Source organism: Eretmochelys imbricata, chromosome 6 (assembly GCF_965152235.1).
Source record: "Eretmochelys imbricata isolate rEreImb1 chromosome 6, rEreImb1.hap1, whole genome shotgun sequence".
Classification (NCBI taxonomy): domain Eukaryota; kingdom Metazoa; phylum Chordata; order Testudines; family Cheloniidae; genus Eretmochelys; species Eretmochelys imbricata.
In genome coordinates, this window is record NC_135577.1 from 86,307,809 (window position 1) to 86,596,166 (window position 288,358).

General features: G+C 43.4%; 4 protein-coding genes across 18 annotated transcripts; 3 read left to right on the top strand and 1 right to left on the bottom strand.

Moving 5' to 3' along the window:
• The first annotated feature begins 5,657 nt into the window (after window positions 1-5,657).
• Window positions 5,658-82,774, top strand: LOC144265952 (signal recognition particle subunit SRP54). 4 transcript variants are annotated; one of them, XM_077819049.1, is made up of 17 exons: window positions 5,658-5,841; window positions 10,299-10,409; window positions 16,987-17,078; window positions 17,890-17,974; window positions 20,460-20,564; window positions 22,143-22,209; window positions 22,298-22,355; window positions 23,029-23,179; window positions 24,193-24,341; window positions 26,094-26,194; window positions 26,312-26,398; window positions 26,877-26,950; window positions 27,261-27,369; window positions 28,637-28,807; window positions 29,786-29,881; window positions 79,346-79,443; window positions 80,580-82,774. In XM_077819049.1, exons 2-17 carry the CDS (start codon window positions 10,332-10,334, stop codon window positions 80,790-80,792), a joined length of 1,734 nt encoding a protein of 577 aa, XP_077675175.1. In that variant the 5' UTR covers window positions 5,658-5,841; window positions 10,299-10,331; the 3' UTR covers window positions 80,793-82,774. The 4 variants fall into 4 exon arrangements, with proteins under 4 accessions (XP_077675175.1, XP_077675172.1, XP_077675173.1 ...); XM_077819046.1 differs by lacking the exons at window positions 79,346-79,443; window positions 80,580-82,774 and adding an exon at window positions 30,245-30,727; XM_077819047.1 differs by lacking the exons at window positions 5,658-5,841; window positions 79,346-79,443; window positions 80,580-82,774 and adding exons at window positions 6,263-6,282; window positions 30,245-30,727.
• A 769-nt stretch (window positions 82,775-83,543) lies between these two features.
• Window positions 83,544-106,575, bottom strand: PPP2R3C (protein phosphatase 2 regulatory subunit B''gamma). Of its 3 annotated transcripts, none has more exons than XM_077819050.1 (13): window positions 106,327-106,575; window positions 103,949-104,079; window positions 102,122-102,226; window positions 101,117-101,229; window positions 99,729-99,826; window positions 97,518-97,588; window positions 96,361-96,493; window positions 95,085-95,140; window positions 94,932-95,007; window positions 94,103-94,239; window positions 92,556-92,693; window positions 85,055-85,114; window positions 83,544-84,260 (listed from the first exon to the last, which is right to left on the bottom strand). In XM_077819050.1, the coding sequence occupies exons 1-13, from the start codon at window positions 106,373-106,375 to the stop codon at window positions 84,072-84,074; spliced, it is 1,356 nt and encodes a 451-aa protein (XP_077675176.1). In that variant the 5' UTR covers window positions 106,376-106,575; the 3' UTR covers window positions 83,544-84,071. The 3 variants fall into 3 exon arrangements, with proteins under 3 accessions (XP_077675176.1, XP_077675177.1, XP_077675178.1); XM_077819051.1 differs by having other exon boundaries at window positions 103,949-104,076; window positions 106,327-106,574; XM_077819052.1 differs by having other exon boundaries at window positions 103,949-104,076; window positions 106,485-106,503.
• A 42-nt stretch (window positions 106,576-106,617) lies between these two features.
• Window positions 106,618-211,021, top strand: PRORP (protein only RNase P catalytic subunit). 9 transcript variants are annotated; one of them, XM_077819037.1, is made up of 8 exons: window positions 106,618-106,934; window positions 108,243-109,652; window positions 111,989-112,036; window positions 121,226-121,358; window positions 143,229-143,336; window positions 204,971-205,119; window positions 207,258-207,453; window positions 210,459-211,021. In XM_077819037.1, exons 2-8 carry the CDS (start codon window positions 108,655-108,657, stop codon window positions 210,585-210,587), a joined length of 1,761 nt encoding a protein of 586 aa, XP_077675163.1. In that variant the 5' UTR covers window positions 106,618-106,934; window positions 108,243-108,654; the 3' UTR covers window positions 210,588-211,021. The 9 variants fall into 9 exon arrangements, with proteins under 9 accessions (XP_077675163.1, XP_077675168.1, XP_077675169.1 ...); XM_077819041.1 differs by lacking the exon at window positions 106,618-106,934 and adding an exon at window positions 107,080-107,256 and having other exon boundaries at window positions 108,678-109,652; XM_077819038.1 differs by lacking the exon at window positions 106,618-106,934 and adding an exon at window positions 107,274-107,734.
• Window positions 211,022-220,623: 9,602 nt separating this feature from the next.
• PSMA6 (proteasome 20S subunit alpha 6) lies at window positions 220,624-237,308 on the top strand. Of its 2 annotated transcripts, none has more exons than XM_077819053.1 (7): window positions 220,624-220,984; window positions 225,435-225,529; window positions 227,092-227,173; window positions 227,499-227,654; window positions 229,437-229,615; window positions 232,842-232,936; window positions 237,108-237,308. In XM_077819053.1, the coding sequence occupies exons 1-7, from the start codon at window positions 220,639-220,641 to the stop codon at window positions 237,163-237,165; spliced, it is 1,011 nt and encodes a 336-aa protein (XP_077675179.1). In that variant the 5' UTR covers window positions 220,624-220,638; the 3' UTR covers window positions 237,166-237,308. The 2 variants fall into 2 exon arrangements, with proteins under 2 accessions (XP_077675179.1, XP_077675181.1); XM_077819055.1 differs by having other exon boundaries at window positions 220,764-220,980.
• The last annotated feature ends 51,050 nt before the right edge of the window (window positions 237,309-288,358 follow it).

Genomic DNA, 288,358 nt, shown 5'->3' on the forward strand with positions numbered 1-288,358 from the left:
AGGAGGCGTTTTCCCCACCACGTCCTAGCCCTTGAAAACGCCTCTCCCTGCGCATGCGCAGATACTAGCTTGCGTGTCCAGCCCGCACGCGTCCAATCCTCGCCCTTTTCAGGGAGGACTCATACGGCCGTTCTGCCCTCTCAGTGCGCAGGTGCACAAAAATCCCCACGCCTCCCTTTCTATTCCTGGGGTGGGAGGGAGCATAGAGTCCTGCCTCTTAAGGTGGGCTGTTCCTCCTGCTGGTAGGCTGTGTATTACGCTGCTCTGGAGTTTCAAACGGGCCCTTTGGAGGTGAATCGCCATAAAGAGAAGGCGGCTCACTCCTATGAAAGCAGAGATCATCCTTCTACAGGAAACCCATCTTAATGACTTGGGGGCAGGGAGATCTGGGAGGGAGTACATGTGGGAAGGGGTGTTTAACAATTTCCTTGGGGGCAGCCAAGGGTATAGCACAGGGGTTCTCGAACTGGGGGGGCAGGACTCCACAAGGTTATTACACGGGGGGGGGGGGGTCACAAGCTGTCAGCCTTTACCCCCAAACCTCCTTTTGCATCCACCATTTATTAATGGTATTAAATATTAAGTGTTATAAGGGGCGGGGGAGTCGCACTTAGAGGCTTGCTTTGTGAAAAGGATCACCAGTACAAAAATTTGAGAACCAGTAGAATAGCAACACCATTTCACAAAAGACTCAATTTACAAATTCTAGATGTTGATGAGGAAGGTGGATTTTTGCTGGTAAAGGCTAAGATCTTTAACTTTGTATATACTGTAATTAATATATATGAAGCAGGGGTGAAAGTAACTTAACAGACTTGCTGGTCTGCTGGAGTCCTGAGCAGGGGCGTGGCCTCCTCAATCAGAAGAGGCAGGGAAAGGCTGGCTGGGAGCCCCAGGGCCTTTAAATCACCCCACAGCTACCAGCTGCAGAGGTGGCTCAGAGCTTCGGCGAATTAGAGGGCCAGGGGCTCTGGCCGCTGCAGAGCTCCAGGTCCTTTCAATCACTGCGGGAGCCCTGCTGCCACTACCCTGGAGTGGCTGGGCTTCAGCGGTGCTTTAAAGAGCCTGGGGCGCCCTGCAGTGGCAGGAGAACCAGGCACTTTAAATCCCCGGCAGCCAGGCTCCAGCGCTGATTTAAAGGGCCAGGGGCTACCTGCAGCGGCCCTTTAAATCAACGCCAGGGAAGCCGGTCCAGTCTGGCATGGCATACCAGCTTACTTTCACCTCTGATATGCAGACAAAGATTCAAGTTTTTTCCAAATTAATTAATATCTCCCTAGTATCAATCATCATAGCAGGTGATTTTAATGCAGTGTTAAACCCTTCTTCAGACAAGTCAGGCTGGCACCAGCGTACTTAATCACATGCTAGAAACACTATAAAAGATTATATAGAAGAATTGGGGTTAAAAGATATATGGCCATTGCAGAACCCTACCATAAAGGAGTTTACTTCTCCCCCTTCCCACATATTCACAAATAGATTTCTGCCTGATGTCTATGAACCTGGTGGACACCATGCTTAATAATGAAATTAACTCTATGATGATGTCTGCTCATACACCAGTAATACTCCAATTTTCCCCTCCCAAGGCAAAATTTGAATTGGAAAGATGGAGATTGAATGCTCTTTTAAAGGTTTGTCTCAGCAGAAATTCTGTTTTTCTTCTAAACAAATGACACGTGAAATATCATAGTCCACCCAATGGAATACTCTGAATGCTTTTTTTTTTTTTTTTTTTAGGAGCAGGATTGTTTCCTACTCAGTGGGTAGGGAGAAGGCTAGGCAGACTCTGCCCCTGGAATTAACTGAACAACTCCAAGCTACAAAATTAGAATGTGCAAACTATGCCCCCCAAGAAAGTTTTAACAAATTAAGTATCTTCACTATGAAGCAAATAGACTGACTTCAACACAAGCCAAATTTATTCTTTTTAGACTCAAACACACTGGAAGTGGGGAAGAGAGCAGGGAATTCTTGCTTCTATATTGAGAGAGGTTAAACATTCTGAACAGTATTACTCAAATCAAAAGAGATCAATGATCAATTTTTTAAAATTCTACCAGGCTCTTTACAATAACAATTCACAACCTGATCCAGAAGACCTGAATCATTATATTCAAACTCTTAACCTCCCACAAATCTCAGAAAAGCAGCAGGCCAAGCTGGCTTTTCCTTTGTAATCAGAGGAAGTTTCCTTCAGGGCCTTGATTACAAGTCAGGGCAAGACCTGACCCTGGTGCTGATGACCTATCGGTAGAATTCTATCAAACTTCCAAAGAAATTCTGGCCCCTAAGCAGTTATACATTTGCAAAGATGCCTTAAAAAAAAAAAAATTACCTTCTATTATGAGGGAAGCCCTTATTACCATACTAATTATACTAAGTGAGAATGCACAAAAGCTTAACAGCTGTAGACACATTTTTCATTAATACTAATAAAAATGCTTTTAAAAAAATTAGCTAAAAAGCTTGAAAAAGAGAGTGATATGCTTAACCCCAGTCAGCTAGGATTTATTAAAAAAAGTTAATATTATTGTATTCTACCACCACTCTAGAAATTCCCGTGCAATCATTTCATTTGATGTAGAGAAAGCTTTTGACAGAGTGAACTGGCAAAACCTGTTTCTTACCTGGGATAAATTTGGGTTGGGAAAATCCTTTATTTCATGGATAAACAGTTATATTCTAATCCAAACTCTTGTATCCTAACAAAATAACACAACATCCTCCTCCCTGGATCTGTTTTAGGGAAGTAGACAGGGATGCCCCCTCTTCCCCTCCTGTTCAATCTGGCATTAGAACCACTTAAAAACACTAAGGTATTGAACGGCTCAAATCAGAGACTCAGGAGACAAAATCCTTCTATATGTAGACAATGTCCTTTCCTCCTGTTTATTAAAAATCCAGCTCAATCCATTCCTAATATCCTACAAACAATAGATAACTTTGATATATTCTTTGGCTTGAAGATAAATTGGGATAAGTCAGAAGCAATGAAGAGTTCATTGGCTCTAGTTGGAAGAGCACCTTAGATCTCACACCAAAGACACTGCTTGTAGCTAATCCTATAATATATATCAACAGATTAATTAATAAAAAAAGAAAATGAGTTATTTAAGAGGTTAAAGCAGGTGTAAACACATACACAAATGAGTTGCAATCAAGTTTCAAAAGCTAATAGAAGCATCTATAATAAATAACCTCTATATGTCCTTTATGGCTAACCCAGGGTAAGCAGCTGGGGATCCCTTACTTATACCTAGAGACCTTGCTGCTGAGTCTCCAAGCAGCACAAAGGTCTAGTTCCTTCTTGATAGGGGTTTTTATCTCCCTCCCCCACATTGCTCTGAGCCACAAACTCAGCTGACAGGAGGAATTCACTTACATGACTCAACTTCAGGAGGCAGGTGGAATAGCAGAACAAACTCTTTTGTCTTTTTTGATGTCCCACAATAGCCAATGTGGCGTTATTGGCCTTTCCTCTTGGGAAGGACATAACACCTTCTGTTGGAGATCAGCACTTCACGCTCATTAATGTCTCTCTCCTGTTTGATGATTTACACAGTTACAGAGATATACAAATGCTTAAATATTACCTTACAATATGGGATATAGATGTTGTAAGAGAGATTAATGCATGCAGTAACTCAAATATTCAATAAAGTCCAAACACATTCTTATAATCCTAATACCTATTTTAACAATACTAACACACAGATGAGCCAGAGTGATTCCGGCTGTATTTGTCAGTATTCAGGTCAGACATGGGGACTCTGCCTTGAGCTAGTATCTGGTCTGCCAGCATCACGATGGATGTTCTTCCTAGGATAATTTTTATTCTGAATTCCCTTCCTGTTGATAGTCCTCCCTTTTATTTTACCAAAATTGACAATATGTTCAAATCCTTCTTGTGGGGTGCTAGCAACAATCTCCTTAAAGCTCCCTATCAAAACAGGTGGGTTTAGATTTCCCAACTTTAAACTTTAGCATCAGGCAATAATTCTTAACCAAGCAACACAGTGGCTCATTCTCTCATGCTGCAGAGCCCCAGATTGGCTCCAGCTAGAGGCAGAATTGGTTGCTGCTTTTCCTGTTTCCATTGCACTGCACTCTGATTACTACTGATTCCCTAAAGAACAATTACCAACTATTGTGGCAGCCAGAAATACTTGGTGTACTATGTCTATTAAATTTAAAAATCACTCATTTCTACATATCAAGGCCTCTATCTGTGGTAACTTGAAACTCTGTATAGTAGGCAACCCCATCATTTGTCCAGGCTGCATTAGAAAAGGGATTTTGACCATCAGTCAATTTGTTGAAAATAATATCTTCCTCCTTTTTCGAAAATTAAATGAAAGGTTCAATCTAGAGACTAAGAAGGAGTGGAAATATATCCAATGTAAACATGCCATATCCCACCTATTTAGCCTCAATGCCTGTGCTACCCAGACCCACCTGAACTCCTTTCATTTCTCCAAATATTACCGATTGCCAAAAACCTATGGCAACACTATATGCAGTCTTGGCCAGCAAATTTGAATTAAACACAGATTCCCTAAAAAAGAATTAGGAGGAAGACCTCGGCCAATTATTTTCTGCTAACCAATGGAAACACATTTTAACCTGTGCTCTGAACTGTTACTTGGATTTTCGTTTAAGATTAATCCATCAGAAAATTATATGGAGAATGCACTGGACCGTTCTCTGACTGTTCAAAACACATGCTGCTAAATCAGACAAATGTATGATTCAGCTTGTGCTAATTTAACCCATATGCTCTGGATACCCTAAAACCCCTATATCTGTATGTTTTGGGCAGAGCTTCGTTGCAGAGTAAATTTCTCCCTAACAAATAAAATTGTGTGTTACAAGCTAAACATGTAATTTTAAACCTAATGGATGTTAACTGGAAGCCGAACAAATTTGGAAAACTTTTGCTCAATAGAGCAATAATAATTGCTAACAGATTAGTACTACAACAATTCAGAGTGGTAGTCATGTTACTCTGTATCAGCAAAAATAAGGAGTCCTCCTTATTTTTACTACAAAAATAGAAATCCAAATAGAGCCCAACAATTGAAGACTGGAGCATAGACACTGTAGGCTTGACCGCCCTGGAAAGACTGGAATATCATCACAAAAATATACAAAGAAAAATCCTTAGAATACGGGAAACTTTTCTGGAAGTATCTGAATGGTCCTATTAAATACATTCCCCAGCCAACCCCTCCTCTCTACCCACTTCCTTCCTTCCCCATCTCTATCCCTCTCCTCCGATTTTTGCCTCTACTCTTTATCTTTTTTTGAACTAGCTGGATTTCTAAAAACAAAAGTTGTTTCTTCCTAAACTCCTGTAATACCAAATAACTGATTTGCTTTGTAACCCGTCATATATAGCATTAAATGTTTCAGGTATAGCTAGGGTGAGCTAGCAAAGAGTTAATATATTATGAAGCGTTTAAGCATCGTTTGTTATGTTAGTTTTTCTTTACAGATTTTTAAAAGCTTAATAAAAAAGAAAATGTTTCGGCCCATTAGCCTGTAGCTAGGAGCAGAACCCCTAGAGCGGAACTTTTCAGTTCCACCTTAAAGCGGACAGGCTCAGCTGGCTTGACCCGGAAACGGAAGTGGTTGCCTCGGGAGGTCGGGGATTGAGGAGTAAGGTGACGTTTTCCAGGCTGAGTGGCGGCGCTGGCGCTCGCTGTGTTGTGAGCCCGAGCAGCAAGGGGCAGACGGGGTGAGAGAGAGGAGCGTGGCCCCCGCGGGCCCGGTCTGCACCGCGGCCTCTCTGGGCCCGCCGCCTCCCGCGGGACCGCTCTGCGCGTGTGCGCTCTGGTGAGTCCCGTGGGCGGCCGGGCTGGGGAGTCCTGGGCACGGGCCCGTTCTCATCCCCGAGCGCAGGTTCCCTCTGCGGTACCTCTCCCCGGCGCAGCCCGGCTGCTCCCGGCGGCAGGGCCCTGCCGCTGAGCTCCCGTCTGGCCCGCGGTCACCGGCCGGGTCTGCCCCTGTCCCGCACTCTCCAGCCGGGGAAAGTCTCAAGCCGAGACTGAGGCGGGGTGTCGCCTGCCTGGCAGCCTGCGCAGATTCGAAGGAAGACACACATCGTTCCAGGCACCAGCCTGTCCCTGGTTCCGGCCCTTCCCCGTAGCTCTCGGGCCGCGCTCTCGTTCTTAAGCGGTCCGGTTTCTGCTCTAAAGATCCACACAGAGTGGGGCGGGTGGGTGTCTGGTCTCTGCTTCTAGCAAAAATCCGGACCGTCACCTGTTGTAACGGCAGGTAGGAAGGTTGGGTATAAACTTTCTTTTTTTGTGTCACTGGTGTTCCAGACTAAATGTGGCTTTGTTGTATTATGCGAAATAATTTCTAGTTGGCCACTGATTTGTTCATAAAACCCTGCATGACTACTTATGTTTGCCATTCTGTATTTTAAAGTATTGACACATGTTCTTTCAGCAGTACCAAATATTTCTCATTAACCATACAACTTCGAATTGCATTATGTATTTCTACAGAAAACAAAGCAGCAGAGAAGACTCCATAAATATCACCTTAAATAGATTGTATTCCATAGACTAGAAAACAATATTTTAATCCTTGGGATAAATTTAATCAGCCATGGGCACTAGTAAATAGGATATTTCGATGTTTACATATCAACGTTTCTATGAGTGCTTTCTTAATCTCAGTACAACAATCAATCGTAACAACCCTATTCTCTATGCTCGCTAACCCAAGAGTAGAAATTATTTGGGGCTTTCAAGCGTGCAGCGTGGTTCTCACCTGAAGGTTTATACTGCTGGATTTGAAACTACATTGTTTTGAAAGAGCCTGCATTTGTTATGCCTTGCAATGTGACTGGAAGATCATCTGCTCATTTAGACTTTGAGGGTGCTACGGAGGAGAGTTCTACTGTTGGAGATTATAACAATTTAAATTTAATGTGATATGTTTTCAGAGAGAACTACAAATTAAATTTTGTGAAAGGTTTTTTTACAGAATGCAAAACAAAAAATGTATTCATGATTTTTAAAATTACAGCTAGATAAAAACAAAAAACCCAGAGAAACAAAGTGGGTGAGGTAATATCTTTTAATGGAACAACTTCTGTTGGTGAAAGAGACAAGCCTCCAAGCTACTCAGACATCTTCAGGTCTGAGAAAAGTACCTGGGGTTTGTCTACACTGAAGCGCTACAGCAGCTTTAAGTGTAGACATTACCTACCCCAACGGGAGAGATTCTCCCATCAGCGTAGGTAATCCACCTCCCTGAGAGGCAGTAGCTAGGTCAATGAAAGAATTCTTCACTTGACCTAGTGCTGTCTACACTGGGATTTAGGTCATCTTAACCACGCTGCTCAGGAGCGTGGATTTTTCAGCAGTCTTTCACTCATAATCTAAGAGACCATGTGAGGTCAAGTAGCCTGTTAACACTCTTGTAGTCATAGGAAAATAAAGGGGGGGTTAGTGGGTACAGATTGTTGTAATAAGCCATAAATCCATTGTCCTTATTAAGACCATGAATTCATAACTAACAAAGTTATGAATTTAAGCGCCCAGGTTTATTTTTTAAAGGTGTTATGTGCAGATTTCCTTTGAAGATGAGGACTGAGAGGTCAGATATGGAGTGATGGTTTTGTGAAAAGTGTTCGCCCATGCGTGATTTTGTCTTTTATTATTTTTCTGCAGGAGTTCATTCACCCTCCTTTTTTGCCTGTGACTGCAAAGGCATTAACAGGCCACTTCACTGTAAATGTTCCCTGAGAATACGTGTTAACTACTTATGCCGAATAGTCTGTTCCACCTTGTTTTTAGCTGTGATACTACCTTTCTTAGACCTGAAGAAGAGCTCTGTGTAGCTTTAAAGCTTGTCTCTTTCACCAACAGAAGTTGACCCATTAGACGATATTACCTCACCCATCTTGTCTCTCAGATCTGTCTATGCTACTGACCTATATCGGTATAATTACATTTCACATAAGTGTAAAAAATCCATAATCCTGAGCAACGTAGTTGTACTGACCTAGCCATGTAGACAGCACTATATCGGTGAGAGTTTCTCCCATAGACATAGGCTATGTCTACACTAGCACTTCTGTCGGTCAGAGATGTGGAAAAAAAGCCCCCCTGAATGACATAAGTTTCACTGACAGAAGCACCAGTGTGGACCGCTGTGTCTGCAGGAGATGTTCTCCCTCCGATATAGCTACTGCTGCTTCTTGGGGGGTGGTTTAATTAGGCTGATGGGAGAGCTCTCTTCTTTTGGCATAGAGTGGCTACACAGGAGACCTTACAATGGCGCAGCTGCAGCAGTATAAGCTGTGCCACTGTAAGGTCTGTAGTAGACATAGCTGTTATCTCTCAAGGTGAATTAACTATGCTCACTGGAGAGCTCTCTTCCATCAGCATAGGGCGTCTTTATTAAAGTGCTACAGCAGTGCAGCTGCATCAGTGTAGCACTTTAAGTGTAGACTTACCCTCTAATATACTTGGACCAACACGGCTACAACAGAAAACGCTGTTTAAATAAACAGTCTCCTGCAATGTTTGTGACATTAAAGGGACTATTAACAAAAGTAGAGCAGACTTCGCTGATTTTCGTGGTACAAGCTGTGAGAAATGCAAAAAAGAGACATGGTGAAAAGAGATCTGTATTTAACATTTTTTTTCCATTCTTAATAATCCAACATATTGGTAACGTAAGCAAATAAATGTTTGCTTACAGTGTTACTTGAGTCCCTCGATTTGAGTGTTCACGTATGTGCCTAACTTTAAAGTGTATAAACTTTTACAAACATTTTAAAAAAAATCCCCATGAAGTTTTCCGCTATAAAAGAATGAGTTGAGTAGTGGTTTTTGTTTTTTGTTTTTTTTTTACTAATACCAAGACTTTTGCAAAGAATTCAAAGAATTTTACAAAAGTAAATATTTGGATTCTCTACCATATGAGATACTTCCCTCTGAAAAATAGGTGTCTACTTTATGATGATGAAGAAGGAATAAAACAAGTTTATTAGTCTTCTTTCCCCATCTCATCTTTTGTTAGTTGTATCCAAATTTCTGTGAAATATTCATGGTTTCTTTGAGCCTCGGATTCCTGTAGTATCATTAGACTTCAGCAGTTCCCAGCCCTTCTGTTGAAATGTGCTGTCTATGTTAATGGCTGGTAACTCGTGAGAGAATGGCAGTTGGAACTAAAAATGCTGAAGCTGAAATGTAGAGTCTTTTGGCCTCCCCATCCCCAGTTACTTAGCTGTGGGCTCACTGTAATGCTGTTGCAAGCTGAGCCACTTGATTTCTTTAGTTTTTGTTTCGAATTTCTGTGGCAAAAATAACACTTTGTCAGGAAACAATGTGTAACATCTGCACTTGCAGATGTGCAGAATTCTGAAAGCTTATTTTAAATTCTATAAATATAAATGTGGTCATGAGTAGCCCCATCAAACCTTACATATAAAATAAAGCACTTGTGTAAATGTCTGCAGGATTGGGGCTTTGATTGCTAATAACAGTAAGCTATTAAAATGTAACTTTAAAAAGTAGATCTTTTCTATTTAAGATGTGGATTTCACAGAAGTTGGACAAGGAAAATAATCTAGTCAAATTTTGAGTTGTACCTCTACCTGGCAGAATCAAAATCAGAAGGTGTATTGAAAGATGAGGGTTTACTCATCAAAACTGTGCTTTCCTATCTTATATAACATCGTTCAACTTTCACATGGCTTTTGTCACACTATTTTTCCTTCCTAGAGATTTCTTCTTGACAGGTTGTCAGATATATATTGTAAGGCAAGATTTATGATCTAATTCTGGTGTTTTCCTAGTGTCATTTGGCTCACTGAGGGAGATCTAGATTTGAACATGGGTCTCTTACTTGGTATATTTCTCTGGAACAATTTTTCACCTCAAAGTTTGAGTTTGTTCATATCCTCTTCTTCCTTGCCATAACTCAAATCTGGTTGTGACATCACAGCTAGTTGCTTGGAAATGCTCTAAAGAGAATTCTAGGACTTGAGATGAGAAATGAGCAGCAATAACAAACTCCAAAATAACCTGTTTTTCATGAAAGTGTCCTCAGGAAATGAGAAATTTAGACTGATACAGAGCAGCAAAACTATCTAAATAGTCTTAGAACAAAGCTGATTATGAGACAGACTTTCTTTTCCCACTATATAAACATCAAGATGACATCATGGTAACGTACCTCACCTAAAAATCAAAGACCTACTTACTTTTTCTTGTAACAGAATATTTCCTAAAATTAAAGCTTGTTTACCTTTTCTTAATGCTTTACAGATTGTTGTGTGAGATTTCTCTGAAGCCGCCAAAATGGTGTTAGCAGACCTTGGAAGAAAAATAACCTCAGCATTGCGCTCGCTGAGCAATGCTACAATTATCAATGAAGAGGTATGTAATATTTGTGTACATTATAGCTCTCATCATCGAGAAGGCAAAATATTACCATGATGGACTAGACTGGTCTTGCTTAAAAACTACTGGAATTTAGTCACCCCAAAGTCAGTGGCCAAACTAACGCATCAGCTTGAAGATACCCCAATTATTTAATTTTAACTAAGTGTGCAAGGCATGGGCAGGGGATCAAACTGTCTTCCTAAGAGGAAATGAGCCAGGGAAGAAGGTAAGCAGCTGAAATCAAAGGAGTAAATGACAGAAATAAAAGAAACACATTAAGTTTGGGTCTGCCAGCTGGTAGAAGGTACTGAGGCACATCAGTAAGGGAGTATAAATCTTTTGCATCAACTTTGCTGGATAGAATTAATAATTTGTATGCTTAATAGTATATAAATTATTAATTCTGTGTTCTGAAGCTTATTTGGGTATCCTCTGTATGATTTTGGGTGACTTAGTAGTTACGGTATATGTTTAACAAAACGTAGTTGAACAGGTCTCGTAGACATTAAGATCAGAAGGGTCCACCGTGATCATCTAGTCTGACCTCCTACACATTGCCCACCTACTCTTGAAATAGACCCCTAACCTCTTGCTGAGTTACTGACGTCCTCAAATCATGATTTAAAGACATCGAGTTACAGCGAATTCTCCATCACTGGTTTTAAACCTTCTTGTGACCCAGGCTTCAGAGGAAGCCATAAAACTCCCAGGGTCTCTGCCAGTCAGGCCTGGGGGAAAATTCCTTTCTGACCCTAAGTAGGTGATCAATTAGATTCTGAGCAAGTGGGCAAGACCCACCAGGCAAATGCTTGGGGAAGAATTCTCTGTAATAATGCAGAGCCTTCCCCGTTTAGTGTCCTATCTCCAGCTGTTGGGGATTTTTGCTACTGGCAGTCACTGATGGACTACATGCCATCATAGGCAGTCCCATCATACCATCTCCTCAGACTTAACAAGCTGAGTCTCGAAGCCAGTTCGGTTCTCTCTTCTCCTCTTCCCTCGTGCGTGCACACACACACCCCTCCTGCTTCCCTTGGAAGGCTGTTCTAGAACTTCACTGCTCTGGTGGTTAGAAATCTTTGCCTAATGTTGAGTCTAAATTTGTTGATGGCCAGTTTGTATCTATTTGTTCTTGTGTCCACATTGGCACTTACCTTAAATAACTCATCTCCCTTCCTGGTATTTATCCCTGTGATGTATTTATAGAGCGCAATCATATCTCCCCTTGGCCACCTTTTGCTTAGGGTAAACAAGTCAAGTTCTTTGAGTCTCCTTTCATAAGGTAGATTTTCATTCCTCTGATCATCCTAGTAGCTCTTCTCTGCAAATGTTCCAGTTTCAATTCATCTTTCTTAAACATGGGAGACCAGAATTGCACAGAGTGTTCTAGATGAGGTCTCACCAGTGCCTGGTATGATGGTACTAACACTTTTCTGTCTCTGTTGGAAATACCTCACCTGATGCATCCTAGGACTGTGACTGCATTAGCCTTTTTTCAATGTAAATTTTTGGAATAATTGGTTAAGCATGCATCTATTACATATTGAAATAGAGTTAAACTTTTTCCCACCCAATAACAATCCAATAGCTTTTTTAATGTAAGTGCAGGTTCTTTTAGCAAAAAAGAAGTTAAACAGCTATTTCGTTAAAGTGACTGAATTACAGTGCTTGTGAAACTAATAACATTGCTATAGGCAGCCATAATGTAGCCAGGAGCTGTGTAAATTTTACATTGGCAGAAACTCTGGATCTTATTCCTTACTGCGTGGCACCTTTTTCATTAAACTTTTAAGTCTGAGCATTTTGTTAGATGCCCAAAAAAGCCACAAGCCCATAATTTTGAGAGAGAGAGAAGGCGACAATGGTTAAAAAACAATCCTGGCTTAGAAGGGAAGTGAAAGTTAAATAAAACAAATGGAAATAAGCGGAAGTTGATAGCAATGAATATGAATTAGAAGCTGTGAATAGCAGAAAACTGATGTAGGAAGCAGAAAGGACACAGACAGATATCTATGGCCAGCAGAATTAAGGACAATAAGGAGTTTAATTATATTAGGTACAAAAGGAATCCTAACAATGGTATTGGTTCATTACTAGATGAAAAAGATAGAATTGTCAATGCAGAAGAGACAGAAATGTTCAATAAATATTTCTGTTCTATATTTGAGAAGCGTGAAATAAATGCATTAGAAAGCAATAGGCCTCACACAATAGAATCAATAGCAAGTTATGATGTATTATGCATAAAGTAATATACGTAGGAGTAAGATGTATGTGTTTTTATGGTTAATTGAAGTAGGAGCAAGCTTAATGTATGTATCAGCTAAAATACAAAACCATATTGTATGCAAATCATTAAAAGGAAGTAGGAGTGAATATGTTTAAATCTTTAATATATGCAATGAAGTTAAATGTGTTAGAAATGTTTTAAGATATGCTAGGTTAATATATGCTGCAAGAAAAGGCAAGTGGCTCTGACTGCAACATATGCACTCAAGTCAAATAGTCATAGCAATGCAGGAAACTGCATAAATTAGTAAAACCAAACAATATTCTAATTTGGCCACTTGATAACTCCGAATCGAAAGTAAAGCTGGGCCCAGACCTTTAAATGTCAGCTGAAAACAGCTAAGCAGTGTGACAGAACTAACAAGGGTCTCCTAAGGGAGCCTCCTTGCTCTGTCTCCCCTACCAATCAATCTCCCGAAAGAATCGACGTGCCAACCGGCTCTGAGGCCCTGGCCAGGTCTCGTTCGGAGTGAAGGTCACCTTAGTCGGACTGTCTCGGACGAGGTGACGCGATTAGGTAAGCAAACCAGAAAAAACAGCTTTAAAGAAATAGAAAAAAAATTAATCCTAGGTATAAAATAGCATACAAATAGGAGAATAATAAGTCTTGAGTGCTTGAGTTGTGGTTAACCTATTCCTTTTTCTGCATTGCAACAAATATTATAATACATAAAATATTACATAAAATTTGCCGTAGAATTGTATCAATAATTTCTCCGCATACCTTTGTAATGAAGAATTCCCTATAAATAAATATTCATTTTAATTTTCAACGAACAAACTTGGGTCCTCTTCTTGGTGATAGGTGAGTAGTGATAATGAACCAAATTTAATTGTGAGCTACCTCTCAGGCTCATTCCACCTGACTGAGGGTAGGGGCAAGGCCCTTATCAGGGCTTCCCAGCAAATTCACCCTAGTGAATTTTCCTCTTACATGGCATAGTCGGCAGGATTTCCTTTTTCCGCCTTTATTCTCCAACTAGAGGGTGTGAGGTTTTTGTTCTTGTTCCTGATTTTACATATACAATTATAATGAAATATTTTAACGGATTGAACTTTAAACAGGACTTTTCCTCTAGAGGACACCTGGATGTATACATATCACCTCTGCCTTCCTGGGGTCGGTATATTTCATTATCTCACCTACAGAGTGAGGGAAATCATACTACAGGGGAAGAAGCAAGATGATGTATTCATATTATATGATGAAATACTTATAATTCAATCAGTAACTAAAGAGGATGTTAAACAGTAGCTAATAAAGACAGATGATTTTTAATCAGCAGGCTTGGATAATTTACAGGAGAATTAAAGAGCTGTTCAAAGAACTCTCTGGAACGTTATATTTTTTTCAATGAGTCTTGGAACACTGGAGAAGTTCCAAAGGACTGGAAAAAAGCTAACGTTGTTGTCAATACTTAAAGGGTAAATGGGATGATGATGGTAACTATAGGCTTCTCAGTTTGACAGGAATCCTGTGGCTTTTTTTTTCTTCTTCCTAAATGGCTGATACAGGACTCAGTTGATAAAGAATTAAAGTAGGGTAACTAATGCCAATCCAAACAACATGGTTTTATGGAAAATAGATCTTGTCAAACTAAATATCTTTTGATAATAGCATTGATGTAATATGGTTAATTTCTGTAGGTGTTTGATTTGGTACTGCACAATGTTTTGATTAAGAAACTAGAATGATATACATAATCAGTGTGGCACACATTAAGTAGATTAAAACCGGGCTAACAGGACTCAAAATGTAATTGTAAACAGAAAGTAGCTATTGAGCAGATGTTTGTAGTGGCATTCCCTACTGAGCGTTTCTTGGTGCTATGCTATTTAACATTTTTATCAATGATCTGAAAAAAATAAAACCATCAGTGATAAAGTTTGCAGATGACCCAAAGATTGGAGGAGTAGTAAATAATGAAGAGGACAGCTCACTCATACAGAGAAATCTATATCTTGGTAAGCTGGGCACAAGCAAACAATGTGTGTCTCAGTATGGCCAAATGTAAGGTTATACATCAAGGAACAAAGAATGTACACCATAGATACAGGATGGGGGAACTCCAGAACTGGACACACTATTGCAGGGACTGGAAACAGTGACTCTGAAAAAGATTTCGTGTTATGGTGGATTAACAACTGAATATGTGCCCTCTGTGCAAAGCTCAACCAAAAGAGCTAATGTGATCCTTACATGTGTAAAGAGGGGAATGTCAAGTTAGAATAGAGGTTTCATTACCTCTGTACTTGGCACTGGTGCGACTGCTACTGTGAATATTGAATATGCAGTTCTGGTGGCTACGCTTAAGGATCAATTGGAGAGGGCTCAGAGAAGAGCCATGAGAATGATTCAAAACATGCCTTAGAGACTCAAGCAGCTCAGTCAATCTGGCTTAACAAAGAGAAGGTAAAGGATACATAAATATCTGCATGGGGAATAGAAATTTGGTGATAGAAGGGTCTTCAATCTAGGAGGTTTCTGTCTAGTTATAACAAGATCTAGTGGCTGGAATTTGAAGCTAGATAAATTCAGACTGGAAGTAAGGCCTCACTAACCATTGGAACAATTTATCAAAGTTGTGGTGGATTTATATCACTGTAAATCAAGATTGGATGTTTTTCTAAAATAGGGTTTGGTTTAACCACAGCTATTGGACTTAAAGCAGGAATTAATCCAGAGAATTCTGTGGCTGGTGTTTTGCGGAAATCCAGTTACATAATCACAATGATCCCTTCTGGCCTTAATCTATGAATAGTTTGCCAATTATCCTAAATTTTATCATGTGTTGTGTTGTTTTCTTTATATAACAAATTATCAGATTTGATTAAGACCATAAACTTTTCATCTTATCCCAAGCTTGTATCTGTCTGAAGATGTATAATACCTCAGACAAAATTCTCAAACCTGGGTGCTTAAATTAGGCAGTTAAATAGGTAACCTGTTTTTTCCAGAGGGGCGAGCATCCATATCTCTTGTTTTCTCCAGTGAGAACTACAAGAGTTCAGTGTCTCAGAAAATCAGGCCCCTGAGAAAGCTGTGTAGAGTATGGATTAGTGGTAAAAATTTTAAATGCACCAACTCCTTAAAATTTAACCACCTTCTGAACTCTAGCCACCCTGGTTTGAAAACACTGGCCAAAGTGAATCATAGAATCATAGAATATCAGGTTTGGAAGGAACCTCAGGAGGTCATCTAGTCCAACCCCTGTGTGTGAATCATGGTGTACCTTCTTAATGAAATGTGCTTATTTTGGTTCTAGGGAATGCTTTTATTTATGGATGTTTGATGTTTGTTCTTGTTCACTTTTGTCTGTGACTGGATACAAACTGTTCTTGTCAATCTCATTTCATCTGCTGTTTGTCATAACTATTTTATGCACATCCTATAATTACTTTTACAGTACAATTCTTCCAATTAACTTGAGTTTACCTTTACATGAGGCTGAATTATCTCTTGTTATGAAATTATGGTAATTTCGCTGGTGAGGGGGAAGGAACACATTCTTTTAATATAGTAGAGTAAAAGTTGCATGATATAAACTGATCAGCTGTGTTTTCATACCTGAATATTTTTTTTCATAGAACTACAGTAGAACCTCCATTACGAACACTTCGGGAATGGAGATTTTTTGTAACTTTGAAATGTTCATAACTCTGAACAAAACATTATGGTGGTTCTTTCAGAAGTTTACAACTGAACGTTAACTTAATATAGCATTGAAACTTTACTATGGAGAAGGAAAATGCTGATTTTAATCATCTTAATTTAAATGAAACAAGCACAGAAAGATTCCTTACTTGAAAAAAAGATGTCAAACTTTCCGTTTATTTTTTTTTTAGTAGTTTGTTTAACACAACACTGTACCATATTTGCGGGTTTTTTTGTTTTTGGTCTCTGCTGATTGCATACTTCCAATTCTAAATGAGGTGTGAGGTTGACCGGTCAGTTCATAATTCTGATGTTCATAGTTCTGGGGTTCTACTGTAGTACTTTTGTTTTATTCCTGTGTTTACACAATTGAATCAAATATTTTTAATTTATAAATCAGTGTGTTCCAGTAAGACGCATCTAAAATCATCCACTTCCACTTCAAGGACTATCCATTCTGTCTGTGGCTTACATCAGATTCAAGGATTGCTTTAAGTATTAATTATTTTATGTTTACCGAACACTAAAACAAAAATGCCATTGTTTTCATGATGCAGATATGAACAAACTTGATTTCTGTACAATCGTAAATTTTAAATGCCCTTTTTTTTTTAAATCCTCCCAAAGGTTTTAAATGCTATGTTAAAAGAAGTATGTACGGCACTACTGGAAGCTGATGTTAACATTAAATTAGTGAAACAGCTGAGAGAAAATGTCAAGTAAGTCAAATAATCAAAATACATTAAATTGACTAGTTCTATTATGTTTGTATGGAGGTTGCAGACGAGTGAGATGTGTAGAGTAACTTACATGATACCTTTTTAAAGGAACAAAAATACGTGATTTTAATTTAATTATTTTCCCCCATCATTCCACTTCTCCTTCACTAGAGAAATTTAGTCTGAGCATTTAAATGTCAGTGTCGATCCAGTTTTACCTAAGACATCTTTCCTCAAGTTAACTAGTTGATGATGATGTTTTTCTAAAGAAGAAAATAGATTTTATATATGCTATCTGTTTTTATATCAAATTTAATATTTCATAAAGTTTCCATGAGAAATAATGAGGTCAAATTAGACATTTTAGTGCAGTGAAACTCCTTCAGAGTTTAATTAGTTGGCCATACATCATACCTTTTAATAGTAACCATACTGATGCCTCTTAAGGTTTGCCTGTTTCATTCTGTATTTGATATAAATACAGAATGAAATACAGAGGTCTGTTTACATGTGACAGTACTGTTCAAATATGTTTAACTTTTAGTGTACTTTACTTGAGTTGCTCTCTAAAATAGTCAAGTATACTGGAAAGCTGGTAATCTACCCTAAATATGAGGATAATGTTTCTACTGTACGTTTCTTTATGTTTAAGAAAATATGGACAGTTCAAGACACTTAGAGAATGTAGGGCATTTTTCTCTATTCATATAAACTAAGACATACTTATGATCCTCTTCTCAAGGTTTGCTTAAACTATACTGACATTCCTTATCTTGTTTTGATTTTATTTTAACAACTTTTAAAAACTTAGGTCTGCTATTGATCTTGAAGAGATGGCATCTGGTCTTAACAAAAGGAAAATGATTCAGCATGCTGTCTTTAAAGAACTTGTCAAGGTAAAACTGTATGAGATTTGCATATTTTTATTTTGGATTTTTATCTCTCTTTTTGTGTAAATAACCATCCAGTCCAAATAACAGTTCAGGTATGAACATACTGTACAAACATCTCACAGTTACAAAATATGAGCTACTGTTATATATTAAAATAGATTTGTGTTGGTAAACATTGTTCCTGTTTGGATACATCGCATTTACCTGTGCCAGGACATTAAATCCAAAGATGTTTAACATTGTTATTAAAAATAAAAAATCTATAACATTATTTTTCTGAATTGTGATTGAACAACGGGGAAAAAAGTCTTAGTAACTAGAGAGATTAGAAAAATGGTTTCTGTATGAAATTGTTTCTGTTGAATTGTGAAAGAATGTAGGATTAGGTAACTGGAGTCCTTTCAAACTCTAGTGCTCACACAAGCTATTTCTGATTGTAACTGGAGCTTGAAAAATTTGTCCAACATCTACAAGGCTGAGAAATAAGCCTATGAGCAAGTGGAAAAGAGCTGTTCTGCAATGCCCCCCAACCAAGCCACGCTGCAGTTTAAAGGAATAAAGCAGTTGTGTATTGTTTTTATTCTTTAATTGACAGTATGTTACAATGTGTCTGTCTAATAAAATTTTTTAAATGTAATCAACTAAATTTCTCTTGCTTTCTTAGGGTAGGTCTACACTTAAAACTCTGCGCTGAAGTGCTGTAGCACTTCAATGAAGATGTTACTACACCAACAGGAGGGCTTCTCACATAGGTGGATTATGTCGACTGGAGAAGCCCTCCTGTTGGCATAGCACTTTCTATACAGGGGTTAGGTTGGCATAATTGCATTGCTTATGTGTGTGGATTTTTCTCACCCATGTAACGATGTAGTTATACCGATGGTAAGTTGTTTATAGTGTTGATCTGGCTTTAGACATTTTCTCCCTTCCTGGCTTCACTCCACTTCTTTCTTTTTCCCCTCACTAGATCACTTTTTATATTATTCTTGCTGACTTCAAAGTTTCTTCCAGTTCTCTACCGTTTTCTGCTTCTCCTCCTCCTTTTTTTCCCTCCATTTTTTTCTCAACTTTTCTAACTTATCCCATCATTCTTTCTTGTTTACTCCCCTAGCATGTTTTTTGTTCCCATTTGCACATATTCCCTTCCTCCATCCACTTTTACGTAGGGTTTGATATTTTTACAAGACTCTTAACAACCTAATGTTACTAGCCAAAGACCAAGTGATAGGGAAGAGAGGGATAGAGGTATTGTTTGTGAAGAACACCTACATCAGAAACCAACACACCTCTGCTTCTGGGAAAGAAAAGGGTGCAATGATTTCTCCCTTATTGTTGTGGCGTCCTGGGACGCTGCTTGAGGGCATGGGGCTGGGCCTGGGTTCCATCTAGAAGACATCTGACAAATCTGAAGTATACAAATCCTCCCCAAGGCTGCAGGGGTAAGGAGCGTTCTTCCTCTGGGTACCTTCCTCCCACAACCTCTTGGCTGTTGCATATTGGGTATCGCTAGTAGTCTTACCCCTTTTGGTCTCCATTTGTGAGTTGTTGCCCTCGTTTAATAACTTCAGTGCCTGTTTGCACAGTTACTCAGCTTTTCCCAGCCAGAAGCATCAAAGTGAAATTAGCCAGATTCCTTTCAGTTTCACATCTCCCAAGAGGGCTTTGAGTAGAAGCAGCGAAAATTGATGTTTGTGCCTTGTTTTCACTTTGGAGCACATTAGCAAAGCTGTGAACGTCTGCAGACTCAGGAAGAGGGCACTGCATCAGTTAATTTTCTTCTCTTGCTTATAAGATAGAAACTGGAGCCATAAAAGTTACGTTTCTAGCTCTTATTAAAAAGCTTAAATTCTGCACAAATTGGCTGTGGTTCTGTTGGTAAGCTTCCTACTTGCCATGGGTAGGTGGATTGTTCAAGCACTGACAGGTTTCTGCTATCAGCTGTGAATAGGGTGTTCCGTTTGTTTATAGGGTTATAAAGTCAAATTAGTCTTGTCTATCCTTTCTTTAGTCCATAACAGAAATCAGAATTCACCTTGATCGATTGGTCTATCAGCCGTCTCAGAGAGCATGCCCATCACAACATGACATTTGTGGTGTTCTAGCCAGTCCTTCAGCCACCTGTTGGCCAGGTTGTCAGTGACGCCACACACCTAAAAATCAGAATTAAAATTGTTTAAATATTTTGTTTCAAATTAAGCAAACTAAACCAAACAAATTTAAAATCTGAACTCAAGGAAATTTTGCGTGTATGCATTTAAGGACTAGCCAAATCTACCTTGACTTAGACCTGTGAAATGTGTAATTAATAGCAGTGCTCAATCAGTTAGCCTTTTAAAAGACCAAGTTCAGACACACAGTTGGGTATGTAAATCAAGCCACCCCTCTGCATAGGGACTTGGGTGAAGGTAGGAGCGTAGTATGTCCTCTAACAATTCCACACTTCTGACGTTTAACTTTCTTTCATTTATTATTATGCTTTGTCTTACAGCTTGTAGATCCTGGAGTCAAAGCCTGGACACCAACTAAAGGAAAACAGAACATTATAATGTTTGTTGGGCTGCAGGGAAGTGGTAAAACCACAACATGTTCAAAGGTAAATTATACTGAATCCTTTTACAATATTTAGGCCTGATCTACACTGCAGCGGGGTGTGTGTGAATCGATCTAAGTTAGGCAACTTTAGCTATGTGAATAACATCGCTGAAGTTGACATACTTAGATCTACTCACCGCGGTGTCTTCACTGCGGTGAGTCGACAGCTGACGCTCTCCCGTCGACTCCGCCTGCGCCTCTCGCTCCAATGGAGTACCGGAGTCGACGGGAGAGCGCTCAGCGGTCGATTTATCACGTCTAGACTAGATGCGATAAATCGACCCCTGGGGGATCGATCACTGCCCATCGATCCTGCAGGTAATGTAGACAAGCCCTTAATAGAGAGAATAGTAAAAATTAAACTGTCTGAAACACAGATTTCTGTTAGATGTTACTGTTGGCTTGTGTACTTCCATGGTTATTAATATAGTTTGCTGAATACAGTACAACCCTATTTATATAAGAGACTTACTGCAGCAGAGATACAATCTCTGCAGAAAGTGTTTTTTCTACACAATTCATAATTTAAAAGAAATGATGATAAGAACATTAATTTATATTTGATGGGATTAAAGAGAGAAGAGAAACCTTGATAAATGAAAGTTGAAGCCAGCCACCAGCTGATGAGATTTGGAAAGAAATCCCCCTCCCCCCCCGGCATGGGCAGGTTATTCCATAATTGTTCACTGAGTGATGGTGGTTGTACCTTCTTCTGAATCATTGGGGTATTGGCTACTGTTGGAGATGAGGTACTAGACTAGATAGACCAGTGGTCTGATCTAGTTAGGTAATTCAGGTTCTGACAGAGGGACTGCATAGTGGAAGTGTTTTCTTTCTCTAATTGAGTCACCCTAATGTTCTCTGACATTTGCTTTGCACTGTTGCAGTTTATAGTGTCAGTGTTACAGTAAGGGGCAAATTGTTCCAGCTCTTATTAAAGTGTTTATGGAGTGGAGGAGATATATTTTTCTGAAATGGATACATGAAAAATAATTGACTACTGTCACATCTGAATGTTAATGGGGTAGAGTGGGATGAATGTATATAATGAGGGCTTTCATTTAACAAAGACAAGTATTTAAAGCAATGGGGCTCGCTTCAAAAGCTGTTCTGTTATCAGTTGAAAGGTTCAGGACCAAGCAACCAGTCTGCAAGATATCACATTGGTTGTTCACCTTTCCATTCTCCACATGTACTTTTACATATTGCTTGACCATCACTAGCTCAGGAAATAAAAATTACATGTCCCATTCCAAACCTGCCTAGTACATAAGGCAAAGCCAATGAGTCACAGTGTAGAAAAGCCTTGCTTTAAATACTAAATAAAGGCAATAACCTCTGATAATGCCTTACATTTTTACTGTTGCTAATATATGACCAAAGGTCTCTGGTTGCAGGCAGCATGGTCCAGGAAAAGTGTCTTGACTCCTGTCGTTTAGAAAATACCAGTACAGGACTTCAGTGACTTATTTAGCTTTTTTATAAATCTAACTTTCTATTTTTAAGAAAAGGATTTTTCATCAACTAAATCACTAAAATGCTTGGTACTGTAATCACATTTTGTATTTCCTTTTAACAGTTAGCCTACTATTACCAGAGGAAAGGTTGGAAGACATGTTTGATATGTGCAGACACATACAGAGCAGGTATTATGAGTGACTTTAAATAGGTTTGTTCCATTTTTGCACACTTATACATTGCAGATGGTCCACTGACAATATTTCTATTTTACAGGTGCTTTTGACCAGCTAAAACAGAATGCAACAAAAGCAAGAATTCCATTTTATGGGAGGTACGCACATTTGGTTTTGGGAACAGTTCAACTCATTCTATTGTTACACATTTGGAAAAGATATATAGGGGATCAGTATGCTGTCAAACAGATTTTAACAAGAACAGAACCATTATAAAAGAGTAAGCTACTGACACATTCAGGTCTTCAGGGAGACATGCATACATCCTTTTTGATCTTCAGATACGTTAGAAAGCACTTAATCTCTATCCCCAAATATAAACAGTGATAAGAGGCTCACAATAAGATGGCAATTCTGTAGAGTAAAAAAAGTGGATCATTCTTCTGAATCATGCTTTGAATGAGTTCTCAGTGCTTTCCTATCTTGCTACTGTGTGCACACTGATGGAAGAATATAGATTTTAAACCTGCTTCAGCTCTATATCCATAGAGCTGAGATAAGGCACAGTGTATAAATTATGCTTTTCAATGCAAGAGATGCCAAAGGAAAGAGGTTAGATATAAAATCTCTAGATGCTCTAACATATAAACAACCAGTACTCTATAACTAAGAATGTCTACATCTAGAAATTTGGGATGGATTTGAAGTTACTTGATTGCATATATATGAGTTAATTAAAAGTTAGTTTCCTAAAAATAGATTCTTGGGATGGGGGTGCATGGACACAAAGTTATTTCATGTAATTTAGACATGTGTTTACCTTTTGAACAGTTACACAGAAATGGATCCTGTGATTATTGCCTCAGAAGGTGTTGAGAAATTTAAAAATGAAAACTTTGAGATAATCATTGTTGATACAAGTGGGCGTCACAAACAGGAAGACTCTTTGTTTGAAGAAATGTTACAAGTTGCTAATGCTATAGTGAGTAACTACTGGAAATGTAAAAATGGTTCTCGATTGTCTTTTGTTTTTATAGTCATTTGAATACAACATCCATATACAAATGTTTTACATAGATGCTGTCTATTATAGAACATGTCAGGAGTTTCTGAAATATGGGGACAGTTCTGACCACTGTAACAGCAAGGATAAATGAAGTCTGAAACTTACTAGCCTTCAGTTGGTGAAAGTTCAGTAAAACTACTTAATTTTAAACTGTTCTTCTGCTCATTTATATAATTAGTCATTGAATTAAAGTTGGCTTGCATATATCAAGGGACGTTATCACTTCAAACAATATGCTCTTTTCCTTGGTGATCTTTGCATAAACAGATTAAAAGAAAAAGGACTGATGTGTATTTACAACATTACAGAAATTATAGCAAATGTGCCTGGGTTTCTTCTGCCACTTCTTCACATGTCTGATTTATGTGAGATAGATGAGGTGATCATAGGTCATGCTGATGAACAAATGAATTTACGCTCTCACGTGGATTAAGGAACAGTCTTCATGAAGTAACAAAACTGACAGCCTCAGCTTGGTCACCAGACTTGGGATCAAATGGAAGATATTCTTTGGCATCTTTTATTAGTAAGCCTAATACTTAATAAGTGGAGTGTAGGAGGACAGCATGGACAAATATTGGCTTAACGTTGCTCGGCATAAACAATAATGTTTACAAATATTTTAATAGTCCATATTAAGTAGAGGATTATAACTTGTGAAAAAATCCATTATTATAGCTAGTAGGCCATCTTTGGAAGTAAATATCCATAGTTTTCCTGAATTTTCTTTGGGGAATGAAGTGGAAAAAATGTATTTCAAGTTGCTGTTTTTCTTGCTCATTGTTCAGTCTTGATTCACTCTTGAAATACTTTCTAGATTTGTACCATTTCTTTAAAAATTTCAGTGTACTTAAAAGAGAGTCTACTACAGAACATAATACATAGATACAGAGTTAAGACCCGGAAATAACTCATGTTAATTTTTCCAGCAACCAGATAACATTGTTTACGTTATGGATGCCTCCATTGGTCAAGCTTGTGAAGCTCAGGCAAAGGCTTTCAAAGATAAAGTAGATGTAGCCTCTGTTATTGTGACAAAACTTGATGGCCATGCAAAAGGAGGTGGCGCTCTCAGTGCGTAAGTACTGTGTGGTAATGGGGTTTCAGTACTTTTGTAGCTGCATGTTATGTCTAAACTACCAGAAGAGTTGTTAAAGTTCTCTTGTTTTTTTTGTCACATGCAATTAGGTGTGCTGATTCTTAGCTCAGTGAGTAACACTGGCCTTGATGCAAACCACTTATGGCCTGATCCTGACTTCAGGGGGAGTTATGGGTGCTTTCAGTATCAGACTGTGGCACTTTTTGATATTATACATCTTTCTGTAAGCGTCAACTTGTTTTCTCAGGATAGTATCACTAGTCTCTCTGTACACTTGAGAGGGGTGTTAAGTTACTGTGAGTTTGTCTTAATACCCTTAAAAAAATTAACAGATGCCTTACAGACATGTTTCAGGTGAAAAGATTGCTTCCCATTAAGAGTCTAAGATGACATACCCAAAAAAGATAAAACTGAAACTTCAGATTTTGTGAGGCAATGCTGGATGAGACTCATATCAGTGGAATGCAAGTCAAATCTCTGAATGCTAAAAGTCCAGAAAATGGTCAAAGAACCCACTTATAAATTCCTCAGTTACGTTTTCTTTGATTCCATGCTTCTGTCGAAAGCCATGCAGCACAGCATCCTGAAACTGAAGCCAGTCCTAAAGTTATTAGAACACATCAGAAATATGATATCTAAGCATCTGTCTTTATACAGGCAGACATGACAAACACACTTGTTGTGGAAATAATGGTTAGAAATTAGGTTGGTTATAGACACCATGGAAAATATTGGCAGACCAATCTGGTCTGTTTTTGATGCCAGCTCTTTAAGTCAGTGTCTGACTGAACTGAAAAGTTAAGATGCTTAAACGCCTATAAATATTCTGTTCTGTCAGTAAAAATAAAGGTGGCAGAAGACGAAGCATACTAGCCAGAAATAGACACTGAAGGTGAGAGCTGCACCTTGCAGGTCCTGGGCCATACTAATAAGATGACCAGGTGCCTTCTTTTTCCTTACAGCCCACCTCTCCAGCTGCTAGGAATTCAGAGTGCAGAATTTCTAGCAGAGTGGTCCCTGCTCTAGAGTTTTGCCTTTCACATCTCTTGCTAGTAGGTGTCTGACCACCTTGAAGCTCCCACCTTCCTCTACTTTCTGGAAGGGAGAAGCTTTATCTGTTTTCCCATTTGGAAGCCTCCTGGCTGCTTTAAGATATGGAAGAAAAAGAGAGGTCTCCACGATTCTCCTTTTTGTTGGCTGCTCCTCCATGAATAACTTAGGTACTTGCCTCTGTTGGCTTCCCAGCAGCAGGAAGAAATGGACAGGGTTAAGTTTTAGGTGCCCACAAAGTTCTGAATGTGAACAGTGAAACTGACCATCTTAATTTCCCATTAGTGGTGCTTGATAAAGCTATCAGCAGTGGTACAGGCACTGAGTCTGTCTGAAGATTCAGGAATACATCTATTTAAAGTTTGTTCATATTTTGAAGGTTCTATTTATAATCATAGGGAATAGTAACTTTTTTTTTAAAATATTACAAGCCTAAAATGATGGCTTAAATCCCTGAGCTTATTAGGGTATGATTCCCAATTGCTACTGGCAAGTAGCGGTTTCAAATCCTGTATAGTGAAGCCTTTTGCACTGGTAGTTTGAGGAGCTACTAGAATATTGCAGGCAAATAAAATCTCACTAGTGTCATTACATTCATTAATTTTAATATAAGGGAGCAGAATTTGGGCCATATTGATTTTTGTTTAGAGACACAGTCTTATTACTTATACTTCATTGCAGAGTTGCCGCCACAAAAAGTCCTATAATTTTTATTGGTACTGGAGAGCACATAGATGACTTTGAACCATTCAAAACACAGCCTTTCATCAGCAAGCTCCTTGGTATGTACTATTTATAACTACAGACTACACAAGTGTTCTCAAAAATGTCACTGTCACAGAAAAAAATTGGAGCATAATTTTCCTCACAAATTTTGAAGAAGGCTTTCTGTTTTCCAGGTATGGGTGATATTGAAGGATTGATAGATAAAGTAAATGAATTAAAGTTGGATGATAACGAGGCACTCATAGAGAAGCTGAAACATGGTAAGCTAGTCCTCCCCCCCAAAAAAAATTATGTAACAGAGCTAACCTTTTGAGTAATCTTCAGTTTGTAGAAAATTTATTTGAAGTAACTATTCAATTTTTTTTTTCCTTGTCATGGTAAACTAAGTAATTAAAGAGAAATATAAATTTAAATCATACAGGTAAAAAAAAAAAATCCAGACTTCTCATGAACAGTTGAAATGTGAAAGTAAATGGATTGCTCCTCTGACATAGCGTTATTTGCATGCTTTCTCAACACAATTGCAATTTACCTAAGGTTCTTAAATGTGTTATGCAAAGTGAGATACAGCCAAATAATAGAAGAATATGCAGAAGAAGTATCTTTGCATCTAACACTATTTGGCTCTGTCTGTTCTCGTCATAAAGTGTAATCAGAGATGGGTGGGCAGGATCAGTCTACATAAAAATGTAATCATGTGATCATCTTCACTAACCTTCCATTTCTGTTGTGCTTCAGGTCAGTTTACATTGAGAGATATGTATGAACAATTCCAAAACATCATGAAAATGGGACCCTTCAGTCAGATCTTGGTTAGTTATCCTGAAAATTTTCTGTCCAAACTTCTCCAGCACTTTCTACAAAAATTGAAAATGAGTGAACTCTTTTGAATTTTAAGGAATTCTTCCCATTGAATAGCTGCCTGAAATGCTACCAGATAATTTTAATGGCTTCTGGTAAACGTGAATAACTTGCCTATTTCTGCATTTGAACATGTTCAGATTTGCTGAATAAAATATTTAAAATATATAGCGCTATCAATTTCACAGGTCACTCAAACAGTAGTCTCTTGTAATTTGCAAAACGGACACAATTAACTCTTTTAACTGTACTATTTTATAGGGTATGATCCCTGGTTTTGGAACAGATTTTATGAGTAAAGGCAATGAACAGGAATCAATGGCAAGGCTAAAGAAATTGATGACTATAATGGACAGTATGAATGATCAAGGTAAAACGAGTTCCAGTAATAGAAAGTTAAGAACAGTTACTTAAATAATTCATAGCTGTGTTCATCATTTTATTGGAACAAGTCAGGGAAACAAGTATTGGGGAGGGTGGGAAGAAACAGGAGAGTACTAATTTATCATGACAGGTTTCAGAGTATCGGCTGTGTTAGTCTGTATCCACAAAAAGAAAAGGAGTACTTGTGGCATCATAGAGACTAACAAATTTATTTGAGCATTTATTACTTACCTGATCACTCTCGTTACAGTGTGTATGGTAACACCCATTGTTTCATGTTCTCTGTATATATAAAATCTCCCCACTGTATTTTCCACTGCATGCATCCGATGAAGTGAGCTGTAGCTCATGGAAGCTTTTGCTCAAATATATTTGTTAGTCTCTAAGATGCCACAAGTACTCCTTTTCTAATTTATCATGTTGTTCGTATAAATATCCATACATAACTGAAACAATTGGAAACAATCCAATTGGAAACAATTGGAAAACCCACAACAGAATTGAAGTGCACATAACATGTAGGCTTTCAAAAATAAGACTGAGTAGAGGATCCAGATACTGCTTGATCCAAAGTACATTATTTGGAAGGGATATTTTATTACCTAGAGGAGATTTCTAAGCATACTTTTGCAGCTGGAGTAGACACAGTCCATACACTCATTATCTCTAATGACTGACAATCACTTCCTTAAAGTCATTGTCAGGTAGAATTGCCTGCAAAAATGTCTGTGTGAGGTTGCATATTTATTGTCTAATATCTGTATAAAACTTCATCTGTTTGCAAGTAAAAGGATTGTTTTCCACCTGTCAGACCCACCAGCTCACCCTGGTCTCTGGCACTCAGGTTGGTTTGTTTTCATCTTGCACATCAACTTTAGTCATAGAAGCTTAACTGGCAGATTATGCCCTCAGTTATACCTGTGCAAACTGCAGTAGTCTTCAGTGGGATTGCACACATGTAGTTAGGGGCATAATTTGTTATGCAGAACATCTGTTGCTAATGGCGATGCACAAGAATAAAGGAAATCCAGCTTGAGTGTCTGGTAGTCGGAAAAATTATAGAAATCATTGAGATACAATGTATATGGAAGTCCACTCCCACTTACAGTCAATTTTCAGGGTAGAACCACACTTTAAAAATGAAAACAATTCTCGGTGACTGAGTTCTCATTAAAACCTGTACTACATCCAGATAATGTTAATAAGTTCACATACAATTAGGTATAAATATTTTGCATTGTTTTTAATTGCAGAACTAGATAGTACAGATGGTGCAAAGGTTTTCAGTAAACAACCAGGAAGAATCCAAAGAGTAGCAAGAGGTTCGGGTGTTTCTACCAGAGATGTACAGGAGCTTTTGACACAGTACACAAAGTTTGCACAGATGGTGAAAAAGATGGGAGGCATCAAGGGTCTTTTCAAAGGTAAGTAAAACATCCATCTATTTGGCAATTACTCAGCTGTAGGAAAGGCATTGTGGTGGTGGTCGCTAGTGGGAATAGGGCAAAAGATGAGGGGGTTTAAAAATGTAGTTTGAGGTCTGAGGGAGAAAAGGCAATAAGTGTGGCTGCAGAAGGAAAGTGGGCTATGGCGCCTTCTGTTACTCTATGGACAGTTGAGTTATATAATGAGCCTAGAGCAGAAATTGGTATTTCTGATTTGAAGTTAGTTAATAAAGGCAAAGTACTGTTAGTGTTCATTCAATGGAAGTGGACAAGATTGAGAAATCTGATTAATGAGGATTCCCTTCGGTCCCCAAATAATAAGGAAAAAAATCTTGATTTTTTTTTCCTATAATCTTTTGTTGGTCAGAAACATCCATTTACGAAACAGTTCCCAAGTCCTGTTTATAAGCTAATTTTTGCTCTACATGATAAATTCAACCCAGCTGTGACTGCTGCATGTAGATTCAATTTAAAGGGAAATTATTTTAGAGGAGTGCACCTGGAATTGCCATTCTACTAACCCCTGGAAAATATTTTGAATAGCTTTATGTACATCTAAAATGTGTTCACTTTCATTTTATATAAAATTCTTTACTAGCTGTACTGCTGCTTATGCCAGTTATGTGACAGTTAACATGCAGTTGGCCAGAGAGATAAAGCACTCATGCCTTGTGAATTTAAGTGTGGAGTTCATGAACAGTTTCAGCCTGGCAGTAAAGATTTTCTGTTGATGAGGAGAAAACTCTCTCCGCTACAAATATACAGACTGCTGGTTTGTTTGTTTTTTCCACAAGTACTGCCAAACACACACAGATCATCAACCACTTAGCAGGTGGCAGCGTCACTTTTGATCATGGTTAACTTAAGCTGGTTTGAATCGAGCAACTAGAAGGGGGAAGCTTTTACATTATCAGTTTCCTGAGTAATGCATTTTTCTTGTCACTTTCTGTATTTAAGGAGGTGACATGTCAAAGAATGTAAATCCATCTCAAATGGCAAAACTGAACCAACAGATGGCAAAGATGATGGATCCAAGAGTTCTTCATCACATGGGTAAGTGTTACATTTTTGCAATATAAACTAGGCAATTTGCAAGGAATTATGGGGGAGCATTTGACAGCATATTTGTGTTCCTTCTCTATCTCTCCTTTTAAAACCCACCTTAAATCTAGTCTTCAGTTGCCGATTTCCTCTGACCATCTACTCCCACTCACGTACTACTTGGATTGAATATCCATCCAAACTAGACAATGAGCTCTTCTGGGCTATGCCTATTGTGTTTGTAAAGCACAGTTGAACACCTATGGTGCTGTGCATTAGTGGTGAAGTATGAGGTTTCTTTACCAAAAAGAGTTACTTCTAATTGAATTGCCAGGCTACTTACCTACCCAATTCTCACTGACTTCTCTTCTCTAGGTGGGATGGCAGGATTGCAGTCAATGATGAGACAGTTTCAACAAGGTGCTGCTGGAAACATGAAAGGCATGATGGGATTCAATAATATGTAAAGAAGCCTTAATAAAAACTGACTTGGCTGAGGACTTTTGCTGTGACTTCTGTAAAAGGATTTGATTTCTTCCTTTTTACAGTGAGAGAGGAGTGTCGATGGGGGTGAAGGAAGTGACCTTTTGAAACTTCTATTTGGGCTTCTCAAGAAGATTCTAAATTGATTTCTGGAAAACAGTTATATTTTTGCTTAGTTCCTTCCCATCAAAAGACGTTCTTAAGTTTAATAAATAAAAATCATGATGTAAAATTTTAATATGTAGAGACACTTTTTAATTGTTTGCATTAAATGGCAGCCATTATATTTGTAAACAAGCCAGATATTTGGTTAATAGTAACATAAAATGTCCCAAGAAATACGTTGTAAAATAAACTTAAATGGTTGTAAATGAAGGATGTGCTTATTTCTTTGATTTTAAAACTATCACTAGAAATGCACCTTTTTATGCGATGTAGTGTAGATGGCCACTGCTCACTGATAGCAGTACTTAAATAACAGTTACGAAAAAGATGATCAGAGGAAATATATGCCTTTGATATCCATGCATTTGAGGTGTTGAGTTGCCTGCAGACTGAAATTGGGGTGAATAGGGCTGCTCGTTAGTGTGCGTCTACCTCCTTTGCTGCGCATTCTCAGAGACTGGTTTTGGGGGGAACTGCTGCTCCTTGCCGTAGACATCCTGTGCAGGATCTCACAAGCTTGCTTCTTATCTTTCCTCCTGTTTAGTAGATATAGGAGTCTGTTGAGAGGGTTATTGAGTTTCAAGTATCTTCAGTACACTCATGACATCTAACTTTGTGTTAATCTCACCAGACTCCTAATTAAGCAGTGTATTTTGCTGTGAGCATACACTGGTGCTCTTAATCTGCACTAAATGGAATTTAAAATATTGATATTGACCATAAAGCTCTAAATGGCCAGGAACTGATGAACTAGGAGACTACCTTTCTCCCAAAACAGTAGAACCCCATTTATTTGACCCTCCATTATGCGGCTCTGTGTATTAACCGAACAACCTGCACACACAGGTCCAGAAGCGGGTGATCTCTCCGTGACCGCTAGATGGTGCTGCAGCCTTGCATTTTCCCATTCTCCAGATTATCTGATTAGATCGGATAAATGATGTTCTGCTGTGTCATACTGACACAGTGAGCAGGGGTGCTTGAGCTGGAACTCCCTTTGTATAAAAGAGAAGGAATAGCTGGCAATTGTGTGAGGATCTTTGACTTTGGAACTTAATCCTCAACCATGGTCTGAAACGGGCAGAATCTACTGACCTTCGGGCATGCTTCAAAGTTCATCTATTATCCCTGACTTCTGGAGTCATGGAAGAATTATTGAGGGGATGGGAGAGAGGCGGCAAGGACAAACTTTTCAATATCTATTTTCTTTCTATCAATTGACTGGGAAGGGGGTGTTTGTATTAATTTCAGTGGAATATATGGGCCCAACGAGTCAAAGGTGTTAATGTCACTGCCCAATGTTAAAGAGTGTTAAACAAGGCTTGGGGTTTGGTATACGGAAACATCAGCCTGCTTAATACCACTGCAAATACCTTATTAAAAAATCTTTTAAAACTTTAATTAAAGATTCTGATTTACAGGCAAAAACATGAGGCATTGAGTCCAGCATTAAGAGGCCAATGAGGATTTGTTTACATTGTACAACTGTATTGTTCTGTTTCCCGAGGTGACAAGTGTCGTTTCTCCCAAGTGTGAAATCTGTAGTAAAACGTACCTTAACCTGTTCTTGGTTTCCTCTTATTACCCTATTTACACTGGAGGTAAGTCAGTGAAAAACCATGTTGTGCTGAAACTAGGTTTCTGATTATGGAAGTATTTATAATGTAGACAGGGCCTTACAGTGAAAAGACAAAATGTTGACATTGAGCTGTGCAAGAGATTAATCAAGACTTCCTGCCAAGATTTGTAGGAAAGAATAGTATGTGAGGAAGCCGTCAATCTTATCAGCATGTGGGGAAGTGTTCGCTATACAGCAACAATGTTCATCTTTTTGTATGGTTTTGTCTAAAGTGTGACAGGCTCTTACTTACTGCTTTGAATGCTGGTGCTTGTAGTAATTGTGGCTTTACACACTCCATCTCTTCAAGTGTAGTCTGAGATATGCAGCCTAAACAGAATAGTAATAATCACCTAAATATTGTGCAAGTGTAACTAGGAATACATACAAACATAATTCCACTGCTCAGTCAATTTTCCACATCTTGTGGAGTATGTATTGTAGGAGGTGATATCAAAATTAGTTACAGCATGGGAGAATTAAATTCATAGTGGCCTTATATCATTTGTTCTTGCACATGAGACCATCTACAGCCCTTCTCACCTTTTCCCATTTTAGTGGTTTTTGTGCTTCTGTGTAACATTTGGCATTCCTCTATCTGAACCCAGGAATGCTTTTCCTTCTACAAGCTTTAACTTTTTAGCATATATTCACATCTTCAGCTTTCCTTGCTCCCCGTTGGTAGTAGGATCCTTTTTGTGTGAAGAGGTTTCTCTTACTGTCTCTCAGATCCTGGTCCTTTCCTGACATCTGTCTTGTCAAGTTGGCTTCTGAGCTAGCTCCCCCTCTGTTTTATAGCACCCACCATCTTTATCTCTGAGTATGAAATGGAAGTAGGGTTCTGTGTTGTATGTGGATCCCCTAAGTTGGTTGACTGTAATTTGGAAAGGCCCTTTATACAAAAAGAACAAAACTCTATTTCCTTTTCTCTTTTTTTTTTTTTTTTTTTTTTTTTAAGTAACAGGACCCAAATGAACTTCTGTGGATAGGGTTAATTTTTTTTAAAGTTAGGATGATATATCATAGCAAAGATCTGTTTTGGGGACATGTCAGCCAATTGTCTCCTGAGAAAAATAAAGATACTTTGGGTGGGCTCTAATCCATACCCCCAAATGCAACATGTTCAGTATACACCTAGATGCTAAGGGCTTTGAGTGGGTGATAAGAGGTTTGGGCAAAAACACATGGCAAGCCTACAGTGTAGACAAATCCAAAGAAAACTGATGCTGAGGAGTGTTGTTGACCCAGCTGACTGCAAGGCAAAGTGACAGGATGGCTTGGTTTTATACTATGGGGGGAATTCTGCATCAAAAAATTAAAAATTCTGTACACTTTTAAAATTCTGCAAAATTCTTCATATTTTATTTGTCAAAATAACAATATAATCACACCAGTTTAAATTATTTTGGTAATTTATATCAAAATACATGTCAGCAAATATGCCTGTAACAAAATAGATGATAAAGATTCAGGAAATGTGTTTTGACAGATTCCATACAAGGTATAATAATACTGAACTGAGTAATAATTCATTTAAACTACAGAACAGAACCATATTTCCCATCCCCTCAGAAGCAATGCAAAGGCTTGTGGGGGAGGGAAGTAATTGGTGGGTGTGAACTTGGAGGGTTGTTGGATATGGGTAGGAAAAGTATGGAAGGGGTTTGTTTTTCTTTTGAGGGGGAGCGATTGTAAAGGAGTTGGGGAGCTTCACCCATGCAGACCCTGGCTGATTCCTAACCTCTCCCATTCAGTCAGGGCACATCTGCTCCTGTCCACGTGTCCCTCCACCCCCACTCAGGCACCCACTCTCCCCATCCCATGTCTCTCTGCCCCCACAGCTAGTCCTCTCCCCTCATCTCCATGTGTCCCTGTACCCCCTCATGTGTATCTGTGCCCCCACTCAGGCATCTCCCTTCCCCTTGTAGCTCTGCACCCTCCGCCTATGTGGCCCTGCATCTCCCTCACCCCTGTGGCTCTACTCCCATTCAGCCCTTGCCCCGGTCTATCCTCCCCCACTAGCCCTTATGATCCCCTGTCTGGCCCCCAGCCTGTCTCCCTATATTCCCTGTCTCCTGACCTGGCCTGACAGGTGCTGTGAAGAAGCCAATGCAGGCTCTTTCTCTTCCTTATCCTAGCTAGGACTGGCCAGGAGCGGCTGCTGTGTTCTAGCACCCCAGTGCCCTCTGGTGGGCAAAAGGAACTGTAGCAACTTTTCAGCAGAAGCTATTTTCTGGGGGAAAAAAATGCATGGCCCATGAAATATGCACACATGCAGTGGTGCAGAATTCCCCCAGGAGTATTTCTATTTATAGCTTTGACCTACAGTAATGATCTTGGCATTGTCAGCATAGTTCATATTCAATGCATCAGATGTGTAGTATCTTAGTAAACTTGGCATGCAGTTCCTCAGTTGGAAACACTACATATTTTCCCTTTTCTGTCATCCCTCTGAGTGATCTTGTACAGCTGTTCCTTTGTCTAAAAATAAATAAACAAACAAACTACCTGTATCAAAACTATGGACACTTGTGTTACCATTTTACATGAGAGTAGTCCTGCAGTTGCACGGGTGCTATTTTCAAATATCTGTAAAGGTATCGAACAAGTGACTAAAGCTACCTATTCTGGTTCATTACAAACAGTGATCAAAATCAATGTAATCTATAAAATGTTGAAAAGGTAATCTGTTTTCTGTTTTAGCAACCAAAGATGATTCATATAACCATCTTCTCAACCAGAACTCTGTATGCAAGAGTTTAGATATAGAGTTGAATGCCCTTAATGAAAATGAAACATACAAAGGAGTATATTGAACAGGAACAGAGGAGCATTGTACTTCTGTACAGGCCAATCCACAGAGACAAATGATTCGTTATTTCTATTTTCAACTCAATGCACAACTGTGGCTTTCTTACACTTTTACGGTTGTCTCAAATCTCAGTTACTGCCACTAGACAGTGACAGTCAGGTCAAGACACTGGTGAAATCTTCCAGCAGCAGCATGTGTAATAGGCGTTTCCTACCCTACTGGGTATGTGAACCGGTCTTCAAATAGACATACGCATCACTGTGCACAAATTGCTAGTTCAGTCATGAAATGTAGGTGACTTCTTATCTTTTTATTTTTAATATAAGCTTTTGTTTTGAAATAAGAGTTTGTAATAATGGCATCAAGACATGAGCTGAAAAGTGATAAGTAAGTGGGCTATGAAAAGATACCTTTCCTTCTGGCAAGTGTAGTAGTTCACCGTTATAAAGAAGCTAAGACTCTTAGGCTGTTGAAGGAGGGAGCTTGTTAGAGGGGGATGGAGAGGAAGTTATCCAGTGTTGGTTTAGTTCTTAAACATGACCTGCAAATGAGAATACACTGCGTCTGACTTGTATTGACTTCTCCATGATACAGCAATTTAAAACTGGATCCTGTGAAAAAATGGATCCTGAAAAGGGAGATGTGTAGGAGACACTGCTACAGTGCTGCCTCGACAGCCAAATTAATTTGCTGGCTCCATTGTCTGCAGTTCCTCCATGCATCCTCTTGTTGGGACCATGGTCCAGAGCCATACTCATGAAACTTAGTTACCCACCAGACATGGGGAAGCTCGGTGAAAGCACTGCACCTATAGAAGTCAGTAGTAGCAACTCCTACACCCCTTCCCCATGCAGAGCCCATCGTGCCCCTCCCTGCACCCTTTCTCCTCCCCTTCTTCCTCCCTATTCTGCACCCTGCCTTATTCTGCAGAAGGAGCATTTCTATTCTTTCTATTTATAAAGAAGTCCTGATGTTTTAAAGAAGCAAAAAGACTTAAACCAATGTTTTGGTTTTGCGGTTCACCTTTCCATGGAGATTCTTGTAACTGTAGTGCATTGAAAGAACTACTAGAGAACAAGGCAGCAGCACATTAAGTTGGTGAGTAGGTAATGTACAAAACTGGTTTATCTCTTTATACTCAGCTATTGCTAGAAGCATCTTGTCTAATTTGCATAAATTAGAGCAGCAGTTCTCAAACTGTGGGTTAGGACTCCATTTTAATGGGGGCATCAGGGTTGGTTGAGATTTGCTGAAGCCCAACCCCCACTGCCTGGAGCTGAAGCCTGAGGGCAATGAAGTTTGAGAACTCCTGGGTTAGTTAAAATACATAACTTTATATTTCGACTGAATTCAAACTGATAGCCAGGACAGCTGAGAGTTTGCAAATAATGGACACCCTGAGAAAATTTGAGTCAGTAATGCCTAGTGACCTAAAAGTAGGCACCTCCCAAAAATAAACACTTGGAGATAAGTCATCTAGAATTTCAGGAGCATGGCCTCAAGATTCTGGCTAAGGGCAGGCAGCTGGAGGTTGTCAAGAATTTTATTTTAAAAGTAACTTTTGCAGACTTTTATTTCTTGCTAACTCTAGAACCTCTGTTAATATGACCAAGGTATGTGTTTTGTACATTTCTCTTATATTTTTATTAGAGAAGCGAAAGTCCATTAAAGGGGCTAGAGCGACAGGCTTGGCAAGTCCAGTTCTTGAAGTGCTGGTCCCTGTGTGTATTCTATGGTAGGTATCCATGTGCTCCAGGCACCTTAGATTGGAGAACTCTTGCAAGCAGTGTCCATTGGTCTGCACCTGTGCCTTTACTCTCCCTGTGCTCTGCTCAGAGGATATAAGGGGTAGTGTAGACCAACTACTTCTCCAGTTCTTTGTTACCACTGCATGGCCTGTGTTGGAATCTCCAGCGTCCAGAGCTTCTCCTTTCTTTTCAGCTTAATCCTCGTCTCCAAACCTATAAATATTTCAAAGTTTTATATAATTTTAGATCATTAGTGTAGATAGCGTTAATAGTCTTATTAGGATAACTAGTGAATAGTTGAATCTGTAATCCAGGGGGAAACTTCCCACCTCCCTGGTACAGGAATTAGCTTGTGCCCAGAATACCAGGCTTTGAAAACTCTCTCCCATCCCCAGTCTTTCTTAGTCAGCCTTTAGTCTCAGAGAAATGCATATCTCCACTGAGTACAGTATCTGTTGCCTTTTCCCCCCAGCCACAGCTGACAGACACAAGAACTCCAGCTTAAAAAGTACCTTCTGGAGAAAGCTGAGGCTTCAGTCAGACTCAGGCTGGGAGGACCTCCCTGTACATTGGCCAGAGTCATTGAGGAGCACGCTTCCTAACAGAATGTCTGATGCAGAAGCGGGAAAGGGCAAAGCCAGAGACTCTTCTTTGTGGTTTCCTCCTGAGGATGAGGGATACTTTCATAAGCACAAGAGCAGATCCCTGTTTAAGTCCACTTTGAAGAGGATAAATCCCTCCCTGAGCCTATCCAAGTTGGGTGAGTCTTGCACCCAAGTTCTAAAGACTTGGAAAGTCCTAAGCCTCAGGAGTATGGTAAGAAGGTGCACAGGAGCAAGGCTCTCCTGATACCCCAGGCAGCATTACTGCCCATGCAACCATCCAGGTCAAGGGTCCAAGAACCACCAATAAATGACAAAGAGCACTAGACGGGAGACTCATATTGACAGTACTGCAATGACTCCAAATGGATCTGCCAGTCAAGAGTCTTCCCACATCAACTCTGATGGGACAGGCAGACAAGGCCTTGTGTGCACCACTCTGGAGGATACACCACTCTGGAGGACATAATTGTTCTCTCAGATCTGCAATCTCCCCTGTTGCTGGGGCCAATCCTTACAAGGGAGATTTTGACCCCACCCCCCCATCAGGAGACAAACTGTGGAAAAAGAAGTCTAGCCCCCATACTGTCTACTAGCCATGACTTTCCTTCAAGGGAACTGACAGCACCACCAGCTGAGCTGGATCTCACCTGCTTGTCATTGGGGAAAGCAGCTGTACTGGAGGAACCACCATCACCTCCACCAAGGGAATTTAGTCCAGATAAGAGATTGAGAACTTCCTGGAACCGGCCTTATCCACCCAAACCAGGAAATGCAGGATCTGTGCGATTTAATAGAGTGTCATATCACCCCCCCGTCCAAGACAACGACCAATACTTCCTCCTGAAGTCAGAAGAAAAGGGGAATGAGCCAGTTCCGCTGGTACCAATGAATCTCTCCTCATCTCCAGATGAGGTGGCTGCTCCACGTCACCATCTCCTTTGGATGACCACAAAATTCCAGAACCTGCTACAGAGGGTGGTGGAAGAGCTCCAAATTTCCTTTTGGAGGTCCAGGACACATGGTATAAGCTCTTGGACATCAGATCCAGCTAGATAGCACTTCCAGTGAATGAAGCCATACTAGAAGTAGCAAGGGCTTCCTGGCATACACCGGCAACATGAGCCCCTATCCCCAAGAGGGCTGACAAGTGTTACTTCATCTTGGCAAAAGGAGTAGAGTTTTTATTTACCCACCCTACACAAAACTCCCTGGTTGTTCAGGCTGCCACTGTCATGTACTTCTGTACCAGATATGGACTGGTCACAGAGATTCTTCACACACAGCAGATGTGTTCATCATACCATCCTTTAATGCTCTGCCAGGTATGGCAGACAGTCATTTAAATAAGATATGTTATACAGTGCCACCTTGTGGCAGAACAGTATAATACAGTTTAGCATTCCATTATAGCCACAGAAAAATACAGGCAGCAGCACCCAAGAACCATCCCCACTGATAAAGAGGCCAAATGTCTGGACCTTCTGGGGAGGAAGATATTTACATTTACTAGCCTCCAGTTTAGAATAGCAGACTATCAAAAGCTGTTGATATGATTAAATATGTTAAATATGATTTTTTAAATTATTCAAAGCTCCTAGATTTCAAAGACAAATTACCACAGCAGGACAGGGCTCAGTTTCAGGGCCTTATTGATGAAGGCAAGCTGGTGGCCAGAACTTCATTACAGGCTGTGGTCAATGCCACCAATACAGCATCAAGATCAATGGCAACTGCCATTGAGATGGGCTGGGACTCATGGCTATACTCTTTACAGTGTTCCAGACGTCACTGGGAAACTAGAGAGTACTTGCCCTTAGAGACCAGTCTTAAACAAAAAGACAGATAAGTCTTTGCACTCACTAAAAGACCCTAGGGCAATCTTCCACTCCCTGGTGTGTGTGTGTGTGTATATATATATATATATATATATATATATATATATATATGTAGACACACACCGGCCCTGAAGAGTAAATGCCATAAGCAAACCAATGCCTGTGACTCAGCCATTTTACAATCCGTGCTGTTACGAAGCACCTCGCAAATGACAGAAGATGCAAAGAACATGATACCCACCTCCTTCCACTTCAATAACATTAACCAGACTGTCTAAAAGATACTTTTGATGAGATGCTTGGGAGTTGCAAACCAATATTGATGCCATTGCCACCTCATCCTCAGGTCTCCTGTCATGGCCACCTAGCACTTTTTTCCTACAACTGGAAGGCAATAACAATGGACAAGTGGGTGCTGGATATCATCCATTCCAACTATACCATAGAGTTTCTCCCCCCTTTCCCTCCAAAACTTCCTTTCCTGGTCCTCTTCAGGAATCACTCTCAGGAGGTGATCCTCCTTCAAGAAATAGAACTCTCTCCTCCAGTGGGAAGCAGGAGCAAATACCTCTAACACCAGGGAAAAGGGGTTTATTCAATATATTTTCTAGTTCCCAAGAAGGAGGGAGGATAGAGACCCATTCTCAACCCGCAACAACTCAATATGTTTATTTGCAAACAAAAATTCTGCTTTGTTACACTGGCATTGATAAAACCAACTCTGGAAAAGGACACATGGTTCACAGCTCTTGATATGAAAGATACATACTTTCCACATCATTCACCCTTTCCACAGAAGACTTCTCATGTTTGTGGTGGCTTTCAACCACTATTAATACGGGGCACTCCCATTCCGTCTAGCAACACAACCCAAGGTCTTCACTAAAGTGTTTTCAGTAACAGCAGCACAGCTCAGAAGGGGCAGCTCCATCATCTTCCCATATTTAGATGACTGGCTTCTCACAGGCAGGGCATGCCTAGAAATCCTGACATGCTGCATCTCCCAATATCCCTGGGAATCTGTGTAAACATAGAACAGTCTACCCTGATTCCAATGTAGACTACAGAATTAATAGGAGCAACTTTAGACTCAGTCAGGGTGAGGACTTCTCTCCCTATGCACAATTATATTGCTTAATATTTTCAGATTCTTATTAATTGTATGTTTTTAGTATGTTAGAAAATAGTGAATGATATATTGTTTATTTACAAAAAATAACTTTTTAGTCATGATTTGTATCAAGTTACATTAGGATGGTAAGTGAAATTTAATTAAACACACAAAACAGAATATAAACTTTATTTTTATTAAACAAAAGAAGCCCTTTAAACAGTACATGACCAGTTATGTCATACTTAAAAAGCTCGACCTCAAAATTTAGAAGTTTTTCCCCCGATTCTTCCTTTATATAGAAAAACAGCCTTTAATTCAAAGTTTTTGGTAGAGGCCCATGGATTCAGCATATTTATTTTTTATTTAACTGTGATAAGAGATAAGTTTATAATAAGTTTAGCCCTTAACATATTTTCTATTAATTCAGATTTAATTTTAAACAGATATTTTTAAAAGAAAAATTTATAATTTAAATAGAAACATTAAAAAAAATCCAAAAAAAATCTGATTTTTAATTTTTTTTAAATTGTTTTTATCTACCGTGTAATCCTCCTCTGTGGCTTGCAAGCTTGGTTTTGAACAATATCTACACAAAGCAAACACAGCATGAACACCGTAGTGACAATTCCCATCAAAGTGTGAGTCTCAACTGACTTGCTGGAAAGCTCCAGGACAAGTGTGTGTCGGTATTCCTTTGCTATCCCTGATAAGATAATTATAGACACCTCCCTATTAGGCTGTGGGGCTCATGCAGCCCAGAGCTCTTAGATGCCACAGGAAACTAGAATGCATATAAATCTTCTGGAACGCAGAGCAGTCTAAGAAGCCTGCTGCAAAGCATTCTTACCATTCATCCAATTTCATTATAATCCTCTTAATATTGGACAATAAGACAACCGTATTCTACATAAACAAGCAGGAAGGAGTAAGATCCATGTCCCTGTGAATAGAAGCAGTCAACTTGTGGAATTGGTGCATCAGGAACCACATCATCCTATCAGCAGGGTACTTTCCAGGTATTTCATTGTCAATCATGAATGGGAGTTATACTGTTCTGTGGTAAACAGCATCTTCACGGAGTCGGGAACTCCCACTTTGTATCTGTTCACCTCCCAGGAGAACAGGAGAAGCAACACATATTGCTCCATAGGAGCCCAAGGCTGGTACTCCAGAGACAATGCTCTCCTACTCCCTTGAACAAACCACTTGAACTATGCCTTTCCTTCTGTTCCACTGCTACCTTGGGTTCTTTGGAAAATGCGACAGGACAGAGCACAAGTCATCCTCAAATGTCCCATGCAGTTCTGGTTACCAAGTCTCCTAGGAATATCAACCCATCAGCATTCAGCTCTTCCTGAATCTCTTGACTCAAGAGAACAGCAAGGTCAGTCATCTCACCTGGATGCTCTTCATCTCACTGCTTGGTATTTGGATGGGTGTCAAACCTAAAACATTCAGGCTCCAAAGCTGTACAACCCATTCTCACTAATAGCAGAAAGGACTCCACCCAAAAATGTTATCTAGCCAACTGGAAGAGTTTCTCTCTCGGGGCCCAGCAGAATCACGTGTCTCCAGAAACAGCAAGTATTCTCACTATCTTGGATTACCTCTTTAACTTCAAGATGATGGATCTTTCCCTTAGCTTGCTACAGGTTCACCTGATGGCAAACAACAAGTCACCCACCAATGGACTGATACTCTGACTTGACTCACCCAGTAATGTCTAGGTTGTTAAAAGAAGGGATAGGTGAACTTGGTGCCCTAATGGCAGACCCACCATACACAATATTCCATAAAGACACTTTCACTAATACTACACTCAAAACTGACCCATAAGTAGTTTTGGAATTTCACATAAATCAGATTATCAACTTACCTGTGTTGTTCCCAAAGCTCCATGCTTCCAGCAAGGAGAAGAGGCTTCATTCCCTCAATGTGAGGACAGCATTGGCATTTTACCTGCAAAGGACAAAACAGATGAGAGAATGCAGTTGTGGAATGAATCTGAAAACAAACAATTTCCTCACAAAGAATTTCTAAATGAATCTCTGGTCATATCCTGCTTTATCGGTTGGCACATCTGCCCCCTGACCAACTATATAGGGTAAGGGGTCTGTAGCGAGGCGAAGACTCACCGGTGCGGCGCCTCCTGCTGGTCATCCAAGGAATTAGCTCTCCAGCAACAGAGCGTCTCCTCCTGGCTGGTGTCTCGCCTGCCACTGGCCCCTTACACCAGTATGTCATTCTGCTCCAGCAGTAGCCTCTCACTCTGTGGGGGTCCCCTCCCAGGGGAACCCCCAATCCTCTAAACCCACCTTGCCTCAGTGGCTACTGCCAGTCGTTATCTAGCCCCCACTCACTGGGGCAAACTGCAGTCTGTAAAGGCCACTCATCACTGGCAAGGAGGTTAGGGCCTGCTGCCTTTGTCTAACCCCAGGCTGCCCCTCCGCAGCCCCAGTACGTTTCCTAGGCCTTCACCAAGGCCTGTGGCCTGGGAGTTTACCAGGCTGGAACACCCCGTGCCCGTGCCCGTGCCCTTGCCCTCCTCCTCTCAGGTAGCTAGCCCTTCCCACTTCAGAGCTAGAGCAAGATTCCTTCAGCTCCTGGTCCACAGCCTCTTTTATCCAGGCCAGCTGTGGCCTGATTAAGCCAGCCACACCTGTGGCCAGCTATTCACTCAGCTGCTTTTCCCAGCTGCATATCCCCTGTTCTGCAGAAATGGGGCAGCTGTCCCACTACAGGTCACTCTATGAAAGCACAAGCATCCTCAGTAGCATCACTTCACAAGGCATCTTTGCTTGATATTTGCAAGGCAGCAACATGGAGTTCCATCCACACATCTACAAGACATTAGGTCTTGGGCCAAGCCTTCTCTATTGATGCATCCTTTTGGACAGCAGTTCTATTAGCAGTCATACCACCTACATCCTTGCAAACTCCTCCTCTCTGAAGTGCTGCTCATTAGTCACCCACAGTGGAATACACATAGGGACCAGCACTTGAAGAAGAAAGAGAATTTACTTACCATCTTGTAACTGGAGTTCTTCAAGATGTGTGGCCCATATCTGTATTCCACTACCTGCCCTCATTCTTCTCTGCTTTGGATCATGTCTGGATTCACCGTAGAGTAGGACCTTGAGAAGCGGTTGGTCTGCACTGTCCATTATGCCCTCAGAGTAGAGAATGAGGAGAGCATACGAACAGTGGAACACAGATAGGGACCAGACATCTTGAACAACCATTATAATTGGGTAAACTTCCCTTTTTCACTCTCTTCACAAATGGGTAGAGTACAGGCAGCTCTTACATGAGCTTTGATCTCAAAGGATGAAAGAGTAACTCAGTTTCCATGGCATTCATTTTTTAGCCTTTTTGCTGAGATTGCCAACACAGGAAGCAGTTGTAATGGTGGACAGACACCTGTTCATTAGCAACTGCATAATTAATTCATGTAGGCAACAAAACAGCTATTAAAGGGCATGGGTGCATGCAAGCATTTGGAGGATGTTGAATTCTTTATTTCCTAATAGCTGCCTTTCTACTCTTCATTGGGACTTTCAATACACTGCTAAATTAAAACACACTAACCTCCTGTGTTAGTGGGCACATTGGTGGAAGGCCAGGCAAAATGCTACTGTAAAGGGCTATGGTTATAGTACTGGCAGGGGGCAGCAAGCTGGCTGCTGACACCATCTGCTGAGCATAGCCAGGGTTTAAATTCTCAGAGATCATTTCCCAGAGGCTCCCCCACGCTCCCTTGTTCGGGGCTCCTGGCTTCAGCTGTGGGGCGGGGGGTGGGTCTCGGGGCTTTAGCACTGCGGGGAGGGGGAGGGGGTGATGCTGGGTCTCAGGGCTTCAGCCCCGTGGGGGGCAGTGGGGCTCCTGCAGGTTTGAAAATATTTACCGGAGCTCCACTCCAGACAGCTCCAGCTGAATTTAAGCTCTGAGCATAGCTAATGCTTTTCTGAATGCATCTGATGAAGTGAGCCGTAGCTCATGAAAGCTTATGCTCAAATAACTTTGTTAGTCTCTAATGTGCCACAAGTCCTCCTTTTATTTTTGTGGATACAGACTAACACAACTGCTACTCTGAAACCTGTCATAATGCTTTTTTGTTAGCACTGACCTAAGTAGGATTTAAACTGGCAACGTAGAGGTGAAGTCATTTTTATTTTCCTATATAGGGCTCATCATAGCGTTTCTGTTCAGTTTTAAACTACACTACTTTATCTGAACAAAAACACTAGGGATTTTTATACTTTTGTTATCTGAAAGTCGAGGGAGCACTTAACAGTTGCTATAAATATAATAATTTGGGGTTTTCTTTCTTTCCCGAATTCAGTTTTACTCTCCTAGTTCACTAGAAGTGGGTTCTGTGGAATAATACATCTTTAAAAAGGAGATAACAGCTCTTTTTAGAATTCACAACCAATCATTATGACCTAAATGGATCTCCGTTGTTGAATGCTCTACAATCCTATCCATTACTGACAGCAGAAATGCAGTCTTCCACCTAAGGTTATAGATACTGAAGAAAATTGTCAAGATTCTATCTCCTGCACCATTTCAAGCTGTTTGTTCCATTTTTATTTATTTGTTTACTCTTACAATGTACCCTTCTACAAAGCTTATGTAGGTTCGTACTACGTTTGGGGTCCTTGCCACATGTAATGAAGATCACTGTCTCTAAATATAGACAACACAGCCCTTGTACTCTTCTCCCATGCCCACACATGAATTCTGTACAGTATGTGTGTGTGTAGGGAGTCAAAGTTCTCCTCCAGCCTCTCTTGCCTTTGTAGTAGTGGTGGTTGCAGCAGCTGTGCTCTTCCTTAAACCATCCTGTCTCAGTTACAGGGCTAGCTACACCTCAGTTGCTTTCCTGGTCTCTTTACATGCTGCCCCTCAGGTGTCAGGCTTTGTGCCTTTACCAGTCCTGGGGTAGAATTCCATAATTCTCCCTCTCCTAGACTGGGCAGTGGGCTACAGTATTCTGTGTATCAACAGTGCTTACCCAGTATCTCCATCTGAGCCCTGGTCTACACTACGGGGTTGGGTCAAATTTAGCCACGTTAGGTCGATTTTAAAATGAATGCGTCTACACAACCAACCTAAAGGGCTCTTAAAATCGACTTCTGTACTCCTCCCCGGTGAGCGGAGTAGTGCTAAAATCGACCTTGCTGAGTCGAATTTGAGGTAGTGCAGACGCAATTCGAGGGTATTGGCCTCTGGGAGCTATCCCAGAGTGCTCCAATGTGACCACTCTGGACAGCACTTTGAACTCCAATGCACTAGCCAGGTACACAGGAAAAGCCCCGGGAAATTTTAAATTTCATTTCTTGTTTGGTCAGCGTGGCGAGCTCAGCAGCACAAGTGACCATGCAGTCCCCTCAGCGTCGCAAACAAGCTCCAGCATGGTTCGAAAGGGAGACACTGGAGCTGATTGCTGTATGGGGAGAAGCATCTGTGCAGGCCAAACTCCGATCAAAAAGAAGAAATGTGAATATATTTGCCAAAATCGCACAGGGCATGATGGAGAGAGGCTACAACAGGGACACACAGCAATGCCATGTAAAAGTTAAGGAACACAGGCAAGCCTACCAAAAGACAAAGGAGGCAAACGGTCACTCTGGGTCAGAGCCCCATACATGCCGCTTCTATGATCAGCTGCATGGCATTCTAGGGGGGGACCCTACCACCCCACCACTGTCCATGGACACCTGCAAGGGGGGAGTCTCACCCAACAGGAAGGAGGATTTTGTGGATGAGAAAGAGGAGGAGGAGGAGGAGAATGCACAGCAGGCAACCGGTGAATCCATTCTCCCCAGCAGCCAGGACCTTTCTATCACCCTGGAGCCAATACCCTCCCAAGACGGGATCCCTGACTCTGAAGCCGGAGAAGGCAGCTCTGGTGAGTGCACATTTGTAACTACAGTTCAGGGTTTAACAGCAATAGTGTTTAATGTTTGATTTGCCCTGAAGAATTGGGATGCATTTGCGGCCAGTACAGCCACTGGAAAAGTCTGTTAACGTGTCTGGGGATGGAGCGGGAATCCTCCAGGGACATCTCCATGAAGCTCTCCTGGAGACACTCTGAAAGCCTTTGCAGAAGGTTTCTGGGGAGGGCTGCCTTATTTCGTCCTCCACAGTAGGACACTTTACCGCGCCAAGCCAGTAGCAAGTAGTCTGGAATCATTCCAGCACAAAGCATGGCAGCGAATGGTCCTGGGTTTTGGTTGTATTCAAGCAACATTCGGTCTTTATCTTTCTGTGTTAGCCTCAGGAGAGCGATATCATTCATGGTCACCTGGTTGAAATAGGGGAATTTTTGTAAGGGAACAGTAAAAAGACCCCATTCATGCTGGGTTGTTTGCGCTTGGCTAAAAGGGATCATCCCAGAGAATAGCCACGCAGTGGGGTGCAGACAGGTTTGTGCTGCACATCCACCTGAAAACTGCAGCCTCTCCTTTTAAATGTGAAACCCAAATGGCATTGTTTGCTATGGGAAAGGATGGTGCTGCAGTTTGAAACCATTCCCACATGGTATGAAGGTGTAAGAAGCCAACCCTGTGTACCAAAAGGCTTACTGTGGCTGCCTGGAAACTGAATTCTGTTGCCCAGCTGTGTGTGATGCGTCTCCATACTGGCAGGTGCTCAATATAAAAGGCAAAATGTGACCTTGTACCTAAAGCACATGTGCTGTCTGCTGTGAATTGCTTGATTCACTGTGAAAGAGTCTCCCTTCTGTTCTCAGAAATGTATTGTCTTAAATTTTACTCTCCCTTTTTATCGCCCCCCAGGTGCAAATGTTTCTATGCTCCCCCTATCATCTCCGTCCCTGAGGTTATCGCAGATTAGAAGGCAAAAAAAACGCACTCGCGATGACATGTTTTCCAAGCTCATGAAGTTGTCCTGCACTGATGGGGCACAGCTTAATGCATGGAGGCATTCAGTGGCAGAGGCCAGGAAAGCATTAAGTGAGCACGAAGAGCAGAGGCAGGAGGCGATGCTGAGGCTAATGGGGGAGCAAACGGACATGATGAGGCGTCGGTTGGAACTGCAGGAAAGCCAACAAGAGCACAGACCCCCGCTGCATCCATTGTATAACTGCCTGCCTGCCTCCCCAAGTTCCATATCCTCCTCACCCAGACTCCCAAGAACGTGGGGGGGGGGGAGGCGGCTCCGGCCACTCCACTCCAGAGGATGGCCCAAGCAACAGAATTCAGAGTAGCAGCCCGTGACAGTCTGTATCCGCAAAAAAACAGGAGTACTTGTGGCACCTTAGAGACTTACAAATTTATTACAGCATAAGCTTTCGTGGGCTACCGCTCACTTCATCGGATGCATAGAATGGAACATAAAGTAAGAAGATATATGTATACATACAGAGAAGGTGGAAGTTGCCATACAAACTGTGAGAAGCTAATTAGTTAAGATGAGCTATTATGAGCAGGAGAAAAAAACTTTTGTAGTGATAATCAAGATGGCCCATTTAGACAGTTGACAAGCAGGTGTGAGGATACTTAACATGGGGAAATAGATTCAATATGTGTAATGACCCAGCCACTCCCAGTCTCTATTTAAACCCAAGTTAATGGTATCTAGTTGGCAAATTAATTCAAGCTCAGCTGTTTCTCGTTGGAGTCTGTTTTTGAAGCTTTTCTGTTGCAAAATTGCCACCTTTAAATCTTTTACTGAGTGGCCAGAGAGGTTGAAGTGTTCTCCTACTGGTTTTTGAATGTTATGATTCCTGATGTCAGATTTGTGTCCATTTATTCTTTTGCATAGAGACTGTCTGGTTTGGCCAATGTACGTGGCAGAGGGGCATTGCTGGCACATGATGGCATATATTACATTGATAGATGTGCAGGTGAACGAGCCCCTGATGGCGTGGCTAATGTGATTAGGTCCAATGATGGTGTCACTTGAAGAAATATGTGGACAGAGTTGGCATCGGGCTTTGTTGCAAGCATAGGTTCCTGGGTTAGTGTTTTTGTTGTGTGGTGTGTGGTTGCTGGGGAGTATTTGCTTCAGGTTGGGGGGCTGTCTGTAAGTGAGGTCTGGTCTGTCTCCCAAGATCTGTGAGAGTGAGGGATCATTTTTCAGGATAGGTTGTAAATCTGTGATGATGCGCTGGAGAGGTTTTAGTTGGGGGCTGAAGGTGACAGCTAGTGGCGTTTTGTTATTTTCTTTGTTATGCTTGTCCTGTAGTAGGTGACTTCTGGGCAGAGGTGAAAGTAAGCTGGTACGCCCCTGTATGGCGTACCGGTAAGAGCCGGTGCGCCGTACCAGGACCGGCTTTCCGAGAGGGCAACTTAAAGCCCTGGGGTAGCAGCAGTGGGAGCCCCGGGGCCCTTTAAATCCCCAGTGTAGCCCAGCCACCACTACCCCAGGGCTCGGGCAGCAGGGCTCAGGCGGGGATTTAAAGGGCTCGGGGATTTAAGGGCCTGCCTCTTCCGGTTGAGGCCATGCCCCCTGCTCAGGACTCCGGCGTACCGGTAAGTCCTCTAACTTACTTTCACCCCTGCTTCTGGGTATTCTTCTGGCTCTGTCAATCTGTTTTTTCACTTCAGCAGGTGGGTATTGTAGTTTTAAGAATACTTGATAGAGATCTTGTAGGTGTCTGTCTCTGTCTGAGGGATTGGAGCAAATGCGGTTGTATCGTAGAGCTTGGCTGTAGACAATGGATCTTGTGGTGTGTCTTGGATGGAAGCTGGAGGCATGCAGGTAAGTATAACGGTCAGTAGGTTTCCGGTATAGGGTGGTTATGTGACCATCGCTTATTAGCACTGTAGTGTCCAGGAAGTGGATCTTGTAGTTTTTCCCACACTACAAGAAGGATGTGGATAAACTGGTAAGAGTCCAGCGAAGAGCAACAAAAATGATTAAGGGTCTGGAACACATGACTTATGAGGAGAGGCTGAGGGAACTGGGATTGTTTAGTCTGCAGAAGAGAAGAATGAGGGGGGATTTGATAGCTGCTTTCAACTACCTGAGAGGTGGTTCCAGAGAGGATGGTTCTAGACTATTCTCAGTGGTGGAAGAGGACAGGACAAGGAGTAATGGTCTCAAGTTGCAGTGGGGGAGGTTTAGGTTGGATATTAGGAAAAACTTTTTCACTAGGAGGGTGGTGAAACACTGGAATGCATTGCCTAGGGAGGTGGTGGAATCTCCTTCCTTAGAAGTTTTTAAGGTCAGACTGGACAAAGCCCTGGCTGGGATGATTTAATTGGGGATTGGTCCTGCTTTTGAGCAGGGGGTTGGACTAGATGACCTCCTGAGGTCCCTTCCAACCCTGATATTCTATGATTCTCTTGTGTGGACTGGTCCAGGCTGAGGTTGATGGTGGGATGGAAATTGTTGAAATCATGGTGGAATTCCTCAAGGGCTTCTTTTCCATGGGTCCAGATGATGAAGATGTCATCAATGTAGCGCAAGTAGAGCAGGGGCATTAGGGGACGAGAGCTGAGGAAGCGTTGTTCTAAGTCAGCCATAAAAATGTTGGCATACTGTGGGGCCATGGGGGTACCCATAGCAGTGCCGCTGATTTGAAGGTATACATTGTCCCCAAATGTGAAACAGTGATGGGTGAGGACAAAGTCACAAAGTTCAGCCACCAGGTTTGCTGTGACATTATCGGGGATACAGTTCCTGACGGCTTGTAGTCCATCTTTGTGTGGAATGTTGGGGTAGAGGGCTTCTACATCCATAGTGGCCAGGATGGTGTTTTCAGGAAGATCACCGATGGATTGTAGTTTCCTCAGGAAGTCAGTGGTGTCTCGAAGATAGCTGGGAGTGCTGGTAGCGTAAGGCGTGATGAGGGAGTCTACATAGCCAGACAATCCTGCTGTCAGGGTGCCAATGCCAGAGATGATGGGGTGTCCAGGATTTCCAGGTTTATGGAACTTGGGTAGCAGATAGAATACTCCTGATCGGAGATCTAGGGGTGTTTCTGTGCGGATTTGTTCTTGTGCTATTTTTTTATTCAAAATGTCTTTCAGGGCAGACCCGGGGTAACCCCTGGGGATCTGTCTTAGTTTAGTGTCTCTGGCCCTGTGAGAATTCGAATAGCAAAAAGATGAAAGATTTTCTTGTGACCTATTTTATCTTTTACATTTAGTCAATGAGATTACTTTCAGTCAATGAGATGAACTCACATTGCACATAGCATTTCCAAGATGCGATAGGGCCATTCACCAATCCTTTGTCTTGTGATGTTCCTTAATAGCCTGTTTAATTTTGATAGGCCTCCTTAATGAGCGGAGGGGAGGATTTCCTTGCTTGGGTTCACAAGTTCAGAGCAAACATTTTAAAAGTTATAAAGCAAAACATACATGTTTCCTTATAGTACGGAATACAGACATTACAAGTGAGATTAATGCATGCAGCAACTTACAATCATTTCATAGAGACTAAACACTAAATAAAGTCTTATTAGACTAATAACTATTTGGAACAAAATTAACAAACAGCTGAGCTGGTTTGGTTTCCAGCTATGAGTCTGTGTCACAGGGTCCCGGGCGCAACCTGGACTGTGGGATCACTGAGGCCCCCAAACCCACCAACCTGGCTGCCTGTCACAATGTGATGCTGATGTCAAGCTACAAGCTTCTGAAAGGTAGGGACACATTCGACTGAGTTACATGAATGATCTCCCAGATGCTCATGAACCATCAATAGAGAAGCTCCAGCCAATTTCCCCCAGTGCACAGTTTTGCACCCCAGAACTGTATCGTCTTACATTGCTCAAGGTTCCCTTGGGCAGTGCAAGTTCATTACACAATTTGCCACTCCCTCAGTGTGGAATGGACATACACTAGCCTTCATAATCTGAGCTGAGATTTCCCAAGCACTTCTAACAAAACATGCTGTTTTAGGTAAAATATAAAACAGATTTATTAACTACAGAAAGACAGATTTTAAGTGATTATAAGTGGTAGGCACAGAGATCAAAGTTGGTTACTTAAGAAATAAAAATAAATCAGCAGTCTAAATTTTACAGACTAAGCAGGATTTGAATCAAGCAGTGTCTCACCTTGACAGACGATGCAAGCAGGTTAAGGTTCCTCAATACACAGGCTAAGACTACCTTCCAGCCTGGGACCAAGCTTCCCCAGTTCGAAGTCTTTGTCTTTCCAAAAAGAACGAGGAGTACTTGTGGCACCTTAGAGACTAACAAATTTATTTGGGCATAAGCTTTCGTGGGCTAAAACCCGCGTCATCAGATGCATCCAGGTGTTGATATGGGGGAGAGGCCAAGTGATGATGTCACTGTCTCTCTTTTTATTCCTTCTTCCAGCTGCTAGAAAAATCCTTGCTGTGATGTGGGGGTCAGTCAGTCTCCATTGGTCAAGCAGTACATACCTTCTTTAAGGAGCCTCTCGGATAGTGGTTTCTTTTTTTGATTGGCCATCAACACTGTCTGGCCCTCCTTTGTTGTAACTGAAAGGCTGGCTGTGGGTGTTTCCCAACCTCACAACATATTTCAGTAGCACATATAGCAATACTTCATAACTTCACATACAACACTACATACAATGCAACAGGATATTAATGTTCAACAGATCAAGACTTTTAAAACGATGCCTCACAAGGCATAGTTTGTACAAAACATATCATAATCATATCACAGTGGCAAAAATGGAGGTTCCAGGGTGTTTCTTTGAAGTACCGAGTGTCAACAGTCTGTCAGTGCTCAGCTGATGCCTACAGACTTGACAAGAGATGGCACCAGGTTTACTAGTGTCACGGGGGTTCTGGTCTCTCTGAGTGGAAGTGCGTACAGTAGATGCTCATTAGTAGCAACAGACCTGTGCCCTTTTGCTATGTTGCACTCTACATTTTAAACATATGCTCTGTTCTGCATTTGTAGTCTGCTACCATATTGTATCAAGAACTCAAAGTATCGAGTTTTATTTTTATGTTTTAAGAACAATCAGACATCAACTATGACAACAAACAAAACCTCTTGCTCTTATTTGTAAACATTTTTGTACTTGTGCTTAACTATAATACTTCGTATGCACTGTAAGTTGCCCTGGATAAGGGTACCTGCTAAGCAAATAAATAACAATACTGTAATAACCTAAATTAATTATTCCATATCAAAGGGTATTCTATTTATACAGTGAATATGTATCAGCTGTGGGAGGTGGGTGGCGGTGGCGGGTCTGGCTGTGAAGGTGGGTGGTAGTGACTTCAAGTGGTCCAGCTGTGAGTGTGGGTTGCCTGGCTATGGGGGTGGGTTTCTGGCAGCAGAGGTCCTGGCTGTGGGGTCTGGCTGTTGGGATGGCAGCTGGGGGGGATGGTGGTGGTGGTGCATCTATGGGGGGTGAGTCTCTGGAGGTGGTGGTGGGCTTGGCTGTGAGGGTGGGTGGCCTGGCTATGGGGGTGGGTCTCTGGCGGCGCGGGTTCCGGCTATGGGGGGGAGGGTGTGACCTCTAGAGGTGGGGCGGGCTTGGCTATGGGGTGGGTCTCTGGGGGCGGGGGGGCTGACTGTGAGTGTGGTGGTGCGGGGCTTGGCTGTGAGGGTGGGTGGCCTGGCTATGGGGGTGGGTCTCTGGCGGCGCGGGTTCCGGCTATGGGGGGGAGGGTGTGACCTCTAGAGGTGGGGCGGGCTTGGCTATGGGGTGGGTCTCTGGGGGTGGGGGGGCTGACTGTGAGGGTGGGTGGCCTGGCTATGGGGGTGGGTCTCTGGCGGCGCGGGTTCCGGCTATGGGGGGGAGGGTGTGGCCTCTAGAGGCGGGGCGGGCTTGGCTGTGAGGGTGGGTCTCTGCTTGGCAGCAGGGGTCCCGCCTACGGGGGCCGGTCTCTGGTGCCGGCGAGGGGGATGCTGACTGAGGGGAGGGGTCTCTGGCAGTGGGGGAGCCTGGCTCTGGGGGTGGGTCTCTGGCGGCGGGGCGAGGGTCCTGGGTTGAGTGATCTCTGGCGCGCGGGGAGGCCCGGCTATGGGGGGGGGGGGGTCCTGCGTTCGGGGGATCCCTGGCGCGCGGCGCCCTGGCTGTGCAGCCAGGCCATATCCGGGGTTGCAGGGACGGACGCTGTTCCGCACCCCGCCGCAGGAGGTGCCAGGCCCAGCCGGTTGCTTGGCAACGGCCTCTCTCCCCGCCCTTGCGCTCCGGGGGTGCGTGCGGCGGGCGGGGCCGCTCGTGACCTCACTTCCCAGGGCCGGGCGGACTCCGCGCGCTGGCGGTGGTATGGAGCAGGGTCTCTCCGCTATCACCCTGTACTGCGCCTCCCCAGCCGGGACCGCATCCCCCGTTGCCCCCGGCGCTATGGAACAGGAGCAGGTGAGACCGGCTTCCCCAGGAGCTTAGGCACCGGCTGAGCCCTCATTCCCCGCCCCGCACAAGGGAGGGGCTGGCCGGGCCGGGCTGGGCCCGGCCACCTAACACCACCCCTGGGGGGACTGGCCGGACCCTGTTCTCTGTTCTTCCGAGGGCCAGTGAGGCAGCTGCTGCCCGCCACAGAGGCTGCCCGGCCCCTAGGGGAGCAAAGGCGGGTGGCGTGGGTCCGTAGCCACAGCCAGGGGTCTGGGAGTCAGGACTCCTGGGTTCTTTTTCCAGCGCTTCCTGTGTGTGGTCCTCAGCAAATCACCTTTCCACGGCTCCATGGCCCGCCTGTGCCACCACAGGGTAGTGATTCCCTGCCCCGCAGGGCTGGCGTGGGAGCGGAGGTCGTCAATGTTTGTAAAGTGCTTGGAGAGTCTTGGATAGAAGATGCTACATAACTGCACATTTTTTGTTTATTTTGATGGTAATAAAATAATAGCCTCCCAAGCCCTAGACGTTACTTGCCTCTTCCTGTGGCTTAACACAGTTGTCAAATATATATAGACACAACATTGTTTTACTTTGTAATGTATAGCTTGAAGATCCTTTCCTATGGCTTTTCCTCCCACCTTTAGAAAATTGGACCTCTTCCATAAATGATTGCTTCAATAACTTCATGATTGATTTGAAATATGGCTGTCCACTCTTGTCAAGGCTTATTTGAAACCCTACAGGGGATGGCTCTGTAGAGTTTAATAGGTGATGGCAAGTGGTTCCTCGCAAGTGGTTGGTAGGGTTGGATTGTGGGCAAAATATGTCTCTTGGATTTTGATTTAAGTGTGAGAAGCTCAGTATTTCTCCTAGCTTACATTTTGTTTTCTTGCTTGCCAAAGCAGTGCAACCATTTACTACAATGCATGTCATGCTTTTGCTTCCTTCCCCTCCCCCCCCCCCCAAAAAAAAATAGAACTTTAATTCGTTTTCACTCCATTTAGGTTGTGAACAAAGACTTTTTTCTGGCAAAACTAGCTAAACAGTGTAACTGGGTGGGGGTATGCAAGTGAAGTCAATGTAGTTTTTGGCTTTGGTATAATAATGACTGGCTGGTGGGATAGTGTTATCTTGTCAATTTTTTTTTAATCTCTTACAACAGGGGGCAGCAGCATTGTGGAGGTGGTGGCCCCAAGTGATACCTGATTCACAGGCCTTATCTTGCAAGCCCTCCAACATAGAATTCCCAGTGAATTCATTAAGAGTTCTGCACATGGAAGATTTTGCAGAATCCAGGCTCATGAGTAGCACTGGGGAAATTGGAAGCTTACTAGGTCTTCACCTGTCTCAGGTTTTATACTAGAATATTAATTGCTTCATTTTGTTCAGAGGGGACAGTGCTCCCTTTTTTTAAACACTTCAGACATCTGCACTGGCCCAGATTTCTTGTGTTTCACTCAGTAAATAACGCCTGTTACAAATGAGTTTGATAAATTTTAAATTAAGACAGGTTTCAGCTTTCAGCAAGCTGTGGTGCTAACTTGGCAAGTGTATTGAGATATAGCCATCTTACATATAAAGGACATTACTTCTTAAAAATAGTCATTAACCCGACAAATTTCCTTACCTCTGCTACTAGTAAAATCTGAGATGACCAAAAGTGAACATTTACGCCCCCCCAAAGAAACCTAATATGCTCTTTTACTACTCCATGCTTTGTTTACTTTTTGCATTTCAGAGTTTCACTTTTATAGCCAGCCACTAGCTGTTTTCAGTTCTTGTGTTTTGATGGTTGCTGCCCTCAGTAGAAAACTTATTAAATTCAGTTGAAATGTTAAAAAAGATGCAAACCTCCCCCCAAAAACCCAACAACAAAAGAAAATAGGATCAATAAAGGCATTAGAAGGTAGTGTGTATGGAAATATTTCTCACTAAAGCCTGCCAACTTTTTCAGTGTTCCTTTAAGCTTCCTGATCTTTGTTTCGCTCTCATTTTAGATCTTTTGTCCTATACTGAGGCTTGTGTAGGTTGACAAGTTTTACCTGAAACAAAGTAAGGACATTCTTTGGTACAGAATTTTTGAGGACTTCTGATCTGAACAAGTGATGAGGCTGATGGATTGAAAAGATTTGATGCACAGCCCTGGTTTACATATTACTTTTTTCTGTTGGCATTTTTCTTTAAATGTGTGAATTGAGTACATGTGAAACTGAGGAGGCCTTGTAGCACTGTCTTAGGTCAGTCATACTATAGCAGGTGCCATGGTAGCTTACTTGCAGCTCTGCTAAAGCACCCAAGTCTTCTATTATTATATATGTGTTCCAGTAACACCTAGGAGCCAGTCACGGATCCTGACCCTATTGTGCTAGGCACTGTACAAGCCCAGAATAAAAAGCCCTGCCTAGGGTGACCAGATGTCCCGATTTTATAGGGACAGTCCCGATTTTGGGGTCTTTTTCTTATATAGTCTTCTATTACCCGCCACCCCATCCTGATCTTTCACACTTGCTGTCTGGTCACCCTATCCCTGCTGCAAATAGCTTACAATCTAGTATAAGACAGATGGATACAGACACAAGGAAACAATGAGATTGTATTGGTCAGCATAATAGGCAGCAGTTTCAGTGTGTCAGGAGCCTAACCATTGTCAAGATTTGTGCAGGTGTCATATTAAAGGAGGGATTTGAAAGAGCACAATGAAGTAGCTTCATAGATGTTTACAAGAAGCTGCTCCCAATTTTGTGGGATAGCATGGGAGAGAGCACAAAGATACTTGTTTGCAAACAAGTAAGGTGGAGAAGGCTGATGGAGCAGAGACAGGAGTTGACATCTTAATAAAGCATATGATAGATGATGGGGGCGGGAATACGTTGAGAAGGGCCTTGAAGCTAAAGACAAATACTGTGATTTGATGGAGAAGGGGGAGCCAGTGGTTGGATGCAGAGAGTGAGGTGATATGGTCAAAGTGATGAGCTGGGAGAATGATCTTTGCCTTAGCATTCTGAATGGATATGAGTGGGGGAGGATTGCATTTGTCAAGGCTGGAGCAGAGGTCATTATAGTGATCTAGACACAAGATGATGTGAGCTTGGGTGAGAGTTTTAGCTGTGTGGATGCATAGGAAGGGGTATATGTTGAAGATCACAAGCACAAAGAATTGCCAAGTCTTTATTGCTTCTGCTATTCTGTTCTTGGGCTACTGTTCTTAGCAAACTGCTGGTTGTGTGATGCTTTTATGAAGTGCACGAATGAGATGAGACTACTAAATTAATTTTTGCTTGTGATCCAATTTAAGATTTGAGCTCAGGTATACCAATGGAAAAGCTAGTGTAATAATCCACTGGTATATTTAGCCCCTTCAAGGTGTACTAATTTAGTCTGAGTCACACTTCCCATGTTCTTAAATTGTTTAGATACTGATTTCTTTGAGCTATGAACCTCTTAAGAATGGAATTTGAATAACACTAAAAGCAAACTACTGTGTTAATTAAATGTTAAGATTGTAGGATTTTTACTTTATAGATGTAGCAGTGCACAATGCTACATACATACATTTAAGGGTAGTGGAAAAGTGGAATTTAAACATAATAAATATCGAATCATTACAGTTTTACTGTAGGAGTAGCACAGACAAGTGCAGTTCCATTATTATAATTTCTATGGTGTATTGCATTGTCATTGTGTGGATATGTAACAAAGAGCTCTATTGTAATACATATACACAGGAGTTACAGTAAAGGCTACTGTGGAAACTATCTTAGAATTTACTGACTTCTATAATTTAATGCAATGTTAAGGTTTAGATCAGGGGTGGGAAAACTACGGCCCCGGGGGCAGCATCCGGCCCTCCAGATATTTTAATCTGGCCCTCGAGCTCCCGCTGGGGAGCAGGGTCCGGGGCTTGCCCTGCTCCGGCATGCCAGCTGGGAGCGGCGTTGGGGGCTGGCCCCACTCTGCATGGCTCCCGGAAGCAGCAGCATGTCCCCCGTCTGGCTCCTATGTGTATGTTACCCAAAATTGGGTCAGCTAGTAAGCTTAGGGAGGATTAATGACCCACCAGTGTTTGGCAGAAAGCAGCACGTTTATTATACTGATAGCTAAGCCTCAAAAGAAGGGGTGGGAGAGGGTCTCACGCTCACAGACGCAGACTCACGCTCCCAGGACAGGCACGGCACTGGAGATGTCAGGATCCTTTAAGGTAAGTGTCCCACAGCACAGCGATGGACGGTGTGATGAAAGTAAGTCTTCCTGGGGCACAATGGCAAACCACTGGCCAGGCGGTCTGGGCGAAGGGCCTTCACAGGAGGTACAGGCTTGTGAGTGCACTCCTGAGCACATGGCCCCTTCCCCTTTTAAGGACCTGCTCCTCATGGCCTGCTACTAGATGTGACTTGGCCGTGTCTGGTTGGTCACACTCCACCTTGGACAGTGTCCATGCATTGGGTGTGTGAGCGCTGCCTAATTAGTCCCAGACACCTTGTCTACCTGGGAGCTGTTCAAAAGTGGGGGGGCAGGGGGGGAAGAGATATAACAGACCTTTTGAACATACAGGTTATACATAGCATACAGATCACTGCTGCTTCTACAACAGTGTAGGGGCAGCCAGGGGGCTTCGTATACTGCCCTTGCCCCAAGTGCCTGAAGACAGGGCAGCGTACAGAGTCGCCTGGCTGTGCCTCCATGTAGGAGCTGGAGAGGGGACATGCTGATGCTTTTAGGAGCTGCTTGAGGTAAGCGCCGCCCAGAGCCTGCACCCCGACCCCCTCCTGCACCCCAACCCCCTGCCCCAATTCCCCCTCCCACCCGCCAAACCCCTCAGACCCAGCCTGGAACACCCTCTTGCACCCTGAACTCCTCATTTCTGGTCCCACCCCAGAGCCTGCACCCTAACCCCCAGTTTTGTGAGCATTCATGGTTTGCCATACAATTTCCATACCCAGATGTGGCCCTTGGGCCAAAAAGTTTGCCCACCTCTGTTGTAGATGTTAAGGTAATCTTTTAACTTTAGTTAAAAGAAGCCAAAATAGAAAAGCTGTTTCAATAAATACTTTTTCAAATGTACCTGTTTAGTTTAATGTCTGATTCTCAAACAACTGAACAGGTTTTCTTCATTATTCAAAATAGATTACCTATGGGTTGAGAATTAGTAGGAGACCTCATTCATGAGTTGCCAGCTAACCATTTTTATTCTAAGCATTTGTACCATTTGTAAGCACAGAGATGGGGAAAGGAGAAGAACAACAGTGGAAGAGCATCTGTGTATGTAGACTTTAGACTTACAGGGATTTACATTGTAAATTCTACTAGTTAATGTACAGCAAAACTGTTGAAAAAAATTTGATTTACTTCCTGGTGCTGCAGTGTGTTTTTAAATGACATTCATGTGGCTTTACAGATGCAGTATTTACTAGATCTCTTGTTTAAAGTAGTGAAGGGAATACATTCTTGGTAGATTCAAGTGATTTCATCCCTGACTTCATAATTGTATGGATTTGAAAGAACTGAAGCTAATCTTGAAGTAGCACAAGACAGTGAAGTTATACAAACTAAGCACTTTCACATTAAATATTTTGACATTAGAGACAGCATTTTCATAGGTTTTGACTTATCAAAGTTAAGCTGAGATCATACAACCTGAATGTAATAGTAAAAAATAAATTGGTTTGTCTTCTCTTCTCCCCCACTTTTTTCCTTTGTCTGTTTAGACTGTAAAATCTGTGGGATAGGGACTTGTCTTGCATGTCTGTGAAGCGTTTAGTACATTAGAACAGAATTTCAGTCTAAATGTTGTTTAAAATTTATATAATCATAGAAATGCAGGGCTTGTAAGGGACCTCGAGGTCATCTAGTCCAGCCCTTTGTGCTTAGACAGGACCAAGCATTCTTTCCTGGACCATTCCTGACAAGTATTGTCTAACCTATTCTTAAAAACCTCTAATGACAGGGATTCCAAAACATCTCTTGAAACCTATCCCAGTGCTTTACTATCCTTATAGTTGTTTTTCCTAAAATCTAACCTGTCTCCCTTGCTGCAGATTAAGCTGATTACTTCTTGTCCTACCTTCAGTGGATATAGAGAATAATTGTTGTCTTCTTTATAATAGCCCTGAGTATATTTGAACATTATCAGGTCCCCCTATAGTCTTCTTTTCTCAAGGCTAAACATGCTCAATTTTTGTAACCTTTCCTCACAGGTCAGATTTTCTAAACTTTTTATCATGTGTTGCTGTCCTCTGGACTCTCTTGAATTTGTCCGCATCTTTCTTTAAGTGAGGCGCCCAGAATGGGTGCAGTACTCAGCCTGAGGCCTCACCTGTGCCAGGTAGCACAGAAGAGTTACCTCCTGTGTCTTACATACAGGTGTGTATTACTTACTTACATAAATACTGATCAGTGCTTAAAATCCCAAAACATAGGGCACAGTCTTTTTATTCAACAGAATGTTACTGGTTAATTGTGAGGGGCTAGTTTAAGGATAACCCAAACTACACAAACTAACAGGAAGTGATCTTAGAAGGACAGGGATTTCTTATTGTGCCTTTACAGAGATAGGACAAACTTATTTATCCACAAATTTAACTTCCAGATCCTGGAATTTTGGGGAGTGGCTCTGGGCATTGGGATGCAGGATTCCAACATTTTCACTGAATATAAGCCCCTTCCCCCCAACCCATTAGACTACTGCCGCTTTAATGTAATTGGTGTAAACTGTGCCGCAAACATGCAAAGGAAAATTGACAACTGTTACAAACCAAATGCATAATTACTTGTTTAGCATAAGTAGTTAGAATATGTGCTAAGTGACCATTCAAGGCAGAGTGGCCCTTAACGCATATGCAGTCATGGGAAGAAAAGAGGGAGGGTTAGTGGGTTACAGATTGTAGTAATAAACCATAAATCCAGTGTTTGTCTACTTATGCTAAACAATTTGTTCCACCTGGCATTTAGCTGTGACACTTAGAGTATCTTTCCCAGACTGGAAGAAGAGCTCAGCGTGTCTCTAAAGCTTGTCTCTCTCACCAACAGAAATTGGTCCAATAAAAGATATTACCTCACCCATCTTGTGTGTCTCATATCCTAGAACCGACACAGCTAAAATTATGCTGCATTAGCACTAATAAGCTTTATACTGCCAAGGCAGAAGAGATTTTATCTGTTCACGTTAAAGATATGAATCTTGTTTGTATCTGAAAGAATCCTCCAAACCACCTGATAGAAACTCGTCTTTTGTTCAGCTGCATTGTGACTGTAAGGATTTTTTGTTTTTTGAGCATTAGTATGGTGGTGAATTTTTCTGTTGCTAGCTTTGGTTAATATTTTAAATAACTACTTTTTTGTAGAGTAGAGGGACTCTCTCACAACATAATAGGCTGGATTTTTTTTCACTGTACAGAATGTTATGTTTTCTGTAAGCCTTTATGTATGTTGACATTTTTGTGTTCCATTCATGTAATTAACAAATAGTGTTCTAAATGTCACTGCTCAATCATAGAGACAAAGGTGGACCAACTCTTTACTTTACCCACCTTGTCTCTCTAATATCGTGGGACCAACACTGCATGCAACTGTTCAATCATATTGCTTTTTGTTGTATACCGTTCTTGTATGTTGCTCATATAGATTGCTAGCTCTTCATGTCAGAGACCTTGTCTTCCTGTCTCTAAAGGACCTAGTATGTTCCTTCTGTTGTGAAAATGTGTCTAAAACTTACAGATCTATGCAGTCCCATTAAGTGTATGGAAACTCATCTTCTTGCTGGCATCTTCTCTATACGTGTTGGGATTGAGGTGTTGAATTCAGATTGTTGAGAAATAAAAGCAGCATGAAATTCCTTTCCACTGTTTGGTGGCATGTGTGTTGGAAGATATCTGCTTAACAATTAATTCTGATGGTACTGTAAAGTTCAGCTTTCTCTCTTTCTTTTATATGCTGTGATTTACTTATTTCAGAATTATTTAGAATTACATTGTGTGTCAGTTTGATCTTTAGACTTGCCTGCTTTTCCAAATCTTTGGAGTTCATTTTCAAACTGATATCTGTTCTGGGATGGAAGTAATGTTATCATTGGGGATAGCAGTAAAAATCTGATCTTTGAAGACCATATTATTGGGTGAGTTTGAATGACTTGGAAACATAATTTTAAAAAAGGTGCTGTTAGTAGATTAGTTCTGTTATCTGTAGCTGAGGTCTTGTGAGAGAAGCAAGGGGGCAAGATTTGAGATGTAAAAAATGTTTACTGAGTAGAACAGGGAAGTTTTTAACATCTATTTTGGGGGGAGGGGAAGTAAGAATAATAATGTAGATCATACACTTAACTATCTAGATTTAATATTTTTGATATCTGTATAAAAGGGAATTAGTTTAATCCAGAGTGGATAAAAATAGATTAAAACATTTTTTATTTAAATTGGACTTTTAAATGTAAAATTAAATATAGTTTATTTTTTTTTAATAAGCCTATTTTCAGATTTGAAATTGACAATTTATGTTAAGGCCTAAGCTTATCTATTGAAATCATTTTTTTTTGTATTTAATTTAAATATTAAGCAGTAATGTTTGCTGCCAGGTTTTAAAGAGAATCAAACCACTGAACTTGTTGAAGTCACTGGATAAGCACCTGGTACCAGAATTTGTTGATGTGCTAAACCAGTGTTTGACAGCAATAGCCTTTTTCTGTAGGAGCAGAGAGAATATTCTCTTCATTTCAGCTTATTCAACTAGTTCAGTTCAGTGACTAGCTCATTAATACTTAAAGCCTGGTCTATACTGAGAAAATGAAGTTGGCTTAACTACGTTGCTCAGAGGAGTGAAAAATCCACCCCACCCCCCCGACCGGCGTAGGTAAGCCGACCGAATGCCCAGTGTAGATGGTGTTAGATTGACGGAAGAATTCTTCAGTTGGCCTAGGTACTGCCTCTTGGGGAGGTGGAGTGCCTGTGCTGATGGGAGAACCCCTCCCATCTGCGTAGGTAGTGTCTACGCTGAAGCGCTACAGCAGCGCTGCTGCAGCAGCATTTCAAGTGTAGATGAGCCCTAAGATACCAGTTGGGAGTTTGAAGAAGCTGAAAAGCTCATTTTCCTCTTCCAATATATGAATGAAAACTAGGTATGAGAGGATGAGATATACTGTTTCTATAATTTGGAAGGACATGGTGAGACCAGAAACAATCAGTTCAATTCACTAACTGCAGATAATAATTCCTAGTTTAATAAATCAGTTGATTCTTAAATGCAAAACATGTTTTGATAACGTTTTTTTTCTAGTGTGCGGCAAATTTTAAGGAATTTTATTTAATAATAATTAATAATAAAATTTAAATGCTGTTTTGAGCTCTTTTAATTGCATATATTGCAAGTAAAAATAGTCTAGTAATTAAGTGTATAATTTGCTACTTTCTAACATAATAATGTAAAAAATAAGAAATGAAAATTAATTGAAATTGAGCTGTATAATTAAATAAATGTATATAGGCACAGTGTATCCTCCTGGTTTAAAAAAAAAAAAAATAAGCCTCAGATTTAGTGTAAAGTCTGTTTGCAAATCAACATGTTTTTATAGTTACCAGCCAATGAGAATCAACTATTTTTCTTTAGGAAAAGAACTAACAAGTACAAATACAAAACATGATTAAAATCAAGGTTGTATGGTTGCTGATTTAGGTCATGATGACAATTGGTTATTTAAATGGTTTTCATTTAAATCACTCTATCCTGATTTCATCCCTTACAACAGCATTTTTCAACGCGTGGGTTGTGACCCCTCCTCGGGGTAGGCCTGAAGGACTAAACTGTGTGTGTGTGTGTGAAAGGGGGAGACCATGGACAGGCCTTTCCATTGTTTTTCAGTGTGTCAACCTTAATTCTCATGGTTTTGAAGGATACCTTGCAAACATGAATTGAATGTTATGTGAAAGAGTTGTCTGCCTGAATTTGCAAAGAGCCTGAAACAGTTAAGAATTCTGACCTCAATTCATTTCAATGAGTGTTAACTCAGATGCCAATGATGATATTTTAAATGTCAACATTAAATATTTCATTGTTCACCAAAGCATGTAGAGAAAAGAAAGGATGTGCCATGTAATTGGGGATTGGTCCTGCTTTGAGCAGGGGGTTGGACTAGATGACCTCCTGAGGTCCCTTCCAACCCTGATATTCTATGATTCTATGTAGTGAAGATCTACACAATATAACTTGTAGTGATGGCAGGGTTGAAGTGAATGTGATTAATTTAGCTTTCTTGAAATGGAGAGCTCAGCTTTAATAAGTTTGGGAAATGCTACCTTACAGCTGCATCACTTGAAAAACAAACTCCACCTCAATTTTCAGAAAAGCTCTCAGTGATCTCTGCTACTTTAGATGAGCTGACAGATATTTGAAAGAACCAAGCCTCCAGTTTCACTGCTTGTCCTGCAGAAACTTGTGTTTTTGAAACCATTATTTTCTTTGTTACAGCTGCACTCAAATGGCGATAGAGGCTTTGAGAATGTGGAACTGGGGATCATAGGAAAAAACAAGAAAATCCCAAGAAGGGTCATTCACTTTGCAAGTGGAGAAACCATGGAAGAATATAGCACAGATGAAGAAGATCCGGTGCAAGAAAAAAAAGACCTCTTGCCTTCTGTTGATCCTGTAGGTTTGTTACAGATAATTCTTTATTTCATTTGCCATTTACTGGAAAAGTGACAACCACTTTTTGCACTTGGAAGAAACAAAAATAATTATTGAATTCAAATCTGACTTCTATTTTATTTTAGCCAATTACAGTTAGGGATGTAAATAGGGTTTAAAAATAGTAACCATGTAACCTATTAAAATTCTATCGGTTAAACGGTTAACCGTTAAGGAGTTCACATAGGCGGGGAACTAGGGATGTGTGGGTGCTGTAGCACCCCCAGGTTTTACACAGTGAGCAACTCCAGTATAATAAAAGGGAACAGTAGAGAACTTGCAAAAATAAAATGAAAAAATTGAGATGTTTCAGAAAATACCAAAAATATATTTTGAAGTATGTTGTTAGACTACATCAAGTTCAACATCTACATTTTAATTAAACTTTCCATATTTTCCTGATCCCCACTAATTCATGTTGGGTTGGAAGGGTAGAACACTGTCTTTAATACTTTGTCTTGAATAAGTTCACTGTGGTGTCAGTAACCCAGGAAGTATAGGTACACAGGAGGAGATACTTGCTTGTCTCAATCCATTGGAGTGTGTGCTACTATGCTCTAGCCACTGAGTGATGGCACATTGGAGGAACTAACCAGCCAACCATACCACTGTGTCAATACACCCATCACATCTTAAAGAACTCCGACTCTGTTAGCCGACGGCCAAGGATGTTTGGTGAGGTGCCAGCTATGCCCGTTTATACCATCCATGACTTTAACCGCTAGGACGCACTGTCCCTTTGCGGCGGGCAGCCCGGGCTAGGCTGATGGATGCCCCAAGGTCCTAACCACCCGTGACTTTAACTGCTAGAGCTCAGAGCTCCTTCGCAGCGGGCAGCCAGGATTGACTGACAGGCGCCCCAAGAGTTTGCCCCGTGGAGGCGGCACAACTCAACGCTAGGCTCTTAGCACTCTCACCTAATGGCCAGGCTTTAGAGCCAAAACGGCTGAGGTTCTTTAATTGTGTTGGCTGCTTTACAGTAAACCAGAGAAAACAAGTCAGGCTTATGCATAAATGGTTACCAAAATTTATTAAGCTAGATTCTAATCATGTGGTTACAAAATTGCTAGTGCCTACTTATTTAAATGTAGAGATGTTACACACACAAACAAGTTACAAAACTGAAGCCACAATCCCAAAGAAAGAAAACAAAGTATAGAGCTCTATTTCAAAATATGTGTACACTAAAGATAGGAGATCAGGTGTGGGTGCTTCTTACCCTCCTTGCATCTCTTGATTCCAGCGGTGCCAAGCCAGGATCGGTCACTCAATTCCGCGGAAAGACGAATAAGGGACAAGGCTTAGGGACCCTCTTAGCTGCAGAAGCCTTGGGAGGCTGTCACTTATCTGACCGGCAGATAGATAGTGAAAAGCACTCAAAAATCATGGTGCTGTAGGTCCCCTACTTATACCTCTGTACTCCTTTATTCTCTTTCTCCTTTCTTATGCCAAATTGAGGCTGGTCTGTCTGGGTGACGCCAGCTTTCGCAAGAGTAGTTTACACTTGCAAGGGAGAGAAACAATAAGTGTCGACTACTGGACATTTCTTTTATCAGGGTAAATATTTTCCCACCTAGGATGTTGGTGTGTGTGCATCACGCTATTTAGTAGGGGCTAAGAGCCATGTCTGTCACGGAGCCTCTGCCTGCTGTGAGCTTAATCGTTGTATTTGTTCCCAGAGGCACATTGCAGCAGCACACCTGTGCTTTCACAGCTTCAAAGGCTGTGCTGGAATATATGTTAAGTGCCCTGTTCCGGCTTCCTCCTGTGTTTCCAGCAATGCTGGTCTGAGGGGGGTGGGGCTGGCTGTCTGGCTACAGACTCCAATGAAGAGCTTTACTGGTGGGGCTCCCACAAGGAGTATCCTGGTTTTGGTATGGGTATTCTGCTTGTTTCTTCCTGAAAAAGTGTTGTTGCCATAGGGTTTGGTTAATTAGAGGGTAGCTGTGGGAAGGGGCTGTAGATCACATTTCTCTTTTCCATGGGCTTTGAGTTAAACTAGGTGGGAAAGAGAGAAATTGTGGGTATGAGAGAGGCCAGGTTGGAAAACTGGAACTTCAGCAAAAGGGAAGAGGGTATGTGGGGAACAGAAATTGGGACAAACGCAAATTACAAGGGAAACTGTGGAGTTAATCCATAATGGATTTGTAGCTTTGAACTCTATTATTGGGCTGAAGCTTGTCTTCATTTGGGAAAGAGGAACATGAATATTGGCTGGAGTGGACAAAGGATGGGATAAGGAACAAAAACATGTAAAGCGTGCAACTTACTAAACATGAGAGTATATTAAGTAAAAGTGCTTTAATTAAAGGGCAGTTCTTAGGCTTGCTCATATCCTATTTCTTTAGGGAGTCTGTGGGGAGCGTAGCATGAGTCACTCAGTACTGGCTAAGGAGGTCACAGATTTATGCCTGTATTCAAGTATTATTCTGAGTCAAAGTTATCCTCAACCACTCAGAATCTATCCTGGTCTTTCCCAATGCAAATCTCTCATTTAAATGTTCCCAACTATCCGCAATCAGCAGGAGGCCAGGCCAGGATGAATGATGGGACATTGTATGCAAGGCTAGGAGTACAGGTGAACTGCCTTCTCCTACATAAAGTACAAAAAGATTGTTTTCTTTTCAGTCCACTCCAGAAAGCCACTTCTTAGCGCATGATCCAAAGCCCACTGAAGTCAGTGAAAAGAGTCCAATGGAATTTAATGGGTTTTGGATAAGGCCTTTAAGAAAAGTACATGGCCAGTACTTGTATTCCTTTGAATAGCACTCTCCCATCTGTACTGTGTTGAGGGAAGGCACTGGAGAGCCAGCTGTAGTGAGGGTACAGGCTACGTCTACACTAGAAACTTCAAAGCGCTGTCGCGGTAGCTCTCATGGCAGCGCTTTGAAGTGAGAGTGTGGTCACGCGTGAGCGCTGGGAGAGCGCTCTGGTAATCCACCTCCACGAGGGGAACAGCTCCGAGTGCTGGGAGCGCAGTTTCTAGCGCTCGGAGCCTGTGCAGACCTAGCGCTTTAAAGCACTCAAACTTGCTGCGCTTGGGGGTGATTTTCACACCCTTGAGCCAGCAAGTTAGAGCGCTATAAAATGTAAGCGTAGACAAGCCCAGAGACACACCACTCTACAAACTGACGTGTTCAAAGTACGTTCAAAGATGCATGGTAGATGAAAATAGTGTGAGGAGTTCCTTTTCTTGCTTCCTGGTTACAGATTTGTATACACTAAGGAACATGAAGTGTGCCAAAGTTGAGATTGGTTCCCCGCCCCCCCCCCCCCCATTACTATGTAATCCTTAGTTTTTTATTAACTTTTTGAATTAAAAGAATTCTGTGGCTTGTGGAGCACTGGTTGTTTTCACTCCTTTTTTTCTTTTATGAAAGAAGCTTCATTTTAACAATTTCAATAAAGGTAAACTCGACGAAGGGTTGCTATTATCTGAGGTATGTTTTCTGTATCCCAAATGAGATGAGGACAAACTAGTCCAAGCTGAGCTGTGATGTTTTTGCAAACAGCTGCTTTAAAAATGTTTTATATTGTAGGATTTCTATACACACAAATAAATAGTCAGTTTGCTGGGACCAGCATGTCTACAACTCATTATCCCAGTTGGGGTACTAAAAACTATGTTGCAAATAATAGCAGCTTCTGGTCCAATTTACCTTATAGAACATTTTAGTACTTTGGAAATTCTGCATCATAAAATTTTGGAGCCCAGCTGGTGTTGGCTCCTCTACTGAGTTGAGGGAAACACTTTTTTTATATTGCAGAGAAAGTATAATTAAGCCAAAACACTTACTGAATGTTTTAGAACTAAACTGAAAATGACCACTTTCCCTTAGCTGACAAGCTTTAAGCTTAGATTTTCAAAGATTATCTGAAGAAATAGCCAAGTCCAAGGAAAGAAACTGTATCAACTCAGTCTCTCTAATTACCCCTTCCTACTCAAAACCCAGAACCAGTACTCCACTCTCATCCTCCTTGACTTACCAGCCACCTTTGACACCATCTACCATCCTCTTTTCCTTGAAATATTGTCTTCCCTTGACTGCTCTGACTCTGTTTTCTCCGGGTTCTTCTACCTCCCTAATTGCTCCTTCAGCTTCTTGTTTCCAGAGGATCCTCCTAATTTCCCCCCTCCAACTTTGTGTGGTCCACAGGGCTCTCTCCTTGGTTCCCTTTTCTACTCTCTACACCTTATCTCTAGGTAATTTCATGAGTAAATTCAACAGCCACCTCTATGCTGATGACTTCCAGGCCTGCCACCTTCTGTCCTAACTAAAATCTCTGCCTGTCTCTGGCTTCTCTTCAATGATGTCTAATCATAAGGTCATGCTTAACATGGCTAAACCAGAGCTCTGAGTCTTCCCTCAAGCCCCCCTCCCTGCTACTTTCTTTCTCGATCACTGTGGACTTGCACCTCTCTAGGTCCTCGTATCCAGAGTGTCTAAATCTTGCTGGTTTTTTTTTCTGTGTATCATCTGTAAGATACATGGCATGTTCTATCCATCTACACAGCTAAAACTCTTATCCACGCTCACATCATCTCACATCTTGTTTTACTACATCGTCCTTTTCTCTGGACTTGACAAATGCAATCTTGCTCTACCCATTCTGAATGCTTCTGCAAAGATCATTTTCCTAACCCATTGCTTTGACCATGATGCCTCTGTTTTGTATCCCTCCACTGGCTTTCCCTTCTCTATGCATCAAACATAAGATGGCTTGTTTTTATTTTCAGGGCCCTTTGTGACGTTTCCCATCCTACCTGTTAACTCTCATTCACTATCAAAATGTCAGCTCTCGCCTCCATCACCCATTTGTTAAATTTTCAAACAAGCACCTTTGTTCATTCATAGAATCATAGAATATCAGGGTTGGAAGGGACCCCTGAAGGTCATCTAGTCCAACCCCCTGCTCGAAGCAGGACCAATTCCCAGTTAAATCATCCCAGCCAGGGCTTTGTCAAGCCTGACCTTAAAAACCTCTAAGGAAGGAGATGCTACCACCTCCCTAGGTAACGCATTCCAGTGTTTCACCACCCTCTTAGTGAAAAAGTCTTTCCTAATATCCAATCTAAACCTCCCCCACTGCAACTTGAGACCATTACTCCTCGTTCTGTCATCTGCTACCATTGAGAACAGTCTAGAGCCATCCTCTTTGGAACCCCCTTTCAGGTAGTTGAAAGCAGCTATCAAATCCCCCCTCATTCTTCTCTTCTGCAGGCTAAACAATTCCAGTTCCCTCAGCCTCTCCTCATAAGTCATGTGTTCCAGACCCCTAATCATTTTTGTTGCCCTTCGCTGGACTCTCTCCAATTTATCCCCATCCTTCTTGTAGTGTGGGGCCCAAAACTGGACACAGTACTCCAGATGAGGCCTCACCAATGTCGAATAGAGGGGAACGATCATGTCCCTCGATCTGCTCGCTATGCCCCTACTTATACATCCCAAAATGCCATTGGCCTTCTTGGCAACAAGGGCACACTGCTGACTCATATCCAGCTTCTCGTCCACTGTCACCCCTAGGTCCTTTTCCGCAGAACTGCTGCCTAGCCATTCGGTCCCTAGTCTGTAGCGGTGCATTGGATTCTTCCATCCTAAGTGCAGGACCCTGCACTTATCCTTATTGAACCTCATCAGATTTCTTTTGGCCCAATCCTCCAATTTGTCTAGGTCCTTCTGTATCCTATCCCTCCCCTCCAGCGTATCTACCACTCCTCCCAGTTTAGTATCATCCGCAAATTTGCTGAGAGTGCAATCCACACCATCCTCCAGATCATTTATGAAGATATTGAACAAAACCGGCCCCAGGACCGACCCCTGGGGCACTCCACTTGATACCGGCTGCCAACTAGACATGGAGCCATTGATCACTACCCGTTGAGCCCGACAATCTAGCCAGCTTTCTACCCACCTTATAGTGCATTCATCCAGCCCATACTTCCTTAACTTGCTGACAAGAATACTGTGGGAGACCGTGTCAAAAGCTTTGCTAAAGTCAAGAAACAATACATCCACTGCTTTCCCTTCATCCACAGAACCAGTAATCTCATCATAAAAGGCGATTAGATTAGTCAGGCATGACCTTCTCATTCTCTCATGCTGCTGCTTATGCTTGGAAGGAGCTCCCCATAGAATCTTCAAAACTACCTCATTATTCTCCTCCAAAAATGTCCTTAATTTATTTTGTTTCATATAAAAAGACTTAAGTGGTTAGGCTGCTGATGAGCTCAGGCCACGGTCTATCATACTGACTAATATTGTTTCCTTGTACTTCCTCATCTGTTTGCCTGTCTCTTGTTTGTATCTTGATTACAAGTTGCTTAGAGCTGGGACATTCTTTTTGTTCTGTGTTTGTACAGCGCCTAGCAGAGTGGGGTCCTAGTCCATCATTAGGGTTCCCAGGCTCTACTACAATACGAATAGTAAATAAATCTGTGAGTCGGTCAGACAGTAAAATAAAAGCAAAGCCAAGGCCATGCATTGAGTGCACAAGGAAGTCAAAAATAAACTACCCCAAAATAATCATTGGTCTTAAAGATTTTTCAGCTCATGGAAGGAGGGAGTGGGGTGGGGAACCTACGCTGTCTAAGTCCTTTACCATAATCTTCAAGGAGTTTGTTTAACTAAAACATTTTACGTTCTAAGCCAAGTAACACTGAAATTCTCTTGGAATGTATCAACAAAAATACAATACACTCCCCATCCTTAGACTCAACACACATTGTTGCTTTGCTTTGGCTAAATTATGTTAGGCTTCTTTTTGATCGTTCAGTGTTAAAGTCGTTAGTCCATTACAGTCTGTAGTTACACTAGATTTGTTGGTCTTATTGTCATGACAGGTAGTTTGCTGCCATGTTGTCTCTCCAAAATAATCTGAATGTGTGGGGTTTCTTTTTTTAAAAAAATTAGGTGGGTCCACAATGTGTAGAGCTCTTATTAAATGTCCTTTTGAGTCTTTTAGTTACTAGGGCTAATATTTCTTCAAGTGAGTGAGCTTCCTTACTACAATTCAACTTCCTTAGGAATAGAACTGTATACTACTACAGCTGAATATTCCTTGAGATGTTTGTAAATTTTAATTTTAGTTGCATCTTCCTTCTCTGTGTGAATTTAGATAGAGAGGGTTTGTGTGTGTATTTAATAGAAATGAAACAAGATTTGCAACATTAATCACTAATTGCATCTTCTAATGCAAATCTGATAAATTCTATTAGAAGAACAAAGTACTTTTCCACCCCCATTCTCCCAGTCAAAGCATTGAGATTTCTTTGAGCATAGGGGATTGGAATGCACTGTCTCAATGCTTGTTAATAAGTCTTATTTTAAGTGCCATTTTTTCTAGTATTATTCAATACGTTTAAAGCTACTTCAGTTAGAGTAAGACTTTTATATAGAGAGAGCTATTCTGTGGTAATTCTGTTCATCTGACTCTGGAAGGTCTCTCTTAGTCACTTGCAAACTAGCTGTTCTCTACATCCTAGTTTGTATTGCTTTTGGGAACTTTTGGCACCTTTGGAAAATCCTACCCATGTAAACTAAGGGAGCAAGTAAAAAGAAAGGAAAGCAGGATTAATCCCTGTGTGTGTGTTTCCTTGTTCCCAGTGTTTCACTGTGAAAAAACATTTTTCTCTCTTCCTCTTGAATTAGCACAGAATAGCTTCTCTTCTGTCTTTCTCCCTCCTTTGAGACAGTTGAAGGAACACTTTACCTTTTGGATTATGGGATACAGTGTTTCATATTGACTAGTTATGCTGGTTGTATTGAGGGCACAGTTTGTAACTGAAGCAGGGGCTCTGATAAATAACTCTTTTTTCTTAGAATCTTATTAAAACTTTTCATAGAGGTGGTCCTGATTTACTAAATTTGTTTAATTTTGCATTGTGGCAAGATAGTGGAAACTAGAAAATTATGTACATATCATTGAATTAAAAGTACTATTAAATTGTATCTGAATTTGCATTGCTTCAATAGTACGTTAAAATAATTTTGCATTTGGTTTATTACATTCCTGTTACTTTGAGAAGTTCAGCTCCTTTTGGTATTTTTAAATGGTAAAGTAATGCTTCTAGCCGCTTGCTCGTTGCTAACCAGCAGCACTCTAAAATGGTTTGTCCTGTGCACTGTGTGAATGCCTTTTTCACCTTACCACGTTGTTTATCTGTATGGTGCCAACCATTACTCCCATTTATAGCAACATCCTTTCTAGCACTCTTCCTGACTTCCCTGACTAAACAGGCACAAACATGACTGACTACATTAGAAGGACTGCCAACTGAGTACTTAATTAACAAGCATAGGGTGCTTTTGTGTAGCTAGGACAGCAGCCTTTTCGCTTATGCTTGTCACCATAGCAGGACACTTCCTATAAGCCCTGCTAAAAATACATAGTGTCTGGATTCTCAGTTGGCAGTCAACAGAATGATGCAGGTAGTGTGAAAGATGGTCTTGTGTAAGCCAGAGGAACGTTCTATCAGATAAGCACTGAAATCTGGTAATCTGCATACAAACACAAAATGTCATTGTGATGCTTTGTCTTTAAACCATAGAGATTAGTTCTAAAACCTTTGATAGCTATATACATATTAAATAACATATAAAGCAAGAATTTTCACACTTGTTTTAAACAGCATTTGTCAGGAAGACTCGATTTAATCATGGATTTCTACATAAAAGTGCATTCTTGCTGGTTCTTTTAACTTTAATACATATTCTTCACAACTCAGATAGATGTAGGTTTCATTTTTAGAAGGTACACACTATATACATTTTTAAAGTGATTTATTTTGAAAACTTTTCAGATTAGTTTTACAGCTATATCAGAAAATGAAAGATTGGTTATTTCATTTACCAAAGGTAATTGAAGCAGATAGTTCACCTCCCAATGACTTCATAAATATCTCCAATTCAACAGGTTAATCATTAATATTTGGAGGATTTTCTTGTTCACTGGTGTGACTTCCTTTAAAACATCATCAGCAAACACATTTCTTGAATGGTTCACCCTTAGCTCTCAAGGTTGCTATAGTTGAAGGGATAATTGCTGGATGTCCATGTCATAGCCAACTTCTCTTCTTCAGCAGTTAAAGTTTGACCCTGGTACCAAGTATTGAGAATATTTGCAAGAAAATGAGCTGGAGATAGTGCTTGTCCCATTCGTGGTTTTGATGCTTGAAATTTAACTCTGTTGCATATTTCTCTTTAAGATCTCACTCAGTTCCTTCCAGATTTCAACAGTGTCAGCAATAAAACAGCTCTTTCCCTGCATTTTGTTCACGGCTACAGAAATAGGCTTCAGGGTACTCAGCATGTGTTCAACATTTCTCTTAAGCCCAATGTTGAGAACTTTGGCTGTGACAGTGCCATCTATTTTTTCACAATTTTGTTCACAAACTGTCATCAGATTAGGCCAGTTCTTGATATAGTGCCCAAAACAGTCCATTACTGAGTTCCATCGCACGTCTTGTGGGAGAGTTAGCTTAGTTCCTCCCACTTTTTTCAGAGCAGCTGCTGCAAAGTGGTTGTTACAGAAGTATCTTGCAATTTCAACGGACTTAGCCTTTATTTCTGGTACACTGAAGTCTTTGTCTAGCAGGTGCATCAAATGAGCACTGCAACCGTACACTATTAGCTTGGGACTCTCTTCTAAATTTCTTCTCATTGTGGATACATTTGCAGCATTGTCTGTGACCAAGCTGCGTACTAGACATTTGAGGTTTTTTCAGTATGTTATAGCTTTTACTGCTGCTACTTGTAAGCATTCTGCTGTGTGTGCATTTCCTGATGTATCAATTGTTTCTTTAATGAAGACATTCCCTTCTTCTGTTGTCTCATAAGCACATACAACAGGATCATTGTAGACATTGCTCAATCCATCAAGACTTAGGTTAACAATTTCACCCTCTAGAACTTTTGCACGCTGCTCGCTTTCTCTTTCACACACTTTATCCAGCAATTTGCCTGTGACATCTGCTTTGTTGGGTGGACTGTATCCTGGTCTTAATGACTGAACCATGTTAATGGTTAAGTGTGGGTTCTCAATCCTACGGAAAGGAGAGTTCGTTGCATAAACAAATTGCGCAATTTTTTCATCAATTACCTCTTTTTGTAATCCGCTGGTTCTTATCACAAACTTATCTATGGTTGTTTCTGGATGATGGAGATTTTTTTTTTTCTTTTTGCTACAGGTGATATACTATGGCTATGTGACTGTGACTGAAACACTATCACTGGCAGATAACTCTGAAACTATAGAAAATGATGGTGATCTTGAAGGTGGATGGTCTTCAGAATCCTGTATGTTGAGGATGGATTCTCTTAAACAAAATAAGTCAATGCAGTTATTTAATTATTATTACCATACTGCTCATTTAGTATTATTCATTGCATTCACTGACACTCAGTACTACTTTAAAGCTGAAATTGTAAAAGGAAGATGTGCCTGTTTAAACTATTTATTTTTTATCACAACTGCATCTAAAATGATGTTACTCTATGGTACTAACTATATTTTTTGTTCAAACATGAGAATTCAAGAATAGTCCAGAAGGAAGACCAGCAGTCCTTAAGAAAGAAGTATGAAATAAAAAAGTTTACCAACCTGAAGATCCTGCAAGTTCAGACATGTTCCTTTCATCCTCTTCAACGCTGCTTCCTCCTGAGAAGGAACACTTCTCATGATGATGTTTCATTCAGGCAACCAAGCCTTGCATTTCTTGGTTGCACTGTTTGCATTTTGCATGCATGCTTGTCTTACCCACAGGTAGAGGAACTTCGTTAAAATATTCCCAAACTGGGTCTCTTTTATGGCCTGCTGCCATTATAGGTTTTCCCTTCTAGTGAGAGAATGGTATGGTAGATCTCAAATTAATGAAGGCTATGCTCAGAAACACCTTAAAACTTCTGGAATATGCTGCTCAAACAGTTACACTTTTGTTTCTACTGCCTGTCCCTCCCATCTCACGTTTATCTCCAGACATCTTCTCCTTGTCTAGGTCTGTTCCGCCCCCAACAATCTTTTATTCATTGAACTTTTTGAAACTTCTGCACTTTTAGAGAGAGGTAAGGGATTGACTCTATGTACACAAATTTGCAGAGGGACAATAGGGTTGAGGTCTGTTGTTTCTCGCCTCTCTATATATTTATTTTAAAACATTTTTGCTGTTAACAAGCATTTTATCTCTGGAGAACAAATCCACAATTAGAGAACTGCAAAACTAAGCATCTCTGATGGTATCTTCTAGACTGAGCACTGAGTCCCATTGGGAGATAGAAAGATTAACCTAAATAATCTATACAGAAGCCCCTTGAACACCATAAGATTGAGTCCCTAATCCATGAACTATTGGAACTCATTTACAAAACTTTTCTTAAACATTACATGAATATATTGTCTCATACTATAGAATTAGAATTTATAATCGCTATTCCATGATGAGAGATCTTTGAGCTATAATGTCTCTTAGTTTTAATTATTTTTAGATAGGTTTTTTCTCAAAAAGCATTTTATCAAAAAAATCCGATTTTTATTGTTGTTTTCATTGTAAAATAGCGTCTGAAAATCCTTGCTAAGTAATCCATCATCTACGTAGACTCTTTCGTGTGACCAGTGAAATTGTTGCACGCAAACTAGCGTTAGAGTAAGGGTGGTGATTAGTTGAGTTACCTTTGTCACAATGGTCAAAGACTCTTGGCATGGAAGAGCTAAATGCTTTACTGTAGCTGAAAACCTCTGCTATTGCACAGGTGTAATTCATAATGTCAAAATGGCTGAGAACTTAAACTGGATGATACAGACTGCAAACCCCAGTGGTGATTGAATCTAGTGTTGTGAACAAAGAGCTCTCAACCATTCTTGTGGCTGTTTCCATCGCTTCACGCTGACTCAGCAGACATTGTAGGCTTCAGAGTGACCATTCTAGAGTCGTCTTTTATAGATAATGGTTCAGGTGTGTCTCAGTAAGAACTACCATTTTACTGGTACTATCCAGCAGAAAGACCCCTCTACTGACAGTTTCTTATTAAAAAACAAACCTCATTTGAATTCAGGAGCTGGAGATTTTCAAAGTTTTATTCAAGCAAACTCTATTATTTACGAGAAACATATCTGTTTTCTAGTTAATCATATAATTTGCCTTTTCACAACGGTCAAAGTCTCTAGCATTGTCATTAGAACTGGTTGGAAATTTTTTGATTTTTCTCCATTCCCCCTCCCCAACAAATTGTATGACCTAGAGGGATGCTCAGCCTTTCTCAGCAGGTTAGAAACCTAGACACAATGCCATGGGATTCCCAAATGCTCCTGAGGTTCTAGATAGTGACATCATCAATGTGTTCTGTATCCATTTGTCCTGAGGTTGCAATATTTCCATTGATGTGCATCTCTCCATAATCATTCATGTTTCTGTTACTTCTAGAGTAGACTGCTGCTAACGCTGTTCTGTGCTCTTGAAGACCACTTGCTGGATCTTATACTAACTGAAGCCAATAGCTAACTGACTTTGCAATACAAGCCACTTGAAGAATTTTTTGACTGCATTAGATTATATACTTCTTGGTGCAATTCAAGGTGCTGACTTGGATCTATAAAGCCCTCTAAGATTTGAATCCTGCCTGACTTAGACTGCCTCTCTCCCAGGGACTATCTTGACAACTGATCTTCTAATGGTCCTTGTGTATGAATGAAATAGAAATAGAAGCAGGGAATACTGGTGGAGAGAATTCTACTGGAATTCTGTTTTCCTGGCTGGTCAGAACTCAAGACCTTCAGCATAGTGTGTAAGGCCCATCTATTCATTTTCTCTGATGGAGTGGAGGGTTGAATTTCTTTTGAGGGGGAAGTATAAGCAATAAGACCTCTAGAAATGGCTAGTTTTATAGCCTGTGCAGTGACATCATGCTTTAAAGATCTAAAACCAGAATTAGTATAACTTTCTTAAAACCAAAGCACTGAGCTTAGCATTGACAAAGATAGACAAGGTGGCAGCTTTCTCTTCTGGATCTGTGTTCTTTGTAGGTTACTACACTTCATGTATTTACCACAATTTTATGGTCACAATGCTACTCTTACTAATTTTGTTATCATTACAGACTGCGCTTACCTGGGGACCCTACTTGTGGTTTCATATGCTAAGAGTTGCCACGTCAACCTTATCAGGTATTAGTTCACTTACTTTTTAAGGTAAACTACTCCAAAGAATATTAACTAGCTTTTTGAAAGCTTGTTACATGAAGTGTCACAACTGGGAGGTGACTTATTGGCCATTTGGAACATTCCAAAAGTCTGCCATGCATCTATATTTTGGTTGTGTAACTTTCCATCTCTTTGGTGCCAAGTTATTCATGTTGACAGAAAGAGATGTAATGAAAGAATAAACCAAAATCTCCCTCTTGCTAAATACTAATTTCCTCATCTGTGGCTTGCTAAGGAAACATTTGTTCAGGCGAGTTGTGAGACGTAATGAACCTGTCTTCCTGGGAAGAAATGTGCATGATCTGTCAGTTGTGTGTAGCACTTGGTCACCAATTGGTTGACTTACAAAACCAAGCTAGAATCAAAGCTGCTTTAGACACTTGCAGTTCATGAGCATTTAATTCATGTGACATATGTCCTGATTTGGTTTAATAGGGAAATATTTTGATGTGCCACCAGACATATAAGAACTTCAGTAGAAGGATATGTGTAAAAATAAAGTGTTTTCCAATCAAAGGCTATTAGATCTGTAAGCAAGTAAGTCTGTTTTCTATAGAACTTACCATCTACAGCAGTGATGTCTATAAATCACTTGTGTGACTTGGCCTGAAAAGAACGTTGTTGAGAGAGAGTCAGTATCATGAGGTTTTAGTTCTTGTCATCTTGAGATTCTGAATATTGTGTTAAATATCTGTATTTACAGTATTTTTGAGATATTTGTTGGATTATCTAATAGCTAGCTTCTGATTTGCTCTTCCCGGAGAGGGTTTAGCAACAGAGCTAACAAGTTCATACTATCCAGTAAGCTTATTTTCCTGAGGAGTCCTGCAGATTTGATGTACATTCTCCTTGGTTTTTCATCCTCCTTGCCCTCAGGCCCTATACTGCAGCAATCATTTTGGCCAAGGAATTGCCATGAGCATATCTATTCCACTCCCTTGTTAGAAGGGATGCTCTTGAGTAAAGTGATGCACGCTTAGCCCCTGGTGACTTATACTGAGAGAACTGAAATCAAACCCTTTTGATCTATGCAGCAGTGTATAGCACAGTGTAGTTAAAACACTGCTAGCCCAGAATCTACATATGTCAATAGATACATTCTATAGCACATTCTACATACATACATATATGTATTTGTATGTATATGTAGTATATATACAAATACATATAATTATGTTCTATTTGCTGGTTGCAAACATCATTCACTACAAATACGTGTAATCTAACCATTATTTTACTTAGGCTTATTTTGTTCTGCTTTGGAATCTGTTAAAGCAAAAGTATTGAATTACAAAATTAAAAGTACTTCCTTTGCAGTGAAATTTTCACACTATTTGGTTCCTTTTATTAATTTTCTGTGTAGCTTCCAGTTTTGTCATTCATTCCTGCATTTTTGACTAGTTACCCACAGTTACTGGTAACATTAAATGTGTTAATGAATTAAAATATATAAAGGTACTGTATTTTAAACGCACTGAATTATCAACTTGTTCATTAAAGTGCAGTTCTACCCTAAAACTAATGTAAAAATGGGCATTATGGGGTTCTGCTTCTATTTTCCATATTATATGTGCTCATTTGAAGATAATATACTTTTACCATGGGCCCTGGAAGTTGAGCTGGATTCTTTCCTTCTCACATATTGTTGCAGGTTATAAACATTCTGCTGACCAAACTCTGCCCTTTGTGACATTTATGCAATTGTGTGCAGTGCCACTGAAAACACCATGAAAGTGGAACTGACTTGAACTTACTAAATAATATGCATAAGTAACAGAATCCATCTCTTTACCTAGCTAAGTTGGCCCTCCTGTGAACAGCAGTAAACAGTAAATATGTCACTAAATTGAGCAGTTATGACTAACTACACATGATGATCTTTTTGAGTAAGCAGCTGCTATCTTTTTGAAGTAGAACTGCTCTTAAAACGAAATCTAATGAATTCAGGTAAAGGCCTCTCTTGTTTTATTTTTAGTGTGTGACTTCCTTGGGGAAAAGATTGCATCCGTTTTGGGCATAAGTACACCAAAATACCAGTATGCCATTGATGAGTATTACAGGATGAAGAAGGAGGTGTGTCTTTCTTTACTATTATCTGTAGTATTTACTAAAGACAGCTCAATCCATTTGGCCTAAACCTCAGCCTTTTCTTTGAATCTTTCTTTCTTTTTAAAGCAGCTCTCTTCCCATATGCTTCCTCACCTTTAGACTCTTACCACTGGATTAGCAATTTCCAGACCTCTTAGTGAGTCCTGGTCACTGCTGTATTCCAGTCTCTTGCACAGTGCACTTTAAGGACAATTTGCAGATTGTGTGAGAGATGCATGTAGCGGTTATTGGACACTGACTGTATTCTTTAAAGAAATGGTGGAGGCTCAGTTTTTAATATGCCTTTTTTAAATTGTCCTGTTTCGTACGGTTATTGTTACTCCTGAAAGAACAGCCTAACAAACAGTGAAACACTTTATACTGAAATCTTGCACTCACGATTACAGAAATATTAAGTAACTTGTCTTTTAATGATCCTTAGGTGTTTTTCATTTGTCTTTATCAAGCTACTTAACTTGTCCCAACTTCCCTGCTTGTGTCCCTTGTTCCCCCTTTCCTATGATGTATCACAAAATTAATGGCTTGCACAAATGTCCTGTGTCTTTGCATTGGCTCCTCTTACCTAGAATATTTCTAGTATTTTAAAATGGTAAAACGTTTCATTCAAAATGACAAATTCCTGAAATTGAGGGTTGACATTTGAAAGCACATGCTGGGGGAAGGTATTTTATAACCAAGTAATGACTTCTGTTTGAACATCTTTTTAAAATGGGGGAAATGCAAACCGTCTTTGAAAGGTAATAGCCAGAAATATTACACATTATTGCTGTTGACAAGTAATTGGCTTATTAAGTCAAAGTTTATCTGTGTGTATCTCGTTTGTATGTGTAGAGAAAGTTCAACCCTTCAACTTCATTTCTGAGAGGCGTGTGAAGTGATTCTGGAAAAAGTATTTCTGAATGATTACTGGAATGGACCAGTGACTTGTAACTGATGTTTGCTTTGATTATTATGGCTGAACTATCAATGAAAGCAAACGTTTTTGTGAGTGCAAAGATGTGCTTGGATGCTTGTAATTGAAATTGATGTGTTCTTGCAAAAGGAGTTGTGAGGAATACAGGTTGCAGAAAGTATTGTATTTTGTGGACATTTTTTCTTAGGAGGAAGAGGAGGAGGAAGAAAACAAAATGTCAGAAGAGGCGGAGAGACGATATCAAGAGCAGCAGAGCAAGCCACAAGATGAGACTACTGTCCAGACAGACCAACCTGAGGCAACAGCATGTAATGCATTTGTGAATCTCAATTTTGAAACTGAGGGAGACTGCCAATCTGTTGCAGAAAGTAAACAAGACTTAACTACTGTCCCTACTTAAAATATAAGGTTCTGTATAATGCCAAAATTTTTAAATTGGCAGCAAAAGTGTGGGAAAAATCTTGCTATACTTTTCCAGTGGAATGTAACTCACTTAAAACTCTGGCCAGGAGAGAGCTAAATAATGTCTGTTCAGTCCACAGCTATCCTGCCAAACTGACATTTCTGTTAAAATAAAAATTTTGGACAACAAAAAAAATCAGTTGAGTATAAATTAAATATGCTAGACCTCTCATCTCTTTCTGCACAGTGTAGGTAAAAATGTCTCTAATCTTTTCCCTGAACATCTGGTGCCTGTCTGACACTTGTGGATTGAAGAAAGTGCTATTTTATACTTTTAAAAAACCTATTTTGTATTTATAAAATATAAAATCCTTATTGAGAATTGGCTCTCTCTGAATAGATTGTCTGACTAATTAGTGGCTTCACAAGGCATCTCAGTTCACAATAATGTCCTTATTTATTGTCACCATTTTACGTATTTATTTTTTTAGACACTAGCTTTAAACTAAAGGTGTCTGAGTGCCTGTTGAAATAATTTCCTCTTTTTAAAAGGAGGTTGTAAGCACTATTAGAACTTGCTCAGCTAAAGCTACATCAATTGTGGAGGTTAGCAGTGCTCAGACAATGAATTCTGTTGTCTAGGAAAGAACAGTATGAGCAGCAGCTGTGTGAAGCACATTCTCACTCCATTTATGAGAGACACTTCTCCTAGCCAGTTAAATACATAGTTTCAGTAGGTTCTAATAAGGTCCTAGGAAGTAAATTGAAATCGGATTCCTGGGCTTGAATTAAACACTCCAATTGTCAACATTTTAAAGACATAGATTGGTACCCTATAGCTAAAAGTGTGCTATTTGACTGTTTGGTCTACTCTAGAGCACTTATATGATGCTGTAGAGTCTCCATATTGTTACTTGAATGGAATATTTGTGTATATCATGCAAAAATAACTTGCAAAAGAGAAATAGTTTATTTCCCGGCACTCATACCTGAGCTCTCTAGGTAGGGAAGGAAGGAACTGTAGTATTCCCCAAGCTCTTGCAGTGCAGAATGTTGGTAGGTAAATAAAATGATGTATGCTGGTGGAGCAGAAACGATACACTATGTAATAATTTCAAATGAAAACCTTACTATCTTTAGGTGAGACTTCTAAAATTTAAGAAAACATTAGAAATCCCGAGTGAGATTCTCGTGGGCTGCAGCCCACAAGGGGAAAAGTTACCACCTTAAGGGCTTCCTGATTCTGGATACTTTTAAGGGACCGCCGGACCTGTGACAATCCTCTGGGGCTGTGGCCCTACCACAAATGCCTATAGCACTCTGAGCTTGCCTGCTGTGCCCCCTACCCTGGGACTTGTTTCAGATCCATTGCAGAACTACACAGGGTAGTTTTGTACTGTGCTTGTGCTGAGGGAATTCTTGCTCTGCCAGGTATGGGTCTTTTCTGGTCTCTTCATAGTGCTTCAGCAGCGGTCTTAATCAACTGTCCTTTTTTGCTTTGATGCTCTGTCCTTTGCCTCTTTCAGCTTTTGATGAACGTAAATCAGCAACATCCTTAGCATTGAACATCTGCAAGAGGTAGCTTGAGTCAATTGTGAGTGAAACAAAGAACACATTGGTAATAGATGAACTACTTAGAGCCTACATCATTTAAAATTGGTATTTGTTCAGGGCAAAAGCCTACAGTAACTTATGAATAAAATCTTTATTAATGGAGAGAAGGATGTTTAGCTTTTTCTGCCAGAAATTTATCAACTGTGACTGCACTATTGTCTATTTTCTTGTACTTTCTGTTGCAGTGAGCAAGGAATGCTTACTGTCATCGTGTTTAAAGTTCTTTGTATAAAATGTATTACTCACTGTGCCTTAATACTTAATCCTTTCTTCAGTTTATGCACAATGTATGAAAGTGGTTACTTTAACATTTGCTGTAAATGCATATTACTGGTTATTTTATATTTAATATAATTTTGAACTTTACCTTGGCTCTGTTTTTCTTTGATAGTGTAGACCCAGCCCCTTTGTAGTTGTGTGCATGGATCTGGGGTGCTTAAGTTACTCCGTGCTTTCAGGAGAGAACAATAAGATGCATGCCCACTAAGTCCATGTCCTCTTAAGGGCATCTATTTAGACACTGAAACTCCAAGGGTGTCTCACTTCCCACAAGCCACAAAATGCACCTCGAGCTGAACTCTGCACCTATGTGTAATTGGGATGTTATACATTTCATCATCTGACTTGGGAGGCTTAGTACTACTTAGAGATAAATATGTATCAATCCAAGGGCAGCATTAAGTCATGTTAGCTTAAATCACCACATTTTGGAAGGAGTTATGTCTATAGCGATAGGGCAACGATAGTGAAAGCGTCTCTGTACTCAACTCAGCCTTCTGAGGTAATATACAGGAGTGAAAGTAAAGCCTTGTGTTGTGTAAAAACTGTTCCAGTTTGACTCGTGGTATGATTTAATTAAACCAGTGAAAACCCTGCTGTACATACTTGCACTTAGCTTAAATAAATTTCTTAATAGAGTTAAGCTAAGCAACAATAGACCACTCTTTAAATTGCTGTAAACCCCTCTGTAGATGCACTAATATTGTTTTGAAACATTCAAGTTAAACCAGTGCAACTTTCTCATATTGACAAGACACCATTCACTTATGCCATTCAGTACTGTGTATGTCTACCACAAATGCTAGTGTGTGTGTTAACTGCTTATTCTCCCTCCTACTAAAATAAAAATTCAAACTTTTATTTATACAAAACCTTCATTTATAGTTGAATAATAGGGGGGGGAGGAAACTCCATATTGCATACATAACATACTTAAGATTTTTTTTTCTTAACACTTAGTTGCTAGTGAACACTACATGTGACAGGTTTAAAAACTCTGACAGCAGTTAGACCAATCCCAAGATTCCTACTGGCTTCAGCAGTAGCAGAGACAGGCCAACACTGAGCATTTTTGGAAATCCCATCCTTAATATTCTACAGGTTTAATAAAACAAAATGTTGAAAGAGAAATGTTACTTGCTACTGTAGGTTGAAGAAAGATTCCAAACAGTCTCTTCAGCTTACTAAGATCAAACCACTGCCTCTTAAATAGCATGGTAGCTATTTTGGCTTCACCATTTGTCAATTTGATAATTCCTATACAAAGTTTTAATCCCACCCATCTGGGGGAAGATGGAAGTGTCTCATCTGGATAATGAATAGGCCTGCAGCTTCAGAGTTTGTGCACGTTTAGGCACATCTCCATGAATACAGTGTATTCCTGTTATGTATCATCAATATCTGTAGTATTGTCATTATCACTTGCTACAAGAACCTCTCTGTTCTCATAGGTCCAGAAGCCATTCAGATCAATTAGAATGCTAGTAACAGTGTCTCCTTGGCTACTGTTGATTAAGTCTTGAAGGGAGATCTTGTACGGATCCTTAGGCTTCACCATATCAAAGATTTCATCCTAAGAAAGGAAAACCATAGAATTAAAAAGCACATTTATAAGCAAAATAGTGATTACTTTATCTACAGCATGTACGGAATGATCATTTGGGCAGTCTATGCCCCCCACTCATGAAGATTTGATCTAAAATAAGATTGCATCTTAAGTACAGAGTTGGTAGCTGAGTACACTGCCCTTCTAGTAAAGGTCTTACTCAGCCAGAGAGGCAGTATGGTGGGCTCAGAAAGGTAGCCTGAAGCCCTGCCTCTTTAAAAAAACTACAACAAAATGCAAAGAAATCAGGTAAATCCCTACCTAATGTTATGGAATTTTCTCTTCATTAAACATGAGTCACTTGCAGTATTTCAAGACTTCTGAAACTAAATAGGGAACTGCTAGCTAATATTATGTTAGAATGGTATCAATAAGATGTAGTATGCTTTTAGTTACTGACAGTTCTCGAGGTAGAGCTATTTGATTTCTTTATCAGCAAGATAAACTTCCAATTATTGTCAAGCATCTAAAACCAAAGGCGAGGCTCCATTTGTGCTTATTGTAGGTACTTGCATCAGAAAAATCTAAGAGAAGTTGAGTACTAAAAACTTTGCTTTCAGCATAATTACAGTTTAGAATGAAGGGGAATTTCCAAAGTCACATTACTAACGAGCTAACTTTGCCATGCTATAAAAAAATGATGATTTAACACCCCACAAATACCCAGTGGCTACAATACTGTGCAAGTAAAATTTCAAATCTGTTTAACTCAAATTCCAGTTATGCACACACTTTACTTTCTATATTTAGGGAAAGCTAACCTTGACATCTTGAAAAGAAACTGGTTCTTGTCCATGGATTTTCATTTGTTCCTGAATAGCCTATAGGAAAAGAAAAGCTCAGTTTCAGAGCAGTAGAAACCTAAGAAACAAAACTGATAATTTAGTGTTCTACAGCTGCTCAGTACTAGATTTAAAAAAAATATTTTTAATTGTCTAAAAGAGACCAGGTGGGTCAGATCTTTTATTGGACCAACTTCTAGTGGTGAGAGACAAGCTTTCAAGCCACACAGAGCTCTTCTTCAGGTCAAAAGCTTGTCTGTCTCTCCAACAGAAGTTGGTCCGATAAAAGATATTACTTCACCCACCTTTACTCTCTAATATCCGGGGACCAACACAGCTACACTACATATTTAAAGAAAGAGATGTGAACCGGAGTGGCTGCAACCCATCCTTCCTTCCATGACTAGAGTGAGCAATCCAAATGATTAAAGCAACTGGAATTCTATCATCCACAAAGGCAGGATTAGATTAAGGTCAATCACTATGGGTATGTCTACACTGCGATTGGAAGCATGCACAGCAGAAGAAATGCAACCGGATAAATAGACATATGCTAGCTCTGTCTGAGCTAGTCTGGTAAAAATAGTATTGTGGCCATTGCAGCACAGGTGGCAGCATAGGCTAGCCACTCAACAAGTACCAGCCACCTAATGCTGGGTTGGTAGCCTGTGCCGCAACATCCACACTGCTATTTTTAGCATGCTAGTTCAAGCAGAGCTAGTGCAAGTCTGTTCACCCAGACAGGGAGACATGCTCCCTGATCCAGTGTAAACATACCCTATATGCCTGGGCCCTCAGCGTCTGGAGTGACATGATGAGCTCAGTCTTAACTTTCATTTAAAAAAAAAAAGTTTCTAACCCTCACAGATGCAACAAAAACATTGAAAATGTGACCCAAGTGTAATTGAGGCCTGCCTAGTCTGCAGATAGCCTAAAAGTGTGACGTTCCCCATTCATCTTAGCTATGAAAGCACCTATCACGCAAATGAGGGACATGGCTGAGGCAGGATCACAGGGGCCCCAATCCTGAAGGCCCCAGATTGCCTTAATTTGGTCCTGCACAAAGGCCACACTGCTAGTGACCTGGTAAGAGCACACGTAGGACATGTCCACATTTGAAATGCTAGAGCTGCACCTCTGCAGCTGGGCTGTTGTAGTGCTTCAGTATGGACACTATCTATGCTGACAGCAAGGGTTCTCCCTTTGGCATAGGTGATCCATCATCCCAAGACGAAGTAGCTAAATCAACAGAAGAATTCTTCCATTGACTTAGCATTGTCTACATTGGGGCTCAGGTTTGCTTAACTATACCACTCAGGGGTGTGGATTTTTCCTGAGCAACATAGTCACGCTGACTTAACTCTTAGTGTAGAACAGGCCTTAATATTTTTCTCTGTAGCCCACTTTGATAAACGTAAGACAATAGATTTACTGCTGTGGATAAGAAAGACCAATTCAAAGTTTGATACTGACAATTGAAGGGCATTACTGACATTATTGCAAAAGCAGGGAGTGACCTGTATGGAGAAAGGGTGCAGATGACCACACAACCTAATAAAAATTTATTGTATTTATGTAGGATTTCTGAATACTAGATGTACCCCAATTGCCTGCCACCCTTCATTACAGAGGTGACTGCATTATAGTGGTACTGTACAAAGATTATATAGTTTGTAAAGTGTTTTGGGACAAAGGGTGTTACATAAACTATTATGCTGATTTAAATGTTTAGCTTCCACAGCAAAAAATACAACTGGTTCTGTATTAACTGAATGAAACCTTGCAGATTAAAGAAATGAATAATCTGAACAAAAAGCAATTTTGCAGTGTAAAATGTATTTGAACTTAACATCACGTGGAACTACACCCTAGCACAGCCAATTTGAAGCAAAACACAGGTTTTTATTCTCTAGATTTTTTATTAGACAAAATTTGAGATAGCACTATACCTATTAAATTTAGAAACTCAGTGAATAAAGACAGTAATTCCTTGCCATAGGGGAGATTTCAACTGAGGCACAGAACATGTTTCATTCACTACATAATTTTGTCCAAACATTAGAGTAGATCTATGTAAATTATACAGTAGGGGGGGAAAAAATAATCAGAAGATGAAGGACCGATCAATGTCTGTGACAGAGTTCTGTATCTATTTTCTATAGCAAGCTACTTTGAAAGATGGAACCTGGATTCTGGTTGGTTAAAATAATGCACAGCAGTAGCTAAACTAAACCACAAGATGGGAAGGGAAAGTCAGAATCTTTGTACAACGCACTAACAAATTTAGTAAGTTAACTAAATGAAGCCATACAACATGGTGATATCCTACCCAACAGTTAGCAACAGAAAACACATGGCACCAATAGGTTGAGGGAGTTCAACTTAAGGGCCTCATCAAATGTCCCCTGAAGTCAAGGAGAGTCTTTCCACTGATTTCAATAGGCATTGGATCAGACAGTGAGGACAGAGAACATGATGCACGGACTAGCAAAGAATGCCAATTCATGCAGATTTACCTTGTGAAATTGACAATCATGCTTTATGCAATTTAAGAATTACTATAAGTGGTTTTCTGTCAAAACTGTCACCAAGTTCTTTTATTACAATTCTATGGCACCACCAGCAACAAGCCAATACTGAAGTGAACCTGTTTCACGCTCTGTACAGAATACAGCTCAGGCTGGATTCTGTACCAGCACCGCACTTACTGAAAAAGCTTTGAAACTGTTCCAGTGTTTATTTGGAAGACTTCTGTTGAAAGATCATGCTTTTCCAGAATGATATAACTGAAGTCACCATCAGTAAAGGCTTTTTGTTTAATAGACAGGAGGTTTATTATTGAACAACAGCAAAGGGCATAAGACTATAAATAAGACTTTATGAGCCATATCTGAATGCTTAATGAACTGAATGAATATGTACTTGTTCTTGATTTGGTTAGTGCAGGCTTGAGTACAGTGAAATGCAATTGATTTTAGAATCTTGGTACAAAATGCTATGTGCAGATAAAGTTAGAATCACAAATATTTTTAGTTATCTGACACAACTGTTGCTGAAGAAGGATCTTATGCCTGAGAACAGGATCAGGCAAATAATTCCCTTTGACATCAATCAAAGCCAGGACTGACCCCCAAGCTATCAACACCAAAAATAATTGATAACTTTTCTTACTTACAGTCTATTTTCTGCAAATATAGGCACTGCATAAGTTTTCAAGGAGATTCAACCATGTGGAAAGATTGAAGGGAGAGTTGCAAGCCAAAGGGAGATAAAGTTACAGAAAAGTAAATTTGGAATTAGAGTAATTTTAATGACTTTTTTTTTTAATGGAAGCTTAACTATGGGAACCTTCCTCACAGCTAAATATTGAGAAAAATATTTATGATTCACAGAGCCTAAGAAAGTGCAATGAGTTATTAGTGTGCAATCTTGAAATGCTAGTTAATAAACGAAATGCTTGAAAATGCAAGTTAATAAACACAGGTCTGTCAGTTGGCATCACAGAGACTTTGTGGGATAATAAACATGACTGGAATATTGGTACAGAAGAGTACAGCTTGCTCAGGAAGGACAGGCAGGGGAATAAAGGGAGGAGGTGTTGCCTTATATATTAAAAATGTATATGCTTGGACTGAGGTTGAGATGGAAATAGGAGACAGACTTGTTGAAAGTCTCTGGATAAGGATAAAAGGGGTAAAAAACAAGGGTGATGTCATGGTAGGGGTCTACTACAGACCACCTAACTAAGAAGAAGAGGTGGAGGAGGGTTTTTTAAAACAACTAACAAAATCATCCAAAGCACATGACTTGATGGTGATGGGTAAGGCTCTGTGTTTGTCATGGAGGTCACGGAAATCATGGATTCCATGATTTCTGCAGCAGCCCTGTGTAGCTGGCCCAGGAGCCACCTGAGCAGCTCAGGCAGCCCCCAGGTCAGTCACACTAGCTGCTCCTGGGGAAGTCTTGGGGCCCCCTGCCTCCCAGCAGCAGGAGTTTGGGGGGGGAGGGGTTCCTTCCTTGCTCCATATGCTGCCTCTGCTGACAGCTGGGCACCGCCCCCGCAATGCTTCCCGAGGCTGCGCCCCCTCCCCAGCACCTGCGGCACCTCCCGAGTCCTCCCCCTCAGTTTTAGTTAGGGGTATTTTTAGTAAAAGTCACGGACAGTTCACGGGCCGTGAATTTTTGTTTACTGCCCGTGACCTGTCCATGACTTTTACCAAAAATACCCGTGACTAAAACGTATCCTTAGTGATGGGGGACTTCAACTACCAGGCATCTGTTGGGAAAATAATACAGCAGGGCAAAGACTATCCAACAAGTTCTTGGAATATATTGGAGACAATTTTTTATTTCAGAAGGTGGAGAAAGCTACTAAGGGAGAGGCTGTTCTAGATTTGATTTTGACAAATAGGGAAGAACTGGTAGAGAATTTAAAAGTGAAAGGCAGCCTAAGTGAAAGTGATCATGAAATGGTAGAGTTCATGATTCTAAGTAGGAGGGAAAACAGCGACTTTATAGGTAAGTTCCCCTGGGAAGCAAGTTTAAGGGGAAAAACAGTTCAAGAGAGTTGGCAGTTTTTCAAAGCCACATTATTAAGGGCACAAGAGCAAACTATCCCACTGCGTAGGAAAGATAGGAAGTATGGCAAGAGACCACGATGGCTTAATTAGGACATATTCAATGATCTAACTCAAAGAAGAGTCCTACATAAAGTGGAAACGAGGTCAAATTACGAAGGATGAATATAAACAAATAACACAGGTATGTAGGGACAAAATTAGAAAGACCAAGGCACAAAATGAAATTAAACTCGCTAGAGACATAAAGGGTAACAAGAAAACATTCTTCAAATACATTAGAAGCAAGAGGAAGACCAAGGACAAGGTAGGCCCATTACTCAATGAGGGGGGAAAAACAATAACAGAAAATGTGGAAAAGGCAGAAGTGCTAAATGACTTTTTTGTTTTGGTTTTATCACAAAGGTTAGCAGCGATTGGATGACTAACATAGTTAATGACAGTGAAAACGAGGTAGGATCAGAGGCTAATATAGGGAAAGAACAAGTTAAAAATTACTTAGACAAGTTAGATGTCTTCAAGTCACCAGGGCCTGATGAAATACATCCTAGAATACTCAAGCAACTGACTGAGGAGATATCTGAGCCATTAGTGATTATCTTTGAAAAGTCATGGAAGACTGGAGAAGGGCAAATATATTGCCAATCTATAAAAAGGAAAATAAGGACAACCTGGGGCATTACAGACCAGTCAGCTTAACTTCAGTACCCTGAAAGATAATGGAGCAAATCGTTAAGCAATCAATTTGCAAATACCCAGAAGATAATAAAGTGTTAAGTAAGAATCAGCATGGATTTGTCAAGAACAAATTGTGTCAAACCAACCTAATCATAGAATCTTAGGGTTGGAAGAGACCTCAGGAGGTCATCTAGTCCAACCCCCTGCTCAAAGCAGGACCAATACCAACTAAATCATCCCAGCCAGGGCTTTGTCAAGCCGAGCCTTAAAAACCTCTAAGGATGGAGATTCCACCACCTCCCTAGGTAACCCGTTCCAGTGCTTCACCACCCTCCTAGTGAAATAGTGTTTCCTAATATCCAACCTAGACCTCCCACACTGCAACTGGAGACCACTGCTCCTTGTTCTGTCATCTGCCACCACTCAGAACAGCTGAGTTCCATCCTCTTTGGAACCCCACTTCAGGTAGTTGAAGGCTGCTATCAAATCCCCCCTCACTCTTCTCTTCTGCAGACTACACAAGCCCAGTTCCCTCAGCCTCTCCTTGTAAGTCATGAGCCCCAGCCTCCTAATCATTTTCGTGCCCTCCTAATAGCTTTCTTTGACAGGGTAACAAGCCTCGTGGACAGGAAGCAGTAGATGTGGTATATCTTGACTTTAGGAAGGCTTTTGATACTGTCTCGCATGACCTTCTCATAAACAAACTAGGAAGATACAACCTAGATGTAGCTACTATAAGGTGGGTGCATAACTGGTTGGAAAATTGTTCCCAGAAAGTAGTGATCAGTGGTTCATAGTCAAGCTGGAAGGGCATAATGAGCGGGGTCCCACAGGGATCGGTTCTGGCTCTGGTTCTGTTCAATATCTTCAATGATTTTGATAATGGCATAGAGAGTATACTTATAAAGTTTGAGGATGATAACAAGCTGGGAGGGGTTGCAAGTGCTTTGGAGGATAGAATTAAAATTCCAAATGATCTGGACAAACTGGAGAAATGGTCCAAAGTAAACAGGATGAAATTCAATAAGGACAAATGCAGAGTACTCCACTTAGGAAGGAACAATCAGTTGCACACATACAAAATGGGAAATGACTGCCTAGGAAGGAGTACTACAGAAAGGGATGTGGGGGGTCATAGTGGATCACAAGCTAAATATGAGTCAACAGCGTAACACTGTTGCAAAAAAAGCAAACGTTGTCCTGGGATGTATTAGCAGGAGTATGAGACATGAGAAGTAATTCTTCTGCTCTACTCCGCGCTGATTAGGCCTCAACTGGAGTACTGTGTCCAGTTCTGGGCGCCACATTTCAGGAAAGATGTGGACAAATTGGAGCAAATCCAGATAAGAGTAACAAAAATGATTAAAGGTCTAGAAAACATGACCAAGGAGGGAAGATTGAAAAAACTGGGTTTGTTTAGTCTGGAGAAGAGAAGATTGAGGGGGGACATGATAACAGTTTTCAAGTACATAAAAGGTTGTTACAAGGAAGAGGGAGAAAAATTATTCTCCTTAACCTCTGAGGATAGGATAAGAAGCAATGGGCTTAAATTGCAGAAAGGGAAGTTGAGGTTGGATATTAGGAAAAACTTCCTAATTGTCAGGGTGGTTAAAGCACTAGAATAAATTGCCTAGGGAGGTTGTGGAATCTCCATAATTGGAGATTTTTAAAATCAAGTTAGAGAAACACCTGTCAGGGATGGTCTAGATAATACTTAGTCCTGCCATGAGTGCAGGGGACTGGACTAGATGACCTCTCGAGGTTCTTTCCAATCCTATGATTCTGTGATCTGCACATTAAATATAAAATCCCTTAAGAGACTGCAGAGAACTACCATTGCATTTTCTATTACTTATAATGAATTTTGAATCCTCTGAGGCACTGAAACTCTGTGTATTAAGAAATTAAGACCATCCCATACAGTTGTCTTTATTTTTTTACCTTGTAAGTATGTCTTCATTATACAGCAATTTCAACTATTGGAAAACCAAAATTATTTTCTATTGATTTATATTAAATCAAAGCAGTTTAGTTTCTAATGTAGGAAAGATGTTGAAAATGCCTTTTGAATTCTTTCCAAGTTTTAGAATGTGGGGTTTTAACATTTTAAATCTTTTTTCAAGTTGACAAAAACCTCACAGTGGGCATAGGTAATTTAAAGTGATCCCCTGCAGATTTGGAAATAGAAGCACAGAGACTATAACAACACACATATAGAGACTTACCCTAAAGAAATAATTCAGGGAAAAAACATTCAGGTATCCTTTGTTCTCTATATCAAGCAGTTTGAAAATATATTGTAGAGCTGCAGGTTCCTTTCTGTTTTCTAACGCAAGCACAAAGTCCAGGTAGGTCTTATAGTCCTAAAAGCAAATACAATCATGATTATTACAGTCATCTTTTTAAATTGATTTTGCAAGCAGGAACATTGTAATTGGTGGCTATTTCACTGCAGGGTAGCAGTTAGGTTTTTTTGGAAGACGACAACATGAAACAGAAAATAGTTGCTGCCACTGAAGTGAATGGAGGAGTTTGTTTCTATGATTTACTGAGGCAGCATACCCATACTTTTTCACTGACATTTTATTTGTAAACTAAGGAGTCTGTCCAGAAATCCAAATGAAACAGGCTATATACATTTAAACAATACTTGCTTATTACATCCTTAGATTGCCAAGCATAGTCCAGTTGGCTGAGATGGGAACCATATGACAAGATAGTTTCCAAAAATTTCCTCCACTTCTAGTTAATAGTTTATAGCACTAAAATATTGATAGACTTGCCATTGGCTGAGAGTGGGCCACATGACCAATGGACCTAAAACACAGGACTCTCAGAACAGGGTAACTAATGCTGCAGGACTTATAGGACCAAACAGACCCTAGGTTGAGACATTAAATATAGTAGAATTTGGATCATACTTTCTTTTTTTTCTGTTAGTGCCACTGCTTTGGTTTCTTGATCACAATGCAACAATTAACTATAGCTACCTACATACGTTACATATACACTGTATTTCTATGTATTCATCACAACCCTATCCACATTAGCTTAAAATTGGAGCCCCAGAACACAGACCGCTAGGGTGAACTCACAATTAACTAAATTTGCATTTTATAAACCATCTCAACATAAACACAATGAACAGTGATACACTATAAATGAAGTGTTTCACGATAAAACAATATACACATACGTTTTCACTGATTGTCTTTGTCCATCCTAAGTCTTTAGTTTTAGTTTATAGGCTCCTCACTATTCACTCTCATAGCTGTAGGAGGCACACAGCAAAACCACCACAGTCTTCTGTCTCACATTAACTTCACAGTGAGGTTTATTATTTAACTAGCTGCTGGATCAGCTCTCTAATGAACATTGTTCAGTTACCTGCCATTTGGATTTCATTCTTTGTTTAAAGAGAGAGAGCCAAAATCATTCGAGAAACATTCCTGCTTCTCCACATTTAGTTAACATTACTTCCTTCAGTTATTGGAGAGGAAAATTTATACTGGATTATCTTGGTTTGTTACAATGGTACCTCACCTCCTTTCACTAAAATATACTGGAATAACACATGCTTTTTGGTAATAATCAGATAATTATATTTTCTAAGCTTCTGCTCTGTTCTATTTGCAGAAGCAGGTACTAAATAAAATAGTCATATTACTTTAATTTGTTCTTTGATTTAAAGATAATGCTTATGCTAATATATCTATCATAGTTTTAGAACAGAACTTGCACATCGGAGTGCAAGCTAGAAATACACGATTACCATTTCTCCATCATAAGTCAGACATTCCTGGAAGACACGATCTAAAAATATATTGGTCAGAGTCCCTGTTCCATAGCGGGATAGTTCCTCTTTGCTGAGCATACCATTGTGATCTTTGTCAAGATTTAAATACTGGCCTAGGAAGAAAAAAATAGACTGAAAATACAATAAAATCTCCCTACATCATAGAAGAACTAAATTTTAATGTGACAACACACAGGAGTGCCAAGTTCATTTAATATATTTCACATTCTTTTGGATTAAATGTATAAGTAAAGTTATTAAATTACAATGTTCTAACTCCGTTAGAATATTTATAGTGCACCCTAAGCATATACAGAATGTAGAAAGACAAGGTCCCTGCCCCAAAACACTAACAGCATAAGTCAGATGAAGATGGTACATGGAATAGAACAAGCCTCAGAACAGAAATGGAGAGCAACACTGTAAGAAAGTTTAGTGGCAAAAGTGGTTTTAAAGAAGGAATGATAGGTGATTGGCACTCAAGGAGGAGGTTGTTTCTGGCATAAAGAAGAGATGCACAGATAAGAGTGGGAAGGGACATAGGCAGCAGTTAGGACAGAAGGTAGGGAAGAGTCTAAGGAGCATGAAGAGAGATGTAAGGGATAATGAATTTGAGGACCAAAATCATGAACATGATGCAGAAGGTGAGAGGGATGTAGTGAAAAGTGGAGGAAGCAGGAGAGGAAGATTATCTAAGCAGTGGGGTTTTACACAGATATGGGGACATAGAGGAAAGGTAATACTGAGTCTCTGACTAAATTATGCAAACTAGTGAATACAAATGACTGTGCATGTAAGAACATACCGTAAACCCTCAATGCAGACGGAGCAGAAAACCAATTTGTTTCTTGACTTTCTTTAGAAAGTTCTTCATCCCTTAACTAAATGAAAAGGAAGCGTACAGTTAGAATTCAGGAAGTGCAAAGTGAAATAACAAAACATGTCAAGAGATTTTTACCTCCAATAAGTCATCCAGAAAGCTGCAAGCTAAAATATCTTGTATCTTTATCTTGCCTGCGGGAAAAGAAAAAAAAAAATCTGTAACACGGTCACCTAGTTACATATCAACCTGGCCTTACTCACTTGAGAGGTTCCATTTACTTTAGTGGTACTGAGTGAATAAGGTTACCAGGATTGGGTCCTAAAGATTACCAGGAAAAACAATGCAAACGTTTTATCAATTATGCTTCCTAACCCCTCAAAAAGAGAATCAATAAAAAAGCTTATCACACAGACACAAGTTAAACCATTAAATTTAAGGATCAAACACAAGTCATTTTTTAAAAAATACAAATTAGCTGTTACAGTGACAGCGTAAAACAAAGCCTGATTTTGTAAACTGTGTCTCAGTTCAAAAAGGAATCATTATGGAATTACACAATTTTAAAGACAGGAAGTTAGGATCAAAATTATGAGTGTTTATTACAGAGTCACAAGTGAAACAACTAGTGTTTGTCCATTTGTGAAAGTTATACGCCAGGTCTATAACGAAAACTTTTAACAGGACAGTAACATTGGTTGGGTGTGATTTTTTTCTTTAATACAACATTTTTTATACTTGTAAAAGGCCTAATGTAGGCGTAGTTTTAGTGGCAAAACAGTGGTTTTGCCAAAACAGCTTATTTTATTCAGTGAACTGGTATATGCTATACCAGCAAAAGCACTCTTTTGATGGTGTAAGCTCTCTCTACACTAGGAGGGTTTGCTGGTATAGCTATACCACAAACCTTTTCTAGTGTAGACTAGGCCAGAGATACTCAAAAATCCAACCAAGGAGAGGTATATCAGGCTGACAGTAAGATCTCTGGTTTGTGTTTTATGAAAAGAATTACTTGACAGAATACCATCAGAGCTGAGGTATTTGTTGTGCTGCACTTAACTGTAGTAGGGATTAATATAAAGCTAATCCTAGTTCATTTACTTTTGCAGCAATATGGCCCAACATATTATTTTTAATTTCTAAGCAAGTAGTCTGGAGTACAACACTGAGGTGGTATTTCATTAGGACCCGTTCTGACTCTGATCCTGCAATCTGATCTGTGCAGACACACCATTAAACTCATGCAGAACCCCGTAATCTTCAGTGGAGTTCAGTCCGCACAGATCAGATTGCAGGATTGGGGCCTATGAAAATATTTGTACAATGTTATGAAGATAGAAACAATTTCAGTATTCATATTTTAAAAGTAAAAACATTTCCACATATGTTTGAGAGTTTGAAAACATGAATTTACCTGTTCTGAGAGGGTCTAAAAAGAAGAAGAACTTTCTAACCGCAGTGCAGACATAGAACGAGTAAAATGATTTTTCTAAACCATCCAACTGTGGCAAAGTAGGGATAAGTTCCAAAATATAATTTTCTAAATCCTGCAAAATTAAAAAAGGAAAGAAAATATGCTTTGAGATTATAAACATTGCCATTGTTCAATTTAAATTAATTGTTTAAATTATTCTTTTGATTTACAAGTTTTATTTGTTGAAAATATCCTGCAGCAATATCACTGTACTGCTTGAGTTATTTAATTACCTAAAACCTCTCTCTTTCTTCCCATTTTTAAACCTGAGTTTGACCAACGATGATCTCTTCCTCTACAAATTTCAGAAATTTACTGCACCTCGTAAATTAGATGGTATTTTCAATAATTAGAGACTAATTAAAACCTCTATTCAGATGGCTTACACCATTGCCAGTAAAAGTGACAGGAGAAGAGCATGTGACAGTACAGGAGCAGTTTTTTTGGTGTAAAAATTAAAAGACACCAGGAGCAACAGGAAGAACAGAGGGTGCTGAGACAGCGCTCCCTCATATGATGAAACACACATTTCTGTACACTTGAGGTTGTTTCTTCAAGATGAGCACCATGTAAAATGCATACCTGGCATTGTGACTGGCACTGGTCCATTAGTAAAATGGGGGGGAGGGGGAAATACATGTGAATATGTGGTAAACCAAATCTTTACCGAATGCCAGTGCACAATTATGGGGTCTGGATGTTCTTTTTGCTTAATATTCGATCACAGATTTGATTTGATTTTTTAAGACTGCTATATGTGTAAAGATAAAATAATCTAAAGAGCATCTTCAGCTTTTATATCATCTCTTTATCAATAAATATAATAGAATATCAATTATCTGAAATCTTAGTATTCAAACCTCCCTAATGAACTTCCAGTATGTCTCCCAAACTAGCGATTCTCTTGCCATTAAATCTCTATTACTCTGTATAAGCTCCTCTTTATCCAAACAATTTTGGTGTCACCCAAGATGTATGGACTATTGGGATCTTACTCTAATGTAGAAACATTAAAGTACAAGTCACCTTTATCCTCTCTGTTGATTTAAGCTACCCCAGATAAAGTACATTAAATTTACCAAGTGGGCAGTACTTACCGATTCTCTGAGGTAACCCTGTCCTGCCACATCATATAAACTGAGGCCTATTCTTGTCTGGTGAAGCCATACTGTAAAAAAGGATTTAGAATCAAGATATAGGATCCTTTTTTTGGGCAAAGAATAAATACTTAGTTAACACAGAGTTAAAGTTGACTGATAGTGCCTTGTACCCCTTCCAAATGTCAAATGCACCTATACTTAATCCTCTGAAAACTAGGAATTACAAGATATACACCAATTCTGCCCCACAACCTTTACCCTACCACCCAGCATTAACAAGAGTCACTGGGGATATACTGTAAGTATGTTTCAGCCAAGGTTGCCCCACATGCAACTATGAGGAATGAATAAGTAAATGTGCCATTTTATGTGGTGTGTTGTGTCCCATGGAATTGTATTCTCTAATTTATCGGCATGTACTTATTACTCCTGAGGGAATTCTGTGCCAAAAAATTAAAAATGTGTTTTTGAGTGATGGGTTTGATGAAAAATCTCAGCTCAGTTAACAAGGGCGTGTGCATCGTCCTCCACACATTGAGGGAGGGGCGGACTGGGTAATAAATTCATACTGGTCAAGTTTTGACCAGGGCAGGATGGTACAGATCCAGGTCCTAGGCTGGGGAGCTGTGGGTATTTTGGCTGGAGCCTATCTATTGTTGGTTCACGCAGTGACTGGCAGGGTATCCATGAACACAGCTGGGTGTGACCCCATCAGCGGATATTGGTGTGAGCACAAGCTTGGAGGGCTTTGCAGCTTGTCACAACATCACAGTGCGAGAGGGAACCCAGGTTGCTAGAACAGAAGGCTCAGGTGTACCCCACTTCCAGGTGGCACCTTGGAGGGGACAGTCACAGGGATATGGCTCAAAGTGGGCAGAGTTACGACTGCAGTATGCCTGAATGGTGTGTGCCTGAACTCTGTGTTTCCTGGTTTGCAGAGGTTTAAGTATACGTGCATTTGATGTTCTGAAAGGATACAAGGTTCTGCAGGTCAACCTTAACTCTGTGTAAATGAAGTTTTTGGGCAGTGAATTTCTCTTGGTTTTTGAGGAAGTGGTGTTAGTAAGGAAGGTATGATTCAGGGGCACGAGGAGGCTTCCTGGGAACACCTCCCTACTATTCAGATACCACTTCTGCCCTCCTCCTGCTCCTCCATGCTCTCAGTAGGGCTGGGAAGGTATGGGGAGAAAGGAAAGTTGTACCTGATGGGCTGTGAGGAGCACATCTACCAGCTGGAAGCAGTAAGGCAGAGTGGAGGGGAGTTCCAGATTCCACTCTGGGGGCTAATGTAAGGGGAAGGTGCTCTGCACAATCTTCTGCAACATAGGAGTGCAGAGGTGTGAAGGATTCATTCTTCTTAATAAGACACTTTCAGATTAATCAGAATATTCCCTGGAGAAGAATATAGCTTGACACAATAGCTTCGAGAGGTGTGAACTGATCTATTTACAAGAGGGTGCCACACAGACAACCTGCTTACACTGACGTTGTAATGGAAGAAACCCCAAACTAACAAAAAAAGCTTGTTGCGGAACTCAGCGCTGGTCTACACTAGAAGTGCTACAGCAACACAGCTGCACTGATGCAGCTGCGCCACTGTAGCACATATAGTGAAGACGCTCTATGCCAACAGGAGACCTCTCATCACAAAGCCACCTCCACAAGAGGTGGTAGCTATATTGGCGAGAGAAGCTGACACATCTCTGTCCACACTGGCGCTTAGGTCAGTGGCTTACTCACACCCCAGAACAACATAAGTTATACTGACATACGTGGTAATGTGTACAAGCCCTCGGTTGCTTAAAGAAAAGCATAAGGCATCTTAAATAGTTACGCATTCACTAGTTTTCCTTGTGTGGTGTCAAATCTGCAACAGTAACTTGGAACAGTCTTAGCAGGAAGGCAAGGTGTGAGTAAGCAGGAAGGGAAATGACTTTCAAAAGCTTTATTTCAAAGCCATAAGGAACCTGCTATTGATATTTCAGGAGTCTGAATCTTTTTTCCTATAAAACAATAATCAGGAAAAAAAGGTGGAACAGGAAAACAGGATTTGTAATCTAAGGGCCAGATATTGCTCCTGTTGAAGAGAACTGCAAGTGTCCTGTTAGACTTCAACAGGTGCAGGGCCATACACTAGGAATAGAATACAACTTAAATACTCCTGAAAATAAAATAATCTTCAATATCACAGAAGAAATATCAACTCACCTTTTCTCATCACATAATTGAAGAACTGCATGATAGATATCCTTCCATAGGGATCATTGTGGAGTAATTTAGCAAAGACTTTTGCTGTAAAGAATTGCCTATGAAACACAAGAACGACAACACTAAGGCTTTGTCTACACTAAAGGCTTGAAATGTGACAGTTTCAATCTAGACACTACCTATGGAATGAATTCTTCCATCAACCTAGTGCCGTCTACACTAGGGGTTAGGTCATCTTAACTAGGTCGCTCAGGGGTGTGGATTTTGCACACCCCTGAGTGACATAGCTGGGTCGATCTAACTTTTTACTGTAGACCAGGCCTCAGACTGTGCAAACCTAATATAATGACACCAGTTGACTGGCTGATCCAGCTACAGTATATAAAACAACTAACATTCTTCTGAATATTATTTCATGACAGGATAGGATATGTTATTTTTCTGGAAGTGGATAAAAATAATAGAAGACACTGGGCCAGATCTTAATCTCAGTCATGCTATCCAGGTGCCTCAGAAAATCTGTAACATGAATGAATTGCACAAGCAAAGTAAGAGATTTTAAGAGAGATGCGCAGTGCCATACAATGGATATAAGAGATCAGAAAATGAACCAGAATTTTCAGAGCTGCCTGGTTTTCTACAACAAAAACAAAATATAAAATGTAATGTCCTGATACTGCAGTCGCTCCCTGTCCAATTTTCCTCATTGGTTTAAAGAGCAGTTTCCCACATTATAATATCAAACCCCTTGTTTCTATTTACAGAAAGCAAACTATGCACCACTTAACTAGGACAGCTCAGATTTAAGTTCAATAATGAACAGCATCAACTGCTGCTTAGTGGAGATGCCTTCTCATGATTTAATGGTCTTTTGTGTATTTCAATTCTAGTTAAATCTATTTACCCTTTTAGCAGCTTCCAAGTCCTTTTAACTAGGATGATGTATGAAGAAACTGTATGAACTGCCTGACTACTACTGCTCCTGACTATTTGTTTGCTCCTGCCAAACCAAGCAAACTAACTGGGCTGCTATGCTGGGTGTAAAAGAGAGGCTTCTGACATTGGAGAGGCACCATGTGAGCTCTGCAGTTTCCTGGACAGTAGCATTACTATTAGAATGGTATTTCTGTTTATAAGAACTTTCTCTTAATTAAAATGAAACAGGATCTACCAGGGGCATCTCAATCAAAAGGATCCTACCATGTCTGACATTAACTTTTTTGTAGGGGTGCGAATTGAAGAGTCCAGTGACAATTTTCTTATATAATACCATTTGCTCACCCTTAATTAAACTTCCTATAACTTTAAACAGTTACATAGCTTATAGCATTATGATCTTAAATAGCTGTTTAAATTTAGTAAGCATGCACTAGATGAAGGAGCCTTACTTGCACTTGGGTCCAGCTTTCTCACCAACTTTCAAGAAGCTCTCATAATTGATCATTGCTTCCTCCCCAACCATAGGTGGTGTCTGATGTTTGTCCAGCAGAAACCATAAATTCTTAAAGGGGATTTAGATTTGGTTAGGGAAATATCACATAACAAATGTTAACATGCTCAGACAGGTTACTCATATCTAGGGCTCTTTGTCTGTCAAGATCGCGGAAGTCACGGATTTTGTGACTTTCCACGACCTCCATGACTTCTGCAGGGGCCAGTGTGGCTGACCCCAAGGCCGCCAAAGCAGCTAGCTCCAGGGCCAGCTGCTCAGGTGGCCCTTAGGACAGGCACACCAGCTGCTGCTGGAGAGGCCCCGGGGACAGCCACTGCTCCGGCGGACCCCGGCAGTGATCCTGGGGCAGATGGAGCAGCCGCGATCTGCGGCCCCCAGCAGCTGGTGCCACTGGACCCTTACCCACCCACTCCTATAATAGACCCATAACCTCTGGCTGAGTTACTGAAGTCCTCAAATCATGGTTTAAAGACTTAATGTTACAGAGAATCCACCACTTACACTAGTTTAAACCGGCAAGTGACTTGTGCCCCATGCTGCAGAGGGAGGCGAAAACCCCCTAGGGTCTCTGCCAATCTGACTCAGGGGAAAATTCCTTCCCGACCCCAAATATGGTGATCAGTTAGACCCTGAGCACATGGGCAAGACCCAGCAGCCAGACAACTGGGAAAGAATTCTCTATAGTAACTCAGATCCCTTCCCATCTTCTGTCTCATCACCAGCCATTGGAGATATTTGTGGCTCGCAGTCGCAGACCAGCTACATGCAATTGTAGGCAGTCTCATCAGACCATCCCCTCCATAAATTTACCAAGCTCAGTCTTGAAGCCAGTTAGTTTTCTTGCCCCCTCTGCTCCCCTTGGAAGGCTGTTCCAGAACTTCACTCCAACTCAACTCCGATGGTTAGATTAAGAAATGATACATTCTTAGTGCCTTCTTACCTGCAGCTCTTCATTATCTAACAGCTCTCTACTTTTTCTCTGTAGAAAGACTGCTCTAGATTCTTCTCTTAATTTCTGCAGTAAGACTTCATCCTCAGCTGGTAGCTAAAAATATTACAATGTTATTATTTGTATTGCATTCCTTAAGCCCCAATCATGATCAGGGTCCTGTTTTGCTAGGTGTTCTACAAGCACATCAGAATACAAGTTTCTGTCTTACAAAGAGTTTACAGTCTAATCTGTAACAATATGCAATCTACGAAAAAATAGGACAGAAGGAAGGGGTATGTTTTTATCGTGTATTATATACATCCTAAATATTTCCATAGTGATATTATAAACTTTGTAATATGAACTGGAATTATGTTTGCTATGGAGCCAAAACCACTGCAAGATCTTAGTTTCTGATCTCATGAAAGACAAACAACTGCAAAATGTCTCAAGTCACTGTCTCCTATTACTTCTTGGTTTATAGCCCAACTTTGATTGATGCATAAAAATACCTTTTCATATCTTTTGCATGGTATAACTATTGCCAAACATCTGACACTGAACAATATCCTGGTCAATGTAACCTAAAATCCTTAATGTAGTTCCTGTGAATTTACAAGCATTTTCAATGTGTAAATTTCATATTGCTGCTTCATTAAGTACTTTTGCAAACAGTACCCTCAGACGTATGCCATGGATGTTACTAGACCCTGAGGATGTATGGGATGTCAGTGCAATCTATATTTCAGTAAGAGCATCTTCAATCCCCAGCAATACTGTAATTAGGAAGATACTATTTTATATAATGGATACATATGTGAAAAAGTAGATCAAAATAGTTTTTACTGATTACTTAAAGGTCTAGGACAGAGAATTCTATTTTTATTGTAAGGTTAATAATTCTTATTTCATTTTCTGGTAACTTTTCCCCCCTGCTTTCAAGTTTATTACCTTTGGTAGGAAAAAAAGTATTAATTACTACTTTGCATTGAAGAGTCTGATTTTTTTTTTCAAATAATGAAGGGCTTCAAGAAAACTAACACAAATACAAGGCTGACATGAGCATTCTATGCTATAATACGAAGGGCTACTGTCAAAAAAACGTGGCTCTGGACTGACCACTGGTTTCTTTCTTACAGAGGTGAAGTGCTTGACCAACTCTTTCTGTTGGATAATATAAGCAACAACTCTACCCTTAGTCTACAAGACCAGTGACCCATCCTTTTGGCAAAATGAGTATCTTATTCATGGCTAATGAGACAGGAATGCAGAAAATAAAATAGAAAAGGTGGTTTCCAGATCACAGGGCTTGATATGACATTGTCATAGGGAGAGAGCGCTCAATCATTCATCCAAGAAAGGTTGGGAAGTGTAGAGAAAAAAAATCACACAATAGGCTGTTGTGACAAATGTATAACTATTGTCGAACTAATTGTGTGACACCTTCTGCAAATGCTCAGGAAACTAGGTAGGGACTTCACGATACTGGCATTCCAGGGTCATGAATTGCGTGTAAAGGTTGGAAAAGATGGGAAGTAGGCTTTCAAGTTTTGAAAAGAGAGAAAATACATATTTTATGTTGCTCAATGGCTAACGCAATTAACCAATTGTCTACAGCATTAGCAAACTATTTCATGGGTTAATAAGATCCTCCTCAGCAGCTGTATGAGATTCATTAAATCCACAACTAGAAGTGAAAAACACTCACAACACAGCTCTCACAAATTCTGACCCAATGTAGCTTTTACTACTAAAATGCCAGTACTAAATAGGTAAAGATTTTCTGCTTTGAGTGGTATATTCTTAGGTTTAAGTAGCTCTCGATATACCACTTACCCTGTAATAAAACCGTGGTATATTCATGTAGGATGTATTAACGCTTTTTCTTCCTCCTTTCCATTCCATGTAGTATTTTGTAAACAACTCCATTTCTTCATCCTTTAGCTCTTGTTCACTTTTTTTAGCTGCTTAACACAGAACAGAATATCTTACATTTTACCTGCAGGTAGACTGATTTTAACAAAGTGTTCGGTTAAAGGAAATCCATTTTGCTTTTACATAATTGCATTTTTTAACCACCAGTGTCACTATAATCTGTATAATCCGCAGAGGGCATCAAGTAAAAAGCATAAATGCCTGGAAAACAGCAGGCATACATCATGTTCGTCTGCTACCTAAAGGCTTGCAGAAGACCCTCTCCGCTAACACCATGTGGTCGGAAAAATTGAGTGGAGGAGGGCAGGGCTGTGGCTGGCAAAGGCAGGGAGCAGCAAGTTCTCTGGTGCTAAGTGTTTAAATGTAATTCTGCTACAGCACTAAGTCACCTCTGAGTCTTAATATGCATTCACAAGGGAGGCCTTTGTGGCAACATGACTCCCTCAAGAGTAGCACTACTACTGGATGAGGCAAAGTAGGTGCAGGCTCCTACCATAGATGACCGAGAATCTGTGTGGCTGGCTTGGAGCCCAATTTCCCTGCAGATGCACACGTTCCTTAGGGTTTCAGGATCCTGTTTGTTTCATCATAAAGTGAAAGTCAAGGTTCTTGTGGTTTTTTCCCCTCACAGGAATAGTGCATGTTCTACATTTGCATTTAGCATAACTTTCTGCACATATCTAACTAAAGACTAATGAAAGCTTAGCAGTTGCTAAAACATATTTATATTAATTTAATCTATAATTTTTGCATTTACTATTTGTAGAAATTATAGATTAACTATCATGAAAAACTTGGCTTCAACCCCCACTTGTCTTTTGGGCTAGGACTATTTCTCCCTCTCTCTTCATATCATTAATTGAAGAGAAATTACTGCTGTACATTGCACATGTATTTCTTTTTAATTAAAGTCTGTGTAGAACTAAGGGGGCTCCACTCCATTCCCATGCAGTATTTAAGCAAAGTTCAAAGTGTCAGAAACTATCTCTGGACATGTCTAAGTAATTGCTAATAAAGTGGTAAAATCTGATCTTTGAAGAAAACTGTAAGAATACCAATGTCCTCACTAATGTGAATTGGAAATAAAAAGCACTATATTTTATTCAGTTACAACTAAATAAAAGTACAAATTACTACACATTTATTTGAATTTATTCTTAATACAAAAGGTATGCAAATATACTAATTAGGCACTAAGATACCACAGCAAGGGGCTGGGTATATGTGCCTGAATACATTAGATAGGCATATCTCCTTGTCTATCAAAGATACCAACCAAGCTGAGGTCCTTGATATAAACAAAGGTTTGTCACTATTGTTCTAAAGCTGATTCTGTGGCCGTAAAAAGCCTGCAAGTTGTTCCTAGGATTCATGCAATAGTTCAAGCTACTTTCTACTTGGGGCCAAGTGTTTTTTTGAAAGTCATTTCTTTAGCTTGCATCAGTCAATGATATGGTATCGATTTCACTGTACACACTTTAACAGTATATTGTGGTGGGGAGAGAAAGAAAACATTACAAGCATACAGTGCAGACCCAAAAGCACTTGGACTTGGAATTTGCCTTCCCATCACCCTAGCATGCTCTGTCACTAACATGCAAGGTAAAACATCCTATGGGTTGCATCATTTTCAGCAGGAATGTTTTATGTGTCAAAGACGAGAGGGCTTTTTTAAACGCACAGAGCTGAAATACGGTATGTGTGAGACCTTAGCTCAAGCTCCAGGTGTGGGCCTCGCAGTCCTGGAGGCATCTAATAAACTGGTTAGTCTCTAAGGCGCCACTAGTACTCCTTTTCCAAATACAGACTAACATGGCTGCTACTCTGAAACCTGTCAAATGGGCACAGAGAGCTCCAGTGGGGCTACACTAGACCTTCAGATGTGGTAGGTAGCAAATGTTAGCTAATGCCACACCCTAGACGAGGCCTGTGTGACCTCACCCCGATCTGCAGGGATCGGGCTCCAGGGCCTGTTCAGGCTTTACCCCTACCCCCACTGAGACAGCCTACCGGGGCGGGACTGGCACCTACTAGTCACGGTGGTTTGTCACAAGGACGCCCGTCTGCACAGGGCGCTGGGCTCACGGCACGGAGGGCCCGAACAGAGACAGTTTGGGAGCGGCTGGTTCCAGGGCAGGGCCAGGCTGTCAGCACAGCCCCTGAGCTCCGCGCTGGATCGAGCCTAAGTCAGAGCCAGAGACGCTGCCGCCCTCTCTCTGTGGGACCCCGCCGCCTCTGCGCCCCCCTTCCCGCTCGCTCTATGTTTCCCGCGCACTCACGGCCGGTGCAGGCGGCCAGCCGGCCCCGCAACGCCTGCTTCCACTCCATGCCCCACAACGCCCCGCCCCAACGGCCACACAGCCGGGTTACTGTTCCTCCACCATCTAACCACCATGCTAGGTGCGGGTACGAAGCTGCTAAGGGCCCTGGCAATTACTTCCGACGCCTGCGACCTCTCCCACACACTTCGTACGTCCCCGGCCGACTAAAGCGACTGGCGCTGACACCCTGCCCGTAACCAATATGGCGGCCACGGCCAACTAAGGCCGCTTTACTATGCTCTGCTCTCATTGGATCCCTGTGATCACATGCGACACACGAACACGCAGTCTGGACAGTGCTGAGCCTCATACAGAGCCCTGATTGGCGGAGGGACCGTGGACAGAGAGCAAGTCCAGAGGAAAAGCTCTTCCCTATGTAGAGCGACTGGCCGGCGCGGCTCCGCCATTACGTGACCCGCCCCCTGCGGCGATGAGTGGCATCCTCCAGAGCCGCTCCGCGCTGCGATACTGACACCGGCAGCGCCTCGCCTGAGACTGGTCCGCATGGGGAAGGCAGAAAAGGCATGGCCCGCAATTGGACCACAGAGACTACGTCCCCCGCCCCGGTACGTGCTGCGCGCGCTGTACAGGCAGCCGGGTTGCACTGCATGCTGGGAGCTGTAGTTTTCAGCGTGCGGGCAGCAGTCGTCACGGGGGCCAGGGCCCGTGAGGTGTGCGCTGTGAGCTGCAGCGAACCGTCGCCCCGCTGCCAGGGGTTGGTGGCTCCCACGGGCTCCCGCTGAGTCCAAAGGAGGCCGCTGCCTGCGCTCTGGCTCTGGATGCGGCTGAGCCGGCCCAGCTTGTGCGGGGGGTCTTAGCCCCGCGGCTCACTGCAGCGTCTCGGAGCGGCTCGGGGTGCACGTCCCGGGGGCAGCGATCCTCTCCCAGGTCTGCGGAGAGGACGCGCACGTTGTGCTGTTGCCACAGGCCCAAGCACTCAGCCCTCACTAGTCAGGCCCAGATACTGTGAGACTGGCTTGTCAGCGTGAGGTTGGAAACGTGCAGAGCTGCTGGAGTTAGGAAGTTATTGCTGTGGTGGTTTTGCCTTTGGGTGCCCAGGCTTCACATTTTCCAGCTAGTCTCTATAATCGTGCTGGCTAGAAGCTTTTTTTAAAAGTGAAAGCTGAATCCCTTGCCTAATTACACCCCTTCAGCAGTGGGGGCTTTAAGACATACACCAAATAGTGTGAAACTTGTGATAAAAATCACAAGAGTTGGCAACAAAGGTCTCTCACAAGGATCCTTTCTGCCTCCTCCAAACGCATAAGAACAGTCATAATGGGTCAAAGTAGTGGTCCATCTAGCACCAGTATCCTGTCTTGACCGGGGCCAATGCCAGGTGCTTCAGAGGGAATGAACAGAACAGGTAATCATCAAATGATGCATCCCCTGTTGCCCATTCTGGCCCACACACTCCTTCTCTTATGGTTACACTTGCTGGATCCCAGCTATCACTATCCTTTGTGTACTTTTTAGGAAATAATAGCTTACTGGGAGGTGCCCATATTAAAAAACTTGCTTGCAGAATGGTATTGTCTCCCTCCTGAGCTATGGTTGTCACTGGGAAAGCAGGTTTTGTTTAAATGGTGAGAAAAATTAATCATCCTTTATGTTTGCAGCATGTGAATGCCTGCCTTCCCGGATGTTTATCGCAAGCTATAAGTCATGAGGGAGCTTTGGTAGAAGTCCCATGTTAAAATACTGGCAGTTTATCATTGGCTTCTAGGTAAGCAAATTTTGGGTGCCAGACCATAAGATAGGTTAGGTAGGTCACTTTTTTGGTTGTAAAAATGTAAACTGAATTGTAATGTTGAAGTTACTACTCTAGAGATGTAAGTACTAATAGTGTATTGTTTGTGGTCTGTTTTCTGTAGGTAATTTCCTGATCTGATTTGGATGAAAGCGGCAGAACAGCTCTTAGTTCTTAGGAAGTTCACATCGCTGCTCCCCATTTTTATAGCACATATTTATGATAAACCTTAAACAGCCTCAGCCGTTGAGCAGGCACAATAAAGTACAGAACCGTCAAGTCTTTTTCCTGGGAAGAGAGATGCTCCTTCACCCTTTGTATTAGTAGTTTGGTAGTTTAAAATCTTTCTTTGGTGATTGAAGGATTTTGCTATTTTTGTTTTAATGAGAGTCTTAAAAGCTCCCTTGTGACCTTTATTCAAAAACTTTCACCGCTTGACACCCCTTAAGACTTTTACTGTAAACTTCCTCACACAAACTTCACTTCCCACTAGATCTCTCCTGGGGAGTGTTCCCAGTATATGCATTCTCCTTATCATGGCTTTCTTCCTTCCCACTAGCTTCTTGGGTTTGCAGACTTTGGGGAAATACCACATGTTTTGGCCTGTTCCAAGGCACCAACAGCTGTTTGCTGTCATCTTCCATCTTCTGAACAGGGAACATGTTAAATGTTTCCCTTTTACTACCACTTCTCCATCTGCAATACCAGTGGATCCCAAAGCAACTCATATGCTGTCTACTAAGACCAGATCTGAAGGTAGAAATGGAGAGGAGAGGGGGGGCAAAGACAGAACAGACACCTCTTCTCATCCGTTTTCCCTGTTCTCTGCTGGAGCTGCCAAGAGCAGATCAAAGAATCAAGAGGAACTGCTCATGATATCTAAAAAGAATGGTATCCGGCCACCAGAAAAACCTTTGAGTGTGGCGGAATGGGAAGAGCTGAGGGGCGAATTTAAGGGAATTAGCAAGTTTGAAGATGTAATGCTAGAGCAAATGATCAAATGCAACAGCTCCATAGATGTGGCCAAGTCCTTGTTGTCTATGGTGGCAATGAGAAAAGGTGACATCAGTTATAATTTATTGGTCAAGTACCTGGCTCTGTGTGTCCGGCAGGAGCAGATGGCAGAAGTTTGTGATGTCTATGATATAATGAAAGTCAGATTTAAGACTTTAGAAACGGGGGCCTACAGCCTTCTGATCAAGGGGCTGAATGGTTCCGATCGGTGGAGAGAGGCCTTGTTGCTACTGGAAGAGATAAAAAAAGTCATGACCCCGTCAAAAGGGAACTATGGAAATTGTATCAAAGGGGCTCTCAATAACCAAGAAATAAACTTGGCATGTGAACTGTATCATGAAATGCTGGCTAAGGATTTGATACCAAACTTGGATACGCTGCAAGTCTTTTTTGATACTGGCAAATGTGTGAAGGATAATCAGTTAAAAAGTGAACTCTTAGGAATTCTCTTGTATCTGAGAGAAAATCAACTATATCCTGGAGAAGCTCTTATGCAAAGCATAAAGCTGTGGTTTGAAAGGTAAATATTATTTCAAAAGCTGTTACTGGTTAATGGGAATTGACTCTGTGATCCATTAAGACTGTAGTCCAAAAGCCAGTGTAAATCCCTGAAACCTTTTATCATTTTATGTTGTTTTTCCTTTTTTTTTTTTTTTTTAAAAAAGCACTGTCATAATCTTTTTATTTCTACTGTAAGTAGAAAATTTTGCCAGGTCTGAATTTCCTATCACAATTTTTACCTTTTCATTTTGCATTTTTCGTATAGGGTATAGGTGTAGCATATTCTGATGAGTCCCACATTTTTGTCTTCACCAGTTCTCATCCTTGGTTTGTTATGTTTAATAGCAAATACTGAACGTTGATGAGTGTCAGAATTGCCTCTGATGTACTAGGGGAGAGAAGTGGTAAATTGTACAAAATTGAGACAGTTTTCCTCTCTGGTACAAGGAAACAGCAAATGCCATGAGAAAACAAATTCTGGCTCATTCCTTCTACTATGTGTTGGCTCAGAGGGTAACCAGAGTAATTTCAGTAGAAGGCCCTGAAGTCAGCAGATGTTAGTACACAAGAATGAGATCTGTACACACAAGAATGAGATCTGTTGAATAAGAAAGTGCTGTTTTTGCATAATTGCTTCTCAGAGCAGAACTGTAATTTAAAAAAAAAATCTTGTTAGTGGGAATAAAAGAGGACAGCCTCATCATATTTTGGTCAGGGGGAAAGCCTGCTCATGTACAGAGTTGAGTTGATGGGAGGAAGGGTAATAGGGTTTCCTGTTTTCTCTTATCTTTCAAGACAGGTAAAGAACCTCATATATCATTGTGGCCAATGCAGTGTAGTGATGTGTGTGTTGGCACTGTGATGATGCAGTGTCAAAAGGTCCCAATGCAAGCATTGCAGAGTCAAGTTGCAGTGACTTTGTGTGGGATCCATAAAGAGACTTAGGCCTTGTAATGCTTAGTGTCACAGTGCCTAATGTCTAGGCACAGGAACAACATGGTGATCCACGAAACCGAGTTATTTGCCTAGGCTCCCTATTCAGTGAATGGGGAGAGATGGTCACCTAAGAAGTGCAATCCATAAAAGCCAGCACTGGATGGAGGGCTAGTCGACAATGGCAATGTTAAAGCACTGCTGCAGCAGCACTTTAATGTGGCTCGTGTGGTCGCGGCAGAGTGCTGGGAGACAGCTCTCCCAGCGTTCTAGAAAAACCACTTCCACGAGGGGCGTAGCTCCCAGCGCTAGGGCACTGTCTACACTGGTGCTTTACAGCATTGAAACTTGTTACACTCGGGGGTGTTTTTTCACACCTGAGCAAGAATGTTGCAGTTCTGTAAAGTGTCACTGTAGACAAGCCCTTGATTAGCCAATTGGAGATGCTGATGACGGGGTGTGTGCTAAGCCCCACTCCTCTCTCAGAGAGAGGTTCCTAAATCTGGGCTGTAGGGAGGTGCCTATATCTGCTTAGTGATGCATGGATGGGAACCAGCTACCTTGAGTTAGTGGGTTTAGGTGCCTAAGCCTTTTTTTTTTGAATTAATTAGGCACCTGCCTCACTACGTGCAAACTGGCCAGAGGAAGTGGTGCTGGTTCCCATGCCCACTTTATAACTTTTAGTCCAGCGGTTAGCACACTTGCCTGGGATATGGAAGACTCAGGTTCAATTCCCCACTCTCTGCCAGAGGGGAAGAAAGGATTTGAACAGCAGATCTGCTTTTCAGGACGGTGCTGTAACCCGTAAGCTATTGGGTATTCTGATGCGGGGCTAACTCAAACTCTCCTAAAAGAAAAGTAGTACTTGTGGCACCTTAGAGACTAACAAATTTATTTGAGCATAAGCTTTCGGGAGCTACAGCTCACTGTAGCTCCCGAAAGCTTATGCTCAAATAAATTTGTTAGTCTCTAAGGTGCCACAAGTACTACTTTTCTTTTTGCGAATATAGACTAACACGGCTGCTACTCTGAAACCTGTCAAACTCTCCTGTTGAAGCTGTTCCGCTGCAGATAAATCATGAAAGAGTCACTGGAGCAGAGGGACTGGACCAAAGTATTCCACCTCCGGGGGGTGTGTGCTTTAACCATTGGACTGCAGAGTTTTTGGTCTCTGTCTCTGTCTCTGTCTGGCCCAAGGCCTGTTCCACTGCGGATAAATGCTTAAGTAGTCATATGCAGGGTGTTGCACATAAGCAGGTATAACAGATGAGCCTTCATATAATTTCTCCTTATATGTAAACAGTTATTATTTTTATTTCTAGATGCAGACCAGAAAAAAATCTTTTGGCTGTACTGTAGTTAAAAAAAAATGATGACACAGAAGTCTAACATTATTTATATTCTATATATTTTTGTTTTTAGTATTCCAGGAGAGAAATGGGAAGGACGCTTAACTACCATTAAAAATAGGTAAATACAATATTTTATGTAAAAACTTAATAAATAATGTGTTTGGGTTTTTTTGCCATGAACTTTACTTTGATAAAACAAAACAAAAGGACTGTTTCTATTCTGTCATTTCAAACTTCTTTTTGAAATAAATTCTTTGATCATAATTTCTAACACACACTTTTTGGCGGGTGTACAGGACTTCTCAAACCCCTGAGGTGATGCCATGGATCTGCAATCCCACCCCGACAGTGCCCTTAGGAAGACTCTGAACCTGACAGTGTGTGTGTCTGGTGATGGGTTTATTTATTTTGAGTTAACTTTCAGGCAGGGTTCAAAGACAGGTCTAGGGGTTGCTCTTAGCTGGGAGCTAATTAGGGCCTGCATCTTAAAGAGGGTCTGGGATACACCTGTAGCAGGAGGAGAAAGCTATTTTGTTGACTATAGTGGCAAGGAAATGAGCTGCTCTGTTTGTAGGGCTGTTTGTTTATTTACTGACTGTAAACCTGTATGGGAGGTGGTTAGGAGCCAGAGACCCTTGCCAAAATTATTATTTTGGTTAAAGTAAACTGTCCCTATGTAATTGCTCAGAACCTGGCCCTACCACAGAGATTTGCACACACAAAAATGTTAATTTGCAGTATGGACAAAATCAAGGAATTGCAAAGTATTTTCCTTCATAGACAATTTAGATACATATTTCTTCAAAATATAATATACAAATATTTGTAACTTTGTGAATGTGTCTTACATATTGTCAGTCTAATTTGAAGGCCAGATTTGTCTTTCATGTGTATTGGAATTGCGTCAAAGATAGGAACATCTTTGAGTTATATGCTGCTTAGGGTTTGTAATAAAAATAGAGTGTACAGGTGCTAACTCTTTAACATTTCTCTTAGCTTTTCTTAAATGTGAGTATGTATTGCATCTGCTGCTACTGAAGTCGGGGCGGGGGGGAGGGGAGGAAACATTGACTGCTGTGGGAGCAGGAGTGGGCTGCTGTAAAGTCTGATTTTCAGCATACAGGCTGCTTGTTTTCTTCCTCCTCCAGCTTCCTGGAGCTTGTAGCTTCTTCTAGTCCTGATAATCAGGAGCTTCAGACTTAGACACTTCTGACTATTAATTTTTCTTTGAGAGTTAGAAAGGCTGTTTGACTTCCCAAGGTCAGTTATGGAAAGCTCTAATTCTCTTCCACTTAGGGATTCCACATGGCAATTGGTATGCTGGATCCAAACATCAGCTTGTTAAGTCTGATGTTATCCCTACCACTCCAGAAAATAATTGAACAGTGCACCTAACTGTCAGGGAACGGTGTGTGTGGGAGAGAAAAAACGTTCTTTCCTAAACCATGCAGAGGTGTAATCAGCTTTCATTCCTGAGGGGAATGTATGCTACTTTTACCCTGCAGGACCCTGCATCCAACTGTGTGCTAAAAACAATGTTACCCTGAATAGTCACTGAAATTTACCTCATAGGAGGTTCGTTGGTTATGCTGCTCTTAGAACACCTACTCAGCAGGCTTTGGCTCTTGGGGAAACAATGTTATGAATTTGTTAAACAAAGCATAATGTGACTTTACTTTATTCTACGATTAGATCTTTCTAACTAATATAAAGTGATACTGGAAAAAGATTCAAGGTTTAAATATGCCAGCTGTAACAAAGTCTGTAAATGATAACTTTAATAATTTTGGTGGAGTCTCAATAATTTTTGGGGTCTTTCTTGTGGGCTCTTAAATTGTGGAGTTTTAACAAGGTCGTTCTAATTTTTGCCTGTTGTATTTAGAATTATTTATCAGGAGTTTAGATTATTTAAATAGCCAGACAACTGATTAATACAGATGTGTGGCTTAGGCCTGTGATAGCAACCAGTGGGTTGAGTATGTGGAATGTATTAAAAGTTGCTCATTGTTAGTGTGTGAAGTCAGCAAATACACTGTCCGCACAGTAATTTATGCAATCTTGGAATATTTTTTGCTTATGGTCTGTGTTTTGATATAGACCAGAAGTCTGGTTGTTGTGCCAATTAGGTATTTGTGGTTGTGTTGGGTAAGAAATATACTTCGGCTCACTCTTCGCTTTTCTCTGTGCAAAAATCAGGGGAGAATGACTTGCTGTTTCTTAACATTTAAAGCTCAAAATCTATGGCAGTGTTCTAGGACTATGCAGATCAGAACTTCACAAATTGATTGATGTAAAAAAGAATGATCCCTCCTTCAGTTCAAAGCATGCACAGTTGGATGAATGTAAGCCTCTGAACAGAGCATCGTAGAGGGGAAAATGTGAAACATCAACGTTCTACTTTGCATCTATGAAAAGACCTAAGTGAGAGGAGGCAAGGAAAAATCCTTTTGTCTGGCAGCCTGGAACAATCAAAGAACTGTTCAGGATAAATGACGTTTTATGTACTGCCTACTGGACAACCTGCTGACTTGTACTTAAAAATCCTGGAGACAGTGGTTGGCATGTGCAATCTGAGGATGAAAACAGGTCTTCTACCTCATATTTTTTGTAAAAGCCCTCAAAGTTTTCAGGGAGAGATCAGACATGATTAGCTTAGTTCCCCCTGTACCTACCTGGCCAAGCAACACTAAAGGGGGAATTAAGCAAAAAAAAAAAAGCTGATCCTTTGTTTCTTTATCCACTGCCACCTTTTACCAAAAAAGCTAAGGTTGGAATTGGTTGTAATTTTCATCCACAATCAGACATATAAGTTAGGTGGTTCACCAAGGATTTTTAAGAGTGTTAGATCATTAGTTTGTCTTTGAGGCAGGGATAGGCAACACAGCTTAATTAAAAAACAACGTCAACAAAAACCTCATTCTGATCTCAAAGAAATTGGGGCAATCACATTTTAGTTGGGCAAATTAACTTGAGATCCGGGGTGTTCTTGTACATGGGGCATGGCTACACTTGCAGATGTAGAGTGCTTTTGAATTAAACCCGCCTTCGGAAAGCGCTGCAGTCTGTCCACATTTTCGGCACTTGCAGCAGCATTGGGAGCGGTGCATTATGGGCAGCTATCCCACAGAGTACCTCTTCCCATTCTGGCGCTGTGGCTTGTGGGAAGGGGGTGTAGGGGTGGGGCATTCTGGATCCTGTCCCAACGCCCCGTGATGCATCGGTTCATATCCCGGAAATCCCTGTGCTTCTGTCCACATTTGGTGCCATCTTTCAACATTTTTTGTACTGCGTGCTCTGTCTTCCCTTTCGGTCTGCGGGAATGGAGCCCGAACTGCTGAGGAGTATGTTGATGAGTCTCGCCACACGTCCCGTTTGGCAGGCGAGTTATTCCTTATGAGCCAAAGTGACAGTGAGGGCTCCGATGATGATGACTCGAGGAACGCATATGACACAAGTTTGTTTGTGGCATTCACGGACATGCTCACCACCGTGGAATGCTGCTTTTGGGCTTGGGAAACAAGCACTGAGTGGTGGGATCACATCGTCATGCAAGGCTGGGATGACGAGCAGTGGCTGCAGAACTTTTGGATGAGAAAAGCCACTTTCATGGGACTGTGTGAGGAGCTCGCCCCCACCCTGCGGTGCAAGGACACGAGATTGAGAGCTGCCCTGCCGGTGGAGAAGCGGCTGGCTATTGCAGTCTGGAAGCTGGAAACTCCAGACAGCTACCGATCGTTTGCTTACCAGTTTGGAGTGGGAAAGTCGACTGTTGGAATCGTGTTGATGTAAGTTTGCAGGGCCATTAACCGCATCCTGCTCAGAAGAACCATGACTCTGGGTAACATGCATGACGCTGTGGATGGCTTTGCACAAATGGGTTTCCCTACCTGCGGAGGGGTGATAGATGGCACACACATTCCAATTCTGGCACCAGCCCACCTAGCCTCCGAGTACGTTAATCGGAAGGGGTATTTCTCTATGGTTCTCCAGGCGCTTGTAGATCACCATGGATGTTTCATTGACATTAACGCAGGCTGGCCCGGAAAGGTGCATGACGCACGCATCTTTCGGAACACTGGCCTATTCAGGAAGCTGTAAGCCGGGACTTTTTTCCCAGACTAGAAGATCACCGTAGGGGAAGTTGAAATGCCCACTGTGCTCCGTGGAGACCCCGCTTACCCTTTAATGCCGTGGCTCCTGAAACCCTACACAGGGAGCCTTGAGAGCAGCAAGGAGCGGTTCAACAACAGGCTGAGCCGGTGCAGAATGACTGTGGAGTGTGCTTTTGGCTGTTTAAAGGGCTGTTGGCGCTGTCTGTATGGGAAGCTGGACTTGGCCGATGACAGCATCCCTGTGGTTATATCCGCGTGCTGTACCCTCCATAACATTTGTGAAGAGAAGGGTGAACGATTCACTCAGGCATGGAACTCGGAGGTTCAGTACCTGGAGGCTGAATTTGAACAGCCAGAGAGCAGGGCTATTAGAGGGGCCCAATGCGGGGCTGCAAGGATTAGGGATGCCTTGAGGGAGCAATTTGAGGCAGAAAGCCACCAGTAATGCCCTGTGCGGGAGTGAAGTGTAGTGGTTCCAATGTTAATAGGAATCTGTGTTTGCTACGTTGGCTTACAGTGCCGGTTTCTTTCCTAGGCTAAGGTATCTTCTACTTTATGCAATAATAAAGAATGTTTTCAAAGCCAAAAAATCCATTTATTGAAAAGAAACACAACTACTTGGGAAACAGAAAGGGCAAGGGGGTGGGGTGGGGAACAGTACAATCACAGATTTGCATATGTCCTGTTATCATAGTCAGCCTTCATGTCTGGAGTGCTGTACAATGAGTGCTGCACTTCAGGATGGCTATACTGCATGGTGATGGGGGTTGAGTGCAGTGAGTAAGGGTCATAGTTTTCAGGGCTGGGTGGTGAAGCTACAGATGATGGAGGCAGCTGGTGGCGGTAAGAACCCAGATGTTGGGGAAAGTGGGTTGGAGGTGACATGGGGGCACAAGGGAAAGAGTTTTGGGACAAGGGCTGCAGGAGGGGTGGGCGTGGTAGTGCTCCGCCTGCATGGCTACGAGCTCCTGGATAGAGTCCGCTTGGCACGCCATTATCAGCCGATCCATGCTTTGCTGCCAGAGCACCACGCTTTTATGTCAGCGCTCCTCATTCTGCTGGCGGATCCTCCTTTTACTGTCCCGCTACTCCTGCACTTTTTGATTTTCATTACTTGAATGCTGCATTACTTCATGCAACATGTCTTCCTTGCTTCTACGTGGCCTCTTTCTGATTCTTTGGAGTCTTCTGGCCGATGTTAACACGGACGGCTGAGATCTCAAGGTTGCATTTGTAAAGGCAGAATGCAACACTTAACAGAGGCAGCATTGTTCACACCAGACAGAGCAATGATTCCCCCATACTTAAGAGCAAGCACTGTCTACACAATAGCATAATTTGCCTGTCTCAAAGCGAGCGCACATAAGCCACGGGAGCCCCAAAATGGTGAGTAAGCACAGGGTCAAGTGTGACTGATTGTTTCACGGCTGTACTGTCCTCTGGGTTCCTGTGCCTTGGAGAGAGCCAACAGTGGCAGGGGGCCCCAATACTGAACACCATCCCCATATTTTCCACAGGAGTTCATCCTGGAAGATATCTTGCTGCTGAGGGTGACCTTGGAAGCAAGGGAGGGTCTTCTGCTGCAATGTGGCTTCCACCCTGGCCCATATGCAGCTTGCCTGTACGCAGCAACGGTCCCCTCGCCCCTCACAGCACAGTGTCGCGGACAAGTTAGCCTTACTGGGACAAGGACCACAGTGACTCTCCCGAGAAACCTGCGCAAGCGCATTGCCCAAGTTCTGGATGAGACCTTTGAAGAGATCACTGAGGCCGATTACCGAGATGTGAGAGAGCACATCAATGCTGGATCTAGGCATGCATGCAGCCCTAACCCTCCTCGCCCCAAGAGCCCACACCGAATAACTTCCTTCCCAAAATAAAAGCGACTTACCGGGCACCTCCTCTGGTGTTTGTCCTTCACCAAGCACCAGCCGCCGCCACTGGCTGCCGTCACTGGCTACCTTCCTCCTGGCTTGAGAACAGCTCCTGGCCGCATGCATCTAGGGATTTCAGGGTGTCTTCCTCCGCCTCGGAACCCTCGGTCCCACTTTGCTCCTGCTCCTCCTCCTCCTCCCGCTTTGTTGAACTGGGCTCTGAAGTGTCCATGGTGATACTCAGAGTGGAGGTGGAGTCGCCCCCAAGTATTGTGTCCGGCTCTTTGTAGAAATGGCAGGTCGCGGGAGCAGCACCGGAGTGGCTGTTTGCCTCGCAGGCTTTGCGGTAGGCATTCCGCAGCTCCTTCACTTTAACGCTGCACTGCAGTGCGTCCCGGTCATGGCCCCTTTCCATCGTGTCCCTTGATATCGGCCCGAAGGTATCGTAATTCCTATGGCTGGAGCGCAGCTGGGACTGGACAGCTTCCTCCTCCCAAACACTGATGAGGTCCAGCATCTCACCATTGCTCCATACTGGGGATTGCCTGGTGTGTGGAGGCATGGTCACCTGGAAAGGTTTGCTGAGAGCACTCCACGCCTTGCTGAGCAAACAGGAAGGGGATTTTCAAAATTCCCAGAGAATTTAAAGGGTGGGTCTGACGGTTGGTCACCTGAGGGCAGGACAGTAGAGTTCAAAGTGATGACCAGAGTGGCTAGAACAGGCATTGTGGGACACTTCTGGAGGCCGATCAGAGCTCACTAATAGACCAGGGCATCCACACTGGCGCTGCGACTCTCCAGCAGGGGCGCACAAAACGTTATTCCACTCGCCGAGGTGGAGTACCGGGAGCACTCTAGCCGCAGAGTCAGAGCGCTCTACGTGCCTTGCCAGTGTGGACGGGTAGTGAGCTAGTGCGCCCGGGGCTCCTTTAATGTGCTCTAACTCACAAGTGTGCCCATGGACTTGGGGGATTTTAAAATATTTTTTCCCAAGTATGGTATGTATTGAAAGAATGTGGAGAAACTGGAAAGGGTACAGAGATGAACAACAAAGATGATTAAAGGGATGGAATGCAAGCCATATGAGCAAAGGCTGAAGGAACTACGTATGTTTAGTTTGAAAAAGAGGAGATTGGGGCAGCTTTCAAATATTTGAAAGGCTACCATAAAAAAAGATGGATAAAAGTTGCTCTCTTGCCACTGAGGGCAGGAGAAGAGGCAATGGGTTCAAATGACAGCATAGCAGATTTAGCTTAAATCTCTTGAAAAAACTTCATAACTGTAAGAACAGTAGGACAATGGAACAGACTGCGTAAGGAGATTGTGAAAGCTCCTTCACTGGAGGTTTTCAAAAGGAGGCTGAATAGTCATCTGTCTTGGATGATTTAGACCCAACAAATCTTGCATCTTGGCAGAGGTAATGACCCTTGCGATACCTTCTAACCCTCTTATTCTGTGCCTGGAACATGCTTTACATGATACATCTCTAATGGATTTGGAGCTGCTCAGTATTTAATTTATAAATAGTGTATGTTGACCTGGTTATTGGGATGTTTACTATCTGAATATATCAGTTTAGTTTAATAGGGGGTAGCTGGCAAAATGGGATCTTTGCAGTGCCTTCCACATCTACACTGCTACATTGAGCAGTGCAGTGTCTCACTACCTCCTCTCTGCTGCCTCCTTCCTGCCAGAGCCTTTCCTTAGTGAAAGGCTCCTGCTGTGAGGAGTTGCCAGAATCTTTTCCTGATGCTTCCCACCCTGCCAGAGTCTCACCCCTGCACAGTCCAGGGCAGCAGGTTTGTATAACTTTTGGTGGTGCCCAGAACGGGTCCAAGTCCCGCCCCCCACACCTGCCTTGTAAGCCAATATATATTTTTTAAAATAATGTAAAAATGGCATGGAAACAGTAAGCATTTTAACAGTTGCCCTATATTGGACAATGTGGGGGGCTGTGGGCTCTGGCTGAGGGTGCAGGCTCTGGGGTGGGGCTGAGGATGAGGGGTGTGGGAAAGGCTCAGGGCTAGGGCAGAGAGTTGGGATATGGGGCGATGAGAGCACTGGCTGGGGATGTGGGCTGTGGGAGGGGCTCAGGGCTAGGGCAGAGGGTTGGGGTGAGGAGGGGTAAGGGCTCTGGCTGGGGGTGTGAGCTCTGGGGTGGGGCTGGGGATGAGGACCCCAGGATGCAAGCAGGCTACCCAGGGGCCAGGGCCAGAGCCAGAGAGGAGGGCTCCACGGTCCCCCCAGCCCTCTCCCCATTGGCAGCAGAGAGCTCTCTCCCACCTCTTCCCTTCCCCCACCCCCAGCAGCAGCACACTCACCCGGCACTGTCATTGCACATGCTCCTAGGGGCCGGGCGCCTCTCAGGTCCAGGAAGCCCCCTCACCTCCTCTGTGGTGGGTGCCGGGGAGGTGGGGGAGAGGGAGGGCTGCCATCACGTGTGCGCCTCCTCAGCCTGCTATCAGCGCCACTCCCTTTTGTAGTCGGCAGCAGCTGGCAAGGGAGTGCAGCGCGGAGCTGCAGGGGGCAGCCGCCCACTGCCCAGGGCGCAGACAGGCATGCTCCGGGGGAGGTGGGCGGGGCATGGGGACGCTCCCCGGGAGGCGCGTGGGCTGGCAGGCAGGGCCAGGAGAGAGACCCGGCTCCAAACATTGATGGAGCCGGGCCCTGAATTTGCTGGAGCCCATATAACTCGCTGCCCCAGTGCACAGTTAAAAGTTCCAGCAGTGGGGAAAGACTATGTCAAAGCGGGAGTCAGCATGGAAAGGCTCAGGTAGCTCAGTCAATGCTTTAGTCAATTTTAGGCTATTTCTGTGATCCCCTCTGTAGTATCTGATCATTTGAGTTTTTAATGTATTTTGTCTTTGCAACACACTTATGAGGCAGAAAAGTACAGATGGGGATAACTGAGATAGAGGAAGACTAAATGTATTTTCCAAGGTCACGGAGGAAGTTTGTGGTAGTGCTTGTAATTGAATGCTGTTCTCCCAAGCCACAGCGTAGGGCTGTAATCACTGGACCATCTTTCCTCTCCCTTCACTACTAGGGCCTCTGGCACAGAAATTGACCCCTAAATGTCCCCAAGGATCTGATCCAGAACCCATAGAAGTCAGTTGGAGCATTTCCATTGATTTCCATAGGTTTTGGATCTGGCCCAAACTGGGCACAAGTCATTTTCTGATTACTTATTTATTTTTTGTTTGCACAGAAAGAGGCATGCATAGTCAGTTAATAAATGAAAGTGAATTTTAACATATGGATCTTTTACAATTCTTATTCACACACATGCATACTTTGTTTGTGGTTTTATTACCGTTACAGTGGAAAATGTCCAGTTTGTAACCAAAACCTGGAATCTATTAATCTGAGCCAAGAAGAGTACAATGCACTCAAGGAAAAAATAATGAAAGATGTGATCCAGGGAACTGATACATTCAGGAAGACGACTCCTCAGGTAGGTCTCAAGGGCCTTCAGGTTTATTGACTGGAGAGTCAGAAGTGACTAATGTTTAATAGGTCTAAGAGCCATAATAATTTTTTTAACACTTAATTTTATATTAAGGATTTTTTTTAAAAGTTGTGTCATGCTAATACTATACATTTTCACTGATTTATAGTAAAATGTATTTGAGAATTCATTTCGACATTCTGCTTATAATCATATACATTTATTCTTAATCTCACTTATGATTTTGGTCCTTCAATTCCTTCAGTATATCTTTAATTTTTGTCTTAATCAGTAAGAAACTCACAAATATTTTAATAACCTGCCTACATTTTCTCCACAATTTAATAACATGAATCCAAGTGCTGAACTCTCCATTTCTCCCTTCACCCTCATAATTTTTCACATCTTTCTAGTTGGTCATTTGAGGAGAGGATACGTGGACTAGAACAATTACATTTTTAGTAGTAAATGTTAATAAATGTCAATTTCTTCCCCATCCAAAAACCAGTGGAAAATATTCCATGATTCATGAATGAAATTTTCAAAGGAGAAAAGTTTAAAAATACCTAGGTTGCCCTAGCAAAAAAGGGAAGTCTCTGCCATCTCATTAAATATTGTTTATTTCTGAATCTTATATTTATTAAATCTTGAATGCTGGATTTTTCAATAGTACAATAGTTTAAGTCAAAACTAGGAAAAATATTTTAAAATAAACATCAATATTACCTGTCAAAATTCACAAGAAATTAACACTAACCTCGCAGTCCTAAATGTACATGGGCTATAGTAATATATCATCTGCAGTGGGAACATCTTGCTTTGAACAGGGATCACTGCATAAATACAAGTTAGAAATGGTACAATACGTACAAATCATGGTCAAATGCTCTTCTTACGTTTTCTTTTTTTGCTTTGCTTTGCAAGTCCTTACTCATCATTATGTGTTGACTTTAGCAAACAAGCAGCCTGGATACTTAATGGAGTTGAAAGATAAAAGACCGCTAGATGGAGCCAGTGCCACATCTGAGAAATTTTGTTTGCTGACATTTAATAGTAACAAGATCAAACCATTATGAGAATGCTGGGCTTTGCTGTTGGTAGTGCCAGAGTTCAGCTCCAACCTCTGTAGCAGATAGCTCTGGTGATCTTTAGGGAGTACAGCAGCTCCAGCTCTCTAGCACTCTTGCAGGTGAAGAAGCCCTATCAAACCCAGGAGAGTGGGGCATTACAGGGCCCATCACTGGAGGGCTATCCATGTCTCCACTTACTACTTCATTCCAGCTGTCTTTCCTGGCACCACCTAAATCTTTGCCTCCCCACTGTTCATGCACATCATCAGAAAGGTCAGGGGTGGCATCCTGATTCCCCACAATACACTTGTCAGATTGGCACTTCCCCTGCTGGTGTTCAACAGAGAATTTATTGCATAGAGAAGCCATATAAAGAGCTGGGCTGATTCTTCATCTCCTGTATTGGTCTCAGGGACGAGTTCCCCACCCCTGTCATCCTGCCCCCAAGAGGATGGAGGGAATAGAACTTGTCCCTAAACCCAGTATGCTGGCAAGAGCTGCTGGAAGAGGAGCTGAGCTGTTATCTACACACCTGTCACAGCTTCAGCTGTCAGTTCTCCCCTTCTCTTCTTCCTGTCCTTGCCAAGCCTCTTGTTGAATGGATTAGGGTGAAGCTGGAAGTACAGTTAACAGCTCAGCTAGGAAGCTTGTACTCTCTGCTAGCAGTGTATAGATTGCCAGCTTTCTGTCATTCCATTCCATAGTGCCAAAAAGAAGGTCTGATAACTTTTCATATTTCAGATTTTAGACCTCTGATGATACCATGCACTAGATGTCAACAAGAAGAGCCTAGCTATATAAGTTCCATGATTACCTTACTTACTGTTTCTTCCCTATTTGTGTACAGAAAAAACATTAGATGTTTGAAACTTTTAAAACACCTAATTCTAGGGTACCCATTGTCTCTGAACCCCATTGTTCAAGTATCTTCATATTTTTCCCACAAAGTTTATCCTGGCTTCAGATTTATCCTCCCAACTTTCAAACTGATCTGACTTCTTTTGTGAATATTACAGGGGCTGCAGAATCAGCTTTAAAAAAATGTAGCAGCAACCTTAATATTGTCAAATGGCTACTGCTGCTCCATAGTACTAAAATTTAAACAAGAATTGGGAAGAATTGTTGCATGGTAACATGAGCAATACACCTATTTTTTAGAATTCCTCAGAGAAATCCTGGTAAAGTAATGGGTTTATATTTCTCTGATTCCTTAACTAGTTAAGCTAATTTATGAAGTTTGTTTGGGTATGTTTATGTTGGAGCTGGGAGATGCAATTTTCAGCTTGAGTAGATGTACCCAGCCGGCCCTGATCCAGCTAGCATGATAAAACCAGAAGTATAGCTGCAGCAGAGTGATGGGCTGGCTGTCCTGAGTATGATACCATCTGAGATCATGGAGCTAGCCCATCCCCTTACTCATGCTGCAGTGGCTACGCTTGTATTTTTAGCACAATAGCCCAATCAGAACGAGCACAGGTATGTCTGTTGGAGCAGGAAATTATACCTTGCAGCTCTGGTGTACAGCTCATACCCTTTGAGTCCCAGTTTGAGGCCTGTGGGGAATCAGGGTCTCTTTTGTCTCGTTAACCAGGTTACATCAATAGTACCTTACACCATAAGTGTTCCCTCTGGAGTCAGTGGAGCTACTGATGGGGCCCGGTGCTATTCCTTGGGAGGAAGGATATCCCTGTGCAGGCCTGGGAAATGGGGAATAAAAAATTGTTGGGGGTTAGACTAGATGACCCTTGTGACCCTTTCTAACCCTATGATTCTATTATCACGGTTCAGCTTCGAGTTTGGTTTAGTTGGTAACCTTCTTCCACTTGTTCTCCATGAATGCACAGCAGTTAGGGCCATATTCCCTATTTCCATTACTCACCCAGTTGGCTGCAGAACCATTTGGAGTATGTAGGAGCGGGAGAGCAGGTCACATATTGAACTACCCCCTGGCAGTGGGGGACCTAATTGAATAGTGTGCTGGGCCCCGGATTTGTTTGAACTAGCCCTGATACCAGTACTGTAATCTGCATTGGGAACCATTGTTGTTTCTGTACTGTCTTCATCTGTTGACTGCTAGTTGAAAATCTGTTCTATTGAATTTTCTATAGTGGTGAAGGCCTGCCAGTTGTTCTTACCATTGGCTAATAGAGGGAATACCACAGAGAATTGCAGGTTGATCATCTTTTCATTACTGTAGGCTGAGTAGGCCCTGGTCAAAATCCCGACATATCCTGACACTTAAAATCTCAATATCCCTCGAATACAACATTCATGTCATACATGTCTGTGTGTGCACTTGTACAACTTTTTGTGCCCATTCTTGGGTGGGTTAGTCCACTACTATTTCGCATGTGGAAGTTTAGGCTGCACAGATGTCCCATCTGCTTCCTCCATTGTGGAGAGGGGAGGAAATCAGGCCACGCTGAATTTCCAGAATTTTCCTCTTTTTGGGGGAGATTTGGGCCACCTGGTCCCTGTATGTGGTTCTTTGCCTGGTTCTCCCTAAAACTGTCACCCCTAAGGAACCAGAGGATCTTTGTGTCCCTAGTTGCTAGCGATGGGTGAGAGGATTGATAGGCAAGGGAGGAAATGGAAAGATTGTTGGGTTTATTTTTAGTCTATTTGTTTTGCCCTAGAGTGCTCTGCAGTTGTTGGCATGACTTATCCCTGCTTAAAGTAAAGCACTTCTTACTTGGTACTGACTTCAATCTAGAGTTCACTGTGAAAGCATTTGTCATCTTCCCTGGATTTATAATGACCTTCTCCCTAACCCCCAAAGTAACATGCCACTTTAGGACTAATTACAAAGCATCTATACCGTATTGAACTGAGTCTTTAGGGACAGTGTATACATCATTGTGGAGAAAGAATTAGAGACTATATTCTCAGTTTAAAAAATAGTCTACTTGGCTTTAAGCGTTGGTATAGTGAAAATAGCCCTTGCTTGTAAAATACACTGTGGAGTAACTCAAATCTGCTTTATTCACCTTTTCTCTCTTTCTTTATTCCCCTTTGTTGTTTGTACCTTTTGCTCATCCACTACTGCTCTTCTCTGACCTTCTCCCAATCCTGGTATTACTGGTGCAAATACTCCCTCCTTTTTTAATTGTCAAGACATATTGAACTGCCATCCTGTGTCATACCACCTCCGTGATTTACTGTCTTATTATGAAACTCAGACAAGTTCAGAGAATAGGACACAGGCCTGGAAGGCAGGAAAACTCGGTTTTGTTTCTGATTCTGCTGTTAAGTTTTTGTGATCTTGCAGAAGTCCACTTATCTTTCTGTGTCTCAGTTTTTCCCACCTGCCTGATGGGCATAATGACACCTACTCATCTTTATAAAGTACTCAGAGATCTATGGTAGAAAAGAACTATATCAGGGCCAAGCATTGTTACTGCTGTTTTTTGTCTTATCTATATCTTTTGATATATTCCTTTTCTATTATTTCTCTGTAATCCTATTTATTTAACCTATGAAACATACTGGAATAAAGTTTATATGAAAGATGATTGACTTCAGTGGTGCTGGCGTGTGTGCTGTACAGTTCACTTCACCTTGTAGTTCATATTAGAAATGTTAACACTCTTGAGTAAGCAGTCATGCTTATCTGTCATTTGAGTTGTTATACAATTAACACTTGAAACCCTATTAGTAGTAGTAGTTGTCATAAGTAGGAAATTATTGACTGAATTTGAAGCTATAGTGATAGCTCTGTATGGCCCTGCAGGATTTTTTTAGCCAAATGAGTGTAATGTGCTCTGTAATGGCTTAGTGTGTTCTTTTTTTCTTTCTTTTTATGATCAAAATCGGGGTTCATACTATCTTCTTTCCAATTATTGGTCAATAACCAGAGCTTGAAAAACTTTTCGGGAAGCTTGTTTGTGAAAGCTCTGTGTGACAAAGTTCCTCCTCTGCCTTGGTGGGTCGTGCGCTTATTGGCAGATTTGCTTGCCTCAGAGGTTCACGGCAGCCCTCAGTTTGGCCACTTTCGTGGCTGAAATCTGCCATTCAGTCAGTTAGCCTCATCACTGGCCAGCATGGGGAAAGGAAGAAGAACAATCCCCGCAGTCTCTGCTAATCCACCTAGTGGATCGGGGAACAGGCCAGAGACCTTCCCCTCTGGTGAAACCTACAGTCCAGTTCAACTCTCTGGTATCAAGTAGGAAGTTAGGGGAATGAAGGGAATCCAGGCCCACCCTCTACTCCAGGTTCCAGCCCAGGGCCCTGTGGATTGCAGCTGTCTACAGTGGCTCCTGTAACAGCTGTGTGAAAGTTTGAGTTTGATTGGTCCAGTATCTTTCCATCGTGTGAAAACTAAAGTTACTATGTAAATATGCAGGCCGGCTTCTTAAGTGGAGTTGCCCATTGGAAGCACATTACACAAAAGGTTCAGTGTCTGAACTAGGTTCCAATAGGTTTAAGGGTGGAATTGAGAAAGTATTAGCATTAACCTATAAAGTTCTAATTTGTTTCATAACTGGATGATGATCAGGAGGATGTGATTTTTAAGGGTCCAACCTCCCCATGGCCTTCCTTCCAACACCTTCTTTATTCTCACCACAGGACCTTCCTCCTGGTGTCTGATAATGCTTGTACTTCTCAATCTTCCAGTAGTCTGCCTTCTCACTCTCAGCTTCTTGCACCTATTGCTCCCAGCTCCTCGCAAGCAGGCCACAAACTGAAGTGAGATCCTTTTTAAACCCAGGTGCCCTGATTAGCTTGCCTGTCTTAATTGATTCTGGCAGCTTCTTGATTGGCTGCAGGTGTTCTAATCAGCCTGTCTGTCTTAATTGTTTCCAGAAAGTTCCTGATTGTTCTGGAGCCTTCCCTGTTGGGAAACGGGACCTCCCTCGCTTGCTCCTCAGCTATCTGCTTTCTATTCTTTCCTAAAGCCCCCTGGCCTGGATTTTTCTTACTTTGTGACCCTGCCTTAGTTTCTCCCCCCGACCGGGCCAGACGCTTTTTTGTTTTGTTTTGTTTTTTTGCTGTTTTTCTTTGCTGCCGTTTGAGTGCTGGTCGGCTGCCAGCTTGCCGCCGGCACCTTCCTCCCCCGCCCCCCACGCCTGCTCTCGGGCGCAGCTATTTGCCTTAGCTGAAACCCCTGGAGGAGGGGAGGGAAGATTGCCGACCCGCTATCCAGAGGGGGGAGTGGAAGCCCCCAGACCCAGCCGTTTTGCTGTCAGCTCGGAATTTCTTCTTATCTCTGCAACATTCTCTGCCTGCCGGAAGCCTTGGTACACAGCCAACAAAGCTGGAGAAGAAGATAGAGGACAGAGAAATCACCCAGGGAAGCTACAAATCATCGTGGAGGGGGCCGTAAGACTGAGTAATTCTTTGAATTATACTCTCGTGAGGGGGAGTTTGGCTGTGGTTTAATTGCGTTTGCGGCGGCACAGGGGGTGTGGCACGGAGCTGCCCCCCGATCCATCGGTGCCCCCCCCCAACATTATTACAACTGTCACGGCCCCCCGCCGTCCATCCTTGCTGGCAACCTGCCATCTGCCTTCGGATCCAGCTGTTTGCTTTGAACTTTGCCTTTCGGACCGGACATAACAGCCAACCAAACGAGACTCTTTGGGCAAACGTGCGTGGGTCCACACCCACGCCCACCCGGACTGTTTACCCCACAGCTTGCCCCTATCACCGGACCCCGATTTCTGTTTTTCCCCCCTTCCAGTCCAACTCATATGGTACCCCCCCCCCCCGCCTGCAGCCCAGCAGAGAGGAGCGGTTAATCTGCTTCCCCCTCCTCCTTCTGGTGTCTCCCCATCTCTCCCTGCTCACAATGGCGGGGAATGAGAGGGGCGAGGCCCCTCTAACAATATCAGTTGTCCCTCCCCCACCTACCCCCCTGCCCAAGCCACCCCCCCCCACTGTTAAAACACCTGCCACCGCCCCCGCTGGGGCACCGGCGGCAGGAGGCACCGGGCGATTACTGCCGCTGCTGCGTCCACCGCCCCCCCAGATTCTAGGAACCCCCCCCCAGTTGGCCGGAAAGGCCAGGGCGGGAAGAAAGGAAAGGGCCCCGCTAAAACCACTAGGCCCTCCATCTGCCCCCACCACTGTGGCCTCGTCATCGACCATGGCGTCCCTCCCTACTGTTCCCTCCACCAGCTCTGCGAACGTCCCTCCCCCGGCCCCCAGGACGTATGCCCGGGCGGTGGCAGGCTCCCCACTGCCTGCCGCCTCGTCATCTCGCCCACCCACTGCCTCCGCTACCATCACCAGCAGCCGGGGCCCCTTCCCCACCTTGACCAGGAGGCATGGTGTCCGTTGCCTCCTGGTGCCCGCCTCGCCCCACGTGGAGACATACGTGCAGGCGTTGGCGAAGGTGGTAGGACCCACGGCTATTGTGGCGGCCTCCAAAATGTATGGGAAGGTTGTTTTTTTCTTAGCTTCGGAGACTGCCGCCCAGGAGGCGGTGGAGAGGGGCCTGGCGGTGGGGGGGGTGTTTGTCCCCCTAGAGCCGCTAGAAGACCTGGGCGTTCGGCTCGTCCTCACCTCCATTCCTCCCTTTTTACCCAATGCTGCCCTTTTACCCGCTCTCTCCACCCTGGGGAAACTTGTCTCTGTCATCAGCCCTCTCCCGTTGGGCTGCAAGGACCCCACCCTCCGTCACGTTCTTTCGTTCCGCCGGCAAGTGCAGCTTCTGCCACCGGCAGCGGCGCGTGACGGAGAGGCGCTCGAGGGGTCCTTCCTAGTCCCTTACCAAGGAGCCCGCTATCGGGTCTTTTACTCCACGGGAGAGGCCCGGTGCTACCTCTGCCGCTCAGCGGGGCATGTCCACAGAGACTGCCCCTTGGCCCAGGGGGGAGGGGCACCCGGGACCCCCAAGACCCAGCAGGACATCGGCCCCGTCGTTGCCGACGCCCCTGGCCGCCCGGCACCTGAAACCAACCCTCCTCCTACTCGACCCGCTGCTGCTCCCGTCCGGGCCCAAGAAACACCTTCCCTACAACGCCCAGGCGAGCAAGGGAGTCCCACCCTTGCTATTACCAATCCGGCGGAGCCTATGGAGGAGGGTGTGGCAAAGATATTACCGAGTATAGGAAAGGGCCCGCCCCAAGGAGAACCCCCCGCCCCTCATGCTGCCTCACCGTTACCCCCTCGAACCCCTGAACCATCGCCTCTGCCCCACGACACGACCCCTGCTAACCAACCCCCAGACGACGCTATGGAGGGCTGGACCCTAGTCCAGGGGAAGCAAGGCAAGCGGAAGGTTTGAGCTCCACTGCACCCATCCGACGCGGAAGCCCCCCGGAAGACCAGAAAGGGAGGCACTGATATTGAGCCTTCCGCTACGGCCACGAGTGAGATCCATCCGCTGGTGTCGGGAGGGGAAGACAGACTGGCATTGGAGGGCAGAATCCCCCCTCCACGGGAGACCCTCCCCTCCAAGACCCCTGAGGAAGCTCCTTCTGCCCGGATACCACCCGAACCCCCCGCGAACCCCGAAGCGACTGTCGAGGCGGGCCCTAGAGGAGAGGCCCTCGGGGTAGCAGGAGTTGGCCTCTCCTCCGTGTATGCGGAGATTGAGGCCCTAGATTTGACCCCGGTCACCCAGGGAGAGGATGATCTACTGCCAGCTGGCCTCGATCTGGGCAACCTCACCCCAGCCCCCCTTTCCCCATGCTCCCTCCCCCTAATTGCCTTCCCGGGCGAGCACCCTGCAGAAGGTGGTCCACCACCTGATGCCATGGCCGCCAAGACCACCACGGAGCCAGCGCCTAGCGTCGCTGGGAGCCCCCTCCCTTACCCCTTAACCCTCGACTCTGCTCAGGAGGCACCTTCTTTTAGCTGCTCGCCTCCTGAAGCCCAGAGCCTTACCCCTGTCCCTGCCCAATTCACCTCCTTCTGCAATGCTATTGCCGCCCCTGGGGTTATTCTTTTCCCGCCTTTCGCAGATTCCCCCCAGGGAGCAGTCTTTGCACTTTCTAGTCAGACGCCCTGTCGGTAGTCCGCACCCCGCCTACCCGCCTTAGCGGACCACGAGGCTGCATTAAGAGCCCCACCAGGGAATACCCCGGAAATCGTAACTCCACCCCCCCATGAGCTGCGGCATGAACTACGGAAGTTCCTAGAACACATCCGTGGCGCCCGCAATAGGGTACAGCTGGCTCTTCAGCTATGGGGGGACTTTGATCAAATTCTTCAGGCCACAAGGGCCCTTATAAAGGAGGGCAGAGGGCAAGGAAAGCGCGGTGCTGCGGCCTACGAGCGGGCCCGCGGCTTCCGAAAAGATCTACTCATCCACGGGATGGGTCACGGGTTGCTGTGCAACCCGCTGGGGGCCACGAACACCCCCACCAATAAGAAACCCCCACCCCCCCCAGCCCTCCGCATGACGCCTCTCATTATTGCAACCTTGAACACCAGGGGCTGTAGGATGGCTCTCCGCAGGTCCCAGGTGCTCTCTTACCTTCAGGAAGGGGGGTACTCTGTAGCTTTCCTGCAGGAGACCCATACGGACCCGACCGTCGAGGACAGGTGGCGGCTGGAGTGGGGGGACGGGGTATACTTTAGCCACTTCACGACTTGGCAAGCTGGAGTGGCGACCCTGTTCTCCCCCACCCTACGGCCCGAGGTGCTAGGGGTCACTGAGGCCGTGCTGGGCCACCTGCTGCACCTTCGAGTCTGTATGGAGGGGCTCGTGGTCAACCTTGTTAACATCTATGCCCCGCAAATGAGCCCAAAGCAGCCACAATTCTATCAGTGGGTGTCCGACTTTCTCGGCACCCTAGATCCGCACGAGTGCTTAGTCCTGGGAGGGGACTTTAACACCACCCTCGAGGAACAGGACCGCTCAGGGGCCGAGCTGAGCCCAGCTGCCGCGAACATTCTCTGAGGAATAGTCGAACATCACTCCCTAGTGGACGTCTGGCGTGACCATCACCCAGATGACACTTCCACGTTCACTTTTGTCCGGGTGGAGGCCCATCGGTCACACCACTCTTGGTTGGACCGTATTTACTTATCCCGTTTCCATCTTTCACAGGCCCACTCCTCCACCATTCGACCGGCCCCATTCTCCGACCATCATTTAGCCACCATAACGGTCTCCCTCCGTGCAGAGAGACCGGGGCCAGCCTATTGGCACTTTAACAACAGCCTGTTGGAGGACGAGAGCTTCGTGACGTCCTTCCGGGAGTTTAGGCTGGCCTGGCGAGAGCAGTGGCGTGCCTTTCCTTCAGTGCGGTGATGGTGGGATCTAGGGAAGGTGCGCGCCAAGCTCTTCTGCCGTGACTACACTCGGGGCACCAGCCGACGGAGAAATGCGGTGATAGAGCAGTTGGAACGGGAGGTCTTAGAGATGGAGAGGCGCCTGGCCGCCAACCCCGAGGATCCGTCCCTCTGCGGAGCGTGCCGGGAGAAGCAGGAGGAGCTCCGGGCCCTCGAGGACCACTGGGCCCAAGGTGCCTTCGTTCGGTCCCGTATCCGCCTCCTTCGGGAGATGGACCGCGGCTCCTGCTTCTTCTATGCCCTGGAGAAAACGAGGGGGGCCAAGAAACACGTCACCTGCCTTCTAGTGGAAGACGGCACCCCCCTCATGGATCTGGAGGAGATGTGTGGGAGGGCCTGTGACTTCTACACAAGCCTTTTTTCCCCGGATCCGACCGATCCTGGCGCTTGCGGGGTGCTCTGGGAGGAACTCCCCACCGTCAGCGTGGGTGACTGAGACCGGCTAGAGCTGCCTCTCACCCTGGCCGAGTTCTCGGAAGCCCTCCATCGCATGCCCACCAATAAATCTCCGGGCATGGACGGGCTGACCGTGGAGTTTTACCGCGCGTTCTGGGACATCCTTGGCCCAGACCTAGTCACTGTATGGGCTGAGTCCTTGCAGAGCGGGGTCCTCCCTCTGTCGTGCAGGCGAGCGATGCTTGCCTTGTTGCCGAAGAAGAGGGACCTCCGCAATTTACGAAACTGGCGTCCCGTCTCACTCCTTAGCACTGATTACAAAATCGTAGCAAAAGCAATCTCGCTGCGGCTAGGGTCCGTGATGGCGGATATGATCCACCCAGACCAGACCTATACTGTTCCGGGTCGCAGCATTTTTGACAACCTATTTCTAGTCCGAGACCTTTTGGAACTCGGGCGGAGAGATGGTCTGTCATTCGCCCTCCTGTCTCTTGATCAGGAGAAGGTGTTCGGTAGAGTAGACCGCGGGTACCTCCTGGGCACTCTGCAGGGGTTTGGATTCGGACCTCAGTTTGTGAGTTTTCTCCGGGTGCTGTATGCTTCCGCGGAGTGTTTGGTTAGGCTCAACTGTACCCTGACCAAACCGGTCAGCTTCGGGCGAGGAGTGCGGCAGGGGTGCCCCCTCTCGGGCCAGCTGTACGCTCTGGCGATCGAGCCTTTCCTCTGTCTCCTCCGCAGGAGGTTGACAGGGTTGGTGCTGCGGGAGCCAGAGCTGTGGCTGGTCCTGTCGGCGTACGCCGATGATGTACTCCTTGTGGTCCAGGACCCGGGCGACTTGGCGCTAGTGGAGGCATGCCAGGCCATCTATTCGGCAGCCTCCTCCACCCGAGTCAACTGGATCAAGAGCTCTGGCTTGGCGGTGGGGGACTGGCGGCAGGTAAGCTCCCTCCCACCCGCGCTTCAGACCATCCGGTGGAGTGCGGGTCCACTGCTCTATCTCGCCGTTTACCTTTCCGCCACGCACCCTTCCCCGCCGGGGAACTGGCAAAATTTAGAGGGCGGGGTGATAGAGCGGATCCGGAAATGGACGAGGCTACTCCGATGTCTCTCCCTCCGAGGGAGAGCACTGGTGCTTAACCAACTAGTCCTGTCCACGCTCTGGTACCGGCTCAACACCCTGGCCCCGGCCCCGGGTTTCCTGACCCACCTCCGGAGATTGATTCTAGAGTTCTTTTGGTCAGGAATGCACTGGGCCCCTGTTGGAGTTCTTCATTTACCCCTGAAGAAAAGGGCAGGGCCTGAAGTGTCTGTACACTCAGGTCCGCGTTTTCCGCCTCCAGGCCCTGCAGAGGCTCCTTTATAGTGCAGGTAGTTCGACGTGGAGCATATTGGTGCACGCCTTCTTGTGCCGCTTCCAAGGGCTCCGATACGACCGGCAGCTCTTTTATCTTTGTCCGAGAGGTTTTCCGCGAGACCTCTCCGGGCTGCCGGTCTTCTACCAGGACCTCCTCCGGACCTGGAAACTGTTTCTAATGACCAGGTCCGTGGCGGCCACTGTAGGAGCAGATCTCCTCACGGAGCCCCTGCTACACAATCCCCAACTCCATGTGCAGGCGGCGGAGTCCCGCTCGGTGCGCCAGAGGTTGGTCCTGGCAGAAGTCACGAGGGTCGGAGACCTCCTGGACTACAACTGGAGAGACTGGCTGGATCCCCTGACGCTCGCTCGGCGCATGGGGCTCTCCAGCCCTCGTACCCCCCCGGCGCGTACTTCAGGAGGTGAAGGCCACCTTGACCCCTGCTGCTCGGGCTTATGTCAACCGAGCCTTGTGCGAGGGCGCACCCCGCCTATCCTCTACCACAGGCCTGCCAGACCTTTCCATTGGGCCCCTACCCTGCCGATCCCAACAAACCCCTCACCCTTTCACTGCAAGCCGGCTGCATGAACTGCAGCCGGTCAGTTTTCAAATCGCACCACAGAAATATTTATACACACTCACGCTTCACACCCTTCACACCCACACCCTGGTGTCCCGCCCCAATACAAAGTGGCGGGACCTCCTGCCACCTTTGGAGGGTGAGCAACCTCGGTGGGCCAGCCTGTATTCCACCTTGGTCCCGAGGCCCGTCGGGGACATCAGTTGGCGGCTCCTTCATGGAGCTGTGAGCATGGGCGTGTTCCTGACACGGTTTACCCCCATCCCGGATACTTGCCCTTTTTGTAATGTGAGGGAAACCCTGGTGCACGTATATTTAGAGTGTGCCAGATTGCAGCCCCTTTTCCGGCTCCTCACAAATATTCTATTGCGCTTTTGGCTTCATTTCTCCCCTCACCTTTTTATCTATACACTCCCCATCCGTGGCCCCACAAAATTGCGAGATCTCCTGGTCAACCTCCTCCTAGCCTTGGCTAAAACAGCCATTTATAAAACCAGAGAGGGGAGGTTGGCCTATGAAGCGTCCTGCGATTGTAGGGCCTTTTTCCGATCTTCAGTACATTCACGTATCCGGGCGGAGTTCCTCTGGGCGGTGTCCACTGACTCCCTTGATGCCTTTGAGGAGCGGTGGGCGTTGCCCAGGGTTCTCTGCTCGGTGACCCCATCCAGTTTCCTCCGTCTGACCCTTTGATTGAGGGAAAGAGTGAGAGACGCCAGCCCCAGCCGTTGCCACTGTGGATACCATCATTACTGTCATCTAGGAGGGGTCCTATAATACATAGGTGTCTACCCCCCCACCCCCAAACTGCCCACCCCGCAGCCATGCCCATCTTGCCGGGCACTCTCAGGAGAGGGATAATCGGTGACACTGGGTGCGGCACTACGTAACTCGAGGGGGTGGAAGACCACGAGTGTCGAGGAAGCCCCCCCCCGCTCTAGGCCACCAGGTAACTCAGGAGGGTGGAAGACCACGAGTGTCGAGGAAGCCCCCCCCGGCTCTGGGCCCAGGCTAGCCTGAACACTTCTCCCTCCTGAAAGCTGCTGTGTTATACCTTCTGTTTGCGTTGTTTTGTTGCATAGTTTGTTTTGTTTTCTTTGGTAACTCTTTGCAAGTGTTACACAATAAAATTCTTTTCTGTTTCAAAAAAAAAAAAAAAAACCTTCGCTGTTACCTTACCCAGGGAAAAGGGACCTACTTAACCTGGGGCTAATATATCTGCCTTCTAGACCTAGGTCTGTGATTTGATACTTTGTATGTTATGAAGAATCATGTCTTATGTAAAACTGTAAAGTAAACATCTTTGTAAATAAGCCTTTTTATCTGAACACAATGACCACTCCCAATCTTACAACTTAATCTTTTCAGTATGAACGTGATGTAATAAAAACCATACTACTCTTGGGGGGGGGGGGGAGGAATCACTCTCCTGTAGCCATCTGGCCTGACCCTGTCACATCTGACAAAGCACTTCGAGCTCTAGCAGGTTGTGAGAGGTTGGACCCTTAAAAATCACATCCTCCTGATTATCGTCCAGTTACGAAACAATTTAGAACTTTATAGGTTAATGCTAATACTTTCTCAATTCCACCCTTAAACCTATTAGAACCTAGTTCAGACACTGAACCTTTTGTGTAATGTGCTTCCAATGGGTAACTCCACTTAAGAAGCCGGCCTGCATATTTATATAGTAACTTTAGTTTTCACACGATGGAAAGATACTGGACCAATCAAACTTAATCAATTTATAAGCACTTAGAGGATAATACAATTCTAAGAAATAGCCAGTGTTGATTTTTCAAGAAAAAATCATGCCAAACCAACCTAATTTCCTTCTTTGACAGGGTTACTGGCCTAGTGAATAGGAGGAAGCAGAAGACATGATATCTTGATTTTTAGGAAGGTTTTTGATACAGTTTCATACAAGATTCTCATAAGCAAACTATGGAAATGTGGTCTTGATGTATTTTCTATGACATAGAATCATAGAATATCAGGGTTGGAAGGGACCTCAGGAGGTCATCTAGTTCAACCCCCTGCTCAAAAGCAGGACCAATCCCCAATTAAATCATCCCAGCCAGGGCTTTGTCAAGCCTGACCTTAAAAACTTCTAAGGAAGGAGATTCCACCACCTCCCTAGGCAACGCATTCCAGTGTTTCACCACCCTCCTAGTGAAAAAGTTTTTCCTAATATCCAACCTAAACCTCCCCCACTGCAACTTCAGACCATTACTCCTTGTCCTGTCCTCTTCTACCACTGAGAATAGTCTAGAACCATCCTCTCTGGAACCACCTCTCAGGTAGTTGAAAGCAGCTATCAGATCCCCCCTCATTCTTCTCTTCTGCAGACTAAACAATTCCAGTTCCCTCAGCCTCTCCTCATAAGTCATGTGTTCCAGACCCCTAATCATTTTTGTTGCCCTTCGCTGGACTCTTTCCAATTTATCCACATCCTTCTTGTAGTGTGGGGCCCAAAACTGGACAGAGTACTCCAGATGAGGCCTCACCAATGTCGAATAGAGGGGGACGATCACGTCCCTCGATCTGCTGGCAATGCCCCTACTTATACATCCCAAAATGCCATTGGCCTTCTTGGCAACAAGGGCACACTGCTGATTCATATGCAGCTTCTCGTCCACTGTCACCCCTAGGTCCTTTTCCGCAGAACTGCTGCCGAGCCATTCGGTCCCTAGTCTGTAGCTGTGCATTGGGTTCTTCCGTCCTAAGTGCAGGACCCTGCACTTATCCTTATTGAACCTCATCAGATTTCTTTTGGCCCAATCCTCCAATTTGTCTAGGTCCCTCTGTATCCTATCCCTGCCCTCCAGCATATCTACCACTCCTCCCAGTTTAGTATCATCCGCAAATTTGCTGAGAGTGCAATCCACACCATCCTCTAGATCATTTATGAAGATATTGAACAAAATTGGCCCCAGGACTGACCCCTGGAGCACTCGACTTGACACCGGCTGCCAACTAGATATGGAGCCATTGATCACCACCCGTTGAGCCCGACAATCTAGCCAACTTTCTACCCACCTTATAGTGCATTCATCCAGCCCATACTTCTTTAACTTGCTGACAAGAATACTGTGGGAGACCGTGTCAAAAGCTTTGCTAAAGTCAAGAAACAATACATCCACTGCTTTCCCTTCATCCACAGAACCAGTAATCTCATCATAGAAGGCGATTAGATTAGTCAGGCATGACCTTCCCTTGGTGAATCCATGCTGACTGTTCCTGATCACTTTCCTCTCATGTAAGTGTTTCAGGATTGATTCTTTGAGGACCTGCTCCATGATTTTTCCAGGGACTGAGGTGAGGCTGACTGGCCTGTAGTTCCCAGGATCCTCCTTCTTCCCTTTTTTAAAGATTGGCACTACATTAGCCTTTTTCCAGTCATCCGGGACTTCCCCCATTCGCCATGAGTTTTCAAAGATAATGGCCAATGGCTCTGCAATCACAGCCGCCAGTTCCTTTAGCACTCTCGGATGCAACTTGTCCGGCCCCATGGACTTGTGCACGTCCAGCTTTTCTAAATAGTCCCTAACCACCTCTTTCTCCACAGAGGGCTGGCCATCTATTCCCCATGTTGTGATGCCCAGTGCAGCAGTCTGGGAGCTGACCTTGTTAGTGAAGACAGAGGCAAAAAATGCATTGAGTACATTAGCTTTTTCCACATCCTCTGTCACTAGGTTGCCTCCCTCATTCATTAAGGGGCCCACACTTTCCTTGGCTTTCTTCTTGTTGCCAACATACCTGAAGAAACCTTTCTTGTTACTCTTAACATCTCTCGCTAGCTGCAGCTCCAGGTGCGATTTGGCCCTCCTGATTTCATTCCTACATGCCCGAGCAATATTTTTATACTCTTCCCTGCTCATATGTCCAACCTTCCACTTCTTGTAAGCTTCTTTTTTATGTTTAAGATCCGCTAGGATTTCACCGTTAAGCGAAGCTGGTCGCCTGCCATATTTACTATTCTTTCGACACATTGGGATGGTTTGTTCCTGTAACCTCAACAGGGATTCATTGAAATACAGCCAGCTCTCCTGGACTCCTTTCCCCTTCATGTTAGTCCCCCAGGGGATCCTACCCATCCGTCCCTGAGGGAGTTGAAGTCTGCTTTCCTGAAGTCCAGGGTCCGTATCCTGCTGCTTACCTTTCTTCCCTGTGTCAGGATCCTGAACTCAACCAACTCATGGTCGCAACTAGGTTGTGCATAGGTGCACAACTGGTTGAAAGATTATACTCAAAGAGCAGTTATCAGTGGTTCACTGTCAAACTGTGAGGGCATATCCAGTGGTATCCCACATGGTCATTCCTGGATCCGGTTCTATTCAATATTTTTGTTAATGATTTGGATATTGGAGTGGAGAGTATGCTTTAAAATTTGCAGATGATACCAAGTTGAAAGGGGTTGTAAGCCCTTTGGAGAGCAGATTAAGGACCTTGACAAATTGGAGAATTGGTCTGAATTCACCAAGATGAAATTCAGTAAAGATAAGTGCAGAGTACTTCACTTAGGAAGGAAAAATCAAATATACAACTACAAAATGGGGAATAACTGGCAGAGTGGTTGTACTGCTGAAAAGGAATTTGGGATTATGGTGGATCATAAATTGAATATGAACCAACTATGTGATGTTGTTGTAACAAAGGCTACTATCATTCTGGAGTGTATTAACTTGAGTGTCCGTAACATATGGGAGGTAATTGTCCTGTTCTTCTCAGCCCTGGTGAAGCCTCGGCCTATTGTGTCCAATTCTGGGCCCATACTTTAGGAAAGATGTGGACAAATTCAGGAGAGTCCAGAGGAGAACAACAAAAATGATAAAAGGTTTAGAAAAGCGGACCTATGAGGAAAGGCTAAAAAAGTACTGGGTATATTTAGTCTTGAGGAAAAAAGATTGAGGAGGGGCCTGATAAGTCCTCAGATATGCTAAGTGCTGTTATGTATAGGATGGTGATCAATTATTCTCCATGTCTGCTGATGGTAGGACAAGAAGTAATGGGGCTTAATCTGCAGCAAGAGAGAGACTTAAGTTAGATATTAGGAAAAGCTTTCTAACTATGAGGCTAGATAAGCTCTAGAATAGGCTTCCAAGGGGATTTGGAATCCCTGTTCCTGGAGGCTTTTAAGAACAAGTTGAACAAACGTCTGTGAGGGATGGTCTAGATTTACTTGGTTGTTCCTCAGTGCAGGAAGCTGGACTTGATAACCTCTCAAGGTTCCTTCCATTCCTACATTTCTGTGATTCGGTTACTTTAAAGGGCAGCACTGTGTAGAGAACATTATATCTTTTGTCAAGGTCAGAGATGAGATTCATTATGGCAAAGTCTAGATGGGAGTATAACTAGGCACAGATGGAAAAAAGTGCTTTGGCATCCAGGAGCAGCCCAGGTTGTAATAAAATACTTGTAATATACACCAATATTACAAATGGTGGTCATACTACCTCTGACAGTGGCACTTCAATAGCTCTTCTGACTGCTTCCCCCAACCCACCAACATCATATCAGTCTTATTCAAAATGAGAACTAACCAAGTTTGTGTAGGCACTAGGTAATTTGTTCCACTGCACCATCTGGATCAGACTTGATAGAAACAAAGAGCTGGGCTTCATCAGCATATGGAGCACATTGCAGTCCATGTCTCCCTAATAACCAGTCCTCCAGTGACACCTCTTAGGACGAAGCTTTTTCCATACACATCAACTTCTGGTCCATAGTGTAAAAGGCTGCTAATAGATGTAAAATAATCAACCTGAACACTTCTTCATTTTCAGTTTCTGGGAGGAAATAATCAACTAGTGCCACCAGCACAATTTTTGTCTCATGCCCAAGCCTGTATCTGATAGAGCTCATGCAAATTTGAGGAATCCCAAAACTCTCATAGTTTTCTGGCTGCAACCTGCTCTATTACCTTTCCCAAAAAAGGGAGATTGGAAAGTGGTCAGTTGTTAAGATTGTTAATGTCAGGAGTTAGTTTCTTGAGCAGGGTCTTGCAGCATTGTCAAGAAAACTAACATCTCCTCTCCCCACAGGGAAACCCTGTTAATCTCTACTGACATGGCACCCAATACCTTCTCATTGGCCTTTACCACCTCAGAAGCCGAATAATTTAATGAGTGATCATGGTGTAAGGATGATGAATCCTTCAGCTCAAATGTATTGTCCAGACAGCAGACCCATTACTGTGTCAAGGACAATTTGAGAAGGGACGCCTCAGTGTCTTCAATAAAATATATCTGTGTATCTTTATCTGCTATCTCTGGGAGTCTGTTTTTAAGTACAGCATTAAGCTACACTTAAAAAGAGATGTCCTGCTGCAGTTGAAGTCAGTGGCAAAATTCCCTTTGAGTTCAGTGGGAGAAGGATTGTCACCTTATAAAATGTCCAAAAATCTTCTAAAATGTCCAAATAACTTCTCCCAAGAAGAACTATTAATAATACCATTAATGTCATGAAAATGGTTTCTTGGGTGTACTGCAGGGGATACTACGCAGAATAGTTGCATAGGCATGTTCTTAGTAACAGTCACATAGCAGTTTCCTGAGGGCATGGCTACACTGGAAACTTCAAAGCGCTGTTGGGGGAGCGCTCCCACGGCAGTGCTTTGAAGTGCAAGTGTGGTCGCGCTCCTGGTAATCCACCTCCACAAGGGGATTAGCTCCGAGCACTGGGAGCATGGCTCCCAGCGCTCGGAGCCTGTTTACACTGGCACTTTAAAGCGCTCTGACTTGCTGCACTCGGGGAGGGGTGTGTGTATGTGTGATTTTTCACACCCCTGAGCCAGCAAATTAGAGCACTATAAAATGTAAGTGTAGCCAAGCTCTAAGAAACAAAGTATACTTGTGTGGCTAGTTCTACTTTCCTTTTGTGCTAGAGATATGCAGGAGGTAATTGGAGGAGATTGATGACACGCGAGTTGATTGGGTTCATCTCGGAGACACACCTTAAACTGTAGTAACCTGCAGTACATATTTTCATGTTCCATAATCCGAGGGATTTCCCTGCATGTTTGTTGTCAGGTAATTACTTTTCCGAAGGTTTAAAATGTACTCTGATGATGCTGATGTTTTCAATATATTGCTCAGGTTTATCAGTGACTAACTTGAAATATATTTCAGAATAGTGCGTGACATATCAGGAACTGAATACACGTAGAAGCCTCTATCTGCTGAAGGTTTTCTAGTGATTACATTACAAAAAGCTTTCCATTAAACACTAATTCAGAAATTCTGCTAAAATATGTGTAAATCCACTGACTTCAACTGAGTTTCTCTTTTTCCACATCAGCAGAAAAGAAAGCTGAATCTAGCACACTGCATTTGTTGGTGAAGGGGACATTGTCAACTTCCAAGCCACATTTTTGTCTGCAATTGTTTTACTTGCTGTTGTTACAGGTTACAGCTGAGATTATTGTAACTGAAAGCAATGAGAGGAAAAATATTTTTTCTTTATTTTTGTAGTTTTCTTTCTCTATTTGACACCTTTTTGAGTGTAGTCATTTCTGTGTCTGTTTTCCTGTCTAATCAGTCAGTTTCCTTAGTTATTTGTGTGGATTTTTCACAAAGCACAACGGGAGAGAGAAAAACTTAAAACCACCCCACAAAACCCAAAATGAGTGATTGTAAAACTCCAAATAACGTCACTGGGGACTCCAGGTCACATGTAATCTGAAGCTACTTTTAAAAAACTGATTAGAATTCACACTGACAGCATCTTATACAACCTAGGGTGGTAGACAGTGTTACTTGCAGATGCTGCATGATCTAGTACAGGGGTTCTCAAATTGGGGGTCGTGAGCTGTCAGCCTCCACCCCAAACCCCACTTTGCCTCCGGCATTTATAATGGTGTTAAATATATAAAAATGTGTGTTTTAATTTATAAGGGGGGTTGCCCTCAGAGGTTTGCTGTGTGAAAAAGGGGTCATTAATACAAAAGTTTGAGAACCACTGATCTAGTGCATGAATCTGGTAAAATTACAAAGCATTCCACAAAGACAGGGGTTCTCAGACTTTTGCACTGGTGACCCCTTTCACACAGCAAGCCTCTGAGGGCGACCCCCCCCCATACATTAAAAACACTTTTTAATATATTTAACATCATTATAAATGCTGGAGGCAAAGCGGAGTTTGGGGTGGAGGCTGACAGCTCGCGACCCCCCCATGTAATAACCTCGCAACCCCCTGCACAAAGACAATGCTGTGCCATTCCCATAGTTTCAAAAAGCCCTATTTAGTACAAAGCCTCCCCTAATCTATGTAACTGCCATGTCCTATGGCTTGCTAACCTGTGCAGGAATGCAAATTCTAGGACTTGTGAAGCGAGAGGTGTGTGAAGGCTTTAGTAATCTGTTATTCACGACAGAGTTCCTCCTCTGTTAAATGCTACCAATCCCTGTGTGCAATGTTGTTGTAGCCATGTTGGTCCCACAGGATACTAGTGAGAGACAAGGTGGATGAGGTAATATCTTTTATTGGACAATCTTCTGTTGGTGAGAGAAAACCTTCTGAGCTTACACAGAGCTCTTCTAGACAGGTCTGATTCAGGTATGATTTCCCTTTGGTTAGGAGAGTTGGAGAGATGCTCTTTGATCAGCCACTGGGTGACATTTCTGACATAGCAAAGTTCTCTATTTTACCTGCTTTAAAAGCTTTGTGTATGCCTTACAGCCAGAGTAGTAAGCAAATATATCAACAACAATCTCTTATTTAATGCTTTCCATTCAGAGATCTCAAAGCTGTTTACTAAAGAAGCTAAATAGCATTATTCCCATTTTGCTGATGGGGAAACCGAAGCACAGAGATGCAACGTATCGTGCTCATGGTTACACAGCTAGTCAATGGCACAGCTGGGAATGGAACACAAGTCTCCCATTTTCTTTTTAAATGAAATAAAAAAGCTGTACCTACCTGAAGTTTTGAAGCTTCTGTCAGATTTTGACTGACCTGCCTATTTTTGTCAAAAATGTTCAGTTTATACTGTGAGTTTAAGAGGGGTAGAAGCAGTGGAGTTTGTTCAATTGTAAGCAAAGAAAAATGTAATTGAAAGCATCTAGTACTATGTTACCGTCCCTTGAAGGTGTTGCAGCAAATATTTTATTAAAGATATCAAAGGCAGCAGATGATAGTAAAGTGAGAGGTTTAGGGTTTTTTGGTCTTTTTTTTTAAAAAAAAGCTTAAAAAAATCCTATTAATTTAATTTTTTTTTCTTTTCTCCTCTTTCTAGGAACTTGAAGAATTTCAAAACTTTGTAGAAAATCATCCTCCGTATGATATTGTGATAGATGGACTCAATGTTGCCAATGTTTCTAACAAAAGGAACCAGTCTCAAACTGTAAGTGCGGGTTAATTATTCATAAGGAGTTTCACTTTTCAGTACACTTAAGCTGAGCATAAAGCAATCAATGCCTTGTTTTATTACTTACTCTCTCTTGCAAGTGATCAGCAAGGTTTTCGTAGCGCATGTTAGAGAAATCTTTTGAGTTTGAATACTGAATATGTTAATGCAAATCAGACAGGAGAAGATAATTATTGTAATGTATAGTACTAGAGAAGAGAACCCCTGCTGGTCAGTTTTCCTGTGTAGGCAGGAACTTGGTTGCAGTTTAAATCTATATCCTATACAAGAACTTTCTTTCACTTGCTGAAGATTCTCACAATCTCAGGCTTGATCTACACTTTGGTGTAGTTATGTCACTCAGGGGCGTGATAAAACGCACCCCTGACCAACATAGCTATGCTGACAAAATGTCTAGTTTCAGAGTGGTAGCCCTGATAGTCTGTGTCAGCAAAACCAATGAGAGTCCTTGTGCCACCTTAGAGACTGACAGATTCTGTCAGCATAGCTAATGGACATGAGTGGCGGGTGAAGCTTCCCACAGCCCTGCCTCCTCTGGTGGTGCCCCCCACTGCTCTCAGCCCCCTCCCAATGGGGAGAGAGGGAGATGAGGGCTCGGTCGGGGCCACAGTGGAGCTCATGACCCTGGCTGAAGCTCTTAGCCCAGAGCGCCTCTTTCGTTTTGTCCCTTCCACCGCAGCCCTTGTCCCCATTCCACCTCCACTCCACCTCTCCCTCCCCCCTTGAGGCCCTGCTGCATCCCCCGCTCACTCCTCTTCCCCCTCTGCCACCCCCACCCCGCCCTGCTGTGGCCCCAAGACCAGAAAAGCTCTGTGCTGTGGTGGAGGGAGATTTTTCCGGGGGCCTCAATTCCGCCCCTGTTTTCCCTTTCCCACCTGGCAGCGTAGCCTCCCCCAGCCTCCATTATACACCGCCCATGCTAATGGAGGTGTTCCTACACCGACAAACGCCTTCTGTCGACATAAAAGACATCCACACTAGGGGGGCTGTACCAGCTTTTGAGCTCTGGGATTACAGTGAGAGCTCAGATCATTCTTTCTCTTCAGTGTGATTGTAATCTTGCTTTAGTGATGTTTATTATAGAGAGCTCTTAGCTGTTTAGATTCTTTGTCAGGCAAATATTTGTTTAAAATTTTGAAAAAAAGTTCAGCTACTGGCACTACTTCTAAAGTTACATGTTAAGCTCTCAAGGTTTTAAAAGTAAAGCTGAGTTATAAAATGAGCTAGATATTGAAGGAAATAAGGCTGCATGCTATTTATAATAAACACAATTTTTGTGAAGTGCTTTTCAAATATTGTTGTGAGTGCTGCAGATAAGTACTATTAGTTTCATATTTAGAGATAAAAGCTGTTGAGGCAGGGAGGTTTTGTAAGACTGCTTAAGACAATGAGGATGTTGGTGGAGTTACTAGCCCATGAATGGGGGGGTACTTTCCCAGTTAAGAAAGTAAAACAGGAAGTTTACAAGTTGTTTACTTGGGAACACACAGTGAAGGAAGTGTTGATTATCCTGGAAAAGTCCCGTGTGCTACTGCTGCACGTTTTTGTTTTTTTTTTTTTTATTTTTTATTTTAAATACAGAGTTCAGGACTGTATCTTCCACTTCCTCAAGCATAGGGATCCAGTTCCAGTGGATCTATCTTGGGTATGAGAAGGATGGGGAGGGAAGAGAGGGGACAGTGTTGGTTCATTAGCATTCTTCCTGAACTCCACTGAATGTCCTCTGGTGGAACTTCACATAGTCAGGGTTCTAAATGCTTTCTAGGAGCTGGAAGAAGTGGATTAGGGGGACTGGTCACTCTACAATATCATTACTGCTGAGCCCACTAGCTTTGACTCAGACATTTGATTGGGAGTTGTTAATACTTTAAGCAGTATTGACCCCCTCTTGGTTCCCTCTGCAGCTGCTGCTGTGTAGCCAGAGGGGGACTTCAGGGGTCAGAATGCCAGGGAGGTCCAGCAAGGCAGTGTGGAGGGGCCAGCTTTCCACTTGAATGCTTCCCTGTCTGTGAATCTAGGGCTTCCCTTTCCAATAAGAACAGTCATACTGGGTCAGACCAAAGGTCCATCTAGCCCAGTATCCTGACTTCCAACAGTGGCCAATGCCAGGTGCCCCAGAGGGAATGAACAGAATAGGTATTCATCAAGTGATCCATCCCCTGTTGCCAATTCCCATCTTCTGGCAAACAGAGGCTAGGGACACTATACCTGCCCATCCTGGCTAATAGCCACTGATGGACCTATCCTCCATGAATTTAACTTGTTCTTTTTTGAACCCTGTTGTGGTCTTGGCCTTCACAACATCCTCTGGCAAGGAGTTCCACAGGTTGACTGTGCATTGTATGGAAAAATACTTCCTTTTGTTTGTTTTAAACCCACTGCCTATTAAATTTCATTTGGTGACTCCTAGTTCTTATGTTATGAGAAGGAATAAATAACACTTTCTTATTTACTTTCTCCACAACAGTCTTGATTTTATAGACCTCAGTCTATCATATCCCCACTTAGTCATCTTTTTTTCCAGGCTGAAAAGTCCCAGTTTTATTCATCTCTCTTCATACGGAAGCTGTTCCATACCCTTAATCATTTTTGTTGCCCTTTTCTGAACCTTTTCCAATTCTAATCTATCTTTTATGAGATGGGGCAGCCACATCTGCACGTAGTATTCAAGATGTGGGCATACCATGGATTTATATAGAGGCAATATGATATTTTCTGTTTTATTATCTATCCCTTTCTTAATGATTCCCAACATTCCCATTCGCTTTTTTGACTCCCGATACACACTGAGTGGATGTTTTCAGCGAACTATCCACAACTACTCCAAGATCTCTTTCTTGAGTGGTAACAGCTAATTTAGACCCTATCATTTTATATGTACAGCTGCGATTATGTTTTCCAATGTGCATTACTTTGCATTTATCAACATTGAATTTCATCTGTAGTTTTGTTGCCCTGTCACCCAGTTTTGAGAGATCCTTTTGTAGCTCTTCGCAGTCTGCCTGAGAGTTAACTATCTTGAGTAGTTTTGTATCATCTGCAAATTTTGCCAACTCACTGTTTACCCCTTTTTCTAGATAATTTCTGAATATGTTGAATAGGACTGGACCCAGTACAGACCCCTGGGGGCAGCACTATTTACCTCTCTCTATTCTGAAAACTGACTATTTATTCCTACCCTTTGTTTCCTATCTTTTAATCAGTTACCAGTCCATGAGATAACCTTCCCTATTATCCCATGACTGCTTACTTTGCTTAATAGCCTTTGGTGAGGGACCTTGTCAAAGGCTTTCTGAAAATCTAAATACACTATATCCACGATGTCTTTTGGTACAGATGCTGATTTAAATGATAGGTTACAGATGACAGTTAATAGTCCTGCAATTTCACATTTGAGTTCCTTCAGAACTCTTGGGTGAATACCATCTGGTCCTGGTGACTTATTACTGTTTAGTTTATCAATTTGTTCCAAAACCTCTAATGACACCTCAATCTGGGACAGTTCCTCAGATTTGTTACCTAAAAAGAATGGCTCAGGTTTGGGAATCTCCCTCACATCCTCAACCATGAAGACTGATGCAAAGAATTAATTTAGTTTCTCTGCAATGGCCTTATCGTCCTTGAGTGCTCCTTTAACATTTCGATCGTCCAGTGGCCCCACTGGTTGTTTAGCAGGCTTCCTGCTTCTGATGTACTTAAAAGTTTTTTTGCTATTACTTTTTGAGTCTTTGGCTAGCTGTTCTTCAAATTCTTTTTTGGCCTTCCTAATTATATTTTTACACTTCATTTGCCAGAGTTTATGCACCTTTCTATTTTCCTCACTAGGATTTAACTTCCACTTTTGAAAGGATGCTTTTTTGCCTCTCACTGCTTCTTTTACTTTGTTTTTTAGCCATAGTGGCTCTTTTTTGGTTCTCTGACTGTTTTTTAATTTGGGGTATACATTTAAGTTGAGCCTCTGTTTTGATGTCTTTAAAAAGTTTCCATGCAGCTTGCAGGGATTTTACTTTTGGTGTACGTTTTAATTTCTGTTTAACTAACCTCCTCATTTTTGTGTAGTTCCCCTTTCTGAAATTAAATGTTACAGTGTTGGACCGCTGTGATGTTTTCCCTGCCGCAGGGATGTTAAATTTAATGATATTATGGTCACTATTACCAAATGGTCCAACTATATTCACCTCTTGGACCTGATCCTGTGCTCCACTTAGCACTACATGAAGAATTGCCTCTCCTCTGGTGGGTTCCAGGACTAGCTGCTCCAAGAAGCAGTCATTTAAGGTGTCAAGAAACTTTATCTCTGCATCCCTTCCTGAGGTGATATGTACCCAGTCAATATGGGGATAGTTGAAATCCCCCATTATTATTGAGTTTTTTTTTAATTTTAATAGCTTCTCCAATCTCCCTGAGCATTTTACACTTACTATCACTATCCTGGTCAGATGGTCAATAATATATTCCTACTGCTATATTATTATTCAACAATGGAATTACTATTCATAGAGATTCTGCGGTACAGTTTGATTCATTTAAGATTTTTACTTCATTTGATTCTATGCTTTCTTTCACATATAGTGCCACTCCCCCACCAGCACGACCTGTTCTGTCCTTCTGATGTATTTTGTATCCTGATATTACTGTGTCTCATTAATTATCCTCATTCCACTAAGTTTCTGTGATGCCTATTATATCAATATCCTCATTTAATACAAGGCACTCTAGTTTGCCCATCCAATTATTTAGACTTCTAGCATTGGTATATAAGCACTTTAAAAACTTGTCACTTTTTAGCTGTCTCCCATTACATGATGTAATTGAATGAGACTTTCTGAATGGACAGTGGATCCCAAGTATCCATATGTTGGGAGAATGTGAATGTTACTTCCTTCTACTCAAGGGGACAGTTGCTTGGGTTCACCCCAGTCTTCTTGAGGGAAGGGATCATTTAGCCAGAGTACTAGGTTAATCATCTGAACCACTGTAGTTAATCATAGGCTGCTGCTGTTACTCATGCTTGGTCTACATTAGCAACGGAAGCCGGTATAACTGCATCACTCTAGGGTGTTGAAAATCCACATCCCTGAGTAATGCAGTTATACTGATCTAACTCCCGGTGTAGACAACGCTATTTTTACAGGAGGCTTCTCCTGTTGACATAGCTACTGACTCTCTGGGAGGTGGAGTACCTATGCCAATGGGAGAAGCCTTCCCGTTGTTAAGTATCAGAGGGGTAGCCGTGTTAGTCTGGATCTGTAAAAGCGGCAAAGAGTCCTGTGGTAGCTTATAGACTAACAGACGTATTGGAGCATAAGCTTTCGTGGGTAAATACCCACTTCGTCAGATGCATGTAGTGGAAATTTCCAGATGCAGGTATAAATCTGCAAGCAAGAATCAGGTTAGGGATAATGAGGTTAGTTCAGTCAGGGAGGATGAGGCCCTCTTCTAGCAGTTGAGGTGTGAACACCGAGGGAGGAGAAACTGCTTCTGTAGTTGGCTAGCCATTCACAGTCTTTGTTTAATCCTGAGCTGATGGTGTCAAATTTGCAAATGAACTGAAGCTCAGCAGTTTCTCTTTGAAGTCTGGTCCTGAAGTTTTTTTGCTGCAGGATGGCTACCTTTAAATCTGCTATTAGGTGTCCAGGGAGATTGAAGTTTTCTCCTACAGATTTTTGTATATTGCCATTCCTAATATCTGATGTGTGTCCATTTATCCTTTCACAAAGGGACTGTCCAGTCTGGCCGATGTACATAGCAGAGGGGCGTTGCTGGCACATGATGGTGTATATTACATTGATGAACATGCAGGTGAATGAACCGGTGATGGTGTAGCTGCTCTGGTTAGGTCCTGTGATGGTGTCGCTGGTGTAGATATGTGGGCAGAGTTGGCATCGAGGTTTTTTGCATGGATTGGTTCCTGAGTTAGAGTTACTATGGTGTGGTGTGTTGTTGCTGGTGAGAATATGGTTCAGGTTGGTGGGTTGTCTGTGGGTGAGGACTGGCCTGCCTCCCAAGGTGTGTGAATGTGAGGGATCGTTGTCCAGGATCGGTTGTGGATCACTGATGATGTGTTGGAGAGGTTTTAGCTGAGGACTGTATGTGATGGCCAGAGGAATTCTGTTGGTTTCTTTCTTGTGCTTGTCTCACAGCAGGAGGCTTCTGGGTACATGTCTGGCTCTGTTGATCTGTTTCCTTATTTCCTTGTGCGGGTATCGTAGTTTTGAGAATGCTTGGTGTAGGTGTTGGTCTCTTTCTGAGGGGTTGGAGCAAATGCGGTTGTACCTCAGCGGTTGGCTGTAGGCAATGTATCGTGTGGTGTGTCCGGGTAGAAGCTGGAGTCATGAAGGTAGGCATAGCGGTCGGTGGGTTTCGGTATAGGGTGGTGGTAACGTGACCGTCACATATTTGCACCGTGGTGTCTAGGAAGTGGACCTCCCGTGTAGATTGGTCCAGGCTGAGGTTGATGGTGGGGTGGAAGCTGTTGAAATCGTGGTGGAATTCTTCCAGGGTTTCCTTCCTATGGGTCCAGATGATGAAGATGTCATCAGTGTAGCGTAGGTAGAGAAGGGGTGTGAGTGGACGAGAGCTGAGGAAGTGTTGTTCCAGGTCAGCCATAAAAATGTTGGCATATTGTGGAGCCATGCGGGTGCGCATAGTGGTGCCACTGGTCTGGAGGTATATATTGTCACCAAATTTGAAATAATTGTGCGTGAGGATAAAGTCACAGAGCTCAGCAACCAGTTGTGCTGTGGCATCATCAGGGATGCTGTTCCTGACAGCTTGTATTCCATCTGTGTGTGAGATGTTTGTGTAGAGAGCCTCTGCATCCATGGTGGCTAGGATGGTGTTTTCTGGAAGATCACCAATGCATTGTAGTTTTCTCAGGAAATCAGTGGTGTCACGGAGATAGCTGGGAGTGCTGGTGGTGTAGGGTCTGAGTAGAGAATCCATATATCCGGACAGTCCTTCAGTGAGAGTGCCAATGCCCGAGATGATGGGGCGTCCAGGATTTCCGGGTTTGTGGATCTTGGGTAGTGGATAGAATAGCCCTGGTCGGGGCTCTAAGGGTATGCTGATTTGTTCCTGTGTTAGTGTAGGGAGTGTCCTGAGTAGATGGTGCAGTTTCTTAGTGTATTTCCTCAGTGGGATCTGAGGAAAGTAGCCTCAGAAGAGAGCCTCATCCTCCCTCATTGAACTAACCTTGTTATCCCTAGCCTGATTCTTGCTTTCATATTTATACCTGCCTCTGGAAATTTCCACTACATGCATCTGATGAAGTGGGTATTCACCCATGAAACCTTATGTTCCAATACATCTGTTAGTCTATAAGGTGCCACAGGACTCTTTGCCGCTTCCAGTTGTTGTAGGTAGTGTCTTTATAGAAGCTCTACAGTGGCACAGCTGCAGCGCTGTACGTGTAGACCTACCTAGAATTTCTGCTTTCAAAAGAGTTTGAATCAGTAAGTTTGCTAGGTAAAATATTGAGTTAATTACTCCTGCAGTGCATTAGGGGATGCTTTCATGGCTTCAGTAGCCTACTGGCAGCATAGCACCCTACCAGACAGGAGAAGTCGAAGCTAATATTCTGAGCATGCACGTGCACATACAAAAAAAGAGAAGAAAAGCCCTGCAAAATGGAAAATAAATATTCCTCTTTTAGTTTTTTCCCTATTCTCAGCCTCTGACTTTTTAGGAAGCTTTAAAAATATTCTTTCTGATTTCTGGTTTTGTTCTTACTCTTAATCTATAAATTGATACTTTTATACCTGATGGCAAAGTCAGGTGCAGAGTCCACTATATAGAACAGGAAACGCTATGGGTGTGTTTTTATTGAAGAGTTAATCTGGGCTAACCTAGCTCAGGTGAACCCAAATAGTTGAATCCACAATAGAATTGTACTAGCTCATGTTCTGGGAAGGATTTCTGGCCAGATATCCCATGGTTCTTAACTGTGCATTTAAGTGGTCTGCTCTATGAATTAATGCACAAGGTGCTTTCTCTATCTCTCATCTTGTTTGCTGTCTGTGGCAGTGGCATGAGAACAGTATTTTATGCAAATAACTTCCAAGGCAAGTAATTCATTATTAATACACAAAGTTCTGAAGTCAAAAGCAAATGGCATTTGGCAACAAGACAGTTTAATGAGTGTGTCATTAAGAAATTCAGTCTAGAAACCACAACGTGAATCATAATGCACCCAGTTGACTTCTCTGTCTTTCCATTTTTTTTCTATCCACTAAACATAAAATGTCATTTTTGGGTACATTTCCCCAGGGCCCCAGGATATTTCTGGGGCAGGCCCAGCCCTTGCAGCATGTCAGGGTCATGTGCAGCATCACCTTGGAGTCTATGTCCCAGGCAGAGCACTGTAGGGTGATCTCCCATCTTTGTGCAGCCAGTGGCCCATGCTCCCCATTGCCATGCTGAAGCCTCCACGTTTATTTATTGACAAATAAAATATACAGAATTTTGCTGAATTTTAAAATATTGTGCTCAGCATTTTTATTTTTTCTTCACAGAATTTTTAATTTTTTGGCATAGAATTCCCTCTGGAATAATTTATAACCCTCTCCTCCCAAATCTGTCTGACATTACTGTATTCAGATTTTCAGCTCTTCAGACCATATCTTTTATTTTGTCTGGCACACTTTAGGTGCTCTGTAAATAATAGTGTGAGACATTGCTGCATGCAAGAAAAAGAATAGGATTCAAGTTACTACAAATGATCACCTTCGTGCATCCTCAGTCGTTATTTAAATGTCAATAGAATGTGTTTTTCCTGTCTGAGATTTTTGTAAGACTTTATATTTATATTTAGCGACTAAATATTTTACTACTGGATACTGTACTATTGCCAAAGAAGACCGCAGTTTACCCTTAAGTATTCATGTGATTAAACCCCAAAGCAGTGATACAAGGTTGCTCCCTTTTTCTGATTACCTAATGTCTGTAATTCCCTTCCAGCATTTGGTAGATGTCTTGGGAAATGAGTGCAATGTGTGGATGGGGGGGAATTTCTCTCTAGAACGGGATGGATAAAACAGCAAAAGTTGAGGAAATGACTAAATTAATTGCATTGTCATTCCTAACATATTTTGACATTTAGGAAATTTACATGAATAACTTTAAGTAGCCGCCAGACAGCTTATACCTTCATTGGGTCAGCAGGTCAGCTGGGCAGCTGTATAGGAATGTTTTGGAGCAGTTTCTCCTGTGTATTAGGCACTAGCAGCCTTCTCTTTTCACCAGTTTTTCTTCAACAAATGTGTATTGTGGCTATTGCAAAGAAAATTCCAGGAACAGGATTTAATTGTATACTCATGTTTTGGGAAGTTCTCTGGCACAGTACCATGAAACCAGCATTCATGCTACTATGGATAAAGTGAACATGTACACAAGAGGCACAAAATGCAAAAATCCAGGCCTCCGTGTTACAAATGGCTCTACCTCCTTAACAACATGACTTGATCACTGTTAAAATCTTTCTCTAAATGAACAAAGTCAATAACCCTTTTTAAACCATCAGCTACACGTTTGCCGTCACGTCGCCCACTACGGTCTCATCTGCCATGCCAGGATGTTAAGGCGGAAACGCTCTGGTGAGAGGAATGGATATCTGTTATAATCCCCAACCAGTCCCTCGTTGCTGACTCCACAATTTACCCGTCTGGTTTTGATCTGCCCTGTCGCCAATGGTTCCTGTTGAGCAGGTTCCAGACCAGGGCAAGATCTCTGTGCAGCTAACCAGTATCTCTGGGGCCTTCATGACAGCCCTTTGTGCAGCTGTGGTGCAACACAGACGATGACGCACATTGTCGATGAATGCCTGATGACGAGGTTCAGCAGTGGCCTAGAACTGCATCACGCTGTTATACCAATAAAATAAAAACCAGCAGGATCTTATTAAAGGGAAAAAGGCAAAATACCACATTTATTGTGAATACCGAAAGAATCATAGTAAGCAGTTAGTTATAGCTATAACATTCCATTCAATCTCATATTTATTCACACATTCATTCATACAAACATACACACACACAGGTTCTGCAAGGTTGTTATCATAGTTACCAGCCTTAGAGTTGCTCATGCCAAGCCACTGGCCAGGTGGCCTGGTCATGAGGAGGGAGCAGGGCCTTGTCAGATGCTCATCTGATGCTCCTGGAAGTTGGTTTGCAGAATCAGACCCCAAAGTTCTCACTTCCTATAGTCCATTTTTATAGGAATTTCTTCCTTTGCCAGTCTATGGGAATTGCTTCATCATGCTATTGCTGAATCAATCAGCAGATAGCACATTCCTGACGGTTCCGTGCTGCCAGATGTTATCTTGTTCTTTGGTTCTCCCATTCTTGAGGCTGTTGGGTGGATTCCAGTCTGCCCTCTGGGGGTCCTCTGGTTACTTCCACTTGATGCCTTCTTCAGCCGATGGACACTGGATTCTTAGGCTGGCTCCTCCCTGATCATTCAGTTGTTATTCACTCCAAGCATCCATTCACATACATCCTCTATCTCTATTTTAATCACAATTGTTAACAAAGCGAGATGAATACAACAAAAGGGCGGGGAGTCTCTGGGTGCTGTTTCTGTTGTTACAGAATATTGCTTTGAGTCTCTCTCTGTGTGAGTAGTTGTTGTTACAAAGAATTGCTTTGAGAACAGACTCTGTCTTAGAATGTACTGAATTTGAGAACACGATTAGCAGCTTGCAAGTTTCACACATAGAGGGAGAGAAACAGTACCAAAAACCAAGAGACCTCTTAATTAGTAATACCCTGGAATTTAAACTATGGGGAATCATACTCATTTGTGATTTTAATACAGAACTTCTTTAATATGATCCAACAACGCCACTGAAGATGCCATAACTTGGCTAGATGACTATGCACACACTAAATAAATAAATAACCCTTATGAAAAATTGCTGTTCTTTGTGTAAACAATGGAATAATCTCTTTATATAAAAAACTTTATTTGACTAGAAATAGAACATTCTCTGACTCTTATTGTTTGACGTAAAATGCTACACTTACAGATGTTTGAATAATTTCCTTATAGAACAGAGGTGGGCAAACTATGGCCTGTGGGCCACATCTGGCCCCGCGGGACTCTCCTGCCCAGCCCCTGAGCTCCTGGCCGGGGAAGCTAGTCCCTGGCCCCTCCCCTGCTGTTCCCCCTCCCCGCAGCCTCAGCTCACTGCCGGCACAATGCTCTAGGTGGCGGGGCTGCAAGCTCCTGGGGCAGCGCAGCTGCAGAGCCCTGCTTGACCTGGTGCTCTGTGCTGCGTGGCGCATGGCTGGCTCCAGCTGAGCGGCGCAGCTGCCTGTTCTGGTGCAGCCGTGCCACCAGTGTTCCAGGCAGCATGGTAAGGGGGCAGGGAGCAGGGGGTGTTGAATAGAGAACAGGGGAGTTCGGGGTGGTGGTCAGGGGGCGGGGGTATGGATGGGGTCGGGCAGTCAGAGGGTGGGGAACAGGGGAGTTGAATGGGGGCAGTCAGGGGCAGGTAAAAGGGGTGGTTGGATGGGGCAGGGGTCCCTGGAGGGCAGGCAGGAATGAGAGGAGGGGTTGGATGGGACGGCAGCGGGCACTCAGGGGCGGGGGGTCTGGGGGGCAGTCAGGGTACAGGGAGAAGGGGTGGTTGGATGGGGCAAGGGTCCTGGGGGGGCAGTCAGGAATGAGAGATGGGGTTGGATGAGGTGGTAGGGGGCAGTCAGGGGACAGAGAGCGGGGGGGATGGATGGGGCAGAGGTCCCGGGGGGCCATCAGGGAACAGGGGGGGTTGGATGGGGCCGGAGTCCTGGGGGGGCTGTCAGGGGGTGAGAAGCGGGGGATGGGGGCGGGGGCCAGGCCATGCCATGCCATGCCTAGCTGTTAGGGGAGGCATAGCCTCCCCTAACCGGCCCTCCATACAATTTCCAAAACCTGATGCGGCCCTCAGGCCAAAAAGTTTGCCCACCCCTGTTATAGAAGGACATCAGAGAATGTTTCTGGCTTTTGGATTATATGACATAGCTAATTTCTGGTCTCAAATTAAAAACAAACCCTCTGGCCACTCTTTTAAAAAAAAAGAAGAAGAAGAAGTTTGTGCTGTATCTTTTGCAATTTTGTATGCATTGCCAACCACTTCAGTTCTAATGCTTTGCATAAAGCAGACTTGCCTTGATGTCTCAGTGTTTATAAGCTGCTGTTAGGGCAACTCTTGGTTGTTTCTTGTACTAATACAAACATGTATATCTTCCCAGTTTGATTAGGAGAACCCTGCGAAGAGATGATTCATGCTGCGTCACGGCTTTATTTCAATAATCCTTGTCTCCAGATCTGCCTAATAACGTAAATCCTTAGAGAGCACAATAGAATTTTGGCACTTGCAGTTGACACTGTGGTACCTCCTAACAGTGCCTCTACCTTTCACCTAGTAAAGATTAAGGATCAAGAGAAATTAGTAGTTTGCGTGCGTTGATTAGCAGAACAGAAACTAGTTGCATACATTTTAGAAATGTGTTCCTGGATGCTAATGCTATGCACTTTCTTATGTAAGTGTTCCTTGCAGGGGGGAGGCCAGCTGGAAGTTTCACTGCAGTATTGTGAGTTTACCCTGATGTGTGTCACTTGGCACTGGTCCTTAGAATTAGAGGAAATAGTGTTTAAAAAATTAGGAATAAATACTGAGAGATACTGGTTTCAGAGTGGTAGCCGTGTTAGTCTGTATCGGCAAAAACAACGAGGAGTCCTTGTGGCACCTTAGACACTAACTAATTTATTTGGACATAAGCTTTCGTGAGCTAAAACCCACTTCATTAGATGCATGGAGTGAAAAATACAGTAAGCTCTGTGTGTGTGTGTGTGTGTGTGTGTATATGTGTGTGTGTGTGTGTGTGTGTGTGTGTATATGTGTATGTATGTATGTGTGTGTGTGTGTATATATATGACAGGATGGGAGTTGCCTTACCAAGTGAGGGGTTAGTGCTAATGAGGCCAATTCAATTAAGGTGGAAGTGGCCTATTCTCAACAGTTGATTACTTTTGTAGTGCTAACGAGGCCAATGCAATCAAGGTGGATGTTGCCCATTTCCAACAGTTGACAGGAAAGTGTGAGTATCAGCAGAGGGAAAATTACTTTTTGTAGTGACCCATCCACTCCCAGTCTTTATTCAGGCTTAATTTGATGGGGTTCAGTTTGCAAATTAATTTGAGAGGTTTTAGTTGGGGGCTGTAGGTGACGGCTAGTGGCGTTCTGTTGCTTTCTTTGTTGGGCCTGTCCTGTAAACTAAAACCTCTCCAGCACATCATCAAGGATCTACAGCCTATCCTGAAGGATGATCCCTCACTCTCACAGACTGTGGGAGACAGCCTAGTCCTCACTTGCAAACAGCCCCCAACCTGAAGCAAATACTCACCAGCAACTCAACACCACACAACAAAAACACTAATCCAGAAACCAATCCCTGCAACAAACCCCGTTGCCAACTCTGTCCGCATATCTATTCAAGGGACACAATCATAGGACCTAATCACATCAGCCATACCATCAGGGACTCGTCCATTTGCACATCTACCAATGTAATATATTCCAACATGTATCAGCAATGCCTCTCTGCCATGTACATTGGCCAAACCAGACAGTCTCTGTGCAAAAGAATAAATAGACACAAATCAAACATCAAGAATTGTAACATTCAAAAACCAGTAGGAGAGCACTTCAATCTCCCTGGATGCTCAATAACAGACTTCAAAGTGGCAATTCTTCAACAAAAAAACTTCAGAAACAGACTTCAATGAGAAACTGCAGAACTGGAATTAATTTGCAAACTGGACACCATCAAATTAGGCATGAATAAAGATTGGGAGTGGATGGATCACTACAAAAAGTAATTTTCCCTGTGCTGATACTCTCACCTTCTTGTCAACTGTTGGAAATGCCTGTCATCCGCCTTGATTGCATTGGCCTCGTTAGCACTACAGAAGTAATCAACTGTTGAGACTAGGCCACTTCCACCTTACTTGAATTGGCCTCGTTAGCACTGACCCCCCACTTGGTACGGCAACTCCCATCTTTTCACATATATACTGCTTACTGTATTTTTCACTCCATGCATCTAATGAAGTGGCTTTTAGCCCACAAAGCTTATGCCCAGATAAATTTGTTAGTGTCTAAGGTGCAACAAGGACTCGTTGTTTTTGTGAGATACTGATCACACTCAACTCCTGTTTAAGTTGAGGGAAGCTGAGGGCACTTAGCACCTCACAGGATCATGCCCTTGGAGGGCCTAGGGAAAGAGAAAAAAATAAATATTTTTCTGCAGCCTACACAGTAGGAGGCAGGCAGAGTTGCCCTTTCAGTTAGTCCCTGGCTTTGGGAACGAAGCTAGGTAAAATTACTGAGGATTTGTCTAAACTAACACTTAGTTTGCAGCAAGCTGTGGTGCAAATCTAGCCCATGCTTGCCCTGCTGTGCATTAAGTATCTGTGTGGACCCTCCTGCCATCCACTAAAGTTTTCTACTACTGCACTTTGATCTATCACACTTTGAAACAGGAGAAGATCAAAGGGCACTAGGGCACTTTAACATGTGGCAGTAGGGTGCACATGAACATTTATGACAGGTTTCAGAGTAACAGCTGTGTTAGTCTGTATTCGCAAAAAGAAAAGGAGTACTTGTGGCACCTTAGAGACTAACAAATTTATTTGATCATAAGCTTTTGTGAGCTACAGCTCACTTCATCGGATGCATACTGTGGAAAATACAGGAGATGTTTTTATACATACAAACCATGAAAAAATGGGTGTTTATCACTACAAAAGGTTTTCTCTCCCCCCCACCCCATTCTCCTGCTGGTAATAGCTTATCTAAAGTGATCACTCTCCTTACAATGTGTATGATAATCAAGGTGGGCCATTTCCAGCACAAATCCAAGGTTTAACAAGAACGTCTGAGGAGGAAAAAACAAGGGGAAATAGGTTACCTTGCATAATGTCTTAGCCACTCCCAGTCTCTGATTGAGTTTCCTGACATTCAGAGGCAATGTCAGGCAATTTGGCATGGCCACTCTGTAAATCTCTTCTCTAAAATCAGAAAACCCAGTTGGGGCACTTCACTTGTGGCCTCCACCCTCTTAGGGTATGTCTGCACTACACAATAAGCCTGGGTCTGTGGGATCTGGGCTTGTGGACTTGGTGTTTCCAAGCCTGGGCTTCAGTATCCACACTTCATTGTAAACCTGGGTTTACAGTTGCTGGACCCAGGTCTCGTGGCCATGCTAATGTGTCCATACTGCATTACGCAGACCTTCTGACTCAGGCCTGTGGCTTGAGCTGCAGCCACACTGCAAAATGATAGGGCTTGGATCCAACTTACAGTGGGGCTTGGGCTCTAACCCATCTCTATAGCAGTGTCCTAGGAACCTGAGTGCTTGCTGACCTGTCAGGCTGATCTGTTGTGGCAGAAGGAAGGCTTGGGCTCAAACCTGAGTTAGAGCCCAGGCTTAGAATGCAGCGTAGACACACATTAGACTATGCCTTCACTACTGCATTTGAAATCAACGGCAGCAAGTCTCAGCGTCTGGATCTAGAGACTCTGGCTCACAGGGTTCATGCTACCATGATAAAAACAGCAGTGTAGATGTTGCAGCTCAGGCTCTGAAACCTACCCCCATCCCTGGGCTTTAGAACCCAAGCTCCAGCCCGAGCCCAAACATCTACACAGCTTGTTTTAGTGCCTCAGTGTGAGCCCAAGTCTGTAGACCCATGTACTGAGACTCACTGCTGTGGATTTTCAAACTGAGTGTACATGTCTATGGCTCAGGCTATGTCTACACTGTGCAACTCACAGCGGCACTACTGTGCCGCTGTAAGGTATGCAGTGTAGCCACTCTTTGTCAGCAAGAGAGAGTTCTCCCACCGACAAAATAAAACCACCCCCATTGAGGGGAGGTAGCTTTGTCAGTGGGAGATCGTCTCCCGCTGACAAAGTGCTGTCCACACCGGTGCTTTTTGTTGGTAAAATTTTTGTCGGTCAGGGGTATGTTTTGTCACACCCCTGACCGACAAAAGTTTTACCAATGGACATGTAGTGTAGAAATAGCCTGTGCCCAGCAGCCCTATAGTCAGCCTGTATTTCTGCCTAAAACCTACCGTGATTAAATTGCTGATGTATTTATTAATCTCTCTGCCGTTCATTGACCTTAGCCTTTGTGTATGACAACAGCAAGATATCAAACTGTAAGATCAGAACAGGAATTCTCAGGCAGCCCCTTCAGGGCAGAAGTTATATTATATTGTATCTTTTGTACGTCAGTTTGGAGTTGAGTAAAGAAGACAGGAGTTGCCTTGATGAATCACTGATGAATAATCTCTGTTCCTATAGCAATACTTCATTGTTACTTGCAGTATATGACAAAGAGATCTTCCAAACCTGCTCTGTAAAATCAGATATCAAATAAAGGATCTGCTGAACTGGATAAACATCACCTTGCTATTTTAGTTCTCTTTTGATTAGTTAGAAACTGAAGGAAATTTTTTTTTAACTTTCCTTGGGCAGCTAGATTAATTCAAGCAGATAGAGGCATAGTACTTCTACCCTGAGAACAGATGTGCTGGACCTCCTGATATGAAGCCTTGATTTTAGTGAGCTGTGTTTCACCTTCATAAGTGGTTTGTAAGTGGCAACCCTTGCTATTGAGCAGTATTATTAAAATTCTGGGAGGCAGTCCACAAGAGCATATCCCTTTTACAAAATGGTCTGCAGAATGAAGAAGCTGAAGTATCCCTGTTTCACACAGGGTGCAAGATTATTCTGTCTAGTAAGACATTTTACTTGAATCAAATGGGGAATATTTTCCTTGGAGCCACCATGGAGATAAAATACACAGAATCCTATGAACAATCACTTAATACATTCGCTGTTCTGAGGCAAGATTTTGTCAGTTATCTGAAGAGCAGGCAACATATTGGTTCATACTTCTGTGACTTGTCTATGGTTTTTTGGTTGTTTGGTGGTAGGAATGGAAAAAGAAACAAAAGATCTGGAAGCAAAACCAGTTATTTTCTGGCAACATTTCAAGACAAAAGGAACTGTAGGGCAGAATTTAAGATGACATGGACTCGGAGTCCAAATTGCGATTTGTCAGTCAAATTGTGAAATAAGAATTTTTACACAAAGAGATAATTAACAAAAGGCTCAGCCTAATGACGTGGTTAATCATTGTGGTTAACCCCAGTTTGACTACATTTGTTCTTTCACGCCAGTCTGTTCTCTGCTTGGGATGTTAACATGGAGAATGCACTCTTATACACAGATGATGGAATCAGTCTTAATTGGGGTTATTTAATGTGCAGACAGCTTTTAAATAAACTCCTGTTAAAATCAAATGAAGCCCCCCAGTGCTCTAAATCCAAGTCTGTTCAGAAACTAAATATTATGTAATGTCAGGAACGAGAAAATTATTTACCTAGCTCCCATATGGATCTGGAAGGAAGAACACTAACTCAACCAAACTGAGATCTGTTTGCCATGAATATGGTCCGATTGAGAATGTATTAGCCTGAGACCGTGCAATGATAATATAACCCCATATCTCAGATGTGGATTCTGAAAAATGAAAATTGTAAAAGTCAATTAATCACCATTAATAGACCATTCCAAATGAGTTCTTGCTCTGTATACTGATTATGAAAAATGATTATTCTTTCCAACATCTGTTTCATATACTTGGACCAGTTTCACAGGTAATATGTAAGATGATGTAAATCTGACCACTTCTGTACTTTTAACAGATTCCCTTAAATCCACTTAAATACATTTTACCACTGTATATAGGAGCCTAAGTTGATGTAACTTAAACACCAAAGAGCCAAAAGACTGTGCATTTTAAATTAGTATGGAGTCTATTTGAATGTATACCTCCTTCCTTGCCACTAGTATCTAAGTTACACCAGCTTAGGTTCCATTACATAGTGCTAGAAAGGGTACAAGTAAGTTTAAGGGAGTGTGGTAGAATTCTGGCTCTCAACCTTTCCATACTACTCTACCCTTTCAGGAGTCTGATTTGTCTTGTGCACCCCCCCCCCCCCCCCCAGTTTCACCTCACTTAAAAACTACTTGCTTACAAAATCAGACATAAAAATACAAAAGTGTCACTGCGCACTATTAATGAAAAATTGTTGCTTTCTCATTTTTACCATATAATTATAAAATAAATCAATTGGAATAGAAATATTGTACTTTTGTTTCAGTGTATAGTATATACAGCAGTATGAACAAGTGATTGTCTGTATGAAATTTTAGTTTGTACTGATTTTGCTTGTGCTTTTTATGTAGCCTGTTGTAAAACTAGGCAAATATCTAGATGAATTGATGTACCCTCTGGAAGACCTCTGCATACCTCTAGGGGTATGTGTACCCCTGGTTGAGAACCACTGTGCTAGAGTAAGGGAGCTAGTCTTATTTACACATCACCTCTGCATATGGGTTGTTGTCTCCAATATGCTGCTATGGTGACAGATTTTCAGTAATATTAACATTTATATATCTTCTCTACTGCGATCTAAAATAACAACAATGTACAAAACTTCACAATATGTGGAAACAAAGCCCCCCTACTCATGTGCCCCTCCTTTAGTTTGTTCCTGTCCCTGGCTGGGTCTTTGGATAGCTGTGACACAATATGGTGCATCATAATTGGGGAGGTATGGTCCACTGGATAGGGCATTGGACTGGAACACTGGAGATCTGGGTTTTGTTCCTGTCTCAGTCACTAAACTACTGTCTGACCATGGGCAACTCACTTCACCCTCCTTCCTATTGTGTCTCTTGTTTATTTAGAGCCTCAGCTTGTTGCAGTAGGGACTATATTTTACTATGTGTTTATATAGCACCTACCACATTATGTCTCTGATCTCATTTGCGGACTCCAGGTGTACCATAATTCAAATAAATAATGGGGTATCACAGTGAAGAAGAAAATGGACAGCCATGTGTTTGTGGGAACTTTTTCATCTAAAAAACAAAACAAAATCAAAATTGTGCACATCCAAAGTTGTGAAGAGAGGAAGGGAGAAGGGGATATTGATTATATTGCTACATACACCTGGCACAGAGATTTAGTTTTTGTAGTAGATTCAATATTTCAGAGATGGGGCAGGAGCTGAGAGAAACAGCTGATTTTTTTAACATTGGTTTTCATGTTATGCACCTGATACTTGTTCTCCTAAATGGTCGAAGTCAATCATTGCTAGTTTTCTCTCTATGAGGAACCAAAATGACAACATAGAAATGGAACCTACTTTTCTCATTATCTCGTGCAACTGGCTCTTGAAAACCATGCTGAAATGCTTTCTAAGTATCTTTGTCTTGCTCATGGCTAATCTAATTAGCATAAGCATCTGGCAAATTTTGCATATTTTTCATTTTAATTGGGTTAGTTTCTTACAGAATAAAAGTTGTAATGGAGTTAATCTTTTTCCATTTTAGTTAAGTATAAGGAGGCAATTACAGTAGTGTGTTTTAATTGACATTGAAATGGAATTAGTAGTACCTCAGTGTGGCCACAAGAGGGTAGTAAAGTTCTTGTATGTGCTGCAATAGTAATTCAGTATCAGTGTATTTAGAAAGAAATGAAAGCCTTCTTCACAGAGTGATGTGTTGTGACTTCGCAGTAGGTCAGGTTAAAACGGAAATAGATCTGTCACCCAGAGGGAGCTGTGGGTTTTGTTTTTTCTTAATCCAATTTAAACATAGTGTGAAATGGTATAAAATGTGAAATCATTGGGTGATTAGGAATTACAGGATTGAGCTTTATATACAAATTTACAATCAGCCTAAATTTAATAGTTACAAATCATAGTAAAATTCTTACCATGTGTGCTAGGAACTTTAGATAGTTCTGTTGCTGGGTATCAGGCAAAGAACAGGAGTGCTGAAGCAATAATACCAATATAAGCAACATAATAAAAAGCTGATAGCTATTTATGTCAATGTTTTGCCTCCTCAGACTTGCAGGAAAACCCACCACAAGGTAATTCTGTCTCAGTAAACATTAACTTGTATGGATTTCCCCTCTATAATATATATGGAACAAACTTCCTGAAGAAGGGGCGGGACGGGAGGTTTCCTTGGGGTAGCATGCAGCAGGTAAGACCTAAGCAACATGGCTCAAACAGAAGTAGAGAAGCTGAGAGCACAGTCTGGAAGTACAGGTCAACCTTGCAGATGGGCCTTGCCTCTGTTGGCTCCCCTCATATCTAGGGGATTGTATTCATATTCTAGAGTGACCACTTTTGTGTGGCTACAAACCTTTCTATGGCATCATGCCAAGTACCAGGTTTAAAGCAAGATCGTTTCTACCACGTCTTTGTGATAGGTTTTCTTGGTACCTGTAGTGGATCGTTTGTTCAGTCAGGAGGCCTAGTGGCCTTGGCCTTTGACTCCAGTCTCTCAGCCCACTGTGTCCTGGATCCCTTGCCTGTAACACTTTGTACAGCCTGCCTTCGGGCTCAGAGTATGGGAATTTAGGGTGTGTAGGGGAATCGAAGCCCTCCTGCTTTACCAGGTCTTGGCGCAGGGCCCTGAGGGTGTAACAGCATGGGGTGGCCAGAGGCTGGTCCACCTCCTGTGTACCTTCCTCTGGACCACTTCCTACCAATGCTTCTGTTTGGGATGTGACTGCTGTTGAGTTAAAGTCCTTTGCTTCAAACCCTGCAGTCTAGAGGTTAATGGGGGCAGCGCTCTGGTGCTGCTGTGCAGGGTTCTCTCGTGTCTCTGGTAATATCAAAAAGGTCGGGGAGAAGACTCACAGCCAGATCTCAGCAGGGGCTGCTTCTCCTTCCATTGCCTAGCAGTACTCCTCCAGTAAATGGCTTCTCTCTTCCCAGGCTTCTGGAACCTTCTTTATACTGATCCTTTCTCCAGGAGTATGTTTGGCAGTGCTGACAGCCAGAGCTTTCCTGATCCAGTACTGCTCCAGCCCTTCCCCTGCCTCAGTCTTAGTGTGGGATCTGTAAACTCCATCACAGTACTATTTGTATTTACTTCTTAAACTGCTATATGGTATTGTTTGAATGATTTTAGTGCATTACTATGTTTTTATGTCCTCACTTCGAGTTTTGTTTTATTTTGTAACCATTATATTATACCCTTGGCTTGCATTTTGCCACACTAAAGCATAAACTACAATAGATTAATTGTTATTTGTATCACTGTAGCGCCTCAGAGCCCTAGTGTCAGGTACTACAGATCTTGAACCTAGGCCCTCAGGGTTGTCAAGCAAGAGTCTTACCCTCTATTGTCATGCTGCAAGGTCAGATGTGGGAACTGCAGTTCATAGTGGCTAAGATGGATGTAGAAGCCCTCTACACCAGCATTCCACGCAATGATGGACTACAAGCCATCAGGAACAGTATCCCCGATAATGTCACGGCAAACCTGGTGGCTGAACTTTGTGACTTTGTCCTCACCCATCACTATTTCACATTTGGGGTCAACGTATACCTTCAAATCAGCGGCACTGCTATGGGTACCCGCATGGCCCCACAGTATGCCAACATTTTTATGGCTGACTTAGAACAGCGCTTCCTCAGCTCTTGTCTCCTATTGTCCCTACTCTACTTGATCTACACTGATGACATCTTCATCATCTGGACCCATGGAAAAGAAGCCCTTGAAGAATTCCACCATGATTTCCACAAGTTCCATCCCCCAATCAACCTCAGCCTGGACCAGTCCACACAAGAGATCCACTTCCTGGACACTACAGTGCTAATAAGCGATGATCACATAAACACCACCCTATACCGGAAACCTACTGACCACTATACTTACCTGCATGCCTCCAGCTTTCATCAAGACCACACCACACGATCCATTGTCTACAGCCAAGCTCTACGATACAACAGCATTTGCTCCAACCGCACAGACAGAGACAAACACCTACAAGATCTCTATCAAGCATTCTTACAACTACAATACCCACCTGCTGAAGTGAAGAAACAGACTGACAGAGCCAGAAGAGTACCCAGAAGTTACCTACTACAGGACAGGCCCAACAAAGAAAATAAGAGAACGCCACTAGCTGTCACCTTCAGCCCCCAACTGAAACCTCTCCAAAGCATCATCAAGGATCTACAACCTATCCTGAAGGACGACGCATCACTCTCACAGATCTTGGGAGACAGGCCAGTTCTTGCTTACAGACAGCCCCCCAACCTGAAGCAAATACTCAACAAATACTCAGCAACCACACAACAGAACCACTAACCCAGGAACCTATCCTTGCAACAAAGCCCGTTGCCAACTGTGTCCACATATCTGTTCAGGGGACATCGTCATAGGGCCTAATCACATCAGCCACACTATCAGAGGCTCGTTCACCTGCACATCTACCAATGTGATATGTGCCAGCAATGCCCCTCTGCCATGTACATTGGCCAAACCGGACAGTCTCTGTAAAAGAATAAATGGACACAAATCAGATGTCAAGAATTATAACATTCAAAAACCAGTCGGAGAACACTTCAATCTCTCTGGTCACTCGATTACAGACCTAAAAGTGGCAATTCTTCAACAAAAAAACTTCAAAAACAGACTCCAACGAGAGTGCTGAATTGGAATTAATTTGCAAACTGGACACCATTAACTTAGGCTTGAATAAAGACTGGGAGTGGATGTGTCATTACACAAAGTAAAACTATTTCCCCATGTTTATTCTCCCTCCCCCCCAACATACTGTTCCTCACACATTCTTGTCAACTGCTGGAAATGGCCCACCTTGATTATCACTACAAAAGGTTTTTTTTCTCTCCTGCTGGTAATAGCTCACGTTACCTGATTACTCTCCTTACAGTGTGTATTGTAACACCCATTGTTTCATGTTCTCTGTATTTTCCACTGCATGCATCCGATGAAGTGAGCTGTAGCTCACGAAAGCTTATGCTCAAATAAATTGGTTAGTCTCTAAGGTGCCACAAGTACTCCTTTTCTTTTCACTCAATAGGTGCTATACTTTCCCCAGTGAAATGAATGGAAAAACTTCCACTGGCTCATTTCGGGTTAGATTATGCCTACAGTGCAGATCTACTCAGAAGAGTGACTGTAAAAATGGTGATTCTTTGACTGATCCACCCATATGTATTCCAAATGGAATAATTGGTGCATCGGCCATCACATAGCGCTTTCAGCAGCATATTTACCAGGGTGCAGAATTCCCTAGCAGACAGTCCCAGCAAACATTTTTCCGTGAACCACGAATGGAAGATTAATGATTCGGTTCTTGACGAGGTCTTTACCTAATAGGGAATGCCGTCCTGGGATCTTTATGCCTGTCAGGCAAACAAGAAACATCTTCTGTACTGTACCAGAGCAGCCTTAGGCACGGGCTTGATGAGAGACCCCTCCTGATATCATGGTAGGATCACCTGAGATATGCCTTCCTTCCCATTCCCTTAATACCACATATTTTATGCAAAATCTGTCCAGACAGAGCTTGAGTCATTCTTCTTGCAGCCAACTGGCTGAGACATTTCTGGTTTATGGATGTACTGAAGTTCTCAGCTCAGCCACGCATAAACATCCTGTTGTTAGTGCTGCGGAATGTTGCTAGTACTGCAGTGTTATTCCTGCTTGTGCGGCTGTTTTTTGGAGATCCTGTGTATTCAGCAGCAGCATAAAGTGCAGCAGGTCTTGGTGTTACTCCAAGAAACACTACAGGCTCAGTTCAGTGGCAAAGGTATTCAGTCAGGTTTATTGTCTACAGAGCATGGTACTAGTACCCTGGCTCAGTGGTTACAGGTACACCACTAACATGTGAATGCCCACGACAAGGTAATGGCTCAATCAACATAATGCTTGTTAGAAGGCTTTCCCTTCACCCTCTCCTCTGGTTCTTGTCATGTAGACAGAAAGCAGAAGTCCGAAGTGCAGCCAATGCAATGTTTATTGGTGTTAGTTTCCAAGCAAGCATATTCCGAAGCCCTTCACACCAGTCAGGCTTATCTCTATATGCTGATAGAATCTGTTCCTCAGTGTTCCGTTCCCAGCTCTGATGCTGCAGAGTGTTTACCCTGTGTCCCCCTTCCCAGCTCTGACGCTGCAGATCGTTTACCCCATGTCCCTGTTCCCATTCCGCCCCCCTTAGCAAACATGATTCCAATTTCCCTTTCCCCCCATTTTCTGTTTGGCCCCAGTTTGTATAGTAATATTCTCAGCTATACCATAACCAGTCATTTTACTGAAATTTAACTAACCAATCCTAACATATTGTGACATAATTCTCTAACCTATTATATCCCACTACCCTGATTAATTTACACCTAGCAAAATTAATTATACACCAGACAGATTAACAATTAGAGAACCAGACAGATTAACAATATAAAAGTGGTATCATAAAGATAAAACAATACAGAAATAAGGGTTTCACAACCACAACCATTGATAAGTGATTTCTTGCCAGAAAGGATGCTATCAAACTAAGTTTTCTTTAACCATCTTAAGATCTGTTTCTTTATCTGGTGGTGATGGGCACTATCAGGACAGGATCGTTTTCCTAACAACCCAATACTACCTTATTTCAATGTGACTGGTTTGGAATGTGAGGATATAACTATATGCTTCCCAGCTTATGGCTGTCCCTGCTGCTTAGCCAAACAGGGCCTGAGAAGGCCCGTACACAGGCAGACTGTGATTTTGATTCTTTGTTTTTATATCTCTATGACTAACCAAGTGATAAAAATACACCTAAGTCCTTAAAGAATAGGCCTTTACAGGCAGGCCTGAATATCTGTATTCTAACAATGCTGTCCCCTGGGCTGGTACATAGAAGCCCTCCTTCCATTCTCCTTTTATACATTGATACAAACAACTTACGTATTCCATTCCATATAACTATCCTCCCTGTATCTGTTAGTTTGAACAAAACATCCTCGTCCATTATTCTGTCATTCCATCCTTATCTTATGAAGGGTCTGTGTGGCCCTGTACCATCTGTCAGGAATTTGTTTATGTAGTTACTTGAGAAAGCTGTGTGTTCCTGTACCATCCTATCAGGTCAGAAATGTGCTTACTTCGTTAGATAGTACCTAGTGCTGCTATTCTAACAAGACCTATTTTGGTTTACTTCTAGCCAGGCCTACATCTTCCCTTGGATCATGTAGTGTGACATCATCTATGTCACAGGCCATTAATTTCACCTGGATACCCCTATATTGAGCCTTGTGAAGTTAGCTGGATTAAAACATTTCAGTTCTCAAGAAACTAAGCTGTTGTGTGCCACAGGCCGAGAACAGATGAGATGGAGGTGCCACCAATGTCTGAAGCCCCTGCAATGGCAGGGAATTGAGTAGGTGAAATATGCCCAGATGATCTTAGCAGTAATCGATGCCCCATGCTACAGAGGAAGTCAGACCACTCCCCAAGGTCCCTACCAGTGTGACCTGGGAGAGAATTCCTTCCTGGCCCCAAAACTGGTGATCAGTTTCACCCTGAATATCTGAGTAAGGTACATCAGCCAGGCATCTAAAAAGAGTGTTCTCTGTACCACCTCTGAGCATTAGTCCACCCTGTCTGGTGTCCCATCTCCAATGTGGCCAATCTCTGATGCTTTGGAGAAAGGTGACAAAAAAACAAGAACAAAAAAACACACAACAACCACCACCCAGAATACATTTGGCCAATTGTGCATCAGAGAAAATTTTTTTCCTGAACCCTGCCGGTGACCAGCTGAAACCCTGAAGCATGAGATTTGACTATATATTAATTGTCTTAATACAGAACTGCAAGTGTATTGAGCATACTGAGGGCAATGCCACCAGTTCTCCTCTCCCCATGGTACACTGAGGACAGGATGATCAGAGGTACTCACAGACTCCAAGGCCAGAAAGGACCACAGTGACCATCCAGCACAACCTCCCCTGCACAGACTGTAGATTTTTTTTTTCCCCAGAAGGCATAACTTTTAGAAGATATATAATCTCATTGTAAAGACTCCAATTCATGGTTGACTCCACCACCTCTCTGGTAAGCCATTTCAATGTTCAGTTATCTTCACCGCTAGGAAATTGCGTATTACTTCAAGGTTGAATTTGTCTAACTTGAACTTCCAACCACTGGATCTTGTTATGACTTTGTCTGCGAGGTTGAAAACCTGCCTGCTATCAGATCTCTCTTCCATGTGTAAGTGCTTGTACACTGTGATCAAGTCATCTCTCAACCTTCTCTTTGATAAGATGAGTTAACTGATCTCCTGATGCCTCACATCATAAGGTTTGTTTTCCAGTCCCTGAATCATTTTTGTGGCCTTCTGTTGACTTCTCTCCGTCATTCCCACATCCTTCTTTAACTGTTCACACAAGAACTGGACACAGTATTCTTGTGTTGGTCTTACTAATGCTGTTCACAGAGGCAAGATCACTTCCTACTTCTACTCAATGTTCCCCTTTTTATACATGCAGGGGTCACATTACCACTTGTTGCCGCAGCATTGCAGTGACAGCTTATGTTGAGGCGATTGTCTATGATGACCCTAAGTCCTTCTGTGAGTCACTACTTTCCAAGAAGAATCTCCCATCCTGTAGGTACATAAGAATGGCCACACTGGGTCAGACCAAAGGTCCATCCAGCCCAGTATCCTGTCTACTGACAGTGGCCAAAGTCCAGGTGCCCCAGAGGGAGTGAACGTAACAGGTAATGATCAAGTGATCTCTCTCCTGCCATCCTTCTCCACCCTCTGACAAACAGAGGCTAGGTATAACTTATATTCTTGGTTCTCAGGTGTATTACCTAGCATTTGGCTGTATTAAAATGCGTTTTGTTGGATTGTGACAATTTAATCAGGTGATTCAGATAATTGTAACAGTAACCTGTCCTTATTATTTACTACCCCACCAATCTTTGTGTCATCTGCCAACTTAGCAGCAAATGTTTTATACTACTGGCTAGATCATTGATAAAAATACTAAATATAGTGTTGAACAAGGACCTGCTAGAAACAGCCCCGCTCATTGATATTTCCCCCAAAACAACTACACTCTGGGATCCGTCTGAGCCAGTTTTTAATCCATCTGACTTGTGCTCTGTTAATTTCATATAATACAATTTTAATCAAAATATCATGTGGTACTAAGTCAAATACCTTTTAAGAAATCCAAATATACTCTATTAGCACAGGTTTCAGAGTAACAGCCGTGTTAGTCTGTATTCGCAAAAAGAAAAGGAGTACAGTTGCCTTTATCAACCAGCCCTGTAATCTTGTCCAAAAAAGACAACAGGTTTCTCTGACAAGATCTATGTTCCATGCTGTAATTTTTTTTTAGCTTCTAATTCTTTATTGATGTCCTACATTGATCATTCTTTTACTTTGCCTGGGCCTGATGTTAGGCTAACTTATCTCTAACTCCCTGGGTCATCTCTTTTACCCTTTCGAAATATTGGAAATACATGAGCAGTCCTCCAATTCTTTAAATTTCCCTGGTTTTCCAAGATTCGTTACAAATTAACATTAGTGGTTTAGAGAGCTCGTTAGTTCCTTTCAGACTGTTGGATGTAAGTTATTCAGGTCTGTTGATTTGAAAATGTTTAATTTTAGTATTTCTATTCCATCCACATCATCATGTGGGATGGGTACATCCTCATGCTGCATTCCAAATAGGTGACAGAAATATCTGTTGAACGTTTTTGCCTTTTCTATATCACTGTTTACGATTTTACCATCTACGTCTAGCAATGGTCCTACATCTGTCCTAGGGTTATTTGTTGTTGTTCTTAATGTGATTAAAAATGCCTTTGTACTATCTTTTGCCATATTAGCCATTAATATTTCAATGATCCTTTAGTTTCCCTCATCTGTCACCTAAATTTTTTAACTTGTAACTTATATTCATTTACTTCTTCTTTTGTTATCCTTATATATTGATTTTTTTAAACATTTTACTGCCACATCCTTTTAACAAGAATTTATTCTTGACAAGCATAACTTCTTTCATGTCTGTGGAATTGTGGCTTTTTGTGCCTCCAGTAGGGTGAACAATTCCCAATTTTAGTTAACACTTCCAAATTTAAATTTATATTCCCAGTTAATTATGCTGGCAATTGCTTTAAGCTTTGGAAAATTGGCCCCTGGTTAATGCCATCTTCTTTTTGCACAAAGTAAATGTAACCAGATCATGATCACTGGTACTTAAACAACTGCTAATTTTTAGGTCAATGGTTAACTTTTCTTTCTCTGTCAAAATGAGGTCCAATAATGAGTTACTGTGTGTTAGGTGCAGGACTTTCTGTGTTAAGGAATTATCATCTATTATTTTTAGAAACTCTAAAAAAGTTTTGTCACTGGTGACATGAGACATTATCTCAGACAGGCATGTACCCCCACACTTCCTGTTGGAAGCAGCATGTACTTGCCTGCCCTTCTCCCCTTTTCCTGTGTCCAGATTCCATCCTCCCACTCAAGAACTATCTCATATTATTTTATGATGAACTGATCATGTTTCTAGAATGTGATGGAAGTAGGTTCTATAAAAATAGGAATGTCCTGTGTCAAAAAAGTTCTCAAATGTGGCCTTGCAACATCTAAAACAAATGCTGGATTCATACAAAAAGCCACCACCCTCTCAGTCATGAAGTCAAAAGTCAGACCAGGGCACAGCACAGAAATTTCTTCACTGTGGTCAGAAAGGTATTCACATTTGTTCTGCATCTTCCCCTTTCTGCATGGGGGACAAGAAACTCTGTCAGCGTCCACTCACTGAGTTTCCTTCACATTTTTTTGTCGGGGTAGGGGCTGGGGCATGGCTAGCCCAGTAAGTCTGTCTGTCTCTCTCCTGTCCGCCCTTCCCAATGTCCTCCCCCATGGAAGTGGTCAGAGGTTCTGCTCCCCAAACCAGAGAATCCTGAGATCAACAGCAGCCAAGGCTACCTTCACTACCTTCCCTGCACCTTTGCTCTGGCTCCCTCCTCCTCCCTGCCACTTGACAGCACAGCTTCTTCAGGGTTTGTGCTGCTAGGGTGTCCTCCACTATCCCTGAAATCCTTCTTAAGTTAGCACCAATAGAGTCAGTATTTACCTGCTAGAATCTTACAGGTTTGGTAAGGGAACAAGACCACAGAGGATAGCTATTCCTATTTCCCATCTCCTCAAGATATTCAGAGCCCATTCCTCTGCAGAGGGGATTTTAGAGCAAGAGAAATAAGGGAACAGTTCTGTGAAGGTGGCACCATTCCTGTTTCAGATCCACCTGATTTTTGTCCATTCTGCTTGCAATTAAAGGAACAATATGGACTACTATTATTATTTGTATTACCATAGTGCCTAGGAACTCTATTCATGGACTAGGACCCCTTGTGCTAGGCACTGTACAAACAGAACAAAAAGACATAAAGTTCTTATAGATTTTGCCCTCCCTCCTGCCCTTTCAGAAAAACTCCCAGATCATAATAATATATATTTGATACAGCAGCCTGAATTATTCTCTTATCAACATATTTTTATGAAGAAGGTAAACAGTTCAGTGGTGTTTATATACTTGTATAATCCTGATTATTTCTTTACCTGCTCACCCGTTGTTCTTGTCTTTACAGCAGCATTTTAACGTTTTAAAATAATTTAAATGGGAACCTCATATTCCTGAAAGATTCCACATTGACAGCTCTAAAGACTGCAGTCTTTTCTCCATAGAACAAGCAGTATAGAATGAGTAGTTTAGGCTTGGCCTACACACAGTTTTTGTACTGATATAATTATGTTGGCTAAGGGTATGTATTTTTTTAATCAAAATATCTGTGCCAGTACCACCCCCTAATGTGGACACATTAAACTGGTATAAAAATGCCTCATGTGGGAGTAGCTTATTCTGCTTCCATTATGGGAATTGCTATACCAGGATGAAACACCTTTATACCAATATAACCGTGTCCAAGCTAGAAGGGGTTATATTGGTTAAATTTTGTTGGTATAGTTAAAGCAGTATAGCTTTTGTTTGCAGAAATACCTCAATTTCTATGCTGGTGCAGTCCTTAGGCAGTTTGCTGAAATTGCTCTCAAGGTGCCAGTTGTGGAAGTGACTTTTTTGTTATGTTGACCTCTGTCCACTGGGAAGTGAATGGAGACCAGAATTCAAGAGTTACAAAATAGGTAACTTTTCCATGTTTCAAAGCCTTCTTGAGCTAAGTGATTTTTTGCCTCAGTGAGGGAGCAGCAGTTGAAGGAACCAAGTGTCTAGGAGCTGTAGGTTTAAAAGGAAGGTGTTAAAGAGTTGTCTTTTTTTTTTTTTTTTCTTGACATTTTAGTTTGTGGTTGACACATATATTTTTAGTTCAACTTCAGACTTTCATACATCATAGACTAAAAGACTTTTCTGTTGGTTGGGCATCCCCAAAGGGCTTTTTAGAAGCATAGTTGCTTTAAGGGGAGGGATTTCTGCTTTCCATCCCAGCAACTTTTCACTTCAGTAAGTTAGTTGCATTTCTCACAATTTCCACATGCTCCCTGCCTATCCCTTTCCTCACACCTAAAATGATAAGTAATGAGGTAAATATATTTTCTAAAATTGAATGCTACTCACTAGCTGCTGCTTTAGCATTAATGTGATATAAATGGCTAATGCAAAATACTCCTCAAACTGTACATACTTCAAGGTGTCTTTCACTTGGGTATTGCTCTTTCAGTATTCTGAGCTATGTTGTTATGGGAAAATGGAAAATCTTGCTTCCATGGAAATTGGAATGGGGAAAGGGAAAATCCAACAAACTCCTCTACCAGTGGGCTCCTCTGCCAGTGTTGCTCAGGCTTTCAGGTCCTTGGCTGTCTCAGATCTCCAGGCATAGACAATAAGCTGCAGATGTTACTAGTAGTGTAGTAGTGTGAACCGGTAGCATTGCACAATACAGGAATGGGATTGGAGTTCTCAGGAAAAAAAATTTGGTGACCTCAGATTGTAGCCACCAACTCTTGCTGGTGGCTGCTCTCACACTTTTCCCTAAAATACTTAATTAGCCCTAGGAAAACCAAATAAATATGCACTTATGTACATCCAAATTATTGTAATTTATTTATTGCTAGCTAGTAACTCTGTTGTGAAAAGTGATATTAACAAACGTACAAGTATCACTTTTCACAGCAGACTTAATCAGCCCTGGCAAGCCTGACAAATAAGCCCTAGTTGGAGGGTTGGGGAGGCAGTGGAGGGCCAGAGCCTAAGCCCCACAGCCAGAGCCCGAAGCCCCACAGCCAGAGGATGGGATCCAGGGACAGAGCCTGAAGCCATGTGGCCAGTGCCTGGGGCCTGCCACTGCGCAGCCAGAGCCCAGGACTGGGGCCTGAAGCCCTGCGGCAAGAGCCTGCTGCTCCGCACACCATTCCAGGGCTGAAGCCCAAAGTCTGAGCCCCAGCACCTCTGTGAAGGTGGGTAACTCATTGGCTGCCTGCTCCTCCAGCGTTGTGCCCCAGGTGACTCCAGAGGGGGGCAGGGCCCAACCCCTGCTGCTGGCCCCAGCAACCAATACCAGGGCAGTGCATCCAGGAGCAAGAGGGATGGGGAGGGGTCTCTACTTTGCTCTCCCACCCATCACAGCCCAGGAGGCTGTGGCTGCAAGAAAAGCTCCTGGTGGCTGCGTGCGGCCACGGTGGCTGCATTTGAGAAATGCTCTAAGATGCACTGTCTGATACTAAATAATGTTGGCATGCAGTCAGCGTTAACTTGTGATGGAATTTGTGTCAGATCTGATGCTGTTTTGAAAGGATCATATGTTACTTATAGTGGATATTACCTTAATCGTGGTCCCAACCCTCCCTGGTGAAAGCCCCAGCTCCCTTTTTCACATACTAGCGCTTGGTATGCATGAGGTGCGGAGGGACCTGGTTGTGATTTCACAGTAATATCCTATGAAATCTCTTACCTGTTCTTCCATTTCAGATGATTTTCTTGGGCCCTTTGCACCAAAGCTTGTATCCATTTACTTCTCTCTTCAGGCAAAGGGGATCATATTTCCTTTTGTCTGTTCCTTAGTATGCATGTCAATGATATACAGCAAGTCTATCAGTTTTCTGCGTGAACATAAGGAGAATTGCACAGATCTTGTATAGTCTTTGTTAATGTATTTATTTGTGTAAAGGATTGAAAACTCTTACCAGTATATTCACAAAATGAGTAAGAAATGCTTCCCATGTAAATGAGAGAACAATACTTGGTATGTAATCAAGTTTTTCCAAAGATGTAAAGTTTCCTATGAACCAGATTATCTTTTACGGTAATTAGTTTTCCTTTTTCAATAAAAATGGAACTCAATTTTAAAAAACTACTAGTCATGATAGTATGTTATCTAGATATGCTAGATGTTATAAACAGATAATAATTCTTTGGTTCTGCTTACTTAATTTTTCAGGAGTATTTACAGCCAGGGGCAATGCCAAACCATAAAAAGAACAATGGTTGTTGCGATGAAGAATTTATTTTTAGAGGCAGTCTTTGTGTAGCTCCATATTTAACATTGGATGCATGGACAGCCACAGTGAATAGCAAAGAAGGAAAGTTGTGTAATAAATGTCTCTTGCATATTGCAATCTGACTGTATACTGTGAGTTAATGATAAATTCACTGATCTGTTTGCTTTGATTCCAGTACAGTCCTACTTAGATCAGAATTAAATTGACCTTTAAGCTGTAGTAACTTTAATAGAAGTAGTATGTCTGGGCTGTGGAGTTTTTTCATAACTCCAAGTTTCTTTGAACTTAGGATATCTCACTAGAAGTGGAAGTTTAAAGAGCTTTGAAATGTCCTCTGGTTGCATCATGCCAGTGCCTGCAATAATGGTCATCTTCCTAGTTTAGATGGCACCTTTCCACAAAAAATAAAAGTACCTTCTGGGACTTTTTTTCAGCCGCAAAATGGATGGGAGGAAAAAGCCACTTAGTATCAGGCAGAGAGGGTGACACTCTGCAGATGTATGCGTAGGCCAGTTGAGAGAGCTAAAATATTGATATCTTTTAAACCGTTGGTTTCAGTCTTACAAATCTAACTACTGGCCTGCACAAAGTTCTTTCTAATCTGTGGAAAAGATCACTATGCTTGTGATTTTACTTTCGTAACTCCCCCTCAAGATCCAGCTCACATCTTGGAATTTCAGTGTTTAATTGTAATTTGTGACCCATTAAAAAGTTGTGATACCGGCATAGCTGTATCTGGTTCACAAATCTTTCCCTATAACAACTAGCCTTTTACATTCTTTCCAAAATGGAAAGTGATACTGGAAACTCTCTTGAAGCCTTAACTCTAGTAGGTGCTACTATGCACCTGCTGCAATAAAATACTATAAGTGTGCAAACTTATACTGCCTGAGTTGTGTGAAATGCAAACAAGACTGGGCCTAAATTGAGAGAGGGTTTTTTTTGAGCTTTTAAATTTCATTTATTGTTAATATTTTAACACTGAAATCCTGACAGAATTCTGCAGGGTATGAAGGGATGATCTTTCAGTGGAGATGTTTCTGTTTAAACTGAAGTTCACAGTAACCACATGTTCCAGTTTTTGTATTTTTGTCCAAATTTATGTACACTTAAGGATGTCCCAGAGCTCCACCACCACCATCATGATATCACTCGGCTTTCAACTTTATTCACAGGCTGCTCTGCTATTAAGTCAATAGCAAAGGTCTCATTCACCTCCTTCTGTCGTGCAACAAATTGAATCTTCCTGTAGTCATTTGCTTCATAAACCTGTCCCGTGTGCCTATTAGGCAGAGAAATTATTAACAAATTGAAACCAGTCCGAGAGAATGAGGTCACCAAAAATGGTGACAGTGCTGATGGGAAAATTCTCCAATTTACAATCTGTGGCTCTGATAAAGGCAGCTTAGCTTCTCTGTGCTATAGGAAAAGTAACTGTAAATCCTTACACCTTTTCATTTTTACATAACTCACTTCATCAGGCCTCCTGGAGCTGATCATGTTCTGTGAAATGACATCTTATAAAGGGAAGCACAAAGGTGAAGTATTTGAAGTGCTTACTAATTGGTGCCAAGTATCACACAGGTAGAACCCTACCAAATTTACTGTCCATTTTGGTCAATTTCACCATCATAGGATTTAAAAAATAGTAAATTTAATTATTTCAGATATTTAAATCTAAAATTTTACAGTGTTGTAACTGTAGGGGTCCTGATCCAAAAGGAGATCGGGAGGTGGGGGTTTGCAAGGTTATTGTTTCGAGGTCCCGGTATTGCCACCCTTACTTCTGCACTGCTGATGGCTGGGAGCCCAGCTCTGAAGGCAGCGCCGCCACCAGCAGCAGAACAGAAGTAAGGATGGCCTGGTATGGTATTGCCACCATTACTTCTGTGCGGCTGCCTTCATAGCTGGGTCCTCGGCCAGCAGCTGCCACTCTTTGACCGCCCAGCTCTCAAGGCAGCAGCGCAGAAGTAAGGGTGGCATGGTGTGGTATTACCACCCTTATTTCTGTGCTGCTGCTGCTGGCTCAGTGATGCCTTCAGTGCTGGGTGCCTGGCCAGCAGCCACCACTCTCTGGCCACCCAGCTCTGAAGGCACCGCAGAAGTTAGGCACCGCGACCCCCCTACAATAACCTTGCAACCTCCCATCACCCCCTTTTGGGTCAGGACCCCCAGTTTGAGAAACTGGTGAAATCTGCATAGTATATGGCAAAAGTACACAAAAGACCAGATTTCATGGGGGAGACCAGATTTCATGGTCCGTGACACATTTTAGATGGCCATGAATTAGGTAGGGCCCTACACATAGGGAACAGTAAGAACATACAAAAGAAACAAAAAGTGCTGAAGAATCTGGGAATGAGAACAAAGGGTAGAATTGGTAAATGGAAGCTTTTGATCAACACAGCTCGTGTGCCTTGGACTTTGCCTACTTGCTATCCTTTTGATATAGACTTAAATGTCAGGGATGTGAAAGGTGTATTGTATCATCCAGTCAGTCTCCATGAAAAGGAGGATCAATATGTTAACTCTGTATAGCATTTCTGCAAAGGTCCAGTTATTGCAGGGGTGGGCAAACTTTTTGGCCCGAGGGCCACATCTGGGTGGGGAAATGGCTTGCAGGGCAGGGGATTGGGTGTGGGGGCGGAGTGTGAGGTGTGGGAGGGGGTGCGGTGTTCAGGAAGGGGCTCAGGGCAAGGGGTTGGGGAAGAGGAGGGGTGCGGGGTGTATGAAGGGGGTTAGGGTGCAGGAGGGGTGTGAAGTGCAGGAGGGGGCTCAGGGCAGGGGGTTAGGGTGCAGGAGGGGTATGAGGTGCAGGCAGGGGGCTCAGGGCAGGGAGTTGGGGTGCAGGGTACAGGAGGGGTTCAGACTCCGGCCCAGCGCCACTTACCTGGAGTGGCTCTGGGGTGGCAGCGGCGTGCACCAGGGCCCTGGCCCTGCGCCGCACCACTCTGGGAAGTGGCCAACACCACATCCCTGTGCAACCCCTGGGAGTGGGGGACGTGCAGAGGGCTCCGCGTGTTTCCCTTGCCTGTGGGTACCTCCCCCAAAGCTCCCACTGGCCGCAGTAACCCGTTTCTGGCCAATGGGAGCTTTGGGGGAGGTACCCACAGGCAAGAGCAGCATGCGCAGCTCTCTGCCCTGTCCCCCTACCCTCAGGGGCTGCAGGGACGTGGTGTGGCCGCTTCCCGGAGCGGCGTGGCGCCACAGGGGTGGCAATCCCATGGGCCGAATCCAAAGCTCCGAGGGGCCAGATCCAGCTTGCGGGCCGTAGTTTGCCCACCCATGAGTTATTGGTGTAAAACATAAGTGCTCAGGGGAGATCTACAAAAAGGCAAACGTCCAAATGTTATTAGTATACACCATACGTTTTCTTGAGAACTTGGTGGTTTTTTTGCAAGTTGTATAATCACAGCTATTAGGCCATGAACACTAATGGAAACAGTAATGTGTGGGGACTTGGTTACAACACTGTTATTCCAACAGTTAAAACATGGTTCATATGAAGACATTGAAAAGACTGGGATTGTTTACCTTAGAAGGGAGATGGATAAGAGGGTATATGATAAAAGTATATAAAATAATGAATGCTATAGAGAAAATAGCTCAGGAACTTCTGGTCTCCCCTTTTTGTAACTCAAGAACAAGGGGTCATTCAATGAAATTAAAAGGTGGCAAATTGAAAACTGAAAAAAAATTTTCCCCCCATACACTCTATAATTAGACGGTAGAAGTCACTGAAGCCAAGAATTTAGCAAGATTCAAAAAGGGACAGGACATTTATATGGATAACAAGAATATTCTGAGTAGTTATAATTAATTGATTATAACATTTTTGACTCTTGCTTCTATCTAACTATTAGAGGTCAGGATGAGACCTAATGTGGGGGAGCAGATTATTCCACATCTGCCTGCTGCATTGTAGAGTAAGGTACCTTACTCTATCGTTGTACCTTACTCTGAAGCATCTTTTACTGGCCAATGTCAAAGACAGGATACTGGACTAGATGAACCTTGGATCTCATCCAGTATGGCAGTTCTTATTTTCTGTTATGTGGTATAAATGAAAGTTAACAATGTTTCAATGATCTGCAATTCATGTTACTGTGATGTGCCAAGTCTTGAACCCAGGCCCATGAGTTCCCAGACAGCCATTGCATCCTGGCGTCCACCCAATGTCTGCTGAAACTTTGTGGGCCAAGAAGCTGGTAGGACTATAACCTCAGTCAAGGCACCAGCCTTGGGAGCCCTGATTGGATGATTGCTTGGCCCCACCAATTGGTTCAACTATGTTATTTAAGCCAGAAGCAGCACTGGAAGTTGTCTGAGCAACTAGGTCATTACCTGTTGTGGCTGCATTGGACCCTACTTGTGCCTGCTTCCTGCACCCAACACTGTTCCTGCTCCATTCCTGGCTTTTACCTCACCCTTGCGTTCACTCTTTTTCCCACCGTGCTCATGCTTTCCTCCTGTTCCTGAATTTACGCCTTGCTTCCAACCATCAGTTACCAGTCCTGGCTCTCGCTCTGGCTTCTGACTCTGACTTGAACCTTGGCTATGGCATTTGGTATCTGACTGCAGCTCTGGTCCTCTAACTTTGGTTCCTCGCTGTAACTCTGTCTTGGCCCCTGGCTCTGATAATCAGAGGTTGATGCTAATGCTGACCCTAGGCTTTGTTTCCCAGCCTGAATGCCTGCTCTGCCTACTAGACCTGACTCTTGCTCTGATTACTAGGCCAAACCACCTACATCCCGATAGTAACAGTTACAGTCCAGCTGTGTCTGAGGCTGTAAGATAGCTCAAGGAGTAGGTGAAAAGATGATTGGGTTTATCTGTGCTGCAGTACAGAACCATATCTTAACTCTGGAGGGACTGCTGTGCCCCTGACATAGTTGTTCTTGGGTAAGTGGGCCCTTTGGGTTTTATAAGCCTAGTAAAGAGAACAAGGTGATTCAGGATTTGTAACTTCTTAAGTATTTGAATTTCCCTTCTCTATCTCCAAGTTAGGGGGGGAAACCCTGTTTGTTTAATTTATGGTATTGGCTTATAGATTGAACTCTTAGGGAAAAGCTAGTTTTTCGGGAAGGGAAAGGTTCAGGCTTTTCTGTTTCTTCCTGTTGTTAGAGAAGATTTAGTTGAATATTTTAAAAAGTTGACACTTTCTGGTGTACATATAGTATATCTAGAATAACTTTTAAATGTCTGCTCTTACAATGTTTGAGAAAAGGCAGTATTTCAATAAAATTATGCTTTTGTTCCTGAAGAGACTGCAGTGACACAGATTTTCAGCCTTGTTTCCAATAAATAATCTTCACAGAATTTTAAAATGGCAGTCTAAAGTTGATCCAGTTTGGAACAAATGAGTATGTCAGGACGGTCACCTAATTTTCCTTTTTGTTTGAGTTATTTCCTAGATCATTGCTGTCAAAAACTGCATTCATTTCAGAGAGTGGCAAACGCTAATCTTAGAGCAAAAATCTGCTCCCTGGGCTGCATGGTAGACCTTGTCGCTGAAAGTCTGCTTTTCCTGCATGTGCACAATTCTCCAGACTATTAGCTCCTTTTGTAATTTGTTTCCTACTCTCTTCTCTGCTTTTCAACTTTAATTTCAGGGATAGGATTGAACCAAACCCAATCAATATCTGCAGAACCAAAACGTTTTTCCTTTAAATTAAGTTTCTATCAATTATGACAGTGCAGAGAAAACCTTCTAAATTTGACTTGATGAGTGGTTGTTTTACTAAATATGGAAACAAGTGGGCAGAAGCAATAGGGATGAGAAGAGTAAATATCATCAGTTGGATGATGGTGACTCAAATGTCAATGCTGTTAACTGTTTCACAGTCAGGAACAGGGAACCTAATGGGAGGAGCTGATGGTACACAGAAAAGAGCAAAATACTATAGTAGGGCCCTACCAAATTCATGGTCCATTTTGGTAAATGTCACGGTAATAGGATTTTAAAAATAGTAAATTTCATGGTTTAGATATTTAAATCTGAAATTTTACAGTATTGTAATGGGGAAGGGGGTTGCAAGGCTATTGTAGGAGGTCACGGTGTGGTCACCCTTACTTCTGCGCTGCTGCCTGCAGAGCTGGGCAGCTGCTGGCCGGGCACCCCGCTCTGAAGGCAGTGCCGCCACCAGCAGCAGCGCAGGTTGTCAAGGTTCCTTCCCCACTCTGAACGCTAGGGTACAGATGTGGGGACCTGCATGAAAATCTCCTAAGCTTACCTTTACCAGCTTAATTTAAAACTTCCCCAAGGTACAAACTATTTTACCCTTTGCCCTTGGACTTCCACTGCCACCACCAAATGTTTATCTGGGTTTATTGGGAAAACGTTGTTTGGAAACATCTTTCCCCCCCAAAATCCTCCCAACCCTTGCACCCCACTTCCTGGGGAAGGTTTGGTAAAAATCCTCACCAATTTGCATAGGTGACCACAGACGCAAACCCTTGGATCTTAGAACAATGAAAAAAGCATTCAGTTCTTGAAAAGAAACAAACATTTTAATAGAAGAAACAGTAAAAAGAATCCCCTCTGTAAAATCAGGATGGTAAATACCTTACAGGGTAATTAGATTCAAAACATAGAGAATCCCTCTAGGCAAAACCTTAAGTTACAAAAAGACACACAGACAGGAATATTCATTCTATTCAGCACAACTTAATTTCTCAGCCATTTAAAGAAATCATAATCTAACACATCTCTAGCTAGATTACTTACTAAATTCTAAGACTCCATTCCTGTTCTGTCCCCGGCAAAGGCATCACACAGACAGACACAGACCCTTTGTTTCTCTCCCTCCTCCCAGCTTTTGAAAGTATCTTGTCTCCTCATTGGTCATTTTGGTCAGGTGCCAGCGAGGTTACCTTTAGCTTCTTAACCCTTTACAGGTGAGAGGATTTTTCCTCTGGCCAGGAGGGATCTTAAAGGTGTTTACCCTTCCCTTTATATTTATGACACAGGTGCAATACCATATCATGCTACCCTCATTTCTGCATTGCTGCTGGTAGTGGCAGTACCACAGTCTCCCAGTCAGCAGGCACAGAGCTTTCTGCAGCCGGGGGTGGTTCTCGGAGCTGGGTCTCACCTGGCCCCGGGAGTGGCCCGTGCAGGTGAAGTGGAAGTCCTATCCCTCCCCAGCCCATCTGGCATTAGCAGATCGAGTCCAGCACACAGTAGGAGATCCCAGTTGGTGTGCTCCCAGCCCTCCCCCTCCCTAGCTCCAGACCCAGTGCTCAGGAATTAAAGGGGTGTTGGGTTGGTTCTGTGTGTGTGTGTGTGACCACGGCACCTCCCTGACCCAGGGGCCCTGGGCAATTGCCCACTCGCCCATCTGTAAGGCCGGCCCTGCCCTCCCCCCCAAAGTGATAACCTCCCCTCATATCATGCCACCCTCACTTCTGTGCTGCGGCTGGTGGTGGTGCTGCCTTCAGAGCTGGGCTCCTGGCCAGTAGCTGCTGCTCTCCAGCTGCCCAGCTCGGTGAAATCTGGTTTCCTCTACAATAGCCAGATTTCACAGGGGAGACCAGATTTCATGGTCCATGGCGTGTTTTTCACAGCCATGAATTTGATAGGGCCCTAGCTATGAGCAATAGAGTATAAGGGAGTGAATATGAAAGCCAGGCAATGAGAAGAAAGAAGGTGCAGGTTTTTCAAAGAAAAAAAGGAGAGACAGTAATAAAATAGAAAGCAGTGCACAGATGAGAAAAATAAACTGTTATGGAGATGAACAGAGAGAATATGAGCAGGAAGAAGCAAAAAAAAAAAAAAAAAAGGAAGTTGGGGGACAGGAAAAGACGCAAAATTTTAAGCTTAGTGAATTATATTTATTTATGCCCCTTTATTATCTTGCATTTCCCTAACTGATGTCCTTTGTGTGTAAAGGATGGAAAGGGACTGGATGACAATCCTGACTAGTGCTGGCTAATTTTGATTAGGGAAAATACCATGAAATTCCCTCTGGTAGGTGGAAAGAGATACAAACGTTGGCAACCTGTTGCTGGACCTCATCACAAGAAACTGGTCTGGTTTGTGCTTCATCTGCAGCAGAGGAGATTGGTAGCTGTTCAGAGTCCCTCACCCTCGTTAATTAAAACAAGCCTTTCAGTTCAGAAAGGCCCCAAAAATCAGGTTAAACCCCAAGCGATCTGTGAATCATCTCTATGTCATTTTATTGCTAGTTTATAAAAGGTTCTTGAAATATGTGCCAGCTAATTGTCTTGAGATACACAGTGTACTGGGAAATTACAAGATATAGCTCTCCTTTTAAGTTGGCATTATGTACAACAGAAATGACAGGTTAATAATTACTGCACCCAATGTGTGTGAGGCATATTTTTAATTTACTTGTAATTACTTGGTTGAGGAACATAATTAATGTGTTCTGCTTCTGTTAGAAGAACTTCTTATCTACAAATATCACCTCAGAGTTCTGTCACTGGCTTACTTTAGTTGCAACAGGATATGGTCCTTACTGTGTGGGTGTTCCTAAATTCTTCTTGTATTTCCAAATAGTGTACTGAGAGTTTAGGAATCTGGGTTCTACTGTAGCAATGAGTATCTTACTCAAAACCATTTTTACTTCTTTTCTAAAAAAGGAATTTGTGTTGTTTCTTTTCCATATCCCATCAGGGGGTGAGGGTGAGTACTTCTTTCTCACCCAGTATCTGCCCCGATCTATGGTCCACACAGCCCCATTAAAGTCAGTAGGGTGACACAAGGCAGATAGGGGAGGGCAGGATTTGTTCCACTATGTGTGATGATGTCACAGAGGCTGATGCTCTTGAGCTGTTCTGTATGAAGCCAGTCAGGACTCTGGTGTAGCATGCCTCCACACTGTCACCAGTATCCCTTTTTACACCATGCACACTGTACTTCTTTATGTCCCAAATGAACAGAAAACTTTCCCTATATTGCTCCGGGGACCCAAGGGTTGTGGCTCCCAGGATGACGCTCTTCTGCTGTCCTGGATGAACAATCTCAGATATGCCTTTCCTCCCATTCCCATGCTTCCACAAGTCGTAGGGAAGGTATGCTGAGACTGAGTCAAGGTCATTCTCCTAGCACCCAAGCAGTTCTGGTTCATGGAACTTCCAACAATGCCTGCCCATCTCCCACTCAGGATCCACCCATTCCCAGACTTCTTAACCCAGGAGAGGGTGGAAAATCAAGCACCCCAATCCGGGCTCACTCCACCTCACATCCTGGTGCTTGGATGGGTGTCAGAAGTAGAACACTCATGCTCGGCATCCCCCATTCAGGCTATCCTTAACCAAAGTAAAAAAGATTCTTCTAGAACCTGCTATCTGGCAAATGGAGATGCGTTTCAGCCTGGACACAACTCCACAACATTTTCCAGGCATCGCAAGCATCCCAATTGTCCTAAACTATCTCCTTTCCCTGGAGACCTCAGGTCTTTCTATTGTTGCAAATACACCTAGTTGCGATTAGTGCCTTCTTCCTTCTGGTAGAAGAACGCTCCATTTTTCTTCATTCATCTACAGTACGGTTTATGAAATGCCTAATCAGGACCTTCCCACCAGCGAACAAACCCACATCTCAATGGAACCTTAATCATCTCATGTCAAAACTCACAGGTCAGCCTTTCAAACCCATGGCATCATGTTCCATGACCCACCTGTTCATGAAAGTGGCATTCTTAATGGCTATCACTGTAGCCAGGGGGGTCAGCGAGTTTGAAGCCATCATGGCAGACCCTCCTTATACAGTTTTGCACAAAGAAAAGGTTTCTCTCTGACTACACCCCAAGTTTCTCCCCAGGATTGTTTCTGAGTTTCACATCAATCAAAGTATACATTTACCTGTATTCTTCCTGGAACCCCACGCTTCCACTGAAGACAAGAGACTTCACTTCCTCGAGGTCCAGTGTGCCCTGACATTCTACTTTCTGAGAACCAAACCCATTAGAAAATCACTGAGACTTTTGACTGCTAGAACGAAGAGATCTCACGGTCAAGCCATATCCTGCCAGAGGATTTCTAAATGGGTTTCAGGATGCATCCTTGAGTGCTACAAGGTAGCAAAAATCCATTCTCCTGGGAAGGTCACAGCTCACTACACATGAACAAAGGCTGCCTCCACGGCATCCCTATATGACACCTGGAGTTCTATCCATACCTTCATGACACATTATGTTTTAGTTCATGCCTCGGCTGCAGATGCAATGGTGGATTCTGCAGCATTTCAGACATCTTTGCTACAAGCTTTCTCACAACTATCGCCAATCTTGCCAATCATCTACATGTGGAATACACATAGGGACCAGCACTCAAAGAAGAAATGGAGGTTACTTACTGTAACAGTAAATTCTTTGAGATGTGTAGTCCGTATCTGTATTCTACTACCCACCGTCTATCCCCTCTGCTTTGGATCCTGTGAGATTGCAGTAAGAGGAGGAACTAGAAAGGTATCGACTCTCACTGACTCTTATATCCTCGGGCAGGAGCGCAAGGGGATCTATGATGCGTGTTGTCAAGTGTCAGAGGGGTAGCTGTGTTAGTCTGTATCCACAAAAACAACAAGGAGTCCAGTGACACCTTAAAGACTAACACATTTATTTGGGCATAAGCTTTTAGTGGGTAAAAAACTTATGCGCAAATAAATGTGTTAGTCTTTAAGGTGCCACTGGACTCCTCGTTGTTTATGACGCATGTGCGGGCCAATGGACACAGCTTTAACGAATATCCAGACTCGTGTGCATGTGTACCCACCTGTGGAATACAGATAGGGATCACACATCTCAAAGAATTTATAGTAACCTCAATTTCTATAGACAGTTAACAAATGTAACTGTTTCTTTATCACTAGGTTACTGTAAACTGTTTTTATATAACACATTTTTTTGTGGATTGAGGCATGTGTTTGAATTAACTGCAGCTGAGCTATCAGAAAGACTAATCACGAGTTGTGTAACTAAAGAATGTTCTTTAGTCACATGTTGCTTGAACTGTTGTAACATTCTGAAAGCCTAGCATGCTTTTGGGTACTGTAAATAATAATAATAATAATATAACAAATGCTTAGATTAAATATTTGCTTTTTTAAAATCTCTAATTTTCTAAAAGAACATCTCTTTCTGGGGAAGGATAATTATGTTTTTTTGGTTAGATAGTTCCTGACCATCATATATCACATATGGGAAACTCACTCCTGTGTCTTATAGCTTAAGTCAACTCATAGAGAAGGTGGAAGGATAGAAGTATCTTGGTCTGTGTTGTATTCTAACATTGCTAGTATTTCCCAAAAAATCCAATTGCAAAAACTCTGTACACATTTGAATTATATGCTAAATACCCTGAATAGGAAGGATCAAAGGAAGGGCATTCAGTAGAACCCTTCAAACCAGAGGAGCTCAGGCTTTGTGTTACCAAAGCCTAGCGTGCCGGCTTGATAGAAACTTGAGTTTGGTGTCTAATTTAGCATGTATTGTCTTCACGTGTAGCAAAAATAATTGCAAACCTAAAGCTCCTTTTGGATGTGATTTCTTTTTTTAGCTAATAATACAATTATTAGTAAATTTAATAAAATGTTTAAAAATAAAAATAAAAAAGCCTACCCTAAGCAGTTTTATCCCAAAAAGGGAGCAGTGCCAGAGAGTCCATAAAATCACAAGGGACTTTGCTATTGCTGTTGATTTTACATGGAAGGCTCTCCGATGCTACAGTGGTGTGGGCAGTTCTAAAACCTAAGATAGCAAGATAGATGGTTCTGATCAGAGATAAGGAAGGTGCAGCCAGAGTTAGTTGACAAAGTAAGGTGGGCTGAAGTAGCTCTCTAGGTTTGTCTATGCTAGGAAAATTTACCTGTTGTCAATAGGTGTTGGCAAGAAGTGCAGCTGACCTCTGCAGAACATAGCTGAACTGCAGGCATAGACTAGGACAAACTGTATCCAGCACTGTTTCAGGAACATGGTGAGCAGGTTTACTCTTTCAATTGAAGTCAATGGGAAAATTTTTATTAAATTCAGTGAGAACAGGATCAGGCCTTTAAAGGTGAACTGCAGAGGTTTGATGAATTTTGAGCTAATCTTAGACTTCTGTGATAAATGCCCCTACTGCACAGTTTGCAGCATGGTAGAGGCATTTAGCACAGAAATCAGTGTTCAGTTTTACCTTTCATTGAAAATGTAATCCCCTCACCAGAAAAGTCTGCTGCATTTCCAGAGTGACAAAAGGTGCCTCAGAATGCATTCTTCTGTGACCTCATTAATACTGGAAGTTTTATACAAATACTGATTTTATTTCTTTCCCATCACTGTGTTATCTATGCACAGGATTTTCCATCTTTGTAATGATGCGCTCTGGATGTTTTTAGCAAACTTGGAAGCGTAGTGAATTTTCATGCAGGGAAAAATACTTCTCCCCCGCCCCAAACTAAGTTAAAACCTGTTCCTGAATTAGGCATAGACATTGGGTTAATTCAGCACTGATATGTAGGTTTAACACAAAATTTTTGAATCCATTCCAGTTCTCCTTTTAATATGAATTAGGATTGATTCTTCTGTTGAAAATAGATTAATCAAAGCCCGTCCCCTGGCCTTGTCCTCTTCCCCATCCAAATTGGTGTAAGGAAGTCAGAGCAGCATGACACCAGCCCTAATAAACATTTAAAAAAAAAAAGAAAATTTCTCCAAAATTCTTGAGATTACAGATTCACCAAAAGGCAGGGATGACTTGATCATTTTCATCCTGTGCCAAAAAGTCTGGAAATCATTCCAATACTAAAATCACAATCTGTGATTGAGTGGTGCCTACGATTTTCTATTTATGTTGGCCACACAAGGGTCTGTAAAGTTTGTTATTTTCACAAGCATTCCTAATGAAATCAATAAAGTAAAAAGGGTGATGGAAAGTGGGTGGGTAATATAACAGAGCCTAGCCTTAACCGTGGGTGAAAGAAATGAAAACTAAACACCTTTACATAATGCTTAAAATTCTGATACAAAGTTCAAAGTTAAAGCAAATACTTTACTCGTAATGACTCCCTTTATTGGGTTCTATCACGGTTGCAGTCCCATCTGTGCTGCAACTTGGAAAAGCCACAAGATGGTCCTCCAACACACTTAATATATTGTTCAGCTTTGCAATGTAGATGTAACAAAGTCATGTTTTAATTGTGTTATTCAATCACATGATTGCCTTGGACTTTAATAGGGTTCTGTCACGGTTGCAGTGCAGTCTGTGCTGCAAAATTCAGGCGTGCTGACCATGGTGGGATCTACAGTGTTTTAATACACAGAACTTGCTATCATGGAACTACCATGTATGTAGAGTCAGCTAGCTCCATCAGACCCTCTCATGTTGTTTAAATGTAAGGGCAACACCCCAAACTCCTTACTGATTGTGGTGGGGGAACACTACCATATCTTTCTCCCTCTTCCTCCTCCCCGCCCCCCGTTATGTCTATATTTGATCATGGAGATAAGGTATACAATCTATCTTATTGAACACCTTCTACTCATTGTAAATTAAAAACAAATAATACTAAAAAGTGAAGTAAATGTATCCCTTGTGGGAATCAAATACGAAACATACTGCGTTTTCACTCCCAGCCTCACAGTAGTGCTTGGGCATGTCTACACTACAAACTTTGGTTGATACAAGTTTTATTGCCACACAGCCGCCAAAGTTTGTATATCACTCAAATACGTGCATACTTGGCTGTCAGTGCTGCATGTGCTCTCCAGGAGTGTTTGTATTGATGTCAAGTGTAGTGCACCATGGGTAGGTATATCAGTTTGCCACATGCCACTATTTGGTACAATGCCTTTTGGGACATTTTTGCCTCCCGTTGGCCCAGTGCAGGGTTATTACAACCCATCACATTCGCATCTTTTAGACCACAGACTGTTCAGAAAGCTGCAAGCAGGGACCTACTTTTACATCCAGCAAACTACCATTGGTGATACTGAAATGTCAGTAGAGTCTGAGGGACCCAGCCTACTCCTTGCTCCCTGCCTCATGAAGCTATACACCTCGTCAGCACCAAGGAAAAATTCAGCTGCTGGCTCAGTGGGTACAGAATGACAGTTGAATGTACTTTTGGTAGATTGATGGGACACTGTTATTGTTTACTCACTAGATTGGGTCTCAGTGAGAAAAATATTCCAGTGGTTATAGCTGCCTATAATAATAGCTGTCTTGCATAATATCTGTAAGGCAAAAAGGGAAAAGCTTATGCCAGGGTGAAGGTGGAGTGGCTGTATGCTGAGTTTGACCAGCCAGACACAAGGGACATTACAAGAGCCCAACATGGAGCTATGCAGTTGAGGGAGGCTTTGAAAGAGCACTTTACTGTCAGTTGCAGTTGAGTGGCTGGAGTGTTCTCTGAGCTTGGCGCTTTGCATGCCACTAAAAACTGTGTGTGCTTCCAGTACATTTATAAACAGAACTGATTGTTTTCCTAAAGCTATGTATTCTGTGATGCTTGGTGTGCATTTAAAGTACTGTTTGCTTTCACTACTGCTATGCATTCTACAATATTTGTTGTGAACTCATAAAGATAATTTGATTCTGCAAAAACAGAACTTCACTGGGAAAACAGTGCGGAAGATCAACACGCAAAAAACCACACAGGCAATGTTAAACAAATGTTAAACATAAGTTAACAAGGTGAAAATTTTAGAATTAAAAAGGAAGTAAATATTTGACCACATGAGTAAATAAATGTAGTTTGTTGTGGCTACACATACGCTAACTGTGGTTTTCCTTACTGTCCCCCTGCATGGAGTAGTAGGTGTAAGGATGGCCTGTGGTGTCCCATGGTATGTATAACAAGCAGTGACCATGGAGTTCTTCAAGAACTGCAAAGGATGGAGAGTCTGGAATTTTTGGACCTGTAGGTCAACAAGGGTCTGTACCATTTGGGTTTGCTGCCTGAGGAGACTCCATTATGTCCCGGCACATTACCCACTCCTTGTCCTGCTGGGACTCCTGGGTCTTTCTTCTGCCCTCTTTTTTCCTTCTGCATCCTTTTGGTACCTATTGGGGAGGCCCTCCAAGCCCTTTGTTCAGTCTGATGCAGCAGTAGCTTGGAGGATCTCTCAGAATATAGCCTCCCTTATCCTCTTCTTTCTCATTTTCATCAGAGTCAGGTGTTCTCTGAGAATGAAGGGGGCACCCCTGCAGGCAGACTGCCAGAAGCTGCTAAAACCAGACAGGTGTGCCACTGGATTTACAGTCACAATGGAAAGGGATCTCTGTCAAGATCTCTGTCAAGCTTTCTTACAACTACAATACCCACCTGCGGAAGTAAAGAAACAGATTGATAGAGCCAGAAGAGTTCCCAGAAGTTACCTACTACAGGACAGGCCTAACAAAGAAAATAACAGAACGCCACTAGCCGTCACCTTCAGCCCCCAACTAAAACCCCTCCAACGCATTATTAAGGATCTACAACCTATCCTAAAGGATGACCCAACACTCTCACAAATCTTGGGAGACAGGCCAGTCCTTGCCTACAGACAGCCCCGCAACCTGAAGCAAATACTCACCAACAACCACATACCACACAACAGAACCACTAACCCAGGAACTTATCCTTGCAACAAAGCCCGTTGCCAATTGTGCCCACATATCTATTCAGGGGACACCATCACAGGGCCTAATAACATCAGCCACACTATCAGAGGTTTGTTCACCTGCACATCCACCAATGTGATTTATGCCATCATGTGCCAGCAATGCCCCTCTGCCATGTACATTGGTCAAACTGGACAGTCTCTACGTAAAAGAATAAATGGACACAAATCAGATGTCAAGAATTATAACATTCATAAACCAGTCGGAAAACACTTCAATCTCTCTGGTCACGCAATCACAGACATGAAGGTCGCTATCTTAAAACAAAAAAACTTCAAATCCAGACTCCAGCGAGAAACTGCTGAATTGGAATTCATTTGCAAATTGGATACTATTAATTTAGGCTTAAATAGAGACTGGGAGTGGCTAAGTCATTATGCAAGGTAGCCTATTTCCTCTTGTTTTTTCCTCCCCCCCCCCCCCCCCCCCGATGTTCTGGTTTAACTTGGATTTAAACTTGGAGAATGGTCAGTTTGGATGAGCTATTACCAGCAGGAGAGTGAGTTTGTGTGTGTATGGGGGTGGGTTTTTGGAGGGGGGTGAGGGAGTGAGAGAACCTGGATTTGTGCAGGAAATGGCCTAACTTCATTATCATGCACATTGTGTAAAGAGTTGTCACTTTGGATGGGCTATCACCAGCAGGAGAGTGAATTTGTGTGGGGGGGTGGAGGGTGAGAAAACCTGGATTTGTGCTGGAAATGGCCTAACCTGAAGATTACTTTAGATAAGCTATTACCAGCAGGACAGTGGGGTGGGAGGAGGTATTGTTTCATATTCTCTGTGTATATATAAAGTCTGCTGCAGTTTCCACGGTATGCATCTGATGAAGTGAGCTGTAGCTCACGAAAGCTCATGCTCAAATAAATTGGTTAGTCTCTAAGGTGCCACAAGTACTCCTTTTCTTTTTGCGAATACAGACTAACACGGCTGTTACTCTGAAACCAATGGAAAGGGAAGTTTCAAAACTCCCTTCCCTTATTCCCATAAACACTTTTAATAAGAAATGCTTATTGACACTTCAGTTTTTGAGTGCCTCTGCACAGTATTGTTCTCCAGTCCCAGCCCTGGGGAGTATGGCTGGCCAGGGGCAAGGGGGGGAGGATTTTCTGTTGTATGAAGCTATAAAATTTTGATCCCTGTTCCATAGGTATGAATATAAGGCAATGACCTAAATGTTAGCACTCTTTTCACCAGGCAGTGGTGATTTTAGCTGATATCTCACTCCTGAGGGTGACAAAAACACAGAGAATACAAAAAGAAAAGGAGTACTTGTGGCACCTTAGAGACTAACCAATTTATTTGAGCATGAGCTTTCGTGAGCTACAGCTCACTTCATCAGAGGTATCTGATGAAGTGAGCTGTAGCTCACGAAAGCTCATGCTCAAATAAATTGGTTAGTCTCTAAGGTGCCACAAGTACTCCTTTTCTTTTTGCGAATACAGACTAACACGGCTGTTACTCTGAAACAGAGAATACAGCTGCTACTGACATCCAGAAGCTGCCCAGGTCTATATGCCACTAGCCTCTTTACTACAATAACGCCAGTCAAACACATCACAGAATGGCATGAGAAACTGTCCTACCATGGAGGCAGAAATAAGGCAGCCATCGATAGAAACTTTTGGGAGAAAATTGCAAAGTATCTCCATGCAAGTTGCATTGAGATCTCTCTAGAGGATACAAGGGGCATCCCTATGCACATAAACAAAGTGCTCCATGTGCCCGTCCACCTAACACTAATGGGGAAATGAAAAGCAGATGTCAACACTACCTCTGTTTCTTATAACACTACCAGTTCTCATATGAGTAAAACAATGAAAAGTTGATACCCTGGTTTTGTTAACTTGGGAAAGGATCAGGTACCATTTTTAAATTTAAACGTAAGGAAAAATGTATGCCCACGTTTATTTAAGTTCGCTCCTCTTCATCAGGCTCAACCACACTCGCCTGGTGGGACAGACTAGACTCTGAAGGAGTCTCAAACAGGTCTTAACTCATGGCATGGCTGGAGTCCTCTGCCGCATCTTCCTTCTCCTCCTCCTCACAGTTCACAGCAAGGGTCTCTGTCTCGGGCTCCTCCAGAGTATCCACAGTGACCTGTGGAGTGCTGGTCGGGTCTCCACCAAGTATGGCATGCAGCTTGTTGTAGAAGTGCTAGGTCTGCCCCACAGGCCCAGGAGATCCAACACTTCCTGTTTACTCCAGGCAGGATCACATCTAGTACTTCTCTGTGTGCATGGAGCCAACATAGTCAGTTGGGCAGTTGCACACAACAAGGGTGAGCTGGTAGGCATGCTCATCAAATTGGGCAATTGGGAAGAGGCATTTCAAAAACACGTGGATGGCTTTAAAGAGGGGTGTGCCTCTGGTCTCTGTGACCCCTGAGCAGTGACCAGACAATTGTGACCAGGATGGTCACTGTCACAGGGAATGGGGCATTATGGGAGAGCTGCTGGAGGACTGTAAGGGTCAACACAGGTCATGCAGTGTCTATACTCACACTATATCGACCTAAGTAGGTCGACCATGACTCTACACCATTCAGAGGGATGATTTTACTCTGTCACTGTAGCAAGACATTTATATCAGCCAGAAACAAATTTAAGTGTAAACACACACACAAACAGATTGATGCAAGGTGACTTATGTCGACGTAATTTAGTAGCATAGGTCAGGCCTCAGTAATGTCACCAATGGCTGGGATCACTGCAGCAGTCCTTTTTATCAATTTCCACAACAGTAACATTGGGAAGGCTTGTACCGCTGCCCTATGACAACACACAAGTTATCGACTGTTAGCCATGGTCAGAATACCTGAAGGGATTTTTTTCTGCTTTTGTATGCCAGAGTTAGTAAGGCCTGCCAGAATGTTTAGAAGCCATCTGATGTGAATTATTAACAGCAAAGCTGTCTTCCCTTTGTGGTGATTTATTTCTTTGAGCTACACCTATCGAACAGGTGAGCCACGTTTGGCTGAGTCATTACACATCAGCTTTCCTGGAGAAGTATGTAGGGAAGTCCCACCTGACGAGTGTTCTCAATAATGTCCAGAGGAGGAAGGTTTTTATACAAAGAACCTGACCTTTGAAAATATGACACACTGTACAGTGTGTGATGTAGTGATAAGAGCAGGTGATTAAAAGTCAGGATTTCAGGATTCTGTCACCTATTCTGCTAACTCATGGTATGAGTCATCCAACTTCTCTGTCTCATTATAAACCTCTGTAAAATGGGGAGATGATTATTTACTTCCTCCATAGGGGTGTTGTGAGGCTTAATGAATTAGGGTCTCATTCTCAAATGTGCTGAGCACACTCTGCTCCCACTGACTTCACTGTTACATTTGATCCATCGTTAAAGTGTCCAGAGTTATGACTACACTCCCCTTCTAAGCCCTTATTTTCAGGCACTTATAATGTGTGAAAAAATACCTTTTGCCCTGAAATTGTTCATACTTGTTCTCAACAGAAAAGTGACTTTAAAATATAAAAATCTTACTGCAATATTTTTAAAGGTTAAATTACCATTTCAGCTTTTTTCAGATGTATTATTTATGCTCAGAAAACTCAGTGCCCCCTCCCCTTTTTATTTGTCAGCTTCTCCTGGACTATGTCCTCAAAGAGGATAAGTACCTTTGATATGTTTGAACAAATCTGGTTTAGAAAAAATGTTTTATAAAGATTTATAAGTCATGGATTTGGGTTTTTTTTGTTTTTTGTTTTTCTGCCATATGTAATGAACCCTTGCTGCATCACTACAAATACTGCAGATGTCAGAAACTAGGACCTCTCCACCAAAAACCGAGGCCTCTACCACTTGAACCATAGGAGAGCTCTTTTACTTGTGGGTAAATTATAGGCTGCTATTGTCACTGGGAGTCAGCCACTAGAGGGAAACAATGACTGCATACACTGAGCCAGAATCCTGTATGCTGTTTTCTGCTCACTTTCAGTAGCTCTAACTCTGTATCCTGATATGTTATCTGGAGTAGTGCACATTGAATAAATGCATGTGTGTAATCCTGCTTCTCCTAGAGAAAGAACTTAATAATGGTCAGAAATCAGAATTGGGAGCAGCCTTGACATGTTTATTGACTGTTTGGAAGACTAAGTGAACAGTTGGACCCAGATCCTGCAATGACCTCTGTGCAGGCAGATTCCTGTGATTTTAGTGGGGCTCCAAGCAGGCACAGAGCTCATCCAAGCCTAATTTAGCAAAATATTTTGAACTCCAAATTGTTTAAATTGTTATAAAATGCTAAAGTTAAGGAGAAATTCAAGAAGGGTCTAATTAAACTCAGGGATTTGGCAGTGGCAAATGTAAATGTAATTTTCATAAATGAGAACAAATGCATACAGGGAAGAAACTTTTAATGTGATAAGCTCTGCACTAGCAGGATCCTCTCAGAGATAAAAATCCAGAAATCTTCATAAATAGCTCATTGAAAATGTCTGCCCAATGCATAGCAGCACTTGGAAAGGAATAATGTTGCTTTGAAATATGTAAAAGGGAATAGAAAGTAAGAATGAATTAAATTATGACATTGATAAAAGAGCTGTATGCCTGTTCCTTAAGAACTGGGTTCAGGATCTGGCAGAGCATGTCTGTGGTTACGGAGCAGTGATTCAGAACTCTTTTGAGTTCTTCTTTGCGCCACCAATGACTTGCTGTGTGAACATGGACAAGTCTCTTTAACCTCTTCTTGCCTCATTTTCATCATCTGCAAAATGGAGATTATAATACGTATTTCTCAGGGATATTGTGTGACTTTATTGTTGAAAATTTGTAATATGCGCTGAGATCCTCAAATGAATGGTATGATATATTTGTGTAAGCCATCATTGTTTTATTTATTTTAATCATCTCCTTTCAAGAAACAGAGATTGCAGATGTTCAGCAAAGGGCAAGCAAACTGGTTAAGAGGCATGGTGCAAATTAACAACAATCACTGTTTGTGCCATCAGAAGCCGTACACCTGAAGACCAGCAAGAGATTCCATTCAACTAGGGGAAGGGTAATACGTACTAGAATGAGACCTACAAAATTTTATAGGTAGAATGAGAACTAACTGGTTCCTCCTTCTTACCGCGTTCTCAATATGAGAACAAAGGACGCTCAAAGAAACTAGATGGTAGCACATTTTTTGAAAAATAAGGAAACTCTTTATACAGCTTGTCCTTCCATGTGGGATTGGGTAACACAGAAATGCAGTCAGACAGGTAGTTTAGTAGGGTTTGTTGAGACTGGATAACACTTGTAATTAGAACAGGAGGACTTGTGGCATCTTAGAGACTAACAAATTTATTAGAGCATAAGCTTTCGTGAGCTACAGCCCGCTTCATCGGAAACTTGTAATTTTGCAAGCTAAGATGATGTAGGGAAAGCAATCCTAAATTTTCAGGGAATAAATTAATTGCCTGTAAATGCTAGGAAGTATTTTTTCTCCATGGCAATGCACAATTAGTTGGCTGAATTACAGGGTGCTTTCACCTTTCTCTGAAGCATCAGTTTCTGTCCACTGCTGGAGGTGGAATCCTAGATTTGATTGAATAACATGTCAAAGGCACTCACTGGTCAGGGCCGGTGTAACCATTTGGCAAACTAGGCGGCCGCCTAGGGCGCCAAGATTTGGGGGCACCAAAAAAGCGGTGTCCAAAAATTTTTTTTTACACTATTGCTCACAGCAGGGGGATGGGCCCCTCCTAGCCGCATTAGCACCTACCTCTGTGGGCGTCCTCTGCAACCGCAGGCCCCACCGCCTCCCTCTGCCATGCCCAACATCACTGCCCGCCCGCACCCCCACAGCCAACCCGGAGCCGCTCCTCCCCAAGCCTCCGGGCTGCTGCATCGCTCCCTAGCCCTCTTCCTCCGGCTCCGGCAGTCCCAGACCCCCTATCACAGCAGCGGCTGCTGCCCAAGGGCTGCCGACTGCAGATCGGAGCGGGTGACATCAGCCTGCCTGCAGCTGGCCCTATTGACAGCAATGCAGTGGTGGGAGGGGGAGCAGGGGTGGGGGAAAGGAAGAGGAGATTGTGGCCACCAGTCCACCTGTGGGGGTGGATCATGGCCCTGCCAGAGGATACAGGGTTAAAGAGTTGCAAAAGTGTAACCATCCTCAGCATGTGCCACCTTCCAAGCCTTCATCCCCATCCATCCCTGCAGCCCTGTGGAGCAGGTAAATAGAGCCCCATTTTGGGGAAACTGAGGCAGAGAACAGGGACGTGACTTGCCCAAGGTCACTGGGGGAGTCATTGTCAGAGTCCTGCTCTGAACACAGGGATTCTGGGGCAGCACACTGCAAATTTTCAGTGCAGAAACACAGCTGTCTTGAGCCCTTATGACTACAAGGAAAATCTTCCAAAGGTGATGGGCGTCTAGCTGACACAGTTCTGTCTGCCTGAGTCTGCAGCCAGCCTGGGACAACAGCTCTAGGAAATGCCGCAGTAACTGTTAAGTCTAATTGCGACACCGTCAGAGCCAGATTTTCATGTAACATAGGTGACCAGTTGCATGGTGCACAACCACTGCAAGTGTGCAAGCAACTCAGGTTAAGTGCAGTTGAACCCTGGGCAGGCTGCAACACCCAAGAGATTTTTGTTCTCCCACTGAATGACAGCAGATGCACCAGTAACGTTCCTAGGTAGAAGTTTAGTGACCACATTAGGGCCATATCCTCCCCACTCGCAGCATTGGGCCAACTGCCCCTCATCATTTTCCTGATTGCTTGTATTGTTATTAATAGGAGATCTGCTGTGGATCGAGGGGTGTATATGGACCTGCCTTTGCAGGCTCAGTCCTGGCCCAGCATTCGAAATAAATTGCCTTGAGTTTCAGAAGTACTGAGAACCCTGGAGTTCCCACAGACATTGGGGGAACCGCAGGTGCTCAGCATCTCTGAAAATCAGGCCCAGAATGACACTGATGCCTCTGCCCTGGGCCACAGCTCTCTGAGTAAGGGGCTTCAGCAGCGATTGGTGTAGGGCAGAGTAAAGCAACCAGGACGGTCATGATGGAGGCTGGAACTCTGTCCTCGCCTCACACCTGTGGGGAAGACAAGCCTTCAGACACCTCCTCCTGCCTGCATTGCACTTTCCAGCCCAGGAGCAAGGAACCATTTCACACCTTAGCGCTGGGGGGAGCTGAAGCCCAGAACAGGGAAGTAACTTGCCTGAATTCATCCAGTGAGTTGGTGCCAGGGTGGAGAATAGAAGCCAGATCCCGACTCTCAGCTCTGTGTTCTGATCCCCAAAACAGCCCTTTCCAGATGCATGGGGGGTGTGGGGAGGCAGGAGGGATTCTAGCCATGTGCAGGAGACCCAAGGCCATTTATTTTCATTAAATATGTAGACTAAATAATGAAATTGATAAATTTTCAAGCGAAATGTGCATTAATTCTAATGAATAATGCCACATTATGCAGTATTCATTTTTGAAAGTTTATAATAAGCGATGCTCCGGGGAGGGGCGCAAGGTGGAAGTTTTGCCTAAGGCGCAAAATATCCTTGCACCGGCCCTGTCACTGGTCCTCACTGAGGTTAGTAAGGCTGTCAGTCTCAAGTTAACATGAAATGTTGTAGATGGAGAGGAATTGATGATGAGAGTTCTCAAGTGGCATGTGCGTGTGTGTGCCATTTTTTTAAATTGTCTTCCAAAGACTTCCTGCTGAATAGATTATCCAGCTGCATAGCTGATATTTGCACACTTAAGTGGTGTGACAACCCTTATACAAATTCTGCTGCATGGAATCTTATTACAAAAAGCACATTTGCGTTATGCAGTTACATGGAAGAGTAATTAGGTAACTTTACTATTTTTTAGATAACTGTTGGAATTATTTCACTGATCAAGAAAGGGTTTATTCATGCCTTTTTAAGCAAGGGACTTCTGCTGCTCTTTCCTTGTTACTTGTGCTATAATCTGTTTTCTTTATGACTAAAAGTAGTTTGATGATGTGTCTGATGTCTTCCTTTCTTGAGAAACAGTCAGGCGTGGGAGTATACTCAGTTAGGAAATCCCCCAGCACAAGTGTTGTGACTATGTATAGATCACCACAAATAAATGTCCAAGTCTAAAATTAGACACAAAGTATCCTTTAGTCAAGTAGTACCAAGAACAGGAGTGTTCAGGAGGAATCATGGTTTTTTAAATAGCAAAAATGCATTATTCTAGGGTTCAGGCATCATTTTAGTTTGTATGAATAAAGGTTAATTTTAATGGAATGTGGAGGGGGGCGCTATTGTGCATGAAGGATTTTTAATCACTCTTCTTATGGTAATGCCGCTTAATTTTCTTCTTATTGTGGTTAACTGTTAGTTTTTCCATTGCAAAACTGAAGCAATTTAATACTCATGCCTCCAAAATGTTTCCTCAAACACTTAAACTTTGTTTCCCTTATTCAGTGGAAGTAACTTCCACTTTAAAGTACAGAATCACTGGTGCCACTAAGATATGAGCTGTGTTCTGTGGGAGCAGAAAGTCCAAATGACTAGCATTTACAATCTAGTCACTCTCTTTATGATATTTAAAGACTTAAGTGGCCGGGATCTAGTTTCCCTAAGCCTTGTATACATTCGGGTGTAGCCCGAATTCAACAGTCTGTGGCCATTGCTGACCCCTAAGTGTAAACATGGACTTGGAAGGGTTTGCACTGGTTGAGTTTATCATGTTTTACTCCTACTTCAAACAGGAGCAAACCCCAATACGTTCCATCATTGCAAATGCTGACACACTAAGGCCTTGTCTATACTACTGGGGTAAGTCGACCTAAATTACGCTACTCCAGCTACTTGAATAACATAGCTATAGTTGATGTAGCTTAGGTTGACTTACTACAGTGTCTACACCTGTCAACTTACCTTACTCCTCTCGTTCCAGTGGAGTACCGGAGTTGACCGGAGAGTGCTCTGCGGTCGATTTAGCAGGTCTTCACTGGAGCCACTACATTGACCCCAGCTGCATCGATCGCAGAAACATCTATCCCAGGGGTGGGCAAACGTTTTGGCCTACGGGCCACACCTGCATATGGAAATTGTATGGCGGGCCATGAATGCTCACGAAATTGGGGGCTGGGGTGTGGAAGGGGATGAGGATTCCGGCTGGCAATGCGGGCTCTGGGGTGGGGTTGGGGGTACAGGAGAGTGCTCCGGGCTGAGACCAAGGGGTTCAGAAGATGGAAGGGTGATCAGGGCTGGGGCAGGAGGTTGGAGCTCAGGAGGGAGTCAGGGGTGCAGGCTCCGGGCAGCCCCTTCTTTGCTGTCTCATTGGTGTCTCATGCTGAAATCAGTTGAGGCACTCTTCCTGTCAGCCCTTAGTTTTGAACTTGGTGGAGGGATCTGGTGGCTGGAAGTACTCCGTGGAGAGTCTATGATTGAAATATTTCTGGTCACCTCTTTTCAGCCAACCCCCTCCTAGTCCATCAGAGTCCAATTTACATGGCTTAAGGGAACAGTACAAAGTCATGTACCTTTCCAGTCTAGCTTTCACATAGTTATTGATGCTTCAGCCAGGAAGATCCAATAAGCATCAAAAGGGTGGGATTTTCCACTCTTTGAAGGTTGTATATGTGTTTATATTTTAAAATTTTAATTTTTGTACAGTGGCTAGATGTTGCAGTGGTGAGCATCAAATCTACAAATAACACAAGACCCTAGAGTCCAACAAATTAGTTTATCATAATTCCAAAATACTGCATCAAAGCTTGGTCTTTCCTCATATAACATCTCAATGAAGGCAGAGTAAGGACTTTGTGTGAGGTAGAGAGGTGGAGTAAACTGAGAAAAACCTCAGGATTTGGGTTTTTTTCAGAGATGTAAAAACATATGCCAAGTATTACTTTTACTATTAAGCAGGGAGACAAAAAACTGTAGCCACCCCTCTCCACTACCAGATAAATGCCAATACCTTCGTAGTTTCATTTTGGGGTCAGAAACAAAAATGATCATCAATCAGTCAAGATGCTTCAGTTTACAGGGGAAAGTCCAGAGAACAGGAAAAGCTAAATGTGACGTACAAAGGATTTTTAAAATGGTCTTATGCTCCTCATGATGTATAAAGAAGACCTGAAAGTTGGGTGTTTGGGTTTGGGGATTTTTGTGGGAGGGAGGGATGGTGAAAGGGTTTGAAGGAGAAAATTTTAAAAAATGATTTTTTTTCATTAAAAGTCTGGTCTTGTTTTTTCAGGAAGCCTGTGTAAATGAGTAGAGAAAGTAGGATTATGACATCCCCTTGACACCAAGCAGGGTGAACCCTGGATAAGTACAAGGAGATGTTTTTTTATTCAGACTGCATAAGGGGTTGTCTGCACAAGTTAAAGTGGTGCAAACTTCTGTGTAGACACACTTATTTGACTTTGAATGCCTTTTCTGAGTTTAGTTGAACCTGTTTCTCATTGACCAAGGGCTGGTCTACAAACAAACTTACACCAAAATGACTAAATTTGTTGTAATTTGCACCTTTTGTTATTTTGGTGCAAGTTCTGTGTGTGGACACTCTGATTTCAGAGTAAAAGTAAATTTACTTTTAAATACTCTAAATTTACATATGCAAGCTAAACCAACATAATTTAGGTTTAAACTGTTGTAAGTGTGTCTAATATAACTCAATCAGTTTAAAATTAAACTTTTATTTAAACCAGTAAAGCAGGCCCAAGTTTAAGTGAGTAAGGCATTGATTTATGCTAAATCAAAATAAGAAACTTGTATTTCAAAATAAGAATGTCCATACATAAACTTTTGAAACAAAATATTAAGAAGATGTTATTTAAAACCAGTTTAGTTATTCGGGTGGCAGTTTGTGTGTGGACCAACCTTAAGATTTGATAGTCTTAAGGCAAAAAACAAGCTGAGGGGAAAAAAATCCAACAACTCCACTCCCCAACCTTTCAGTCATCTTGTACATTTAAAAAATAAAAAAAAAAGCAAAAAGAAAGCACAAATCCATTTCCTTTTTCTCTTCAGATCACTTTTAAGAATAAGCTAGTTACATCAACTATAGAGTCGCTACCGTAGCTCTATCAAAAATGGAAAATTTGCTGTCTAGGATTACTCAGAAAATCTCTCTGCCATTCTCACGCTGCTGTGAGAGGCTTTACCCAAAGTCAGACTTCATTTCCTGAAAGCCATTGCATGCAGTTAATTCCACCACGTGGAAATACTTTGAGCACGTTTTATTAAAGCAATATAGCCTTGCCCTGAAGAATTCATTATTTTAAAAAAAGGGTTTTATGCATAATTAAAAGGCTGTGTGAACTGGTTAGTTAGGTTAAATTATGTTATTATGTATATTATAGATTATGTTAAATAGGCATTTGAGTGGAAATGATGTAAATGGCAAAAAGAAGAGTTCTGTCTTTCTTTAAACTTTTGGCCTAAAATTTAAGAATCTCAAGTAGTATAAATCAGTACATTGGAGTAGCATTGACATACAGCAGTTTAGGATCTGGCCCTATATTTTGTAACAATCAATTTTTAGAAAACCAACAAAAATATTTCCATTAAGATTTTTAATTTCTGTGGAAATGGTTTTAAGAAACCAAACATATTCTCTTTCAGTGTTTGCATCCCAAACATTGCAGCACCTGGCTTGTGCTGGAGAACCTGTGAGTGAAAGTGACTATAAAAAAGTGAAATAGACCAAACAATTATCCCTGTACAGTTGAGATATGCAAAAAGTAAACAACATAAATAGTGAGAAAATATAATCGAACTTTAAAATTATTTCAACTCTAATGTGTTATTAGGAACATAGATAAGGAAATTTGTTATTTAAAAATATATATAATCTGACAATATCCCTTTAGTGTAAACATTTTTACTTTTTTCTAAACTTTGTGTGTGTGTGTGAGAGAGAGAGAGAGAGAGAGAGAGCATATCAGACAACTTACTTTATCTGTCATTTTATAGGCTAAAACCATATTGTTTAGTTATTGTCTAGCCATATTAGGAGCCATTTCTTTCAAGCAGAGGAAAGTAGACCCCATGCACGAAAAGAAATCTTGTATGTCTAGCGTGATCTCCTGCAAATGGCAGCCAACTCTGTCAGTCACTATTAAACTCCAGTGCTCCGCTCCAGCACCGAAACCCCCTCGGCCCATCTTTAAACTTGGGCTTGTCTACACTTACAGCGCTGCACCAGTGCAGCTGTAGCGCTTAGTGAAGATACTATCTATGCCAATGGGAGAGCTTCACCCGATGGCATAGCTAGTCCACCTCCCCAAGATGCAGTAGCTATGGCAATGGGAGAAGCCCTCTCATTGACATAGCACTGTCTACACCAGGAGTTAGGTTGGTATAACCGCTTCACTCAAGAGTGTGGGTACCAACACAGTTATACTGACATAAGTTTGTAGTCTACACCAGGGCTCAGTGTACAGAGCCTTCACCCGCATCGTTCCAGTATTATAGCAGCAGCAGCTAGTAGAGCCAGCAGACAATAAACCATAAAACATGTTTGGCTCCCTTTCCCACTTCCATGGCTACTAAGTGAACCCTGTCTTCTCCCTATGGCAAAGGAGCCCTCTGAAGACAGTCACAAAGAGGAGGAGAGGGTGGGAGAAGAAACAAGAGGTGCGAAGGGGCAGGGGAGAGGGCTAGGGAGTCAGCAGTAGTAGAGGAAAAAATACTGACAGACTATGGAGGCAATAGCAACAAAGAATTAGGGAGCTTTCTTTCCTAAAGCATTTGTGTGTATAGTCCACAGGCAATGTGCTACAATCTCAGGAACTAATTTTCCTCCTTTTTTGGGCAATATGGTAATACTGTTAATTTGCAGTCAATCCATATGTGTGTTCAGTGTACTTAGAGGATTAGGTTCTCTACCCTGTCCGATCTCTGCCTGGGTGCAATGGAGAGGGAAGGCCACAGGGAGCCAATTGTGGCTCCCTGATCCCCAGAGACCTGGCCCCAGCACAAGTTAAAATGGTACAGGTGCAGTTCTAACTTACACCTTTGGTGTACGGTCCCTCAGTGGAGAATCTGGCTTAGTGGTGACTTTTACCACCCTGGAATAGTGATTCATGCATTGGTTGATACTGGTCTTAATGATCCTTTCATCAACCCCTTCATACTTTTATAGTCTCTCTTCCTCTTTACAGAGCAGTACTGTCAGTTATACTTTGCAACTGCTGCAATAGGTGGTGGTGCTACTGGAGCAGCACAGGCTAAACAATCAAGCCTTCCTCACTTCCTCGACTAAGGTCAAGGGCTTCACCTCTGCACCATTCCCAGTGTGAGAATCCCAAGGTGATTCAAGTCTTCCATTTGACTCTTACCTGTTGAGCTGTCCAGGGAGCTCTGCATCAATTCCCATGGATGTACTACAAGAATGGTGCGAAAGTTTAAAGCAGTTAATAACAGTACATTTTTCTTTTTGTGTATGTGATTGATAATTAACACTCTTTAACAGGTTAGTTAATTTTTTTAAACTTAAAAATGAGAGTTTCCTACCTACTGCTGACCCTAGGAAAGATTCCTGGGAGACTGTCCAGGAAATGATAGGAGTCCCTTTACTAAAGACACAGAGAAAAAAATCTATGCCCTGTCACTCTTGTTTTTACAGCTAAAACAGTCTGTGCTCTTGCTTTGTTTCCTGCAGCTCCTTGATGTTGTCTTCCACCTGGCACAGCAGAATCTGCGGTTGCTTGTGCTGGGCCGCAAACACATGCTGACTGGATCTCATAGCTGGAAAAGGCACATTGTGGCTGCTATGCAGAAGAAAGCAGACTTCTTCTTTGCTGAAAATGTGTAAGTATTGAAGATGACTCAATTTACTGGAGGACAAAACTAGATTCATTTTTATTTTTAATTACTTAAACCAGCTAATTTTGTGACTTACTCCAGTACTATTTATTATTAAGCACTGACAGTTCTCAGCCCTATACATGCAAAAGAGAACAACATATTCCTTGCTCCATGGAGTTTACAGTCTAAATGGATAGAGAAAACAGATTAAAAATTGTGCTAAAATACAGAGCTCTCATAATGTACAGTCTTAGGGTATGTCTATACTGAAATAAAAGATCCACAGCTGGCCCGGGTCAGCCGTCTCGGGCTTTGGAGCAAAAAATTGCTGTGTAGATATTCCGGCTCAGGCTGGAGCCCAGGCTCCGGGACCCTCACCCTCATGGGGTCCCAAAGTTCAGGCTCCATCCTGAGCCTTAATGTCTGCACAGCAGTTTTACAGCCACACAGTCCGAACTTGGGCCAGCCACGGGTGTTTGAGTCCTATGTAGATGTACGCATATCAACAGGGTAGGAACCTTTAGATCCACAGGTAGATCTCTGCCAATTGAGCTAACAGATTAACTGACAGTGTAGATTGTCATCGTACATGTCAGTGGTTTCAACCTTTTTCATTTGTGGATCCCTACAAAATTTCGAAAGGAGGTACGAACCCCTTTGGAAATATTAGACATGATCTGTGGACCACCAACCCTTGCTCCCAGTCTCCTTGCTCAGCCAGACCCAGTCTTCCCCTTGTCTCCTTGTCCCAATCTACTTCCTCTGCCATCTCCTTCACTCCCTCTTCAGGTCTGGCTCTTATCTCCTCTGCATTTGAGTCAGGCTGCTGCTTCTTGCATGCTGCCTGGGCGCCAGCAGAGGGAGCACTGAGAGCATAGGACAGACAGTATCTCTGCTCCTAGTTCCTGTACCCAACACCACAGCAGCCCCTGGCAGCTAGGAGGAGCAATTTCATGGAAAGTCATACTTAACTTCTGCAGCCCTGGGATTGAGCATGCCTAGTGTAGATGGAATCTACAGAGAATTTAGCTGCCAAACTCTAACAAGTCTCTACTGAGCATGTGTGAACTAAGATTTCTCAAAAGTTCATAACTTGGCCAAATGGGGTTGTTTTTCATGGGAATAGGAAAAGGCACATCCCTGGCACAAAGATTCTCCCCTCCACCTGCTGAATTTAAGTCCCTGCTCCAGTTTGGAGGTGATAGAGAGCTTCTCAGCAAAATGGTTGTAATAATTTTTAACATGGGCAAAACTGCATTTTTTCTTAATTTTCTCAGAAGCAGATAAACCAATTTAGCTGAAATGTTAAAAAGAAAATACACTATCTAGCCTGAGCAGAAACCCAGCATGGAAAATTTCAGCCTGAATGGTTAAAGTTTGGCAAAGTTGTAAGCAACTGAAAACAGAATCTTGTAATGCAAAGTGTTAACTATAGACACACCTGCTGGCTCCACGTATAATAAATGTGCAGCACTTCTTCTGACATACCTATTTTTAGATCCTTGGATGGAAAGTACTGTAGAATTGCAGAGCTGTTGTTATGTAATGGGGCTTTTCTCAGGGAGGGATAAAGTTTAACAAAAAATTAATGTCCCCTCCCCACCCCACATCTGTCTCATTTCAGTGAAGATAAAGTCGAGTATATTCTATGAAAAAATCTTAGCGTTTCTTGGGAATGAACCCACCCACAAGTCTATGAATCACAGAGTTACACTGTCTTATGCATGACACTAGAGACACTTTATCAGGTGCTCACATGAAATTATGGATCTGTATGGATGCAGTACAGTTTTGTGCAAGAGTGTGGGACCCCTGAAGACACAATCTGAATGTTAGTGCTTCTGTTCATGGTAGCAGTGTATTGTTAAATCACATGGGAAGTTGCCATTTTGTTACTTGCTGTGTTGTAGTGGGAAGGGAAAACATTCTTTCTACTAGGCAGCTAAATTTTAATTCCCTTCCGAACATTTGGATGCTTTGTGGTAAACAGGAAAAGGACCTTGTTTTAACAGAGAGCTTAGTGGTGATGGGAATTTGCAGTAATGATGATGAACAAAATTCAGCTGAATGCTTGATTCATTTCCTGCATCCTTTTAGTGCCCATGAGTGACGTCCGTCTTTACTCTTTGTGGTTTATTTAGGTCAGAAGATGACCCCTTCCTATTATATGCCACTCTTCACTCAGGCAGCCATTGTAAGTTTCTTACTAGAGACCTCCTGCGAGATCACAAGGCTTGTATTCCCGACAGTCTTACTCGACAACTGTTCTTTAAGTGGCAGCGTGGACACCAAATGGTGCTTTCCCACTACTGGCCAGGAAAGAGAATAACATTTCAGGTAAGTTCTCTGCTCTCTTCAGAAAACATACAGAACATACTCATTAAATGCATAAAATATGAGCCACAACTAATAAAAAACTGTAGAAAAATTCCTATTGAGGGCTAAGGGCAGAATGTGCATGGATGAGCACATAAGAGGCAGTGTGCTCAAAACTCCAGTTTCATTCTCAAATAGCACTTTTGCTCACAAAATGTGTGATTTGCCATTGTAGGCAAGAGGACTGATTAATAGACAAGAAAGTGACTCTTCAAGTGCATAAACATCTGTTTACCTGCACAGTTACTTGTTTGCCTTTACCGACCGTTTGGGTGAAATGTATCATAGGTGGACATACTTGAAAATTTTACCCTGAGGGTATGTCTACACTGCAATGTAAGTGTACCATTAGTGGGACTCGTGTTAGGGATTCATGGGCTTGAGTGTCTACATTGTATTTTAACCCTTTGTTAAGACTTTTCTAACCTGTGCTCAAACATAGGGCTCTGGTGTCCACACTGCAGTGCGCAGACCCAAATCAACCCTAGTAAAGTAAACTGTATCCCAGAATCCCTAGTGCCTCCCACCCCTGAAATGTTGCCACTCTAAGCCTAGGACCATGGTGTACTGTGGGAAAACTTTACTGCCTGCCCTGCGCAATGCCAGGAAGCAGCTGGTTTTGCAGAAGTCTTGATCGGTTTGCTCTCCATTGCAAACCCAGGAGGCTCTCTGATAGCATGCTTGTAGACCAGTGGATCAGAAGAGAATGGGTTAACAGTGACCTCAGCTGCTGCCATTTGCAAAGGAGGAGGTGGATTACATTTTCAATAGAGTGGACTGAAGATTCTTGGGATAGAGAGGGCTAAAGAGGTTGTCCTATGGAATTGTGGGATACTTCCAGCTGACTCCGGGATCCGAGTCAAATGGTGTCTACACTGCAGAGTAATAGGGTTTGGATCCCGGTTCCCAGCTCACCTCGAGCTTGGACCCTCCAGCCCTGCAGTGTCCTGGGACCCTGGGTCTGAGTCTCAGGTTAGTGCAATTGCAGTCATAGGCACCGACTCCGTGGGTGCTCTGGGGCTGGAGCACCCACAGGGAAAAATTGGTGGGTGCTCTGCACCCACTGGCAGCCAAGCTCCCCGCGTCGCCTTCCCCACCCCTGCTTACCTCCGCCTCCTCCCCTGAGCTCGCTGCATCCCCACTTCTCTCCCTAGTTTCCAGCTCTTCCCACCACAAAACAGCTGTTTCGTGGCGGCAAGCTCTGGGAGGCAGTGGGGAGGAGGGGGAACGTGGCGTGCTCATGGAAGTGGCGGGGCCCGGGACGGGGATTTGGGGAAAGAGTCCAATAGGGGCAGGGAAGGGGCAGAGTTGGGGCGGGGACTTTGGGGAAGGGGTTGGAATGGAGGCGGGGCAGGGGTGGAGGCAGGGCCAGGGTTGGGTGTCAACCACCCACTGGCGCTGGGAAAAGTTGGCGCCTATGATTGCAGTGTATATGCAAGGGGGATTAGGCTTGAGTCTGGGCTCAAGACCGGGCTTACATTGCAGTGTAGACATACCCTTAGAGCCCTTCATATCCTGCTTCCAAATTCTGCATTTTCTTGCATCTGTTATAAGCATGAAAAGAGATCATTCTCCTCTTCAATTCTTCTGTAAAGTGCATATTTTTAATCCTAAAATAGAATGCATTTTTAATTCCATTTTAAAGACGCGTTCACAGACAAATACAGATATTCAGTGCAGCAATGTTCTAAACAGGTAGGTTCACAGATAAATGTTGGTGCAGTAAAGAGATACGTTATATTAGTCAGGTATGCAATCAGTACACAGCTAAATGAGTGACGTCCTTCTGAGCATAGCATGCATAGTTTTGGCTGGAGGAAGTCACTTGCTGTTTCCTTGGTGAGACCAATAATAGAATACTGCATACAGTTATGGTGTCTACAGTTTAAAAAAAATGTTGAAAAATTGAGAATGAACTAAAGAGCCACAGAATCAATTCAAGGCCTGGAGAAAATGCCTCTCACTGAGAGAATTAAAAAGATTAGTTTATCAAAAGAAGATTGAGAGGTGATTTTATTACAGTATGTAAGTAGCTTCACAGGCAGAAAATACCGACTACTAAAGTGCTCTTTAATCTAACAGAGAAAGGACTAAAGTTAAAACCAGACAATTCAACTTAGAAATAAGGCACACATTTTTAAACAGTTAGGGTTGATTAACTATTGGAACAAACTACTAAGGAAATTGGTGGATTCTCTATCTCAGAGGTTGGCAACCTTCGGCACGCGGCCTATCAGGGTAATCCGCTGGCAGGCCGTGAGACATTTTGTTTACATTGACTGTCCGCAGGCACGGCCCCTGCCCAGCTCCCAGTGGCCGTGGTTCACCGCTTCCTGCAGCTCCCATTGCTGGGAACAGTGAACCACAGCCACTGGGAGCTATAGGGGGCCGTGCCTGCAGACAGTCAACTTAAACAAAATGTCTCGCGGCCTGCCAGTGGATTACCGTGATGGGCTGCATGCTGAAGGTTGCTAATCCCTGTTCTATCTCTTGATGTCTTCATATTACGATCAAATATTTAAAGGTACACAAACCAGAAAGATTGTGTGTAGAGAAAATATATTGAGAAGATGAGTCATTGTCCAGTGAGAAAGATCAAGTAAACTGTAGAAATCTTGAAGTCAACAAAGAGATTCCTGTGGTGGTGCTTTCTGAGTTCAACAGAATGTAGTTAGAGAAGAATACTAGGACTCTGTTAACATTTTGTATATGTATATTAACTGGGATTTATACACGTCTTAGGTGGGTTGGGTGCAAGGTTTACGAACAGAAATATCCAGTGTTGCTTGCAGTCAGACTACCTATTTACTTTAACATGCTCTGCTTTTTGTGTTTGCTGTTCTGCAAAACCATCCAACCATACTCCTGAGAAAGGGCAGGAAATGTCTGCTAGTCATTACAACATTTTTATTTTTTTTCCATTGAGCAAAGTCAATATAACATTTTTTTCTTGTCTTTACCCACAGCCTATTCTCACTTATGACACAGTGGTACAGACTACTGGTGACACTTGGCATATTCCCTATGATGAACAGCTGGTGGAAAGATATTCCTATGAAGTGCCAACAAAATGGCTTTGCCTTCAACGGAAATAATAAAGAATGCAGTTTTACAAACTAAAACTACAATTGTTTGCCACTGTCGCTAACAGGCAGAATCCAGTGATCATGCACAGTCATGGGATTAATACACCAAATATGAATCCTGCAGCTGACTAAATGTTCAGTAAACATAGTTCACCAAATTCATACCTACTATAACTCCATCAAAGTCAGTGGTGTTACAGTAGGGATGAATTTGGCCCATTACTTGCATCTTTGCTGATCAGAGTTAATTTTGCCCTGTAGTAAATAAAGAGATTTGTTGTAGCACCATTTATTAAGGTGATGAAGGGGTTAAGCACTAGTATGGTCCACAGATCCTCCTAATAAATTTTAGCTTCTAAATTTCCAAAGATGTAAAATCTTGAACTTCTTTGTTAGTTAAAATAATAGTTTGTTTTTTAAATAAAAATTGATCATATTAGGGACTTCACTGTGGGCAATAATATGGCACAGTTGAATTTTGTATTGCCTCTTTCATAGAAACTTGAGTTAATTAGAAGACTGTAAAAGTGGTACAAATTACAGAAAAAGTGTTGTCAACCATTATCATTGCTTATTAACTATTTGTCTGACAGTTGTGAATCCTGTTTTTTCCATATAGCATCCTTATACGAGAAAGTCAGATGGAAATGCAATATTAATCTTTGTGGAAGGATCTGAAGAAAAATTCACTGTCAAGTTTTGTGGTATAAGAAAGCTGATGGGTCTCTTACCAAATGAAGTAGCTCTCACCTGGGCCACTCACAAACAGCCTTCCAGCATGCAAGTCACACCCTGAATGTATGTGTGTAACTGCAGCCTGCCATACACGCTTACACTCTGGCTTTCAACAGCCTTGGTTATACTGCAGGGTGTTGTCTAACTGCACTTCCCCAGTCTTAGATTTTCCACCAGAAATGTATGTCCTGTACTGCCCAGCCCTTTCCTGGACACTACAAGTTATATTAAGTCTGTTATTCCTTTAGCAGAATAATATGCCAACTTATTACTTCAAATAGTTATTCAAACACTTCAATTTAAATACACTGGATTAGATAAAACAGTAAAACAAGTTTATTAACTACAAAGAGAGAGATTTTAAGTGAGTACAAATAATGAGGCATAAAGGTCAGAAATAGTTACAAGAAAAAATATAGATAAGATGTTTACTAATACCCAACTTAGAATCATAGAATCATAGAACCATAGAATATCAGGGTTGGAAGGGACCCCTGAAGGTCATTTAGTCCAACCCCCTGCTCGAAGCAGGACCAATTCCCAGTTAAATCATCCCAGCCAGGGCTTTGTCAAGCCTGACCTTAAAAACCTCTAAGGAAGGAGATTCTACCACCTCCCTAGGTAACGCATTCCAGTGTTTCACCACCCTCTTAGTGAAAAAGTTTTTCCTAATATCCAATCTAAACCTCCCCCACTGCAACTTGAGACCATTACTCCTCGTTCTGTCATCTGCTACCATTGAGAACAGTCTAGAGCCATCCTCTTTGGAACCCCCTTTCAGGTAGTTGAAAGCAGCTATCAAATCCCCCCTCATTCTTCTCTTCTGCAGGCTAAACAATCCCAGCTCCCTCAGCCTCTCCTCATAAGTCATGTGTTCTAGACCCCTAATCATTTTTGTTGCCCTCCGCTGGACGTTTTCCAATTTTTCCACATCCTTCTTGTAGTGTGGGGGCCAAAACTGGACACAGTACTCCAGATGAGGCCTCACCAATGTTGAATAGAGGGGAACGATCACGTCCCTCGATCTGCTCGCTATGCCCCTACTTATACATCCCAAAATGCCATTGGCCTTCTTGGCAACAAGGGCACACTGCTGACTCATATCCAGCTTCTCGTCCACTGTCACCCCTAGGTCCTTTTCCGCAGAACTGCTGCCTAGCCATTCGGTCCCTAGTCTGTAGCGGTGCATTGGATTCTTCCATCCTAAGTGCAGGACCCTGCACTTATCCTTATTGAACCTCATCAGATTTCTTTTGGCCCAATCCTCCAATTTGTCTAGGTCCTTCTGTATCCTATCCCTCCCCTCCAGCGTATCTACCACTCCTCCCAGTTTAGTATCATCCACAAATTTGCTGAGAGTGCAATCCACACCATCCTCCAGATCATTTATGAAGATATTGAACAAAACCGGCCCCAGGACCGACCCTTGGGGCACTCCACTTGATACCGGCTGCCAACTAGACATGGAGCCATTGATCACTACCCGTTGAGCCCGACAATCTAGCCAACTTTCTACCCACCTTATAGTGCATTCATCCAGCCCATACTTCCTTAACTTGCTGACAAGAATACTGTGGGATACAACTCCATGCTTTGACTACTTCCAGCAGGTTGGAATGGGTGGGATTCCAAAAAACTAATGTTAAAATAATAAATTTGGAGATACCATAATAAACTTCATAAACTATAGCAGATTCAAGCAAAGTTTCTCACCATATGCTTTCAGCAGTCTTACTGACCAAACTCTCCCACAGAGTCCAACAAATATTCCTTTGTCACTTCAGCTGTAGTGAATATGATTGGGGGAAGGGGTGTTCGTACCTCCTTTTTATAGTTTCAGTCCATCTCTTGAACACCATTTCCAGCTAGGCACCAGGAGACAAAAAGTCTATGAGGAAGGATGTTCCCTGCTGCTTTTTCCTCACCTCTTTGAGCTTTCTTTGCTCCCTGCTTGATAACTCTGTTTACTATTTAAATGCAAATTAAGCAGAGCACTCATTCCTTTGTTTAGGACAGACCTATTTGTTAACTTCTGTTTGAGCATGGCTGTGGGATTTGGAACATGGGAAACTACATGTTTTATCAGCATGATACTGACCAGCAAATTATGATTTTTCAAATGATACCTTACAAGGCATACTTTGTACAAAGATTATTATAATAGTGTGTAGGGTGTGAACAAGGGATTCTATTAGCCTGATCAGAAGTTACATAGCTGCTGTTTTGGCACATCACCTGCATACAATTACTTCACACCCAACTGTGAACAAGTTTCTGAGGGATCTTGTCAGAGTTTTTCCTCCAATTAAAGAACTGCTCTTTTTGTGGGGGCCTTAACTTGGTTTTATCTGCCCTGATGTTCCTACCATTTGAACCCATTTTCTGAAAACTGCATTTTTAATTGCAATCACATCAGCAAGGGGAGCTGGTGACATACAGGCCTATATGGCAGACCCACCATATTTATTTTTTTATACAGACACGGTATATCTCTGCACGGGCAACTTGTCAAAAATTTCAGTCTCAACCAACAGAGTCATTTGGCCTTATTTTTCCTCAAGTCTTACTGTTCCAAGGAGAGGCTAACTTCAGCATTTTATTTGCAAAGGACTAAACCATTTAGACCCAGCTTTATGGGGATTGCCTGCCCCAATCTTTGCAGTTCACCCTAATTGAGTGTCCACAGCTGGCTCCCCACTAGAACCCCGGTCACAGTGTCTAAGCCACAAACTCTTCTCTTGATATCTATCCATAGAGATATTGCACCAGCTGCAGGAACCTTGGTCTATTTGGGATTGGATAATGACTTAACTTTTCACTGACTTTTGGAGGTGACAGCTCATATAAACAAATACAACTCCATGCTTTGACTACTTCCAGCAGGTTGGAATGGGTGGGATTCCAAAAAACTAATGTTAAAATAATAAATTTGGAGATACCATAATAAATTTGGTGATACCAGTAAATGTCACCATTTGTTACTGAATATTTAAAGGGAAATCAAAGGGACTTAACTGAAATTAAATCTAAGGACCAAAATAAAATGATCTACCAGCAAAAGAGAATTTTCTTACAAAATGAGTACTGGAAGCTTTGGGGCTGTACCACGTAGTATGCTTCTGAGGGAATTCTGTGCCAAAAAAAATTCTGTGCACAATATTTTAAAATTCTGCAAATTGTATGTGTCAATAAATAAATGTGGAGGCTCCAGCATGGCAGTGGGGAGCACAGGCCACTGACTGCATGGAGACAGGAGATCACCTGCAGCCGCTCCTCCCCTGGGACAGGAACTTGGCCGTGAGGCTGCACTGGACCCTGACACAGTGCAAGGGCCAGGCCAGGCCTGCCCCAGAAACACCCTGGGTCCCTGCCCCTCTGCGCCAGGCATACTAGGTGTGAGTAGGCAAGTTCAGCCCAGCAGGATCAAAGTGTGGAGGGTGAGAGGGTTCTGTGTGGGGCAGTCTGGGTGTGGGTAGCTCAGTGGTGGATCTGGATGCACCGGGGTTCATTGAGGGGTTCTGGGTGCAGGGACAATGGGACTCTGCAGGGGGTCCAGGTGAAGGTGGTTGGAGCTCAGCAGGGGGAGTCGGTGTGGAGGGATGGGGCTTGGTGGGGGCATCTGGTTGAGGGGGATTTAGTGGGGGGGTCTGGGTGCAGCTGGTTGGGGCTCAGTGGGGTGGGAGTCTGGGTGCGGGGGCTTGTTGAGGTGGTCCAAGTGCAGGGGAGGTGAGGCTTATTGGGATGGGAGTTCTATGGGCCTGCTTAACAGGAGCCCCAGATGCTGCTGCTGCCAAGAGGAAGCCATATACCAGGCTCCCCTCCCATTCCCCTATACCCTTTTCTTCCCTATCCCATCCCCCTTCACCACTGTTTCTTCCCCCTCCCCACTGTCACCTCCTCTCACTCCCACATTCCCCTGCCCTATCCCCCTCCACTCACTCCCACATCCCCTTTCCTTCCCTACTGCTTCTTCCTCCCACCCCACCCCTTCCCCCATTTGCCCCACCCCTTCTTGTCCTACCGTGGGACTCTTATGAAGTTATTGTTAAAAAGTTCTTACATGTAGGAAGGATGAAAGTCTCCATTGTTTAGAAGATCAGCACAAGCCCCATGAGGAAGCTTGAACAGATTCTACTGTTCTTTAAATAGATTTTCAGTCTCCAGGAATGTCAATTTATCTACCCCACAACCCATGTAGTGGGTTGCCTACATGGCAGCTGGGAAGTGTAATTCCCAGAGTGGGTGGATGGACACATGCTAGCTCTGTTCTGGAGCTAGCACCTAAAAGTAGCAGTGTGGCTGCAGGGACACAGATGGCTGCTTGGGCTAGTCCCCTGACTAACAGGGGTTAGGTGACATTGTACTTAGGTGATTAGCCTGACCTGTTGCCTCTGCCACTGTGGCTACACTGCTATTCTTAGGTGCTAACTTGAGCTGAGATTGGTAGTTCACTGCTGGCGATGATGACAGTGTTTTCACAAATCTCATCTGTGGCTACGCATATGACTGAAGTACAAACCCTGATTGACTGTGAGCATAGGAAGTCTGTATCCATGATGTTTGAAGATACAGCTCTATGGCGCCTTTCATGAGCAGCCTGGAAACAATTTCATTGATCCCGCTCAAAACTGATGCATGCTGATCTTGTCAGAGACCACCAGTGAGTCCTGTCCTGAACCATTTGCTCAAGTTCTTTGGGATTAATGCCAGCCCATTGCAGACTGCTCTTCAGGCTGTCTTTGAAGTGCTTGTATGGACGACCAGGGGTGGCAAGTTATGTGGTGCCCGTGCTCGAGCAAATTCAGGAGCCGGGGGCCCAGCTGCACCAATGTTCGGGGCCGGGTGTCTCCCCCAGCCCCAACTGCCGCCCCACATACCTCCCCCAGAGAGTCCCTCGGCCCCACCTGCTGCCCCTGTGTGCCTCCCCTGGAGCGTCCCTGCCTGCGCCCTGGGCAGCGAGGAGCTGCCCTGCCGCTCCATGCTGTGATCGCTCGCCAGCTGCTGCTGGCTACAAAAGGGAATGGTGTCGGTGGCAGGCTGAGGAGGAGAGGAGGCGAACATGTGATGGCAGCCCTCCCCCCCCACACCCGCACCCACTACAGGGGAGGCGAGGGGGTTTCCTGGACCTAAGAGGGGCCCGGCCTCTAAGAGCACATGCAGTGATGGTGCCAGGTGAGTGTGCTGCCGGGGGTGGTGGTGGTGAGGGGGGCCCCTCTCCCGGAGCTCGCTGCTGCCATTCTCTCCATTTTCCCTTCCAACTGCTTTTCCAAAAGGAACAAAAAGATTCTGGAAGCTATCTACTTTAGCCCCATATATTTCCAATTTTTGCATCACTGTATTTATATTTTTTCTCAGTGTGCCTATGGAGTGGGTTACTCTTACTATAGGGCAGCGATTCTCAAACTGTGGATCAGGACCCCAAAATGGGTCACAACCCATTTTAATGGGTTTGCCAGGGCTGGCTTAGACTTGCTGGGGGCCGGGTCCAAAGCCCAAGCGTTTCAGCCCTGGGCGGCAAGGGTCAGGTTACAGGCCCCCTGCCTGGGGCTGAAGCCCTTGGGCTTCGGCTTTGGCCCTCTGGCCTGGGGCGGTGGGACTTTGGCTTTGCCCCCCTGCACTCAGGATGGTGGGGGTTGGGCAGGCTCAGGCTTTGGTCCCCCCTCCTAGGGTCGTGTAGTAATTTTTGTTGTCCGAAGGGGGTCGTGGTGCAATGAAGTTTGAGAACCCCTGCTATAGGGGACAGTGCCAGTGTATTTTAATGCACTGGGAGACTTTTTGTTCTCCTGTGATAAATTCAAGAAAGTAATTTTTTAAATGCATGAAATATACAACATGATCCAAACTGCAGATGCAAACATCCAGCATTTCACCAAAGAGACGTATCCCACCTAGTTCTATTATATTAAAAGGGCAATGGATATTAGAACATAGCTTTCCCAGCTCTTTTAATGACATAATTATAAAATAAAATAATAATTCCCAGCAGGAGAAATCCAATGCCAATAGAGGATTATGTTCATGGCTTTATGGTGGGGAATTTCCCTCTGTACTAGATACTGATATAGAGAATCAGTCTTTCAAATGTCTTGCGATATGATGATGCGGCTGTGGGAAAATATTGTCCAGAAATAAAAGCCCAAACTTCTGTTCTGAGGTCAGTAGATTTTCTTCTTTTAACCTTAAATTAGACTCTTAAAAGAGAACTTGAAGGACGTATTTTATTACAAAAACAAATTCTTTAAAAATATTATTTTGAGATGTAGTTTTTATATGAAAGAGTTTTTTCTGAGACCAAATATACTATATATATATTCCAGCTTCCTGATATTTTTGATGGATCATTTCTAAACATGTCTTATGTGAACCACAGCAGTTTTTCAGTGTTCAGAATATATTAGACTGCAGGGATGCTAGTTTGTGAGTGTATCTCACAACTTAAGAGCTTTGTCACAATTTGGCAATACTACTGGAACACAGTTCACTCTCACCTTCACAGCAAGATCAAACCATGTTTTATTTACAGCCATAGTTGCTAAGTTTTAAAAATGCAATAATTTGTTCATAGGGTAGAGCAACTTAAAGCTATAATGATTTCTGACTGAGAAAAGCTCAACTATAGTCCAGGTAAGCAACTATTTTCCTGTTGTTACCTAAATGTGTTTGGGATCAGGAAATGGTAATAACATTGTTGCAATTTGTGCAAGTCTAAAGCTCTGTTTTAATTAAGATAAGATACGCCATGGTGGTGTGTTTTTAAAAAGACGGCAGAAACTACAGTGATCTCTAAAACTTCTTGCTCTTTCCTTTCTCTGTTAAAGTGAAAAAAAAATCCAAAATGTATTGCCTTCGAGCAATGCCTTCTACGTGCCTTTGAGCAATACATTTTCTTTCCGCATGCAAAAATGCATTGGATGCTGGGCATCCTACATTCCCTCTGAGCACATTTGCCTTGTCTGTCCTCTTTACATTCTGTCCATATTGTCTCCCCCTTCACACCCTTTCTGTTTGTTTTCCTTTGTTATGGGCGCAAGGGATTTTCTTGTTCTTTTACTCCTCCTGGTTGGATATTGATTCCCTCTCCCTCTCCCTTTTCTCTCTCAAACAAGTACATCTGCCTTTTAGGGGAGGTTGGCTGTAGGTGGTGTAGTTTGATGCACAACTGGTCTGAGCAGTGGACTGAGTACCGTCAGTGCAGAAACACTGGGGTCACAGTAGCCTTTTTGCTTAATCTTGTGCGGTGCTCAAATAATTCAGTGTGATTTTGTCTCCTGTGATTTTTGTCATGAGTTTTGCAATATTGGCTTTTCTTGGAGTCAGGGATTTACATAAGAATCTCAACTTTCATTTTGAAAAAGTTTCTAGCCCTCATGATTATAGAGTAAAAGCTTGAAATTGTGAACTCTAAAGTCTCAAACATACCAAAAAAAAAAAAAAAACCAACAACCCAGAAAGCAAATAAAAAGAGCCCATATATTATTTTTAAAATGTAAGATTTTTGAAACCAATCTTGGCTTTTTAGGAACCTATCTAATGATTTTTGATTGCTTGGGCTAGATAATACTGCTTCAGAGACAGAGGCCTGGAATGTGTTAAAAGTACATCTCAAAACCCTTTCAAGGTCAAAGGTGTTTGGTGTATTTGGAGAAGCATCCTTTTTTTATTTAAGGTGTATTTTTTAAGGTAATAAGTCAGAGGTGGGCAAACTATGGCCCGCGGGACCCTCCTGCCCGGCCCCTGAGCCCCTGACCTGGGAGGCTCACCCCCAGTCCCTGCCCCGCTGTTCCCCCTCCCCCGCAGCCTCAGCTCATTGCACTGCCGGCGCAATGCTCTGGGCAGCGCAGCGGGGCTGCGAGCTCCTGGGGCAGCGCAGCTGCAGAGCCCAGCCTGATCCAGTGCTCTGTGCTGCACGGTAAAGGGGCAGGGAGCAGGGCAGGTTGGATAGAGGGCAGGGAAGTTCGGGGGAGTGGTCTGGGGGCGGTCAGAGGGCGGGGAACAGAGGGGTTGAATGGGGGCAGGGGTCGGGGGCAGTCAGGAATTGGGGGGGTTGGATGGGGCAGTGGGGGGCAGTCAGGGGAAAGGGAGAAGGGGTGGTTGGATGGGGCAGGAGTCCCAGGGAGGCAGTAAGGAAGGAAAGGGGGAGTTGGATGGGGCGGCAGGGGTGCAGTCTGGCGCAGGAGTTCCGGGGGCAGTCAGGGGACAGAGAGAAGGGGTGGTTGGATGGGGAAGGGGTCCCAGGGGGGGCCGTCAGGGAACAGTGGGGGTTGGATGGGGCAGGAGCCCGGGGGCGGCTATCAGGGGGCAAGACGTGTCAGGGGGGGGCGGATGGAGGGGCTGGGCCACGTCCCCCTCCCTTAACCGGCCCTCCATACAATTTTCGAAACCCGATGCGGCCCTCGGGCCAAAAAGTTTGCCCACCCCTGTAATAAGTGTAGCTGTAGCTATATTTGTGGCTACCCCTGGGAGGGAGAAGAGGTGGTCTGTTTGCAAAGATCCACCCACTTTTATAGTTAGAACAACATGTTCACAGTGGAAGTAGAATGGATCGAGGGTCATGCAACTTCCCAAACTGCTTTTCTCCACCTTGGGAGGGCCAGCATCCCAACTTGGCCTAGTTCAGGATTTTCCAAATTGTATACCACTGGTTGTATATTAGTTTGATGTTCCAGCCATCTGCTTCACACCAGTTCTTTTGGAAGGGGTAGGTGAACCAACATGAGAGCTGCAGGCCTGATCTGTCACACAGTGCTCCTACAATGTAGGAACCGCACACTGGGGACATCTGCGTGGCCACTCTGTGAATCTTCAATATGCAACAGGGGCTGGGTGGCGGCGATAACTGCAACGGTGCAATCTTCTCCCGAGTCTGAGGACAGCTGGATTTGTTGGCCCTCAGTTTCTGAGACAGCCTTGCCCAGGTGAACACTGGTGTCCCACGCCTCATTGGCGAATTACATCATTAAACTTTTAAATATTGCAGCTTCCCAGCCAGTGGCCTGATGTGAACAGGTGGCGATGCTCCAACACCCAGGACAGGCTAGGTTAGACAGTGCTGGCAGGAGGGGATGTTGCTGGTCACCCCCAGCCCTAACAGCGCCACCACCAAAGGGTGCAGCCCCCCGGCGTGCCCTGTGCGCTTGGGGCAGGTGCAAAGGTCACAGCGACCCCCTGCCTGGGCAGGCAAGCGACAGCACCTCCAACACCTTGGAAAGAGGCCAGTAGAGCGCCTGCGCAGTGAAGGGCCGCTACCTCTCGTTTCGTTTGCATGCTCAGTATCAAAAGACCTCACGCTCCTGCGTCTGCGCAGTAGGCGGGGGTTTGTAGCTGCATGGGGGGAGGGCAGGCTGTTGATTACACGCATGCGCAGAGGAGCGGACGCGTGCTGTCGAAGCGTGTCGCGACTATACGCGAGCTAGTGGCTCCTCGGCCCTGGCTCATCGATGGTGTGTTATTTGCGCCTGCGCAGAGGAGCACGTGCCCGCGTGCCCCGGAAGCACTCCCTGTCCCAGAGCGGCTCCCAGACTCAGGCTGGTGGGAACGGGCCTTGCACGCTGCGTTACCGGCCGGTCTCCTGCGCCGCTGCCGCCTTCCCTCCGCCATGTCCCGAGGTTCCAGCGCCGGCTTCGACCGCCACATCACTATCTTCTCCCCCGAGGGCCGCCTCTACCAAGTAGGTGAGTGTCCGGCATGGCAGCCGCCGACCTGCCCCGTCATGGTGCGGGCCGGGCCCTTGCCCCGGGCCTGGGCCCGCCCGGCTCCCGGGGCCCGCCCGTGCTTGTTGCTCCGGGGGCGCTCGGGTCTGACGCTGCCGAGATTGGGGAGACGCTGCCGCCGTTTCTCGGGGGGCGGCGAGGGGGGTTGCCACAGGGGCGGTGTCCCAGCGCGGCCTGCACCGTCATGGGGGGCGGGAGCTCAGCATGGCCCTCCCCCCACCACCGCTCCTGGGGGGTGGGAGGCTGCAACGCGCTCCTCGAGCTACCCCTACGCACAGCTAGCGCGGGAGCGTAACCAGCCACCCAAAGTGCTTGCAGTCCCTCCCATCTTGGGGCCACCTGTAAATTTTATAAGCATACTCTCTACTCCATTAATGAAAATATTGAATAGTGCTGGATGCAGGACAGACCACTGTGGGACCCCCCTAGATAACGTTCCCCCAGTTTGACAGCAAACCATGGATCGTTGCATCTGATGAAGTGGGTTTTAGCCCATAAAAGCTTATGCCCAGATAAATTTGTTAGTCTCTAAGTACTAACAAGTACTACTTGTTTATTCTTTGGATAGTTTTCTCAGTTGTGTGTCCACATTATTGAAGTTTTAATCTGGACCACATTTCCCTAGTTTGCTTATGAGAATGTCATAGGGGACTGTGTCAAGAACCTTACTACAATTAGGATATATCATTCTCCCGCTTCTCCACTAGGTCAGTAAACCTGTCAAAGAAGGAAAATAGGTTGGCTTGATCTTGACAAATCCATGCTAATCATTACTTTAAACCCTATTCTCCAAATGCATATAAATTGATTGTTTAATAATTTGTTCCAGTATCTTTCCAGGTATAGAAGTTAGGTTGACTGCTCTATAATTCCCTTAAAGTAATAAAAATAAATGGAGAATTTAGCATTCTAGGTTTGCTACATGATTACCTGAAGTAGTTGGGGGAAGGGAAGTAATGGAATGTGACTGGCTGCTCAAAAATAATATTCTTAATTAATCAGTTTTCAGGTTGACTCTTTGCTTTCTTGGGTGGCCCATGAATGTTTGTTAGTTCCAAACACTTTTGTTGGCTGCCATACTAATAAAAAAAATGCAAACCACTGATTCGTGTAATGCTAGACTGTCCAGATACTTTTCATTGTGAAAGTGTTCTCAGATGTGCATTATCTTACTAGCAAACTTCTTATGTATTAGGGAGAATTGGGTAGTCTCTGGAATTCATTGCCAAGTCAAAAAGATTCTCTCTACTTTAGCATGTACACAATTATTTCCTGCAGTTATTATACTCTCAACCTTACACAGTCCCCATCTCTCCAGGTAGAGAACTGGATTAGATGGGAGCACTGTTCTTAGGATCTAACTGTAATAGCACCTTCACGGGCTTGAAGCGTGGTGGTTGTATATGTTTATGCTTCTGAAATATTCTTAGCCTCCCACCATCCAGGGGATCAGAAACTTGGGAATTGACATGGCAGTGCAACGCTCTCTCACTTGCCATACCCAAATTAGTCAAATGCTAGAAAAAACTGTGGTTCTGCATAAATAAAAAATAAAATAATAAAATAATAAAATAAATAATAAATAAATAATAAAATAAAATAAAATAAATAAAAAAAAATAAAAAAAAATACTGTTGCTGTGTAATAACTGAATTGGGACAATCTGAAAATAAAACTGTTTAATTTAGGATATAGATTTAACATAGGGACAAACAAATCAGTATGTGTAGTACAGTAAGGCTTTTTTCCCCTCCCACTTTAGTCCCTTATAAATTCAAGTTGCTTAATATAATTATTCAAAATATACTTTAGTTTGCTAAATTAAATGTTGAAAACAATTGGGTAGCACATTGAATGTGACTGCGTGTGCTATAGGGAAGAGCTGACTTTAGGAAGAACTTTGTCTTTTACTTCCCAAAGCTGAGAAACTTGCTGCTGAAATGATGCATGGGTGCTTGGAGAAGGCAACAGTTCTTTTCAGAAGCACCCCTTGTTGCTGTTAACTTGCCTCAGTACTGGCATTCCTGTGTCTTCTATTGTGTCAGCTTTACAAAGAGGAGGTTTCTTTCAAGTAGAATTTGTTGCATAGGTGTGCCTCAATTTCCCCTTTTCCCATTGTTGCGAAGTTCTGCATGCTGTGCAGAGCCTGCTGCAGTTTGAATACATATGCACAGTACCACTGAAATGCTGAAGGATGAAAGTCTGTATAAATGTCAAATACAGTACAGACTCATTTATCCGCTAATCTGCTTAACGCGCGGTAGTGCCATGCCTCCCAGTGCTACCTATTTAACACGTGGGACTCATTAACATGCGGTTCAGGAACTTGCTATGTAGCGCTACAGATTTCCTCACTAATTCACTGACAGAGATCGATGAAGTGCGGAGCGGAAACGTGTTGTACATCTTTACAGATATTGGTAAAGACTTATCATGCATGCTTAGTCATTGTCACAGAGAGATATATAGTAATATATATACACACACTACATTAGAAAATTTTAACCGTAGGCCTAATATAATGGTAGAGGGCAAGCATCAGCATTCCTACACTGTAGTAGAAAAGCTAGCTGCAATAGATAGAGTAAATAGTGGAGAAACCTAAGCCGAAATTTCAAAAGATACTGGGATTGCCGAACCTTCTGAGGAGGACTAAAAAACTGATCTAAACTGGACGGCTTTGTACAAAATATCGATTCTGCTATGGGGCTTAAGCGAAAACGTGTGCGCTATTCAGCAAAACCAACAGACAAAGCCATGCACACGTGGTTTGCTCAGGAAAGGCTGAAAGGAATGCCGCTAAGTGGGCCAATTCTTCAATCCCAAGTGACAAAATTTGGAAATTTAACAGGGGATGAATCCTTCCAAGCCAGCAAGGGGTTTATAAGTCATTTTAAAAAGCGTCATGGCATAGCGCAAGTATTGATTTTTGGAGAAAGCCAATGAATCAGCCGTGAACGCATTTCATCTGCGGTGAATGATAGACTTCATAAGAAAAAAAAAAAAAGCGCGAGACAAAAAGAGCACTAAACTGCTTTTTTTCCCTAAGGGAATCAGACACTTTTTTCAGCATGGCCCTCTTAACCCGCGGTCCGTTAACACGCGGTCGTGACGGCTTGACTCCCAACATCTGTGCATAAACGGGTCTGTACTGTACTATTGCAATAAAATTACTTAATTGGGACAAGTTAAATTGCAACAAAGGCTTTCTTCGGATATCTCCCTGGAAACTGAGGTAGCGTAATTTATAATGAATGCTTAATCAGAACATTATTAGCATAAATTTTGTTTACTAGTTATAAATTTACCTAGTGCCAAATAGTTTAGTAGTTGATAATTAGGTGTTATGTAAATATGAATTTATAAGCTCTCATCTTTTAATACACAAGTTACCAAATAAAATCATGGGGAACTTACTTGTTAAGTGCTTAGGAGGCCATAGTCAACAGCAGTGTGGTTTAAGAGATGGAGCCAAATAATTCTAGATAATTGGACTTACAACTTCAGTTGTCGGTTTCTTCTATATAAATAAAATAATAAAATTCTTTTGGGGAATAAAGTCATTAATGCGATGTTAAGATCCAGAAAATGTTGAGGGACTGCTGAAAGCTCAACCTTTATTTCTGGGCCCCTTGTGATTTTCTTGTTATATGGTCTCTGTCACAAATGGTTTGTTGATTAAGTGCTGTGTATGTAATATAACAAACAGGAATTGCGTATTCATTCTTACAGTAAATTACAGTACAGACTTGTTTTGATTTAATTTTAAGTCTGAATATCTAATCCAGTGGCTTTAAAATTATAACCATTTAGTTTCTTCAAGTGGAAAGGTTTTTAACTTCAGTTTTTTACATAGCTTCAAAGTTAATGTTTTAACATTGAGCCATTTCAGTCAACCACTGAACTGCTTTTCCTTTATTTGGCTTGTTTTGCAGGTCTTGCTGAGACTTAAAAATCAAGCCAGGCATGAGTACTTGGCACTGTAGTGTAGCTTACTATATAAAGTTTATAAGAAATTTTATTTTATACGCTATATTTAACATAACATCTTGAAGGTGGTAAAGTTAAGGTTGAACTTTCAAACTTAAATCTGTATTTCCTGACTTGACTACCTGATTATTTTTTTTATTAAACCTTAATGTTGCTTGTCTGCCCTCTGGCAGGGACGCAGAATTTCTTGTTTCAAATTTTAAAAGGGAGAGCAACAACGTCTAATACTGTTCAGCACTCTAATTGAGCAGAGGAGAGTCAAGCTCGGTATATTTGTCCATTGGGACAAGCTGTTGCAAACAGAGGGCTTGGTCCCCAGTGGGATATATGTGTGTGGTGGGCTTGCAGGCTCTGCCCCCAAATATGATATTAGTGGCAATGGTACAAGTATTTCTGATTATATTTATATGTATCTTTCTAGAATATGCTTTTAAGGCTATAAACCAGGGTGGCCTTACATCAGTAGCTGTTCGTGGGAAAGATTGTGCAGTAATTGTAACACAGAAGAAAGTACCTGTAAGTAGAACAAACACACACAACCCTATTTCTGGAATGCAAATAGCAAATTTAGTGAAATTATCAGCCATGTGTCTGTGAATCAAACCAGTGGTTTTCAAACTGCAAGTCGCAACCCAGTACTGGTCACAGCGGCTCTGGTCAACACCACAGTCCAGGCCGTTAAAAGTCCAATCAGTGGTGCTGCCCGGCTAAGGCAGGCTAGTCCCTACCTGTTCTGACGCTGCGCCCTGGAGCGGGGGGGCCACAGGGCTCCGTGTGCTGCCGTGAGCACCAAATCCACACTCCCATTAATCGGGAACTGGCCAATGGGACCTGGGGAGGGTGGTGCCTATGAGCTGGACCAGCTGCTGGCCACTTCCAGGGCGCAGTGCGGTCTGCAATGCCAGGACAGGCAGGAAGCCTGCCTTAGCACCCTTGCTGCGCTGCTGACCGGGAGCCGCCTGAGGTAAGCCCGTGCCCAAATCCCGCACTCCAACCCCAGCCCTGAGGGCCCCCCCCAACCTGGAGCCCCCTCCTGTACCCCAAACCCCTCATCCCTGGCCCCACCCCAGAGCCCTGATCCTCTCCTGCACCCTAACCTCCTGCCCCCGTTCTGTTGGGTCGCGGGCATCCGTTTTCTTCAACTAGGTCGCCAGAAAAAGAAGTGTGAAAACCACTGAATTAAACCATACCAGTTTGCCATTATGCCTGCCCTGACTTGCCTTCCTTTTGCTGCTCAAGCGTCTTCTCAGCACCCAATGCCACACCATATAGTTCCGTTATTGCAAAGCCCTGGGCCACCTGAGAATACATCTGTCTTTGAGGTGTAGGACTGTTTACCTGTGCATTTTTCCCAGTTCTGCTGTTCTGAAACCTTACCTGTAAAGCACTGTTTCAGTAAATGTCTGTCAGCACATTGGATGGAGTGACACAGCAATGCTGAGGAAGAGACGCAGGCAAAAATTTAACTCCTAATTTGAAGAGCAGCAAACATACTAGGGGTTACTAAATCTTTGTCTAGGGATCTTCAAAATTGTCCTGGGGAAGAGGTGTCCATCTTCCTCCATTGCACCTCAGTGACTAATCTTTGATGGGGTCCCCTTCTTCCTTTGCTACCTGTTTATGACTGATCACTGGAACATAGTAGTAGAAATTCTTCCCACATTTCTGCAGAACAAGATACTAGGAACTTATAGTGGAAATTCAGCAACTCTTTGCAAATGCAGTGTGATGTTGGAACTTTCCCCCCTCTTTCCAAGCTGATAGTAGAGTGCTTGGAAGACCGTTTCCACTGTAATTTTCTGATTTCTGCCTCTTGTTGGCCTGAGGGCAGGTCTACACTTAAAATGCTGCATTGATGCAGCTGCACCACTTAAGTGAAGACACTCCTACACTGACGGGAGAAGCTTTCCCATCAACACAGCACTGTTTGCATGGGGAGGTTATGGTCGGTATAACTGCATTGCTCAGGGGTGATGTTTTTCCCCTGTAGCGTAGACCTGGCCTCAGTGATCTGGTAATAATATATGGGTAAAGGACTATTGTTTCTTTTAAATTATTTCAGTATTTTTGTCTATTAGGACAAGTTATTGGATTCCAGCACAGTGACTCATTTATTCAGAATTACTGAAACTATTGGATGTGTAATGACAGGAATGACAGGTAATTAATTTACCTTCTGTTTAAATATCCAAATTTTTAAAATACTTTTTTCTTTTATTACTTCATTTCATGTTATGTTGATGTTTGCAAACTCCTGTAATCCAAAATTGGAGATGAGGCTTAAGAGATTTGCTATTTACAAACTGACAATTTATTTAAATAAATTTAGCACAGTGGGATCTTCCAGGATGGAGATCAGATTATTACTATCAACAGCATATCCAGCAATTCAATGTGGTGTGTTTTCAAGAACTTTCTCTAAACATTTTTTTAGTGGAAGTAGTGCTTACTTTAGTGGAAGTAAATATTTTGTCTTTTATATTAGCTGACAGCAGGTCTCAGGTTCAGAGAGCCCGCTACGAGGCTGCTAACTGGAAATACAAGTATGGCTATGAGATCCCAGTGGACATGCTGTGTAAAAGGATTGCAGATATTTCTCAGGTCTACACACAAAATGCTGAAATGAGGCCTCTTGGTTGCTGTAAGTATAGTAAAGTGTACCAAATTGATAAATCTAAGATACAGATTTTTTTAAATTAAACATATGGGAACAAATTCTAACCAACTTTTCTAGATATGTAAATGATATGGGCATAATGTAAAGAGTAGTGGTGACTAATGGTTAAAACAGGTGTTGGCATCTGGACTGTGGGATTATGTTGCTGTTTCTTCAGTTGACTCGCCATATGAACTCAGGCAAACCATTTCACTTTGAGGAAGCCTAATTTAGTCAAAAAATGCTGTTGCAAGGAGGAGAAATGTTTTGGGAAACCTGCCTGCTCTCCTAGTGGGCTGCTTGCAGTCTGGGTTCCAGGGTCCATAGCTCCAGAGAGTAGCCCTTCCTTCAGGGATCCTGAAGTATCTGACTCCCTCACATGTAGCAGGGAGCCTAGCAGCCCCTGGGACTTCTAGGCTCCCAGCTGTGTGGCAGGAAGGGCACCAGAGCGTGGAGCCTAGAAACCCTGAGTGTCTTGCTGTAAGTGTAGCCCCACCAGGCTAGGGCTTCCAGTCTCCCTGCTTGGACCTGGGAGCCTCACCTCTATCTGGGACTGGGCTTCCAACTCCATAGTGGGGAGCCCGGAAGCCTAGAGAACCCAGCTCCAGCAGGGGCTCTAAGGGGGTTCTAGGATCCCTTCCACAGAGCTTGGAAATCCTGGGACTGGCTTACAGGGTCTGCAGCCCTCAAAAGTAGCCCCAACATGCAGACTTCCCTGGGGCCAGGGAGCAGAGCTGCAGACACTGGGAGCACTAGCAGAAGCTCAATTAAGTTTACATTCTTGTCAGTTTCACAAATTTTGTTCAGAAACACGGTCTTTTGGTGTTTCTGAAAGAAGTTTCTTGGTTTTGCTGAGAAATTTTGGCAAATTTGGTTTCATTCCTATGCGAAATAACCCCAATTTTAAAAAAACCTGAAAATTAGTGCAGACCAAAAATACAAGTTTCAGCCAGCTCTATTTATGGTGCTTAATCTGCTCAGAGTGTTCTGAGGTTTTAATTTACTGTTTTAAAATTGCATATTGAATGTATATACAATGGTAAATCTCAACTCCGCATCTGTTTATTACTTGTACTTAGCACATGCATAAAATTAGTAGTTCAAAGATCTTAAATCTGCACTGGTAAAGTCAGATGAGCATCTAAGATCTACAAGTTTAATTGTCTTTGAAGTTCTTTCTTTTCCTTCACTTTTTTAAATCTATGAAATTAAATAGAAATGTAATGCAGTGTGAGGCAATATTGTAAAGTTAAAATGTCAGTCAAAAATGTACAAGTTAAGGTTCCAGTGCTTTCATTAACTTGACTATGCAACGTATTTGTAAGATTTCCTATTTTTTTTCCAGGTTAAATGTATGATTAAATTTATGACATTCTACAAAAAAAAAATAGTACAGGATGTGCTCTGCGGCTGACTTTTTAACCTTGTTACTGGCACCTTAACTTCTGTATTACCTGACCTTGTGGGTCTCTTGCAAAGTCAACACTGCATTGAATGAATGGTTTGTTTTGTGTGAGATAAAAACCTGGTTTGGTCTAAAATGAGGTACAGTTCCTAGAAATGAGGTGCAATTGAGCAGTATGTCACCTTAGTGATAAAGGGGAAATGTGAACCTCAGAATAATGGGGCTAGGTCCAAAAGGGTATTTAACTGTGCACTGTCCCGGTTCATACTAGAGGAGAGTCTACGTTCTAAAAATCAGAATCCCCAATCACATGGCACTTTGGTTATATCAAAAATTAAAATGTAAAGTTATTTTATTTATAGGCATGATACTGATTGGTATTGATGAAGAACATGGCCCTCAGGTATACAAGTGTGATCCTGCAGGTTACTATTGTGGGTTCAAGGCCACAGCTGCAGGAGTCAAACAAACAGAGTCAACCAGCTTTCTTGAAAAGAAAGTGAAGAAGAAATATGACTGGACGTTTGAACAGACAGTAGAGGTAAGCCAGTAGGGGAAAATCAAACTGAGCCAAAAGCGCTCTACTGCCTGTAGTGCTTGTGTAAAGGGATATGATGCAAAGAAGTGTTTCCTCCTTTTGTTAGGTGCATTTTTTAATCAGTGTTTCATAAGGCTGTTCATATGCCCAGATGTCCCACCAGTGTATCAAAGATTCCTTGTAAAACACAAAAGTCGTACACATTGACATTAGAATGTTGTATTAGATGGCTTGCCACCATTTGCCCTCCAATATCTATATATAGTTGGCTTTGCCTTAAGGATTTTCTCAGTGTTATTGTTTAGTTGTTGGATGTGTAATATTTTCCTTCCTTGTAAACTGACAAAAGCAGTGAAATCTAGTTTTGTTCCACCCTTCAAGCTCTTTTGACTATAGACAGTCTGTTTTTCCTTTTAGAAATAGGGTTCTTATATTAGCACAAACTGAACTAAAGTCATTTACTTGTTATCAGCTTTCAGTGCTCCTGGCCTGTTACTGCAAAGTCGTCATTGCCATTTTAAGTGTGGTGGTTGCTCAGGATCCTGCATTGTGGAAGCCAGGAAATCCTGTCATCAGTTTGTAGTTGTCATATTGGATTTGCTGTCTGAGGAGCAAGTCACTGAAGATGGTTTTGAAGGCTTTTAAACCAACCTGCATGCTAGAAAGCACTTTAAAATAGGAGGTTACTATATTCTGGGAGGTTATGTAGCACCAGTGCTGACAGTTGGTGTTGTGGTGAGTGCAGATGCTTTTTGCAGCTGCAATGCTAGAATCATCTTGGTCAAGGATGCATCTCCTCTAATGGAGATGTATATCCATAGGGCTACCAGTAGAAGCCTTGATAGGAAGATAGTGACTTCCTGATCCTCCATATTTGGCCTGTTAGAGGGGCAAGGTACTAAAAGTGCAGTTATGCCAGAGATTATAGTGCTATTTTCAGTGAGGGAAGTGGTGAGTTTACTATGCATTTTAGGGCAGATTTTAAAATTACTTTCTGTAAGTCAGTTGAGGGTGTGCATGTGTGTGGGGGTTCCAGTTGTATTTTTCTTTCCTCTGAAACTGACCACAAAACAAGTAGCTCCTAAAAATAAGTTATGGAAGCTAATATGTCCCCATTGAACATCAGTCCCACTGCACTCTGATTTCTTGTACATGGATACTATTTATCCTGCTTTTCCACTGAAGGAAAGATGAAGGGCCAGGAAATCACCATGATCCTAGTACTACAGAGTGTGGCTGGGTATAGTAATGCACTGACTGACTCCTGTGATACTCCATTCAGCAATTGTATGCCTGTTATTGCATGCCTGTTATTGCATATGTGTACATGTAGTAAGTATAATGCCAGCTATTATGGAAATCATCATTCAAGACACAGCCTTAATATGTAAACACTATCTTGTGTAAATTTTCCTTACTGTTTCAGCTAAACATAAGAGATTTGAGTTTAAACAATCCTCTTCATGATCCATCTATTTCTCCTATCTGATCTTGTGATACACCAAACACTGCAGTCACAAACTATAATAACCTTAAAATAAAATCCTCCACTGCAGGATTCAACAGGAGATGGCTTATTTAAATACAGATACATGTTTAGAAATGGAATTGAGAAGTTTAGCTAAATTGTTACGGTTTTTCTTCAAGTCTGCTCTACTGTGTAAGCTTTTAAAAAGCTTTGTTAGCATTAGAACATGTTAACACTTTGCTTATATTCAGTTACAAATTTCAGCCTTATAGGGACAATTAAACAGTCATAATTTTAACACCTAAAATTATTAGAGCTGAAAACTGGGGTTTTCAAAAGAGCATTAAGGGTGTTAGTTCAATGTGAGATGAATACCTAACTCCTTCAGACTCTTGAGTATCCCATCCAAAATAGTTGTCTCAAAAATAAAAATTATTTTGCCATTGTTTGCTGGCTTCTTGTGTATCACTCACATTGGGCAATTGAAGTAGATTGACTAGGAATAGACTCAGTTTCATGTTCTGTTTTTAATGCATAGCACTGCAATGTTTTGGAAGCAAATGCTTGAAAGGAATGTTTAAATGCAAATAAGTTCCAGTTCCAATCAATTCATAGAAACACTTCTATTGGTGTCCTTTTTTTAATTTTGTAAAAATATCTTCACAAGCCTATATTTTGGGCCTATGTTGACCCCATTAAATGTTCCTTTTAAAATTTGAGTCAGCCATGATAAGTGACTCTGCTGAGCAAAACCAAGAAACCTGATGGCATCTTCATGCTTTTCCAGGATCCTAGTGAAAGCCTTTAAGTGATGTGTGTTTGATTTAAAAGATTCTTTCATAATCTGGCTTCTACTGGACCCTGTAATGAAGGCATAATACTACTACAACACATCAGTTTAGTGTTTCAGAAATTATTGCATTTCTATTTATTTTTCAGTTTAAATAACAAGATGATGCCTATCCAAGGCTCTAGTCACCCTAATGCACCATTAACAATACAATTAGATATCAGCAACATAAAAATCAATTCAGCCAGCTAGCCATCTACAAAAGATCTTTTCTGTCCCTTCATTGTTATGAGAAGCCTCAACATTACAGTTATGACTTCAGTGCAGGATTAAGTATGGAAAGAGGTTGAGAGAGAACACTTGTAACACATACCTTGGATAATTAGTAAAAACAGAAAAGGTGGTAATCATGGTTAAGTGCAGTATTTCTTCCCCAATATGAGGGCATGTTATAAAAAAAATCATAATGAAATAGAAACTGCACAAGTGACTTGTGTATCTGTTTGTGAAAAGCATGGTGGTGATTCCAAGTCCTCAAAAAAAAAAAAAAAAGCCACCAATAAACCACGAAGGTAAAACTGGCTTGTAATTAAGATGTCTAGATTGTTTTCGGTTTTTTTGTTGGTGGTAAATGTGTTCTATTTCCAGCTCAAATCAAAAGATTTTAACCTTTGCATGGTAAACAACTTGTTGGATTTTTTAACCTTTGCATGGTAAACAACTTGTTGGATTTTCTTATCAGGAAATCCCAAGATACACTGATTATTAAGGGGGTCCTTATCTTGTAGATCATTTGCCTGGGGTGAAGAGAGAGAGCTGAATTTTGCAACAGGAGCAATTTATGTTTGAAAATTTGGGAGTATGTGGGGGAGAGATGGAGTGATTTAATTTGAAATTGAAAGGTGGTAGCTCTTGAAAATGTTTTGAGTGCTCTTTCTTCAGTATTTCTTTTATCTAACTTTTACTTTTAGACAGGTATAACTTGCCTGTCTACTGTTCTGTCCATTGATTTCAAACCTTCGGAACTAGAAGTTGGAGTAGTTACAGTTGAAAATCCTAAATTCAGGTAAGTTAAATTACTGTAGTGGAACTTGGTGTGCTTTCTGGGTTATGAATGGCTAATTTTAACTCCCTCCCTTCATAAAGGTAGATTAAAATATAGATGGAAATGAAGACATGGGGCGGGGAATGGCTTGCCACTTTCTAAATATTTGGGGTGTGGGGAGAGTTTGACTTCCTTTCAGATCACTTTTTGCAGTTGGGAACTGTGGTCCTACTTTAAGCTCTGACTAGACAGGAAGACTTTAAAAAAACAAACAAACATGTTTTTAAGCAGCACTTAATTAAAACATTAGCACCTAGTATAGGCTGGTACTGACTAGACATGGTCTACCATCCTCTTCCCTTTCCATTGACCATGATAACTAACATGTTCTAGAGGTGTTAAACCTTGTATATGCTAGGTGTTAAATGGTGTTTAACAACATAGCATCATAGAAATGTAGGGCTGGATGGGACCGTGAGAAGTCATCTTGTCCATCCTTCTCCTTCCATTCCCCCACCCCTCCATGCTGAAGCCTAGACACTATCCCTGACAGGTGTTTGGAGGCTTTTAAGAATAGGCTGGAAGATGATGGGGATTCTGTAACCTCTCTTGGAAGCCTGGCCTATTGCTTATAGTTAGATTTTCCTAATAAGTAAGTTAGACCTCCCTTGCTGCAGATTAAACCAATTACTTTTTGTCCTACCTTCAGTGGACATGGAGAACAGCTGATCACCTTCCTCTTTATAACAGTGTAGTGAAGGGAGACTTACCAACACAGCACCTCCTGCTGGTCATCTGGGAATTAGCTCTTTTCCAGTGTACAGAGCTCCCTCTGCAGGCCAGTGTCTTGCTTGCCACTGGCCCCGTGTCCCTCCCAGATTCGAGTGCCCTTTACCTCAGGGTTCTGCCCACAGCAGTAACCCCCTTACTCTGGGTCGCCCCTCCCCGGGAACCCCCACCCTCTAAACCCATCTTGCCTCAGTGGCTACTGCCAGTCATCATCTAGACCCCGCTCACTGGGGCAAACTGCAGTCTGTAATGACCACTCATCATTGGCAAGGGGCTAACCCCAGCCTGCACATCTGCAACCCCAATAACTGTGTAGGCCGTCACCAAGGCCTGCAGCCTGGAGGTTTACCAGGCTCGAGCTCCCTTGCCCTATTCCCCAGCACTGCTCCAGTTCTGGCCCACACCCCTCTTATCAGGGCCAGCTGGGCCCTAATTGAGCTGGCCACAGCTGTGGCTGCTACTCCAATCAGCCTAGCTTGGCTGTTTTAACCTCTGTTCTTCAGGAGTGGGGCAGCTGCCCCACCACAAACAGCCCTTAACCTATTTGAAGATTGTTATCAAAAACCCCTCAGTCTTCTTTTCTCAAGGCTAAAAATGCCCAGTTCTTTTGAAGTTTCCTCAGAGCTCAGGTTTTCGTGTTTGTTGCTCTACTCTAGGCTGTCCCAGTTTATCCACATCTTTCTTAGTGTGGTGCCCAGAATTGGACACACTACTCCAGCTAAGGTGTCACCAGAGCCTAATTGAATAGGACATTTACCTCCCGTGTCTTTTATATAAGACAATCCTGTTGATACACCCCAGAATACTAGCTTTTTTCATAAGTGCCTCACGTTATCAGCTCATATTCAGTTTGTGATCCACTATAATGCCCAGATCCTTTTGTGCAGTACTACTGCCTGGCCAGTCATTCCCCATTTTGTATATGTGCATTTGATTTTTTTTCATCCTAAGCGTAGTACTTTTCCCTTGTCTTTATTGAATTTCATCTTGTTGATTTAGACCAATTCTCGTCCAATTTGTTGAGGTTGCTTTGAATTCTAATCCTACCCTCAAAAGTGCTAGCAACCCCCTCCCGGCCTGGTTTCATCTGCAGATTTTTATAAGCACATTCTCCACTCCATTATCCAAGTAATTAATAAAATACTGAATATTGAACACAGTAATTGCAACGTGTTCACTAACATGCATTTTTTAAAAACACTTTTTCCTAATATAGAGAAGGTCTTTGAGTAAACCTTCTGAAGTAAATATCACTGAGATAACTCTTGCTCATTCTTGAAAAGTGGTGGTTAGGTTTATGGGTACATGCAACTTAAAATATAGATTAAATCAGTGTTAGCTGCACCTTTTTCCTCCTCTCGATCTTTGAGTATACCCCTCCAGTTTTGAGTCTCTTGCCTTTACCTGTTGGGGTGTTGGATCTTTTGTCTTCACCTAATCTGGGGTGGAATACTGTGATTTTACAGCACCTTTTGCACTAACCATGATTACTCAGCAGGCCAACTGGGTTGTGTGCCAGCAAGTCTTCCTTTCGGGAGCTGTGACCTCTGACCACTTGTGAACATGGGATCCAGATAGCTCTTTCAAAACAAATATTGTTTAATCTCAATAGTAGGAAGAAAGCATAGTAAGAGAACAGGGTTTTTAACACAAAAGGTCTACACGCATATTTATTTTAAATAAACTTAGGTAGGATGTAGCTTACCCCAAACTCTGCCCCCCTGGGTTGTGGATTCTGTCTACCCAGTTGATAAACCTACTAATTCCTTTGTTATCTTTGGTCCTTGAGCCTAGTCAGATTGGCTTGGCCATCTTTTGGGAGGGGTATCTGGGCAAGACTTCAACAGAGTTGGTTTTCTGCATTGTCCATTAAGAGTCAGTAACTGGGATTGTCTAGAGCTATTATCCACTTTCTGGTTGCGTGCACTGCTTGTATAAATGCTTTGTAATCATACTATGCAACAGAATAACAATCCCAAACGAAGACTCTTGAATCAAACTGCATCTCCCCCCTTGCTTCTGTCTTAATTGGTCATGTAAATTCGAGATCTTTAGTCATAGCTGTGTGCTAATCTGAATTTAGAACAGGGGGAAATATTTTTAATTTGAATGTAAGCTTTTTCTGTTATTTGGCTGGAAGCTAAGTTGTAGTACTGGTCGCTTCAGAATCCATGACTGAAGTAATCAGGAATAATGAACTTGGTTTATAAATTTTATGTAAACTTGGCCAAGCCCTACCTGAAAATATATATTTAAAAAAATTATGGATGGCTCTACCTCTGTCTGTTGGAACTTTTTTCCAAACATGCTTTAAAGACATCCCCTTTAAGGACACTGTACTCCATTGGCAAAGCCAGCAAGCTTGTAAACGCTACAGGCCAAATAGCTCCATATCAAGTTTCTTATGAAGTCATTTGAAGATGGCTACGTTAAAGGCTGCATTTAGAATCACTGGGGGCTTTAGTATATACCTAGGTTCAAGGAACACATTGGCTCTAGTTGTGAAACCAGTGGAACTTGTAAGCTCCCTAGATCAATTAGGTCTGGATTTATTTCTTTCTCTTCCTTTAAAATTGACATCATTGCAACCTTAAGGGGAAATATCAAATACAGAGTCCGGAACTTCCAAAAGGGATAGTTGTTTTCACAGCACTAACCTGGCCATGGTGTACATATATCTTCTGTTCATGTTTACTTAGTTAAATTTAATGTATTTGTTCTTTAATATTTAACCTGTGCAAGCATGGTGTAACATCAGTTGAGTGCTTGTTAATGCAATATTAAGGGTGAAATAATGCTGGCTTTTTGCATTTAATACATTTTAGGAAAACTAAATGCAAGTTAGCTCAGTGTTAAATGGCACAGAAGATTCCCTCCTAACAGGACACCTACTGCCATGCTCCCCTTTTTGCTGCTGCCATTCAGGGGCCCATGCTAAGGCTTTGCCCTTGTATTCCCTGACAGTGGGTGTGTATGCTGCGGGAGGTGGGACTTCCATATTTGGTCATAGCCATCCTTTCAAGAAAAGAGGGCCAGAATTTGAATCCCCTTTGGAGTAATGGTCCTACTGATTGCTTTGGACCACTCTTATTTTTTTTCCCCACCCCAGTACATCATAGTAGCTACCTCATCAGCTTTGCAAGGGTATTACTAATGACTATATAATGACCTGTTCTGTCCCACCACTGTCACCATTGCTCTCCAGGACCCTAGACTCTCTCCTGTTGGTTTTTCAAAAATAATCACCATGGCTCATTCATTGCTGTAGCAATTATTTTAAAAAGACAGAAGATGCAGCTGTACTACTTACATTTGTTTGTGGGGGCATTAAAGATGGAAGACAGTGGGTTAAGGGGAAGAATAAACAAAACTATTTCTGGAATGCTTTTTTTTCCCCCTTTAGGATCCTTACAGAAGCGGAGATTGATACGCACCTCGTAGCTCTAGCAGAGAGAGATTAACTAGTTTTCCTAGTCGCATTGACTGCTTCTGGCAAGGATGTTTGGTAAAAAGAAAACACTTATTAATGGCTCTGGATTATGGTTTGAAAATGGAATGTTATATGGTGTATTTTACTCTGTCCAAATAAAACAGGTTTTTGAAACCGTTTGGTGTTTGCTTTAATTTTCATACTTTGGTTAAAACAAGAGCTTGCTTTTTCAGTGTTGTGAAAACATAATTCAAAATATTTGATAGCTTGGAACACTTTTGCAGTAATTTGCCTCTTGCCTAATGGGTTCTTGAAGGAAAAAAGGTAATGAATTGATTCCCTAGGTTTGGCACAACTAACTTTTTGTGTCACTATTAACCCAAAATGCTTATTTTGGGCCATTAGTTCTGATTTTGTCTTGTAATATTTCTGTACGTTTCTGTAGTGCCATTCATTACAAACCTTTCATCGCTTCTGTAACCCAGTAACATAGTACCCTATTTTATAGATGGAAAATATGAAAACTGGAGAAGGTAAAATAACTTGCCCAAGTTCATACAGTGATACAGCAACGAAGCTGAGTCCATTCCTCAGCCATTTGACCACACTGTTTTCAAGATCACACTTTTTCTTCAGAATAGATGCTGAATATAACAAAGGACAGCACCCGCCACCACAACGTTAGGTTTAGCATCCCCACAGTTAGAACTTTCTGTTGGGGAAAAGTACATAAATCATTAGATTTTTCGATTGAATTTGGCTGATTTAAGCCAAACTCCTTAAACTTCCTGATTTAAGGTGTTGGGCAACTGTGATGCTTCCCAGGGGTATCCAGGGTTGTGAGGCACCTCCCTACAACCTTCCCTTACCTGAGGATGTCTTGTCTGTGTCTATTTTGGGTCAGTTTCCCAGCACCACCGCCAGCCTCTGGCAGCACAAGCACTGCCTCCCAGATTGCTCCAGGCTTTTTGTCTGTCTCTCTTTTAGCACACACCAACCCAAGTCCTCCAAGTGTCCCTCTGGAGCGCCCAGCCCCTGATCCACTGAACGCTCTCAGAACATCCAGATTCTGTGCTCCCAAAGGAATAATACATACCGACTTTCTAATTGCACCTCAGGATCAGCACTCCACTTAATTCAACATAGTGAAAACAAGAACTTGTTTATTAACAAAGATACATATGATAGCAAGTAAGATTGTGTAACCATTTTTTTCCAGTAAAACAATCACATGCTTTCCAAAGCATAAACTTAACTCACAAGACATTCCCCTGTCTCCTGTATACCCCAAATCTCTTTCTCAGCATGTTCAACGAGGCTGGCTGAGATTTTCCTTCCCTTGTCTTTCCAGTTCGAAGGATAACAGGAATACCTCCATACCGCCAGTTATACTTTACAAAAAATATGTTGTCTTTACTTGTCAACAGGATAACCCCTCTTGTTTTTTTTTTCTTGCAGCACTTCTAGTCTATTCATTAGCATTTGACTCAATCGGCAAATAAAATTCCATTGTGAGATACACAAGGGTCAACCACTGAGAGAAGTGTCTCCCACCTCCTGTCTGCAGAAATTTGTCTCAATACCCACAGAGTGACCTGCCTTTAACAACAAGGCGTTGCGTATACTGAACACTATGTTCTCACTCCTTATGCATTATCTGCACATACATCTCATGCTGATTATGATGACTAGTGACACACATTCTTTCAATAGAACCTTACATGACCTCTTTTGGTGAACCATAGGGATCCATGTATCTCTCCCCTCTTCCAGTTGGTATCAAGAGGTCCTTGGTCACAGCAATGTAGATACCATCAGAGCATCAGTTAGAGACTGGTAAAGTCTGAGACCAAGATTGTCTTTGGAAAGAGATTCACCCTCACTCCTCCAAAAGAACTGTCTTAAGGAGAAGGTTGAGAGGGGCAGAAACATCTTAAGATTTAAGGTGGGGACAAAATCCTCCTGGCTGTGGGGGAAGTTGTCTGAGCCACACAGGTGAGATGAGGAAGGCTGGGGGGGCAGGGAGGTGAGGGAAGTATGGGACCAAGAGTCCTGCTGTTGCTTGGAAGGATGAAAATCTACAGGGAAGAACCCCAATCTGATTTAACTTTGCTCCTAGACCCTGCCTGGCACCCCCACTTGGGTTCTCAACACCCCACAAGCATTTGTGGGATTTAGGAATCTCCCTGCCTCCCAGTTCTCCACAATCTCTTGGACGTAAAGGGTGACTTTGCTGTAACATAAGCATTTGGGATTCTCGACTTCCCTGGTCAGATGTAGAACCTTCTGCTCCTTGAACCAACAGATTTGCATCTTCTCCCACAGGTCACATGATGAGTGTTGCATGTGAGCTGTGAAAAGGAAAGACACTTACCTTAAAAATGAAATGATTGTATCACTGTGTTGTCTCTGTAGACTACCTGATTCTAGGTCATGGTTTTGTGTTGAGCAGAGCACCTACCTTGCTGAGCTTTGTTGGAAGTCAGGCCATTGAGACCAACCCTGCTATTGGTTAACCACATCCACCTGGTAAATGAAATGACAAGGTTTTACTTTTCCAGTAAGCATTCTTGCTATAGATTAGGTTTTTTTAAGAAGGTATGTGTTAGAAGAATAGCAGGGGGAACGCAGAGGTGGATTGTGTAGACAGGCTTCTTTATTGCAGTACTTGTTCCCCTCAACCCAATTGTTGAGTAAGCACTGAGTTAATCACATCACACTCTTTTATCTAAGTTAATATGTAAATACCTATGTTTACTACAACACCCCCAAAACCCTTATTTAGTAATGTGAATGCCCATATACTGAATAGAATTATCCCTGCCCCTGTTTACAGCATTATGCATATTATACAGACACTTTTATCTTGAAGGTACATTTCTTTGCAGTAATTGTAGCCACTAGTTCCCTTAATCAGCAGTTCACAGGGGAGGGAGAAAGGGGCCATGACCCTGAGCTTGTTTATGTAGCTGGGAAAGGAAGGGGTAGGGAAGAACTGTTTTACACAGAGTATCCTTTAGACACCCACATTCCTTCTGCAGCTGCAACGCTTATCAATCCTTAACAAGTAGAAGGGAAGGGAAAAGGATGGCAACTTATCTATCAAGTGGAGAAGTAGTGCTTGCCTGTGCCTTTACTCCCTAATATCATGCCAGCACACCAGCAGTTTCCCAGGTCTTTACTTAACCCTTACTTATCCCAGCACTCCCCCACTCTCTTCAAAGAAGAGCCCAGGTGCCCTTCCTTCCCGCACACTGGATGGCAGGGCACTCGGGCTGGAGGCCCTGGCTTCAGTTAGCCCGATACCTTGGTCCACCGGTCATGCTTCGGGGAGAGAGAGAAGGCTGGTCACAAGAGGGGTAAGCCGTTGAATTTACAAGCATGACTTGGGGAGAGAGGCTAGGGCAGCACATAATCTTAAGCACCCCACGAATACAATTAATACTACAATTAGTACGAATAACATCCCTACAACATGACTAATACAACTGAGAAGTGAATGAGTGTCCATTAAGCCTGTCCGAAGGGCACAGGCTACATCAGTCCAAGTACAATCAGCAGGCAGCTTAGTAGCTAGTTGGAAGGTATTCATTCCTCAAAGGGCCTGGGCTTCGAAGACCTGCGTTCGGCGTTGCTTGGCCTGAAGCTGCCCCTACAGTGTTCATGTGCTCATGTCAATATCATGAGCCCATTGAATATTTTCAGAGAAACAGGATGTTGTCCAAACCAGCTCGACCACTTGGAATGGAATTGGGTAATGCACTGGTTTGATTGTCCACAGCAATGAATTCCACAGATCCATTTGCGCACTAAAGTCCCGATGGCAGCATGTAGATTTGTGTAATTGTGCCAGATGCTGGCACTTCTATGCCAAAGTGTTATATTACAGAATTGTGCACGCTTCCTGCAGAACACTCCATACCCCATATACATTACACCCAATCGTTCACCCCTAGCACATGCCATTGGGTCTGCTCCTTTATGGCTATCGGGGAGGGGCACACTTAAATATTTTCTTTGGACAAAACAATTATTTAACTGAATTATTGTTTATTTTACACCATTGCATTTTTCCTATTTATTTCCTAGTGGTTCCCAGTGAGCTCCTTCTTTTCTTATTCCTATAGGGCTCATGGGGACCACCTTAGTTGCCATCTCATTCCAAGGTACCACTGCAACTATTACCCAGGTGCTAGCCTCTTAGTTGAGCATTTTGCATTCCCATACATACCTTCTACCCCCAAGTTAGCCTTTTGAAGCCATCCCCCACCCATGTCACAAGGTTTCCTGTTCATTGAGTTAAAGCAGGTTCACCTCTGCTGCCCTTTTCCATCCATTGCAATTGCAGATAGTTGCTGTGCCAGTAGTTCATTGATTGGTTGTTGAAGTTTTACATTTTGGCTTATTAGTTACTTAGTTACCTAATGGTTCCCCAGATTCCATACACCCAACCTTGTGGTTCCTACTGCCCATAGATCCCTTCTGCAGTGACAATTCCATGTGTATCCCCTTACCCACCAATTCAATTGTTGCTTCAATCTTTCGATGTGTGTGCTGCAGTTGGGGTGTACCCAGTCCACCCACCATTCTCTGGGTTGTACGACCCACCCATATAATGGACTGAAAGGACATACTGACGAGCTCTGGTTGCACCTGCTCCCACAGTGGTTCTCACATGTTCACCCATAAGGAAATATGTCCAGCTCCTTTGTGGGTCCACCTGTAAGCTGCATGCAACAGAATTCATTCATCCCTATTTTTAACGCCCATTCTGTGCCTTTTTATTTGCATGTAATAAACCCATTTCTGTCCTCCATTTTCCATTCCCAATAGCAGCAAGCAAGGCTCCAACGGGTCAAAGACTAGGTAAGGAAACTTCCATTTAGGAACTGGGAATGGATGGTGTTCTCCTGGAATGGGGTACGTCATTTGATTCCCCCCCGATGGGTAGATCGAGCTCTCCAGGCAGGTTATACCATGCACTGACCTTTGCTGCTATATGCGTAATCCTCCTTGTATAATATTCACCAAAATAATGGTAATAACAAGACAAACAACACAACACACAACACAATTTTTTGTTGCGACAGTAGATCCAGGGTGTTCTGGGTTGTTCTTCCACTGGTGCCAGCTTCCCCACAGAGTGTCTGAAAAACAAAATAAACATTTCCCAGACCCTTGGTGGGGACAGATTATTGCCTAAAAAATACCCCTTCCTTTTACAAATCTTTCTACTGAGTGCAGGAAAAACAGAAGAATTACCTTCATACTTTTGTTGTATAGGCAGACTAGGTTTTTACCCTTAAAGGGAAAGGGTGAATTATTCCACTGTTCATTTATGAGGTTGTGTACCTCAGTTTCCCCTTTTGTACAACATGACCAGGTTTCAGAGTAACAGCCGTGTTAGTCTGTATTCGCAATGCTTTCTCTGCTGTGCCAAGCTTTAAGTTTATTCACAGGTAATAGCTGAGAGACAGTATTACCATGAGACTTTTGACATGAAATTTGCTTTCAATTACCATTTTTAACATGCTTAAAAATTTCCCCCCCAAAAATCATACACATTGTACATTGTTACGGGATTACTCACTAGCATTTATCCCAGGGTTTAACATTGTGACAGTTAGATTACTCAGAGCCAGCTTAAGGCTCAGTGCTGTGCATCTCACCCCTGCTGTTGCTCCAGAGGGGCACTGTCTTTTAACTTGTTTTGTTCCCCTCCTGTAGTTCTTAGCTGCTATTTATTCCCCCCCTCCCCCCCCCCCAAAAAAAAAAAAAAAGGATCCATAATCTCTCTTCATTCTTTTAGTTCTGGCTGCCCTAGCCAGGAACATATTCTGTAATTTTTATTTTAAAAGACATTATACTTTATAAAAACATGGAAGTACCCAAAGGGTTAAATGCTAAATACCAAAGCCACATCACACTAGCTGCCCCTGTCTAGCACAAGGGTCTGTCAGTGTTGCAACTTTGAATGAGAGATTCAAATGGAGTTTTAGTGGCATTGTTTTTTTTTTAATTTAAAAAACAAAACAAAACCAATTTATTTTAAACCTACAAACTGGATTTTACAAACCATGAGTACTGGTTTAGGTCCTTAAAACCTTACATAATTACACAAAAAGATTCACACCCAAAAATTTTCCTTTGCCTATCCTTGTACCGCTTTCATTATTTTTTTTTTATACAACTGTACCCAGATTACATTCCCATCTTGTACAATCAGAGACAGTCAAGTTTTAATGGAAACCCCTTATATTTCTTTAGTGATTTTGATTAACTTGTTTAATAGTCAAATAATATAGATCAGAGTATTTGGCTGCCTGCTGCCTGCAGCAGTCCTTCACAGACCATTTCTGTGGGGAAAGGGCCCATTTTCCTTCAGAATAGCTGTGAAGACCTGGGGACAAAAACATAGTGATGGTAGTAGCCACCTGACCCCCCTTGTATAATTTGTTTAACGACCATGATTCCACCCAATGTGACGGTACCGAGCTGCACATATATTTACATTTACATACCTGGGTTTTAGTCTTAAACCACAAATTCCCCTTTTATAATACTACAGCTGTTACTCTTTAACGTTTTTACAACCGTTACCGTTTAACATTTCCACAACTCTCAACTGTTTACTTCCCTCCAAACTCCCCCCAAACTCTCTAGTATTAATTTCTACAAAAGCTACTTGTAACTCTTCACTCACTTTAGATTATTCACTTGTGCATTCAATTCTTCAAGGTGGTACATTTTGCCTGTAACGACATAGCTACCCTGCAACACACAGCTGCCACACCCTGTGCTTCCTTTACCTTGGGATTATTTAAAAAGGCAGTAAAACATTTGTTTCCATGGTCGTCGATGGACCTTTTACTCTAAAAAATTTCAATGGAATGCAGCAGACTCTGTCCTGCTTTGTCCAAACAAGCTTTTTACTAAGTATCCAAAGTACCGTCCATTAAAACTTCAGAAAACCAAAAGTGTGAGACAGGGAGAGAAATGGGGCCGGGGAACAATAATTTTGCTTTAAGGTGTCTACTTGACCCTTCAGGGTCAGGTTCTTTGACGGAAGACGATTAAAATTGTCCATAACTTTTCAGCCATTCTGACTGCCAGCACACTGTGATGATTTACCCTGTGCTGTTCCTCAGCAATTTGCTGCAGAGTTTCCACTTTGCTTTTAAGACTGGTAACCTCCTCCCGTAAACCTGAAAGACCCTCACACAGAGCCTGCAACAAACAGCCTTTTTCTTATCCTGGGAGCACTTGGATACCAGGGAAGCTTCTACCCACCCCTGAATGGCTGGCCAATCCTGACGATCCCTGGCATAGGGGGGCACATAAGGACCCCCCCATTTCCCCACCAGTTCATTAATAAACTCCTTAACCAGGGTTGCAGTAAAGGGCCTGTTCAGCTTATTCATCGAATCCATGACGAGACATGGTGATCAGGCACGACTCTCCCCCGGGATTCTGTCCATGATGCCAGATGAAGAGCAGGGGGGACCCAGAGGTGGATTGAGTAGACGGGCTTCTTTATTGCGGTACTTGTTCCCCTTGACCCAATTGTCGAGTAAGCACTGAGTTAATCACATCACACTCTTTTATCTAAGTTAATATATAAATACCTACATTTACTACAACACCCCCAAAACCCTTATTTAGCAATATGAATGCCCATATACTGAATATAATTATCCCTGCCCCTGTTTACTGTTTACAGTATTACGCATATTATACAGACATTTTTACCTTGAAGATACATGTCTTTGCAGTAATTATAGCCACAAGTTCCCTTAATCAGCAGTTCACAGGGGAGGGAGGAAGGGGCCATAAACCCAAGCTCATTTATGTAGCTGGGAAAGGAAGAGAGGGGGGAGATAACACTGCTTTACAAAAGAATATCCTTTAGATCCCCACATTCCTTATGCAGCTGGAATGCTTATCAATCCTTAACAAGTAGAAGGGAAGGGAAAAGGATGGCAACTTATCTATCAAGCGGAGAAACAGTGCTTGCCTGTGCCTTTACTCCCTAATACCATGCCAGCACACCAGCGGTTTCCCAGGTCTTTACTTAAGCCTCACATATCCCAGCAGTATGACTGTTGGTAGCTACTGCACTATAAGCTTCACCTACAACTTGCAACAAAGCTAGTGGATTCTGTGATACTCTGGTACAGAACACTGACACTGTTGCAGAATTTCCGATCTTTAAAAGAATTTAAGGCCTGAAGGGATTATCTATCTGATCACCTGATAGCACAGGCCATTATATTTCAATCAGTTACCCTTTCATTGAGCCCAATAACTTGTTTGACGGAAGCATATCTTCCAGAAAGGCATCTAGTCTTGATTTGAAGACGTCAAAAGATAGTCTACCTTCTCTTTGTATCAGAGGGGTAGCCGTGTTAGTCTGGATCTGTAAAAGTGGCAAAGAGTCCTGTGGCACCTTATAGACTAACAAACGTATTGGAGCATAAGCTTTCGTGGGTGAATACCCACTTCATCAGATGCATGTAGTGGAAATTTCAAGAGGCAGGTATAAATATGCAAGCAAGAATCAGGCTAGGGATAATGAGCTTAGTTCAATGAGGGAGGATGAGGCCCTCTTCTATCAGTTGAGGTGTGAACACCAAGGGAGGAGAAACTGCTTTTCTAGTTGGCTAGCCATTCACAGTCTTTGTTTAATCCTGAGCTGATGGTGTCAAATTTGTAAATGAACTGAAGCTCAGAAGTTTCTCTTTGAAGTCTGGTCCTGAAGTTTTTTTGCTGCAGGATGGCTACCTTTAAATCTGCTATTGGGTGTCCAGGGAGATTGAAGTGTTCTCCTACAGGTTTTTGTATAGTGCCATTGCTAATATCTGATTTGTGTCCATTTATCGTTTTACATAGGAACTGTCCAGTTTGGCCGATGTACATAGCAGAGGGGCATTGCTGGCACATGATGGCGTATATTACATTGGTGGACGGGCAGGTGAATGAACCGGTGATGGTGTGGCTGATCTGGTTAGGTCCTGTGATGGTGTCGCTGGTGTAGATATGTGGGCAGAGTTGGCATCGAAGTTTGTTGCATGGATTGGTTCCTGAGTTAGAGTTACTATGGTGCGGCGTGTAGTTGCTGGTGAGAATATGCTTCAGGTTGGCAGGTTGTCTGTGGCGAGGACTGGCCTGCCTCCCAAGGCCTGTGAAAGTGAGGGATCGTTGTCCGGGGTGGGTTGTAGATCACTGATGATGCGTTGGAGAGGGTTTAGTTGAGGACTGGATGTGATGGCCAGAGGAGTTCTGTTGGTTTCTTTCTTGGGCTGGTCTTGCAGCAGGAGGCTTCTGGGTACAAGTCTGGCTCTGTTGATCTGTTTTCTTATTTCCTCATGCGGGTATCATAGTTTTGAGAATGCTTGGCTTCTCTTTGTACTGTGTTCCAGTGGATGCCTTCATTGTTAAATATTTGTCTTATTTCTATTCTGAATTTGTCTGGATTCAGCTTCCAGCCACTGGTTCCTGTTATACCTTTTTCCACTCGATTAAAGAGCCATTTAGTAGCTGATATTTTCTCCCCATTAATGTACTTATCCATTGTAATCACATCACCTCTCAATCTGTTGTTGTTGGCTTTTTAGGTTGTGTCTACACAGCCTGTGGCTGCGAGCCTCCCAGCTCAGTTGACAGACTTGGGTTGGCTTCAAAGCCCAAGCTGCAACTTCCAGGTGCGGTCTACACAGCTTTTGTAGAGCACTAGCATGAGTCCCACCAACCTGAGTCTGTCAACGCAATTTCTTTCTATCTTCACCTTGGAAACAAAAGATGTATGATCTTTTGTATGATCAGGTAGTATGATCATAGTATGACTTTTGAAGATTTCAGGCACTATTTAATGGAACAGATCTTTGCCCAGTTTGTAGCAGACAAAGCCAGACCACACTGTCTTATTGGAAAGTTTTCAGTGAAGACATTTACTTCCTTGTACAGGGAGTTAGTAAATTGATCCATGCTGATATTCACTCAACATGTTAATGGCATGACCAAATATATTGCATTCCCCTTTACCTCTCTCCCAAATATTTTGTGGCAAGCCTTGTTAATCTGATAACCTAAGTACCTACAATGAAAAAGTTTTGGTTGGGAGAGAAAATCTGTCATCTGCAATAGACACAATAGGAATTACTTGAACAAAAAAATTTGCTTTAAAAAAGCAAACCAATCCTTTCTTGTAATACCTAAGACTTATTCTCAGAATGGGAATGTATCTTGCAGACTGAGTTATTAGACATAGCTACTAAATTTATATAGCTTGCTGACGTGTGGGAAGCAAAAGATTAGCACTGGATTTTTCTCTTACTGGACATAAACCAAAATCTGTTACTGTTCTGAGAACTCAAAATGACAGGTCACTGCCTGGCAAATATAATAGTCTCAGGCTCAGTGAAGCTTATCGTGTTAATATGTGAATATGTATGTTTTCTTGTAGCATAATTACCCTGATTATCTTGTATGGTTTTTTAGATGAGTTAGTTTTCATTTCAGTCATTTTCCAGACAGGACGTCATTAAAGTGTCATAGTTTGTTCCAGCTAATTCTGCAAGTACAGATTTGTCTTGTACTGTGTGTGTGCTGTGGTAGTCTAAATAACACTAGAATCAATGGAAAACATCCTGTCCAAAATCTCATAGGAATATGAACTGTGGTCATACTTGTATAAAATGTCAAAAGTAAAACTACAGAAACACCATAATTTGAAACCAGACACACTGGGCTAGATTTCTCTGTGGAAGAAAAGGACTGAATAATTTTTTGGTCCTTCAATTTTTGCCTAAAGAATTGATTTCCATTTTGCTCTGCTTTTCTCTGTTTCTTGTGCCAATTCCCAAATTTCTGTAGATACATAAAAACAGCACCTCTGTTGTGTGCGAGGTGCATTAAGTGTTTAAAGGTACACCTGTTCTAAGACTGTGTGACTGCTGTCCCTTTCACCTCATAGGCAAGTGTCCGTTAGCAGGGTTAGTGAGCAGCATTTCAAATAAACACGATACAGAACTGTTGTAAAATTAGCCTTCAAAATTTAAAAATAGTCACATCCTCCAGGTGACCACAATGCTCACTGAAGGCAATTTTTTTACACTGAGTTATTTTCAGTGACACCTACAACTTCCTCGCTCCCACTCAGAAAATAGATCTGAGCATCTCGATAGGTAGCTGAATGAGCACAGCTGCTCAACTTACAGTGACTGTCCAGAAAGCAAACAATGTTGGGGTGTACAAAAATGGGATAGAAACTAGCAAATGAAAATAATGAATATTTATAAATCAATGGCATGCCCTCACCTGGAATACCAGGTTCTGATAATCTCAAAAAGAACCTAGCAAGGGTCCAGAGACAGGTAACTAAAATTACCAGAGGCATGGACAGTCTTCAGTATGAGGAGAGAGTGGAAAAGATTGACTGTTTAAATTAAAGAGGATGTGAACGAGAAGTAACAGTGTAAAGAATGATAGAGAAGGTAAAACGGATCATCCTATTTATCCTTTCTGATGACACAACAGGCAAAAAAGGCGGTGTTTATGGAAGAAGGAATGAAGGGTATGACCCACAAAGCAAGTGAGATGCCTAAACTCCCTATGCGCAGTACCGCTGCGATCTTCAAAACTCCTGCCTGGCTGCACCCTCACCCTATAGGTGCCTACACTTGGCACCTAACTTTCTGCTGTAAAAGTTCCCTGAGTGCCCAACTTTTAGACTCTGGGGCATATACACTGCTGCCTCCCTTTAGGTGCCCAAGTGCCTATCTCCCACCTAAGCTCCAGAGTGATGCATGAACTGGTGAAGATAGACATTCAGCCACCTAAGTCATTTGTGGGGTCTGATCTGATAGGCAGCCTCTGAGCATTGTTACCAGATTTGCCTGTTACTTTGGGGTATGGTCATTTATTAGGGTTACTCTTTGGGAGCGGGGGGGGGGAAGGTATCTGTAATTCTACCAATGTACTGGTTGTGTCACTTGTGTTCTCATATGGAGCTCTACTTCTTCTTGCTGCAAGTTCCCTCCAAATGGAGCTATTCTGCAGGACCTAAGTTCTCCGGGGCTGGGTTCTTCCAGCCCCAGAATCAGACGAACAGACACACACACGTTAACACAGCGCGTCTGAGAGGACCGGGTTAATCAGCACTCCCAAGCTAACCCCTTCTATGTCTCTGGACTCATCAGGCTGGCTCGAACAGCACCTCCAAGCTGCCCCCTCATATGCCATGGGCACTGCACTGGAATAGAGCACGCCTGAGCAGACTGAGTCGAGCAGCACTTTCAATCTGCCACCCTTATATGCCCCTGGTCGAGCAGCACTTCCAAACTGCCACCCTCATATGTTCCAGCTTCAGCATGTCCCGATCCCCACTTGCACGTTACAATTGTTCTGGTAGTAACCCACTTGATGAGCAAACCCCACAGGATTTTTGGGTGCTGCAGGGATCTTTTAGCTTAGGTCCGAGGAGCGTTGCTGCAGAGTGAATGAGGAAACCAAAAAACACCCACGAGGGGGAGAGAGAGAGAAGCAACCAGCTTAACCATGGAAGTTATTTATTGCCAGGTAATAACTATAGGGGAGCCAAACAAACAAAATGTTATCATATTAAATCTAACTTAAATTTGATTATAAAAGTCAGGTTTAGAAAACTATAACTGATCACACAAGTCAGGGTCAGAAGGCTATACCTAGAGAGAGAGAGAGAGAGAGAGAGAGAGAGTTGGGTTCTCACCACTCCGAGAAGCTTGAATTTATCAGGGGTCCCAGGTGGTGGTAGTAGCTGAGGGACAGGCAGGATAGAGACAGGCAGAGCCCCCAGCATGATCCCCTCAGGAGAAGATGAAGTCCCAATGGAACTGATGCAGAGAAACAACAATGGTTCAAGGGAGAACACTAGATTTGTTTATGCATAAACAGAAGTCTCAAGGGAGTCTACCAAAGTTGTTTTGTTCAAGCCAGACAATAGGAACTGATCATTCCTGGCTATGGGTGGTGTTCCTTGGAGAGAGCTCACAAAGCAGTTAGGCAGCTTCACTATTTTGAATACCAGTAAAGGATTTATTACTAGAATTGGTCTGATAACTACTGAGCTGGGTGTGTGCAGGTGTGGGTTCATTAATATCTGGAGCAGAGATTCCCCCAGCATGCAGTGCTTCCCTGCTTTTCTGGTACCAGAGTTCCATACGATTCTTGCCTTGGAATCTCTGTTCTCTATTCTGTATGCTAATGGAGATACCTCCTTGTCCCATCTTCGATGCAGATGAGGCTAGGGGAGTTTCCTTAATCCTGTCACCCTTATCTCAGGGGTTTAGGTTTGTCTCCCACTGCCTTTTCATTGCTTTTTGTAAATCTTTCTTCTGATTGGTTTTGGTTCAAGCAGAGGCTGGGGCACCTAACTCATTCCTGAAAGAAATCCCTTAGGTGACTAAGCTGCCTGACTCCAAGTGGCAGGTTCCCTGTTCATGGATCACTAAGCAGAGAACCCTGACCAGGGGTATTCTATCTGCTACCCAAGATCCATAAATCTGGAAATCCTGGACGCCCCATCATCTCCGGCATTGGCACCCTGACAGCAGGATTGTCTGGCTATGTAGGCTCCCTCATCACGCCCTACGCTACCAGCACTCCCAGCTATCTTCAAGACACCACTGACTTCCTGAGGAAACTACAATCCATCAGTGATCTTCCTGAAAACACCATCCTGGCCACGATGGATGCCCTCTACACCAACATTCCACACAAAGATGGACTACAAGCCGTCAGGAACTGTATCCCCGATAATGTCACGGCAAACCTAGTGGCTGAACTTTGTGACTTTGTCCTCACCCATCACTGTTTCACATTTGGGGACAATGTATACCTTCAAATGAGCGGCACCGCTATGGGTACCCACATGGCCCCACAGTATGCCAACATCTTTATGGCTGACTTAGAACAACGCTTCCTCAGCTCTCGTCCCCTAATGCCCCCACTCTACTTGCGCTACGTTGATGACATCTTCATCATCTGGACCTATGGAAAAGAAGCCCTTGAGGAATTCCACCATGTTTTCAAAAATTTCCATCCCACCATCAACCTCAGCCTGGACCAGTCCACACAAGAGATCCACTTCCTGGAAACTACGGTGCTAATAAGCGATGGTCACATAAACACCACCCTATACTGGAAACCTACTGACCGCTATACTTACCTACATGCCTCCAGCTTTCATCCAGACCACACCACACAATCCATTGTCTACAGCCAAGCTCTATGATACAACTGCATTTGCTTCAACCCCTCAGACAGAGACAAACACCTACAAGATCTCTATCAAGCGTTCTTACAACTACAATACCCACCTGCTGAAGTGAAGAAACAGACTGACAGAGCCAGATGAAAGAAAAGGAGTACTTGTGGCACCTTAGAGACTAACCAATTTATTTGAGCATAAGCTTTCGTGAGCTACAGCTTACTTCATCGGATGAGTGAGCTGTAGCTCACGAAAGCTTATGCTTAAATAAATTGGTTAGTCTCTAAAGAGCCAGAAGAGTACCCAGAAGTTACCTACTACAGGACAGGCCCAACAAAGAAAATAACAGAACGCCACTAGCTGTCACCTTCAGCCCCCAACTAAAACCTCTCCAAAGCATCATCAAGGACCTGCAACTTATCCTGAAGGAATACCCATCACTCTCACAGATCTTGGGAGACAGGCCAGTCCTTGCTTACAGACAGCCCCCCCAGCCTGAAGCAAATACTCACCAGCAACCACACACCACACAACAGAACCACTAACCCAGGAACCTAGCCTTGCAACAAAGCCCGTTGCCAACTGTGTCCACATATCTATCCAGGGGACACCATCATATGGCCTAATCACATCAGTCACACTATCAGAGGCTCGTTCACTTGCGCATCTACCAATGTGATATATGCCATCATGTGCCAGCAATGCCCCTCTGCCATGTACATTGGCCAAACTGGGCAGTCTCTACGTAAAAGAATAAATGGACACAAATCAGATGTCAAGAATTATAACATTCAAAAACCAGTCGGAGAACACTTCAATCTCTTTGGTCACTCGATTACAGACCTAAAAGTGGTAATTCTTCAACAAAAAAACTTCAGAAACAGACTCCAATGAGAGACTGCTGAATTGGAATTAATTTGCAAACTGGATACAATTAACTTAGGCTTGAATAAAGACTGGGAGTGGATGTGTTGTTATACCAATAAAATAAAAAACAGCAGGATCTTATTAAAGGGGAAAAGGCAAAATACCACATTTATTGTGGATACAGAAAGAATCATAGTAAGCAGTTAGTTATAGCTATAACATTCCATTCAATCTCATATTTATTCACACATTCATTCATACAAACACACAAACACAGGTTCTGCAAGGTTGTTATCATAGTTGCCAGCCTTAGAGTTGCTCATGCCAAGCCACCTGGCCAGGTGGCCTGGACATGAGGAGGGAGCAGGGCCTTGTCAGATGCTCATCTGATGCTCCTGGAAGTTGGTGTGCAGAATCAGACCCCAAAGTTCTCACTTTCTAGAGTCCATTTTTATAGGAATTTCTTCCTATGCCAGTCTATGGGAATTGCTTCATCATGCTGTTGCTGAATCAATCAGCAGACTCCTGACGGCTCCGTGCTGCCAGATGTTATCTTGTTTTTTGGTTCTCCCATTCTTGAGGCTGTTGGGTGGATTCCAGTCTGCCCTCTGCGGGTCCTCTGGTTATTTCCACTTGACGCCTTCTTCAGCCGATGGACACTGGATTCTTAGGCTGGCACCTCCCTGATCATTCAGTTATTATCCACACCAAGCATCCATCCACATACATCCTCTATCTCTATTTTAATCACAATTGTTAATACAACAAAAGGGCGGGGAGTCTCTGGGTGCTGTTTCTGTTGTTAGAGTATTGCTTTGAGTCTCTCTCTCTGTGTGAATTGCTTTGAGAACAGACTGTCTTAGAATGTACTAACCCAATTAGCAGCTTGCAAGTTTCACACATAGAGGGAGAGAAACAGTACCAAAAACCAAGAGACCTCTTAATTAGTAATACCCTGGAATTTAAACTATGGGGAATCAAACTCATTTGTGATTTTAATACAGAACTTCTTTAATATGATCCAACAGTGTCCCTACACAAAGTAAAGCTATTTCCCATTGTTTATTCCCCTCCTACTGTTCTTGTCAACTGCTGGAAATGGCCCACCTTGATTATCACTACAAAAGGTTCCCCTCCCCACCCCCGCTCTACTGCTGGTAATAGCTCACCTTACCTGATCACTCTTGTTACAGTGTGTATGGTAACACCCATTGTTTCATGTTCTCTGTGTATATAAAATCTCCCCACTGTATTTTCCACAGTATGCATCCGATGAAGTGAGCTGTAGCTATCGAAAGCTTATGCTCAAATAAATTGGTTAGTCTCTAAGGTGCCACAAGTACTCCTTTTCTTTTTACAAATACAGACTAACACGGCTGCTACTCTGAAACCTAAGCAGAGATAGGTGTGTCTCCCCCACTCCCGGCAGCCTGGACTTGGGTGGCTATGTCCAGGAGAAGGGCGGGGCTTAACACAACCCCCTTTCATCAGCATCTCCCATTGGCTAGCTTAGGTGGCTCCCCGCTCAGTGTCCTGGCTGTGGGGCTTGTCTAAGGTGCCTGCCTGGTCCCATTCATTATATAAGGAGCACTTAACTGGGCTTGGTGGAGCTGAAGTGTTGTTCCTGTGATTGTCTAGATGCCTGAAAGTTAGGTGCTATGAGACTCACTGCTGCAATGCCTGAGTCCCTTCGTGGATCCCCTCCAAAGCGTTTAACTGTATGTAGGCTTTGGTGCTGATTCCACGTGGCTGGACAGAAAACCTTTGCAGCATGACCTGGCAACTGCTGCTAGAACTCTTCTTTGAGCTGCTTTAACTGCTATTGTGTATGTGACCTTTCCCCCATTTAGGAGCAGATGCGATCACAAAGTGGGGAGGGTGTGGGAGCACTTGTGCACTGTGGCAAGCAGGAACTTGCATGTATGGCTGCATGGTGTGGAACAGGTACCACACCGTGCAACTGTGCTGGCGGTGCGAAAAAGCTCTAAAAAGAGCCTGATGGGAGTGGAGCATGAGGATGGGTTCATTGTTTCAGCTTCCGGGGTCAGCGTCACTATTTCAGGCTTCTAGAGGACATGCCTGAAGAGTGCTTGCTCAGTGCAGGCTGGATTTTCAGCAGTTGAGGCCTGTCGAAATGTAAAAACATGACCCTGAACTTGTACATGCAAAAAGGGGTCACACACAGCAGATTGCTGAAGTCTGAGGGTATTTTTTTAAAAACTAACTTGAGATGGAAGGCTTCACCTAGGACAAATAGCCACTTTCCCCCTTTTCTCTCCCACCCCACACCAGTATATCGACACTATACTGCAATAGCACTGCCCATCAACAGAAGTAAAATCAGGTTTCATCACTGCAACCGGAGTAAGTGTTCCGCGACTTGGGCCCAAATGTTCAGAAACACACATGGAGGAAAAAGTCACATACAAAACGTACCCGCACAGTTATTACACTTGTGTGTAAAACTGGCTCATTAAGGACTAGATTTACCAGTTTATTCTCAGTGGACAGCTGAGTTGCCCCAGGAACACACCAGGGAATTAATTGTGACAACTTCCAGGTTTCCCTTACTCTGGATGGAAGAATTCGCTACTGGTCTATACCAATATCAGATTACCTTGGCTGCTTCGTCAGCTCAGTTGCGTTGGGAGGAGGGGCAGAGTCAAGGTTCTGCCCATTCCCCACCTCTTTCCATCCAGCCTCTTCTGCCAATGGTCTCCTTTGTTGAGGCCTGTAGGGCAAGCCCTAATCTTGCTCAAATCTCTCTCTGGCCCTTTATGTATACTACTACCACCATGACTGTGCATTTGCAACAACTGTCTATGAGCAAAATTGTGCATTCATTTTTGTTCATCCACTTTTGTAAATCTGGAAAGAAAAATAACCATATCCTAGTTTAGCAGCAGTCCAAGGCTGTTGCCCTAGTCATCCATCAGCGAACATCCCACCTAGAAACAGCATTTGTGCCTCACTACAGCACTATCAGTGATCCCACTGGCCCCATTTTCATTGGCTGTAGAACAGTGTTTAGAAACAGTGGGTAAACATGGTTGTATAGGGCTACCAACCCTCCAAGATTGTCCTGGAATCTCCAGGAATTAAAGAAAATGAAAGATTAGGTCACAAGATTAGGTGACGAAACCTCCAGGAATACGTCCAACCAAAATTGGCAACCCTATGGCTGCAGCAAAACCTGTTTAGCTTGTTTCAGCTGTATCTGTGCTTGGTTTTGGTGGCAAACATTTCCCATTATTATTAACACTGGTGTAGCTTCCCTGGTGATACCGCTAGCGTGCTAGCATGCTCCCACTGGCCTAATACTGTCATCTCACTCTGCTCACTGGCTGCTGCAGGAGCCTTTGGTTATGTCGCCAACTATTGTAACCAGTGGAGAAACTGTGCCCCGCTGTTAGCAATTGTGGGAACTATTTACCCAAAACACCTACCATTGGCAATGCCAAATATATATTTTTAACATGGTTTGGCTGCTGTCCACATCGGCTGATAAACTGTTATGAACCAGTTTCAATAGTGACTATGTTTGAAACCCATTATGCACATGTTCTAGATGTGATTCTTTTATATGGATGAGAGGGGATCAACAAAATATTCCTTCACTTGATGTGAAAACTATGATGAGCCCAGACAAACTTCGTAGCTGTTGTCTTTAAAGGCATCAAGAAAGTGGTAAAGCAGCAGACCAGCAAAATGATAGAATCAGTCAAACTACCTAAAAGTTAACAGCTAATAGCCACTAAAATGCTAATCATCAGCGGGGTAGCCGTGTTAGTCTGTATCCTCAAAAGGAACAGGAGTACTAGTGGCACCTTAGAGACTAACACATTTATTAGAGCATAAGCTTTCGTGAGCTACAGCTCACTTCATCAGACGCATTCAGTGGTAAATACAGTGGGGAGATTTTATATACACAGAGAAAAATGAAAAATCAGCATTAGGATACCGAGCTCTATGACAGTGCTTAAATGTAAAATAAATACATTAGTGCACACAGCCATCTAGATATCCTTCATGCCTTTGGAGATCCTTTATCCAAATACCTTTTAATCTATCAAAAATGGACTACTCTGAAACCAGTCTGCTTGGAAGTCATCCTAAACTCTGCAGCTATCTCAATATTTATTTCAGTTGCAAGGTGCAAACACTGATACTTCCTCCACCAAAAGTGTAGTCCTGTCCACATACATCGTCTATGTTGTGACCTTGTTAAAATACATTTCTTTTTGGTATTGTAGATAGAACCTCATCATGTTTTAAAAGTGTGGCATTTATAACCAGGTCCTTAACCATAGCTGACCGTGCAGTTTTCAGAGTAGCAGCCATGTTATTCTGTATCTGCAAAAAGAAAAGGAGTACTTGTGGCACCTTAGAGACTAACCAATTTATTTCAGCATAAGCTTTCGTGAGCTATAGCTCACTTCATCAGATGTATGCAGTGGAAAATACAGTGGGGAGATTTTATATACACAGAGAACATGAAACAATGGGTGTTACCATACAGACTGTAACAAAAGTGATCAGGGAGTGGATGTGTCATTACACAAAGTAAAACGATTTCTCCATGTTTACTCCCCCCCCCCCCCGCTACTGTTCCTCACATGTTCTTGTCAACTGCTGGAAATGGCCCACCTTAATTATTACTACAAAAGGTCCCATCCCTCCCCCACCCACCCACTCTCCTGCTGGTAATAGCTCACCTTACCTGATCACTCTTGTTACAGTCTGTATGGTAACACCCATTGTTTCATGTTCTCTGTGTATATGAAATCTCCCCACTGTATTTTCCACTGCATGCATCTGATGAGCTCACGAAAGCTTATGCTGAAATAAATTTGTTCATCTCTAAGGTGCCACAAGTCCTCCTTTTCTTTGATCATGCAGTGTAGATGGAAACACAACTAAGCTCAAACTACATTAGACCACTGTTAGGTTACTGCCACACTCAAACACTGTAGCTTTTGTCCAAGGTGATTGTGTGATTTGGCAACAATTAAAATGTGGCTAGGTCCTGGTCTACATTGCAAGATGGAACCTGGTTTTGGTTGATTTTGTAAGTAGTCGGGACCAATGTGGGCAGAACCAAACCATGTTATATCCATAGGAAAGAACTGTAGTCTAACCCTAGTCCTGCTGGTAAACTCTTTACTGTAGAAGCATCTGGATTTAAAATTAATTCATTTGCCTGTGGAGGGCGCTTTGTGTGCATTTGTCACCTTTCAATCTTCATCCCATTTAATGCTTTGTGTGAGCCCTCTGGGCTCAGAGTAGGACTCACAAACCCATCTTCCTGTCTGAGGTGGGAGAGGTGTCACAGAACTGGAATCCAAGCTACAGTAGACATCAGTGTGAAGAAAAAAAAAAGGGGGGGGGGGAACCCTTCTGGTTTCCATATTTCCAAACTTTCTGCTAGTTCAGAAGCACCCTTTTATGAGACACTTCTGGAGTCTGGGAAATCCCAATTTTACACAGCTTCCTTCCTGATTTCAACTCTGCCTCCTGAGGAAATGCAGTGGCTTTGACAATACAGAACAGTAAAATGTTCTGTTTGCAAAAAATGAGAGATCATTATCAGATTTTGCCTTTGGGCTTTGTAGTTGGTACTGGCTGGTTTTATGCAAAAGTACACTCTTCTTTTTCAGAGTACGGGTCGTGACCCAGTACTGGGCCATGGAATGTCAGGCACTGGGTCGCCTTGCTGATCCAAATTATAACAGTCATTGCTTCGCTGTAGCTCTAAAGGGCCGCACAGCAGGGACCTGGAGAGGAGAGAGGTAGGGAGTGGGCAAGAACTGGGGAGGGGAGCAAGTTGGGCCTCTCCCGCAGCCCCAGAGCTCCCTGCTGCAGGCGGGGAGAGCGGGACCCTTCCCCTGGAGCTCCGTGCTGCCTGCCAGCAGGGAGAGAAAGAGGCCCTTCCCCGTAGCTAGCTGCTGCCAGTGGGGAGAGGGCTGCGGGGAGTCCTCTGGCCCCAGCCCTGGGGCAGTCTGCCTGCACCCTCAACTCCTCATCCCTGGCCCCACCCCAGAGTCCGCACCCACAGCCAGAGCCCTCACACCCCTGCATCCCCACCCTCTGCCCCAGCCCTGAGCCCCCTCCTGCATCCTGAACCCCTCATCCCCAGCTCCACCCTAGAGCCCTCACCCCTGCACCACAACCTCTGCCCTACCTGGGCCACCTCCCACACTCATTACCATAGTCTTACTAAGGCTAGTGTCTAGTGTTAGTTATGTAAAGTGAGTTAAGCTGGAATGTATTGCAGTATTATGATTTTATGAAAACTCTAGTCAAAAGATATAAATATGTTGGATCACAGGCATCAACAATTTTCAACTGGGTCACGAGGAAAAAAGTTCGAAAGCCACTGCCCTATGGGATGCTGGGGTCTGCTGTTGGCCTAGTGTACTATCTGGCTCTTCACTAGCTATACCTACATTTAGGCCAATAAGAAGGGTGCAAGGGAAAGCTGCCTGCAAAGACGAATCTTTGTGGAGGTCTTCAAATTTCCAAAACTGGTCCTGCTTTCAAGCTCAGCTAAATATGCAGGCAAATTAGAAAATAAAAACAAACCAAACTATAGGCTTGATCCTCCCACGCTAGATATTAAAATGCATACTGATGGAGTGGCTATCAAGCATTCCATAGCAGTGTCACCATTTTATTTCATTTCTTCCCCAGAGGCCTGAGGTTGGTTTGAGTGCAACAAAGGAAGCTGGGTTTTGAGACAATGCTGATCATCTTCCTCTTAAAGTCCCCCTGCAGCAGGAACTGAGTAAGCTGCAAAGAGCCATGTGCACTGAGGTTAAAGCTCATCTTGCTCTTTTCTTGCCCCATCTCTGCCACAGTGGACACAAAGCCAAAAAAAACCCAAACAACCCAAACAAAAAAATAGCCAAGTGAAAAAATAAAGGGAGGGGAAAAACATAACCCTCTTTTGCTAAGTTCAGCTGTGGGGCAAGGCCACTAAAAACATGGGAGGAATATGCCCCATTTTGGAAAACATTGTGGAGCTGACATTCTGAATTTACAATAGTTAAAAACAAAAATAAAGAAAACCTAACAAATCAGCAGAAAAATCTGGCTCATTCTTTTCACATTTTCACCACAAAGCTGCAGATTGTTAACTTTTTAACACACACTTTAAAGTACGTAGCATCTTTTGCAGAGGTCCCCTTAAATAAGAGTTACCTGAAACATTGTAGACCTAGTGACCCACCAATTTGGTCATATTTGCAAACATGCCTATTATTTTGTTATTATAGCACTTGGGAGCCTTATACATGGTCCAGGACCCCATTGTGCTAGGTGCTATACAAACACAGAACAAAAATACAATCCGTGCCCCATTCCTAATAATTTTCACATCAGTTCAAATCAGATAAGAAAGCAGGAGATCCAAGGTGACATTTGGAATTTTGGGACCAGATACTGGCGCTCAGTCTAGCTTCTTTGTGGTAAAGGAAAACTTAATTGCTTAGTAATTAATAAATGGAATAATAAGGCTTAGCACTTGCACACAAGGGTCTACATGCTCCTTAGCAAGCCAGGCCTAAATCCTGCACAGGCTCTCTCGCTGTGACAACACAGCAGTGCAGCAGACTGAAAATTCAGTGGCAGCTTCATTGAAACACAAAAATGAATCAGGAGGCCTGCTGTTACCAGAGCGGAAGCATGGCTGGAATCAGGAAACAGAACCTGGGGTGAAGGGGGACAGACATTGTCATCTTAGCCAGCACTCCACAGCTGGATCAGCAGTTACAGCATGGGAGAGCAGGTGCTGGGAGATTTCACAGATGGTGTCTGAGTGACACAATGATTGGGGGTGGCGTGTTAAGGATGCACAGCTGCTGAACTAATAAAGTCTACTGGCTGAGGGAGCTGGCAGCTCTCATTTCCCAATAGGATCCCTGTGCATCATTCACACTGTCATGCACTTGGCTGAGTTTACACCAAATCAGGCTACCCTAATTCTTTCTCCTATACAATTTTGGGATAAGTTGTGCTAATTTCTGCTTCCCCCAAAATTAACTGCAGCAGATTTGTATGTGGAGACAAAGTGCGTACTTTGCAATCAATACTGAGCTAGGGAAGGGACCAGTGTAACATCTCCCACCCAGACAAAGCGTAACTCCCCTCTGTAGCATGGCCTTTTACCAGAATTTTGCCCAGCTTGCCTGTCAGGAATTAACTCACCCTTTAGATTGGGCAGAGCTAACCAGTTTTGCCTTAAATTGGCAGTTAAGCAATTGGCAGCTGCTAGCTGCAGTGTTGCCAATTGCCATAATATTTGGTGGTTTTCTTAAAGCCCTACATCAAATCACAGGAATACATGAGGATCTCATGTTTGGGGTTTTTTTTGTTTTGTTTTTTAAAAAAGCTTGCTAGACCTTATGGTTATGGAGAAACGTGAACTTAAAGGTTCAAAAATAAGAAGGTAAATAAAAAGAACCCTAAAAGTGTTATTTCTAAAAATCTTATGATTGTGGTGGGAGAGGGATTGACTCATGTTTTTTGAACACAGCAGTGCGAGTATTGTTGCTGTTTGTCTGTTCTAGCTGGAACTTACCCGTTTTTCCTTTTTAATTGCTCAGGAAATAGCTTATTCTCACAGAATGCTTGATTAAAACCTCTTTATAGATGTTAACAAATGTGTGTGACCCTCTAACTCAAGCAGTTAGCAGGCAGAGACTGTTCTATTCTTGAAAGGAATCATAACAGCAGACCAGAAAAAAAATGGTGACAAGGACTGTAAACAGGAACTGGCAAAAGGTCTGTGCAAAATAGCCTTTTTAAATAACTATCAAAACTAAAACACAGTCACGTGTTTGGTTTGAAAATTAAGGCAGGAATCCCAGTGGGCCTGGTGACTGGCATTTGGCCAGAGCTTCATATGTTGAAAGCTTTGATTGTATTTCAGAACCCTATCTAAGGTCTGGTTGCAGCCACAGTATGCATCCGATGAAGTGAGCTGTAGCTCACGAAAGCTTATGCTCAAATAAATTGGTTAGTCTCTAAGGTGCCACAAGTACTCCTTTTCTTCTTGTATAGGGAGTTATTTCAGGTCAAACCCCACAGCCTCTGTAGCTATTTCCAGCTGTAAATGCATGGGGCATTTTAGCTCTATGGAAGGCTGGTTGCACCTACCTCCATGTACACCTGCAATAGTGCAGCACCACTTTCAATAAGTGGCTATTGCACTCCCACAATCCTCCTACCCCGCTTCACTAAAAGCATTGACAGCCCAGAGCTCTGACTCTGCGACACCCCTACTGACTGCAGGTATCCCTAAAACCAGCCCACGCACTTTCAGTTCTGCCTAGCCCCACTTACCCCCTGTTCAGGGCAGGCCTGAGAGAATCTGAGGCAACGCTTGTCATGTCCCTCCCCCCCACGCACACACGCCCATCACAAAGTATCAGAGCGGGGCTGACAGCAAGGCTGTATGGAAGGGGCCAGGGCCGAGACCAGACAAGTGTTGCCTCAGATGCTCTCAGGCCTGCACTGAACAGTGTGTAGGTGCGGCTAGGCAGAGCCAAGTGCCAGGGATGCTCTTGGGGGGGATGGGGTGGGGGAAGAACAGTTTAATAAGATTCTTTAACCGTTGTACACTTTTCTGTTTGCTTTGTCCCATGGTGATTCACTTGAAAAACACAATGGACAAAAGCAATAGCTAGTTGGCAGACACTCAGGCGTCACCTCCAGCCACGTACATGCTAGAAGGGGTTGCCATGGCAATGTGTCCACTGCCTCAGCAGTATCTCCCACGCCCCTGAGATCTGTAAGAGAGAAAACCGAAGAGGGTTGTTAGTTCAGATGCACAGCAAGGCCCTAATCCCACTCCCGCATCCAAACCCCAAAAGCACCTGCTCACCCAGGAGCCCCAGCACGTACTCTGCACTACTTGTCCCCTTGACACAACCCCATGCCTGGTACTGAGTATGGTGTCAGGGGGGGAATCTCACTGGACTGCATTGAAGGGCCTGGAAGAATGCTCCACCTCCAAATTCTGGTAAGAGGGAGTTTGTCCCAGATTCCTAGAGGGAAATGCAAGTGAGAGAGAAACAATAGTGCAGCTGCAAAATAAAGCATCCAAAAAGAAGAGGAAAAATAACAGCTCAGTTGCACAAATCGCTGACTAATAAAAAGAGAACATGATGCTTCTGATCTCCTTGAGCAGTAAGAGCGTTTGCCATGATGGTCAAATGCCGTGGTCATGTGTCAGTGGGTGCCATGGGAAATGCTGACCCTCTGCCAGAGCATATGTGTCCCCTCAGATGTTCTTGTTAAACCCTGGATTTGTGCTAGAAATGGCCCACATTGTAAGGAGAGTGATCACTTTAGATAAGCTATTACCAGCAGGAGAGTGGGGTGGGGGGAGAGAAAACCTTTTGTAGTGGTAAACACCCATTTTTTCATGGTTTGTGTGTATAAAAAGATCTTCTGTACTTTCCACAGTATGCATCCGATGAAGTGAGCTGTAGCTCATGAAAGCTTATGCTCAAATAAATTGGTTAGTCTCTAAGGTGCCACAAGTACTCCTTTTCTTTTTGCGAATATAGACTAACACGGCTGTTACTCTGAAACCTCTTGTCACAGGAGCAGATCCTGGTGTAGTACAGGACCATTCATAGCAAGGAACAGAACAAACCCAAAATGTGAATAGGTGCAAATATACCGTGAACATTATGGGTGGGATTTTCAAAATACTCAGAGTTAGCCTAACTGTGCTCCCATTGCAGGCAATGGTAAAATGCCTAGGAAGGACATGGGAGCCACCTGTAATAGCTTATGAATATTATAGATTTTGTTAGTCTGATTGTTATTGTGGTGTTTACTGTAGGTCTATAAGGGGTTAATTCATCACAGGCTGATTGCACATTTGGAGGAAGTGGGTACAATGTCCTGATAACAGTTGCACCACAGACACCAGAGAAAGCTTTGAAGTACAACTGAGTCCTTGGGGAGCCACCCAAACTGGTTTAACCAGGCTCAAGCAAGACAAGAGAAAACCAAGGCTTTTGGCTGGTTTTAAAAAGAGCCACACTCCCTGAAGGGGGGAGACAGGGTTAGTGAGCTAATGTATACTCAAGCTTCAAAGATTGCAGTGTCTAGGGTATGACAGGCCAACCTAGGACTATGGGTAAGACAGATGTGTGTGTCAACCTTTTATTGTGTTAAACCCCTTTTCTCTGGTTATGCTTTATTCCTACTGTTGAGATTAAACAATTCTTTGTTTTAAGAAAAAGCTGTTTGGGTCAGTGCGTCCACCACTGGTCAGAGCTTCCTAAAGGAAGACTGGCAGGTGTTGAACCCAGCTGAACCAATTGAGTAATCACAGTTGGTGCACAGGGGACCTGGTCTGTGAGTGGGAGAATCACAGGAGTTCACCCAAGGGCAGGTGAAGGCAAGAAGCCTAACACATTGGGGAGGAGGGGGGCACTCAATGAGACCAGACGGGTACAGCTAGCTCTGTAGCATGATGCCCATTGATTTTAATGGAAGCAGAGTTAAACAAATGTTGAGCAATTTTGAAGATCCCAACCCATATGCCTACTGCAGGAGGCAGTGCCTGGATGTGTAGGATGGGGCAACAAGACACAGACCCTGCATTGCTTGCAGGGAGTGCTGGGGGCATAGGCGCTGAATCTATGGGTGAGCCAGGGCTGGAACAACCACGGGGGGGTGGAAACACTGGGTGCTCAGCAGCCACAGCTGTTTGGCAGCGCCCCTAGTCAGCTATTTGGCAGCGCCCCCAATGAACTGATTGGAGACACAACCAAACAGCTGATCAGTGGCTAGGGAGGAGCTTGCAGGAGGGTAGAGAGCAGTGAGCCGGCAGGGGCTTTGGGGAGGAATGCAGAGCCGGGGTGGGAAGAGGCGGAGTAGGGGTGGGGTTACGGGGGAGGGGCAGAGTGTGGCCGGGGGCTCGGTACAGAACAGGGGTGGAACACCCCCGGGGAAAAGAAAATCTCCGTGCCTATGCTGGGAGGATACAATGCACTGTGTGCATTTGAATTGCAATTGCTGGCGTGGGGGGCACTGTACTGTTCCAATCACACCGCAGTGCCAGTTGCAGGAGTGAAAGCCTGGCCAAATGGAACTCTAAACAACAGCTGCCTCCAGCAGAGACCTGCTTTCTGTGTTCTGCATCTCTCAATGTACAGAAAACTAAATCACAAGTGTCAGGGAGCTACACACCCCACACTGATAGGTTCAGAGCCATAACTAAGCATTTTGGCGCCCAGGCTGAGCAATCATATTTGAGCCCCCTAGAGGTGATGCATGAGGTGGGGAGGGGTTGGGGGGGGTCAAGTACCCCCCCCCCATATATCTGCCTCCCATTTAGCACAGAGGTTTTCAAACTGTGGGGCACACCATCCTAGGGGGATGTGCGCTACCATTTGAAAACCGTCACCTCCTGCCAGGAGCCGACAGATCGGAAGCTGGTGGGAGCTGCCTGCCCTGCTCGGGCCCTTAGTTCTCCGTGCTGTGGGAACCAGGGTGCTGGTTGGCTGCGCTGGTTGGCTGTGCTGGTTGGCTCTTCCTGCCCTGCTACCCAAGCCAGCCGCCTCCACACAGCTGGGCACTCCCCTGGCAGGGCAGGCAGCACAACATTGAGCTGCACCCTGACACGTTCTTGCCTCTGCCCTGAAGGAGCTTGGCACTGGCCAGCAACACCCCCTGGAGCTGGGCTCTGCCCATGGAGCCTGAGATGTTGGGGAGGGGAGGGGCTGGCTTAATGGGAGACCCCCAGCTGCTGCTACTGCTGATGCTGAGGGGATGCTGCATGGGGGGCCCCTGCTCCCCTCCCCATCCCTATCCCCTTCTCTTTCCCATCCCTCTTCCCCACTGTCCCTTGCCCCACTTTCCACATCCCCATCTCAGGCCCCTTTCTTCCCTACTGCCTCTTCCTCCCACCTTTGCCCCATAGTCTCCCCTTGCACCTCCCAGCACTCACCCTTGTGCAGTAAACAGGATGCTGGCTGTACAGGGAGCCCAGCACATGTGGGAAAGGACAACGACCAGGGCCAGGAGGCAGCGTCCAGTTGCACAGGCACCAGTGGGCAGGAGAAGCAGCTCCATACTTCACTTCCTATCCAGGCCTCTCTTTGGGGGGGGGGGGGGACAGCGCTCTACCACCCCAAATTACAGCCATGGACTCCACCTGATGCTGCTAGGCCCAATCCTGCAAGGGGGGAGGAGCTTACGCTGCTGGCCCCGATCCTGCTGCCCCATTTTTGTGCCCCCACCAGCTTGACACCTTGGACAGCTACACCTCTCACCCCACCCTAGTTATGGCCCTGGATAGGTTGCTAAGAAAAAGACATTCAGTTTCACAGTAAAACTACCTACTTTTGTCAGTTTCTCTCCATGTTGCATCCCTTTCTCTTAGTCCCCCAGCTGGTTAAGGTGCAGCGTAGCAGCGGATTAAGGTTTGATAAATCTCTGTCAATATCTTTCAAATACAGGCTGGTTTTTCCGTTGGTGCTATTGGACAATAAAACACTACTGCCATCTGCAAACAGTTCAGATGCAGCCCCATTCTGTTGACACTTTCCAGTTACCCTGTTTGATTAAGTCAGTTTTCCCATTAAATTTCTTAAACCCCTCCGCTTAGGATGGGGGGAACACCACATTTTCATTTTCTCAAAATGACCTACCCTTTTGACCACTGGTATGGAAATCACAACGCACTTTTTAATATTGGCTGGCTACAGCAAGCCATCTAAACACCTAAACACACACACGGGATGTAAAAAGATGTGCATGCATGGGGCTAACAAGATAACCCTCTAAAAATCAGCTTTAGTAGTTCTCTATAGGTTGAAATTCTGTGTGAGGCTCCAGCATTTTGCTCCGACTACATGGACTATTGTTATATAGGCATGCCTACACAACAAATTTGCGGAGGGGAGCAATTAACTTGTGGAGGAGGCTTGGAAATTCCCAATGTTGACAGCAATGGCTCTATCAGATGGTTTCCTCCCTAAGATAATTGGCTTCCATTTTGTCTCTGTGCCTCCCACTCTCCAGGCTGATGGAAAGCATTCTATGAAGGGACTTGTAAGAACGTCAAGCAGAGCCTGCTTTTATTTGATTAATGGACTGACTGATGAAAAACCCCTGCAGGCTGAGGCTCAGTTCATCTGATATCAGGGGTCTTTTCGAGATAAACCAGCTTGCCATCTTACCTGAGCTAACCGAGTGCATGGAAGCCCCAACAGTATCATAAATTAACAGTTGAAGGCCGCCCAAACACCAGGAAATAGAAGTCGATGATATGGGACAGAACAGCTTTACATTGGATAAGAATGGCTTACGTCAAGCATAACTAAATTCAAAACACACTCAGGTTTCAGAGTAACAGCCGTGTTAGTCTGTATTCGCAAAAAGAAAAGGGTACTTGTGGCACCTTAGAGACTAACCAATTTATTTGAGCATGAGCTTTCGGATGAAGTGAGCTGTAGCTCACGAAAGCTCATGCTCAAATAAATTGGTTAGTCTCTAAGGTGCCACAAGTACTCCTTTTCGTTTTGCGAAAACACACTCACCGTGTCTCTCAGCTGTGATGACACCAAAAGCCAATGGACCCTTCTCCAGTTGTAATTGTTAGTGGCCTTTCCTCAGTTCAGCACAGCAAGTCAAACGCACTTTCATGTGATTCAGCCCTTTGTTTGAGTTTTGTGGCCTGACAGCTCCTCATGCCTGCCTACGTTCCCCTGGCACCATTCTCAGCCCTAGCCCTTTTTCCTCCCTGACAGACTCAGCTTCAGGGTTCCCAGCCTCTTCTCTGTTTTCACAAGCTGTTGTGCAGACGGACCTATTGGCTCTCCTCCAGGTGCCCACAACTGTCTTCCAGATAGGCCTACAGAATCCTTACCCCAGCATTCTTCTTGGCTTCTACCATGGTACAATGACAGCTTGTTCGATCTAGCATTAGCTGCCAGCAGAGATGAGTTACAACAAAACTCTGGATCCAAAGACACCTGAGCTCTGGGGAAGCTGGGGTCTAAATCAAATGGTATAAGGGCCCTAGCAGTAAACTATGCAGAGTTTCTGGACTCAAACAGACTTATCTCTGTGGGGGTTTCTGCCTTCTTGGGCAAAATGCTTTAATGCTAGATACTTCCATGTATTTTGACACAACTACAGGCTTAACAGTATAAAGAATTAAAATGGAACAGAAAAGCTTTAGAAAACACTTAGTGATGCCCTTGCAGTCCGAAGAGGAAAACACTGTTCAGTATGTTCCTGTGGTGAAGTCACCCTGTCCGCTCTCTGCCGCAGAAGTCTCTGGTTGGTGTCAACTTCATGTGCATGAATCTCTGGCTTTCTAGGAGGAATCTCTGAATCACATAAGCCACAGTAATTCTCACTAACGTCTCATGAATACATTACGGAATTTACGCTCTGAATGGCAGAGACTGTTTGACATCATGGTTGCTAGTTTCCTTGTGTACTTAATCCACCTGCCTATCTAATCTTAGGGTTTTTTTTATAGCTCCCAGCACTCTGGTATCTAAGTGATGACTTACCCTGTGTAACTAATGAATAAATGCAGGGTTTTTTTTGTTTTGTTTTGTTTTTTGGAGCAAAGACAGAATGACAGAGGCATTTCAGTGGCATTGCAGATTCATCCTACAGTAGCTACACTAGTGAGGATCAAATTACAGAGGCTGATAATCCTTCTGCTGCAGGATACAAGATAGTCACCAGCTGGGTTCAGGAAGAAATTCCTCCCTGTTAGTTCTGCACAATTAGTTGCGATTAGTAATTAGTACAATTAGTTATGCCTTCCTCTGAAGCTTGTAACATCGGTCACTACTTGAGACACGATGCCAGGATAGGTGCTGGAACTAAGAGTGCGGGGGTGCTCCTGCACCCCCTGGCTTGAAGTGGTTTCCATCATATACAGGGTTTACAATGGCTGTCAGCATCTGCAATGTACAAATTGTTCCACCAGCCTCTAGATACCGGATTAGATAGATCATTGCTCTGGCAATTCCAAAATCCCTATGAAGTGCTGAAATCCAAGTCCTTTGCAAAATGTTCTGTCTTGTTCATGCAATCCATTCACCCTGAAGCTGCTTGAAATGGCTTGTGTAGCACATAGAGTTCAGTAGCAGTTCAATGTGACTGATGCACTTTGTGATTCAAAGTGCTCCCAATATTGGGTATCCCCAGGTTTGCTAACCTTTGAGACACAGGTGAATAGGCCATTAGTTTGCTATACAAGTAACAGCAACTTTGACCTCAGAAGGTGCTAGGCAAAGTGCTGGTTCTGATGTTGTGCAAAGATTCATACTAATCGTGTTAGTCTGTATTCGCAAAAAGAAAAGGAGTACTTGTGGCACCCTAGAGACTAACCAATTTATTTGAGCATAAGCTTTCGTGAGCTACAGCTCACTTCATCGGATGCACTGAATGCCACAAGGTGCCACAAGTACTCCTTTTCTTTATACTAATGAAAGCAGCTCCTTGTGGAACTGCTCGAGGACAAACTGAAGATGAATGGAGAAGAGTGGCTGTGGAAGCTGTAGTCAAAGTGCTGTTTTATTGGAGATGATGTTGCAAATAGTAGTGACATAAGGTTCCCTGCATGTATAAATATGGGCACCACATCCATATATATCTCCAATGGCTGGAGATGGGACTCTAGATGAGGAGGGCTCTAAGTTACTACAGAGAATTCTTTCCCAGGTATCTGCCTGGCGGGTCTTGCCCACATGCTCAGGGTCTAACTGATCACCATACTTGGGGTCTGGAATGAATTTTCCCTGGGTCAGATTGACAGAGACCCTGTATTTATTTTTATTTTTATTTTGCCTTTCTCTTCAGCATGGGGCACGGCCGGGTCACTTTCAGGTTTAAACTAGTGTAAATGAGGGATGCTCTGTAACTTGACATCTTTAAACCATGATTTGAAGACTACAAAGAATTCTTTCCTGGGTATCTGGCTGGTGAATCTTGCCCATATGCTCAGGGTTTAGCTGATGGCCATATTTGGGGTCGGGAAGGAATTTTCCTCCAGGGCAGATTGGAAGAGGCCCTGGAGGTTTTTCGCCTTCCTCTGTAGCATGGGGCACGGGTCACTTGCTGGAGGATCCTCTGGTCCTTGAAGTCTTTAAACCACGATTTGAGGACTTCAGTAGCTCAGACATAGGTGACAGACGTTTTTCGCAGGAGTGGGCGGGTGAGATTCTGTGGCCTGCGTTGTGCAGGAGGTCAGACTAGATGATCATAATGGTCCCTTCTGACCCTAATGTCTATGAATCTATTACTTCAGTAACTCAGCCAGAGGTCAGGTTCTAGTAGAGGAGTGGGTGGGTGAGGGTCTGTGGTCTGCAATGTGCAGGAGGTCAGACTAGATGATCATGATGGTTCCTTCTGACTTTAAAGTCTATGAGTTCTCTCAAATGACCAAATGAAGGGTTGGCAGTTCCTGCTACAAAGGTTGTAAGAAACTGGCTTGGTTATCCCCTAATCTTCCAGATCTAATCATGCGAAACAAAAGGGCAGACAGGCTCCTAAATACTCCTTTGTGGGAGCCAACCTGCTAAGTATGCGAGCTTCCATTTGGCAAGGCTTTTCACATTCTCAACAGCTGGAAGCTGTTCCATAGAGCTGGCTGCTGCTCCCTGAGTAGAAGGAAACTGCAAAGAGGCAGTATAATTAGATCAATGGCTCTCAAACTTTTTTACTGGTGTTGCTGGTGTAACACCAACAGATCCTGGTGGTTGATAGGTGGGTGGGATCGAACCTGGGACCTTTGAAGCTTAGTGTATGAGTCTCTACAGCAGGGGTGGGCAAACTTTTTGGGCTGAGGGCCACATCTGGGTGGGGAAATTGTATGCAGGGCCGGAGCAGGGGGTTGGGGTGCGGGAGGGAGTGTGGACTGTGGGACAGAGCTCAGGGCAGGGGGTTGCGGTGCAGGAGGCATGCAGGGTGCAACAGGGGGCTCAGGGCAGGGAGTTGGGATGCATGGGGGTGCGGCGGGGGCTCAGGGCAGGGGTGCAGGAGGGGTGCGGAGTGTGGCAGGGGGCTCAGGGCAGGGGGTTGGGGTGCAGGAGGGGTGCGAGGTGCAGGCAGGGGGCTTAGGGTGGGGAGTTGGGGGGCAGGGTGCAGGAGGGGTTCGGGCTCCGGCCCAGGGCTGCTTACCTAAAGTGGCTCTGGGGTGGCAGCGGTGTGCACTGGGGCCAGGGCAGGTTCCCCACACAGCCAGAACCACATCCCTGCACAGCCCCTGGTGGGGGGCGGGGCACAGGGCTCCACGCGCTGCCCTTGCCACCAGGTACCTCCCCCGAAATTCCCATTGGTTCCCCGTTCTCGGCCAATGGGAGCTGTTGGGGTGGTGCCTGGAGGCAAGGGCAATGCACCGAGCCCTCTGCCCTGCGGGGACATGGTGCCGGCCGCTTCTGAAATCAGCATGGGGCCTGCAGCACCACAGGGGCAATCCCGCGGGCCGGATCCAAAGCCCTGATGGGCCAGATCCAGCCCGCGGGCCGTAGTTTGCCCACCCCTGCTCTACAGCAAGAGCTAAAAGTCACATGGCTCTTAGCTCAGGCTGTAGCAGACTCATCAATCTCTAGCTGGGCTAGGTGCCACTAGAGAGGGACAGAGTGCCCCACCAAGCAGGCATGGGTTACACTGGGAAAGGGAAAGATTGTACTAAAACTCTGAGGCTGGCTGTTGACTCGGCAAGCAACACTGTGCAGAAAGTCACCAGTATCAGCCAGCCTTGCCTAGAGTATCACAGGGTGTATTGACATTGCTGCGGGGCGTGAGCCTCCCAGCCCAGGTGAGACAGACTCACACCCGCAGGGCTAGTGCACTAAAAATAGGAATGTGGACATTGCGACCTGGGCTGCAGCTCAGGCTCTCAAGCCTTGGGGTTGGGTGGCTTTAGGCCAGTGGAGTCTCTGTAGAGCAGCTCCAGAGGCTGTCTGAGAGGATTCCTCCAATCCTTCCCGTTATGGAGATCTTTAGAGCGCAGCCCAGTGACCTAGGCTGGGTGCTGAGATTTCGCCTTTGGGAGGAAACTGTGGCTTGGACATTCATTGCATTAAATAGTTTGTCACATTACTTTTCCTTGCAATGGAGAAGCCCTCATGCCAGAGTGCCCAGCACTACAACTGGGAGGTGGGGCTTTTGCGTGACTTGCATATATGGGACCCTGCATTGTGTTGACTTGGATTTGTGAGAACTGGCTAAAGTGGGGCAGGTGCAATACCCGCAGTGTCCTATCTATGCAGTAGAAGGAATGGTCTAAACTAGCAATTGTCTTGAAATTTCTCATGGTTGTATTAGCACTGGTGTGGGTGGGAGCATAGGTGTAGACCAGCCACTAGTGTTTTTACCACAGTACCATCTAACCCTGCTCAGAGCAGGTGTAGGCATTGTGGTGGTAAAAATACCAGAGTCCTCTTTACATTATAGCTTCTGCTGCTCACTAATGGAGCTGCACCAGTAGTGAATTGTGGTTATGAATGTGCTAGTAGTGTAGACAGAGCTAATGTATTCCAGCCAAGCTTTCTTTTTGCAATGTTTTTTTACCTTGGGTACACAGGGCTCTGATGATGAGTATTAGAGAATGTTACATTCACACACACAAAGAAGCTAGATAAAACATAAATACTTACACTGCAAACCTCCAGTAGAACACTGCTTTATTTTTTAGACTTCAGAACAATAACAAACAAGAACCCCAAAACAGAGAGAGAGAAAGCAGGCTGCTTCCTAAAACAGAGCAGCTCAGCTCATCCCTCCTTACTCTATGCTGGCTCTGTGCAAACTGACTCTGATTACACACTTCCCTACAGAGCTTCCTAGCCTGCAAGCAGGACCAGGAAACCCCCCTGAGCATTTAAAGCCATAGCTTATAGTTCTAACACAGTTTTCTATACACCACAGAGAAGGACTGTAATATTGTAGTAAGAGGTGGAAAAAGCACATCTCTATATGAGGGCAGTGCAAATCTTGTCCCTCCTCTGTATGTGGAAGCCCTTCTGCTGTATAAGAGAGGCAGGCTGCACAGGCCCCATGTTATGCATATCCCAGTTCTGTTGAGAACTGATCTGTGTGTGGCTGACATCAGGGATATAAGGATGGGCCAGGAGTGGGGTGGGGCTGGAGCGGAGGATCTTTTGCTATGTAGCTCTCCAAATCTTCTCTTCTCCATGAAGGGGTATGTGTGTGCTGGGGCCATAGGGGTAACAGACACAGCAGCTTCCACAGAATAACTCCTCTCAGCTCCATCACCTGATTCTTCTCTCCTTCCCACCATAGAGCTCCCCAGCCTCCAGCTGAGTTATTCATGATGGGCACTAGAGAGAAAATGTATCCCTTAAAGCCACATCCTGCTTCCCTTACTCACACGAGCAACCCAACTGACTCTGATGGACTACTCAGATGAGGAAGAGAAGGGTTTTTTGTCTGGACAATGTCATTGACTTTAACCCACTCCTTAATGCTGGAAAACAACTAATGGTGCTGCAGTCAGTCATGTGATAACAGCTCACTGAGGCGTAGCTTTAAATAGACTAGGCTTTGTCCCGCTGACAGAGCTAAGGAGCAGGAAGTGGAGGCCCAACCAATGGGAAGGAAGCCTCACCAGCGCTTTATGGATTTTACCATCATGCTAGCATTACAATTCTGCATTTCTCTTTTTAAACCCGATGCAAGGATGATTCATGTGATGTTTCCCAGCTCAGCCCCAAGCACTGTTAGAGTAGGTCCCTAGATAAATCATTTCTTTCTCCCTCTGATGCTGAGATAGGTGGGAGTGAGGCAGGGGGTGATTAAGTGGGCAATTCTCAGCCTCAAAAGAAATTTGAGCCTGGTCCTGGGTGATTAATAAAGCGACCTAAGGGGCTGTAGGAAAATCTGATCCTTTGATTTTCGAAGAGAGTGAGCCTCTCGAAAGCTGCATGTATTAAAAGTTAAAGGTTCGCATTTGTATGCAATGCCTTCCTGAGCAGGGCTGAGCAAAGCTGAAACCTACTGATGTGCAAGGTCCCGGTTTGACGAGAAATCCTGCCAAATTTCCAAATGACTGGGGCATTCTGAATGACTTGGTTTACGTGAATCCTAAGGCTTTTTCCCCTTTACATTATTCTAGGTTTAAAAAATCATTGATGGAGAACTATCAATTATGATTATTCTTTATTGATATTGCACTGCTGCCTAAAGCTCCTAACTGAGATCAAGGCCCATTGTGCTAGGTACTGTGGAAACACACATTTACAACCAGTCCCTGTCTCAATGAGCTTACACTTTAAATACACAAAGCATGGGAAAGGAGAAAGAGACTCTGCCAAGGTCACACAGCAGGTTTGTTGCAGAGTTGGGAACAGAACACGACTCTCCTGAGTGCAGGCCAGTGCCCTGTCCAGTAGACCAGGCTGCTGCTTCTCTGTTGGGAGCTGCCTTTTTAAATAAACATTTTAACTCTCTATACCGTCTTGAGAAATGGTGTCCTGCTTCTCGGAACTCCTCTTTGATCACCAGTCCTTGTTCTCTCTGAGCGCATGGGAAGAATGAGGAAAACCTGCCTTTTAGTGAGATTAAATGGATTTAGACTATTTGGTGTTTATAGTGATTTAAATCTACACTCTCCAAACTGTTCGGTTCAATTTGTTTAAAAAAGATGGGAGTGGCATCCTGCTTCAGTGGACCAAGCCCATGACTGGAAGCCAGGACTCTCTTTGTCTCATCCTAACTCTGCCACTGGCTTGGCTGTGTGGCCTTGGGCAAATCACTTCACCTTTCTGCATCAGTTTCCCCCAGCGGAGTATAATAGTACCTTGAGTGCTGAGAGAATTTTATGCAGTGCTCTGAACATACTAACTAGTACTACTACAGGTCCTAGCTAAAATTGCCTACTATTTATCAGTAAAAGATTTTTTTCATGCTTTTAATAAAACTGAATAAAGAGCTCAATTCTGTCACTTCTTCTTCTAGTTGGGTTTGACCGTCAGCTTTCATCAAAGTCAATGGGAGCTTAGGTAACCTTCGGGGCCGGGGGGGACCAAACACCCTTCAGAACTGAGCCACATAACTCTACTCTTGGTAGCCCACACACCTTTAAATATTATACAGAAACTTAAGGCTTGATTCTCCTCTCACCCACTATACATCCACTGACTACACCTGAGCGCCTCTTGATTTACACAGGATTGTGCTTAGCTCCGGAGTTACAACTGTGCAGCCAAAAGCCAAGGGAAGCGAAGATTTGTAAGCAAGACAGGTGGTTACAACACAGCGTCTTATGAGAAGGGGCTAGTGTGTTGTTTCACGCAGCTTGGGCAGCATATGCACAGCTCAAAAATAATTTCCTCTTTTTACATTGTTGCTTACGTCTAAGGCAGCTGGGTGTATCCAGCTCTCATTTTTCAGCGTGCATCTTCGTTGCACGGTTCTTCCCCATCTCATGACTGACTGCTGGAAAAAGGATCCTTATGGAACTAAAGAGACATGTAGAACCATGCTTCTGGACAAGAAAAATTGCTTTCAGTACTAGATCCATGCAGTCAATGAAGTGTCATGATCAAATGGTATATGTACTCAGATGCTGCAGTGCGGCACATGCTAGAAATGCCTTACATGTTGGGACTTTGCTGTGCTTCAAATATTTGCATTTACCACCACTTCCTGCTTTCCTCCACTTCCTTCTTTCCTGTCCTGGACTTTCCATCTAGTAAAAGAAAGGAATCTGCTATCCAGGCAAAGTGGGTCAGTCACTTGAAGCCTGGCTGTGCATTCTAACAAAGCCAAACCCCTAAAAGCTAAGGGTTTGTCTATATTCAGAGTTAGTGCCCAGCAAGCTGGGAGTATAAATCTACAGCATTCTAACCTTCTGCACACTAAGGCCTGGGCTACAGTAGAAAAGTAAGTCAGTTTAACTGACAGTCAGTGGTGTGAAAAACCTATACCCATGAATGGTGTTATTAAGCTGAACTAAGTCCCTGTGTAGATAGCGCTATAGCGACAGAAGAATTCTTCCATCGACCTAGCTACTGTCTCTTGGGGAGGTAGGTTACCTATACCAGTGTGAGATCCCTCCCCTCCACATTGGTGTAGGTAGTGTCTACACTGAAGCACTACAGTGGCGGTAGTGTTTTCAGTGTAGACATACCCTAGTCACTGTGTGGATCCTGCTGCCATGCACTAAAAGTTCCCTTCTGCTGTTTGAAACAGTCCTACTAGTTACTGCTCACTCCAGAACTTTTAGCATGTGGTAGCAGGGTCCACATGGTGACTTAGTGCACAGCAGGCTAGAGTGACGTAGATTTACATCTCAGCTTGCTGGGAACTAAGGCCAGGTCTATGTCACTCAGGGTGTGAAAAATCCATGTGCCCTGAGTGATGTTATCAAGATGATCTAATCTTCGATGTAGACAGTGGTAGGTTGCGGGAAGAATTCTAGCTGCCACCTCTTGGGGAGGTGGATTACTTATGCCGACAAGAGAATCCCTTCTGTAGCCCCCCAACCTGAAGCAAATACTCACCAGCAACCACACAACAAAAACACTAACACATGAACCTATCCTTGCAACAAAGCCCGTTGCCAACTGTGTCCACATATCTATTCAGGGGACACCATCATAGGGCCTAATCACATCAGCCACACTATCAGAGGCTCGTTCACCTGCACATCTACCAATGTGATATATGCCATCATGTGCCAGCAATGCCCCTGTGCCATGTACACTGGCTGAACCGGACAGTCTCTATGTAAAAGAATAAATGGACACAAATCATACGTCAAGAATTATAACATTCTAAAACCAATCGGAGAATACTTCAATCTCTCAGGTCACTCGATTACAGACCTAAAAGTGGCAATTCTTCAACAAAAAAACTTCAAAAACAGACTACAACAAGAGACTGCTGAATTAGAATTAATTTGCAAATTGGACACCATTAAATTAGGCTTGAATAAAGACTGGGAGTGGATGTGTCATTACACAAAGTAAAACTATTTCCCCATGTTTATTTCTTCCCCCCCACCCCCCCCACCTACTATTCCTCACACATTCTTGTCAACTGCTGGAAATGGCCCACCTTGATTATCACTACAAAAGGTTTTTTTCCCTCTCCTTACCTGATCACTCTCCTTACAGTTTTCAGAGTAGCAGCCGTGTTAGTGTGTATTCGCAAAAAGAACAGGAGTACTTGTGACACCTTAGAGACTAACAAATTTATTTGAGCATAAGCTTTCGTGAGCTACAGCTCTCGTTACAGTGTGTATGGTAACACCCATTGTTTCATGTTCTCTGTGTATATAAAATCCCCCTACTGTATTTTCCACTGAATGCATCCGATGAAGTGAGCTGTAGCTCACGAAAGCTTATGCTCAAATAAATGTATTAGTCTCTAAGGTGCCACAAGTACTCCTTTTCTTTTTGCTGTAGTGAGTGTCTCAAGTGTGGACAATCTCTAACTCTGCAAATCGACAAGCCCTGAGAGGTGCTGAGCACCCACTGATTTCAGTGGAATTTGTAGGCACTTAGCATCTCTCAGGATCAAACCCTTTAACAGTGATGTTTCAATGACTACTCTCATTTTGTGCTTTCCTTTCTCCTGATTATCATTATCACTGTGTGTCCTCAGCTCAGTATAAGACTTACAAATCCTGTTTACACGATTGAGTGTGTTAACAAAGAGGACAAGTCTCTACAGCACTCCTCTGATCTCAAGACATCTAGTCTTTGGCTTCCTGTTGTGCACCAAAGCAGGCTCCTTCCAGTTAACAGGGTCTGGGCCTCCATAGATGGACAAAGAGGCTTTGATCTTGGAGTATGTTAGTGGCTGTGAGGCCTACTGGTCTGAGCACAGCACTGGAAGCCAGGAGCACCTGTGATCTAATGTCAGTTCTGACAGTGACTCACCGTCTGACCCAAGACAAGTCACTTAAACTCTCCTCCTCGGTTTCCCAATTTGTAAAACCATCGGAACAATTTATCAAGTGTTGTGGATTCTCCGTCACTGAAAATTTTAGAATCAGGATTGGATGTTTTTCTACAAGATCTGCTCTAGGGATATTTTGGGAAAGACCTATGGCCTGTGTTTTACAGGAGGTCACACCAGACACAATGGTCCCTTCTGGGCTTGGAATGTGTGAACACAAATAGCAATTACTTCCCTACATCATAAACCTGTTGGGAGGATCCATGTGCGGGGAAGAGATGTATTATGATAGCACGGTGCATTTTCTCAGCCTGTTGGGCCCCCAGGGGAATTCTTTTCTGATGGAGCACAGCAGTGCCTCATTGTTACTCGTAAAAAGAAAAGGAGTACTTGTGGCACCTTAGAGACTAACCAATTTATCTGAGCATAAGCTTTCGTGAGCTACAGCTCACTTCATTCTAGTTTCTCCCTTTATTGGGCTTGTTCCAGGTGGCATCTGTTGCTTTGGACAGAACCAAATTCTCTTCAAATCACAGCTTCCCAGCTCTAGTCAGGGCCAACAGCGGAAAGAGAAATGAAGTGCTCCTGCTCACCAACAGCATGAATGTCAGAGTCAGGGTTCAACCTGGATCCTCATTTGTCAGTGAAATTTATTCCAACTGCTAGGCAAACTGTGGAGGGAGGGTTGTTCTTAGAGCGGTTCCTCTCTGTTTTCAGCATTCAGTAAACACAGGATTTGAGGCTTTTACAGGCTACAGATTATACTTCATATAACACTGAGCAAAATATTTGGCTGACCTAAAGTGACCATATGTCCTGGTTTTTTTCATACAAAGTCCTATCAACTTCTTTCAGGACGCCTGAAATGCCCCGGTTTTATGTGTCATCAATCTTTTTTTTTTTATAACTACAAAATGTATGTTTAAGACATCCTGCTACACAGACCAGTGTTTATTTTACCAGGTTGAAGTAGTTCAGTGGAATAAGACTTCACGCTGATGAATGTTGTTTGTAGTGAAGAGAAAAGGTGAATGGGTATAGATATCAGAGCTGCTTTTTTGCTTCAGATGAATGTGAACTCACTGGTTCAACTTTTCATGAAAAACTCACTCAGGGCACTAAATTATGAAGAAAATCTTCTACTCTGAGAAATATGCCGCTTTTGACTCAAGCTGGAAGGACTGATAAAGGTTCACATTTAAAAGAACAAATGTAGGTTGGCTCTAGAAGGACTGTTTGGCAACCAGAAAAAAATTTCACTCACCCAGGTTTTGATTTTGAAAATAGGGTCCCCTTCTGCTGACTGGGTCTGTCTTTATTCTTGTGTGCAGGGTACTTATGACAGCTAGGACATGCAAACATTTCTCTGTGTGACAGGTTTTCTGTATGAAATCACTTTATCCATTTCTTGGAACAAGAGGTGACCAGTGCTAAAATTCTTGGTCACCGTGGGCCAGATTTTCAGATCTGGGCTTTGATTTTGATTTTGTACAACCACTTTTGTGCATGCAACTAGTACTGTGCACTTGTTTTGTGTGTGCAAACCCTGTATTAGCATATGCAGGTCAGGTGAACAGGAAATGTGGGGTATGTGTGTGTGAGGTGGGTGGGTGCCTTTCATTAGGAGGTGCAGTCTGTCACCCACAGTTGAAGACCATGTTGAGGCTGGCTGAAAATTTGGCTCTTCACAAAACCAGGGATTTTCATAATAGGCTAACCATCTATGAAATACAAAATATGTGACAAATAGAGGGGAATTCTGGGGATATCACTCCACTGAGGTGACACCATAATCCCTCAGACAGGAACAAGCCCAGTTCTCAAGACCATGAAGTGGAATTATAGTTCCCAAAGTCAAAATGGCCTTTCTTTCACTTTATATAATACATGGGTCTCACTGACTCTCTTGCTTTCCTGTTCCGCCAAGGCTATTTTTAGGGATAGGCAAAAAGGATTCCTAGATCACCACATCTACAGGGAGTGTCTGTCAGTGTTTCCCTCCACTTGCTTTTCAAAGGGAGTTGGTTGCAAGGTAACTTAGTCAGTTTCCCTTTCCAACTGTGTAAAGCCTTTGATGCAAAACAAAATGAAGTTCCTGTCTTCGTAAAGCTCTTTAGCCATAGAACTGACTTACAAAGGGGAGCTGAGAAGGGCTATTCAATCCTAGTCAGCTCACTTTGGCATTGAACTCCCGTCAAAGAGCTTGATGCAGAAAGGAAACTGACACAGCACTTTGAGATCCTGAGATGAAGGCACTATATTCGTATGTGTAATAGTTATTATAAATTTCCCATTGAAGCATGGGCAGAAGCTGATTATGACCATGAGAGATGATGCAGTGGGGAAAGTTTAAGCCCTTTGCATATATAAAGAGCTGAGCTGTTGACGCTGCAGAGATGAAATAAAATTTGAAATGGAAAAGGGACTAGCCAGTATAATCTGTACCTACTCAGTGACATGGAACTTGCATACCCATGTGTAAACAACAATATAAATGTCCATGATTTTCCTATGTGTGCTATGAAATTTCCCTCACCATCCTGCAGTTTAATTGCCTATTTAAACAAAGCTGACTGAGGGCTAAGCCTGCCAGGTTTGTTGCCTGCCCTTCCTGCAGGGTTGCCATGTGCCCTGATTTCCACAGAAAAGTCTCAGTTTCCCCTGAGCTGCTAAAATAGTTTGCAAGAAATGAAATATGCAAGGGTACTTCAGGCGCAGGAGGGAGATATCCCTCTTTTTTTCCCTTTATGATGCGACATTGCAACATCTCAGTGTCAGTGCAGGGCAAAATTACAAAGTTGGGAGCAAGTGCACCTCTAAGCCAGACAGCTGCTGTGGGATGTTGTACTAGGCCATCAGGAAATGCCACAGGCCACTAGACAGGAGGCAGAACTCAAATATGTCTGAATGTTTGGGGCAAGTGGGTGGTGTGAATCCCCCTCTGCAGAAGGGTTTTCCCCAGACTGAGGTCAGCAAAGGTCCAGCAGATCTAGGCTTCATGTAGTTTGTTTGGGCAAAGTCTCAGTGAAGATGCTATTACTAGTCAGATATGACTAGTAGACTAAATCCAAAAACCAAATATGACTATCAGCCTTGATGTATACTTGAATGGACACCCATTGGCCAGGAAGAATTGGAATGAAACCAGCCACTGCTTTCACATACTGTACATCTCTGAACAGCCATCAGATGATTCTGACTTCCAGTCCCTACCAATCGGAGATATATTCAGACCTGTGACTTGGCACTGCAAGGTTCAGGATCCCTTTACCAGGGACACTGAAAAATTGCAGGGAATATTGCCATTTTCCAGTAGAGTACCTCACATACTGTATAACTGAACAACACAGCTTCTTGAGTAAAACTCATCAGCTCTTTGAGGCAGGGTCTGTATCTCGCTTTATGTTGGGGGCAGCACCTGGCAGCAAATAAGTAATAATAATAAAGCATGACTGCACAGTCAGCAACAGTTTTCTTCCAGGGATGGGGTCAGGGTGCTGGGGACTTCCCCTGCTGCCCTGTGGCTTCTGCCCAGGACGTGGTCGGGGGACCTGGGGGCTTCCTTTGCCACCCTGCAGCTTCTGTCAGGGACAGGGTTGGAGGGCACTGAAGCTTCCCTTGCCACCCTGTGGCTTCTGCTGGGGAGCGGGGTCAGGGCATGGGGGCTTCGCCTGCCCCGCCTGCTTGGCGCTGCTGCCGGGGAGCGGGTTGGAGCGTGGGGGCTTTACCTGCCCTGGCCACCTGCCCAGTGGCTGGGGCTCCGGGCTTCCGCTGCTGGGCAGTGGACTTTTTCCGGGGCCCCCCAGTTGACTGGGGTCCCTGGGCATGGGCCCTGTTGGCCCAGGGGCTAATCTGCCACTGCCAGCAGGTTGTGGCCTGCTGGGGCTGAAGGCTTCAGATCCACAGCGGGATGGTGGGGCTAGAGGCTTCTGCTCCATGGCAAGGGGAATCTCGGGGCTTCAGCCCCATAGGAAGCACCTACTGGGGCCTGGGGCTTCTGCCCTGTGGGGAGGGAGGTCTCAGGGCTTCAGCCTTGTGGGAGGTGACTGCCCAGTCTTGGGGCTTCAGCCCTGCTCCTGTTGAGGCCCCGAGCCCCGGCGGGTGCGCCCCACGGAGCTGAAGCCCTGTGACCCCCCCCCCCACTCTGCTGGTCAGAAGCCAGAGGAGACCCATGTGTGTGGGGGCCACGTGAGGGTCATGTGTCCTTCCAGATTTTTGCCAGGGTTTGCCGGTGTCCTTGGTCACATGCTGCCGCCAGGCCCTGTCCCTGCACAGCAGCTGCTGGATAGGGTTGCCAGGTGTTCAGTTTTTGACCAGAACGCCAGGTCAAAAAGGGACTCTGGTGGCTCTGGTCGACTAGGCTGTTAAAAGTCTGGTTGGCGGTGCTGCAGGTCTAAGGCAGGCTAATCCCTACCTGTCCTGGCACCATGCTGTGTCCCGGAAGTGGCCAGCAGGTCTGGCTCCTAGGCGGGGGGACCATGGGGCTCTGCGTACTGCCCTCGCCCTGAGCACTGGCTCAGCACTCCCATTGGCCAGGAACCGCAGCCAGGGGGAGCTGCGGCGAGCGGTGCTTGTGGGCAAGAGCAGCGTGCGGAGCCTCCTGGCCCCCCCCGCCTAGGAGATGGACCCGCCGCTGGCCGCTTCTGGGGCACAGCGGGGTGCCATGACAGGCTCCCCACTGTGCTGCTGAGAGCCTCCCGAGGTAACCCCCTGCCCCAACCCTGAGCTCCAACCCCCCGCCCCAGCCCTAAACCTTCCCAAACCCAGAGCCCTCTCCCACACTCCGAACCCCTCAGCCACAGTGCGGAGAACTCTCCTGCACCCTGAATCCCGCACCCCCAGCCCCACACCAGAGCCTGCACCCCCAGCCAGAACTCCCCCTGCACCCTAACCCCCTGCACCAGCCCAGATCACCCTCCCGCAGCCTGAACCACTCATTTCTGGCCCCACCCCAGAACCTGCACCCCCAGCCCAGAGCCCATACTTCCTCCCACACCCCAACCGCCTGCCTCAGCCCAGAGCCCCCTCCCATACTCTGATCTCCTCAGCTCCACCCCCCCAGCCTGGAGCCCCCTCCTGCACTCCCCCCTCCGAACCCACCCAATGAAAATGAGCGAGTGAGTGGGGGTGGAGAGTGAGCAATAGGGGGTGTGGGGGTGTGTTTGTGAAGTGAGTGGGAGGAGGGGCTCAGAGAAGGGGAAGGGCATGGCCAGGGGCTCAGAGGAGGGGCAGGGCAGGGGTGTTCAGTTTTGAGAGAGTAGAAAGTTGGCAACCCTACTGCTGGAGCCGCAAGCTGGGAGCTGTGGGGAGAGGAAGCAGCAAACAACTGGGAGCTGCAGGGAGAACTGCTGCCGCTTTCTGCTGAGCTAAAGCTTTTGCCCCTCCCTGCAGGTCCCAGCTCTTTGCCACCGCTTTTCCAGGAGGAGTAATACCTGGGAGCTGCAGGGAGGGGCCGCTGAAGGCAAAAGGGGGGGCATGCCTGGGGGATGTGTGACTCAGGCTGTTGGGGGAGGTCTTTAAATTGTGCCCCCCCCCCATTCTCAGCAGGTACCAGTCGTCTCTGACAGAAGCCACAGGGCAAAAAACCTGAGCTGCTCCCCCCCTCCCAGTCAGCTGCACTGTAACTGTAAAAGAGCCGCATGCAGCTTGCGAGCCCTAGTGTGGCCACCCCCGCTCTAGAACATGGTAGTTAAGGCAAGATGTTTTGGGCTCCAGTGTTTGCTTCCACCCCAAGCCAATTCTCTTCCTTTGGTTTTGCCTCACTAAGCTGTACAAAATGGATAACTCTGAAACCTCCTTTGCAGATGTGCTGTGAAGGTGGCTGCATGTTCATGTAGCATTTTAACTCTACAGATCCATTCTTAGTGCCACATTTAGCAGAATCAGCCAGTAACGCAATGAGTAGTCAGCAAAATGGGAGCCCCATCTGGATTCTGTTTTCCACCCCCCCAGGCCTATGGGAGGGTTCTTGTCAAAGTTTCAGGGCTGATCTCTTAACAGCTCACCACGCCCACTAGGAATTTTACCAGGAAATTCCCACTACTGCTATCAGTCGTTCAGCTGCGCTGGTGGGAGCCCTGGGCTACATCAGGCTCTGGTGGCTCCTGGCTTTTGTACCAACATGTCAATTAAATCTGCAGTTCAGTGTAGACTGTATGCAGAATCTTATGACAGTAGCTAGACAAAGAAGTCATGTGCCTGTTAGCTAGAGATGTAATGAATGGACCATGTTGCAACTGCTGCTGGGCTGTCTAAACTGGGAAATAAAATGGAAAAATCCCAAGCATGGCTGAGTGGGGAAAACCCCAATCGCCTTCCTGTAGAGACAGCTTGACTGGAAAGTCCTGTTTGAAAAATGTGGGGAAGGAAACAGTCCTGGGAAAATGTGAGTGGTGGGGCCAGGGGAAGGGAGACAAACCAAGGTAAATCCAGAATGGGGGCTTTTGCGTTCAGCCCGGAGTGGGTGGTTTGTTCCTTACACTGCTCTTACTTGATAAATGTGTCAGCATTTAAATGGGCCCATCTAAACTCTGATGTGAATGTAGAGAGGGGAGTAGGCGAGAATTCACACGTTAGTGCTGTGACAGAGATTAGCTGAGGACTGTTTCCTGAATATCTGGGTTAAGCCAGCAACAGGGTATCAGTTCACACCTTGAATGCCTTTTGAGCTAAAGGAGATGATGGGGGCTTTCCTGCCTCATTCTCTCTCCCTGCATCCTACACAACCCCTGCCAGGGCTGATTTTTAGCCTGGGCTCACACGAGACTTGCAAAGTGTTTTTTGCCTTGCCTGGATCAGATTTCACTGGGAGAGGATACTCTTCCTGCTCTGTCCCCAACATTGGGACCATCGACAACAATGTCCCTCCTTCCCACTGTTTTTCACACCAGAAAGGGCCAAACATTTAATGTGAATTAATACACAATTGAAGTGTCTTCAGAAGTACTGTTTTGTTTGATTTCAGAGTAACAGCCGTGTTAGTCTGTATTCGCAAAAAGAAAAGGAGTACTTGTGGCACCTTAGAGACTAACCAATTTATTTGAGCATGAGCTTTCGTGAGCTACAGCTCACTTCATCGGATGCTCACGAAAGCTTATGCTCAAATAAATTGGTTAGTCTCTAAGGTGCCACAAGTACTCCTTTTCTTTTTGTTTTGTTTGAATACAACACCTAGCACGATGGGGCCCTGATTGGTGCTCTATACTATAAATACTATTAATTAATAGAGAGCATAGAAAATATTTGCTCACCACTCAGCCTCCACAATCACAGTGTCCTTGCCCATTCATTGCTGGTTCCCTTGAGGCATCTAGCCCCTAATGCTGATCTCACTTATATAAGTACAGGAAGTGGGTGGCAACCCTTTAAATAGTCTGTGAGCTCTCTGGCGGCCCTCTCTGTCTTCTACACTCCAGAAGCCACCAGAACTCTGCAGAGCAGCAGTGTACATATTTCAGGAGGCATTGCATGTTGTGTATACAGTAGATTCTGCTTTCTAACAGCCCCTTGGTGGACAGCAAAAAGTTGCCAATAAGCAGGTTTGAGGGCCTGCAGCCAGGGATGGAAGTGCTGGGTCATTCCAATCCTGGGCCCCAGGATAGACTTCAGGCCAGGTAGCAATGGGGAAGGGGAGATGCTACTTCTGCGGCGCTGCACTGTACTTCTCCCTGCAAGCTCCAGGCTGTGTCCTGCCCTGGAACTAGGGGCCTGGGCTCAACTCATCCCAGTGCCCTCACTGCCCATGGAAAGCCACAGCCAGAGGTGGTTTACAGGGCTGCAGCCGGGGAAGAAGGACTTTGATGTGTCGAGCCCAGCACTGCTTCCCCCCGCCCCCAGCCCCGGTGGCAGGGCAGGATGTAGCCCAGAGAGCGCAAGGAGATGTATTGTGCAGTCCCAGAGCTTCCTTCCCTGGCTGCAGCCCCAGAAGGAAGCACTGTGGTGTGTGGAGCACCAGCTGCAGGTTGATTTAGGGGGCTTGCAGCCAGCAAAGGAGGCGCTGGGATGTGCCGAGCACTGGCCACAGATAAGTTTGGGGCTACAGCCAGGGAAGGCACGTCCCAGCACTTCCTTCCCTGGCTGCAGCCCCACAAACCTGCTTGCACGCACAGCTGCGGATTTCTACAAATAGCAGCATGCCTGTTGCTCACATCTGGAGCAATTAACATTACACTAAGTTTGAAAGTATTGGTTCCAGACAAAATGTTTCTATTACTGAAAGTTGTTGTTATCTAGGTTGTCTATTGTAGATGGGGTCTATTGTAGATAGTAAACACAGTTATCAGGACCACAGTGTGCCTTTGTGGTCCTTTGGTATTCCATTTGTTGCGTAAAGAGTGAAAATCCCAACAGGGAGTAGCTCCATTGAAGTCAACAGGCCTGATTATTATTATCAGCATTTAAGTAGTGCCTAGAGCAGGGGTGGGCAAACTTTTTGGCCCGAGGGCCACATCTGGGTATGGAAATTGTATGGTGGGCCATGAATGCTCACACAACTGGGGGTTGAGGTGCAGGTGGGGGTGAGGGGTCCAGCTCAGGGTGCAGGCTCTGGGGTGGGGCTGGAGATGAGGGGTTGGGGATGGAGGAGGGTGCTCTGGGCTGGGACCGAGGGGTTCGGAGGATGGGAGGGGGATCAGGGCTGGGGTAGGGGGCTCGGGCACAGGAGGGGGTTGAGGTGCAGGCTCTGGGTGGCGCTTACCTCAAGCAGCTCCCAGAAGCAGCGGCATGTCCCCCATCCAGCTCCTATGTGGAGGCACTGCCAGGCAGCACAGCACCCTGCCCCATTCTCAGGCGCTGCCCCACTGCGGTTCCCAGCCAATGGGCGCTACGGGGCAGCGCTTGGGGCGGGGACAGCCTGTGGAGCCCTCTGGCTGCTCTTACGCATAGGAGCCAGAGGGGGGACATGCCACTACTTCCAGGAGCCACACAGAGTGGGGCAAGTCCCCAACCCCGCTTCCCGGCTGGAGTGCAGGAGAGGGATAAACCCCGGACTCCACGCCCCGGTGAGAGTTCGAGGGCCGGATTAAAATGTCTGGAGTACTGGATGCGGCCCCCAGGCCATAGTTTGCCCACCCCTGGCCTAGAGGCCCCAACTGAGATAGGTCTGCATCATGCTAGGCCCTGTATGACATCATTTCAGTTTGGCTCTTTGTGGCTCTGTGTAGGGTTGTGATTTTCTTATGTCTGTTTTCAGGAAATGTCATGAGGCGGCCGTAGGGGAAAGGGACAAAGGTTGTGATAACAAACAAAGAACTAAAAAGTCACAGCCATGATTTTCTGCTCAGAAACCCTGTTCTCTGTGTCTCAGTAAGAGCACAGCATGTGCCATAATAACAGTTCTGAATACAAGGGTTGCCGTACTGGAGACATCCCCTATTCACCCAGTCTGATTCTCCAACCTAAGGGCCAGATTTTGGCTACTCCTCCATGGGTGTGTAAGGGAGGTAAGAGGGTAAGGGTAGCCCTTCCTGCCACCTTGCACACCTGCATGGAAGGCAGCCAGAATGTTGATGCCACCCCAAAGCACAGGAGTCAAGAGCATGATCTGTCTTTATCTTTTGCCATCCTCAAAAGTCACCCTGCTATATAGCTGACCTGCAGCTGATTATGAGTTTCTTCTTTTCTTGATAGACTGATCAAATTATATTATCAGACACCATTCTAAAGAACTGCCTTGAATTTCAGTGCGTTAACAGCAGATACATGACAACTGCAAACAAATGACATTCCAGACACCTATCGTAGGACATGTCTACACTTGAAATTTGTTGTGGGTTTTGTGTATCGGGGTCAAGTGATCCACAACAATTGTTGAATAAGCAGTGTGTCCACTCCACATTGTTATCCAGGGATTAAGGCACTTTTGCCTCATATCATTGTGGCCACACAGCACTGCAATGTTCTGAAAGAAATGCTCAGCATTGGTGCATTGCTCCATTGCTGTGTTGTCTGCATTCTGGGATTTCTCATGCTGTGCATTGTGGGATACCTACCAGAAAGTGATGGAATTCTGGCACTTGGGGCCAAACAAAATAATTCCTTTGAGTCCTCTTCTTTCATCCCATCAGCCATCAGTTTTTTATGAGGCATCCAGGCCCATTTTCGAAGTGCTGCCAGGCAGCATGGAGGAAAAAATGGGACATGCTGCAATCCTCCTGGTGATGAACATAAGCAGCCTGCTGCAAGCATATCTAAATGAATGCAATGACTTCAGAACCAAGGAAATGAGGGTGCCAAAGGAGGAGGAGGTGGAAATTGAGCACATGCTTCTCCTAGATCTTTTTCCTAGAGCAGCTTTACTTGGTGGAGTGCACATGGGCAGCACATGGCCCTGGCATTTGGGGAGGCTGGCCTGAGCATCAGAAGCTCCCCTGGCACCTGGACCATTGCCCACCCCCTGCTCTGTCCTGAGGCTCCACTCCCACTCGGCCTCCTCCCCCGAGGCCCTGCCCACACTCCACCCCGACTCTGCCCCAGGCCGCACTCATGCTTGGCCCCCTCACCTGTTGCTCACTGAGTCGCTCCACACACCTCTGATACCCCCACCGCCTGCCGAATCCCTCCCTTCCTTCATCCCCTCTCCCAAAGTACCCCCCACCCGCCGCTTGCTAAGTCGCTCCACACTTCCTCCCCTGAGACCCCCCACTGCCCACAATGTCATAGAATCATAGAATATCGGGGTTGGAAGGGACCTCAGGAGGTCATCTAGTCCAACCCCCTGCTCAAAGCAGGACCAATCCCCAACTAAATCATCCCAGCCAGGGCTTTGTCAAGCCTGACCTTAAAAACTTCTAAGGAAGGAGATTTCACCACCTCCCTAGGTAACACATTCCAGTGTTTCACCACCCTCCCAGTGAAAAAGTTTTTCCTAATATCCAACCTAAACTTCCCCCACTGCAACTTGAGACCATTACTCCTTGTTCTGTCATCAGCTACCACTGAGAACAGTCTAGATCCATCCTCTTTGGAACCCCCTTTCAGGTACTTGAAAATAGCTATCAGATCCCCCCTCATTCTTTTCTTCCGCAGACTAAATAATCCCAGTTCCTCAGCCTCTCCTCATAAGTCATGTGTTCCAGTCCCCTAATCATTTTTGTTGCCCTCCGCTGGACTCTTTCCAATTTTTCCACATCCTTCTTGTAGTGTGGGGCCCAAAACTGGACACAGTACTCCAGATGAGGCCTCACCAGTGTTG

Bases quoted from the DNA above. Each gene is read 5' to 3' on its own strand.
- LOC144265952 (XM_077819049.1), top strand. From the start codon at position 10,332: ATGGTGTTAGCAGACCTTGGAAGAAAAATAACCTCAGCATTGCGCTCG. The intron at 22,210-22,297 runs GTATTATGAGTG...TCTATTTTACAG, and splicing joins TGCAGACACATACAGAGCAG to GTGCTTTTGACCAGCTAAAA. The intron at 24,342-26,093 runs GTAAGTACTGTG...ACTTCATTGCAG, and splicing joins GGAGGTGGCGCTCTCAGTGC to AGTTGCCGCCACAAAAAGTC.
- PPP2R3C (XM_077819050.1), bottom strand. From the start codon at position 106,375: ATGGAGTGGAAGCAGGCGTTGCGGGGCCGGCTGGCCGCCTGCACCGGC. The intron at 95,141-96,360 runs GTAAATTCATGT...CTTTTCCCGCAG, and splicing joins TTTAGACCCTCTCAGAACAG to GCAAGATAAAGATACAAGAT. The intron at 85,115-92,555 runs GTAAGTCTCTAT...CTTTTCCTATAG, and splicing joins CCCTGAATTATTTCTTTAGG to GCTATTCAGGAACAAATGAA.
- PRORP (XM_077819037.1), top strand. From the start codon at position 108,655: ATGGCTTTCTTCCTTCCCACTAGCTTCTTGGGTTTGCAGACTTTGGGG. The intron at 143,337-204,970 runs GTAAGTGCGGGT...TGTTTCCTGCAG, and splicing joins AAAGGAACCAGTCTCAAACT to CTCCTTGATGTTGTCTTCCA. The intron at 205,120-207,257 runs GTAAGTATTGAA...TGGTTTATTTAG, and splicing joins TTCTTCTTTGCTGAAAATGT to GTCAGAAGATGACCCCTTCC.
- PSMA6 (XM_077819053.1), top strand. From the start codon at position 220,639: ATGGGGGGAGGGCAGGCTGTTGATTACACGCATGCGCAGAGGAGCGGA. The intron at 227,174-227,498 runs GTAATTAATTTA...CTTTTATATTAG, and splicing joins TGTAATGACAGGAATGACAG to CTGACAGCAGGTCTCAGGTT. The intron at 229,616-232,841 runs GTAAGCCAGTAG...TTTTACTTTTAG, and splicing joins CGTTTGAACAGACAGTAGAG to ACAGGTATAACTTGCCTGTC.